Below are 227,296 nucleotides of genomic sequence, written 5' to 3'. Positions count from 1 at the left end.
GCAACGCCTGCCTTCTGAGCACATACTGCTTACGCATACATAGTATGCAACAAACACACATGCATATATATACTCACAGATTCCAAAGACCATTGTTTTGGTCTGCTGGACTGCCAAAATGCAATGTACCACAAATGCGTTGGCTTTTACAAGGGGGATTTATTAACTTACAAGTTTAAAGTTCTGAGGCCATGAAAACATCCAAATCAAGGCACCATCAGGCAATGCTTTCTCCCCAGAGGCTGGCTGCCGGAGATCCTGAATCCCTCTGTCACAGGGCAAGGCACATAGCGATGTCTGCTGGTCTCTCCCGTCTCTTCTGGGTTTCCCTGCTTTCAGCTTCTGGCTTCCATGGTTTCTCTCTGTCTCTCTCTCTGTATTCATCCCATTTATAAACATCTCCAGTAGGAGGATTAAGAACCACCCTGGGCCATGCGTAAATTGAAGTAAGCTAATCAAAATACCCCACCCACAATAGGTTCACACCTACAGGGATGGACTCACTTTAAGAACATGGTTTTCTCAATCTACTACAACCATGAGCCTTTGACCACACATGGACCCTGATATGCATGATCTGAAATAAACTCTGACCACGTGTACACATTCTAACTCCCATGCTCATACAGACGCTCACAGATCCCACAAGGACCAGAGTCCCTGTGGACACACCCAGATGCATGAGGAGCATGGCTGTGCTCACACAGGTGTGGGTCATAAAGCACCTCACTCCTCAGCAGCAGCCCAGGGCTGGGAGCTGAGAGGCGTGTAGCGTAAGTTCATGCAGAACGTCGGAATGCTGCTGAGCTGGACGCCGTGGCGCTCCGGAGGTGACGAGTGCCTCTGACACAGCTCAAGTCTCTCTGAAACGCCGTTTTCAGCACCGTGTGGTACAGTCACTCTTTTTAGTGTCATAGTTTGAATCTCTGTTTTGAGCGGAGTTTGGTGCATGAGTGATTCAGAAGAGTGATTAGAAACACTGTGTTTTAGCCCTTGTGTGGGGGGGGATGTACTCCTTTAGTGACATATGTGGAAATTCTGCATTTAGCAGAGCAAGTCGCACAAGTGAGTCATCACCCAGATCCCTCTGTGAAACACTGTTGAAACATACTCCCCTTAAGTGACATATGCTGGATTTTTTTTTTTTTCAATCAGAGTGAAGCGTGTGATTCATTCAGGATTCTTTTACCTGTGTGGTGCAGGTATGCCTTTGTTTACCAACCCAAGTCAAAACGCTGTGCTTCACAGAGCCAGGTTGGTGGTTGATTTCAGTGAAACACCCCGTTTGGCAACGTGTCTTGTCTGTGCTCCTTTCTTCAGTGATACTCGTTGGCTCTCTGTATCTAACAGCAATCTGAGGGATTGACTCAGTCTAGCAATGTCTCTACAAAACCCTGTTTTAACAATGTGGGTGCATGCCCTCCTCCCTCTGGTGATGTGTGTCAAAATCCTATGTTTCCCAGGCCCAGGGGCATGATGGATGTGCTATAATGATGTATCCCAGGTGTGTACACCTGGGATGGAGGTACCCCTCTTTGGTGATGTGTGTTGAGACTGCATTTAACAGAGTTTACGGCGTGGTTTATTCAGGACAACAATGTCTCTGTGAAATACTTACATTTAGCAATATGTGATGAATGCACTCCTATTTTTTTTACTGACATATGTGGTAACTGTGTTTAACCGGGCTATGTCCCCGATGGATTCATGGCAGTGATGTCTTGTAGAAACCCCATGCACTGATCTCTTTCTTTACCATCACGTGTTGGAACTCTGGGCTTCACTGTGCTCCATTCATGTTTCATTCAGTGTTGTTTTATCTCTGTGAAAGGCTGGGCTCCTTGGTGTGGGGTACATGTACTCTTTTTTTAAATTAACTTTCTTGCAACTTCAAAAAATAGACAAAAGGCAGCAAGTGGTAAAGTGCCTGCTTCCCATATATGGGGTCCCAAGTTCGATCCCTGGTACCTCCTAAAAGCAAACAAAACAGATAATGGAAAAGACCCGCTCTCACTGGGTAGCAGATGTAGCTCAGTGGTAAGTACCCACTTCCCATGCGTGAGGTCCGGGGTTCAATTCCTGGTACCTCCTTAAAAAAAAAAAAAAAAAAAAAAGGGCAGTGTAACAAATTATGGAAGCATTACTTGAAAAAAAAATCCCAGCCTATTTATTTTATTTAATCCTAAAAACAAACTCAATTGACTCTCCAGTGTTCCGAAAGTTAAATAAATAATACAGATTGGGGGAAACGGACTTTGGCCCAGTGGTTAGGGCGTCCGTCTACCACATGGGAGGTCCGCGGTTCAAACCCCGGGCCTCCTTGACCTGCGTGGAGCTGGCCCATGCGCAGTGCTGATGCGCGCAAGGAGTGCCCTGCCACGCAGGGGTGTCCCCCGCGTAGGGGAGCCCCACGCGCAGGGAGTGCACCCATAAGGAGAGCCACCCAGCGCGAAGGAGGGAGCAGCCTGCCGAGGAATGGCGCCACCCACACTTCCCGTGCCGCTGACGACAACAGAAGAGGTAAAAGAAACGAGACGCAGCAAATAGACACAGAAAACAGACAACCGGGGGAGGGGAGGGGAATTAAATAAATAAAAATAAAAATAATAATAATAATAATACAGATTGGTTAAATGACATGACCAAGATCTCATTGTGAATGAAGAAAATGCAGGAAAAAAATGCTTGATCATATTCACATCTCATAAATCTACCCCTATATTCCTTTTTTTAAACCCTAGGATTGACCCTTAGTAGTCTCTGCCTTTGCTACAAAAAATATTACAATATTACTGTTAACTATAGTCTTTAACTTCCATTATTTGTATTTTTCCATGGATCACCATATTCTTAGCACCTTGTAGTAGAGAAACAGTCTTATATTTGTATTATTAATCATAATCCTCATCTACCACTGAAATCACTATGCTATCCAGTCCCTAGCTATCTTTCAGTTACGTCAGTGACATGTGTTGAAACTCTGGTTTTGACATAGAAAGGTGCATTGTTGGTGCTGTAAAATGATGTGTTTATGAAACACCATGTTAAGCACTTTTGGCGAATGTAGTTCACTCTCGTGACATATGTTGAAATATTCATCAGAGGGAGGTGCGTATGTGGCTTACCTCGTGGCTTCTCTATGCAGTGCTGTGATTGGCCTGTGTGGGGTGTGTTCTCCATCTTTCATGACATATATTTAAATACTGCGTTTAACAAAGAAGGGAGTGGTTGATTCAATTAAAGAAAGCCTAGGTGAAACACTGTGTTCAGCAGCTTGTGATGCAGCTGAACTCCTTTTGCGACATGTTGACACTGTGTTTAACAGAGCCAGATGCGTGGTCTACTCCCTAAAGCGAGGTCCCTGTGAGACACTGAGGTTAGCCCCTCGGCGGAGCTGTTTGCTTGACTGTCTCACTGGAGAGGCAGCTCTGTGAAAACTTCTGTGTAGCACCGTGATGCATAGCTGACACTCTAACAACAAATCTCAAACTTCTGTGTAACAGAGCTAATGCATGAATGACTCAATGGCGGATTATCTCTGCGAAACACTATGTTTAGTACAGCGGTGCATGTGCTACACCCTCTGGCTAAATGTGTGTGAATGACTCAGTGGAGCATTATTTCAGTGAAACACCATGTTTAGCATTGTGGTGCATGTCTACATGCTCTAGCTACGAATGTTGAAGTTGTACGTTTAACAGAAGTATGTGCATAAAGCGCTGCAATTCATACGTAAGTGGTAATGACACTCAAACTTGTTTACTCAAGCTAGACGCACAACTAACTCTACTAGCATCTCTGTAAAACACTGTTTTTAGCATGTCGTGTGTGACGTCCGCTCCCCAGAGTGTCTACAAAACACTCTTTGGGGTGTGTGAGTCTTTCTTTAATGACATCTTTTTAAAAAACCAGATGAGATGTGTTATAGATGTTACCACAATAAAAAAATAAAATTAAAATTAAAAGCCAGATGACAGGTCGTCTCAGTGTAGTAATATCTCTATTTTTCTCTTTAATTTGATCAGCTTTGTTCTCTGTATTTTGGAGCTATTGTTGGTTGGCGAGTGGATGTTTATAATTATTATAACTTCTGGATAGACTGACTTTTTATCCTTATAAAATGTGCTTTTTTATTCCTAGTAACATTTCAAAGTCTGTTTGGTCTGGTAACAACACAATCACTCCAGCTCTTATGGTTGCTATTTGCATCTTACATCTTTTTCCCATCTTCAGCTTTCAACCTATTCACGGTTTTGAATTTAAAGTGTGTCTCCTTTAGATAGAATGTAGTTGGAATCCGTGAATGTCCTCACAATTGCCTTTCCCCCAACCTGCCCTGTTCTTGAGAATGCCCCTCAGTCTTAAAATTCTCCGTGCCTGTTGCAAATGAAGTCAGGTCCTTTGGGAAGGGACTAGGCCCATCTGAGGTATGGTCTGCTTCTCCCCCTCCAGCCCGAATCTCTGAGTCAAGGCTCTGGAACTGGGGGTGGGAACGATAGCAAGCTTCTCTCTGAATGAGAGCCCTGCTGGAGGAGCTGACTGCCTGGTGGGGGGCGGGCAGCAGCCTACGAATCCCTTGGCTTACCTCTCCTGGTGGACCACCATCTGGGAGCTGGAGCGAGGGCATCTGGAGCTTTAGTGTTCTCAGCGTGCCGCGCCCAACAGACGGCCTCTGCGCCAAAGGAGCAAGGGCCACTCCCCCTCTTGACGACACTGGCCAGGGCTTAGCCTCAGCAGCAGGTAGCAGGGCACAGGATGGCCAAGGCTAGTGTCCTGCTCCTGCCGGGACAAAAGCTGGCCAGCTAGGAGCGAGGGGCAGAGGGAGCTCTGTGTTCTTCGATGTAGCCATCTGGAGAGGAGCCTTCGCCTGGCTAAGCTAGAAGACAGGGAGAGGGGTCTTGATGCAGATACCGGAGACTCTTGCCTTTCTTAATGGATTGCCATTGATTTTCTAGAATTGATGTTTCTTTGTTTGCTGGTTGCCTTTAGAACCATTTCCAGAGGCTTTAAATGGTTGGTTTTTAAAAAGATTGACTTTCATCAGTTTCACTGGGGAGCAAGTCAACAGATTCTCTCACACTCACATGCCAGATGTCGATCATGAACTTGATTTTGAATTTTAACTTCGAGCTTGACCCTGACTTAACCTAGTCCTTAACTGGGCCTTGACCTTTTCCTGACCTTCACCTTGACCATCAACATGCATGTGGTGGTGTCCTTGTTCTGACCTTGATTTCTCCCTGACCCACACTCCTAGTCAGACCCCTACCCTGATTCTCACCCACACTGTCGTTTTCATCTTGACCATCTCCAGACCTTGACCCTGACTTTGACCCAGACCTGAATTTTCTCTGACCCTGCCGCTCATCCTCCATCCTGACCTTAAACATGACTCTGATTCCCAAGCTCATTTTGACCTTCAACTGGAAATGACCTTGACCGTGACTCTGACCTGGTGTTCACCCTTGCTTTGTCCCTGTCCTGCACCCTGACCGTGACCTCACACTAACACTGACCTTGACCCCCGACTGACCCTGGCCCTGACCGTCACCCTGAAGTAGCCCTGGAGTTCGCCCTGATATTGACGACGATTCTCGCCATCACCCCAGCCTGTCTCCTGCACACCGACCCTGACCCTCCCTTACCCTGAGGCCGACCTGACTCTGAGCTTCACATTGGCCCTGACCCTCTCCTCACTCTGACCTTTACCTCACTCATGTCCTTATCCTCATCCTGAACTTGACCTTCAGCCACTCCTCAACCCCGCCTAGCTGACCCTTTCTGACCCGGACCCTCACTCTTACCCTGCGCGTGACCCTTGCCTTCATCCTGACCCCATGACCCTCACCAAGACCCTGGTATTCCCGCTGACCATCACCAGCCTCTACCTTTACCTGACCTTTACCCTGAACCTAGAACGACCCTGACGTTCACCCTGACACTGACTCTCCCTTGACCCTGAGCCCCTAAGCCCCTTGCCCTAAACATGTTGACCCAGACCCTAACCGGGACATTGTCCCTGACCCTCATCCTTGCCCTTAACCTGACTTTGCTTGACTGTCATCCTCACTCACCCCCAGCCTGACCCTGACCCTGACCTTCTGACATTGTCTAACCCTCGACCTTAATAATGACTGGACGCTGAGCCTCGACCCAGCCCTATCCCCAGCCTTCACCACCACCCTGACCCTACCCCTAACCCTGACGCAGACTCTGAAGCCCCCTCCCCCGGGCTCATCTCCCCCTCTCCATATCCATTTCACCAGACGGGCCCCGACATCACCCTGGCGCTGATTCTGACCCCCCTCCAGCCTCACCTGAGCGGGACCCTCCGCCTGACTCTGACTCTACCTTGAACCTGATCCTGATGACCATGTGACCCTGAAATCACCCTGACCCCGACTCTGCTTCTGAAGCTGACTCTGAACCTTACCCAACCCTAGCCTTCACCTGGACCTTCCCTGAGACCCCAATTCTCCCCTTAGCCCTCGTGGCGGGTTGAGTAGACCCCTTGAAGTTCACGTCCACGCGGAATCTCAGAAGGTGACCTCATCTGGAAATAGGGTCTTGGCAGGTATAATTTTGTTAAAGATCTCAAGATGCAATTATCCTCAACCCAGTGACTTATGTCCTTTTCAGGGCTGGGGAAGGACAGAGGGATGGAGAGGTCACTGCCAGGCGGGTGGAGTTGTTCTTTTCAGAGTAATGAAATTGTTCTAAAATTGTGGGGATAAATGTGATTATGCTAAAAGCCATTGATTCTACACTTCGGCTAGGTTTTATGTGGTGTGAATATATCTCAATGAAACTGCTTAATAAATGAATAAATAATTGGACAAGAGTAGCCAGAAATAGTACCTAAATAGAGAGGTGGAGGGGTGATGAATTTTCTTGTCTGTTTTTTTGTTTATTATTATTATTGAAATAATGAAAATGCTCTAATAAGGATTGAAGTGATGCATGTACAACTATGTGGTTATACCAAATACCATTGATTTTATGCCTTGGATGAATTGCCTGCTTTATTAATATGCATCGATAAAATCAATTTGCTTGCAAAAATAAAGGACACAGGGGATTGGACCGTGTGAAGATGGAGTCAGAGGGTAGAGAGATGTGGCCACCAGCCAGGGAACCCCTGGAGCCACCAAAAGCTGAAGCTGTACAGGAATGATTCTCTTAGAGCTTCCAGAGGGCGTGTGGCCCCGCCCACACCTTATTTTGGGCTGCTGGCCTCCACGATGGTGAGAGAGTACATTTCTTTTGTTTTCAGCCACCCAGTTTGTGGAAACCATGACAACCCTGGCCTCACACTGACCCTGACTCTTACCAACTCCCTGACCCAACGTTGGACTCCGTCTCGCCCTGAAGCTGACCTTCACCCCATCCTCACCATGACCGACCCTGACCCTCCTCGTATTTTGAATCTTCCTTCAGACTAGACAGCACTTTTGCCGCCATCACTCCTGGAAGCACCGGTCACGTGCGGTGGCCATGTCGGGGCAGGGGCAGGGGTCCATTGCATGGCAGGGTCAAGGGGATTGCACTTGGCATTTCCCAGGAACAGTGGGCCCTGCCTGCCCCCCCCCCTCCACCCCCCAGAGCTCCGGGTAGGGTGTTTCGGGACAGAGGGACCCCTCTGCAAACTTTCCCAGGAGGGGCAGGAATTGTATGCCCAGGAGCATGCAGTGAGAAGCAGGGGGAGAGTGACTTAGGCCAAAACAGTGAAGTTGCAAAAGGATGCTGGGTGCGTTAAAACTTGCAGCCCCTCACTGGGTCACGGGGAAGGGAGATGGGCTTGGGGTGGGAGGATCGATCTCTCCAGCCAAGGGGAGAATGGGCCAGTGAAAGGGTCTGGCCTGTCCCTTTAAAAAAACAACAAAAACTTTTGCCTTTGCAGATTAGAGAGGTAAGCTATAGGACTCAGAGGAAGTCCTATAGATTCTGAAGACATCAAAACTGGCGATAATACTTTTGTCCACGGGAGGTGTGGAGGGTCTGGGGGAGGCTGGCTGTGTCGGGCTCTGAGCAGCGGGGCGCCCCAAGTCTGTGCAGCCCTCTACCCCAAGAGGAGGGTGAGCCTACCTGAGTCAGCTTGGCCTTCGGAGTAGCCTGGGGAGCTGCAGGGGTGGATGCAGCCCTGGGGGTCCTGCCCGGCAAGCCGCGAGCCAGCGGTGGCAGAGGACCCACTGGGCACCGCGGCCAGCACAGGCTGCTCTCCCCCCCTGCCGGCTAGACGGCACCCTGCCCAGTTCTTGCCAGTGGAAAAGCTGTTGGCAGAGGGCAGACCCTGGCTTCCCTGGCCAGCCTGAGGCCTTCGTGGGGGACCTGAATTAATTAGGTCTTCTGGGAAGGTTTGCATTTCTGGTGCCCAAATCTTGAGCCGTGGCTGGAACAATTTACAGTCATAGCAATGCTAATAACCACCATTTGAGATGTGTATTTTGGCCTCATCTTGTTATTCTTCATGCCAGCCTCCCTCCAAGATGGAATGCTCCCATTTTTTGCATATGGGGAAACTGAGGCACCGAGTGCCATAGTGAATGGAGCAGAGTCAGTGAATGGTAGAGCCAAAACCCTGGCCAAGCCAACTCCACTGTCCCTGTGGACGTTTAATTTCTCAATGCCCTCAGCCAACGGGCGTCAAGAATGAAACTGAGTAAAGTCTGGCTTATTACTGGTTGGAGCAAGGGAGAATGACAGCACTGAGAACTGTTAGAAAGGATCTAGCACGGGATTGGGGCATGGGCTGGGTGATTTGGTGGATGGTCTAAAGAATTGGGGAGTTCACTCTAGATTATATCATTAGAAAGCACAGTTAATTCTATGATGGGGTACTTTGTGGGTGAACTTGTCCTTGTCTGTTAGACAAAATTATGAAGCGGTCTTGTTTGGTTTCACTCTGTCACGGTCTCATAGTAGCCTTGTCTGAGGTGGATAGTCTGCTAAGATTTTTTTTTTTTTAATGTCTAACAGGAGAACAAAATGGCCTGGCCATGAGCCTCAGACCAGCTTGCAAAAATACTGAAGTCTAGCTGTGAACATCAGATCAGTTCCAGATGTCAGGGGCTGCTTTATTCTCTCTTGGTTCCTCTTTGGCCAAGGACAGATGACGTTAGGCTGCCGGACATTAATTCATGAGATCCAGATTTTTACCCTTGTCAAGTGTTTGTTGATTAAGATCAGAAGAGTGTCTATTGAACATAGCCTGTGGTTGCACCAAGGGTCATCTTTTTTCCTTCACTGTTGTAGGATGAGTTTTGAACCATCTGATGCAATAATGGCTGTGTAGTAGCATTTAGACTGTGGACAGGACCTAGAGGACAACTGAAATATGGGCAATTATCAGAAAGGCATCGGCTGTTAGTGCTTTTTTTTTACAGATTTATTTTTATTTATTTCTCTCCCCTTCCCCCGTTGTCTGCTCTCTGTGTCCATTTGCTATGTGTTCTTCTGCGTCCACTTGTATTATCAGCAGCACTGGGAATCTGTGTCTCTTTTTGTTGTGCCATCTTGCTGCATCAGCTCTCCGTGTGTGTGGCACCACTCCTGGGCAGGCTGCTTGCAGGGCACACTCCTTGCACATGGGGCTCCCCTACGCGGCACAGCACTCCTTGCGGATGGCAGCACTGCGTGTGGGAACTCACCACACGGGTCAGGAGGCCCTGGTTTGAACCCTGGACCCTCCATATGGTAGGTGGACGCTCTATCAGTTGAGCCACATCCGCTTCCTGGCTATTAGTGCTTTTAATAGTTCTTGAAGCCAATAGGCCCCAGAAAACAGTTGGGTCAGTTTTAGAGATCCAGGTGCCTTTTTCTTTTTCACTGAGTATCAAACAGTTTAATTTGCCCTATGGTATTTATATTGGCGGAACAAGAAGTATTCGTTATAGCATTAACCCCCCTTGACGACTAAGAGCAAATCAAATCATGCAGTTGTCCATGATGATTTTAATGAATGCTTTTAGACTAGTTTGTTGCACCTTCTGAGAGGAAATGATATCATTTATGACTTTTGGGAAGGTTAAAGAAAAGTCTGAGTCACTGTTTATAACTGTTTTATTCTCCTTCTGGATTTTGTATTTCATAGAGGAGGTATGGAAAGAGGATCAGTGATCTTTTTTGGAAGTTTTTAAAAAATAAACTATGGTTTTCTTTAGAGGCTTTTAGATATTCTTTATCAGGGAATATGATATACCAAAGGGGGGTAGTTTTAAATATCTGAACGTCTCTAATAATCACTCAGAACACACAGGATAAATTAGAGCATCGTAGATAGGTATAAGCCTGATATTCATATGAGAAGTAATCCAAGTGAATCTACATTTACTGGAAGTATAAGTATCATTTATAAGAATGAGTCAATTGGGCATGCTTCCATAGATTTATGGTGCCTTGAAGCTTCACTGATCTTGATACAGTATTTTAAATTGGTCTTTTGCTTACTGCACCTTGATTTGGAACTTGGAGACTGAACAGTTATTGGAACTCACACAAGTCTGGGAAGAGTTTATGTTTCTGCCAGTCAGCATGGAAAGACATTGTACCAGACGGTACTAGATTTTGTACTCCTTGAAAGACTGTTGCATTTTGTTTTAAGACCCAGCTAAGTTACTAGGGATCCATTTGATCCTTTTGAGCTATTTGTCAGAAGAAAATCCAACATTCTCTTTAAGTGTGTTCAGTAGGGGAAGCAGATGTGACTCAGGTGATTGGGCTCCCGTCTACCATATGGGAGGCCCCAGATTTGATTCCTGGGGCCTCCTGGTGGAGGCGAGCTGGCCCGTGCCACCACTGAGAGCTGATGGCAGGCAGTGAGCGCAAACATCATGGGGGGAAGAATAAATAAATGGAGTAAAAATAAATAAATATTTTTAAAAAGAGTATTCAATGATATCATGGTCCGAACAATGTAAACTTCACAATGTCTAACATCCAATTAAAAATTAATAGGCATGAAAAGAAGCAGGAAATGATGGCCCGTAATCAGGAGAAAAATATATCAATAGACTCAGACCCATAAATGATAGAGATGATGAACTTAACAGACAAGGACCTCAAAACAGCTGTTACAAATATACTCCATATGCCAAAGAATATAGATGAGGAGGAGATACAAAGAAGGTTCAAAAGATATTGGATGAGATTACCAACAGAGTAGACATTACAGAATAAAGATCAGAGGAGAAAAGAACAGAGAAAGAAGCAAAGAGAAGGAAAATTAAAAACACTGGTGATTTGTGGGATAATATCAACTGGTTTGCATACACGTAATTGGAGTCCTAGAGTGGGAGGGGTCAAGAAAAATATCGAAGAAATAATGCCCTGAAGTCTTCCAAATTCGATGAACATTGTAAACTAACAGAATCAATCACAAACATAGGAAACATAAAGAAAACCACATGAAGACACATCATATCAACAATTACTTTAAATGTAAATGATCTAAATTCTAAAAACAAAAGATAAATATCAGATGAGATTAAAAAAAGCAAGGCCCAATTACATGCTGTTTATAAGAAACCCACTTTAAATATAAACTTACAGATAGTTAAAAGTAAAAGAATAAAAAATGATATGGCATGCAAGCAGTAAACAAAACTGAAATGGCTATATTAGTATCTAACAAAGTTGACTTCTGAAGGAATATTGCCAGAGTCAAAAAGAAAATTTTCATAATGCTAAATTCAAAAAGAGGGCATAATATTCCTACACCTGTTAGGATTAAATCATGTCCTCCATATAAGACATTTTCATTTTCTGCATGATTTTGCTATAAATCTACAGCTTCTCTAATAAAAAATATATATATTAAAAAAAAAACCTTTAGAGGAAAACAACAATTAAAAAAGATGACATGCTCACATCTTAATCTGGGCTCCTATGAGTGTGAACCCATTTTTCAAAAATATTTTAAGTTACTATTTATTTTATTATTATTATTATTATTATTATTATTAGGTGGTACTGGGACCTCATACATATGAAGCAAGGACTCATCCACTGAGCTACACCTGCTCCCCTAAACCCATTTTTAAATAGAACCTTTGGGGAATGGATGTAGCTCAAGTGGCTGAGGGCCTGCTTCCCAGGTACGAGGTCTGAGATTCGACCCCTGTTACCTCCTAAAAACAAAACAAACAAATGGGAAAAAAAAAAAACTAATTCTCATTGGGCAGCAGATGTAGCTCAGTGGTTGAGCACTTGCTTCCCAAGTACGAGGTCCTGGGTTCAATCTCTGGTACCTCCTAAAAAATAGAGAGAGAGAGAACCTTTAAAGATGTTATTAGTTGAGGTGAGGATCCTGTTTGAATAAGGATGGGCTTCAAACCACATGCCTGGAGTCATTCTAAGCAAAGGAAATTTGGATGCAGTCAGTCAGAAGGAGCCAGAAGTCAGGGAAACCAGAGGAGCAGACACAAAGAGAGAGAGACTTCCTTGTGATGGAGGAATGCCAGAACACTACTCTGGGAGTAAAGCAAACCTTGATTTTGGACTTCTAGCCTCCTATACCGTGAGACAATAAATTCCCTTTACTTAAGCCAACCAGCATGTTGTATTTGTCATAGCAACTTGGGCAAACTAAGACACCACCTAAATAACAGAACTTCAAAATACATGAAGCAAAAACCCATAGGGGAAATAGATAAATCTACAAGCATAGTTGGAGATTTCAACATCCCTCTGTCTGCCATTGATAGACCAAAAAGATAGAAACCAGTATGGATACAGAAGACTTGACAATGATATCAACCACTGACCTAACTAATATTTTAAAAAGATTCCACCCAACAACAGTAGAGTTCTTTTCCTCTGAAGTTTGGTTCCCATACAGATAAGTTACCTGAGGAACTTGCTTTCTTACTTTCTCCTGATCCCCCTGTAAACCTGTTGTGCAGATGGAAAGCTACCACATTCTATCCTCTGGATGGAATGTTGGTAGAGCTCCCTGGTTACTACGGGCCTTCTGAGCTAAAAGGGGGATGGGAGAAAAGCTCCTGCCGTGCTGGAAAAGCACCTGATGCTGAAACAAATCAGTGTATCGCTTTAGGCCCTGGGCTATAGTGGTGCTGGCTTAATGAGAGATACAGAACTGAAAAAAAATAGATTACCGAAAGGACAAGCCATGGGCCATGTGGAATACAATGTCCTTTGTCTAGAATGCAATTAGAGAGATTCGAGCCAGAGATAAAAAAAATTAGAAACACAAGCAATATATTTTTAAATAATTCTTTTCCTTAGAGAAGTTGTAGGTTTACAGGAAAATCGCTCAGAAAATAGAGTTCCCGTATTACTTTCCTATTATTAACACTTTGCATTAGTGTGGAAGGAAGATGATTAAAATTCACTACTTTTTAAAATGTTTTTTTAACTGTCTTTTTTTAAAAAAAGATACATAGATCACACAAAATGTTACATTAAAAAATAGAAGAGGTCCCCATATACTCCCCACCCACCCCCTCTCCTCCCACATCAACAATGTCTTTTATACATTTTGGAGCGCTGCTACACAGCATGGATTGTCCATCGTTTACATTAGGTGTCTTCGTTTGCTGCAGGGCTGCCAAAGTAAAGTACCAGAAATGGATTGGTTCTTTTACAATGGGGAATTTATTAGGGTAAAAGCTAACTGTTCCAAAGCCACAAAAATGTGCAAATCAGGGAATCAGGAGAGATGCTTTCTCACCAAAGTCACCTACTGGTGATCCAGCGTTCTACCACGTGGTGAAGCACGAAGGCGGCCCATTGCTGCCAAGGTCCCTGCCTTCCCCCCAAGATTCACCGTCTCCCAGAGTGTGTTCAGGCCTACGGGTTGTCTCCTTCCTGGCCTCCTCTCTCAACCTCGGCTGTTCTGCTTTCTTCCTGAGCCCAGCCGTGGGTGATCAAGCATATGGCTCGTCTCTTCATCCTTGCGCTGCCCGGTGGGCCCAGCCTCTTGGGGGCTTCGTGCTTCAGCTTTGGCCGCTAGCCATCCTCGAGTCCTCTCTCACCATGGCAGGTGAAAGATGGCAGTGGCTCTCTTTTTCTGTGTTCTCAGTTTATATAAGACCCAGCAAGAGGGCAGAGACCCTGTTGTGGAATTTAAGAGAAGTTCAATTATTTGAGTATAGAGAGGCCAGGACTCAGGAATGATTTTGAGAAGGAAAAAATGGTTTATTGACGGCCGGCCGGACTCGGGAGCTTTCTGTTTGAATCCCGAGCCCGGAACAAGATTTTCAAACGTCTTTTATACAGAGAGGAAAGGCCAAATGGTCCCTTTGTTTCAGTTCTCAGTAGGCTTCAATTAGCATATATCTCTTTCACATCTTAGGTAAGCTTTTAGCAAGGACTCCAGACATTTTAGATAAGCCTTGGTTTTTGCATTTCCCCTAAATACTTAAAGTTTATAGCCCTTGCTTTGTTAAACATTTCCTGGGACTGGAGCCTGCTGGTCCCTAAGAGCAGGACTGCAGCCTCTTACCGTTTCACACCCACAAGTCAAACAACTTAGTTATTTCTGAAGAGACACAAGTCAAACAGCTTAGTTATTTCTGAAGAGACAAAGAGCCTTCCACCCATAGCCCACATCAACCCAACCTGAATCATGCCTCACTGATGTAGTCCAATCAAAAGCAATCAATCAAGTGATCTAATCAAGGTCGATTAATTGAATCTAATCAGAGGGCCCCATCTACAATGTGTTAAATAGGCTAGCTTAAGAACATAATTTTCTGGGGTCCCCAAAGCACAAACCAAGACATCGGGCTTCACTGTTTGTGTTGTAAAGTCCTATGGTTGTTGTTTTATTAAAGGCACTCACCCTGCATAGAGTTGAATTTTATCTCCCTCAAGTGAATGGGACATTATTTGGAAATGGGGTCTTCATAGATGTAATCAAGTTAAGCTGAAGTCACACAGGATTAGGGTGACCTAAATCCAATCCCAGGTGTCCTTATAAGAAGGTCACATGAAGACGGAGGCACAGATGAGAGTGACGCATCTACAAGCCAAGGAAAGCCGAAGATTGTCGGCACCCACCAGAAGCCAGAGAACCAAGGAAGGATCTGGGCACCCTGGCTTCCAGAACAGTGAGGCAATGCATTTCTGTTGTTTGTGATCATTGTAACAGCAGACCTAGGAAACTTGGGCACCTTACCGTACTCCCATCCATCCAGTAGGAGAGGAAGGAAAACTTGACAAAGATGGTTGACCACTATTTAGATTAATCTGAGATCTTAGGGAAGTAAATGACTCTTGTCCCTATTCTGACTTCAGTACTGTTCTCTGCAAAGTTTTTCTCTGTGGTTGATCTATTTTCTGTGTCTTTCTTTCTGTTCTTCTAGCTAATGAGTCCAAATTCTTATTTGCTTTTGCTTATGAAGGTTCAGTATTTATAGCAAAGGATTTCAGAACTCTCTTACTATTTTCCCTAGCCATTTACAGAAATCCTGAGGGCAATTCTTTCCACCAGCAGGATCTGTAATTTATTTAATACATAGGTTATCTGCTGCATAGGTTATCAGAAACTAAAGAGCAATACAAAACTGATACTTCAGCTTTGTTACAATTCCTAGCTTCTCAGGGACACAAGTCCTTGCCAGACAAATTGCAATACTGCCAAATTGAAGTAAAATATTTAGGGCATCTGTTGTCCTGTGGCTGAAGGCCACAAAGTGTCACAATCTAGTAGTCAGCCAATTTTGCAGATGAAATAGCTTACTACAAAAAAACAACTTAGACAATTTTTGGGATTGGTAGGATATTTTCTACAGTGGATTCCAGCTTTTGCAGAGCAGACAAAACCTCTGATGGAGTAATTGCATAATAAAGTTCTGGAACCTCTGATTAAGTCCCTAGAATCTGCAGTGGGTTTTGAACAACCGAAACTGGCTATCGCCTCTCCCCCTGCTGGGAGGATCCCAAATTTTGAAAAACCTTTCCACATGTTTTGCCATGGAAATAAAGGTACGGCTAGTGGAATTTTAACTCAGAAGTTGGCTTTAGACTCTGTGCGCATTTCTCGGTTCTTCTAGATGCTCTAGCACTGGGACTCCCGGGACGCCTCCAAACTGTGGCAGCGGCCATCAAACTCACTGAAAGAACCTTAACCCTTACCCTACTTCAGGTAACTTGATTTATTTGCATGTCCCACATGCTGTGACAGCTTTCAAGTGCCTGAGGTCCAACATTTGTAGCTACGCCACCAGACTTGATCTGAACAAGCATTGTTCTCTTGGCTGCTATGACCAGTAACGCACGATGGGTTGGCTTAAACAACAGATTATTGCCCCACGGTTTCAGAGGGGAAAAGTCCCCAGTCAAAGTGTCAGCAAGACCAGGCTTTCTCCCGGGGTTGGTGGCATAATGGTGCTGGCTTGCTGCCACCATCGGGGTTCCTGAGCTTGCAGGTTTGCTTCTGGTCCCTGCTGACTCTGGCCTTGTGGCTCCCCTTCTGGTGCCTTCTCTCTAGAAAGCCTCCAATCTTGTAGATTAAGGCCCACCTTGAATTCAGGTGGGCCACACCTAAATAGGACCTTTGAAGAGCCTATTCACAAAGGAGCTGCTGATTCATCTTCCAAGAGTCCCCTTTACAAGTGGGTTCGCACCCATGGGAATTGTTAGGGTCTGTTCAGTTGACCACATTATCCAGTCCTAGCATGGTGCTTGGGAGATGGAGTCTCCTCAACCCTGCTGCTCTCCTACCAGATCCTGTCAAACAGATGATCCTCACTGTCCGTTCACTGGTGAGAGAAGGACTCAGAAGGCTCTGTTATTTTTGTTCAAAATGCTGATGCGATCATGCCTACTGATTGTGTAGATGAAAATGACAATTAAGGGCTTCCGGGAATTAAATTGGGGCAAGCTGAGTTAACTAATTGTCACTAGGGCTGCAAGTCTTGGTTCAGGTCTTAAAGTGAATATATATACCTACAGTAGTGTCTGTTTGGGGTCTGTCATACAACAAGGCAAATTCGGAAAAATAGAAAATTCTTGACTTTGGTGGAAACTAAAATATCTCATGGAAAATTCATAGCTGAGTTGTTAGATATAATTAGATATAACTCATATAGCAGCAACCCATTGCCGCATTCACATGGGGCAAAGTGATGAGATTTCTATAGGCCATGATTTTGCCAGCAGCTGCAAATCTGTTGTTAAACCATGGCAGACTCTAAACTTAGAAGACCTGCTTTGATATGGGGGGTGGGGGTGGGTGGGGTTGTTCACTTTCAAAAATATGCTTCACGAAAGAAATGGATGGATGGGTTGAGATGGAAGAAATTCTTCTGGACTATGGCAATTTGCTAAAAAAATAATTCCTATATCACAGTCCCTCTTTGCTTATTAATCGTATGTGTCATCTGAATAAGAGGGATTTTAAAGGCACCGTGCTTAGCAAAAAATGAAATTATCCAAAATGTGTTAGAGATGTGTTATTTGTCAGCAGAATTCTTACTTCCAAGGTAAGTGCAGGAGTTTTTCTGAGCCACCTTTACGAGGAACCTGATGGCATTTGAATTTCATAGACTCAAGGCCCGTGGGAAGTAAGAGATTTTGTCTAATTATGCATTGTGTGTGATGTCCAGTCAGTCTGAAGTCCATTGTCATTCAGGAATTAGGTAAATCATGCTGTCTTCCCCTAGCCTTCTCAGTCCTCTGGACAAGTAGAGCAGATGAACCAAACTCTAAAAAAAATTCATTCAGCAGTCTACTGGGCTAAAAACACCTAGAGCTTTCCCACTAGTCTTGTTAAAAATTAGAGCGACTCCTGCAAGCAAGCATGACATCACTCCCTTTGAACTTATCTTTGGAAGGTCTGTGCATTTGGGTCTAAGACCATGTGCTGTGCCCAATTTAACTGAATCCTCTCATAAATCATGGTCAGCACTGGTGGAGATTGAACCACATCCCCCACAAAGGCAGGTTCAAGTCCTCCACCCCTGATCCTGCGGGAGCGAACCCATCTGTAAATAGGAACTTTGAAGATGTTAAGGGGCAGACTCTTTTGTAAATAGGGTCTTCAAAGAGCCTCTTGAGAAGAAGCCAAATCGAATCAAGGTGGGTCTTGATCCAGGTACCTGGAGTCCTCACAAGGAGAGAAAGTCTAATCAGAGACCCAGATGACTGAGCAGGAAGAGTAGAAACCAGAGAAGAACAGGCCATGCAATGAGAGGCAGGGAGGCAAGCCAAGGCACCCCAAGGATTGCAGCAAGCCAGCACCCAAACCCTGTAGACTGGGAGACAGTGTGACCTGCCAAGGCTTTGATTTTGAACTTCTGGCCTCCATATCCATGAGGTAAGTGGGTTTTTGCCAACCCACTGTGTGGCTTAAATAATGGGAATTTGTCATAGCAGCCCTAGCAAACTAAGACACGCTTAAAAGGACTTCTGTCTTCCCTAGAAATCCTGAGACATAAAGTCGTAAGGATTGGAGGGACCAGTGGATTATGTCTACACGAAAGCATTCTGGAGGAGAAGGGGGCTCTCACAGCACCAGAAGACCCTTTCGAGTGTTGCTGATCACCCATTCTATAGTATCAAAATGAGGAAAACCCAGCTGGAATTGAGGTTCCCGTGTGAATCCCGCAGCCCAGGAGCGGACCTCGGTTCCCATAAGGACTTAAGTTTTCTAGAGTCTCTAACACTGGGACTTGAATTCAACCAAAAGGAGGCATTCTAGCAAACTGAGTATGATTCCCAAAGACTCTGCTGTTGCCCCCTTCACTAGGGTGACAATTTCAAATTGAGCCTCACAAACACGTTACTGGTTGCCCTGCTTTTTCTTTCTGCTCTCCGGGCACTGGTCCCCACCATGACACATTTCCAGTCAGCCCCATTTCGTATTCCTAGCGTAGGCAGGGCCTGGGTGTATAAACCCAGCTGAGTCTTAGAAGAGTGGAGGTGGGACCATCTTCATCTGTGGCTCTTGGCGATACTGTGTCAAGTAAAAGTGACACATATGCATCCCAATATCAAGCCCTAAATTTGATACAAAATGCCTGAACCTGGTATCATTCTTCCTAACCAGAACTGTGTCCACTGGGCGCCCCCATTATGGAATCTGTTTATTATAGGGCCTGCGTGGGGTCCTACAAGGGCAAAGGGCCTTTGGGATATAATCCTTGAAGGAACAGGAAGAGGCAAGGCATAACGAATGTTTGTTTGTTTTTAAAGTTTTATTTTACTTATTTCTTCCCCCGCCACCTCGTTGTTTGCACTCGCTCTCTGCTCTCTGTGTCTATCTGTTGTGTGCTCTCTGTGTCTGCTTGTCTTTTTTTTTTTTTTAGGAGGCACCAGGAACCAAACCCGGGACCTCCCATGTGGGAGGGAGGCACCAAATCAATTGAGCCACATCTGCTCCCGGCTGGTTGTATCGTTTTGGTGTATCCTCTTTGTGCATCAGCTCACCACGCCAGCCCATCATGTCAGCTCCGCTGTCTTGCTTGTCTTCTTTAGGAGGCACCGGGACCCAAACCAGGGACCTCCCCTGTGGTAGGCAGGTGCCCAACTGCTTGAGCCACATCCATTTCCCACCACTACTGTTTTTTTTTTTTTTTTTTTTTTTTAAGATTTATTTATTTATTTAATTCCCCCCCTCCCCCGGTTGTCTGTTCTTGGTGTCTATTTGCTGCGTCTTGTTTCTTTGTCCGCTTCTGTTGTCGTCAGCGGCACGGGAAGTGTGGGCGGCGCCATTCCTGGGCAGGCTGCTCTTTCTTTTCACGCTGGGCGGCTTTCCTCACGGGCGCACTCTTTGCGCGTGGGGCTCCCCCACGCGGGGGACACCCTTGCGTGGCACGGCACTCCTTGCGCGCATCAGCACTGCGCATGGCCAGCTCCACACGGGTCAAGGAGGCCCGGGGTTTGAACCGCGGACCTCCCATATGGTAGACGGACGCCCTAACCACTGGGCCAAAGTCCGTTTCCCACTACTGTTTTTGATATTGGTACTTTGACTAATGATCTTGGTGCTTTGGGACAATTATTAAAAAAAAAAAAAAGCAAAACACATGATATAATGGCTATGGGAATGGAGAATATTTTGGAACTGGACTTTGGGGAATAGTAGAAGGCTGAAACAAAAGATCACCACAAAGGTCTCAGAGGCACTCCCTCTATGATAAAACAGCTTAGCCATTAGCTACAAAACAGGTCTGAGAGATCAGCGCTAGTGCAGAATTACAGGACTGTTTTAATAATATAACTATTGATTTAGAACAATGTGAATAATGGCCCATAAGTTGGGTTTGTCCTCAAGATGTAATACAATTAAGAGTCACATCCATTAAGCATTGGGAAGTCAATCTGTGTCCTTCAAAGTGTGTCTCGAGATAAGGCTTTGATATTGGATAATGGCCATGGATAATTTCATGTTTCATGTCTGGGATATATTATTCAGGAACATGGAACAATTATGGAAGGACTTAAATTATCATGTCAATGTGATGTTGTTTGTGTGATTCGTGGGAACACAGGAGAAGTTCATTGGGCTTTCAAAAAAAACATTTAACTAAAAATCTAGATGGCCAGGCTCTGGAGGTGAGCTACTCCTTAGGTTTAGATCGGGTATGACTTTGTAAGGAACCACCAATCAATGCTCAAAAGATAATCGTTTGAAAATGTAGAGGAACATCTGAAAGACCTTGTGGTAGGTGGTGGTTTCTTGGACCTTACACCCAAAGCACCAGCAACAAAGGAAAACAGAGAAAAATGGGACCTCCTTAAAATTAAACACATTTTCACCTCACAGGACTTTGTCAAAAGGATGAAAAGGCAGCTAACGCGGTGGGAGAAAATAGTTGGAAATCACATGTCCAATAAGGGTGTAATATCCATGATATATAAAGAGATATTACAACTCAACAATAAAAAGACAAACAACCCAATTAAAAATGAGCAAAAGACTTGAATAGATATTTGTCCAAAGAAGAATTACAAATGGCAAAAAAACACATGAAAAAATGTTCAACATCACTCATGATCAGGGAAATGCAAGTCAAAACTACAATGGCGTATCATTTCACACCTATCAGAATGGCCACTATTAAGAAGCCAGAGAATGACAAGTGTTGGAGAGGATGTGGAGATAGAAACATTTATTCACTGTTGGTGGGAATGTAGAATGGTACAGCCACTATGAAGCATTGTTTGGCAGTTTCTAAAGAAGTTATGTATAGATTTGCCATGTGGCCCTGCAATACCACTGCTGGATGTATACCCAGAAGAACGGAGAGCAGTGACACAAACAGACATCTGCACACCGATGTTCATAGCAGTGCTACTGACAACTGCCAAAAGATGGAAACAACCCAGGCGTCCATCAACCCGTGAGTAGATAAACAAACTGTGGGATACTCACACGATGGAATATCATGCAGCGGTAAGAAGAAATGAAGTCATGAAGCGTATGACGACATGGATGAACCTGGAGGACATTATGTTGAGTGAAGCGAGCCAGACACAAAAGGACAAATGCTGTATGACTGTCCTACTATGAACTCAATATATTGTGTAACATATTGTATGACTCCATTTATATAAAAAGTAGATATAAATCAGTTAGAAAGATGAAATTTGATTAGTGGTAATGTAAGGCTGGGGAAGGCATGCTAAAGGGTCTGGAGTTTTTCTTTTCCGAGTAATGAAATGGTTCTAAAATGTTTTGTGGTGATGCATGCACATCATTGTGATTATACTAAAAGCCATTGAACAAATAAATAATTGTGCAAGAGTAGCTAGAAATAGCAGCTGTGTACAGCAGGGGAAACAGAGACAGATTGAGAGGTGAAGAATTTTCTTGTTTGCGTGTTTTTGTGTTTTTTGCTTATTATTTTTGAAATAATGAAAATGCTCTAATAATGACTAAAATGATGAATGTACAGCTATGTGATTATACCATATACCATTGATTGTACACTTTGGTTGAATTATCTGCTTTATTAGTATCTGCCAATAAAATTGATTTGTTTAAAAAATATTCAATCATTTGAAGGTGCAAGCAATAAAGTCAATAGTGTGTAAAATTAATCTATGGCAAAGGAGAATGTTTGTATGTTGCTAATCAAGAATTTGCTTTAACCATACACTATTGGTATGGCATTTCTAGAGTTTTTTTTTCCCCTAAGGTGCATAGTGTACTGAACTTTTTAATTCATCCTGTTATAATTCTGATAATTGCTTTGCTTTCTATTTTACTCTGGACTTGCTAAATATATAGAAGACGGCAAACTGCCCAGGGAAAGGTAGGCAATGGGGAGATAGTTAGAAAATGGTAGAGTTACTATAAAATAGTAACAAAAGGGGGAGGGAATTGCAAGGGTAAAAAGAAATAGATTGAATTTTCCTTGTTGCCAAGAGAGAAAGTGACACTTTGTACTCTGCCTTTTTAAACCGTCTTCCTCGGTCCCTTTGACCTGTATGGCAATCTTTTTCAAGGTGAAATAAACCTCTTGCCAATGTTACAACCCAGGGATGTTTTTCTTAAGAACTTGGGCGCCATCTCCCTTGAGAGTAAACATCAAGAAAGATGGCGTTCCAGGGGGTTAGCCAAGGTGAATTGCTCCAAGCTCCTGCTTGTCACAGAGATAGAAGAAGTTTTCTTTTTCCTTCAAATAAAGGGAATTAGCTAGCTCAGTTGGCCATCTGGATTACCAGGTGAATTTAGGATGAAATGTGGAAGCATACAATGGGGTCAAGTTCTGTTACATAAGGACATGAACATAATAGATTATATCTGCCCAGCTATATAAATAAGATGAGATTTCATTCTATATTGTAACTTATTAGGAGATGCACATCAAAGTCTGGTTTAAGGCTTATTCAATAATAAAACAGTTTTCTTTCCTTTTCAACGTTTTGCGGGTTGGTAGGAGATGTATTTTTAAACGTCCCCTTGACAGCACAGAGTCTTCCTTCCAAGTTATTGTAAGTAACAAAACTTTTTGTCACTGCATAAAATGGATCCCACAGTGTGCTTCCTCACTGCCCACCCTCCAACTCGGGATTTTTTTTTTTTCTCTCCCCTTCCCCCTCCCCCCCCACCCCAGTTGTCTGTTCTCTGTGTCCATTTGCTGCATGTTCTTCTTTGTCCACTTCTGTTGTTGTCAGCAGCATGGGAATCTGTGTTTCTTTTTGTTGCATCATCTTGTTGTGTCAGCTCTCCGTGTGTGGGGCACCATTCCTGGGCAGGCTGAACTTTGTTTTGCACTGGGCAGTTCTCCTTACGGGGCGCACTCCTTGCGCGTGGGGCTCCCCTACACGGGGACACCCCTGTGTGGCACGGCACTCCTTGCGCACATCAGCACTGCCCATGGGCCAGCTCCACACGGGTCAGGGAGGCCCGGGGTTTGAACCGCAGACCTCCCATGTGGTAGATGGACACCCTATCCACTGGGCCAAGTCTGCTTCCCTGGGGATATGTATTTTTAACTTTTGTTACAGCATCATCCCATTTCAAGGAAACACATTTCCGTATTAGTTAGAGTAGGTTAGGTTATGGTGTCATAACAAATAAGCCCCCGACTCTCACTAACTTAGTGCAATGAAAGTTTACTTCTTGTTCATGTCGTAGTTTAATATGAAATCACTGGAGGGAAGGTCCAAGTTGCTTGCCTCAGGATCCTGCCACCTTCAGCAGGAGGCCTTGGAAGTGAGAACTGCAAGTTAAGCTACCAAATCCCTCATCTGAAAACTCGCCATGTGAGAATCTCAGCGTTGGTGACCTTCAACATGTCCTAGACTCAGAGTCAGCCAGACCTCAACACTCAGCCATAGAGTCACAGGAATAATTTTCTCATGGATTACAGAACCCATGTCGGAAGCCCAAGAAGCCACTGTGATCGTCTGAAGCTTTTCGTGGGTCCCAGAAGACATCATGTTCTTGGAGCTGATTCATTCCTGTGGGTGTGGGACCCTTTGATTGGACCGGATTCAGCTGGGGGGACTTGGATTGGATTGCATGACCCAGGGTGGGTCTTGGTCCTCTTGCTGAAGCACCTTATAAATGGAGGACTGAAAACAGAAACAACACAAAAAACCATCAAGGACAGAAGAAAGGGCCCCCAAGAGACTGAGAGAGAAGCCCATGGAGAGCAAGAAGCTGGTGCCACAAGACTCAGACCGGAGATGCACCACTGCGTCTCACCTCGTGGCTGGAGTCCAGGATCGCCAGCAGCCGACCTCTGGTGAGCCAGCATCTCAGATGACGCCTTGATCTGCATGCTTCCACAGCCTCAGAACTGTAAGCTCTGAACCTAATAAATCCCCATTAGAAAAGTCAACCCGCTTCTGGTATATCCATCCTAGCAGCTGTTTGCAAATCAGCACAGCCACCTAATGGCACCAGAGCCTGCAGGGACCTTGGTGTGCAGGCACACCCAAACAAGGTGTTTGGCCTCGAAGAACTTGAGTTCAAGTCCTTCTATCTCTGATGACTTGTTTCAATGGAGAAGCGCCGCATCTCTGAGCTTCAGTTCTCCCTGTGTGGAAATGGGTAGTCTACATACTGCAGGAGCTGTTTGGAGGCGTGAGGGACAGGATGTTTGGGAAAATGGTTCGTGAGCTGTAAAGCACAAGACGAATGCCGCTAACGCTTAGTCATCTTTCCTCTGCTGAGTGCTTGCTCTGTTGGGTCCCCATCTCCCCATCCGTCCAAAGCTCAGGGAGAAGCAGATGACCAGAGAGCCTTCCAGTTTTGTCGGGTGGGACTGTAGCTAGACAGCACCCACCCCACCCCCCTTCTGGCTCCCAGAGAGAGCAGACGCCCCTCCAAGCCCTGAGCCTGCCAGCCCCAAAGCCGGGGAGTTTTCATAGCTCATGTGTCGACCAGATGAACCTGAGAGAATGTTTCCAGAAAGCCTTTCTTGACAATCACCACATCAAGTCCAGACGCCGACCCCACGCCTGGCCCCGTTTCTCCAAAAGGTACAGAGAGTCATCCTTGGCCCGCCTCTGCACCCTGCCCACCCTCACCCCAGCTCTGGGGTGCATCTACCTCCTGTTTCCTCCCCAGCCCATTCACTGCAGCTTCCATTGTTGAGCCATCTGTCCCAGACCAGCTCCTGCTGTCACTGTCCCCCCCCAGCACAGTTTCCCAGAGCTGGGCCTGATTAGTCGGAAGGCGGCACAGGAAAGGAGCCTCTCCTTTCAGCCCAGCTGCCAGGAGGAAAATCGCTTCCGCCGGATGTCTCTATACAGTGTGGGATCCGGGGCTTCGGGACTCCCCTGCTTCTGGCCTCAGGAGCACTGCCCGAGATTTTCCTGCTCTGGGTTTGGGCTCAGGGGCCACTATCGTCCCTCCGGATCCAGTAATCGTCCCTAATTCCAAGGCAGCAGCTGGGGCTGGCTGGGAGGGGAGTCAGGCGAGGTCAGGCTGGCTGGCCCTTCAGATGTGGCCTCTCCTGCCTTCTGGATTGTACCCAGGACCCCCCCACGCCTCCAGCCCCTCCTCTTCTCAGAACAGATGCTCCTTGGCAACCAGTTAACAGGGTCGTCTGGGGCGTCTTCACACGAGGTGGCCGCGCACCTGCTCCTTCGGCCCGAGCCCTCCCTGCCACCCTGGGAGGGGTGGGGCTCACACCGGACCCCCGCCCCGATCTCTTTGGTCTTCTCCCCTTCCATCAGCTGGTCCCGGTGATGGAGCACCGTGGCTCGCCTCTTCCCGCCCCTGACGCTTCTCAGGGCGGAATTCCTGTGCTAATAATTTACTGGGCCGCTGGCTTTGAAGTACACACATTTTATTTCTCGCGTAATGTGCCCAGTCAGGCCCTTTCAGCTGGATGGCGTGGAGCTCTTCCCAGGGGAGGGGGCTCTGGCTCCTGCGGGCGGGCGCCCTGTCGTCCGAGCCCCCCGAGGCGTGTCTGGGAGCTGCTTCCAGGGGTCTTCCTGCTAACGGGGGAGAGTGGTCGTCTCCCCATCTTGGGGGAGAAGGAGGCTTCAGGGGCTGAATGCTTTCACTGTTTTCATCGCCGGACTCTGACGGAACCTGATGCCAGGGCTGTCTGGCTTAGCTCAGAAGGTGCAGTTCTTTGGCGCTAGACCTTGTGCTGCAGTGGCCTTCCACCAAGCCACAGGCGCTCGGCCATCTGACCTGGACAAAGGGCCTGCGCCCAGGAGGGGCTGCTCCACCGGGGGGGGGGGGGTCGAGGGCACAGACAGTCCCCGCCTGGGATGGCGGGGGAGGCGGCGGGGTGCCGCCGCGGCTGCGGGGAGAGCGCGGGGCGGATTTCTGTTTGGCCATGCGGGCCTGACCACCACAGCCCTGGCCAGTGTCCACTGCCTTCTCTCCACCCCCGGCCCAGCTCCTTGGAGCACCTGCTCGGGAGCCCCGCGATGGCCCGTTCTGGGGCTTCTCCCATCTGTGAAAGGGCCAAGGGCAAGCTCCCGGGATGGGGACCCGCCTCCCGCCCGGGCCTCCGGGAAAAGCCTCACCAGCGTCTGGGAAGACGACAGATTTGCAATTCTCTGCAACCCCAGACGGGCCAGCCCCGGCCTCAGCCAGGCCGCAGACGCCCCAAGCCCTCCCCCCGCCCACGTCCTCCCCCCACGCTGCTGGCTGTCCCTCCCTCGGACTTGCCCCCGCCCCGGGCCCTCTACTCTTCCTGGAGCAGCGGCTCTTCGTCTCCTTCCTGCTCCCTCTCGTCCTCCTCCGTCTCCATGCAGCCCACCGTGGCGGCCAGCCCGGCGCCCACGCCGCCCCCGACCACGGCGGCCCCCGTGGCCCCCACCGCGGCCCCGGCGGCCACCATCCCGGCCTCCGCGGCCAGGGCCGCCGCCGCCATGCCGGCCCCCACCACGCCGCCCGCCAGGCCCATGAGCCCGGCGCCCACGGCGCCCCCCACGGCCGCCAGGTGGCCGCAGAAGCGCATGGTGTACGAGTCCATGAAGGCCTTGGCCGTGGCCTGCAGCTCGGCCTCCAAGGCCTCCAGGGCCCGCTCCCGCCCTGGACACTGCAGGGCCCCACCGTGGCGCGCCAGGATGGCGTCCTTCTGGGTGGAGAGCAGGCTCCGCATGGTGTCGGGCAGGATCCGGAGAGCCGAGAAGAGGCGCTTGGTGGCCAGGTCCTGGGACGGGGAGGGGCGGTCCTGACGGGAGGCCCCCCCCACGGAGGGGGGTCCCCGCCCGGCCACGCTCGGGCCTACCTGCTGCCGCACGAAATCCTCGAACTCCCTCTTGGCGGCGTCCACCTTCCGCAGGTCGTGCAGCTGGGCCGCCATCTGTCCACACAAAGCCCCCGCTGCCTCCCTCCTCCTGGGCCGGAGGCGCCACCTGCTTCCTCGCCCCCCTCCCCGCCCGCCCCCGGGGAGCCCCGTACCTCATCCGGAGAGGCGAAGGCGGGCACCGTCCTGCCCATCCAGCCGGAGAGGTTCTGCGGAGGGATCGGGGCGTGCGCAGAGGTGAGCCGGGGGCCGGGGGGCGGCTGAGCGCCCCCGCCCCCAGGGTCCGGGGCCGTGCCCTGACCTTGATCTCCTGCGCCAGCTGCTGTCCAGTGAGCAGGCGTCGGTCCCCCCTGGCCGCGGCCCGCCCGTCGCCCCAGTGGCCCCGGCAGCGGCTCTTGGCGTGCTGGGGAGCCGCGCTCAGCACCTCGGCAATGTAGGCGCGGAGGAGGCCGCCGGGGTCTCCATCTGGGTCTGAGGAGGAGGGTCCCCGTGCTGAGGCCACCATGGGGGGCCGGGACAGGCCAGGGCTTTGGGAGGAAAGAGGGTGCTGGGAGAAGCTGGGAGAAGCCGGGAGAAGCCGGGAGAAGCTGGGAGAAGCTGGGAGAAGCTGGGAGAAGTCGGGAGAAGCTGGGAGAAGCCGGGAGAAGCTGGGTCCCGGGAGGGGGCCCCCGTCGGGGGGTGCTGGAGAGCCACAGGGGACGCTCACCGCCTGGACTCGCCTGGCCCCTGTTCGCCCACCGCCTGCCCGGGGAAGGCAGCAGGTAGCAGCGGGCGCGCTTCCCTTGCAGCAGCAGCTCCTGGAGCCGGGGGTATTTGTCCGACAGTTTCTGAGGGGGGGTGTCAGAGGGAGGTGTGAGCGAGGGCACCAGCCCCCCTTCTCAGCCTGCCCCCAGGGGTCCTCCCAGCGCCCCTCCACCTCCAGCCCTGCCCACCAGCCCTCTCGGGCCCAGAAGCCGGCTGCCCCCTCCGCCCCCCCCCACGCTGCTCACCTGGATGACGTCACCCACGGGCCTCGGCCCTGCCTTTTTCTGGTGGGATGAGTCTCGGACCAAGAGATCCAGGTGCTGGAAGAGAAGGGGGGAGAGGGTCCTGCCACCAGCCGCCGGGGGCCGCCAGGGGGCCGGGGCCAGAGCTTCGGTAAGAGAGTGTCTCACCTGGATCGGCACCATCCCATAATGCTTGCCCATCACCTCGGCCACGTGGACAAACATCTGGGGGGGGCACAGAGAGTCACGGCCGGGCCCCTTCTAGGACAACGGTGCGTCCCAAGCCCGTCTCCCCGGCGGCCCGCCCTCGCTATCGGAACCAAGTGTCCCCTTCCCCAGTTCTGGGATGCCCATGCCTCGCCCCAAAACCAGGCGCCCCGGGTTCCCCCCGTGCCCGCAAACCCACCGAATTCGGCTCGAGGATAACGCAATCCTAGGGCAGAGCTAGGATTTGGACCAAGCCCGTTTGGTCCAGTCCCCTGGACGCGCAGCCGGGGCGGGGACGGGCGGACGGCGCCCAGATCCGGAGGCTCCTCACCTCCAGGTATTCCAGATCTGTGTCCTTGAGCTCCCGGGAGGCGCTGAGGATCTGAAAGAGGAGGACAGCAGGACGGGAGAACGGCAGGGCCGGGCGGGCGAGGAGCTCGGGGCCGCCGGGAGCCTCGGGCCGCGGGAGAGACCCGGCCCGGGCCCCGGGGCCACCAGCTCCCCCCTCCAGGGACCATCTCCAGCCCCAACCCCCATTCCCACCTTCAAAATCCGACTGGGAGCGCCTTCCCCTTTCAGGGGCACCCCCAGAAACGTTGGGGACCCGAGGCTGTGAGATTGGGGTCACTCTCTCCTGCAAGGCCCGGGCTTGGGAGAGCTGGGGGGGGCCGCGCAGGCCCCGGTGGGGGGGGACACCCCAATCCCAGCCCCCGCTCACCTGGTAGGAGCTCAGCATGGTGGTAAGCGCGCACAGCTTAAGCCTGGTCTCCCTGCTCAGCTCGGGGCTCATGGCACCCCCAGTGTCCACCAGGAAGACGGCCACCTGGCACGGGGCGCCGAGAGGGCCAGGGCTGCGGGCCGTGGAGCGCCACCCCCCGCGCCCACTTCCCCCGCCCGCTCTGGGTCCCCCTCGGCTTTCTCTCTCCCTCTTCCCCTCCCGACCCCCTTCTTTCTCCCCTCACCTTCTTCCCTTCTTTTCCCAGCAGGAAGGGGTGGCTCCACATCCAAATGCCCCTGGAGAGGCTACCGGTGCCCCACCTGAGCCCCGGCAGGGACCCCCCTCCTCCTGCCGGCCAGCCGCCCCCGCCGGACTCCTGCAGGGGGGAGGAGGGAGGGCCTGGGGTTGGTCCATTCCCGCCCCCGGCCCCTCCCCAGCCAGGCGGGGCCTCCTGACCTGCCCCCAGCCCCCCCCCCAAGGGCTCACCAGGCCCGGCAGGCCCCGGAGCAGGTGGTTGAGCAGGAACGCCTTGCCCGAGCGCTGCTCCCCCAGGACGGCCAGGAGGCAGACGGGGGTGTCCCTGGCCAGGGGGTGCTTCAGGCAGCGGTTGACGGCGCCCATCCTCAGGATGAGGCCCCCCGAGGCGCTGATCCGGACGAGCAGCAGCGGTTCCGCCTTCACGTCGCAGGTCTCCTGGGGGGGGAGTGGGGGGTGGCAGGGAAGGGTTCCCCGGGCCGCAGGGTTTGGGAATCGGGCATCCCACCCCGCCCTTGCAGAAGAGGGGCCGGCGCCTCCCCCCGCATCCACCCCGGGGACCCTCGACTGCTCCGCCCGCCCTGGGGTGAGGCCGGACCCCCCACCTGCAGCGCGGGGGGCGGCGGCCTCTGGGGCAGGAGCCGCATCTTCTCCCCGAGGCCCCGCAGCCCGCGCCTCCGCTTGCACGTCTTGCGGCACTCGGGGCAGGCGGGCGGCTGGCAGCCCGGGGCCCGGTGCGTGCTGAAGCACTGGACGCAGAAGTCGTGGCCGCAGCGCAGCGAGACGGGCTCCCGCGGCCGCTCCAGGCAGATGCAGCAGGCGGGCAGCTCCCGGGGCGCGGCCGGCCGGGGCACCGGGCCCAGCTCCGGCTTGGGGAATGGTGAGCGGGACCTGGGGGGCACAGAGCGGGCCATTGGACGGCAGGATCGGGGCTGTGGGGGTCGCATCTGATTCCACCGCGCAACAATCCTTCTGTGCCGCCTCAGTTTCCCTCTGTGGCCCCTGAGCCCCGCCCATCCCTCGCCAACTCGCATCCCGGAAACTGGGGAGCCCAGAGAAAGGGCTGCAGGGACCTGTGTGAGCCGGAAAGAGAAGAAACCTGGAGATCCAGTCCTGGTTCTACTCATCCCGGCTGTGCCGCCTTGGGCCAGTGGCTTCACCTCTCTGAGCCTCCAATGTAGGGTGTTCGGAGAGGTTGGCAGTGCCCGCCTGGCCGGGCGGCCGAGATGATTATGTGAGCTGGTGCCCGCCCGGCACTCTGCACGCTTTCGGGCACAAAGCTCACAGCAATCTCCCCCCCTTTCTTCCACAGCAGGGGATCCCCAGGAGATTTTGGATTTCAGCAGGACCCCCTTTCTAAGGAAGGATACCTGCTATGGCGTCCCACCTCGTGCTGCGGGGACAGTGAGGGTAGGGCCGTGCCCCCGATGCCCAAAGCGGCTCTTTCCCAGGCCGGGCAGGTGCTCTGGGTCTCCCGCTCCAGGCTGGGGTCTGCCTCCCTGCAGCTTGTCCCTGGCCTTCATCCAGAGCCTGGCAGGCCCAGCTACCCTCTCCCTCCCCAGGACGGCCCCAGACCTCCTGGGCCCCAGGCCTCCTGCACGGGCCCGGATACTTACGAACTGTTGCTGTTGTTTCCCATGAAACTCCATTTTCTCTCCTTGGGAGAGGGAGGAAACATAAAAAAAATGAAAAAGACCTTTAGAACAGAATCCAGGCTACTCTGTTAATCCTGGGTTCCCAGTGGCCCCCATCCGCGCTCCCCAGACCCACCCCTCCCCTCCGTCCCAGATCTTCAGACTGAAGACTTGCCTGCTTGCCAAGCCGGTGACAAAAGGAAATGACTGACAAGGTGGGCCTCGGCATGGGGGGCGGGAGTGGGGAGAGGGTCTCCACGCGGGAGGCCCGATGGACGTGGAGGGGGGCTTTTGCTCCCGGATGGGCCGGCTTGAGCTGCGGCAGGTGCAGGTGGGGGGGCCGGGGCGCGGGGGCGGGGGGCGGGGAGGGCCGGTCTCCCCAGAAGCGCCGGCTGCCTCCCTGTCAGAGCTGAAGCGTGAATGTAACAAGTCGGGCAGAGGAGGCTGGCTCCGGGCCGCCCCAGGGGGCGGAGACTGCGGGTCCCAGCCCGGAGGAGGGAGGGACCGAGCTCCTCCGCCGCGGGCTGGGTGGTGAGTCGCCATGGAGACCGGATCCGGAGGAGAGATCAGGACAGGGAGGGGGGGAGAGGGAGAGAGGGAGCCGGGACCGCAATGTGGGGTGAACGGCAGGACGGGGCGCTGCCCCTGCCCGGCCAGCCGGGGGCGGGGAGAGCGGGGGCCCGGGGGCGAGGGTGGGGAGGGGAGGAGGCGGGGGGGGGGGGAGGGGGGGGGTGCCAGGAGGGGGCAGGGAGAGCCGGGGCGGGCCATTCAGCCCACAGACGTCCTCTGAGCACCGCCCTGCGCACCCCCTCACCCCAGGACTGTCCCCCCCCACCTTAAGTCCCAGCTGCAGCCTTCCCTCCGCCCCCACCGCATTTCCCTGGCACTGGGCCCCCCCCCCCCCCTCGCCTTCCACCTGCCCATGGCCGGGCACCTCCCGGGGCTGCACCAGACACACTCGCCGAGGCAGCGGGCCTGGCCCTGCTCGCCCACCCTTGGTGGGTCCCTGCTGCCCTTGTGACCAAGTCCAGACCACGGGCCTGGCATCCACCGCCTCCCACCGGCAGCCGGAACTTCCCTCCCCAGGCTTCCTTCGTACCACACCTCGCCTGCCTCCCAACTGCTGTTCCAGGTGTCCTGTGCCTGCGGCGCTCATCCTTCCTGAAGATCTGCCAGCGTCCAGCTCGGAGGCCATCTCTGCCTGGGAGCCTCCTCGCCTCCCCCACCCCGGCCTCTCCCCCCTCCCCGATGTCCACAGGCCTCCCACCCGGCCTCCCTCCTGGCTTGGCCTCCCTCCTGGCCTCCCCTGGCCTCCATCCCGGCCTCCCACCCGGCCTCCCTCCTGGCCTCCCTCCTGGCCTCCTCTTTGCCTCCATCCTGGCCTCTCTCCTGGCCTCCCCGGCCCCCTCCTGGCGTTTGAGCCCTTGCCTTCGCGAGCCTCCTGGCTCTCTTCCGGCACTGCGGTGCTCGCCTTGCCGTGCATCTGGGGCAGCCCAGGCTTCAGAGCCAGGCTCGCCAGGGCCCGATGTCCAGCTGGCCAGTACGAGAGCGTGTGGCCTGACACTTGCTGTCCTCTCTGGACTCTGTCCCCGCATCTGTGAAATGGGGGTCAGCGCCCCTGGGAGCCGCGCAGCGTCCTTCCTCAGTGCAAGGGGCCGGAAGGCAGGGCCGGGGGACGAGGGGCCCACGGCCGGGAGAAGGCCGGCGGGCTGGGAGGCCTCTGGAGCCGGGGCTCCCCGGGCGGGGCCTCGCGTCCTGCTTTACTGCGCACAGGACGAGGGTCCCAAGCCAGAGAGGCGGCGACATGCACTCTGCCTCGTCCCGGCCACGGGGACAGCCCCGCGGGTCAGCAGCAGGCCTGAGCCACGTGCCTGCGGGAGGCGGGGCCCCTCGAGCCGGGCATCCTCCGTCCTGGGTGGAGAGGGGACGGGACTTCCCGCCAGACTCCAGGTCCTGGGCTGCGTCTGTCCCAGCGTGTCCCCTCTGAGCCACGGTCTTCTCGTCGCCAGGCAGGGAGAGGGGACACGACCCGGGCAGCCGCTCTTCCCTTAACAGAGCCCACCGAGCGCCAGGCACGGTGCCCGGCCCTTGGGGTCCAGCCGGGGACGAGAGCGGCAAAGCCCCGTCCTCCCCCAGGGCCTTCCAGCCGGGCAATGGGACGCAGCGCCGAGACCCCTGGGACGAGGATGGGCAGGTCGAGCCGGGCCGAGCGAGCCCACGCGCAGGCGGCCAGCGCCCGAGAGGGGCCGTGCCCGGGAGGGGATGGGCGGGCCCCTGGCTGCCGGGGTGGGCAGCACCAAGGCCGGGTCATGGAGACCTTGCTAGGAAACAGGGGGCTGGCCCAGTACAGAGGGGAGCAGAGGGGCTCCCGCCGGGGCAGCCGGCCTCCCCTTCTTCCCACGGCAGATGGATGTCCCCCAAGGAATTTCTGCTTTTCCACTGGGACGTGCTCAGCATCTGGATTGGGGATGGTCAGGGGCCCCCGCTGAGGTTCCCACAAACCCATTGGGGCAGCCCAGGGAAGGGCAGCCCCACCCTCTCCCACTCCAAGACGTGGGGGCCGATCCAGTGGCGCCGATCCTTGAACCACGTGCAGGCCTCCGGATGGAGGGGGCGTTGTTGTGGGTTAGAGGTGGGCCGGGGGCCGGGGGTCGGAGACCAAGAACCCATCCCAAGGGGGTGGGGAGGGGTGGCATGTGCGTGAGCTGGCGTGCCAAGCCCCCGGTGCGTGTTCCACCCTCTCACCAGATTTCCCTTAAGAAATACACATTCCCAGGTGACGTTTTTGTTTTTTTTTTTAAAGATTTATTTTTATTTATTTAATTCCCCTCCCCTCCCCCGGTTGTCTGTTTTCTGTGTCTTTTTGCTGCGTCTTGTTTCTTTGTCGGCTTCTGTTGTCGTCAGCGGCACGGGAAGTGTGGGCGGCGCCATTCCTCGGCGGGCTGCTCCCTCCTTTGCGCTGGGCGGCTCTCCTTATGGGGCGCACTCCTTGCGCGTGGGGCTCCCCTACGCGGGGGACACCCCTGTGTGGGCACTCCTTGCGTGCATCAGCACTGTGCATGGGCCAGCTCCACACTGGTCAAGGAGGCCCGGGGCTTGAACCGCGGACCTCCCATGTGGTAGACGGACGCCCTAACCACTGGGCCAAAGTCCGTTTCCCCACAGGTGACGTTTTTAAGAGCAGGACTGTGGACAGTCTGAGCCGTGAGGCTGCGTGGGTTGCATCTGGCTGCTGAGCAGGCAGAGGATCAGGCAGGCACGGCTGGAGGCGCGGAGGCCAGGTTGGGGCCGGGGGGTTGCAAGGCTACAACTGGCAGCCCTGAACATGCCTGGAGACCCGGCAGGTGTGCCGAAGGGGGGACCCCGGATTCCTCCAGCCCGAGAGCCCCGCCTGGTGGGCCGTGCCCCCGGTCCTGCTTCTGTGCTCTCGGAAACACCCTGGTGGTCCCCAGGGCTCCAGGGGGCCCCTCGCCCAGGGAGGCCAGGGATGGGGCGAGGCCCAGCAGCTCTGCTTACCCACGAGGCTCCGCAGGCAGAAGCAGGGCCTACAAGAGGGTCTACGGTCTAGGGGAGTGCTTGAGCCCCGACGGGAAAAGCAGGTCTCTGAACTACCAAAAGAAAACCTCAGAATCAAAAGTAACACCCGCTTGGCTCAGTGTCCACTCTACCCCATCTCAGGTGGACCGATAAACTCAGCTCATCCGTAAAAGGCAGACTCGAATCAGATGAGCCGTCGCTGATTTGACAAGGACTTAGTATTTACCGAGTGCCAAGTACTAAGTTCTGCAGAGTTGGTGGTGACCAAAACAGATAAAACAGTAGCGCTCATGGATGAGAATTTGCTCTTATCAAAATGCAACATCGCAAAGATTGATGTGGAACCTCTCAAAAATACTTATGGCAAAGATCTCACTTCCACACGGGCTGTGGGTGGCACGTGTTTTAACGTGTTTGGTGGGATGCAGAGTGAGGCCTCCCAAAGGTCTGAGACCCAAGGCTGGCACAGTTTTTGAGCCTGGAGGAAGTGCCCTCTTGCAGGAGGAGAAGCCAGCACCCCATGCAGACCCCAGAGTTTCTGCACAGGGACCACATTCTCCAGGGAGGAATGGGGAGGGGGTACTCCTCTCTGCCTGTTGTTTGCTAACTGAGGTTAGGGCACGCGGGACCCCATGGCACCCCTTGCCAGCTCCAACCTGTCCCCACGGACTTAGAGGGTCAGAAAGTCCACGCTGCACCATTCCTGGACCTGCGAGGTGGACAGCCCACCTGGGAGCTGCTGAGAGAGGGCAGAGCCCACAGGAGGGGCTGGCACTGGTGGGTGGTCCTGGATTTCAGGTGTAGATCTGAGTGGTGGGGAGAGAGTAGAGTCCCGGCCCTAGAGACAGACTCATTCGTTCCTTCATCCGTGTATCCATTCATTCACCCGACACATCTTTCTTGAGCAGGTGAAATGTGCCTGGAACAGAGCCATCTGCTGGAGAAATCAAGGGCACGCTCCTCTCCCAGCCCTCGCCTACCCCCTCCTTCTCCCCTTTTGCTAGTTTGTGTGCAGGCGTTTGTTGTGTTTCTATTCAGCAAGAGACCACAGGCAGCCAGGGGCACATTCCATCTTTAAATTAAAAAAAAAAAAAAATCAGTTTTGTTGATACGTATTAATAAAGCATACAAATCATCCAAAGTGTACAAGCAATGGTATTAGGTGTGCATTCATCAATCATTATTAGAGCATTTTCATTCTTTCAATAACAGTAATAAGCAAGAACCAGACAAACAAACAACCAAACAAGAACGTTCTTCACCTCTCAATCTCTCTCTGCGTCCCCAGGCCTGCACAGCTGCTATTTCTGGCTCTTCTTTTGAGGCTTTCGATTTTAACTAGTCCCAGCTGCTTGCAGGGCACACAGGCCACTTACTGGCAGACGCCCCGCCCCGTGGAATGTATAAGAACCTGGCACTCGGGGGGCGCAGGTGTCCCCCATCTCCGACACTAAGCGAGGCCTGCGGAGCTGCCGTCCACCAACACTGACCCAAGCAGCTGGCCTCCCCGGGGAGCCGGCCGAGGTGGGCTCTTTTCCCCTGCTCATTTGGACCCTTTGTGCTGTGCAAGCAATAAAGCAGTCACTTGCTGGGAGCCTCTGCTGCGCCCGAGGCCGTCTTCCCATGACACACGGAAGAGCAGCTCACTCCACGCCATCAGCAACCCAACATCCCTGCCCGCAAGGATTTGCACCAGCTAGGAGAAATACGGACCCCGGCTTCCCACGGCCCCTGCACCGCTGCCCGGCCACACCGTTCTCTGCAGGCTCGGGATGGGTCCGTGGCGGGGCGCCGCCCCTCGGAGCTCGGCTGTCTGGTCCCCGACTTCCTGCACTGGGTGGCGATGACCGTGGTGTTGGATTGGAGGGGGCACTGGTGTTTCCCACCACCTCCAGCCCGGCCGCTGGCAGGTCCCCACGGGGCGTCCAGCGCTCGGGGCAGGATTTCCTCCTCTTGCAGGGGAGGCAGGCTGACTGCCACTCACCCACAGCTGAGCGCACATCCAGCCCGTGGTCTCCAGATCCTGGAAGTGACTGCTCCCAGCACCCATTCTCCCTCCAGCCCTACTTCTGCATGCCCACGCTGCGAGACCAGCTTCCTGGCAGCCCAGCTCGGGGCTCTGCCCTCCTGCCCCTCTGGCCTCCTGACCTGACTCTGGACCAGCTTCAGGGGCCAAGAGTGTCCCCTGGGACACTGGGGAGCCTCCTGGGAGCCTGTTTGGGGGAGAGGGGCTCTGTGTTCCCTGATGCAGGCAGAGGTGGCTTCACACACACACACACACACATATGAACACACACATATGCACACACAAGCGCACGTGGGCACACGCTGGTGCCCGCCCACTCACCCACTGTCACGGGTCACTCCCACTCATACCTGCCCAGGTAAATTCACACCCACACCAAGGTCAGAACACTCCCACGTGCCCACTCACTCTCAGGTACACACACACATTCGCGTACACTCATCTCGTGTGATGTATGCTCCCGCCCTCTGTGTAGTCACGTGCATCACGCTTACACCCGCAGTGGCGCATACACCTCCCCCTGCACGCCCACACACACTCATATTACACACATGCCTCGCACACGCCTGCACGTACACTCAGCTCTGTTCTGAGTACTGGCGGTGTCCTCGCTCACCCTCCAGCAAGGCAGGTACCAGATTGCTCCCATTTTACAGATAGGGAAAGCGAGGCCCGGGGGCTCAAGTTCCCACGACTGTCGAGGGGCAGAGCTGGGGTGTCCACCCAGGCAGCCTGGCTCCAGGGCCCAAGAGCTTTCATCCTTCTGAGCTCAGAGGGAAAAAAAATAATCATAAAAATGAGCCGAGCCCTGGTTCAAGTAGACCGTTGGGATCTGGCGCCTGAGTTCTGGATGGTTCTGACCTCCGCTGGCTGTGTGCCTTGGGCAGGTCCCTGCTCTTTTCTGGGCCTCGGATTCCAGGTATATGAATGGAGCGGGGGTTGGTGATACCAGAAGGTGAGACCCCGAGTGAGTGTGCCTCCTGCTTTCCCACCTCCCCGGCTGGGGGGCTCCCTGAGGGTGGTCGGGCAGGGGAGTGCTGGCCCCGGAAGCCCGGGACGGTGCTGGGTGGGCAAGCCAGAGCCCTCCCCCTCCCCGGCCCGGCGGCCTGCGCATCCTTCACTCCCCGGCGCTCCTGGGAACCCACCTGGACTCCCGCTGGGCCGGGTGGTGAGCCCGCGTGGCAGCGCGTGGCCGCACAGGCGGCGGAGCCCTGATGCGGTCTCAGAGCCCGCCCTTCGCAGAAGGCCCAGCCTCCCTGCTGCCCCCAGCCCCCAGCCTGGGCTGGGAGAAAGCAAAGGCAGGACGTCCAGACCTGGGGACCCCCCTCCACCACCACCCTGAACGCAGGGGCTCCACCCCCAGCTCCTCCGCCCGAGCCACGCCCAGCTCCCTGCGCTCTCCAGCCCCCACGCCTGAGCCGCTGCCTGCCTCAGCCCCCAGCACCTCTTCCCCAACACAGGCAGCTCTCACCAGCGGTGGCCAAGACAGAGCCCGTCGTTCCTTGCTGTTCGTTTCTCTCCCAGCGCTTCTTGTCCTTCTACAGCCTCTCCAGCAGGTGCACGTGCCATTCCTGGGCCGAGAGGCCTGTGGGGGTCTCTGCCAGTATTCCCAAGAGGGCCCAGAGACACCCCCCCCAATCATTAGACAGGCCACGCATGTGCTGGCTCCACCCAAGGTGTCCCACAGGCTTGCCAGGTGAGTAAGGGGTCCACCCACCTACCCATCCATCCATCCATTTATCTACCCATCCACCCACCCATTCTTTATCCATCTGACCACCCACCCACCCGCTCATTACGCACCCACCCATCCACCCATTCACTATCCGTCCTTCCAACCATCCAACCATACAGGCACCGATGAGCCACCCATTCATTATTAACCCGTTCATCCATCCACCGTCCATGCACCTGCCCAATATCCATATACTCACTATCCACCTGCTAATCCGTCCATGCACTCACCGTTCGTTTTCGATATTCTTTCACCCATTCATTCCCCAATACCCATCCATAAGTCTCCCCACGTGCGCACATGCACGGTCTCCTCCACCGCCCCCCCACCCGTCCACGTTACAGGTATTTATTGAGCACCGCACACCCGGCAGCATGCTCGGCCCTGTAGACTGCAGGGCAAGATGTCCCCCCTGCCTTGGTGGTGCTTCCAGTCCAGTGGGGAAGACAGAAAGGTAAACAAGCAAGGACAGGGGATAAGGTCTGATGCGAGCGAGCGAGGAGAGCTCCAGGAGGGGCAAGCAGAGGCACGTCCTCAGACCCGGGCACCCGGGCAGGCTTCCTGCACAAGGCAGTGTCCCCGCGGAGCCCGAAGGCCGGGTGGGAGTCGGCCGGGCAAAGGTGCGGGGACAGCCCACAGTGCAGAGCTGCGCTGGACCGCCGCGCGCGAAGCCAGGGAGGTGGCAGGGCCAGCGGGGGAAACGCGGGCCACATCCCTTAGGCTCACATAAGCCTTCCCGCCCGCTGGCGGCGCCCCTCCCTCCCCGCCCCACGGGGCCCAGGAGGCCCGCTGTCCCAGCAAGGCAACGGCCTCAGCGCGCGGCCGGGCTCGGGGGGCTGGGAAGTGGCCTGCGGACCCCCAGGCGCCCTGGCGCCGTCGTCATCGTGGCTGCCCAGGCCCCTCGCCCTGCTGCCCAGGCGCGGCGGGCCGGGCGCGTGATGAGTGAAGCTCTCTCGAGCGCTCGCTTCGGCAGCGCAGATGCTGAGACTGGAACGACACAGAGAAGATGCGCGCGGCCCCTCCGCCAGATGACACACAAAATCGTGAAGCGTTTCTTACGTTTTGCTGAGGGCAGGGAGAGGCAAGAGGAGCTGTGATGTGGGGGCCTTTTCAGGACTTGGAGTTGTCCTGGGTGGTTCTGCAGGGACAGATGCTGGACATTGCATGTCCTGCCTTAACCCACTGAGTGGACGGGGGAGAGCGTAAGCTACAATGTAAACTATCATCCATGCGGTGCCGCCGCGCTCCGAAGTGCACTCACCAAGTGCAATGAAGGTGCCACAATGACGACAGAGGGAGTTAATGAGGGAGGAGTGTGGGGGGGTGAGGGGTATATGGGAACCTCTCATATTTTTTAATGTAACATTTCGTGTGATCTATGTATCTTTTAAAAAAAAGACAACAAAAATTTTTTTAAAAAAACACAAAACATCACTTGCGTGTGCCCAATGTGACCCGTGCCCTCCCAGGAAGAGGAAATTTGGACCCAAGCGATGGACAGTGGAGAGAAGGCCACGTGGGCACCGAGGCGGGGAAGGCGCCGGCCGGTTCCCGGCCACCGCGGGAGCCAGGACGGATGCCGAGGCCGATGCCCCCCGGCAGCTCTCAGAGGAACCGTGATTTCAGGCCCCCGACGCGGAACGGCGAGACCACAGACGCCCGCCGTCTTAAGCCACACGGACGGCTTGTGACGCAGCAGCCCTGGGGGAGGAGGACGGGGCCTTTGGGAGGACTCCCAGGGGAGGAGAGCCCGGCCCAGGCCGGCCCGGCCTCCCGCCCGCCGTGTTAGAGCTCGGGACAGTGGGCCTTGGTTCAAATCAGGACCGAGGTGAGGCCGAAAGCCCCGTGTGGAATTCCTGCTTTCTAAGATCCGTTGTATTTTTCCGTGTTTTTGGAATTCCTGCTTTTGCGGTGGGAAGACGGACCTTCCCAGGGATACCTGCTCCCCATCCCCTAGGACCCAGACCCCAGCCCGGATGTGGGGAACCCCGACGCTCCCCAGGAACGAGGCCGCGGGGGCCGGCTGCTGGTTGCCATGGTTACAGGCAGGCGGCTCGGTTTGACAGCCACGTGCTGCAGGAGGGTGGAGGGGGAGTACTCGGAGAGGACCCCCCCCCGGCCAGGTGGGGGGCAGTCTTGATCTAGAGAGGCCAGGCCCACACGACCCTGCACCCCCAAACCTGGCTTCACCCTCTCTCCTGCTTGCCGGCCTCGAGGGACCTCCCATCCTCACCTGGAGGAAGGTCCCCGCGCCCTGCCGCCCTCTCAGAGCCCCCACGGTCGGTCGGTCCGGTCCTGGGCTCTGCTTCCCAAAGTAGCCGTTCCTAGGAACACAGCTACGCGACATTGTCTCAGCGGTTTCGGGCTCGCAGCGTGCTGGCCCCTGATTCTCACTAACAGGGATTGGTAGAGCCCCCACCTTTTCTTTTTATCCCCCCCCCTTGCAGCTTGCTTGCTGTCTGCTCTCTCGGTCCCTTTGCTGCACGCTCTCTGTGTTTTTGCTTGTCTCTATTTGTTGCATCACCCTGCTGAGTTGGTGCACTGCGGGTGCACGGGCGAGCCCGCCTTCACAAGGAGGCCCTGGGACACGAAACCAGGACCTCCCATATGGTAGGCGGGAATCCAACTGATTGACCCACAGCCGCTTCCCCCACCCCTTTTGTTTTAGATGAGGAAACTGAGAGTCAGAGGGGCAAGACTTTACTGTGATAACCCTGGAGGGAGGAATCAGAACCCCCGACTCCCAGTAGTTTTACGTCCTCCCTGCCTCCACCATACCGTGTGTGTCTCAGCGTAACCAGGGAGAATCCTAATATTCTCTCCTCCCGACTTTGCCTGCACTACCCCTCACTGCAATGCCCTCACATCCTCTGCCTGTCCACATCAGAGGTTGGGGCTGACTTCCTCAGGGGAGCCTTCCCCGTCCTCCTCTCTCCTCCCCTTGGCTGCTGGGGGCTTAGGAGCCGTCTCCTCGCAGCCCACACCCTGGGTGAGGAACGAGCTGCACCCCTGGCCGAGTCGCTCGGAGGCTCTGATCAAATGAGGAAGTGGACAATGCTGTCCCTTTGGGTGATCAAAGCTGGGAGGCGGAAGCCGAAGGGACAATGGGAGCCCAGAGTGGGTCGTGAGGCTCAGCTTACAGGACAAGCACAAGGTAACCAGGTGAGAGGTGTGAGGAGGGGGTCGGCACAGGAGACAGAATGTGCAGGCACGGGATGGGGGGCTGGAGAGGAGGAAGGGTGTGGTCTGCAGAGAGCAGAGCCCAAGGAACCCCTTTGGGACTGGACCCACGTGACAACAGCTTTCAGCAGGGAGGGACATCATCAGACCTGTGGGTTTTATTTTTTATTTTTTAGAAGGTACTGGGGATCGAACCCAGGACCTTGTAAGTGGGAAGCAGGCGCTCAACCACTGAACTACATCTGCTCCCCAGATTTGTGGTTTTAAACCACTTCTCTTTCTGCCCCTCGAGAGCAGCCTGGAAAGGTGGTGCTTTAGTCTCACGCACCTTAGAAGTGCTTCACTAGTCCTCCAACGAGCAGCCCTAACGTTTGGCTGGAGCCAGCAGTGCCGCGACAAATATTCCCGTTCTTGCGTCACTTTCCACTCAGGCAAGTATATTTTAAGGCAATCCGCACCCACACGGAGCCTTACCCCCCCGACCGAGCTTTGCCGGTTTCAGCTACGAGTGGTAGATGTTTCTCACATTTTATTCTGCGTTTCCAGTTTGCGCTGGAGAGCTTGGCTTGCCCATCCGCCATGTTGCCAAAAGCAGAAGCATTTTAAAATTATGATTCAAGGGTAACGTTGTAAGCATCTTAGATGTCCAGTTATGAGTAAACAGGTGATGATGAAACAAACAGGCGTTTTCAACACGGGGCTGCTCTGGCAGGACGGGATTGGTTGGCCGGCGCTCAGAGGCACGGTCAGTGGAGTGAGTCTATTCCCGATTGGCTTGTGGATGCGAGGGCCGCCGCCGGTTCCCACGTATACAGGTGTGAGTGGCACCTACTTGCTGGCCGCAGGCTCCCACAGATCCCCATGCACAGCGGACAGCAACGCCGGCTGACAGCGGAGGGCAGCACTGGCGTGGAACACAAGAGCACGCTTCTCGTGCAGAGGTGGGAGATGCCCCCACCAAGCAGGAGCATGGGACTGGAGCTTGGGGGGAGGATGTGGGTGGGCAGAGGGGTGGGGCCTTCCAGCCAGGGAGAAGAGCTGAGCAAAGGCCGGGCGGCCCCAGCCCTTTCCGGGGGGGGGCGGGGGGAGGATGCTTCTGGCAGATTCATAAATCAAGGAAGGCCACAACGGGGCTAGCAAGACCAAAGCGTGTTTGTAAAGTCAGGGTTCTCGAGGGAAACAGAACTGGTGGGAGATACCTGTAGATGATATGGGAGTTTATGAAATTGTCTCGCACAGCCTTGGGGATGCCCAAGTCCAAATTCCACAGGACAGGCTGCAAGCCAGGGGCTCCGTGGAGGGCCTTGATGAGTTTCCAGGAGACAGTGGCTGTCCGAGGCAGAGATGGGACTTCTCTCTCTGAATGCTGAAATCACTGCCCCTCGAAAGGCCTTCAGCTGGATGAGACGTCGCTCCTTGCTGACGGCAATCCCCTCGGTTGATTGTAGGTGTAACCAGCCATCTGTGCAATCAACTCGCTGACAATTAAAGTCCACGAAAAGCCCTTGTGTTACAATTAACCCAGTGCTTGCTTGACCAGACAATTGGGCACCATCGCCTGGCTGGGTGGACGTGTGAGCTAACCGTCACAATCGACGATGAGTGCTTTAACTCCCACAACGCCCCTTTGGAGACAGAAGTCTGAGGTCTAAACTTGAGGTCCTTGGTCACTGGCCTGTGACAACCGCAAGTGGACGGCTTCTGCCTGAGTACACTGAGGGTGAGGTGAGAAGCCTGCAGGGCTGGCAGCGCAGGAGGGGCCTCGTGGCAGGCCAAGGAAAAGGGAACCCCCCCAAAAAAAGGGGGGGGGCAACCAGAAGAGCAGAATTTTCCATAGATTTCGGTCTCCCTAGGGCAGCTGGCATGGTGGAGGGATTAGACCAGGAGAGAAGGTCTGTGGGGTGGGGATAGGAGGCAGGAGGCACCATCCCATTTTATCCCCAAGAAAACAGCCTTGGAGAGGTGGCCGGCTCCCCCGAGGCTCACCCCAATGTCTTTCCCAGGTTGAGGCTGTGGCCACCTGGGGGGCGCTAAACATTTGCAGAATGTATTGACCAAAGGAGGAGAGCCAAATTCCAAAACGGGGGGCCGCCTGCTTCCAGAGCGCCGTAGCCCGGGGGCGGGGGGTGGGCACGGGGGGCGGGAAGGGGGGCTGGCAAAGCAGAGCAGTCGACGCAGGGTGGCCGGGTTGGGGGGGCGCTCGCTGGAGGTGGGGGTCAGAAGAGGAGGAAGGCGCAGGCGGAAAGGGTCAAGCTGGAGGACCCTGCCAGCGCTTCCTGGGGGGGCTCCTGGGCCCTCGCCCCCAGTCTCCCTTCTCCCAAGTCGGGGTTCTGCACTCAGCTCCGGCCCCTCTGCTGTCCTCATACGGCCCCCTTTTGACTCCCCTACCCCCCACCAAAACCTGGGTCTGAGCTCGCAGGCAGGACTGGGCCCAGCTGCCTCCCCCGCCAGGGCAGCCCCTCGCGGCTGGTCCGGCAGGCCCGCGGCCCGTGTGCGGCCCTCGCGTCAGCTGCACCCTTCCTCAGTGCAGGCCAGGCCGGAGCGGCTGTGCGGGCGTCCCCGGCAGCCCCCACGCTTGGGCCCCTGGGTTCAAATCCCGGCTCTGCGCAACTTGCTGGACCAAGTCACTTCCTCGGTCTCCTTTCGGCAGTAAAACGGAAGATAGAATTCCTCCTGCGAGGTGTACGTGGGACAGCCGAGAGCCCGGCGCGCGATCGGCACGCGGGAAGCGCCAGCCTGGGCCGCTCAACTCGGGGAGCCCAGGGCGCCCTCCCCGGCCTTGGCTCTGTAACCCCCCTTCCCAAGGCCTCACCCCTGTCTTTTTTTTTCAAGTAAAAAGCCAAGAGATTCCCAGAGAAGCAGGATCTTAGCGGGAGGCCACGGGGACAGAGACCCGACGGTCGAGGGAGTCCGGTTTCAGTTAATTGACTCCGTTGTAACGAGGATCCTGCCCCTTTGCTGGGCTCCTCCTGGATGTCCAGTCCTCTCTACAACAGACTCCAGACTTGCCCACATCCTTTCAAAGGTGGGAATATGGGCCCCATTTCACAGATGAGGAAACCGAGGCTACCCAGGGACTTACCCAACACCATTGGGCTAAGAAGTAGCAGAGCTGGGATTCACAGTCACGCTCCCTCCCTCCCTCTCGATCTCTCTCTCTCACACACACACACACTAACTCCCGGGCACCTTCTCCTCCCCACAACCTCCGAATGCAAGCTCAGGCAGCGCAAAGAGCCCACCAAGCCCTCAGCCATCCCGCAAAAGACACGGCCACGGTCTAACTCACAGTCCCATGAAGGTGGTCCTGCTTGGAAACAGGATCTTTGAAGATGCTGTTGAAGATGAGGCCTTGGGGAGCGGGGGAGGGGAGCTTGGAGGTTGAGCACCTGCTTCCCATGTCTGAGGTCCTGGGTTCAAGCCCTGGTACCTCCTAAAAAAAAGAGAAGAGGCCAAACTGCATTGGTGGGGGGCCTTACAACGACGGGTGTCCCTATGAGAAGAGGAAATTTGGACACTGTAGCAGTTTGATGTTATTGATGAGTTCCAAAAAGAAATATTGGATTATGTTTGCAAATTGATCTTTTCCTCTGGGCATATGGGATTCCATTGGATTCTTGTGTCAGTAGGGCGTTGAGTGCCCACCCCTCGGTGGATGGGGACTTACAGATACAAGGCATGGCGAAGGACAGAGGTGGAGGGTTTTTGATGTTGGCGTTTTGATGTTGGCGTTTGATGCAGAAGCCTGAAGCTGGAGCCCAGGGAAGTAAACTCACAGAGGAAACAGAAGCCAGCCCCAAGAAGAGAGGAACCCTGAGCCCAGGAAGAAGCAAGCCCTGGGAAGAGAGGAACCCAGGAAGCCTGAACCCTCACAGACGTCTGCAGCCATCTTGCTCCAACGCGTGAGAATAGACTTTGGTGAGGGAAGTGACTTATGATTTATGGCCTGACATCTGTAAGCTCCCTTTGTAAAAACCAACCAGTTTCTGGTACTTTGCATCAGCACCCCTTTGGCTGACTAATACAGACCCAGACAAAGACAGGGCAGGACGCCACGGCCTGCCAACAAGCCAGGAGAGGCAGGAGCCCGGAAGAGGTTCTCCCTAAACAGCAGGGCTTTTGGACGTCTCGTCTCCAGACCCGAGAGAATAAATTCTGGTTATTGAAGCCCCTCCCCCTCCCCAGGTCTGTGGCCCTTCAGAACGGCAACCCCCGGGACACCAGGTCAGCACATTTACAGATGCAGGAGATGTCACGTCGCCGCGGAGTGAGGTTCGGTCACGGGAAATTAGCGCCGACCCCCGCGAGCTGGGACAGGGGGTCCAAAGGTTTGAATTGGCTTCTGCATTCCAAAAATGAGTTCGAAGGAAGAAAGAGCAGGGTTTCCCACCCAGATGAGGCAGGCCCCGGCTGCTCCATCCTGACCGCCCGCCCTGCTTGCAGAGAGGAGGGAGGCGGTCAGCCAAAGAACCAGCTTGGGGACAGCACCCTGAGCCCTGCGCTCAGGCTGCGAGAAGCAGACGGTGGTAACTGGGAGCCCCAGGAGCTTGCTGGGGTGCTAGGAATGTTTGCTTTAGGTGGTAGTTCCAGGCGTATGCCTGTAACGATTGGGCCCCCGCACTGCAGGTAAGTGGTACCTCATTGCAGACATTTTAAAGGAACTTCCGGGAAGTGGATGTGGCTCAATTGATAGAGCGTCTGCCTACCATACGGAGGGTCCAGGGTTCGATCCCCAGGACCTCCTGGCCCGGGTGGTGAGCTGGCCCACATGCAGTGCTGCCACGTGCAAGGAGTGCCGTGCCACGCAGGGGCGCCCCCACGTAGGAGGAGTGTGCCCCGCAAGGAGAGCCGCCCCATGTGAAAAAAAAGCACGGCTCGTCCAGCCGTGGCACTGCACACAGGGAGAGCTGACGCAGCAAGATGATGCAACAAAAAAGAGACGTGGTTTCCCAGCGCCGTCAGGTAACGCAAGCAGACGCAGAAGAGCACACAGCGAGTGGACACAGAGAGCAGGCAACGGGGGGAAGGGGAGAGAAACAAATTAAAAATAAATAAATAAAGGAACTTCCAGGAAGATGGAACGGATGTGCTTTTCTCCTGTTCCTTGAGCTCAGTTACAAGGGAAAGCCCTGGGCATTCTACACAAAACAAGACTGAAAGGTGGAAGGAAGGAAGCAGGCCAGGTAGGGACCTGGGGAGTCGAGGAATGGCACAGTGGTGAGTTCCTGGGCTTTCTCTTTGTCTCTATATTCCAGAACTGGAGCTGAAGAAGACAACAACCAAGAAATGCCAACAGGCACAGACGAAAAATAATAATACTAGCTCAAGAGAAGCCTGCTCTCTGGAGCCAAAGCACCAGGAATGGGGCAGCCTAGCAAGACAGAAAAAGTGTAGACAATTGCTCTATTCTAGCCAAAACCACAGGGGGAAAAAAAACACAAAAAACTGGGGCCCCATTCCACCAACGTCAGCAATGGCTAAGTGGGGAGTCTAGACCTCCTCCCTCAGCAGGCAGAAATGGGGAGCCTGGAAGCCCCCACCTGGGTGGCATCAGAGGAGGCCAAGTGAGACCAGACTTCCATCCCAGCTGGTCACAGCCCAACCCGCCCGCGGGGTCAGTCGGGACCACAGGGGATCTGGACCCCACCCCCACATGCTTCCCAGCAGAAACAGGGGGCCCCATCATCGGGCATCAGCGGAGCCTGAATGGGGAACCGAGAAGGTATCTCCACCTGGCAGGAAAGAGGCCGTGCTCCCCCCGCCCAGGGGGTGTCAGAGAAAGCCGGCTTAAACAAGCTTAGAGGATCGAGCCCTCCGTGACTTGATGGTTTTACATCTTCACTTCCAATCTGGGTGCCTTTTCCTCCTTTTCCTTGCCTGGTTGCTCTGGCTAGAACTTCCAGGCCACGTTAAACAGCAGGGGGACGGCAGGCCTCCTTGTCTTGTTCCTGATCGTAGAGGGGAAAGCTTCCAGATTTCACCTTGGAGTGCAATATTAGCTGTGGGTTTTTCATAGGTGCCCTTAACCTTGTTGAAGGAGTTTCCTTCTATTCCTGGTTTCCTGAGTGTTCTTAGGAAGAGGACGTGCTGGATGTCGTCAAATGCCCTTTCTGAGTCAATTGAGTTGATCACGTGGTTTTCTTTCCTTCATTCGATTTATGTTTTCTTAAGCTGAACCACCCTTGCTTGTCTGGAATATATCTCACTTGATCATGGTGTATAATCCTTTTATCTATTTGCTTATTTATTTTTCACACTTTTTAAATTAAAGTTATACCATCCTTTCAATGTTCTGTTGGGTTGGATTTGCAAGTATTTTGTTGAGGATTTTTGTATCTACACTTATAAGGGATATTGGTCTGCAATTTTCTTTTCTTGTGATATTGTTATCTGGCTTTGTTATTCGGTGATACTGGCTTTATATATATATATATATATATATAGTTAGAAAGTATTTTCTCCTTGTATTAGTCAGCCAAAGGGGTGCTAATGCAAAATACCAGAAATCAGTTGGTTTTTATAAAAGGTATTTATTTGGGGTAGAAGCTTACAGTTACCAGGCCATAAAACATAAGTTACTTCCCTCACTGAAGTCTTTTGCCGCCTGTTGGAGCAAGATGGCTGCCGATGTCTGCCAGGGTTCAGGCTTCCTGCGTTCCTCTCTTCCCAGGGCTTGCTTCTCTTTCCTCACAGCCAAGCTCCTCTGTGTGCTTATGTCCCTGGGTTCCAGCTCAAGACTCCAGGACCAAAACTCCAACATCAAAACTCCACCTCTCTTCTTTTGCCATGTCTTTTATCTACTGACATGGCCCACTCAAAGCCCTAATCATAACTATATCAAACTGCTACACTCCCCTTCAATTTTATTGAAGAGTTTGAAAAGGATTGGTGTTAGTTCTTCATCAAATGTTTGGCTGAATTCACCAGTGAGGCCCTCTGGTCCTGGGCTTTTCTTTGTTGGGAGGATTTTGATGACTGATTCCATCTCTTTACTAGTTATTTTGCCATTGAGATCTTTTCTTTCTTCTTGAGTCAGTGTAGGTAATGTGTGTGTTTCTAGGAATTTGTCTGTTTCATCTAGATTGTATAATTTGTTGACATACAGTAGTCCGTACCATGCTCTTATAATCCTTTTTATTTCTGTGGGGTCAGTAGTAATGGCTCCACTTTCATTTCTGATTTTAGTTGTGTCCTCACATATAACTATTTTGTTCTCATAAATAACAACTATTCCTCACAAATAACTATAAATAACTATTTGTGTCTTTTTATGTCAGTATAGCTGAAGGTTTATCAGTTTTACTGACCTTTTCAAAGAACCAACTTGTAGTTTTGTTGATTCTCTCTATTGCCCTCCTATTTTGTGTTTCATTTTTCTCTGCTTCAATCTTTATTATTGCCTTCATTCTGCTCACTTTGGTTTTAATTTGCTCTTCTTTTTCTAGTTCCTCCAGATGTGAGAGTAGGTTACTGATGTGAGATCTTTCTTCCTTGTTAATGTATTAAATAAATTTCTATAGCTATAAATTACCCTCCAGCACTGCCTTTACTGCAACCCCTACATTTTGGCACATTATGTTTTCATTTTCATTCATCGCAAGGTATTTCCTAATTTCCCTTATGATTTCTTCTTTGACCCATTAGTTGTTTGTTTTATTTAATTCCACATATTTGTGAATTGTCTAGTTCTCCCTCAGTCATTATTTCTAGTTTCACTCTATTGTGGTTGGAAAAGATGCTGTGTAAAATTTCAACCTTTTTTATTTCATTGAGGCTTATTTTGTGACCTAACATATTGTAGTCCTGGAGAATGATTCATGTGTACTTGAGAAGAATGTTTGTTCTGCTCTTGTGGTGTAGAGTGTTATATATCTATCTGTAGGTCTAGTTGATTTAGAGTATTTAAGACCCTTATTTCCTTATTGCTCTGCTGTCTAGATGTTCTATTTTTTGTTTGTTTGTTTCTTTGTTTATCCCCCCCTCATTGTTTGCACTTGCTGTGTCTGTTCGTTGTGTGCTCATCTTCTTTTTGGAAGCACCATAATCGAACCTGGAACCGCCTACATGGGAGGGAGGTGACTAATCACTTGAGCGACCTCTGCTCCTTGCTTTGTGTCTCTCATTGTGTTTTCCTCCTTGTTTCTCTTTGTGGTATTGTCTTGTTGCATCAGCTCATCATTTCAAGCCCGTTGCTCATCTTTAGGAGGCACTGGGAACTGAACCTGGGACCTCCCATGTGACAGACGGGAGCTCAATTGCTTGAGCCACATCCTCTTCCCTCTATTATTGAAAGTTCTGTATTGATGTCTCCTACTATTAATGTAGAACTGTGCCCAAAACATAATGCATGCTCAATAAATATTACCAAGTAAATGAATGTGCAAGAGAATGTATGCATTACCCATAGTTAAGAATGAAGGCTTGATAATGGAAACAAATGCTAGAAGTAGGATTCTACATCCACTAGTCCTTTATTTTTGTAGGAATAACATCATCACATTCAGAACTCCAGGCCAGGATTCCCAAACACATGCTCTTTCCATTCTGCTTGTTCTTGCCGAAAGAGCACCAAGAAGAAGATACCCTTGAATTTGCAAGGCACTCTACAAAGCACCATTGCTTTCATTCCGTCCTTACAACCTCCCTGGACCTTGAACAGACCCAAGGCACCTGCATTACCCTCGTCGCCCTCCCTACCCCTGCAAGAAGGCTCCCAGGGAGGAGTGCTTTGGGGCAGGTGCCACAGAACGCTCTGTGCATACATGCAGGGGCCTGAGAAAGGTCCAGCCATGGGTACTGGGAGAAGCTCCTGCATCCTCCTTGGGCTGTGCACCCTTGCTCAGCCCTCCCTGCCTCCTTGTCCTCACTACAATTGGCCTGGCTCCCACACACGTCCCAGCCAGCAGGACAAGGGCCTGATGCTCTCCTTCCCATGGGGTCATCTCCTGGGGCTCCAGGAGTGTGGGAGAAGAATCCTGGTCCTGCTACCTTTCTAGCCTCAGTTTCTTCATTTATCAAATGCAGAGAATAGTGCCTATAATGTGAAATTATTTAGAATAAGATGACGTACATTTAGTCATCTGGGGCTCAAACCTGGTGGGTTCATCTTTTGCATTTATTTCCCTCTTCCTCCCAATCCCATTTTAAAAATGGTAAAGAAATGTAAAAAGTTATAAATCCTCCAGGAGTTCTGCTCTGTCAACTTCTGTTTGTGTGTAATGTGAAAAAGTAAGCCTTCATTTGGTAGTGTTACTGTCATCAGGTTTTCTGTTCTGTTTAGCAGAGCACATTTCTAAAAGATACATCATCCACAGTGAAGTCAAGCTCCATCTGTGCCCACAGAGCTTCCAGATGAGATTTTAGAACCCCCCATTGTTCCCCAAATATGAATAAATCAGCAGGTGCTTGAAGAAACCTTCAAACATAAAAGAGAGGGACCAAAACAAAGGGAAGAAATAGAGATAATGCAGGAAACAGAAGAAAAATTCACTGACTATAATTTATATCCTCATAGAAATAAGAAAAGATATGCATCCATAAAGCAACCCCCTCAAATTACATCCTATTAAAAAGGATCAATTGATAAATTATACACTCATAATAGGTGAATTTTATGATATACAAAGTATATCCCAATAAAGCCATAAAAAAGAAACTGGAAAAGTTAAAATAATATAATGGCTAATTGTTTAAGTCAGGACAAGTGGTGGTCATTAAGGATGTGTTCCAGAAAGCAGAATTAAAAGAATGAAGTTGGAAAATGGCAGAGACAAGATAAGACTGAAAAATCAGTAAACTCAATTCAGGTGGCCCAACATCCAGCTAATAAAATGATCAGAAAGAGAACAGAGAACATGGCAGGGAAGAAAGAGTCAAAGAAGCAAATGAGAAAAATTGCCCCAGAACTGAGGGTCCACTAAGAGGTCAGCGCAATTAAAATTGAAAAGACCCATCCCAAGAGTTTTTCAAGTGTCAGGAACGGGGACAGCTTTTCTTCAATAGAGGGACTTTCAGTACCTTTTTTTTCCAACTATGTACATGTACTTATTTGTTTTTTTTTTTTAAAAAAAAACCTTTAATTTGTACATTTTCTCCCCACTATACGACATTCACACACCTCACACAGCAAAATAAAATCAAGTACCTCACTTAAATAGATCCCAGATGGTGAGTAGGGGAAAGACGGTCCTGCCTCAACACATCCTAAAACCAAAGACCTTCAGGGCCAAGTTCAAACTTCTCAACCTGAAGCTCAATCCTGTCCCCATCTTCCCGCTGCCTCGCCTCTGGACCTCTCCCTGAGTTCCACCAACTGACCTTGCCCCAAACTACCAAGAAGTGGGGAAACACCAAATCCCTCTTAGCTTACTCCCTTTTATGAAACTTGTAGGGGTGTGAAAGAGCGTGCTCTCTACCACAAATCTCGTTGGCCTTGGAGCCTGTGTTTCCATTTCCATCTCCCCAGCCCTGGCCTTCTCTAAAGGCCCTGTTCCAACTTGCAACTCCCGCCTGCCTTCCTCGCTTTATGCTTCGCAGTACTTTACTTAATTTTTATTTGTTTTTCCCTCTCTTGCTCCGTGAGGGCTGCACATTCTGGGCGTCTTGTTCATGGCTGCATATGCAGGAGTTAAGGAGTACCTGGTCTGTGGTTGGCGCTTAATATGTCCTTATTAGAGGCAGAAATGAATGAATGAATGAATGAGTGAGTGGTTGAGTGAATAAAGGCTCCTGACCCAAAGAACCAACGAAATAAAGGAAGGCATTCTTCCTTCTGTCCTTCCTGCCCCAACCAGGGAAGATTTTTAAAAGTTTCCTTCCTTATAAGCTGAAAGCTTCCCACACAAATTCTGTTAAGTCTTTTCAGCAAGAATAATTCCCAGAAATAGAAATGCCTGGTCCGAGGTTATTCTGGCCAATAACCTTGGCAAAATTTCCTTGTTTTTGGTTCCGTAAACTCTGACACCCCCCACCTAACTGACTTTTCCCCTTTCACTTTGGGGTTAGGGTCAGAAGCTAATGAGCTGACTAGTTATGAAGCAAGATCTGTGTATCTATTCACAGAAGATCAATTATACACAACACAACAGTTGAAAACAATGGAGAATGATTGCAAAATTCCTGCGGGAGTCCCCTCTTTGCCCAGAAACACTGCCTCTTGCTGGATACCTGTGCCTGTCCCAGAAGGAGAGAGACTTGCCCATGGGGTCAACCTCCTTGTTTTAGTCTACTGGGCTGCCGAAAGCGATTGACCAAAAATGGTTGGCTTTTACAGTGGGGCCTTATTAGTTTACAAGCTTACAGTTGCAAGACTGAGAAAAATATCCAAATCAAGGCAATGCTTTCTTCCCAGAGACAGGCTGCTGGCGATCCTGGACTCCTCTGTCACATGGCAAGGCACATGGCGGTATCTGCTGGGCTCTTCCTTCTCCTTCGGGTTTCACTGCTTTCAGCTTCTGGCTCCTGTGGCTTTCTCTTCTCTTCTCTGTATTCATCAGGTTTATAAATCCGGTAAGAGGATTAAGACTCACCCTGGCCACACCCTAAATAAAGTAACCTAATCAAAGCCTCCCACTTAAAATAGGTTTGCACCCACAGGAATGGGCTAGCTTTAAGAATATGATTTTCTGGGGTCTATCCAGCTTCAATCAATCCATCCAGTTTCAAATCAGTTGTGGCAGGAGATGGCAAGGTCCAGCACTTCTGCTCCCAAGGTCAAAGTGGAGGACCCCACCCCTATTTGAAACAATGACCGCTCGTGCCCTTAGAAATGGCTCCGGGTGTTGGGAAGATCCTTCCTTGTCAGCTACTGCCCAGACCGAGTGTCCCATGCTCAGTCAGGGTGAGCTGGGATGTCCAGCAATGCCCAGAAGTAATCCCACTTTCACCCAGGGATGATAGGCGAATGTTGCCGCATATTATCTTGGATACGAAATGAAGCCTCAGTGTGCCTTGGAACTGGAATCTGTCTCTTGGTGTCCAGAAATGTCCATCTCATTGCTTTCTTTCATGGGCTGGACTCCGTGAAGTACAAATAAGGCAGAATCCGATTCCCACGCATCCCCACCACTGCTCTGACTCATGCCCCTTCCCTGCTCTCTGCCCTCATCTCACATGGCCCCCAAAGTTTTTCTGACCACTCTCATTTGAGAGATCTTTAAGGGGTACACTCTAACCTATCAAAGCTTTACCCTCGCATCCTCCTCAGATCTGGCAAGTGGGGAAAGCGGGGGCTGTCTGTCTTGGTACTCTGTGTACTTCTTCCTGGAGTGCTGCTCCTCACCACGGCTTTTATCATTGGCACAGACAGGCGGGATTAGAGGTCTATTTGTTGTTCTCGCTTGGCCACTAAAAGCCCTCTGTCCTGGCAGGTGTCTGCATGCTTTTGTGGATTCTTCAGAGAGCCCTCTGTTGGGGATTGGCTCACGTCCCCCACAAAGTCAGGTTCAAGTCCTAACCCTCGGTCCTGGGGGTATGAGCCCATCTGTAAATAGGACCCCTGAAGATGTCATTGTCATTTAAGGATCTCTCCAGATCTGTTGAAGGTGAGGCCAAATTGAATTGAGCCTGAATCCATATGCACAGAGTCTCTACAGAGCAATGGGAATTTAAACACAATCAATCAGTGGGGATGAGAAGTCAGGAGAAATCCAGAGGCGAAGACCAAGGAGATGGGGCAGCAAGTGACAGAGGCAGAGCCGCAAGACAAGGAACCTTGAGGATTGTGGCAAGCCAGTGCCAGAACACCAGACCCCGGGAGAGTGTGTGGCCCGTTGAGACCCTGACCTCCCAGCCTCCAAAACCGTGAGACAATATAATATGTTCTGCTGTTTAAGCCAAGTGGCATGAGGTGTTTGTCATAGCAGCCCCGGCAAACTGATACCTCCCAGCCCCATACCAGGGGGACTTCCACCTACCCCCTTATCTCCACATACACACAAACTGGCTTTCCATGGGGCAGTCGGGGGGCGCCAGAAATAATTCCCTCTCTCTCCTGATTCGTCCACAATGCCCACTGGGACTCCAGGGACAGCCATAACATTGTCCTGACAGACAATGCCTGCAGACCACTGCCTGCTACCCTCTCTTTGGGTTCCTCCAGCGAGGAACTCTCCAGTGAAAGGCAGGTCCCAGTTTTGTTTTGGATTTTTTTTTAGGAGGTACTGGGGATTGAACCTGGGACTTCATACATGGGAAGTAGGCACTCAGTCACTGAGCTACACCCAGACTCCAAGGTCCCCATTTTCCATGCCTCCCCTCTTCAAAATGTTCTTTCCTGCTCTGCTGCAGTGACAGCCCTTGGGAAGCACCCACGGGTTTCAGAGGTGCATCCAGGGTCATCTTCTGGCAGAGGACCCCATCTCTCTTGGAGCCCCTTCACTTGGCTTGGGCTGGGGGGCCACATCCCTTTGCCTCCCCAAGTTGCTCCTTCGAGTTCCCTTCCGATACTCCCCTTCTCAGCCTCCTCCAACCTCCTCTAGCTTAGGCCGAAGGTAGGTCGACGAGGCTCGATGATCAATGAGCAGTGTGGCCCCCTGCCTTAGCTTGCCAGCTCTGTTGTGACAAAGACCACTTAATAACGCAGGGGTTCTTAACAAGGGGTCTGTGAGCTTGAATTGAAATTAAAAAAAAAAAAATAACAACATTTTTGTGGGGCCGTGTTGGTGCGGGTGTGATGTATTTATTAAATAATACACAGTGTAGTGTGGACTTAGTAAGGGGTCCGTGGTTTTCGCCTCACTGGCAAAGGGATCCTTGGAACAAAAAAGGTGTAAGAACCCCGCAATAATGGGAATTTACTGGCTTTCCTTTTGAGGCTTGGAAAAGCCCAAAACCGAGGTGCCAGCAAGGTGATGCCTTCCCTCCAGAGCCTGTGCCAGCTGCTGGCGATCCTCTCTGCTTCCCATCACACTTCCATGTTTTCTTTCTCTTCCAAATTCTGTTGACTTGGCGCTCCAGGCTCCTCCCCAAGGCTTTTCTCCTGCTGGCTTCGGTTTCTTTCTCTTTGTAAATAATCCAGGTTAAGACCCCACCCTCATTAAATGGGACCACACCTTAACCGACAAGAACGCCCCAAGAGATCCTAACCATGCTGGTTTCACACCCACAGGGATGAGGATTTAGATTTACAGGTTGGGGAGCTGACTTAGCTCAGTGGTTGAGCACCTGCTTCCCATGTAGGAGGTCCTGGGTTCAATCCCCATTACCTCCTTAAAAAAAAAAATCAACATTGAAATTGTGGTACAATCTACCACCCCACTCCCCAGAAAGTCCTGCTAAGAGAATGTGACATCTTGTCACTCATTGTCCAAGACAACAAAAACTCTCCAGTCCACAGACTGCTATGCTTTTAAAAGAAACCAGAGGGACGCGGATTTGGCTTAATGGATAAAGCGTCCGTCTACCACATGGGAGGTCCAGGGTTCAAAGCCCGGGCCTCCTTGACCCGTGTGCAGCTGGCCCACGCGCAGCGCTGATGCACGCAAGGAGTGCCCTGCCACGCAGGGGTGTCCCCCGCGTAGGGGAGCCCCACGCGCAAGGAGTGCGCCCCGTAAGGAGAGCCGCCCAGCGCGAAAGAAAGTGCAGCCTGCCCAGGAACGGTGCCACACACGGAGAGCTGACACAACAAGATGACACAGCAAAAAGAAATGCAGATTCCTGTGCCGCTGACAAGAATGCCAGCGAATGCAGAACACACAGCGAATGGACCCAGAGAGCAGACAACCTGGGGGGAAGGGGAGGGAAATAAATGAAAAATAAACCTTTAAAAAAATAGATAAAAGAAACCAGAGTAAGACCTGGCATCCATCAGGGACCTGGCAGGAGGCAAAGGCAGACTGAGCTGGTTTTTGTTCGTCGTTGCTGTTTTAAAGGAGAATCTGATGAAGGGCCCATGGACTCCACGTAGGCACTGAGGAAACCGACTTGGGGGTGTCGAGAGCCTGGACTGACGACAGTGGGCAGCGTGAAGGGGGGGCGGCGGGGTCACCTGAGCCGGTGGAGGGGCTGTGCTGGAGCTGTCCTCTGGGGGGTGGGGAGGTGGACGAGCCCGCAGCGCCAGGTGGGGTGGGAGCAGGCGAGCCGAGCCCAAACCTCCCTCCTCCCGCCTCGGCTCTCCTGCCGCTGCCGCGCATTGGCTGAATCCGACCACAGCCAGGGCCATGGGAGCTGGGGCCACGGGAGCAGGGGGCCACGGGAGCAGGGGGCCACGGGAGCAGGGGGCCAGGGGAGCAGGGGGCCACGGGAGCAGGGGCCACGGGAGCAGGGGCCACGGGAGCAGGGGCCAGGGGAGCAGGGGGCCAGGGGAGCAGGGGGCCACGGGAGCCGGGGCCACAGGAGCCCAGAGAGGCCCTCTAGAAAGGGCAGCACCCTGGGCGAGGAGCAGGGTGGAGCAGGGTGGAGAGCGGAGCAGGGAGGCGGGGGTGCCCTGCTCGAGCAAGGCCCTCCAGCAGGAGGTCGTGTCCTTTGTGAGGGCTCTGCTGCGACCCACGAGCTGACAAGCAGGAGGCAGGAGCTACTTAACCGTCAGGCATTCGGGCTGGTAACAGTACAGACCACACGGCGAACACGAGAGGCTCCCACATGGGGCTCTCTAGGGACCCAGCTTCCATCTCCTCTCCGTCAGAACCACCTCTTCCCCAGCAGGTACCGAGGGAAACGGCCAGACTGTCAGCAGGCTCCCGTCAGGCAGCAGAGGACAAACTGAGCAGCATTCAATAGAGGGGCTCCTCAAGGCGTGAGCAGGGACACGGGGTCCCATCCTCAGGCCGGGAACCCCAGGCCTGAAGGGGCTTCTGGAAGCTTGAATTAATATGTATCCTCCCAAATACATGTTCTTAATCATTTTTTAAAAAGATTGTATTTATTTCTTATTCCCCCCGTTGTCTGCTCTCTGTTCATTAGCTGTGTGTTCTTCTTTGTCTGCTTGTCTTCTCCTTAGGTGACACTGGGAACCGATCCTAGGACCTGCTGGAGCAGGGGAGAGGTGCTCAATCTCTTGCTCAGCTCCCTGGTCTGCTGCGTCCCTTATTGTCTCTCCTCTGTGTCTCTTTCTGCTGCATCATCTTGCTGCGCCAGCTCTCCGTGCGGGCCAGCACTCCACGCGGGCCAACTCTCCACGTGGGCCAGCTCACCTTCTCCAGGAGGCCCTGGGTATTGAACCCTGGACCTCCCATATGGCAGACGGGAGCCCAATCGCTGGAGCCACATCCGCTTCCCTGTTCTTCATCTTCCTTAGCATCGGCCTGGGTGTGGACCCAAGTGTAAACAGGGCCTTTTATTGATTTCCAGCTTCCTTCCATCATGATTAGAGAAAGTTTTGTATCATTTCTGTCTTTCTTAATTGGTTGAGACTTGTTCTGTGACCCAGTAGGTGGTCTATCCTAGAGAATGATCCAGGAGCACTTGAGAAGAATGTACAGCCTGCTGTTTTGGGGTGCAGCATTCTGTAGGTGTCTGTTAGGTCTAGTTTATTTGTCATATTACTCAATAAACAGGGCCTTTTGAAGATGGCATTAATAAAGGTGTAGCCAACTGAACGAGGGTGGGACTGTGGGTCGTTCTCAATATTACCGGAAAAAAAGCAAACTGGGAAGTTACAGAAAAAAGGGGACATGTCCATGTGGCAGGAGGCAGAGGTACAAGTCAAGGAACCCCGAGGATTGCCAGCAGCCAGCACCAGAATGCTCCAGACTCCGGGAGAAAGCCCTCCTTGCCCATGTCTTGTCCTGAACTTCTGGCCTCAAAACCATGAGCCCCTAAATCCCTGTTCAAGCCAACCTGTTGTGCGGTACTTGTCATAGCTGCTCTGGCAAACTAAGACGTGGCCAGAGGAGGGCGCAGTTACATGAACTGAGGGACAGGGGGCGGCGTGGCGAGGACCGCATGATGGGACCCAAGACTCGGGGTTGAGGAGCAAGGCCAGGCCTCAGGGCCCCCCTCCAGTGCCCTGCTGGGGCTCCTCGTTGGCGGCACCCAGGCAGAAGGCAGAGGCTAAGGGAGCCCGCTGCCCACACAGATCAGCCTCCAGGGCGCAGAGCAGGATGGAGAAGGGTGGGGTACAGAAGCAAACAGAAGTCATCCGGCAAGCACCCCTTGCCAAGGGGGTGGGCAAAATGACCCAAGCAAGGCCACAGGGATGGAAAACCCCCCTCCACCCCATACCCTGGAAGCAGGATTTTGAGCACACAAAGCCATGGGCCTGTCCATCCTGACAGAGTCCCCCCCACCAGGACCACCATGGAAGGCCTGTCTCCCAGGGCCTCCCGTCCCCTCACCCCCAAACCCAGGGAGTGCTCCAGCCTCCTAGCAATTCTCCGAGCCCCTTGAAGGCGAAACAACAAAGTCAGTCCGAGTCGGTGTCTGTTGCCAGCCATCGAAACAGCATCTTCCCACGTGTCGGTTGGGGTTCTTTCTCAAGAAGAGAGTGGGCGGTGCTTGGAAAGCCCGAGAACCGAGTTCAGGCCCTTTGCAGCCTGAGCCAAGCCAACAGCACGCGAGCTGGCCCAGTGAGGACGGTACGGCCACTGCCAGTGCCCGCCAACGACGAGCACTGGGCTGGCAAAACCATCTCCAGCCAGCCGGGGGACCCCAGAACCCAGACGCCACCGGGGTCACCAGGCTGCTGCCCCCGACTCACCCCAAGAATGGACTCTTCTTGGTCCTGCTTCTCAGATCACTAGCTCCAGATAGGAGGCACAGGGCAGTGTGTGATTGGCTGTAGCAGGGTCATGTGCCTTCAACCTACTGCAAGGAAGCCTGGGAAAGTGAGCATCCAGCAACCCTTGCACGGTGGGAGACTCCCAACACAGGAAGAGCTTTCCCACTCCAGGCAGTCCACTCCTATTACAGAAGTGATATATGTAGCCTTTTTAAATAGGGCGGATTATTTTCTTTACATAGAATCTTCAAAGAAGGGTTACCAACTTTTAATATGTATAGCTAAACTTCTTTCCCAAAGTAAACTAACTCCCAACCACATCCAGCAAGCAAGAGTGCCTGTTCCGCCATGTGAAGTTAATAAGCTAGATAGGATACCCCATGGCTTTGATTCATTTTTGAAATTTATATTTCTTCCACAAAAGTCTTTGATACTTGACGTTAAGACATGTTCCGATGGCTGGTTTTTCATTATTTTCCTTTTTGTAGCCTTGTGCTAAAAGTACCTGGCATTTGATGGAAGGTGAAATCTGTAAGGGTTACATTCAGCAGCATTAACAGGAAGAAACAAAAGGGGCTTAAACTAGATAAGAAACTTCTTTCTTTTCCAAATAAAAGAAACCTAGAGAAGGGCAGTCTGGGTTGGTAAGACCGCCCTGCCTCACAGAGCTGAGGGCCCCGGCTCCTCTCTCATCATCACCACCCTACCCATAAGGCCCTCATCCTCACTGCCCAGAGAGGCAGCTGGAGCTCCAGACATCACATCTAGCTGCAGGACAGAAGGCAGGATGGAGCATGACTAGCAGCCTACCTTTGCAACATTTCTGTTGGTGTCTTATTGGCCAAACCAGAGGGGAGGCCAGTGAGTCCAGCTAAAAACCAGGCTCTGTCCCAGTCAGGACAAAGGGAAGAACGGGATATCGAGGGGCAGCCAACTGTCTCTTCCATGGACAAGGATAAGAGTCCTGTTGAAGATCACCCGTTCACAGACGCGCAGTCATGTTTACGAGGCTGACAGCTAACATTTACTGAACAGTTACTAATTGTGAGCATTTGCGATCTTTGACTTAAACCTTCTGCATCCCTTTGAAATAGATGCTATCATTATCCTCATTGAAAAGAGGGAAAAACGGAGGCATGGAGAGATTAGGTAACTTTTCCAAAGTCACACAGAAACTGGATTTCAATCTGGCAGCCTGTTTGTCTCTGTTCACGTTTGTGTCAGGGCAAAAACGTGAGCAGAGGCAACTCTCACCAGCCATTAGAGACCCCCAAGTCCAAGAGGTGGATTGGGGCTCTCCCAACAGGCTTGTCGACGCAGGAGCGGGGAGAAGGGGCCTGTGCCAAAGCTGCTTTCTTAGCCTGGGCCTCTGAGTATTTCACTTGTTCACCCGTTCAATGGACGTCCTTTCACGGCACACAGTCCATTTGCAATTAATTGTCAAAAGCCTGCTTTGGCCGCTTCTGGGAGGCGGACGCTGGAGGCCAGCAGCCAGAGCTGATGCACCTAAGAGGTGCTCAGTGAATGAATGTGGTTATTGCAGCCCGCCCCGTGCCAGGCTGGGCGAGGGGTCCTCGGCCTGCAGAGGCGGGTCTCCGCCACGGAGACGAGACAGGCGAGGGGGTGCACGGGGGACCCTGCGGGCAACAGCACAGAGAGGCGTCTGCTGTGGCCGGATGGCAGTTCAGGAGTCAAGGGCAGTAAGGGGTCAGGCCCTGAAGGTGCGCCAGAGCGAGACTTGAAATTCTGTTCAAGTCCAAGGTGAGCCCTTTGGCCTTGGCCCTGAGGCACTGGGGAGCCACTGGAGGCTTCTGGCAGGGGGTGACAGAGCCCGAGCGGTGGGTCGTCTGGAAAGCTTCTTCGGGCGGCTCCTGCGGAGGGGGAGGGGGAGACCACAGGCAGGGAGGGCCACGAGGAGCCTGAATAACAGGGGCCCCCGGCGAGGGGAGACCCTGGCTGCAAGGAGGCCAGAGGGGAGCGTGGAATGGAGGAGGGGTCAGCACGGGGCCCGGATGAGACCCGGGGCTGCAGGCTCCATCCACCGAGGAAGGGCAGGGAGGGGCGCCGTGGGTTTTCAGGGTCGAGAAAGGGGCTGCAGGGGCCCCGGGGAGGGTTTGGAGAAGCTGGGGTGGGGGCGGGAGCGAGGGGTTTGGAAGAGGAAGGAGGGGTGCGGGGAAACAAAAGAGGCCGTGTGCTGGAGCACGGGCCCGGGGCGCCAGACGGGTGGGCCAGGCGGTTCCGTGCGAGGGGGGAGGCGAGGCCTGGGGTGGCGGCGGGCGGGGGCAGGAAGGAGGGCCCTGGCTGGAGCCGGGGCCGACGGAGCCGTGGGACGCCTGCGGCCTTGTGCTCATGGCTCAGCAATGTCCCAGCCTTGCCAGGAGACTGCCTGGGCCCCGCTCCCCGCCCCCCGGGCCAGCCAGACTCCCCCCCGCCAGGAGCCCTGAAGTCCTCCCCCCACCCCCCCAGCCTCCCCCCCCCCAGGGTGGGGGCCTGCCCTCCCCAGAAAGAGACTGATGAAACACAGGCCAGGGAAGGAGGAGCAGAAAGTAAACAATGTCTGCTGGGGAGCCGGTCAGGAAGCGGGGGACGGGCGGGGGCCAGCTGGGGGGCGCCAGGTCCGGCGGGCTGCGGTGGGGGGGGGCGTGGAGCCGGATCCAGGGCGCCGCCCGAGCCAGCGGGGAGGTAACCTCTGCGGCGTGTGGCCCTAATGAGACTCAGGTGGTCCCTGCCCGGCCGGCCGGGGCCCCTACCTCCCCTGGCGGGGAGGGGGGCGGGGGAGAGGGGGGAGCAGAGGGGCTCCTCGGCTCCAGGGGGCGGGGCCGCGAGGCTGGCGGGGAACCAGCACATATCTTGCGGCGGGTGGGGGCTGCAGACACCCAGCCGCTCGGAGCTGAGCCGTCAGCATGAAGGTACCGGGGACCTGGGGCAGGGGTCTCCCCCGGCGTAGGGGAGCGGGTCCTGGCCAGGGCGGGGACTGGGAAGTCAAGGGATGGCAGTGGGGGGGGGGGGGCGTCTGAGCCTGTCCCAGGGGAAAGAGGAGAGGGCAGGCAGGCGGAGGGCTTCTGGCAGGGTGGGTGCGTGTGCTTGGGAGGGCAATGCCAAGAAGGGGGGAGGAGTCTGGGCTGGGGGCTGGGGGTGCTGCAGTAGCCCCCCACCTTCTTGCCCAGGCCCTCCTGGCCGTGCCGCTGCTGCTGCTCCTCTCTGCTCCCCGCTGCAACCCCCAGGTGTCCGGGATCCGGGGAGACGGTAAGCAGCCCCCTGCGCCCAGGCCTGCCCTGCGGGCGGCGCCCCGGCTCTGCGGGACCGTTTCCCCTTCCATAAAACGGGGCAGGTGGCTGAGTAGGTGGGGGCCCCCACCTGCTCAGATCTCGGGGGGGCTGAGGCCCGGCGGGGGTGCTGGGCGCCTGTCCGCCCCAGTGGCCCCCTCCGCGCCGTCCCCCAGCCCTGGAGAGGGCGTGCCTCCCGCAGCCCCTGGACTGCGACGACATCTACGCCCAGGGCTACCAGGCGGATGGCGTGTACCTCATCTACCCCGTGGGCCCCAGCGTGCCCATGCCCGTCTACTGCGACATGACCACCGAGGGCGGCAAGTGGACGGTGAGGGGCAGGGCCGACCCGGGCTCCGTCCCAGCATGTGACCGCCCCCCCACGAGAGCCTCCCAGGCCCCTCCTGCACGGCCGGGGGCGGGGGGGCCTACACGCGATGCCCAAGTGTCTAAGGTGGACGAATGCTTGATGCAGTGACCCTTACGGCCACCCCGGGGGAAGGGGGCCATTGATGGGTGAAGCCCTGAAGCCAGAGAGGCCAAGTAACTTGCCTGCAGCCGCACAGCAGCAGCTGGGCTCAGCCCTGGCCCCTCTGGCTGGGTGTTCGGGCTTTACGGGGCCTGTGAGGATCCGTGGCGGGGGCGGGCAGGCCTTGACGGCCCCGTCCCCTGTCCTCCCTGCCGCAGGTCTTCCAGAAGAGGTTCAACGGCTCGGTGAGCTTCTTCCGCGGCTGGAACGACTACAAGCTGGGCTTCGGCCGCGCAGACGGGGAGTACTGGCTGGGTAAGGCGGGGGCCGGGCCGGCGGGGGGCCCCCAGGGAGCCCGGCACTTGCTGCCCACCGCCCCCTCCCCCCAGGCCTGCAGAACCTGCACCTCCTGACGCTGAAGCAGAAGTACGAGCTGCGCGTGGACCTGGAGGACTTTGACAACAACACGGCCTACGCCAAGTACGTGGACTTCTCCATCTCGCCCAACGCCATCAGCGCCGAGGAGGACGGCTACACCCTCTACGTGGCGGGCTTCGAGGACGGCGGCGCAGGTGCCCCTCCCCGCGGGCACCGGGGGGCCTGCGGGGGGACGGGGGGGGCGCGGCGGCACACGGGCCCCCTCCCCGCCCTGCCAGGCTGCCGCCCGAGGTCCGGCAGGTGGCCCCTCCCTCCCGGCAGCTGGGGGGGGAGGGGGGAAGAAGCGCCTGTCTCATGGCCCCGCCCTGTGCCCCCCACCAGGCGACTCCCTGTCCTACCACAGCGGCCAGAAGTTCTCCACCTTCGACCGCGACCAGGACCTCTTCGTGCAGAACTGCGCGGCCCTCTCCTCGGGCGCCTTCTGGTTCCGCAGCTGCCACTTCGCCAACCTCAACGGCTTCTACCTGGGCGGCCCCCACCTCTCCTACGCCAACGGCATCAACTGGGCCCAGTGGAAGGGCTTCTACTACTCCCTCAAGCGCACCGAGATGAAGATCCGCCGGGCCTGAGGGGCTGGCCCCCCGCGGCTCCGGGCCCCCTGCCCCTGCCCGAGCCCCTGCCCGGGGCTGGCTTTCCTGCTCCCTCAGGGCCGGCTTCTCCCAGGGCCGACCCATGCCCCCCCCAGGCGTCCCGCTTGAGCCAGGCCTCTGCACACCCCCACCCCGGCTTTGCCGCGAGGCACGGCGTTCCCAGCAGCTGAGGGCCAGGCGCGCTGCCAGCAGGCCTCATGGCTTCCCTACCGGGGACTCCATCTGGGGCCCCCGAGCCACACCCCCAAGACTCCCGCTGGCTTTCTGAGAGCGTCTCCCACCCCTGACCTCCCTTCCGCAGCCTGTTGTCCCGTCGTGAGCACCTCGAGCCCCCAGCCCCTTCTCAGCCTCACACCCGGCTTCCCCCGCTGGCCTGTCCCAGTGTCCCGGAGCTCAAGGCCAAAAGTGTAAATCGCCACTGCTGCCCACCACCCAAACGGCCCCAGCTTGAGCCGCCGTGAGGCCCGAGGCCTGACCACCCCCGCCAAGTCCTGAGCAACAGGAGGGAGCAGGGACTGGCTCTGTGGGAGGGGCGGGGACGGGGAGCGGAGGTCTCAATAAACCTGCAGGGCCTCGAGCCGGCAGCTGGCTCTTCCTTGTTCCCCTCCTGGCGACATCCTGTCCCCCCCAGCTCCTAAAAGGACACCCAGAGTCAAGTGCCGAGGGGATCCTTGTATTTCACAGGCCTCATTCCGGCGACAGCAAAACGATTGTGTAAAAAATAATAACACACGACACTGGAAAGGACCGCTCAGGGGGAGGCGCTCCTGCCCTGGCTCGGCGGTGGCTCAGGTGGCTGCTTGAGGCTGCAGGGGGGCTGAGGTGAGCCTGCAGGAACACCCGGGCCGGGCCTCACCTGTGGGCCCGGGGCTGCCCACGTCTCCCAGGGGCCCTGGAGCGGGCTCCCCACCCCCGGGGGCCAGGCACGGTGGGGGTCAGGGCTCCTGGAGGTCGGGCAGGTCAGCCAGCAGCATGGGGGAGTCCATCTGAATCTCGCGCTGCAGGGACTCGATGTCGGCGGGGTTCATGCCGTGGCCCTCCAGCCAGTCGGCGAGCAGGGAGGCCGAGAGCGAGGCCGAGTCTGCCTGGCTGCAGCGGGGGGCAGGGAGGGGAGAGGAGGGGGCTGGTAGGAGAGGCCCAGAGGCCCCCGCGGCCCCAGGGATCCCTCTGGCTTGGTCGGGCCGTCCCTGCTCTTACCCATCCTGTGGTCCATCCGCTACACCCATATCGAAAGACTGGTTCAAGAATTCCTCCAGGTCGAAGCCAACCCCATAGCCAGCGCCACTGCCCTTTGGGGTGCCCGAGAACACGGGGGGCAGGGGGTCCTCCACCTGCGGGGGAGGGTGGTGGGGTCACGACATGGGCCGCAGCTGCAGGAGGAGCCTCCGTGGGATACCCCAGGGCCCACGGCCACCGGGCGCTCGTGGGGCGCCCACTCCAAGCACAGTGGCCTCATGGGCAGCACCTTATCTGCCTCAAGGCCACCTCCCCTCGGGCAGGCGGTGCCTCCTCTAGGAGGGGGACAAGCTCAGAAAGACAAAGCCCCAGCTGTGTGTGTCCGCAGAAGGAGGACGGTCCCCGCGCACCACACAAGGACCTCTCGAGCCCGCTGTCCCGGGCCCGGGGTTCTCGCTCACCTGGGACTTGGACAGCTGCTGGGTGACCAGGTTGACATCGGGGGACTCTGAGGTGGAGGGCTGAGGGGCGCCCCCGGGGTCCGCAGGGGGTGGGCCGGGTGGGAAGTAAGGCAGGACTCCCGGGGCGCTGGGTGCAGGCAGCCCGGGGGCTGGCACGAGCGGCTGCGGGACCAGGAGGCTGGGGGCAGCGGGCTGGAGTGGAGTGGGACCAGGGTGGGGCTGAGGGCCTGCTGGGTGGGGGGCTGGGTCAGGGGGTGGGTGGGCGGGCGGGGGTGCGGGGCCGGGGGTGGAGCCTGCAGGCTGGGGTGGGGGGCCTGGGGGCTGGGCTCTGGGGCCTGGGGGTGGGCTGGGGGGCGTGGCTGGGGGGCCTGTGGGGGCGGGGGGCGGGGGCTGGGCCATGCGCGTCCAGCGCTCCAGCAGGCTGCGGTCGTTGTCGCTGAGCACCAGCCCGGCCAGGGGGTCGGTGGAGGGGCCCCCCGGGGCCCCGGCGCCCCGCTCCTTGCGCTCCCGCTCCTGCCGCCTCTTCTCCCGCTCCTTGGCCCGCTCCTGCCGCCGCCGCCGCTTTTCCTCCCGCTCGCGCTGCCGCTCCTGGGCTGTCACGGGCTTGCGAGGCTCGGGGGCCTCCAGCGGGGCGCTGGGACCATCTGCAGAGCAGTTGGGGAGGGGGTTGGGGGGGTAAAGCGTCAGAGCCTCCAGCACCATCCGGGCTGGGAGCACCCGCCACCTCCCGGGGCTGACCCCGGCGTCCACGGGCACCTTTGAGCCGGTTGCGCAAGGACTTCAGCAGGGCGGCTTTGAGGGCGGCCTTGGTGTTATCCGAGATGGCGCCCTCTCGCTTCGGGGGGGCAGGCTCACTGAGGGGCGGGGGCGGCCTGAGGGTCAGCGCCATGGTTTCGGGGGCTGGGATGGGGCGGGGCACTGGGACGGGCGGGGGCGACTCCATAGTGCAGTCCCCGCCGGGCGCCCGGGGGCTGGGCATCTCGACGTCCGGGCAGCCCGGCTCGCTGGCCACGGGCCGCAGCGGGGGCTGGAAGCGGATCTGCTGGCGGATGCCCTCCCGCCGGGCGTGGAAGTCCTCGATCTCGGCCACGATGGCCTCCTTGATGCGCTCCCGGGTGAGGGCTTCCCGGTCGAAGGCAAAGTCGAAGGGTGGGGCGCAGTCGGGCTCGTCGTCGGGGTCGTGGTACTTGGCCAGGAAGGGGTGGCGCAGGGCCGCCGCGGCCGAGATGCGGCTCCCGGGCTCGAAACGCAGCATGCGGCCCAGCAGGGAGAGGGCCTGGCGGTCGGCGCCCGGGTACACCGTCTCCCAGGGCACGGGCTGGCGCGGCGGCAGGCTCTGGATGTAGGCCCGCACCCTCTCGGCCCCCACCGCCTGCACCACGGCAGGGGAGGGGGTGCCCAGCACCGTCATGATCAGCTGCAGCTGGTGCACGTAGTTCTTCCCCGGGAAGAGCTGGCGCCGGGCCAGCATCTCGCCAAAGATGCAGCCCACGGACCACAGGTCGATGGCCTGCGTGTACTCGTGCAGCGAGAGCATGAGCTCAGGGGCGCGGTACCAGCGCGTGGCCACGTACTCGGTCATGAAATACTGGTGCTCGGCAGGCGAGGTGCACAGGCCACGGGCCATCCCGAAGTCACCGATCTTGAGCTCGCAGTTCTCGTTCACCAGCAGGTTGGAGGGCTTGAGGTCGCGGTGGATGACCTGGGCTGAGTGCATGTACTTGAGGCCGCGCAGCAGCTGGTACAGGAAGTAGCGCACGTGCTCCAGCGTGAGCGGCTGCGAGGAGTGGATGATCTGGTGCAGGTCGCTCTCCATCAGGTCCAGGACCACGTAACTGGGTGAAGGGGCGAGGGGAGTGAGGCAGAGACAGGCATGGACAGGCCCTCCCAAGCTCCAGAGGCTAGCCCCGCCCTCACCATGACTCCCCATCGGGGCGAACAGCCTGGCATAGAGAAGAGTGCTAGCTTCTAGATTCTCTATGATTCGGCGATGGACTTGGTTAGAGTGTTTCTCTCTCTGGACCTAGTTTCCCCATCAGACAAAACAAGGGGCTGGACTAAACCAGGGCTGGTCAATAGATGTGGGGGTCGTATCCCTGGCTTGGGAGCAGCTGCTTGAAAGACTCTGATCAAAATTGCAAAGCCCTGTCCATTTTCCATAGGAAAGTATTCTACAATTGATTAGTGATGTCTGCCATGGGAGCAGGAGGGGGCAGTGGAAGCATGACTGCCCCACGTTCGCCATCCTTGACTAAACTTCCTGAGATTCTCTAACACTGTAATATCTGACCTCTTCTCGAGGAATAACAGCTGCCCTTGGCCACTCCCGAAAGAAGCACTTGTCCCAAAATCCTGGGAATTTTCCCAGCCGGCTTTCCATTGGGTTCAGCGGTCCTTTCAGAAGGTGAACAATCTGGCCCCAGCGCACCCTTCCTCTCCCAGCCCCACTCCTTACACAGACTTGAACTCGCCGTAGGGCACCGTGGGCCTCAGGATGTCCTTGATAGCGATGATGTTGTCGTGCTTGAAGTGTTTGAGTATCTTCAGCTCCCTGAGGGTCCGCTTGGCATTGGTCACCACGTCAAAAGCATTTGGGATCTTCTTGATGGCCACCTGCTGGCCTGAGAGCAGAAAAAAAGGCAGATACCAAAGGATGAGGATGGGACCCTGGGGAAGCTGGAGGGTGATACCAGGCCTCCCTCAGCACTTGGGAGTCTAAAGTGCAAAGAGCAACAGCTACTGTTCACTGAACAACTATTACGTGCCGAGACTTACGTTAAGCACTTTACACACATTATCAAATTCAATCTTCGCGGCTACCCTAAGAGGCAGGTACTAATGGCTCAAGTTAGAGCTAGTTAGTGACAGAGCCAAGAGGCTAAGGCCTGGCTCATCCTACTTCTGCACTCTCCCTCCCCATCTCAGGCCTCACCAGCCCCCACGCGCCAGTCTGTGGTTCCGGAATACAAGTCTCTCTCAAACACTGAGGACAGGATCTCCGCCCTGGCCTAACTGGGCTTGTCATTTTTTTGAAGGAGAAAGCAGACATCTAAAGGAGGATGGCAAAATCACCAGATCAGAGTTCCAGAGGGCCGGGCCTGACAGCTCACAAGTGGCACCTCATGAGTATTTGTTGTCTTGAACCAGAATTCGTATCCCAGTTTTCCTTCCGGACTCAGGCTGGGCAGGTTTCTGACTCTCTGTACCAGGGTCCGTGTATGAGAGAGGAGTAGGACATGCTCCCTGTCCTGCAGAGTCCCTTTTGGAGGAGGAAGGGAGCAGAGCTCACCGGTGAGGCGGCGGCGGGCAGAGGACACCACCCCGTAGGCCCCATTGCCGATGGTCTCGATGATCTCGTACTCGTCCCCTACGTCGAAGGTCACGTCGAAGGAGCGGGCTTTGAGCAGGGCCAGGTTCTTGGCCGTAAGGGTGGCGGTGTTGGCGGGTTCGGCCTTCACCGGCCCCGGGGGCTCTCCGGAGCCGTCCTCGCCGTCTTCCTCCTTTAGGGGCTCGGCCATGGTGTCTGCGTGGGAGAAGCTGGTCGGGAGGGGCCCGCACCCCGCGGGCCTCAGTTTCCCCTCTGTGGGCTTGGGGCGGCAAGATGGGGACATTTCCAAGTTCCCTAAAGCAAAGGGGCCGGGTCGGCGGCACGAAAGAGAGCGGCTGACACGTGGTAAGCCGCCTACACCTGCGAGACGGAGCCCGGAGCTCAGGGTCGAGGGCGACACGAGGGTCGGGGAGGGGGGAGGAGGCCCAGGAAAAAAGGAAGGGGCGGGTCCCCACTCACCGAACGGAGCCTCACCCCGAGGCCTTCTCTGGGCTTTCGGAAGTAGCCGGGATTGCCCGGCCTCCGGTCCCCCACTGGAAAGGGACTCCGGGAGCCGCTCACTTGCTAATTCAAGGGCCGCCGCCGCCGCCCCGGCGTCGAGCTCGGCCCTCCCGGCGCCTCCTGCCCCGCCCCCCCAGGACCACGCCCCATCCCGCTCCGAGCCAATCGCTAGGCTGCCTCTGCGGAGGTTCCCACCCCTTCTCCTCGCGGCGTCCAATCCGAGGCTCCCGGCCGAGGAAGCCCCTCCACCCAACTGCCCGCGCGCGCGCCGCTGTCCAGATCCCCCGCGGGAGCCGCCCAAAGGGTGCACCTCGCTTCACAGGGGTGCGCCTTCGCCCGGCGTCGTCCCTGACGCATGCGCTCTGGCGCCCAAGGCGCGGCTTGAATGGGAGGCCACGCCCCGCACGTCTGCACGCGCGTGCGTGTGTCCACGCTCGGACTCCTCCGGGCCAATCAGAGCTTGTCCCAGGATCCCCGGGGGCCGCTGGAAGACGGCGGAGCGAAAGAGTGGAGATGCTTGGGACCGTTACCTTGGCGACCGGCTTCCGAAATCCTCCTCCTTTTGCTCCTCTTCACTTAACAGTCAGCCTTCCCGGAGACTGTGGCCCCATTTTTTTCGTCCCCCGGAGCCCGGCTCCAGGAATGCACGTTTCCCGGGAGGAGGAGGTGGGGAAGCCCCTTCCGTCCAACCACAGAGATCCGGTCCTCCGCAGTTCTAGAGCGGCCGGCTTGTAGCCGCCGCTGCCTTCCCGCCGCGGGGCCTGTCCGCGCGGCTTCCGCCCTCCCCTAGGTGGAGATTGCCTACCTTGTCGGCGTGTTCCCGTCCTGTTCTCCCAGATTTTGTGCCGCGGCGGAGCCGAGCCGTCCAGCCTCTGCCCCTTCGTGGGGCGTGGGGGCAGGGGGAACCCAGAGAGAGCAGAGCTCGCTCTAGAACTGAGGTGCCCTGGCCCATCCCTGAGCCCGAGAGTGCGTTCACGCAGCAGATGGTTATGGAGCGCCGTCCCTCTACGGCTCGGTGCTGAGGAAGCAAGGCGGACACGGTGGGCAGTGTGAACTGGAAGGAAAGGTGGGGCGTTCGAGACTGTAAGGAAGAAGTGGTTTTGGATTTCGGGCGCCAAAGATGGCTGGGTTTCCAGCGACTGAGTTGAAAAGGAAGGGCCCTGGAAGCTGGGGGAACAGGAAGGCAAAGGTGAGAAGTCAGAAGTAGAGGGACGCAGGCCTTCTGCGGAGATTCGGATGAAATTTGATCAGTAGAGCCTGAGTGCGAGACTCAGGGTTTATTCCTGAGGTCGCAAACTAGTGGCTGATGGCCTAGACCCAGACCAGAAATGAATTTTGGTAAGCCTCCACTTTTTTTTTTTTTCCCATTTATAGTCCCCTCCATTTTGTGTTTTTATTTTTTTAATTTTTAAAAAATTTATTGAAGTATATCACTTAAACATAAACAATAAGTGTATAGTAATAGTTGTGAACTTACAAAACACACATATGTAACGTTATACAGGACTCTCGTACCTCACCCTACCACCAATACCTTGAATTTTTGTTAAAAGTTTTAACTAGGGAAACGGACTTTGGCCCAGTGGTTAGGGCGTCCGTCTACCATATGGGAGGTGCGCGGTTCAAACCCCGGGCCTCCTCGACACGTGTGGAGCTGGCCATGCGCAGTGCTGATGCGCGCAAGGAGTGCCGTGCCACGCAAGGGTGTCCCCCGCGTAGGGGAGCCCCACGCGCAAGGAGTGCACCCGTGAGGAAAGCCGCCCAGGAATGGCGCCGCCCACACTTCCTGTGCCGCTGAGGACAACAGAAGCGGACAAAAACAAAAGCAGACAAAGAAACAAGACGCAACAAATAGACACCAAGAACAGACAACCAGGGGAGGGGGGGAAATTAAATAAATAAATCTTAAAAAAAAAAAAAAAACTTTTTTTTTTTCCATTCCTGGGCAGGCTGCTCTTTCTTTTCACGCTGGGCGGCTCTCCTTATGGGGCGCACTCCTTGCGCGTGGGGCTCCCCCACGCGGGGGACACCCTTGCGTGGCACGGCACTCCTTGTGCGCATCAGCACTGCGCATGGCCAGCTCCACACGGGTCAAGGAGGCCCGGGGTTTGAACCGCGGACCTCCCATGTGGTAGACGGACGCCCTAACCACTGGGCCAAAGTCCGCTCCAAAAAAAAAAAAAGTTTTAACTAATGATTAAAGAGCATTGTCAAAATATTACTACTAACCAAAATATTTTCCCACAACCCACCTATTATTAGCTTTATATCATTTATATACGAGCATACATAAACAATAAGTCTATAGTAAAAGTTGTGAACTTAGAAAGCAAACATGGATAACATACAGGGGTCCCATACATCAACCCTCCACCAACACCTTGCATTCTCGTGAGACCATTGTTACAAATTTTGAAAGAATATTGTCAAATCTTACTACTAATCATAACCCTTATCTTACATTTGGTGTGTTTTTCCCCAGCCCACCCTATTATTATTTTTTAAATATATTTTTTATGACAGAAATTGTAAACTTATAAAACAATTAGACACACGTGCAGAATTCTCAATTCTCAAACACCCCTCTATTAACACACACCATACTGTGGTGAAATATTTTTAACAGATAATATCATTCAGTCATGGCAGATGGACTTCAGTGCCATGTCAGTTGGCCCTACTTTGTAGTTGTGGTCCTGAGTGTGATGGAGCTGGACTCAGGTGTGATCTTTGTTCACAAGCCTCTCCTGTCACTTTTACTGGACCTGTGGTTGGCGCTGGGGTTTAGTGTATACTTGGGGGACCTGAATCTCTGGACTGTCTATGTGATAGCCAGGTCCTGAGCCTAAACAGACTTGCAGCTCCTACACTCTGGTTTATTGGACTTACCCCCTCCAGCTAACAGGGAAGTGAAGAAGGTCAACCACCACACCAGGGAGCCAAGGGTGCCTACAACTGCAAACAGGAGAATTGCATCCATCATCCAAGTGGAATCAAAGCACCCTCTTGATACAGAGGTGGAGTGGACATAACCATCCCAGGGTCCACAGAATGGAGGAATAGAGTATAGATTAGAGTGGACTTACTGATACTCCACTCTGGAACTAATGCAATTAGTAATGGAAGTACATGTAGCACTGAGATGGAGAAAGTAGCCGTGGTAGCTGCTGAGGGTGGGAATGGGAAGAAGAGATGTGATGTGGGGGCATTTTCAGGACTTGGACGTGTCCTGGATGGTGCTGCAGGGACGGTTTCTGGACATTGTATGTCCTCCCATGGCCCACTGGGTGGACTGGGGGACAGTGTAAACTAATGTGGACCATTGACCATGAGGTGCAGCAGTGCTCAGAGATGTATTCACCAAGTGCAGTGAATGTCCCATGATGATGGAGGAGGTTTTGGTTATGGGAGGAGCGGGGTGAGGGGGTGGGAGGGATATATGGGTACCTCATATTTTTTTAATGTAACATTAAAAAATTAAAAAATTTAAAGAAAAGATAATATTATCTGATTGTTACCAAATCCATAGTGTACATTTGGCACACATTTTCCGCACTGCCCCATTATCAACACAGTACATCTTTGGCATAGATGCAAGAATATTATATAATTACTGTTAACCACAGTCCATAGTTCACTCCAGTTGTATCTTTCCTATGCTTCTCCACAGTCCCACCACCTTGCAATAGTGATGTAAATTTGCTCAAGCTCACAAAGGACACTCTTGCATTTGTACCATTAACCACAATTCTCATGCACCTCTTGGTTTACTGTGCTATTCAGTGCCTAGATTACTCTCCAGCATTCTGTCAATTGGCATTTACATCCCTAGATTACCATTTTCAGCCACATCCTCATTTATAAACTAGCTGTTACTCACTAAATGATACTATCCACTCCATACATTTCCACACTTTTACATTAAAGCTAATTAAAACTTCTACATACATTAAGCATCAGTAGTCCATCTCAGTCCTCGTATCTCCCTTAACCACCACCCAACACTAGGTCCTGAAGGTATTTTCCTATAATTTTTTCTGGAAGCTTTATGGTTCTTGCTTTTATTTTTAGGTCTTTGATCCTTTTTTTCCCCTTTATTTTCTTTTAAATGTTACATTAAAAAATATGAGGTACCTATATACCCCCCACCCCCCACCCTACTCCTCTCACATCAACAACCTTTTCCATCATCGTGGCACATTCATTGCATTTGGTGAATACATTTTGGAGCACTGCTGCACCACATGGACAGTGTTCTACATTGTAGTCTACACTCTCCCCCATTCCACCCAGTGGGCCATGGCAGGACACACAATGTCCAGCATCTGTCCCTGCAGCACCACCCAGGACAACTCTAAATCCTGAAAATGCACCCACATCATATCTCTTCTTCCCTCTCCCTACCCTCAGCAGCTACCATGACCACTTATTCCACATCAATATTACAATTTCTTCCCTTATACTAATCACAATAGTTCCCCAGCAGAACACCAGTAGGTCCACTCTATTCCTCCATCCTTTGGACCCTGGGATGGTTAAGTCCAGTCCCCCTCTACATCAAGAGAAGGCTTAGATTCCACGTGGATGATGGATGCAATTCTGCTTGCAGTTGTAAGCACTCTTGGCTCCCTGGTGTGGTGGTTGATCTTCTTCACCTCCCTGTCAGCTGGCCAGGGTAAGTCCAATAAACCAGAGGGTAGGAGTTGCAAGTCTGTTGAGGCTCAGAGCCTGGCTGTCACATGGTCCAGAGATTCAGGTCTTCTGAGTATACACCAATCCAAACGCCAACCACAGGTCCTGTAAAAGTAACAGAAGAGCATGTGTAGAAAGGTCATATCTGAGTCCAACTCCATCACACTCAGGAACACAAACTCCAAAGTAGGGCCCACTGACATTGCCCTGAACTCCAGAGCCATCTGCCATGACCACAGAACCTGTGGGTCTCCGTAGCCCTCAGGAGCACCAGCACCTGGTTTCAATCTACATTGGCTGTCTCTGGTACCCTGCTGAGGTGTGCATAAGCATTACCCCCTCTGATGACCACCCGACTCTTTTTTGGAGACTCATAGCCATATAAACTCATTTGTCCTTTCCATTTCCCCCTTTTATCCAAGGTTTGATCCATTTTGAGTCAAATTTTGGATAAGGTGTGAGATAGGGGTCCTCTTTCCTTCTTTTTGCTATGGCTAGGCAGTTCTTTCAGCACCATTTGTTGAATGGACTGTTTTGTCTGAGCCGTGTGGGTTTGACAGGCTCGTCAAAAATCACTTGACCATATATGTGAGGGTCTGTTTCTGAACCATCAGTTTGGTTCCATTGATCTATGCGTCTGTCTTTATGCCAGTACCATGCTGTTTTTACCACTATAGCTAGGTAATATAATTAAAGTCTAGAGATGAGAGTTTGCTTTTCCTTTTGAAGATGTTTCTGGCCATTCAGGACCCCGCACCCTTCCAAATAAACTTGATAATCATGTTTTCAATTAAAAAAAAGTGCTGGTGGAGTTTTTATTGGGACTGCATTGAATCTACATCAATTTGAGCAGAATTGACATTTCAATGATATTCAGTCTTTCAATCTGTAAGCATGGAATGTTCTTCCAGTTATTTAGGCCTTTTTTGATTTAACATTGAGTTGCAGTTTTCTGAATACAAGTGCTTTACATCATTGGTTAAGTTTATTCCTGACTATATGAGTTTTTATCTGTCATATTTTATTTTCACCACTCTTGACACTTTTAGTTACTTTTGTTGATATAATCTTCATTTCTAGACTCTCTTCTAGGCCTCTCTCTGCTTGTCTTTTCAGGCTCTAGCACACCCTTTAGAACTTCCTGAAAATCTGGTCTCTTGGTTAGAAATTCTCTCAGTTTCTGTTTATCTGTGAATATTCTAAACTCACCCTCATTTTTGAAAGACAGTCTTACTGGATATAAGATTCTTGGCTGGAAGTTTGTCTCTTGTATCTTAAATATATCATACCACTGTCTTCTTGCCTCCATGGTTTTTGCTGAGAAATCAGCATTTAATCTTATTGGGTATCCCTTATATATTATGCATTACTTTTCTCTCGCTGTTCTCAGAATTCTCTCTTTGTCTTTGGCATTTGATATTGTGATTAGTATGTGTCTTGGAGTTGGTTTATTTGGATTTTTTCGGATGGGAGTACATCTATGTCCTTCAGTATGGTTGGAAAGTTTTCTAGCATTATTTCTTCAGATATTCCTTCTGCCCTTTTTCCCTTCTCTTCTCCTTCTGGGACACCCATGACACATATGTTTGCATGTCTCTTGCTGTCATTTAGTTCCCTGAGACCTTGTTCAATTTTTTCCATTCTTTTCATCATCTGTTCTTTTGTATGTTCACTTTCAGAGGCCATTTCTTCAAGGACACCAATCCTTTCTTCTGCCTACTCAAATCTGCTATTATATGATTCCAATTTTTTTTTTTTTTTGGTGGTGGTGTTGTTTTCTCTCCCCTTCCCCCTCCCCACCCTGGTTGTCTGTTCTCTGTGTCTATTGGCTGCATCTTTTTCTTTGTCTGCTTCTGTTGTTGTCAGCGGCATGGGAATCTGTGTTTCTTTTTGTTGCCTCATCTTGCTGTGTCAGCTCTCCATGTGTGTCGCACCATTCCTGGGCAGGCTGCACTTTCTTTCGTGCTGGGCAGCTGTCCTTATGGCGCGCGCTCCTTGAACGTGGGGCTCCCCTACATGGGGGACACCCCTGCGTGGCACGGCACTCCTTGCATGCAACAGCACTGCGCATGGGCCAGCTCCACACGGGTCAAGGAGTTTGAACCGCAGACCTCCCATGCGGTAGACGGACGCCCTAACCACTGGGCCAAATCCGCCGCCCTTTTCCAATGTTTTTAAAATATAATTTATTGTGCCTTTCATTCCCATAAGATCTGCTATTTTTCTATGTATGCTTTCAAATTCTTTGTGCTCATCCAGTGTCTTCTTAATACCCTTAATCTCTTTAGCCATCTCATTGAATTTATTAAGGAGATTTGTTTGAACATCTATGATTAGTTGTCGCAACTCCTTTATGTCATCTGGAGGCTTATCTTGTTCCCTTAACAGGGCCATATCTTCCTCTTTCTTGGTGAGAATTTTAATTTTTTGTTGATGTCTTGGCATCTGGCCTACTAGAGTATTCTGGGTGCAGTTTTTCTCTTTAGTTTAGGGCTTCCTACCCTTTCTCCCTTGCTGGTTGTGCAGTAGGAGCCAAGGATGTAGTTGGTGCTATAAGCTGTAGAGGGTCAAGCTGCCCTCATTGCCCCAGGGACTGATGAAGCTTCTCCCAACTTTCTTCTTTGCCAGAGGTAGGGACAGAGTCCCAGCTGTGTAGAATAATCCGAGCCTTGCAGGCCTAGACTGTAGTTGTCCAGAGAGACTGATGAAGCTTCCTGCCCCTTTCTCCCCTGCCTGGGGTGGTTATGGAGCTGTAGGTGTGGGCAGCAATCTATGTAGTGTGGGTCCAAGATGACTACAGTTGCCCTGATAAACTTCTGATTATTCAGTCTGTGCCAGCAAAAGGTACCTGCAGCTACCTATATAGGCTGGTTTAGGGCCTGCCATCCTCCTTCCTGCCAGAGGCAGGGCTGAAGCCCAGGCCAGGGCTAGAGGCCGATCTGGGTGAAAGAAATCGGTTCCTACCATCAGTCAGCCTGGCTTCCCCTCAGACTGGGGGTGGAGTCAAAATGGCAGCCACTGGCCTCCTTCTGACCTGGATGAGTTCATACTTTAGCTGTTCTTTGGGTTATACTCTAGCCAGCCGAATCCACCAATCAGTAGCTGAAATCAGTGGCCAACTGTCTCCTCCTCCCCTGTTTTTGGGAAATGGAGCTTTTAATTCAAGCCACAGAATAGCTCCTGGGGTGGCTTGCGCTGCCAAAGGAGGACAATCACCAGCCTCCACGGCATGACTGGTAATTTCCCAGAGAGGCTGGGGCAGGTCCCCACAGCTTCCTCCTGGCCAGAGGTGGACTGGAGCCTAGGCTAGAGCTACAATCTGACCTGGATGGAAAGAATCTGGTCCCCACCAGCACTGTGATTCTCAGTCCGCCCTGCCTCCCCTCATGCCAGGCACACCATTAAGATGGTGGCTACCAGCCTCTTTCTGTCTTGGAAAGGCTCAAACTTTAGCTGTTCTTAGGATTATATTTTAGCCCCCTGAATTTACTCCTCAGTAGCTGAAGTTGGTGCCCAGCCACTCTTCCTCCCCCGTTTTGGGGAAGTGGAGCTTCCAATTCCAGCTGCAGAACAGCTCCCGAGGTGGCTTGTGCCTCCAGTGGAGGATGGACTCCAGCCTCCATCACGTGGAGTATTCATGAATCTTCTCTGCAGATGAGCAGTCTCCTCTCTTCTATTCCATCAGATATGTTGCAGGATGCTCTTCTGGCCCCCTGGAGCCCCCAAACAGGTGCTTCAGCAGCTCCAGAGAGTGCTGAGTGTTTGCTCTAGGAGCATCTCACTCTGCTGCCATCTTGCTGGTTGTCCTCTGTTTTTATTTTTATGTCTTACTGAACTGTACATACAGAAAGTTGCACATATCACAAGTGTACTGCTCAATAAATTTTCACAAATTGAACTTGAATCCAGAGAAGAAACAGGACGTGACCAGTCCCTCAAAAGTCCCTCCTTTTTTCTGGTAGTGAGTTATTTCTATTAACTCTTTTCCATGTTCTTTGTTTGTTTGTTTAACTAGATTATAAGAGAGTTATTGGGATCGTTACAATAAAATAGGAAAGTAGGTATTATATTTTTTAAAACTCAGCCTCAGGAAAATGTATATTTAGGAGTAGTAGATAAGGCCCAGGGGAAAATTAGCATTTCGATATATTAAGTTCATATGGTCCAACTGACTTAAGGTTCAATGTGAATTTGTATTGTTATATATGCTTGTACATGATTCAAAACTCAAATAATGTAAAAAGTCTTAAGTGAAAAATCTTTGTACAAACCCCAGATGATTGTTTTTATTAGTTTCTTACTGGCAGTAAGTATTGCAAATGCAAATATATATTATCTGTCTTTTTCTAGCCCCTTTCATACATAAAAAGCAATATATGCATTTTCTCTGATTACATTTCCATATCAACGAGAGAGTTGCCTTATTTTCTCATAAGAGCTTTTTTGAGATATAATTCATGGACCATACAATTCAGTGGTTTTCAGTATGGTCAGAGTTCTGCAACCATCACCGCTATCCAGTTTTTGAACATTTTCAACACCCTAAAAAGAAACCCTGCACTTGTTGTCAGTTCTTCCCCTTTTCACCCCCCCCCCTTCAGTCCCTGGCAACCACTAATCTACTTTCTGCCTCTGGATTTGCCTGTTCATATGGAGTTATACAGTGGGAAGCCTTTTGTGTTTGGCTTTATTCACTTAGTATAATGTTTTTCAGTGTCATCCACTAAGTCTATAGATAAGCTCAAGGTGAATGGCCATTATTTTTTCAAATATTCTTTCTCCCTTTTTCCCTTTTCTTCTCCCTCTGGAATACCCATAATTCATATGTTGGTACACTTTATGGTGTCCCACAGGTCCCCTAAGCTCGGTTCACTTTTCTTCATTATTTTTTCTTTCTGCTCCTCAGACTGGATTATATCAATTGCTTTATCTTCAAGTTTGCTGATTCTTTCTTCTCCCTGTTTGAATCTGCTATTGAACCCTTGAATGAATTTTCTACTTCACTTTTTATACTTTTCAACTCTGGAATTTCCTTTGGTTCTTTTTAAAAATTTCTGTCTCTTTATTGAAATTCTCCTTTTGTATACATATGTTCCTGGCCTCCTTTATCTATTTGTCCATGTTTTCCTTTAGCTCATTTTTAGGACAGGTGACTTAATGACAATCTACAGAATGGGAATCAATATTTGTAAATTGTATATCTGCCCTGGAACTTTTATCCAGAATATATAAAGAACTCCTGCAACACAATGATAAAAAGACAAACAGTCCAATTAAAAATGGGCAAAGGATTTGAATAGACATTTCTCTAAAGAAGACATACAAATGGCCAATAAACACATTAGTCATTATGGAAATCATCTGCAATGAGATACCACTTCTAACTTACTAGGATAAATAAATAAAATTTTTAAATGAAAAAGACAGTAACAAGTGTTGGTAAATATGTGGAGAAATTGGACCTCTCATACTTTGCTGTTGGGAGTATAAAATGATGAGCAGCCACTCTGAAAAACATTATGGCAGTTCTTCAAAACGTTAAGCATAGTTGTCACATGACCTAGCAATACCACTCCTAGGTATATACCAAGTGTGGTAATTTGAAGCTATGTAGCCCAGAATAACACGTTCTTAATCCGTTCCTGTGGGTAATGTGGATAAATAGGGCCTTTTGATGAGGTTCCTCCAGATAAGGTGTGGCACAGGATGGACCTTAATCCTCTTACTAAAGACCTTATAGAGAAGATCAAAGAGAGAGAAAAGGCCATAGAAGAAGCACCCAGAAGCTGAAAGTCAACAGATACTGGAAGAGAAGAGCGGTGTAGGGGGAGGCCACCATGAGCATTGCCATGTGACAGAGGGGCCTGGGACCAAGGATGGTTGTCAGCCAGCCCCAGAACACCAGTCTCTGAGAAGAAAGCATTGCCTTGATTTAGACTTTCAGCCTCAAAACTGTGACTCAGGAAATTCCCATTGTTTAAGCCAACCCAGTGCATGGTATTTGCTTTAGCAATGAGGAAATTAAAACAGAGAGAATTGAAAACATATGTTCATGCACAAATGTGTATGTTCACAGCATCATGATTCATAGCAGTTAAAACATGGAAAATAATCAAATGTCAATCAACTGATAATAACAAAATGTGACCTCTCCATACAGTGATACAAAATGTTTTTTCATGTGTTTCTTCACCATTTGTATTTTTATCAGGTTGTTTGTCTTTTTATTTTGAGTTATATGATCTCTTTATAAATCATAGATATTAAACCCTTATTGGATATATGATTGTCAAATATTTTCTCCCATTGAATCGGCTGCCTTTTCACCCTTTTGACAAAATCCTTTGAGTTGCAAAAGTTTTTAATTTTGAGGAGGTCCCATTTATCTTTTTTCTTTCTTTTTTTTTTTTAAATTTTTTTTTTTTAAAGATTTATTTATTTATTTAATTTCCCCCCCTCCCCTGGTTGTCTGTTCTTGGTGTCTATTTGCTGCGTCTTGTTTCTTTGTCTGCTTCTGTTGTCATCAGCGGCACGGGAAGTGTGGGCGGCGCCATTCCTGGGCAGGCTGCTCTTTCTTTTCACGCTGGGCGGCTTTCCTCACGGGCGCACTCCTTGCGCGTGGGACTCCCCCACGCGGGGGACACCCTTGCGTGGCACGGCACTCCTTGCGCGCACCAGCACTGCGCATGAGCCAGCTCCACACGGGTCAAGGAGGCCCGGGGTTTGAACTGCGGACCTCCCATATGGTAGACGGACGCCCTAACCACTGGGCCAAAGTCCGTTTCCCCTTTTTTCTTTCATTGCTCGTGTTTTGGGTGTAAGGTTTAAGAAACTACTGCCTACAAAAATATCTTGAAGATGTTTTCCTACATTTTCTTCTAGGAATCTGATGGTGTTTGCTTTTATATTTAGGTCCTTGATCTATTTTAAGTTAATTTTTGTATAAGGTGTGAGATAGGGGTCCTCTTTCTTTCTTTTGGATATGGATATCCAGTTCTCCCAGCATCATTTGTTGAATAGACTGTTTTGACCCAGCTGGGTGGGCTTAACAGCCTTGTCGAAAATCATTTGACTGTACTCCCCAGCGTGGGACATGACTCCCAGAGATGAGCCTCCCTGGCGCCGAGGATTACTACCAAGTGCCAGCTGATGCTGTAACTAGAAAATGACCTTGAATAAAAGGGTCAACTTGGACCAACAGAATATCTCAATCTACATATAATACCAGAAGTTAAAAATGCTTTTTGACCTGAATAAAAGGGGGAAATGGAAAGGACAAATGAGTTTATATGGCTGTGAGTCTCCAGAAAGAGCCAGGAGGTTATCAGAGGGGTTGCCCTTATGCACACCTGAGCAGAGTCCCAGAGACAGGTAAAGTAGATACAACCCCAGATATTGGTTCTTCTGAGGGCTACAGAGACCCCCATGTTCTATGGTCATGGCAGATGGGGTTCAGTGCCATGTCAGGTGGCCCTACTTTGGAGTTTGTGTTTCTGTGTGATGGAGCTGGACTCAGATGTGATCTTTGTCCACAAGTCTCTCCTGTTACTTTTACCAGAACTGAGTTGGTGCTGGGGTTTACTGTATACCCAGGAGACCTGAATCTCTGGACTGACCATGTGATAGCCAGGCTCTGAGCCTCAACAGACTTGCAACCCCTACACTCTGATTTATTGGACTTACCCCACTCATCTAACATGGAGGTGAAGAAGGTCATCCACCACACCAGGGAGCCAAGAGTGCCTACAACTGAAAGGAGAATTGCATCCATCATCCATGTGGAATCTAAGCCCTCTCTTGATATAGATGTGGAGTGGACACAACCATTCTAAGGTCCACAGGATGGAGGAATAGAGTAGACTTACTAATAACTTATTCATGAACTATTGTGATTAGTAATCAAAGAAAATGTGGCATTGGCATGGAGAAAGTGGCCATGGTGGCTCCTGGGGGTAGGGAGTGGAAGAGATGTGATGTGGGGGCATTTTCGGAGGTTGGAGTTGTCCTGGGTGGTGCTGCAGGGACAGTTACTGGACATTGTATGTCCTCCCATGGCCCACTGGGTGGACTGTGGGGGAGTGTGGGCTATGATGTGGACCATTGACCATGAGGTGCAGCAGTGCTCAGAGATGTATTTGCCAAATGCAGTGAATATCTCATGATGATGGAGAAGGTTGTTATGGGGGGAGGAGTGGGGTGAGGGAAGTGAGGGGTATATGGGGACCTCATTTTTTTAATGTAACATTAAAAAAATAAAGACAAAAAAATCATTTGACTGTAGATGCGAGGGTCTATTTCTGAGTTCTCAGTTTGGTTCCATTGGTCAATCTGTCTATCTTTATGCCAGTACCATGCTCTTTTTACCACTGTAACTAAGTAATGTGCTTTAAAGTCAGGAAGACATTTTGGCTATCCAGGCCCCCTTACCCTTCCAAATAAATTTGACTATTGGCTTTTCGATTTCTGCAAAAAAGGCTGTTGGGATATTTATTGGAATCATGTTGAATCTCCAAATAAGTTTGGGTAGAATTGATGTCTTAACAATGTTTAGTTTTCCAATCCATGAACACAGAATGTCCTTCCATTTATTTCAGACTTCTTCTGTTTCTTTTAGCAATGTTTTGTAGTTTTCTGAATACAGGTCCTTTATTTGTTTGGTTAAGATTATTCTTAAATATTTGATTGTTTTAGTCGCTACTATAAATGGAATTTTCTCATTTCTTCCTCAGACTGCACATTAGTAGTGCATAGAAACACAGTCGATTTTTGCATATTAATCTTGTATCCTGCCACTTTGCTGAACTCATCTATTCTAGTAGCTTTATTGTGGATTTTTCCGGATTTTCTAAATATAGTATCATATCATCAGCAAATAGTGAAAAATTTATTTCTTCCTTTCCTATTTGGGTGTCTTTTATTTCTTTGTCTAGCCTAATTGTTATAGCTATAACTTTAGCACAATATTGAATAATAATGATAAGTGGGCATCTTTATGTTGTTCCTGATCTCAGTAGGAAAGCTTTCACTCTTTCACCATAGAGTACAAAGCTACCTGTAGGTTTTTCATATACGCACTTTACCATATTGAGAAAGCTTCCTTCTGTTTCTATCTTTTGGAGTGTTTTTATCAGGAAGAGGTGCTTTATTTTGTCAAAGGCCTTTTCTGCATCAATTGAGAGGATCATGATTTTTCTTCTTCAATTTATCAATGTGGTTTATTACACTAACGGATTTTCTTGTGTTGAACCACCCCTGCATACCTGGGATTAAACCCACTTGATCATGGTATAAAATTCTCTTAATGCGCTTTTGGATTTGGTTTGCAAGCATTTTCTTGAGGATGTTTACATCTATATTCATTATAGATTTTGGTCTGTAATTTTCTTTTTTCGTAGTATTTTTATCTGGTTTTGGTATTAGGGTGATGTTGGCTTCATAGAGTGAGTTTGGTAGTGTTCTTCTGTTCAGTATTTTGGAAGAGCTTGAGCAAGATGGGTATGAGAGCAACTTTGAGTGATTGGTAGAATTCACCTGTCATGTCATGTGGTCCCAGGCTTTTATCTTTGGGAGTTTTTCTTTGTTTGTTTGTTTGAACAAATCAATTTTATGTATACATATTAATAAATCATGCAGTTCATCCAAAGTGTACAATCAGTGATATTTGGTATAATCACATAGTTGTGCATTCATCACTTCACACCTTATAAAGCACCCTCATTATTTCAATAATAACAACAAATGAACAAGAAAATTCTTCACCTCTCAGTCTCTGTTTCCCTTGCTGTACAAAGCTCCTATTTCTGGCTATTCGTGCACATAATTTATTTATTTATTAAGCAGTTTTATTGAGATATATTCACATATGATCTATCTAAAGTGTATAGTCAATGGCTTTGAGAATAATCACAATGTTGTGCATTCATCATTGCAGAAATTTTTAGAATTATTTCATTATTCAGAAAAAACTCCATACCACTTAGCATGCCTTCCCCAGCCTTATATAACCACTAATCAAATATCATCTTTATAAATTGATTTATATTTACATTTTATATAAATGGTATCATACAATATGTTATACAACATATTTCATTCATAGTAATGCAGTCATAAAGTATTTGTCCTTTTGTGTCTGGCTTACTTCGATCAACATAATAGCCTCCAGGTTTATCCATGTTGTCACATGCTTTATGACTACATTTCTTCTTGCAGCTGCATCACATATCAGTGAATACAGATCCATTCATCAGCTGAGGGACACCTAGGTGGTTTCCATCTTTTGGCAATTGTGAATAATACTGCTATGAACATCATTGTGCAGATGTCTGTTTGTGTCACTGTTCTCAGTCTTCTGGTTATATACCCAGTATGTTAGATAATTTTCCTTCCTCTTCAATTTATTGGAAGAGTTGCAACGGGATTGCTGTTAATTCTTTTCAAAATCCTTGATAGAATTCATCTATGAAGTCATCTGGTCCTGGACTTTGCTTTGCTGGGAGATTTTTTATGATGAATTCAATCTCTTTAAATGTGATTGGTTTATTAAGTTCTTGTATTTCTTGTAGCATCCGTGTAGGTTGTCTGTGCATTTCTAGGAATTTGTCCATTTGATCTATGTTGTCTAGTTTGTTGACATACAGTTTCTCATAATACCCTCTTTTTTTTAAAGATTTATTTATTTATTTCTCTCCATTTCTCCCCCCCACCCTGGTTGTCTGTTCTCTGTGTCTATTTGCTGCATCATCTTCTTTGTCTGCTTCTGTTGTCAGCGGCACAGGAATCTGTGTTTCTTTTTGTTGAGTCATCTTGCAGTGTCAGCTCTCCGTGTGTGTGGCGCCATTCCTGGGCAGGCTGCACTTTCTTTCGTGCTGGGCAGCTCTCCTTACGGGGTGCACTCCTTACGTGGGGCTCCCTTATGTGGGGGACACCCCTGCGTGGCAGGGCACTCCTTGCGCGCAGTGGCATCAGCACTGCGCATGGGCCAGCTCCACACGGGTCAAGGAGGCCCGGGGTTTGAACCAGGGTCAAGGAGGATCTCCTATGTGGTAGGCGGATGCCCTAACCACTGGGCCAAGTCTGCCACCTTAAGAACCAGAAGTTCAGGTAACACTGGGTTCGAATGCCTACAGCCAGGGCTTGGTGATTCAGCCCATTGTCAGACATCCCCGCGGGTTGGCTGGGCCTCTGAGCTGACTGGCTGGGCTTCTGTTCTGATTGGCTGGGCCTCTGAGCTGACTGGCTGAGCTTCTGTTCTGATTGGCTGGGCCTCTGAGCTGACTGGCTGGGCTTCTGTTCTGATTGGCTGGGCCTCTGAGCTGACTGGCTGGGCTTCTGTTCTGATTGGCTGGTGCTCATGCCATCTGTGTTAGTAAATATCTTGAACACCACCCCTCCCCCAAGCCACTGGCTGGGACTAAGCACGGCCATTTATCCCCTTGGTTGGGAGGGTGGTGAGGAGGGATTGCCCGGCTGGACAGGGGAGGAGGGCAGCAGCACAGAAGCCAGAGGAACCAATCAGGGGCAGAAAGCCAAGCGTCTTGATCTTGCATCATTTGTGCAGTTCAGCCACGTGCCTGAACTAGTCTGCAGTCTTAGAGCAGAGGAATACTGCCAGTAGCCACATCTTTCAACAAAGGAGGAAGCAAAAGCTAGATGTGGAGATCAGCTCATTGAAGACCAAAGAAAGAGAGCACAGTTCTTCACGGAAATGAAGTGCCGGCTAATGACACTCATTGCAGCTGCCTTGGCCCTGGCTGTCCTCACCTATGGAGCCTGGGAGGAAAATGCCCAAATTTCCAGACTCCCTTGCAGCTAGCGGAGGCCACGTGACTCAGTTCTGGCCAGTGGGTATGAAAGCCCACATGAAGTCTTGCCAGGAAATCTCAGTGGCCTCCCCCTTCTGCCTTAGTTTCCTTGCTGTAACGAAAGACCACAAACTTAAAACAACAGAAATGCACTGTCCCACAGTTCTAGAGGCCAGAAGTCTGAACCCAAGGTCCACGCTCCCCCCTCTGAAAACTGTAGGGGCGAAACCTTCCTGGGCTGTCCTAGCTGCTGGTGGCTGCTGGCTGTCTTAGTTTGCCAAGAGCGAAATACCAGAAATGGGTTGGCGTTTAAAACGGGAAATTTATTAGGGGTAAAAGCTTACAGTTTTGAGGCTGCAAAAATGTCCAAACCAAGATCCCATCAGAGATGCTTTCTCACCAAGGTCAGCTACTGGTGACGCGGGCGTTCTGCCCCGGGGTGAGGCAGGATGGCGGGCCTGCCAGTCTCTGCCGAGGCCCCTGCTTCCCCTCTGGGCTCGCGTCTCCAGGAGCCCGGTTGTGAGCAGTCAGGCAGATGGCTCCTTCCCGGCCTCCTCCTCAGCCTCGGCTGCTCCGCTTTCTCCCTGAGCCCAGCTGTGGGCCGTGAGGCATATGGCTTGTCTCCTCAGTCTTGTGCTGCTCCGTGGGCCCAGCCCCTCAGGGGCCTCTCTCCATGCCTCTGCTCTGCTGATTCCAGCCTTCAGGACCTCCCAGCCTCCTGGGGCTTCTCTGTCTTCCTGCAATCCTCGCACATGGCAAGATCAAAACGGCAGCTTCCTTTCCCTGGGTGTCTCTTTTGCATGTCTCCATTTATTTAAGCCTCCAGTGAGAGAGCAGAAACCCAGCTTGAATCACACCTCACTGAGGCAGTCCAATCAGAAGACTCTAATCAAGTGATCTGATCGAGATCCCTTAAATTTTGAATCCAATCAAAAGACCTCATCTACGCTGCATCTACAGGCCATAATTTTTCAGGGTCCATAAAAGACAAACCAGTACAGCAGCCTTCCATGGCATTCCTTGGCTTGTGGATGCAGCACTGCAATTCCCACCTGCTCCTCTTCACCTGGCCACCTCCCCAGTGTCTGTCTGCTGTCTTGTCCCCTCTTCACATAAGGACATCAGTTGTATGGACTGATGATGTTGGAGTTTGATGCTGAAGCCTTAAGCTGGAGCCCGGGAAGTCAGCCCACAGAGGAAAGAGAAGCCAGCCCCAGGAGGAGAGGAACCCTGAGCCCAGGAAGAAGCAAGCCCTGGGAAGAGAGGAACCCTGAACCCAGAGAGAAGCAAGACCCTGAAAGGGGGAACCCAGGAAGCCTGAACCCTGTAGACGTTGGCAGCCATCTTGCTCCAGCATGTCAGAATAGACTTTGGTGAGGGAAGTAACTTAGGCTTATGGCCTGGTAATTGTAAGCTCCTACCCCAAATAGATACCGTTTATAAAAACCAACCAGTTTCTGGTATTTTGCATCAGCGCCCCTTTGGCTGATTGATACAGGGGCAGAATAACAACTTCAATGTATTAGAATCTCCTGGGCCAGGCACTTGGGATATGATAGATTACCTCAGTTTGTGTCTCACAATAACCATGTGATGATGGTATTATTACCCCAAAGCAAGATAGGGAAGGTGAGGTTCAGAGAGGGTGAGCGACTTGTTCAAGGCCACACAGCCTGCAAAGTGGCAGAGAAAAGATTCAAACCCAGGTCTGTGGAAGTTCCAGAGCCCACAAACAGTCATGACACGGCTGCTGCCACTCTGTCAGCTCGACAGATAGTGGCTAATTTAACTGTCAAAAGAAACATGGAAACGCATTGTCAGAATGTGATACTGAGGGAAGCGGATGTGGCTCAAGCAGTTGGGCTCCTGCCTACCACTGGGAGGTCCTGGTTTGGTTCCCGGTGCCTCCTAAAGAAGACAGCGAGCTGGCACAATGGGCAGGCACAGTGAGCTGACACAAGAAGAAAAAGAAAATGAGAGACACAACAAAGCAGGGAGTGGAGGCGGCTCACGCGATTGGGCACCTCCCTCCCACACTAGAGGTCTCTGGTTCAGTTCCCAATGCCTCCTAAAGAAACAAAAGAAGACAAATAGACACAGCAAGTGCCAACAACGAGAGGGTGGGGAGAAATAAATAAAATAAATCTTAAAAAAAAAAAAAAAGAATGTGATCCTCAAGAGTAAGGCACATGGAGGGGGGCATCGGACTTCAGGGGAGTGGGAAGGGAGCAGGCTGTTTAAGAAAGGCTTCACCAAGGTGGGCTTTGAAGGCTGGATAGGAGTTCTCTAGGTGGATAAGGTAGGGAATGACATGTTAGATAGAGGGAACAGCATGTGCCAACTTGGAGGCAGGAATAAGCACGAGTGTTCCCAGAACTGTTTTTAATTAGGAGAAAAAGCTTAAAGGTGTTGAGCACAAGTATGTTCTAAGTACTTGACATACGTAATCCCCACAAGAATCTCCAGCGGTATGAGGAGGAAACTGAGGCTGTGAGAGGTTAAATGGCTTTCCCAGCCTCACACAGGAGTCTGATGCCAAGCTGCAGGGGCAAGAGGTCGTAGTTCAGGCTGCAGAAGTTTGCAGGGGCCTGGAAAGAGTCGGACAGGCGGGTAGGGGGTGGTGACTTCCAGGCCCCGGGGCTCCAAGCCAAGCCCGGGGGCCCAGTCTCCCCAGGCCCGGGCGCAGGCCGGCAGAAGCCTCCGTCTGGAAGGGCCCCGCCACGTGGCCCCGGCAGGCGGGCACCTTCCTGGGCGGCCAGTACCGCTGCGAGGAGGACCTCATCGTCCAGAATCAGGTGCCCTGGGGTGCCGACTGCTTTGGCAGGGTGCAGGCGCTGGGGCTGGTGACAACAGGAGGGGCCCCCGCCCCGCTCACCTCCCCTCTCTCCACAGTTGCCCTTGATCCTGCTTCAGCATGTCCCTGGGCCCGGCTTGAACCTAGGGTCACTGGGGGCTGTTGAGGTCAAGTGTGCGGTAAAGGAGATGCTCCTGTCCCCAGGAGGGCCTGGGGGCTGGCTCTGGCCCGGCTGGACAGGCCCCACCCTCAGCGGTGTCGTGCAGCCTGTCCCTCTGGCAGCCTGGCCCCAAGTTTCCCTCTTGTGGCTGCTCTGCTGGGTGCAGCTTTGGTAAGGTCGGGAGCAGAAGCCTGCCCTGGGTGGGTGGGGGGACGCAGGATTGGGGGGGGGGGGGGGGCAGACAGGGTGGAGCTGGGGCCCTGCAGCCCCCAGAGAATGGCCTAGCTCTGGCCGGGGGGGTGGGGGGCATCGCTGGGCCGTGGTGCCTCAGTCAGCTTCCAGCTCCACCCTCCCTGCGCCTCGCCCCTCCCCGGGCCTCGGGTGCTCAGGATCCCGGGGGCACCTGAAGCGGCATCAAGGAGACGGTGGAAAACGTTCTCTGGGAGCGGCGGGGGAGGGAGCCCAGCGGAGGACAGACGGAGTTGTACTAACTGGGGTGGGAGCGAAGGGGGCCGGGAAGCTGGAAGGCAGCGGCTATTCACTCACCGGGTGGGGGGAATGGGCCGGGGTGGGGTGAGGGGAGGGGGCCCAGCTGAGGCTCCGCTCCACCCCCCACGCAGACCCCCACATCCCACCCGAGAGCTGCTGAGGCTGATGCACTTGAACAACTGCAAAGACACCTTTCGTCTCCAACCTGACTGTCCCTCCAAGGAAGCCGGCCCGCCCCCAGGCGCCCAGGGCCCCACCACCCCGCCGGCCCACTTGAACTTGTGGTGGCAGGTCCCCGAGGACCCCTGGCCCCACTCCAGCCCTCCGGGTGCCACGAGGTCTGGTCTGGTGGAGCTCAGCCTGGCCACCCTCCCAACCACTCCCACCCCACCCTGGGGCCTCCCATTCCCCAACACCCAGGGACTCGAGCTTTCCTGCCCCTCCCCGCGCTGTGTCCCATTCAAATGTGGGGCCACCTTTCACCTAGCCAGGCTTTGAACGACCGGGAGCCCCCCGTTATTCCATAATCGCAAGCATTTTTACCACAAACTAGGTTTCGTGTGATATGGAGCCCGGAAGCCCATGGAAAGGAAAACAGTTGTGTGTCTGGTGGACCTTGAGGGAGTAAGCATTTTTTAAAAATGTATTTAGAGAACACGCAGGTTTACAGAAAAAGCATGCCTGAAATGCGGAGTTCCCACACACCCCCTACGATCAACACCTCGCATTAGTGTCATGCACTTGTTACAGTTCACGAAAGAACGTTTTTATAAGTGTATTATTAACTCCAGTCCACTGTTTGCATTGTTGAGTGTATCGTATAGACATATGTTTGTTAAAAATTTTTATTTTAGTAATTTTAAATGAAAAAAAGACATGGTATAAGAAAGTAAAAAAAAGAAAAAAACACAAAAAAACAGGATGTGAGGGGTGGGGGAGGGGAGTGTGACCGAGTCCCCAGGATGGGGGTGGGGGGTGGGAGACCAGACAGCTCTGGCGGCCTTTGCATGTAGACCAACCCATCCAGCCTCAGGGCAGCCTCTCCTGTGTGTGTGTGTGTGTGTGTACACAACCCATCCAGCCTCAGGACAGCCTCTCCTCTGTGTGTGTGTGTGTGTGTGTGTGTGTGTGTGTACAACCCATCCAGCCTCAGGGCAGCCTCTCCTGTGTGTGTGTGTACAAGCCCACACGCCCCTCCCCCAAACAGGTATCGCTGCCCACCTGGGAGGGGCTGAGCTGTGATCCCTCCCTCCCTCTCCACCACAGGTGGCTGCCCGGAGCCCCCTGATCTGCTCGCAAGCTGGCAACTTGTGCTGAAAGGGGTGCAGCCCTGGGCTCCCTGCTCAGGGCCCGGCCTCCCCGGCACACCTACACTTCCTGGATCCACGAGAAAGTCTGGAATGCCACCGTCGACCCTGGGGCCAAGAAGCACCCTTGGGGCTGGCCCGGGACAAGGCCGAGGAGGCTGTGAGGAGTCCTGAGATTGGACGCTGGCCCGGCTACTTAAACATCTTGCTGTCACTGTGTCCGAGTCACCTCCCCCCTCTGAATCTCAGCTGCCTCCTCTGTCAGATGGGGACGTTTCACTCATTCACTCAAGTATTTACTGAGTGGGTACTATGTACCAGGCAATGGAGGTACAAACCTGCCTCCGCCCCCTGCTCACGGGGCTGGCTAGTGGGGCAGGCAAACACCAGGCCGAATTGTGACAATAATAAATGTCCAAGGACACGCCACAGTGGGTGCCAGGAGGCTCGCGACCCATGTTTCAGTAGAAGGCCACAGCCTCGTCCGCACAGCCTGCGACCACAGGTCAGTGACCGCTGGGTGAATGGGGTGCCAGGAGCTGCCCCGTGTGGGCCTCAGTTTCCCCAGCTTCGCGTTGAGGAGCGGTGGCTTAGACTTAAAGATGCGGGAGGCCCCTCCCAAATCTGATGAACCTTTGGGCGAAAGGGGTCCCACACCACAAGTGGCATCCCCCTCACCGGGTGCAGGAGGCCGCTGGGCCCGGGCTGGGGAGATCGCGAGGAGCCCGGCAGGCCCGACGCGCGGGCTGCGGCCCCTCCGCCATCCTCCCACGGGCCACAGCGCCACCTCGTGCCTAAGGGGTCCCTCCTCCCCTCCCTGCTGTCCCCTGCGGGCGTAACTGGGTCGGGCTGTCGGGCTGGGTTCTGCTCTGGGCCTCCATCCTCTCACCTGTACTCCGCGGTCCCAGTTCCCGCCCCGCGACTCACGGGCACTGTTCCGGCGTCCCGGGAGCAGGTGGGCCGCGAAGCCACGCCCCCTCCTCCAGCGCCGGCAGACTGCGCACGCGCACTCCGCCGCACACGCGCACTTGCCTCCGCAAAGGTCCCGCGGCTGGGAAACGTGTCCCGCGCGCCGTGCCGTCTGTTTCCAAGGCAACCTCAGTGCCTCTTAGCAACCGCGCACGGCAGCCTGGGTGGGTTCCTGGCGCCCCCAGTTCGGACATGGCGGCCGCCGGGCCCAGCGTCTTCCTACTCATGGTCAACGGGCAGGTGGAGAGCGCCCAGGTGAGCGGCCGTGGGCCCCGCCGGGTTGCTGCGTGGGTCCTGGCGAGCAGGTCACTCCCCGGGGACTGTCGCTTGGCGAGGCGGGGAGAGAGCCTGCAGCAGATAGGCGGGGCGAGATCCTTAGTCCCCGCGGGCGGGGTGTTCAGCTCGTGCCGAGATCACTCTCCGTCGGGCCCGTGGCCCCTCGGCCCGGCCCGTGTCCACTGTGAGCCACGGAGGAGCCTTGTCCTCACGAGACCGAGTCCGGGGCGCCCTCGGAACCCTCGCATCCTTGCACTTGGGTTCTTGTGAGCAGGGTTTGGGGAATCTGATCCAGCGATGGTGACTGCGGGTCTGGAATGGTCCGGGGGGGGGGGGGGGGGGTGTGAGTGTCCCGGGTCGCTACTCATCATCGCCCAACACTTTATAAAGTCCATTTGTTATTATAAATAAAAGCCAACGTGTACGAAGTATGTGCAAACCCGTCTCAGTACTTCTCGTTTAAGCTTCTCTGCAATCCTGGGAGGTAAATATTACCAACATCCCTGTTTTACAGATGGGCACATTTGCCCAAGGAAGTGGCAGAGCTGGGATTTGAACTCAGGTCTGTCTGAAAGCTCTGCTACACCATAACACTGGCCTTACAGGGCGTTGGAGGCAGCATATCTTATTATTATATTATTGTGAGGATCAAACAATCTGGTTTCGGTGAAGCTCTGCCAGGGTCTGACTCTTAGGTGGTGTCTCCTGCCTTTCCCCGTTTCAGCGGGGCCTTTTCTGTCCTATGTCTGCGCTCTCCACCTCCCCCTTGGCCTCTACCTGAGACTGCTCCCCTGCCCCCTCCCTCATTCTGTTCCATCGGGGGCTCTCAGGTGGGCAAGGTCATATAGTCTGAGCTCCCTCCCTTGTGTCTCTCTGCTCTAGGCCCGTCCCTCTCTTCAGGCTCCTGCCCCAGCCATGCAGATGCTTCCTGGTTCTCAGACCTTTCCTTCCACCTCCCCGTGCCACTTGCAGGGACCACAGGAAGGAGTCAGACGCATTCATAGGCTTCTGGGGTTGGCAGGTAGAAACAGGCAACCAGCACCGTGACGGAGGGCCAAGAGGCGGCCCTTCAACCAGCCTGAGCACTGGGGCAGGCTTCCCAAAGGGTGAGGTTTGAAGGATGAGCAGGAGTCTGCCAGAGAAAAGACCGGAAAGGCCACATCAGACAGGAGGCAGAGCCCGAGGAGCCTGGCACTCTCCCTCAGGGTCCCCCTTTTCGGCCCCCAGCTGCCTCCCAGACTCTGCCCCAGGTGCCTCGCGTTGTGAACCCCGGGCTGCGCCTGCCTTGATGTGTGGACTCAGCCCGAGTCCCCCGCAGGTCGAACCTGTGTGTGCTTGTTTCCGCAGTTCCCAGAGTACGACGACCTCTATTGCAAGTACTGCTTTGTATATGGCCAGGACTGGGCCCCCACGGCGGTAAGCTGGACTCTCGGCCTCCCTTTCCGTCACACCCCTTCCCTGTCTGGTTCAGAGCCAGTTGAGACGTGGATCTGAAGTTTGGAGGGGAGCCCCAGCAGGGGTTTGCTCCTGGCAGAGCCGGAGCAGGGGATGCAGCCACAGTTGGGTCGTCAGCTACACCCTCTCCCCACCCAGGCTGTATTTAGTTATGTACCACCAAGAGAGCACGGGTGGGTGCAGTGCAGGCAGACGCCCTGGACAGCCCGCGTGGAGCCAGCTCTGACCCTCTGGGCCGGTGCCCCTGTTGCTTGTCCTCTCCTCGGCCATGGCGAGGGCTTCAGAGTCCAAAGGTGGCCCACTGTTTTCCTTCCCGCACGTCCCAAAGGACTGCCTGTCTCGGGCTGCTTAATCCTCAGAGCAATTGGGGAAGTAGAGGCCCAACCTCTTAGCCCCTCTGGGCATCTCAGTTTCCCCATCTGTGCAACTGAGATGACAATTCTTTATTTTCATCCACTCATTCCTTGAATACTATCGAGAGCTTCTGGATGCTGGGGGTACAGGGGTGGACAAAATAGGCAAAAGTCCCTGTCTGGTTTTGAGACTGACAATAAGTAGTGAAAATTCTAGTCTGCCAGCTAGTAATAAGCACGAGGGGAAAAATGAAGTCAGGAAGGAGGTACAGAGGAGAAGCGGGAGGTTGGAATCTAGACAAAGTAGCCCTGGAAGGGCTCACTGAGGAGGTCACTTTTGAATAAAGACCTAAAGGAAGCAAGGGAACAGGCCACATGGAAGTGTGTGGAGAGAACCTTCCAGAAGGAGGGAGCAGAAAGTGCAAAGGCCCTGAGGCAGGTGTAGACCTGAAATGGAAGTGACAGAGGGGGCTGGTTCCACAGGGCTTTGTAGGTCAGAGCGCAGACCCTGGCCTTTACGTGGGTGACATGAGACCCGCATCCGAGTGTTTGGAACAGAGAACCAGAAAAGGTGTCTGACCTCTGTTTTAAAACGATCCCTCTGGCTTCTGGGTTGAGAAATAGCCTGTGCACAGGAACAAAAGCAGGGAGACCAGTTGATGGTTACAATACGGCTGAGAGAAGATGGTGGCTTGGTGTGGGTGGCAGTAGGGGTGGTGGGGAGGGGGGCTGGATTTTGAGTTTATTGGGAAGGCAGAGCCAGCGGGTTTTCCTGTCGGCCCCAGTGTGGGCTACGAGAGGAAGGGGAGGTGAGGCTGATGCCAGGGTGTTTAGCCCGAGCACCCGGAGACATGGAGTTGCCCTCAAGTAGAAGACGAGGGGTTCGGCAGACGGGGAGCACCCGGGGCGCAGCCTGTGCAGGCTGGTTAGATGGCACCCCAGGGAGGAAGTGGGGAGGCCCGGGCTGGAGACGAAAGCGGGCGTCATCCACAGGAAGACCACATTTAAAGCCAGAGCCAAGCACAGAAAGAGGAGGGGACCACGGAAGCTTCCGGAAAGAGGGAGCAGAAAGCACCACATGTCCCCCATGAAGGAGGAGCTGGCAAGTGAGGCAGAGCAGGGGCTGTCCCGTGCGGTGGTGGCCTGGAAACCAGGGGGAGGAAGAGCAGACTGTGGTCGGGGTCACAGGCAGCAGCTGGGGGGTGGCAGGCACGTGAGGACAGAGTGGCATGGCTCTCTGTGGTGTTACCTGATGAGGACACTGCGCTGAGGGCTGGGGCCGGGAGTCAGGTGGAGGTGGGTTCCTGAGAGAACAGGGAGGAGAAACTGGGGACGGCAGGCGTTGACAGCTCCCTCAGAGTCTTGCCACCAAGGGCGCACAGCACAAGGGCGCTGGAGGAAGGTGAGGCCAGGGGCTCTTGTTTTGCAACCGAGAAAATAGCCTGCACCTGTGCGTGGGCAGGACCGACTGGGTCAAAACCGATGGCGTCGGAGGGGGAGTGACAGGTGGCGGGAGGCAGGAGGGTCAGCTCTAGCAGGACCGCCCAGCCCCGGTGAGCCGTGGCGCCCGGGCACCCCTCCACCGCTTAGCGGGGGGACCCCACGCGGGGGGCCGGGGGCGTTCCGGCCCGGGCGCGGCCCCCAGCCGCCCTGCTCTTGTCCTTGCAGGGCCTGGAGGAGGGGATCTCCCAGATCACATCCAAGAGCCAGGACGCGCGGCGGGCGCTGGTGTGGAACTTCCCCATCGACGTCACCTTCAAAAGCACCAACCCCTACGGCTGTGAGTCGGGCGGGAAGCGGGGCCGGGCGGCCGGGCAGCGTCTCCACCTCACCGCGCCACCGCTGTCCTGACGCACATGCCCACTGCCGGTCACCGGTTCTCCGGCACCTACCTTGTGATGTGCCTCGGGCGCGGCCGTCTCCGGCGCCCCTTCCTCGTCCCCCACCACCCCTGCCTCCGACGCAGACACTGCTCAGCTGGCCTTGGGAAGGTCGCTGGGGATCAGAGCAGACAGCCCCGGGGCCGGCCGCAGCGGCCGGGCCTGGAGAGCGCGCCTCGCCTCTCAGCCCTGCAGCGTGCCTGTGCCCTGCCGAGCACCGCGTGCTTCTCGCGCGAGGCCCTCAGTGTCCCTCTCCTGAACTCTGTCCGCGCCGTCCCCCGCCCGGGATGCCCGCCCCACGTTGTATCCCCAAGCCTCCTGAAGGCTTCCTTGTTGGCTGCTGGCTTCCTGCCTTGTCGGTGGTGGGGATGGTTCATTCACACTTAATTAGCGCCTTCTGTGTGCAGAGCCTGGGGTAGGCCCGGGGGGGCCTGGGAACACTTGCCGAGGTGGGCGAGTCCGCTTTGCGCCCTGACTGGTGGACAGCTTTCCCCTCCTTTGCCGTGGGAGGACACTGGGGCTCGAAACAGCTTCCAGCTTTACATTGAGTAGCTGGATCCGGACTTGAATTTGGGTCTGTCCGATGCCATCGCCAGGCCTGCAGGCTGCCCTTGGCGTGGGGCAGGGGCTGCCTGGTGGTCCCCTGGGCCCCCATCCTGCTGTTGTCATGAGGAGGGCCGCTTCAGTAGGCTTCCCGGAACCATGCACTTGGCAATGGACCACCCTCCGGCTGAGGACAGCCAGGAAAGTTGGCTGAAATATTAAAGGCGGAAAATAATCTACCGGAAGGCGACAGCGAGCCTGCAAAGCAGTGAAGGTTTACCAGGCCGAGCTCCAGGAGAAGCACAGAAATCGGGAGAGGTGCCCCCCATCACTTCCCCCTGGGAATATCCAGGACTCGTGACAGCCTCTCTGCACCAGGCATAGGAAGTTTGATGCCCAGAGCCCTCCAAGGGGCTGGGGAGGAGGGGGCATTGGGGCGAGACCCCCCAAGGGCTAGACCCTGGGGATAAGGGAGAAGGAGAAGTGGACGAGCACCCTAGGGGTGGCAGCCCGGCCCCCAGCGGCAACCGCCTGAGTTTCGAGTCGGCTCCTTCATAGTTAGAGCCCGGGACAGCCGCCACAGCAAATAAGAAATCTCTGGAGGAAGAAGAGCTCCTGGCCTTCACATTGTGGCTCCCGTTTTCTTCCAATACAATGTCCACCACATAACCAAAGAAACGACCGCGCCGCCGCCTTTGTAATTAGCCCCCCAAGAGCACACGTGTTCGTCAGCGCAGAACGAATCAGGCTCTTCCGGCTTAGTCAGACGTTGGGACCCGGTAGGGCAGCGTGACGGAGTCCACGGTCAAAGTCTTTGGACGCCTCCGTGCTCCCGGGAACCGGGCGTTGAAGGAGGCCACCCGGAAGCCTCCGTCCCCCTCTGACCTCTCCCGCTGACGCCTGCTCCTGTCCTCCAAACTGGCACCCCCGGGTCCCTTGCGCCCATGCAGGGACACCCAGACTCCCGCCTCAGAGCCGACGGCCCCCAGCAACCAGCCCTTTTGTCGCCTCGCTGCCAGTCCCGGAGCCGCGAGGGGGCCTGGTGCCAGCAGGAGCTCGGCGCGTTTCCCGCGCTTACGGGACAGGGCCGGGCTGGGTGTCTCTGCCCCAGGCTCCCTGGCCTCGAGAGGGAGCCGGCCAGGAGCCGCGGGGCCCACGTGAAGGGAGCTGGTCAGCAGGTTCTGCCTGGGTCTGGGGGGCTCCTCGGGTTCGAGCTTCCCCCGGCCCGTGCTGACCGCCTCGTCCTTCCCTAGGGCCTCAGATCGTGCTCAGCGTGTACGGGCCGGACGTTTTCGGGAACGACGTGGTGCGGGGCTACGGGGCGGTGCACGTGCCTTTCTCACCCGGCCGGTAAGTCCACCCCACCCCAAGCCCAGCGGGGGAGGTGGTGAAGAGGGCCCCCGGGGGGCCGGGTCACTCGGGCCCTGAGCCCCTAGACGCTCGCTCCGTCCAGTCCCTGCTCCTCCTCAACGTTCTGAGCTAACGCCGGGGGTCCAAGGACACAGAGGGGGCAACCCGAGCTGCCCTCAGAAGCCCCCAGAGCCATCGAGGAGACCGGTGGGGAGTCAGGATTCTTTTCTGGCAAACGCAGGGACCCACCACAGCCACAGGGGCCAGGGTCCCGGGCGAGGAGGGCCCAGGGGCTGGGCGGGAGCAGGTGGGGGAAGAAGCAGGAGCAGTGGGCGAGCCGGGAGCCCAGGGCCCGGGTGGCTGCCGAAAGTGACAACGCAGGACCCCGGGGGAAGGGGACGTGGCAGAGAGGTCAGAGGGACTGCCGGCACAGTGGCCACAGTGGAGGGCCAGGCCCAGGGAATTGGCAGGGGCTTCCTGCAGGAAGGACGCCCCCCCGGGGCCTCGGAGGCGGCAGAGGATCCCGACACGGGGAGGACAAGGCCTTCCTGGGGGCCCGACGTGGGCTGAGCCCCCGGAGTCTTTATAAAAAGCCTCGGCACCCCCCTCCCCACCGCGAGGCTGTCCCAGTGTGTAGTCCTGGGCCGAGCCCGCAGGCATCCAGCCAGCAGGAGTCGGGTTTGTTGGCCTTGCTCAAAGCGCCCAGACCCCTCTGGCCTGGGAGGCTTCAGCTCACACTTTCTGGAGGTGCAGAAAGTTCCATCCTCGGCACACAGTGAACCACATTTCTGAAAACCTGATTTGCAGGCACAAAAAGACAATCCCCATGTTTGTCCCGGAATCGACATCCAAACTGCAGAAGTTCACAAGGTGAGTTTTTCCCCGGCCCTCAGCCCCTCCTCCGGCTTTAGGGAGCTGGAGGGCAGAACGGTGGACAGCCCATTCCCGCCCCTCCTCTCTGTGCCTGGCAACTCTGTCAGACCTTCCGGCTGCTTCTGCCTGACAGGGACAGCGGGAAGCGGGCCCTGGGGCAGGCCGAGCGGCCCTGGCCCCCGTCTGCCGCCCCCTTAGCGGCGCACGGCCCCGCGGCGGTGCCTGAGCCGGTCAGGGCCTGCACTGGGAGGCGCAGAGCACGCGTGTCACACGAGGCACAGCCCCGCAGCCTCGCGTGCCGGCACCACGGTGGACACGGGACGGGCAGCAGGAGCCAGCAGCCCGGAACTGCCACCACAGCGGCTGCCCTGGGCTCTCCTGGCGCCTTATTTCAGCCTCACAGCTGGAAGAGGCAGGCTGTGCTCCCCGCTGCACAGAGGCCCTGACCTCTTCACTGGCCCCGCGGAAACCCGCGTCCTCACTCATTTAACCCTATTATCGGCTCCATTTTACTTTTATTTTTTTATTTTTTGGATTTTGGGGGTATTTTTATTTTGGAAACATAAATACAACCTAAAATTTTCTTGTGTTGTACACACAGTTATACAATTCACTGGTATAAGTGACATACAAAATGTTGTGCCATGATTAACATCCATTACCAAAATTTTCCTTTCACCCCAAACAGATACCCCTTACAAATGAGAGGAAGGTTGTGAGCCATTTTATTGGTTTAAGAGACAGAGGTCCAGGGCAGTTGGGCATCTTGACCAAGATTGACAAGCCAGGGGGACTTCGGAAGGAGGTGGCCTTTGAACTGAGGCTAGAGCAGAGCAAAGGGGCATTCCAGGCATGGGAACCGCATGTGCAAAGGCCCCGGGGAGAGAAGGAGCAGGGAGGGGGGTGCGGCCCTATGTCGCGAGCCCAGGACAGAGCAGAGGAGAGCAGGAGCTGCACCCAGGCCGGCGCCTGCACCAGGGCCCCCTGCAATCGTCTGCCCCAGGCTGCAGGCTGCAGGCTGGGGGGCAGACGAATGGAAGGGGGCCGAGCTGCCAGGCTTCCTACCCACCCAGTGGGCGTGTGGAGGGCCCGCGGGGCCCTGGCGGCCTGCGAGTCGGGCTGGCGGCCCCACCAGTGACGGGCAGGCTCCCCCCGCTCCCCGGCGGGGCGGGTGCGACCCGGCCCTGGGCCTCCCCGCCGCAGCCAGGAGGAGGGAAGCTGGAGGACCACCGGGTTCCTGGCAGCCTGACCAGAGCCCCTGGGGAGGGGGCGGATAGCGGGGTCTCTGGAAGAGGTGACCCCACGCCCTAACCCCCATCGGGGCTGTCAGGTGGGTGGGGAGGCCGGGGGTCCCAGGGAGCCCGCGTTTGCCCGCTGGCCGCGGCCCACAGCTCCGAGGAGGCCCCCGGGCCTGCACCTGAGGGCTCGCTGCTGAGAGGCAGCCCGGGCTCCCCTCTGCCCGACAGCAGCGCAGGGCAGGACGCCGGCTCCAGCCTCGGGGCCCTCGCCTGGGCCGGGGCAGGTGTGCTTGGGGTATAAAAATTGGGCCAACACTTGATTACCCAAGGCAGTTTGACTGGCACAAGCTTTCCGGAGGAGGGTGTGGGGGGTGCCGGCCACCCGACTGGCTGAAGCACCCTGTCTCTAGGGGCAGGAACGTGGGTGTCCACCCCCACCCCCCTGAGCCCAAATCAAGGGGTCCCCGGACCACGAGGCTGTAGGGGAGCCTCTGTCCCTGGCCGCTCCCAGCTTCCTTCCGGGGGCTGCCGGCCACCCTTGGCTTGTGGCCGCAGCGCTCGGCCTGTGCTCCCCTCGGCGCCCCCTCCTCTGCGGGTGCCTCGTCTCTCGGCCTCTCTCTCAGGAGGACTCTTGCATTGGACCATGACAATGGGACCCAGACAATCCCATTTCTCCCCATCTCCCGTCCCTTGACTTAATCACACCTGCAAAGATCCTTTTTCCAAATAGGGGCCCCTTCCCAGGTCCCAGGTGCTGGGGCCTGAAGTCTTGGGGCCGCCGTTCAGCCGCCCGCTGCCCCTCGAACCGCGTCTTCACAGAGTGACAGCGACCGCTTCCCCAAAGCGCAGCCGGGCCCTGCCCTCCCCCTGCTGGAGTCCTCTGCTCCTCGGATCGCCAGCCCGGCAGGGCGGGGCCCCTCGGGGTGCTGGCCTGCCCCTGCCCCCTGCCCGCCGTGCTGCCCCCTCTGCGGCACGGGCAGGCTTGCCCCGAAGCCAGGCTGCTTTCTGAGAAGGTCGCCCTCGTGGGCTCCAGGAGAGAATCAGAACCAGGAAGCTGGCTGGGACCTCGGGCTGTGGGTCCGTGACGTGCGGGAGGGAGGGCCGGGAGATGCTGGGACGCCCCAGGGCCCCGTGCTGAGGGCCCGGGCCGGGTGGGCCGGGGAGGGCACCCGCAAGCCCTGCCAGCCCCGTCTGAAGTGCCGGCTCCTCACTTTCTCCCTTCCTCCCCTCCTCGGGCATGGGGGGGCCCACGCATGCTGATCGTCCCCGGCCCTGTGGCCACGGTGGGGACGGGCCCGGCTGGGCGAGCGCCGCTGCGTGTCCTCGCCAGCCAAGGGCCCCACCCCCACCCGGTGCCCTGCCTCGCCTGGGCCTTCGTTTCCCTGCCCATGGCCAGGCCCCTGATGGTCAGGGTGCCACAGGGTAGGCCGGCTTAGGGACAGGAGTGGGTGAGGGGCCGGCTTGGGGGTGCTGGCTCAGGGGTGCCTGTGCTGAGCCCACGTCTGCCTGACTCATCCCCGGGACTAGTGCCCCTGGTCTGCTTCCGGCTGGCATGGGTGTCGGAGGTGCTGCTCCCGGAGGACGGCAGCCCTGGGGGCCGCCAGGAGGGTGTCACAAGCGCCTCGTGCGCGGGAACCAGGGCTGCAGGGCTCCTTCGTCACCCACTGGACGATGAGGACCAGGGCCCAAGCAGGGGCGAAGGCTCTGGCCACGCGGCTCGCCCGCAGGGTGGGAGGCGCCTGGGTCAGGCTCCCCGTCTGGCCCCTTTGCCCCCACCCCCCATGCTGCCGCCCCGGCGTGGACCCTCCTCACCAGGGAGTGCCCCCGCCTTAGCTGCCGGAGGCTCCCCAGCCCAGCCCAGGGCGCACTGTGCCCCCTGCCTGCGGCCCACACAGCCCCGGCCCAGCCTCATCCTTCCCGGGGGGGGGGGGGGGGGGGGAGAGGGGGGGAGCCCAGGTGGGCGCCTGAGGTCGGCTGACCCCGCTCTCCTCCTTCCCAGCTGGTTCATGGGCCGGCGGCCCGAGTTCACGGACCCCAAGGTGGTGGCTCAGGGAGAAGGCCGGGAAGGTAAAGCTGGGTGCCCCCACCCCACCCCACCCCCGGCGGGCGGGAGCCCCCCAGAGCCCCTGCAGCCCCCGCCTCAAGGCCCGGCCTCCGGGAGCGGCGGCCCTGCTGAGCGCAGAGGGATGGTCCCAGTGTCCCAGCACGTCACCCGCCGACCGAAGGGAAGGGTGAGGCGGGCGCGGCCAGCGGCCCTCGGGCCTGCGGCCGCCTGGTGACGCTGCACCTTCTGTCCCCAGTGGCCCGCGTGCGCTCCCAGGGCTTCGTCACGCTGGTCTTCAACGTGGTGACCAAGGACCTGCGGAAGCTGGGCTACGACACGGGGGCTGCGGACGGGGCGGGCGCCTCGGGGCCCGGCCCAGCCCAGGGCCCGCTCCACTGAGGCCCGCGGCTGCCAGCGCCGCCGCGGGGAGGGGTTTTCTATAATAAAGGTCACCTTTGCGGAGCTGCCTGCTCGACCCCTTAGCTCCCGCCCCGGGGGGCCGGCGGCCTGCTCCTGCCGCACGGGGGCCTCGCAGGGGCGCTGCCCAGGGGACAGGAGCTGCCCCGCGACCACGCAGCAGGCCGGCGAACCAGGCGCACGCGTGGGCTTAGCCCCCGCCCTCGCCCCGAAGGGCCTGGCATCCGCCTCAGGAGCCGGGGGCGCTCGGCAGCATCTCCCCTTCGTGCTCGGTGCTCACTGCAGTCAAGAGCGCCCCGTGGACGTCTGGGTCCCCGGCCCCCCACCTACCTCCCCCACTCGAGGCCCAGCGGGAAGGGGCTGGAAGCTTCCCAGAGGGGAGAAGCTCCTTGCTGGGCCCCCAGCGTGCTGGCAGGACGAAGGGCCAGAGGAAGGGGAGCCCTCGGCCAGCAGCCTTTGCCCTGCAGCTGCCTCCTCGCAGCCCCACGCCTGCAGCTTCAGGTGGCACCCCAGGGTGCCAGCCAACGCCCCCCCCGAAGCTTTCTTCAGCCACAGCTGGCAGCGGAGGCCCCGCCCAGCAGGTCCCCGCTCGCCGCCACTCCAGCGGCACTGAGGGGAGCCACGAAGCGCCTGCCCTGGGCTCCTGGGGCGCCGCCACCCCCAGCCTGGCCACTGCACCACCTCGGGCCGAATTTGAACTTGCCCTGAGAAGTCGGTCATGCTTAGTTCGGTCTGGGCCAGAAGTGGGTGCTGCCCACGGCTCCCTGTCCCCCTCACTCCTGTGTGCCCCAATTCACTGTGAACTCTGGGGCGCGCGGTGTGTCGGCAGAACCCGCTTCCAGCCCCGGCTCCGAGCAGAAGCTTCCTTCTCCCGGCTGGCCCTGGCTGGCCCCGGCTCACCCCCGGCAGCCCTGGGAAGAGACAGCCTTTTCCGCCCACACCCCTTGTCCGCGGGCTTAGGGGTGGGCTGGGTCCTTGGCCCTGGCGAGCGTTTCTGTAGGGGCTCCTTGGCCCCCTGCCCCAGCCCAGCTCCCTGGAGGCCGAGGCCCTCACCTGTGTTTCCTTCCGTCTCTTCTGGACCTTCACCCCAACAGCCGCCCCTGCCCAAAGTCAGGCGATTTCTAGTTTAAAAAGACCCCCTGCCACCAAATTTGGGATCCAAGCACCGCCCACTCAGACACCCGTCTCCCCACATCCAGTTAGTGCCCGGTCCCCGCTCCCAGCCCGTCATCCCATCCAGGGCCGCCAGCACCTCGTGGACCCCTCCCCAGCCCAGGCTGCGGGCATCGCTCTGCACGCAGGTGCCACAGCCGGCAGGTGTCACATCCCATCTCACGCCTGCTCCTTCCTTCCTGTCTCCCCCCGCCACAGCCTTGGCCACCTGGCCCCTCCGCCCCGCACTGCGCACCGGGGCTTGGCTAAAGGAGAAGGGCCAGCCCACACCCAGGTCTTCCTCAGTCACAGCCCTTGTCCCATGTCACTCCTTCTCGAGAGGTGCCCACGAGGGAAGGGAAACAATCCAAGAACCCCCTGGCCACACCTCCCAGCCGGCCCATTCGTCCCCGTGGACGCTGCCTCCCCAGTGCCACCCGGAGCTCTGCGCCTGCGCCTGGAACCCCGGTCTCTCTGGTTCCTAGGATGTGGTGCCCACAGCCCCCCATCCCACCCACACCCCGCGCGCTCCCCTCTATAAGACCATTCACAGTGCCCGAACAGGCGCCCACTGAGACCACTGGCCACACCGCCAGGAAGCTTTCCCACGCCTGGGGCATGGGGGACAAGGTAAGGGAGGCCCCCTGCCCAGAGAGAGGCACCAGAGCCTTACCGAGGCCCCCACACGCGACTCCAGGGCAGGGACAAGGCTGTGCCCGAGGCCGCCTGGCCAGGGCCGCCGTGCTCCCCGCGCTTTGCTTCTCTGTGCGGCGTCTGTGCTGTGGTTACTCAGCCCAGCTCTCGGGCTAGTCGGGGAGCAGGCGGCAGGTCCCTTTAGTTACAGGCTGCGCCTGCCGTGGCGGGGACAGCAGCGCATCGCACAGGGACGGGCTGGGCCTTTCACCTGGGAACGGGCCATACGCTCTGGGCGGGAGAAAGCGTGACCGGAGGGACCCCCCACACAGGAAGTCTGCACTGCCCACCCCCTTGCAGCTGCAGTGCAGGCAGGACAGGGCAGCCCACCCTAGACCACCTGCTGGCACGCTTCTGCTCGTGCCCTCCCCTAGCCTTCCAGGCCGTGTGCCGAGGGCGGCGTGTCACAGGATGAGGAAAGCTAGGACCCCCGAGCCACTGCTTGAAGAGCTGCCTGCCAGTCTCCCGACTTTATGAGAAACACACTTTTAGGGCTTGAGCCACAGACATGTATGCGTTTGTTTCTGCAGCACAACCTAACTTAGCCTCACTACTGCATCCTTCTCCCCCTGCTGTCACTGTCACTGTCCTGGAAGCGGCGCCCTCAGCCACCAGCCCCTCACCGCTCCCCCAGGGGCGCCACTCCCCCAGGTGAGTCTCTCCAGCTGGAAAGATGGAGCCGGTGCCGGGAGGCAGGGCAGCGGCCAGCTGTCCTCTCCGGCCCCAGTGGTCCAGGGACTGTAATGGATCAAAGGGTTGAGGGTCGGGCCTCAAAGTCAGGTCCAAAAGGGCTCTTGTCTCTTACAACAGAACCGCTAGCAACCTGCAGGGTGGTTTGGCCTGCACTGCTTCAAGATGTGCCTTCCTGGGGTGCATCCTGCCTGCCCAGCCCCCCCTGCTGCCCAGCCCCCCCTGCTGCCCAGCCTCCCCAGGACCAGGTGTGCACTTCTCTTAAAGGGACACAACACAGGGTGTCCTACCTCCTGGGCCAGGCCAGGTGCACCCAGCAGCGGCCCAGAACTGCTCTCAGCTGCACGGTGCTCCTGGGGCCAGAGGGGACACCTCAGGGGCTGAGGGGCGAGTGCTCTTAAACGGAAGAAAACAGGCAGCTGAGTGATGTTGAAGCCGGAGCCAGCGTGTCCTCCTGGCTGGGCCACAAACCGCTGTGGACTCTCATGTCCCCGGCGCTTGGGGTTGGTGCTCCAGGCACCGGGGCAAGGCGAAGGGGTTGGGGGTCTCGCCCTCCCTGGAAGGGCGGCGAGGAGCTGGGCCCCCTGGGCTGGGGGTGGAGGCGGCGCGGAGAAGTCACTGCGGAAAGCAAGTCAAACCCAGGCAGGGCAGACCTGCCGGGCGCGTGATTCGGGGGCAGCTCCCCTTGGCTGGCAAGCGCGTTCAGAGCTGGATTTGTGACACGCCACTTTCCTGAGTGTGGTTGGGGGGCGGGGCTAATGGAGGTCGGTAAAAACCTTTCCTAGCCTGAGACTGACTTCACCTGCCTCTCAAAAATGTGATGATGCTCCTCAAGTCTGTAACACGTGCCTGGGGCGTTGGGGGGGCTCAGATTTCCACCGTCAGCAGAAGTCCTTGTTCAATTGAGCATGCCTTTAATAGGAAAGGAGTAAGTTGATAAAGACGGGGGAGTCATATTTATACATTAGAGTCTTTTTAATCTAGCTTTCAAGGTGTAGCTGTATTCGTAAAAAAAAACAAAAAAAAAAAAAACAGACTCTCTCTCAGGATCTAGCCCAAAAGAGTAAAGGTCAATCGATCTGGTAATTCACCAAAAAAGAGAATTAAAAAAGGAAAAGGCAACTGGAGGCTGGAAATTTTTGTTGCTGTTGTACTTTTTTTTTTTTTAATAAACATCTTTTATGTGTAATTAAATTTCCATATTTTTTTCCTATAAAGTTGCAAGAATTTGCTTTAGTTTTCTCATAAGGCATATATTTTTTTGTCATCCAAACATCTCTCCCTTTTTAAATTTTCTTACAGAGTTAAAACCATAAATAAGAGAATTTAAACCACTAAAATGACACGTGCCAATATCTTAATTCAGCCAGACCTGGTAAATTCTATCAAAACTAGACAGTTAAATAAGAACCACATTATAAAAATATTAGCCAAAAAAAGACTATTAGGTAATTCTGCAAACTCAAATATGAAACTGTACTAAACAAAATATGTGCAAACGCATACCAGCATGTAGCCACGTGGGGGTTACGCTCGGGTTAGCCTTAAAGCTCGCCTTAGTGGCTTTAATTCAGGAGTTGTCCCTCGGCGGCGGGGTTTCCTTGTGTTTACTTTGCACTCACACACGAGCCCAAGGAAAATCAAATGTGCACAACCACTCCCCGGGACCGCCAGTGTCCAGTGGAGCCGCCCAGGCGTCCTTCCGCCGACGGCCGGGGCACGGGCAGAGACGGGCTGCCCGACGTCCGGACCTCAGCCCGCTCCAGGCCTCGGGGTGCCAGCGGGCCTCGGGGCGCCGGGCTGGAGGTGGGGGGGGGGGGAGGAGGCTCCCCCGTCCCCGCGGGCCGAGGGTGGCGGGTGGGCGGCGTGGGCGCAGGGCTGGGAGGCAGCCCTTCCCCGGGAGGCTGGAGCCGGGCGCCCGGCAGCCCTCTGGGCGCTGTTCCCCAACCCAGAGGCCCCGTCCCCGCCCCGGCCAGGGGCTCCCGGCCTGGGCCCGCGCCCCTAGAGGAGGAAAGGGTTGGTTGTGCCGGTGGCCTGGGCGGCCGGCGGGGGGATGCCCGCGCCGCCCACCATGTTCATTGCCGCGGGGCCCAGTGGCGTCAGGGCGGAGCTGCTGCCCCCCAGTGCCGGGTGCGGCGCCACGGAGGCCACGGACGTCACGGAGGCCGCGGCCATGGGCTCCACGCCCGGGCTGGGCCCGAAGGACGCGCTCAGGCCCAGGACCGGGCTCCCGCGCAGCTGGTTGAGCGTCAGCGGCTGGGGCTGGTTCACCTGGAAGGGGTTGACGGGCGCCGAGGCAGCGGCCGAGCCTGGGGAGAGAGCGGGAGCAGTGGTCAGCGGCGCCTCCAAGGCAGGGCTGCGGGCCCGGGGCCTCGGGGAGCGGCAGCACCCGCCTCGGGGCCCTGGGGCCGTGCTCACCCCCGTGTGCGCGCAGAGCCTCCCACGGCCCGTGCTACTGAAGGCGAGCGAGCGCGGGCCAGGAGGCCGTGGTGGGAGAAGCCGGGCGCTCGTCCGGGTTCTCAGGGCGGGCACCCTGGGGCCCCTCCAGCACAGGTGGCCACAAGGCCATGACACTCCCTGATTCTACGGACACAGGCCTGCAACTGCAGGTGCTGGGAGAAGCAGGGTGGGGGGAGCGGTGGACCCCGGCCCGTGGCTGGCAAGGGGCAGCTCCCATGCTGTATCCTGGGACCCGCCTGCTGGCATAGTGAAGGCACTGAGGATTCCTGCAGCGAAGGAGCTGATTCCTCCTCCTCTGAATTCTTTTTTCCAGAACATATATCGTGTCAGAAAGCCTCTTCCCTCTTCTAGTGGCCCCTGATAACAGTGGCACCCCAGAAGTTGCCCCAGGGTGATGATACTGCTGTTCCTTGATGTCCTGGGGGCGGCAGGCTTTGCCCAAGCCGGGCCCTGCCGAGGGCGCACCGGGCACCCCGAGGCAGCTCTGCGTGCCACCCAGTCTGCAGCTAAGGAAGCTGAGACACAGCGTGCAGGGGCCTGCTCGAGAAGGGACAGAGCCGCGACGGCGCCTCTGGCTGCCACGGGCGTGCGCCAACCACCTGGAGCCCCGGTGACCTGGCGAGCGGCCCCGGCGGCCCCTGGGCTGCCTGAGCCTCCTCCGCCTTGACCCCCCCACACCTGGACCGCAGCCCCAGGGGGTGGGGCGTGCAGCCTCAGCAGCTGGGACGACCCCCTCCAGGCTCCCGCTGGGCCCTGGGTTCTAGTCCAGCTCTGCCCTGGCAAAGAGCCCCACTGAGTGAGGACCCCCTCATCCTCAAGCACCTCAGGACTCGGGGTTGTGTGGGGTCCAGAGTCCGGGCACCCTGCTTCCGCTCCCCAGCCAGGAGCCACTCTCCTCTCGGAGGTGGGGGTCTTGGGGCCAGAGCTGAGGCTGGACCTCCTGCTCCCGGGGAGCCCAAGGCTTTGCTGTGCTATCTGAGGAAGAGGCCCGTCTGCGCTGGGCACTGACGGCTGAGTAGGAGTTTTCTACTGGTAGAGGAGGAAGGAGGACATTCTGGGCATACGGAATAGAAAGCGGAGTTGAAGAAGGGCCCAGCACGTTTCGGGACCACCGAGGAGCTTGGTACAGCCTTGGAAGCTAAATCAAGGGGCGGGGGGCTTGTCCGACAGCCAGCACGCAGGTCCCTGGAGGGTGCAGGGCAGGTTGCTAGAGCCCCAGCAGCGAGCAGAGCAGGGAGCAGGGAGCAGGGAGCTGAGGTTCAAACCCTAGGGGTCAAGTGAGGGTCCCGCGGCCCTGGAGGAGGCTCATGCTGAGCGCTAACTTACACCTTCCGCCAGCACGGGGGGAACCGCCGGCCCGTCGGGAGCTTCCTCGCCTCCAGCCCTCCCCTCCACCCCTGCCCACGGCTGGCACTCAGGGCCTCCCTGGCCTGGCGCCCGCGCTGGCACCTCGACTGAGAAGGCCTGTGCTCGACCACCACGCCCGCCCCCCTGGGCCTGGAGAGAGGCTTCCGGAAGCCCCGGTCCGGGAGGCAGGCAGGGCCGGGCCCTGGCCGTGGTGTGGTGGCAGCCGTGAGGCCGGCACCCTGAGCTCGTCGCGGAGCCCAGGGGAGGAGCTGCTGGCCTGGCCGAGGCCCAGAGCCCAGAGGCCCGCGCAGGCCCCGGAGGCCGTACCTGGTGCCAGGAAGGGGTTGGGGGACGGGGCGGGCGGGGCCGGCCTGGCCACCAGCGAGTCCAGGTTCACCAGCGCCGCGTTGGGGCCCAGGAAGGACTCGGGCGTCTTGCGGGCGCTGCTCGGCTTGCTCGGGGCGGCGCTCAGGGGCCGAGACTCGAAGGGGTCAGGGCTGGCGGCTCCGTTGTTCGGGGAGGGCAGGGCAGCCACGGACTCTGCAAGACAGGGACACGCGCGGCAGGGTGAGCCGAAGGCCAGGGCTCGGGGGCGCGGCGTCCCACCCCGGCAGCCCCAGGCACCCAGCGCGGAAGCGGGAGCTCCCGGAGCCCGCCCGCAGGAGCCCGCCCGAGACAGGCGGGTGTTCTCAGGGGATGGGGCTGTTCACCGCAGGGGGCTTCTGACAGCCCAGCAGCCGCAGGGCAGCTGCAGACCCCAGCCACCCGGCGGCCACTGGAGGGGCACAGAGGAGCGTCCCAGGATGAGGAAAGAGAGCCGGGTCAAGTACTAAGTGGACAGGAAAACAGTAAGTACGTATACAGCACAACCCTCCAAAAATATGAAGAGTCTGGGTTGGTGGCAAGACGTGGGCAGTTGGCTTTTTTTTTTTTATGTTCACATTTTCTAAAATTTCCACAATGCACATCAATTACTTGATAGTAGGAAGGAAGCAATTAAATGCTTTTTTAAAACGCAGCCAACAGACGGTAAACGCTGAAATAGGCAGGTGGGCATGTGACTCCTTTGTCGGGATGCAACGAGGCCATGGGCAGCAAGGTCCCCGAGAACGGCCGTCCCCTCCGCTCAGTGACCCCGCCTGGGAGTCAGGCCTGCGGAAAGGACGCGTAACGTGAACCGGGACTTAAGCACAAGATGCCCACCGTGGCGTTACCTACGCTAGCAGAACTGCAAATCAACCTAAAATGTCCTCCCCCAAACTGATGACCCAACGAATGATTCTCAAACCACACAGAGATGATATAACTAGGAAATGTCTTCCCGTAAGCTAACATGAAAAAATGCCTTCCATCTGTTAGTCCACGGAAGAAGGGGGAGGGGCAGGGCTGACACGTGAGCCCACGGTGGAAAGACAGCACGCGGGAGCTCGGGGACATGCTGGAAGCAGATACAGTGACCAAGCGTGGGTGGGAGTTAGGCGGGATTTGCATTTCCTTTCATCAACTTTGCCATATTTTCTAGATATTGTTCTTACAACAAGAACGCTCCTGGAATTGAGAATAAACCATTTAAAAGCCCAGGCAAGTGCCACGCAGGGGTGTCCCCCATGTAGGGGAGCCCCACGCGCAAGGAGTGCGCCCCGTAAGGAGAGCCGCCCAGCGCAAAAAAAGCGCAGCCTGCCCAGGAATGGCGCCGCACACACGGAGAGCTGGCACAGCAAGATGATGCAACAAAACATGACACAGATTCCAGGTGCCGCTGACAAAAATCCAAGGGGACCCAGAAGAACACACAGCGAATGGACACAGAGAGCAGACAATGGGGCGGGGGGAAGGGGAGAGAAATAAAAAATAAATAAATCTTAAAAAATTTTTAAAAAGTCCAGGCAAGGCCGTTCACGTAGGAATGGCCGAGGAAGAAGGCAGTTAGGTTGGATTTGGGCTGTGCCGGAGACCCATGGACACCGAGCCGTTTTGTGAACGCAGCAAAAGACAGGCCCGAGAAGCAGCGCGTCCTCCCAGCGGCCTGGCCGGGCGAGGGGCTGCTCGGGGGCCAGGCAGGCCGTACCTCAGGCCGGCCGGGTCAGGTCTGCAGCTGCAGCTGGGAGAGCGAGGGGGGGAGGCAGCCAAGGGGGGCGGGAGGGGTGGGGGGAGTGGGGAGGGCCGGGGAGACACCGAGAGGACAGACGAGAAGAGTGGCAAGGCGGGTGCGCAGCCGGGAGGGGTGGCCAGCCCTGCTCCGGGCACTGCCCCACCTCGTCTGCGAAAGGAGGCATCTCTTGGGAATGGGGAATCGGGCCAGAGGGCGGGAGGTGAATACAAATGGTGGCCAGGCCCGGGCTGGGGGGACGCGTGCTGGACGGGGAGTGCGGGCAGTGGGCTTCTGCGGCCACCAGGGCCCAGTGACACAGTTGCTGGGGACAGCGAGGGGACCGTAACATGGGCTCGCCCAAACAACTCGGCCGCGGGCAGGGCTGCCCGCCAGGGGTCTCCGGGGACGGGGAGGAGGGCGTGAAGCCGCGGGTCTCGCGACTTCCTCGTTCTGCACCAGCCGGGCAGGCCCGACGCACAGGGAGCACAGGCAACCCCAGCCAGCTGCACATACCTGCTTTTCCCGAAGTTCGGAGGTTGTCGAATTCAGAAAAGTCGTCTTTGATGGAGCCGTTCAGGTTACTGAAGAGATCAAGGGACCCTGGGGGACACGACAGGCCGGTGACTCGGCTGCAGTCCCCAACCCACACCAGGGCGGCTGCCATGGGGGGCCTCTGCCCACATTTGGGGGCAGGAGGTAGCGGGCCACCCCCACCCCCATGGAGGGGGCTCCAGGCCACCAGGGAGAGTGGGAGAAGGACCTGCCGGGACCCTGGCCCCCGATAGGCAGTGTGGGCTCCCCGGCCCCTGCTCCCACCATGGCCTCCAAATGGAAGGCAAGGCTAACGCTGGGGCGTGGGCATCAGAGCGGGCTGGAAGCGTGGGCGAGGACTGGAGGGCAGCTCTGCGGTGGGAGGCACCGGGCCACCAAGGCCCGTGGGCTCGCCGCCAGCAGGCCTCACAGAGCCAGGAGGCGGAGGGCTGCAGGCCCCAGGGAGCCCCAGGGATGGCGGGGTGGGGGCGTCTCACCAGAGGCAGACAAAGGCTTGGTGGCCGGGGCGCAGCCCCAGGCGTCAGACACTGCTTTCCCAGCACCAGGGGCAGGCTGCGGAGCGGCCCAGGGGTCTGAGCTCTGGAGGGCTGCCTGTGTGCTGGCTCCGGTGGGCACACCCCAGGGATCGACGGGTGTGGCGGGCTTGGCACCTGCAGGAGGGTGGTCAGGGCTCAGTGCGGTGCGCAGTGCTGGGCAGCTGGGTGGGTGGAGAGATGGACGCTGCGGGCCACGCCTGGGCCTGTGCTCAGCACCGGGCGCGGGAGCCCGCAAAGGGCGCGGAGACACGGGGAGGGGCCACGCGCCAGCCGGCCGGGCAGAGCGTGCACCCAGCGCCGGCACCCATGGGGCAGTTTCCAGCCCGGCACGACCCTGAGCGGCTGCTCGCTAGGAGGCCAGCGAGGAGATGCCCACAGAGAGATGCTCCCTGCTCCACGCCGCGCCGGGGTCTCGCAGAGGGGTCCCTGGGCTAAAGCCCACTTTCACAGAGTATCTGGCACAGCCTCGCCTTCCCCAGAGCCCACAGCCTCCCCCACGGACCACAACTGCGGCCTGCCCGGCTGCGCTCGGACTTGCTTCCCAGAGGCACAGACGAGCCGTGGAAGGCGCGATACCCTTGCGCGTCCTCTCCCCATCGCCTTGAGTGGTTTCTGCTTTCCGACAGAACTGCGAGAAAGCAAACGAGCACAGCACCGAGGAATTAAAAACACCTCCGTACCTACCACCCAGCTTCAGCAACAAAGCCTTGCCAAACCGCCAGCAGCACTGTCGAGGCAGCGGGCCACAACGGGCTGGTTTTTTTTAAGACTAGAAGAGAAAATCCCTGAGTGCGTCTCATGCGGGGAGAGCGCATCCTGTGGGTGACACTTTCACTTCTGTGTAGACCCCCGTATCTGCGTGCGTTTGTGTACGTGTCAACACACTGTGGTCGCCTTGCTTCCCAGCAAAGAGCCACTGCTGCCCATGAGAGGCCACAAGGGCTCCCCCAGGTCCCCACCCAGTCCCTGCAAATGCCATTAGTCATCCCTCCCCCGCCCTTTTTATTTCTTAAACAGTTTTAGAATCAGAGGTTATCTTTAAACAAGATACTAGTTAGCATGAGCTTTTTCCTGAATTTTGTATAAATGGAAACACACTTTGTGGTGTGTGTGTGTGTTTGTGTCTTCCCATTTTCTCCTCTAGGATTCACCGGGATTCGAACCTGGGGACCTTCGATGTGGAGAGGTTCCCCGATACTTGCGCCACCTTCAGTTCCTGGTTTCTATGGCGTCTCCCCTTCATCTCTTTTTTGTTGTTGCATCATCATCTTGCTGCATGGCGCGTGGGCACTGGCTCACCACGTGGTCACGCCTTTACCAGGAGGCCCCGGGGATCAAACCTGGGTCCTCCCATATGGTAGGTGGAAGCCCTATCACTTGAGCCACATCCACTTCCAGAAACATACTTCCTACATTCTTTCATGACTGGCTTCCTTCATTCCATATTTTACTTGGGAGATGCATCCATGCTGAAATCTCAATTCTACTTCCTTGGAGTAGTCTATTCTACGACAGAAACCCAATCACTCTTCTAGGAAGAAACTGGTTTGTTTTGGATTTTGCTTTTGTTTTTCTGCTTATTCTCATTTACATCTGCCTGTACATATGTATACATGAGAATTTCTGGGTAACAGGCCATGCACCTTTCCAAAGTGCCAATTTGTACTCCTGCTAGCACTGGGTAAAATGTTGTCCCATGAGCACCTAAGAACTTGGTATTTTTATGTTATCTTTTCAAATTTTCATTTTCTCTTATTGTTACAGAGTGAAACTATTTTTGCATACTTTTTTATCCAACAATCTTGCTAACCTCTTTTTTTTTTTTTAAGATTTATTTTTATTTATTTAATTCCCCTCCCCTCCCCCGGTTGTCTGTTTTCTGTGTCTTTTTGCTGCGTCTTGTTTCTTTGTCCGCTTCTGTTGTCGTCAGCGGCACGGGAAGTGTGGGCGGCGCCATTTCTCGGCAGGCTGCTCCCTCCTTCACGCTGGGCGGCTTTCCTTATGGGTGCACTCCTTGCGCGTGGGGCTCCCCTACGTGGGGGACACCCCTGTGTGGCACGGCACTCCTTGCGCGCATCAGCACTGCGCATGGGCCAGCTCCACACGGGTCAAGGAGGCCCGGGGCTTGAACCGCGGGCCTCCCATGTGGTAGACGGACGCCCTAACCACTGGGCCAAAGTCCGTTTCCCCTAACCTCTTAATTCTAATAACTGTAATTGATTCTATTGGCTAATTCTAATATTACTTCTAATAATTTATCTGTAGGAGGTTTTTTGTTTCTATGTACATAATCATGTCACGTGCAAATGATGACTATTTAGTGTCTTTTCTAGTCCTTGGCCTTTTCCTTTTTCTTGTCTTATTGCACTGGCTAGACAACCAGGTTACAGCATTAAGTGGATACTCTGATGGCAGATATATTTGTCTCATTCTTATCTTAAAGAAATTATTTTCAACATTTTACTACTAAGAGCAATGTTAGCAACAGAATTTTTCTTTTCCTTTTCAGAAGTTATGGTAGTTCTCCTTTATTCCAAGTGTGCAAAGAACTTTGTCATGAATGATTAATGAGGTTTTTTTTTTATGGTCTACAGAGTACATTTGGTATATTGTTTCCATACCCCCATTAACACAGTACTTTCTTTGACACTGATTCAAGAGTATTACAACACTGCTGTTAACTATCATCTATAATTTACACTAACTGTGTTTTCCTATGTATCTTTACATTCTTACCACTTGTAATAGTTACATACATTTGTTCTAGGTCACAGAACGTCCTTGTATTTGCATTAACTACAATCCTCATCCACCTCCAGATTCTCTATTTTTTTCAGTCCCTAGATTATTCTCTAGCTTTCTATCAATTGACATTTATGTTCCCAGACTACCCCCTTAAACCATAATCCCATTTAAAAACCATGTATGTTAGTTACAGTCACTATAATGTGCTACCATCAGCCCTACCCACTTGCACACTACACAGTCAAGCTAAGTGGAAGTTTTATATGCCTTAAGCATCAGTACCCCTTGTCAGCCTTCCTATCTCCTAGCAACCTATGGTTAATGAGTTTTATCAAACTTCTTCTGCCTCTGTACTGATCTCATAATCTTTTTAATCCACTAAATCGATTTCCTAATGACCTGGTCCTTGCACACAAACTTTGTCATGATAAACTGTATCTCTTTTATATGTTCCTGGCTTTCAAATATCCCTCCCAACCCAGGTGGGATTTTTACATTTACATTCATAAGTGAGACTGGCCTGAAATTTTCATTCTCGTACTTTACTGTCCTTACCTGGTTTTGGTGTTAAGGCTATGCCAGCCTCACAAAAATTTATAGGAATATTCCTTATTTTCCTAATCTCTGAAAGAGTTTATATGAAAGTGGAATTCACTGTTTCTTGAACAGAACTTGCTGATAAAACCCTCTGAGTGGATTGGGTTTTTTGGAGGGGGAATGAAGGATTTTAAGTTCCGACTCAATTTCTTTCACAATTACAGGAGTATTTCTCTTTATAGGTTTTTTTATTGTTCTTCAGTCAGTGTCGCTAAGTTAATTAATTTACCCATTTACCCTGAGTTTTCAAATTTATAAGCAGAATTGATCAAATAGCCTCTTATCTGCATTATACCTTTATCTGTAGTGCCTTTCCTCTTTATTTTTCAAAGTAATTTTGCAAGAGATTTATCTGTTTTATTATTCATTTCAGTGACCAACTTCTGACTCTTTGTGTACTGTTATGTGTTGTGTTCTATTTCAGCTATTTCGGTTCTTATCCTTAATATTTCCTTCCTCCTACTCTATCCGGGTATAAGGCTATCTTAACTTCTTATGGTGATTCATTCATTTTGAGTCTTTCTTATTTACAAGTGTAAACATTGGAGGTTATAAATTTCCCCTTACTATTGCTTCAGTTGTCGTCTACAAGTTTTGATAGGAAAGTATGCATATTATTCAGTTCTAAATAGTTCTTACTTACAATATAAATTCTTCTTTGACTCAAGAATTTAGAAGCATTTTTTTTTAAACATGAATGGTGTCTTTTTTTTTTTTTTTTTAAAGATTTATTTATTTAATTTCCCCCCCTCCCCTGGTTGTCTGTTCTTGGTGTCTATTTGCTGCGTCTTGTTTCTTTGTCCACTTCTGTTGTCGTCAGTGGCATGGGAAGTGTGGGCGGCGCCATTCCTGGGCAGGCTGCACTTTCTTTTCACGCTGGGCGGCTTTCCTCACGGGCGCACTCCTTGCGCGTGGGGCTCCCCCACGTGGGGGACACCCTTGAGTGGCGCGGCACTCCTTGCGCACATCAGCACTGCGCATGGCCAGCTCCACACGGGTCAAGGAGGCCCGGGGTTTGAACCGCGGACCTCCCATATGGTAGACGGACGCCCTAACCACTGGGCCAAAGTCCATTTCCCTAGAAGCATTTTTAAAACTTCAAGTATATGAAGCTTTCCTTTATTTTTTAAAATTTTAAGTGGAGTATTTTGTATTCTGATGTGCTTCTATGACCTCGCTTTTTAAAAATTTGTTGGGGCTAACATTTTTGCAAAATACATGATTAATTTAAGGACTCTGCATGTGCTTGAAAAGAGTGTGTGCTTCTCCAATTGCTGGGAACAACAAATTCACAAGTCTGCTCAAATTTTCTTATATTATTGATTTTTAATATTTTCCCACCTATTTCCCATTTCTGATATCCTTCATTTCTTTCTGAAGTTCTGCGTTTCTTCTTTCCTGTCAGCCTAAAGAACTTCTTTTAGCATTTCTTGCAGTGCAGGCAGGCTGAGCTCAAATCCTCTCCATTTTCCATTAGTTGAAAATAAAATAATTTCACTTACATTACTGAAGAATACCTTCACTGAATAGAGAATGCTGGTGACAGTTTTTATTTCAATACTTAAAAAGTATCACCATCATTCTTGGGAGAAAGATTTTGCTAGGAAGAGAACGCTAAGCTGACAGCACTGTGGAGAAGTCGGCTGTCAGCCCGCTGCTGCTCCTTGGGCAGGGACGGCCTCTTCTCTGCGCTGTCTTAAGAGGCCCTCGGCAGTTTCCTAATGACGTCCCCAGGTGGATTCTCTTACTCGTCTTGCTTACGAGATTCACTTGACATGCTGGTTCTTAGAATGGGCATCTTTCTTTAATTCTTGAAATCCCGCAATCAGTATCTTTTCAAATATCCATCCTTGTAGACCTGCAATTAGAAATGTTTTTGACATTTCTAATGTCACATAGCCCTTCACATCTCTTAGGCTCACTACATTTTCCATTTCTGTCTCTGAGCTGAAACCTGAATATATATTGGCATCTCTCTTCACTCCACTACTTCTCAGCTCAGCTATTCTGATCTGGTATTTAGTCTAGCCATTGAGCTTTCTATGTCAATCGCCATGCTTCTTACTGCTAGGATGTTCTGATTATTTTTCAAGCCTGCTGGTTGCTCTTCAGAGTCTCCCAGTCCTAGTTCGTATTTTCCAGCTTATCCTTTACTTATAACCTTTGCCACATTGATCATAGTTATTGCCCGGTAACTCTATCTCTGTGGTCTGCGGGGTCTTTTTCTATGGCCTGTTGTGTCTCCTGGTTCTCACTCGTGTCTTGGGTTTGGGGAGTGTGTGCATGACGTGTTCTTTTTCTTCTTTTTTCCTAAGCTGCTCGTTTTCCTCAGAACTTTACTTGGAAACATCCAAAAATGGATTTGCATTTTATCAGTCACTGGGGCCACAACTAACAAAGCAGAGTCCAAGTTAAACTTTCTGCTCAAGGCGACTTTGTGGGCTCACAGGTGCTTGGGGAGGTGTCTGCCCCCTTCTATCCTATCCCCGCCACCCTCCTCTGGAGGCAGCTCCCCCACGGAGAAGGCCCAGCGCAGCCTCTGATGCAGGCTCAGTTATGCACTGGGGCTCCAGGTTCCACCCAGGGTTTCAGCTGCCTTTTGCCATAAGGTGATTCAGGGTATCCAGTCTGCCCTTCTGCAAAAACAGAAGTCTAATGGCGTTTTGTTTGTGTAAGATTTGTTTATTTACTTTCCCCCTACCCCGCCCTGCTGCTTTTGCTGTGTGATCTTCTGTATCTACTTCTCTTTCTGTGTTCTCATTTTTTCTTCTCTAGGATTCACTGGGATTCGATCCTGGAGACCTCTGATGGGGAGAGAGGTTCCCTGTCACCTGTGCCACCTCAGTTCCTGGTTTCTGCTGCGCTTCACCTTGACTCTCCTCTTCGTCTTTTGTTCCTTCATCATCTTGCTGCGCGACTCACTTGCACGGGCACCCAGCTCGCCACACGGGAACTGGCTCACCATGCGGGCACTGGCTTGCTGCGCAGGCACACTTTCTCTTCTTTTTTCACCAGGAGGCCCCAGGGATCGAACCCGGGTCCTCCCATATGGTAGGCTGAAGCCCTATCACTTGAGCCACATCCATTTCCCCTGACGGCATTTTTATCATAACCTTCTTCATACCTTTTTTTAAAAAGATTTCTTTATTTCTCTCCCATCCCTCCATCATCTGCTCTCTGTGTCCATTCACTGTGTGTTCTTCTGTGTCTGCTTGTATTCTCATTAGGCGGCTCCGAGAACCGATCCTGGGACTTCTGGAGTGGGAGAGAGGCGATTACTCTCTTGTGCCACCTCAGCTCCCTGGTCTGCTGCGTCTTCTATTATCTCTCCTGTCTCTTTTGGTTGCGTCATCTCGCTGCGCCAGCTCTCCGTGTGGGCCAGTACCCCTTGTGGGCCAGCACTCCTGCGGGGGCAGCACTCTGCAGGGGCCAGCTCACCATGCAGGCCATCTCTGCCTTCACCAGGAGGCCCTGGGTATCAAACGCTGGCCCTCCTGTATGATAGATGGGAGCCCAACTGCTTGAGCCACATCCTCTTCCTTTCATATCTTTTTTGAAACGTGTATAACTAGGGTTGGCGAACAAGAAGGTAGAAAGGAGATTGAATTGGGGTGAGAATCTTGCTCAAATCTGACCTTGACATAAACCAGTAAGGGTTGAGATTCTCTACAGCAGAACGTTCCCTTAGGGAACGAACCACAGGCCAAGCTCCTCAGCCATCCCATGAGGCCTCTGGGCCCACCCTGGTCTCCCGGCCCACCCAGCCACACTGGCCTCTGCTGCTGCCCACCACCTCTGTGCCCGCAGGCCCCCCAGCTCTTCCCTTCTCTTCTTGCTTCCCTGACTCCTCTGTGATCCTTCCCGTGGCTTTAGAGCATTTACCACAGAGCATCAACAAAACTACCCATCTGCTGGTGAGCCTCCCCAGGGTGAGTGCCCTTTGGACACAGGAAATGCCCACCCCAGCACCAGACACGAGGGCAGCACCGTGGCAACCTGGCTCAGAGAGGGGCCGCCTGGGCAGGCCCACGCCACCCCCAGCCCTACGCATGCCCCTCGACAGCCTGGCCGCAGTGCTCAGGAACGGGCACAGGTAAGGGGACTCCTTGGCCGGACGTGAGCCCCGCTCCCTGCCGTCCTACATCATGACCGCTCCCTTCCTGCCCTTGACAAGCTGAATGCCGGTGGCAGGGCCCCTGTCCTGGATGCCCCGTGCACTCCGGGCAGGGGCTAGCTGACAGCAAGCTGGGAGAGGCACGGGCAAGGCGGGGAGGAGCAGCGTGGCTCTCCTGACTTCCCAGGCTTGCTGCAGCGACACAGACACCCGGCTGTGAACTTGAAATGGGCCAGGGCGGACTTGCTCTGCAAGCTGGAGCCTCCCACAGGCAAGACCCTCACGTGTGAGTGCAAAAATAGCACGCCCTTGAGGAATGAGGTTTAAACACAGCGGTTTCCCCCCAACTGATGGGCTAGTATCCTGAAGAGTTAAAGCGGAGCCTTCTGGCATTGCCAAGCCAGCTCTCTCCATCCCGAAGGCTGTGACTTGTCTCAGTGCAGCTTAGCAGCACACAAAGCCCCTGGCCCCAGGCTCCCAGGGCAAGGCTTGCACACGGGGCACCCCGTGCTGCCAGGCTGCCCCCTTCGATAGCCTCTCCCGACGTCCCCTCTCTGATCTACTGAAACAGAAACAGGAGCAGCAGCAGCAGCGTGGCCACCGATTTTAAAAAGCAGCAGCTCCTACTCCGCACGAGGCTGACTTCTGTCGGCTGTCTCGAAGGACGCCCTACAACCAGCACCCTTCCCAGCCCCTCCCTGGAAAGGGCCACGCAGGGCAAGCCCGGCCCACGGCTCCGGGGGTTTTCCGCCTGCTCTGGCCCTCTGAGTGGGGCTCCAGTGCCCACCCGTGTGCAGAAGGAGGAGTTTTGCAATGGGAGCAAAAGGCGTGCTCCACTCAGCCTGCAGCCACACCCAGTTGGCCAGGTGACCACGGCTGAGCCTCTGGACTGGGCACCTGAGTCTGGTTTTCGTCCTGAGTGATGACCGGCCTCTCCTGTGCACACGGACCCGAGGTGACAGCTGCGCTGGTCCAGGCTCGGCGCGTGCACACAGCTCCACAGCCACAGGCGGCCGGTCCAGTGGTGGGTGCCAACAGCTCCTCCGGCCGAGCCGGGCCAGCAGGACGCAGCACAGCCAATGCACATCGCCTTGCTCAAGCCTGCTGGGGACGGCGACAGGCCCTCCGGCCTGCCGCGGCTGCTCCTCCCGCCCCACGCGTGGGCTGTGGGGCCGAGAGGCTCCCCTGTGCCCTGCCTCCCTGGCAGACCCGGCAAACAAAGGCCCCTTGAAGGCGTGAATGAATGGGAGGAAACGAGGATGGAACCGAGTCAGAAACACCCAGCGGTTTCCGGCTCCCCCTCTGTGGGGTCCATTCAGGGAGCGCTCGGCTGGCCCTCTCCCCCGGGTGGCACACATAAATATTCATGCTTGCGGGAGGCCGCCCCAGGGCGGGGTGCAGGACGGAGCTGCTGCAGGGTCCCCGGAAGCCAGCACCGCCACCTGCTGCGGCGGGCAGAGGCGGCCTCTGTGCTGGCTGGGGAGGGGCTGGCGCCTGCCGGGCCTTCTGAATCGCAGGCTGTGAGCCTCCTCCGGCCAGGTGGCTGGGCGCCCCGCTCCCTCCTCTCGCCCCTCACATTTCCTCCCAAGGCCACTTGGCCAAGCTGCCCAGGGCCCCTCGGGAAGATCTGGTCATGACGAGCCCCACTGCCAACAGTGCCAATGGGAAAGAGGCCTTTCTTTCATCTGGGGGAGACTCTCTTAATGTTTTTAAATTCATAAACATATATCAAGACGAAACAGTGGCCCAGAGAACATGCGCCAGAAGGTTTTTTCTACTAGAAACTCGACTGGGAAGGACCCCCGGTTCTTGCAAAGCAATTGTCAACGTGCTTTGGGCAACGCAGGGCTGGTGTGCGGACACTCTTCCTGCAGGTCTCGGGGAAACACTGATTTTCACGTCGTTAGTACGTAAAAAGCAGATTTCATGCCCAGGGCAGGTGCTAGAACTTCAAAACCCCCTCCATGTCCAGCGCCAGGCTGTAGAGTGAAATACCACCGTAGGACGGGACCGCAGAGCCACGGCCCGCGGGTCTGCAGTGATGACTGTGAAGGTTCAGGCTTGTGCCAACTGAAAACACGGACACTTAAAACTGTATACCCAGTATGAGCCCAGTGCCACAGAAACCTAAGTGCCCAGGGGGAAAAAAAGGTCGCAGAGAAGCTGGCATTTAACAATCGCTGTCTCCCGGTGTTGCAATCAGTGGCAACGTCTCTGTGACAGGCCAGGCCCACGGTCCAGGAGGGCATGACAAGCCCAAGATGAGGTGCCATGAGCAGGAGCCTGCCTAGCACTTGCTGTGCAACCCCAGAGGAAACTAATAGCCTCTCTGGGTTTGGAGGGCCCCCGTCTTTCCCCCCTTCAAAATCGCTGGACAAACTGCCAGGTGCACACCAAGGTAGGGGGAGGCTGGGTTGGGCTGCCAACGGGCGGTCTCGGGCCCCAGGGGGAACCCTCGTCTATGCTGATACACCTTAACACGTGCTTAGTTTCCTAAATTCGCTGCCAACATTTAAAAACTAATCTATCTTTAAACATCAGGTTTCAGCTTGTTCTTTAAAAACGGGGTTCATAATAGCCCCAAACTAGCAGCTACAGAGGAATGGATGAACACAGCGTGGGTCACCTCCATTACGGAATACGAGTCAGCCACTTGAAGGACTGCGCGTGGACACACGCTACTCCACGGCCGGCCGTGAAGACATTACGCGCCCCAGCAGCCAGCCACAAAGGGCCATCTCCTGTGGGGCGCCATTCCCGTGCGTGCTCAGAAGGGGCAAACGCAGAGAGCCCGCAGAGTGGCGGCTGCTGGGCAAGGGGGGCATGACGGATAATGGACTGGGCCTTCGTTCTGGGGTGAGGGAAACGTTCTGGAATCCAGCAGTGGTGACAGGTGTGTGACACTGAACTTGGGACCTTGTTCGTGGGAAGCAGGTGTTCATCTCTCGAGCTACACCTGCTCCCCCAGAATTCAATCTTAATACAATTCCTCCCCTCTTTTCCGGGCTCAGAGAAAACTGCCGTCTGTTTAATGATCCATCCAAGTCAGAAAGGAATCAAGCACTTTCCTGAGGAACATTCTGTCCATCGCTTATTGGGGAGACACCTATTTTTCAGATTTAAAAATACAATCTAAAGCCGCTGTGTGGAAAGGCCGCCACTTCTGCGGGCACGGCCATGCAGGGGGCTCCCCCTGTGCGCCCTGCACCTGCTCCTGTCCACCACGGGCTGCCTGGGTGGATGCGGCCTGCAGGGCACGCAGCACACACCCAGCCCCGGCCCCTCAGGCTCCCCAGCGCTCCTAGGCCAGGGCCAGTGCGCCGGCCACGCCACAGGGCTGAGGGCTCGTCCCCCGCGAAGCCCGGGCCTCACACCCTTGGGCTCGGGTGCCCGTCCTGCACCAGGAGGCTCCGGATAAGCCCTTGGGGCCCTGGATGGTGGGGCCGGGCCTGGCACCTGGCGCCCGTCGGCAACGTCCAAAGTGCCAAGCTGAACGGAAATGACAGCTTCAGTTTGGGGAAACAGGAACTCAAGAGACATGCACAGCTGCCATAGAACACACACTTCAAGAGTCCTAGACAGAGAGCCTACCGTCAGCCATGCTTGGGTCACAGCAGTGGCGAGAGGGGCCCTCGAGAGCCAGGCCAGGCCCCTGCTCCGCCCACTGCCCGGAAGCCCACGTGCTCACAGCCACCCCCAGGCCGGCCTGGCCTGCAGGGCACTGTAGGCCCCTGAGCCGGGCGCTGAGCACAGCACTGAGGCTGCGAGGGCTGCAGGGTGCCCTGGAGAAGGGGGGTCACCCCGCATGGACAAGGGGCAGCAGGGAAGCCAGCCTGACCTCACCCAAAGCAGACAGCCCTCCAGAACGGCAAGAAACAGACACAGCCCTCCCGGGGGGGAGCAGCAGCAGGCGCCGCAGGACAGCAGGTGACACGCACATTCGTCACATCGACTGGGCGCGGGGTGCCCCGCTGGAACCCCACCTCTGCCGAGGGAGGAGCAGCAGCCCCACCCGCTGCCCAGCACCCACCCGCAGGCAGAGGAAGGAGCCTTTACCAAAGGACGGCCAGGGCCCCGAGGTGCTGGCTGCGGCCGCCGGCCCGCCCCAGGGGCTGGCCTGGCTCCCCGCGGCCGCCGGGCCCCAGGGCTCCACCTTCTGGGCAGCAGGGCCTGAGTTGGGGAGGGCGTCCATCAGGTCCACCAGGGAGGTCTGCTGCGGGCGGGAGCCGAGCTGTAAGCAAAGAGAGGGGTCCAGGTGTGGCTTCTCTGCAGGTAGAGAAAGCACGCCTGGGCTAGCCACACCCGCTCCTGGGTTGGCCACACCCGCTCCTGGGTTGGCCACACCCGCTCCTGGGTTGGCCACACCCACTCCCAGGGCCCCTGCTCCAGGGCTGGCCAGAGCAGCCCCAGGATGGAGCTTCCTGTGTCCTGACCATCAATCAGCAGGGACCCCCACAATGGGCTCTACTCTGGCTGCCAAATCCCCGACTCCTTTCCAGAAGTCCTCAGTGCTCAGTAAACCTTTCCAGGCTGACACTGGCCGTCGCCTCCCGCCCCCATATTCTGCAAGCTCCCCGGGGGGCCTCTCTCCTGGGGTCCCTCCACCCGCCCACCCCCGGCCACCACGGAGCCCTGCGCTGGGGTGTGAGGAAGGGTTGTCTCCCTGACTGGGTGACAAGGGTGCACAGGCAACTCGGGTCACTGAGCCAGGAAATCCTTGCAGAGCACCCGAGGTGGCATGTATTTAATATTCCCCTAACCCCCGGGGGAGGCCGCCTTAGCATCCTCTCCTCACAGATGCGGAAGCCGAGGCACTGGCAGGCACACTGAGGAGCCTCTGGTTTGGCGTCTCGGAGGTGGTGCGGCGAGGTGCCAGCCACGGCCTTGGGGGCAGACATGTCTCCAGCCTGGCTCTGCTTCTCCAGGCACAGGGGCTGCGGCGACTGGAGGCCCCGGCATCCCGCAGGGACCCCCGCCTGGAGCCCCCCCGCTGCGGCATCCTGGGTACGTCAGCACCTGCGAGACAGTCTCCGACACCTCGGCCGGGCCCGTACCTCTTTCTTTCTGGGCGCTTTGACCGTGTCCCTTCGGCTTTCTTCTAGGGCCATCTGCAGCCTCAGGTCATCACCCCGCCGCAGGCGCTCTTCCTGCAGAGGGAAGCGTGAGCTCAAAGCCAACGCGAGCTGCCCCAGCACCACGACAGGTGACAAAGCAACCCGGGGACGCGCGGCCATCTTGGGTATTATTTCACGGGAAGGTTTACAGGCAGTTATAAAACACAATTGCTATTCAATCATGAATGTCTGTGCCAAAAACTTGCTGCCGCTCGGCAGCCCTGCCCCCAGGTGAGTCCGACTCCCCTCGGGGCCGCGCCGGGCAGGCGTGGAGCACACATCGGGCCTGAGTGGACAGAGAGGATGTGCATGTTTAAGTCATCTTTTTTCAAAATGAAAATGGCCTTATACTTCTTCCTAATTTTGAGAGCAATGTCTGCTTATAAGATACAAGATCAGACCACCCCAGAAAGAAATGAGACAGGGGCCTAGAGTCACAAACGGCTCCACCTCCCTCTGGAAGCCCCCAGAAGGCTGCAACTGCCAACGGGAATTGTGAGTGTTCCGATTTATAAATACACGCATCGTTATAAGAACATTCGTAGACACGGTGTAGTAACTACGACGGGGCTGGACTGTGGGCCTGTCCCCGACATTTCTCGTGGGCCTTTCCCCTGTTGCTGGCGACAGCTTGGCATCTGCAGGGACGGATTTATCTGGGCTGTGGAACTTTACAGTTTGGAGAGGCCACAATGGGAGCCATCCACACTTGCTGAGCTTCCAGATAGTTCCGATTAAAAGGACAGAAACAATGCGGGGACAAACACCTCTGTGTCCCTGCTTTCCCTGCACACGCTCATTTCTAAATGAGCTCTAATTCTCACTGCCCTTTCAGACCAGAGGCCTGTGGAAACACACCTGGCTGCGACAGCCAGAACAGCCCCTTCAAAAGGCAACTTCAGTCTCTCCTTCCTCACTTCCCCCCGTTTTAAGGTTGCCCATGCTTATTAAGACAAACTGGAACTGAGAAAGAGATTAAAACTGCCTCCACGAGAAGCAGATGTGGCTCAATGGTTGACTGCCTATTTCCCATGTACGAGGTCCTGGGCTCAATCCCAGGAACCTCCTGAAAGAAAGGGGGAAAAAAAAAAAACAGCCCACAAATGCCCACTGGGTCTGGGCGACTGTGTCTGGGCAGCACTTCTGACTGGTTTCTTCCCTTGGCAAAGACCCCAAAACCTTTTCCCAATGTAGCCTGGCACGGGATCCCGGCCCCAGTCAGGTGACAAGGACGCAGATGGCAGTGCTAAGCCCCGCCTCCGCAAGCATGTCGTGCAGCAGCACTGCGAGAGCTGGCTGTGTCGCCCTCCGCCCCGGAAGCTGCCCTGGAGCCCGGCCCCGCCCCGGGCACTGACCTGCTCGGCCACTTCTCTGCTCATGGCCAGCGCCAGCTGCAGCTGCAGCTCCTCCTCTCCGCTGGTCTGCGGCCGGGCCTGCTCCAGCTCAGAGGACACGCGCGGGGAGGTGGCTGTGGGGGCGAGAAGCCAAGTCACCACGTGCGGAAGGCCGGGGGACTGCTCGGCAGACACCTGAGCAAGTCACCTCCCACTCCCCACTGGGGTCCACGGGGCTGGTCAACAGCCCGAGAGGGCAGGCCCTGGAGAAGGCTCCCAGGCTCTTTCAAGGTCAAATGCAAGGTCCGGCTCCCTGTGATCTGATGGCTGCAGAAGCCACATGGCACTGACCAAGAGAAGGCGCCTTCCCAATTGCAAGGAACCAGTCGTCGCGGGCCCAGGATGACAGCCTTAGGTGTCTCCAAGGATCTGCCCCGCTTCAAAGACATGTGCCAATCCCAAAAAAGGACTGAGAGCAGGCGTCTCGAAAAGCTGATCGAAGAGCACGACTCAAACCCGTGGACTAGGCCACCGCGTGGGACTCCCCTGTATTTAGGAGGCTCACTCTGCTTCTCAGCCTTTAGGACCATGGAAAACGAAGCCCTAACACTGCCGGGTGACCCAACCACAGTGTAAGTTTGTTTTTTCTAGTAACTCTGTGTATTTCCTAGAAAAAACAAGCACATGCATTTTTGCTGTTGGTCCTTAGGTTGTTTGAGCACTTGGAGCAGCTCCTGGAAAGACAGTTTTTTATTGACGGGATGAAATGTGAACTCCTAGCTGATGTCACAAACCCCAAATAAAAGTCCCCACATAAACAGCCAGGCTGGGCCTCCCCGGGTGGAAGGTGCCAGGGCTGCCGACGGCCACGAGGGTGTTTTGTGGCCCGGGAAGGAATGGATTCAGTGGTGCCCGCCTCCGCCCAGCGCAACATGTGCTCCTCCCGCTGTGCCCTGGGCGAGGGACGTCTGTCTCGTCCCCACTACCCCAGCCCCGAAGGTTAGCACGGCAGCTGGCAAATGCCTGTTGGATGGATGGACGGATGGGCAGATGGACAGACAGACGAATGGACAGATGAAAGATTCCATTTCCTGGCTAGGCGAAGTTGTGTTAAAATTTCTGTGTGTATGGATTTACTTCCTTCTTTTATTAAGCCCAGTCTGATCACCCAAGAGAAAGTCACTTCTGCCTTAACCCTCCCATCTAAACTGCTTCCTAGGACTTGCCTCTTTGGGAGTAGGTACAGGGTTGGGAAGGATTCCTGCCAGACGAGGTTTCCCAGGGGCTGGGCCCTGGTGCGGGGAACCGAGCAGAAGAGAGCTAACTGCAGTTAGGGAGCCAGGCAGGCGGGCAGGTGGGGCCAGGGGGCAGAGTGGGTGAAGCAGGGCACAGTGGGCAGTGTGGGGCGTGGCCAGGGGGCAGGGTGGGAGCAGGGAGGAGACTGTAAACTTCCCTGCTCTTTCTGGTGACCAGTAACCAGTATGCAGTTTTTAAAAATAACAGATCCAAAACACACAGCTGTAAGACTCAGTTTGGAACAATTCTGTGCCCTGAAGCACAGTGTGACTGCTGTGATTTATGTCAACCAAAAGAACTAACCTCCCCACCCTGCCTCCCCTCACAGAGCCTGCAGCCACTGCTCCACATCCTCCAAAACCTGCGAGGTCAGAGGAGAGCCGGAAACCACTGCAGTCACAGAGACACACGCCCCCCTTCCCAAATAAAATAAAGAAGGAGCCCGTACCCGTGCAACGCCCCAGCTATATTTTCCAAAGTATTTCTGCAGAAGTAGAGTGCGATGGCAACGAAAGATCCTCAGGCCCGTCTAAGACACCCACACACAGAAGTGCACCTTGGCTCATCTGGTTCCCGACATTCGCCCGTGCCAGTCACGAGGCAGACGCCACCACCCAGGCTGGCAGAAACCGAGAAGGCAGGCAGACAAAGCCGGGGACTCTCCTAACTGGAGGTGGCTGTCCCCATCCAAACCACCAAGCCCTCCAGCCGCCTACCCTGCAGCTCCCTCCCCGTAAAGGGAGGCTCTGTGGGGCTCGGCTCACAAAAGCCTAGTTCAAGACCAGAACGGGGCACACCTGATAGCCCTGGGTTCCTACGGAACGGAGACCACGAGTGAGCCGAGCAGAAGGCCCCGTGCCCCCCATCCCCGGAAGTGTGCCCTGGAGAAGGAGCCTGTCGTGGGCGCAGGCGTCTAGCTGCAGCGCGGCAGTGCCCGTTTCAGCCAGGCTGGCAACAGACCCGGTGGCCCTCTGCTCGGGCCCTCCTGGGAAGCACGGCCCCCCTGCTCCTCTGAGCTCTGCACACCTGCACGGCCAGCCGGGCGACCGTGCCTGCTGGGGTCTGAAGCAGAGCTCCGAGACCACCGCAGGTCTGGCACCCGCAGGAGCAGCTCATCACGCCGACGTGGAAACTAAACAGGTGTTCCCTGAACGCTGGGGTTGGTACACGGTGGTGTGTGGTGCTCAGCTCCGCAGCGGGTAGAGCACACGGCCACCACCCTGGGCATCACGGAGCGGCGCCAGCGGGTCTCAGCTGGGCGAGGGTCCGGCATCTCCGGCCCACAGCTCCTGTGCCATGCCCGGGGCCGCGAACACGGCTGCTCGGGGAGGCGAGCCTGAAGGCCCTCCCACCACTCGGCCCGGGCGGAGCTGGGGGCGCAGGTTCACCACCCGCAGGGCCGTGGAAAACCCTCTCGGGGCGGGACGCCGGTCGCGGTCAGGGACCGGCAGCTGCCCCAGCTCGCTCGTCACCACGGGGCACCCGGGGTCCTCCCTGCCCTCACTATCCCGGCACCCAGACCGCCCCGGAAGAGCTCAGTCTTCACGCGCTGTGACCGAGAACCATAAACACAGGTTTTTGGGGGGAGCTGTAACTGCCCAACAATTTCCTCAAATGGCAGTCCAGGAGGAACACCGAGACACACCCCTGTCCTGAAGGCGGCGCCTCCGTCCGAAGGCAGGCTGCAGGCTGCAGGAGGCACCCCGGCTGGGCACCCGTGCTGAGCCAAGGGCCCCGCTCCCCACACGTAGTCCCAATGCAAGGCTGGAACGTTCTCTAACCAAGACGCTTCCCCTGGCCAATTTCGGTTCACTTTGAAAGCAGTCAAGTCGACAGAAAAACAGGAAATTGCTTTTGCTCGTCGGCCACGGTTTGCAACTTTCCTAGAAAGCACTTCAGCAGCATCTGCCGGTCACGCAGCAGGGAGGAGCGGGGACAGACACCGCGGGGACACGGCTGCTCCACCCAGCGGCTGGCGCAGCGACGACTCTGGGCCCCGCGGCTGTGCTGCGGTGCAGGCCCCCAGGGCAGGAGGCAGACCCCTCGACAATGGGGCCTCATGTGAGGACACCGGGCTCACAGGCCTGACGGGGTGATGGCCGCCGAGGTTCCCAGGCCAGGGTGCTGGGAACGCCTCCACCTGGTGCAGCACTGGCTCAGCCACCGGCCCGAGAGGGAGGGTCGCTGGACACGGGCCATGCTCGAATCCCGCCCCTGCCCCTTCCTAGCCGCGGGACCACATCCGCCAGGTTCCGTGGCCTCTCGGAGTTTCTGCGCCCCCCTCAGTGACGCGGGACGCCTCAGGGGCGGCAGGAGGTGCTAACGAGCGCATGTACAGAGGGGCCAGGCCTGCCCCACCTCGGGCTCTCCTCCCGCCAGCGCCCACCCGGCCTGTCCAGCCTGCTCCACCTTGTGGCCCCCAGACGTGGCTGGCACCCCCTCCACCGCACACAGCCTGGGCACTGCCGCTCCAGCGGGCTCTCGTTTCCTCCCTCACCTTCTGCCACACTGCACCCTCTGGGGGAGATGGGGGGCTTGGGGGGCCGGCTGGGCCCCAGGGCCAGCTCCCCAAGTCCAGCTACCTTCTTTCCTCGTCGATGAACTGCAGGGAAGCCCCACTCGCCAGCCCTTCTCGACACGGCGACAGCTTCCAGCGGTCCTGCACCCATTTTCTGAGTCTACAGCGACCCGCGCCCACCGCGGGCACCGCCTCGGAGCCCTGGCCTGACCCGAGCTTCTCCACTCACTGCCTCTGACTGCCCCGGCGAGAGGAGCGGGAGAGACGACGGCTTTTGGTTAACTGTGGCGCGATATGAGAAAAGCAGCCCTGATCACCTGCAGCAACGCTGAAAGGAGGAGGGTGTAAGTGCACGGTGGGCAGGCCGCGAAGGGACAAAGGGGAAGAGCCCCGGAGCACCCCCGACCACTCAGAGGCCGTGGCTCGTCCCCCGCTGTGGCCAGCGCCAGCCCGCATGGGGCGCCCGGGCTCGCCCTGAGTGTCACGCCGCCGCCCAGGCCCATCCTGGCAGCTCTTCGCTGGCAGCTGACCCAGGTCCAGGTCCAGCTGGGGGGGCGAGCTCCCCAGGCCCAGGGAGCAGGCGGGCAGGCGCAGACCGATGGGCGGCCGAGCCAGCGTGGGGCACGAGGGAAGGCGCCACGGCGAGGCCCGGCCTGGGTGTGGACGCTTCAGTCACAGGACGCGGCTTGGAAAGCGGGCGGAACCTGACGGCTAACGCCGGTGAGGGCATTTGATGACCTCGAGGGCATTCTCATCTTGTGAGGGGGAACGACGCTTTGGGGTGACACAGAAGCTCTCTCTTTAGGGGGGCACACTGGATTCTTTGGGGGTGGCAAATCATGACATCCATTACTCATTTTTAAATACGTCAGCTTGAAAAAATAAAGAAAAGCTCATCCTGCCCTCATTCTCCCAGAAGAAAACAGCTGTTAACATTTTTTCATGATTCCGCCCAGAAAAACCTTTTAACGTGTATGCGCTCCAGCATGGGTTGAGGGTAGGCCTGGGTGTGTAGGTGAGAGTGATGGATTTGTGAGTTCCTGTGTGAGCACATACATGTGCACGAAGGTACGTGTGAATGTGGCATGTGCGAGCGTGAGCATGTGTGCATGCCTGCACGTGTGTGTGCGTGCGTGTCTTTTTCTGACAATTGCCCACTGGGGCCACGTTTTTCCCGCCACGTGCTGCTGCTTCTCCCTGGGCCCTGGCCCCCAGCCCCGGCCCCGCACTTTGTTGGTAACGCGCGACCTTGGCCGGGCGCCTCAGCCGCTGGGCCACGCCTCCCCACGGTGGGGGGGACCCGCAGGCTGGGCTGGCTGTGCGGCGTCAGCGGGAGGGCACGGGGCCTGGCGCCTGGCACACGGCACCCCGAGGCCGGGAGGGGCGCCCCTGCCAACTTACGGGGTCAAGCACCTGCCCGTCACCTGGCCGCCGAGGGGGGTGGCCCCAAACGTCTTGCCCTTTATCACCAACCCCTTTTTCTCAGACAACGCAGCGAGGGCCCAGAGAGGCTTACGACCGGCTTGCGCCGGCCAGCGGCAGAGAGAGAACGCGAAGCCCAGTCTTCGGACCGTGCACCCTATGCTTGCCCCCAGCACCCCGAGGCGCCTTAAGGTTCCCCGGCAGTTACACGTGCACGCCACGCCCGGGGCCTGACAGAGGTCTCTGCACTGTGTTGTTAGGGGAGGACAAGGAGCTCGCAGTGCGGGCGGGCACTAGAGAGCTGCGGAGGAGGATGGCGCGGCACAGGGCGCAGTGCCCGTGGCATCCCCTCGTACAGGGTCAGGGAGGCCTCAGGCGCAGACCCCAGCAGAGCCCCGGGGGCAGCGAGGGAGCTGGGCGGGGAGCAGAGGGCAGCGCGGCGGGGTGGGGAGCCAGGCAGGGAGAGTGGCCAGCGGACCAGGCCAGGGACGCCAGCCCCGAGGAGGGCCAGTGGCTGGGTTCTGGGTGCGCTGCACTGAGACTCCGGCACTCCTGGAACTGCGCACGACCCAGCCTGAGGCCACAGGCGACCCAACGGGCGTCCCCACTGGCCACCTGAGCCTTCTCTGGCCTCGGGGCACAAGCCCTTCGCCCTCTGCAGCACCCTGCCAGCACTCGCCAACGCCACGCCCGCGCCCCAGCTCCCTCCCCGCCCTGCGCTGTGGCCAGGCTGTGCCTGCTCCTCAGCCCTCACGAGCGAGAGGACCCCCGCTCCACTCCCAGGGTGCGCCGTGCCGGCCTCTCGCCAAGGCCGTGAGCACCACCGGGCGGGAGCATCAGGAGTTTTATTTAACACCGGGTCCCCAAGGTGGGGCCTGGCTACAGCAGGTGCTCGGGGCCCTCGGGTGCAGGACCACCACAGCACCCCGCCCACACCTGTGCGTCCACCTGCCCGTCTGGCCTCGAGGGCTCTGCTCAGGGGCATGGCTGTGCTGGCCAGGGGAGACCCTGGCTTGGAGAAAGGGTGCCCATGTCTATTAGCTGAATGAATGGCTAGGTATTCGTTTCCGTGAACGCCAGGACCAGCCGTGGCCTCCAAGGGCACCTGCAGGCGCCGGGTGAGGGGTCCCACCTGGCCCCCACACACGCCGCAGCCGGCCCCAGGGCCCCAGGCGGGCGGGCGGCCTGGCCGGGCCCATTTTGCAGAGAGCCTGGGCCTGGGGCTCAGCCAGGCCTCCGCAGTCAGAGCCGCCGCCACCCACAGCCTGACTTCCGCGCCGACTGCCCGTGATTGCGCACGAGGCCCAGCAGACACGCGCGTTAGAGGGCTGCCCCGCCCCGCCCCGCCCCGCCCCTGCAGGCTCGCCTCTGGCCACCCGTGCCGTGGAGCCACCGCCCCTGGCAAGCCCGCCGGGACCCTCCCCACGCGAGAGGCTGCCAGCGCCTGACAGCGAGGGCAAGAGAAGGCAGGGGCCTCGCCTCTCCAGGGCCGCTCAGGCCGCGGGGCGTGGCTGGGGGCCACGGGGGACGCGGGAGCCGCGGCAGAAGGCGGTCCTCTCCCTCGGCCACAGAGTCAAACCCCCTGGAATTAAGGCAGCACGTTTGCACTGTCCCCTCTGGCTCCGGGCAAGGTCGGCAGCTGGTCAGGTACACCAGGGAGGGCCTGGCCTGGGCTGTGGGCAGCTTTTCCTTAAGTGGTTTTTCCAGGGATCCCGGTGATCCCGACTGCTTCTGTCCACAATGAAATAGCGTGGGTGACGGCCGGTCCCGTGGGTGCAGCCCAGGGAGGGCCCATCCTGGCTGGGGACACGGGGGCTGCCCACCTCAGCCCTGAGGCCAGCCCAGCGCCCTCCAGTTGGAATGTGGGTCAGGGTGAGGGTGGCAGGTGGGTGCGGGAACCCAAGCTTGGGAGCGGGCCCCGGGCAGGGTGTGCACTTTAGCAGAGAGATCATTAATCTCATTTTTAATTCAATCCCCAACTTAAAGTGAGGAAGTAGTCGGCTATAGCAGTTTCCTCAAGTAATACGTGTAAACAGGGAACTAATTTTAAAAATGAGTATTCTGGTAATAATTTCCATTTCTTAAATTAGCAATAATCTAAAAAGAAAGGGAAAAAAAGTAATGGTCTAAAAAAAAAGTCACAGTGCCACTTTCAGCTCTGGGGGCTGGAAACTGAGCTCTCTCCTGCGCTACTGGGAGCTTCATCAACGGGCAGAATCCATTTAAAAAGCAAGTCACAATCTCTTTTGAGAGGCGGAATGCTGCTCAGACGCCGTTCCCATTTACCTCGCTTCTGGGAATCCTACGATGAAGAATAACCTACAGATTCCAAGGAGCGAGCTTTCCGCACAGAGGCTTGCAGCGGTGGGGACAGGACGGCATCCCTGAGGGCAACGAGGAGGAGGACTGCCTCACGGCCCATCTCCCACCTGGGAGGCAGCAGGCTGGGGCGGCCGTCAGCCCACGGTCTTCACGCAGGGACCCACAAGAGAGGGACCAGCGGACCCCACCTTGCAGACACAGGGACTTCTGCTTACAGGAGCTCAGGAACCTGTCCCGGGTGTAATGACCTTTAGAAAGTAAAACTGCAAAACCCTGGAAAAGGCAGATTAAAGGGCAGGTGAGGACACCGGGCGCCGTAATCGCCCTTCCCCGGGGAGGCGGCGCCGGGGCAGCACTGTTAGGGCACTGCATGCGGCCTGCGCTCCCAGCCCGGCTCTGCCGCCCGCCTCCTTTCCCGGGCCCGGCCCCTGCACCATGGGGACTGCGATCTCACGTGGGGTGGTCTGGGGGACTCCTGGACTGGAGGGGCTACCCCTCAGCGCGCAGCCGCACGCCTGCTCAAACCACGACGCGGCGTTCTGAAGAGCACGCCTCGGAGATGGCACATGGTGGCGGTGACACTTCTGGACGTGCTGTCGGGGCACCCGGGTGGGGTAGAACAGCAGACTGCATCGGAATTCAGGCAATGCCCCGCAGCCCCGTGCCCCTGACCCGGCCGGGCAGCTGCCTCTGCGCTACAGGTCCCGAGCCACCCTCGGTTCCTCTCCTGGCAGAAACCTCCTTGTCCCCCAGGGGGACGCGATCCGGGTGGCTGGGACACTGCAACTGGAGACCCCTGGGCTGCCGGGAGCCCGGCGAGCAGGAGGACCGCGCAGCGTCCACGGGGCTGTGGAGTAACCCAAGAGCATGCCTCTGTGACGGGTTAGGAGACAAAAGGCCGAGACACCGCGGTGCATCTGCTGCGGAACCACGAGAGTGCAGAGGAAAATGCACCAACACGTGAGCCAGGAGGGCATGGGCTCTGCCTTCTTTGGTGCATTTTTCAGTTCTCAGGGGACGGACTGCAGTACTTTCATAAGAGCGTCCCTTTCCTGTGCACGGCACACTACACTGTCAGCATCTGGGCAGTGGCCGAGCAGGCTCGGCTGCGCGCCAGCGGGCTGCTGGGTGCTGGCTACCTGGGCTGGGCGCTGGCAGGCTGCTGGGCCGCAGGCTCACCCGGGCTGGGTGCTGGCGGGCTGCTGGGTGCTGGCTACCTGGGCTGGGTGCTGGCGGGCTGCTGGGCCGCAGGCTCGCCCAGGCTGGGTGCTGGCGGGCTGCTGGGTGCTGGCTACCTGGGTTGGGCACTGGCGGGCTGCTGGGCCGCAGGCTCGCCCGGGCTGGGTGCTGGCAGGCTGCTGGGTGCTGGCCGCCCACGTTGGGCGCTGGCGGGCTGCTGGGTGCTGGCCACCCGGGCTGGGTGCTGGCCACCCGGCAGCGGGGGGAGCCCTCCACTGGAGAGCGCCAATTCCGAGCTCCTGAAAGCTGGGGTGATGCCTGCTTTTTTGAAGGGACTTTGCTAGTGGCAATCAGCTGGAGGGAGGGAGGGGGAAGGACTCCTCCAACAGAACAAAACCAGCGCCCACAGGCCCGTTTCCAGTCCGCCCCGGAGGCCTGGTTCTTGCCCCGCTGCCCCGGAACCTCCCGGAAGCTGCAGCCCCTGCGGGGCTCGAGCCTACCGGGTCAGAGGTGGCCCCGCCATGGGGCCCTTTAAGGGCTCCTTGGGTGAAGGCCCCACGGGGCTGAGTCAGGACCAGGACTGTCAGAAGAGAGAAATGACATGTCATGACGGAAACAAAAACTGACGACGACAAACCACACCGTTGCTCAACTGACTTCAAAGCACTGAGAAACGAAACAAATACCGAAACATTTCTACATTTCTGCAAAAGCCCACAAAATGTATCTTCCAAGAACTAACGCTCATGGCTGGGGCAGACGCCCACCAAGACGGCCACAATACAGCAACTACTAGCCCTCAAAAAAAGGGTTCAGGGCGGCTTAGCACCCATTCATTCAGTAAGTACCTACCAAGCACCTCTCCCGGGTCAGGCCCTGTGCTAAGGGGCACAGAGATAAACACAGCGAGTGACAGGCGAGATTTTTGTTTCACAACAGGAGGACAGAAAATAAACCAGTATGACAATTCCAGACTGTGAAAAGCACTCTAAAGACAATAAAATGGGATACAGAGAGAGATGATACTGAAATTATCTGGTCTCTTTTTTCATACAAAGGGGAAAAATTATCTTTACACCTTCGCTCCTGTTTTTATTTATATAATTTGTAAAGGCCCCTTGAAGTTGACAACTTGAAACTAGCAATTACTGTACCGAGCAGCCGTGAATCCAAAACGCTGTCAGCAGCTTTGTGGCTGCTGGTTAACCGTGCACTTAGTGACGGTTTACAAACAGTGTGTTTACCTTCACTAAAAAGGTATCGATACTTCAAAGACCAGCAGAGGAGCAGGAAGAGGCAGGCGACGCAGCCCATTCACAGGTCAGTGTTCTACACACAAGCGGCAGTGCCCGCGATCCTTTTCGCTGGTGGCTGCCAGTCAGCGCTTTGGGAGCTGGTTTCACCGCTGACCACTCACCACCCTCCCCTCCCGGACGCCCGAGGGGATCTCGCACATCTGGGTCACACTTAGGCAACAGTTGGGTGTTGCTGCTTTTAAGAACCACAAAAAAAAGAGCCTGACAGGAGCTGCAGCCTGCGTCCCAGCACCGTAATAGCTCTTCCCCGCAGAGCCACCTATTCTGCAGAACAATCTCCAAACCACTTGCTCGTTTTGCAAAGTAGGAGACGAGAACCAGCGTTCTGGGAAACCCGGGTTCAGGGGCTGGCCCCGCCGTCAGCCGCGGCAGATCTGGGCGGTCACTGCGCGTTTCCTGCCCGGGTAAGGGCGCTGCTCTGCCTGCCTCCTCGTGCGGGCAGGGGTGCAGACCCCCGTCAAGCAGCCACGCCGCTCTCCAGCCCCCTCGGCGCCTTTGCCCCCGTGGCAAGGACAGGCAGCTTTCACGTGCTCTGGGCACGATCTCTCTTCCCACGAGGGAAGAATCCAGAGGTGCGCCCAGCCGACGCCCAGAAGGGGGACGCCCAGGTGGGCGGCACGGAGGAGGACGGGAGGGTTTTTGTGGGACTGTGGCTGCGTACGTGGGCGCTGTTCAGGGCTGAGCCAGCGCGGGGCAGCCAGGGCCCCTCAAAGGGCTTCGCCCGCTCCACCCCAGGCCTTGGCTGCAGGCAGCTGGGTGCTCGGGCTTCCTGGGAGCATCCCTTGCAGGCTGACTCGGATGACGAATGGGGGGTCTAACACCAGCGTGCGGGCCCAAAGGCGGGCACGGAGTCAGGGCCACAGAACTAGACAGGGGCAGGATGTGAGCGCTTGCCAAGGCCAGACCGCCAGGTGCGCGAGGGAGGTGGGTGGGCAGGGGAGACGGGAGAGCAGGGGAGACAGGAGGTCACAAGGATCCGGAGTCAGAGAGAAAGGTCTGTGCGGAACCGCGAGGACCCTGGGAGGCTGTGCCATGGGAGGCTACACCACAGGGGGCTGCGCCACGGGAGGCTGCGCCACGGGAGGCTGCGCCACGGGAGGCTGCGGCACGGGAGGCTACACCACAGGGGGCTGCGCCACGGGAGGCTGCGCCACGGGAGGCTGCGCCAAGGGAGGCTGTGCCACGGGAGGCCCCCTCCGGGGCTGCTGCAGGCGCGGTGCTGCAGGTCAGCGGCACGCTGGCTCCCGCCCTTGGACAGGCACCCTGGCCTCCCAGCGTGCCAGGCTCCTGGCGGGGTGCTGACACAACCCGACCCGACCCGGCGGCCTCACAGGAAGTCAACGCTTTGGCAGCAAGTTGAGAAAGAGGGTCCGGGTCCCGCTCTTGGCGACGGGTGAGGGGGCGAGGAACACGCAGCGACGCGCAGGTGGGACGCGGCACCACAGCCCACGCGCTGCCCAAGGCTGAGGTGGCCACGAGAAAGGCTCCAGGGAAAACTACCCCGCGCCCGACGTCCACCCTGCCTCCGCCAGCCCCCACCAGCCGTGCGCGTCGAGGGGCCGGTGGGACCCGGGCTGTGGAGTAGGGGGTAGGGCAGACTGCTGGAAGGAGAAGGCAGGTGATGGCGAGGCCAAGGGAGGGCGGCCGGGGTGACGTCGATGCACCAACACCCTGAGCGAGCGCCAGGCGGACACGTGACCACCGCGGAGACGCAGGCAGACATCGCCAGTGTCAGCGTGGGCAGCTGGTGGGGACAAGAGGGAAGCTCCAGGGAGCTCACACTGGTGGGGACAAGAGGGAAGCTCCAGGGAGCTCACACTGGTGGGACAAGAGGGAAGCTCCAGGGAGCTCACACTGGTGGGGACAAGAGGGAAGCTCCAGGGGGCTCACACTGGTGGGACAAGAGGGAAGCTCCAGGGAGCTCACACTGGTGGGGACAAGCGGGAAGCTCCAGGGAGTTCTGTGCGATGCTGGAACCTGTTGGGCGCAGCCCCTGGACATCTGGGGGAGCAGCAGGGGCCTAAAAGCACCTCTGGGTGAGCTTCCCAAACGTGCGCTGACCATTTACATTCCTTACAATTCAAAGTGGGTCCCCGTGATGTTTTCTGAACCTCAATTTATAATAATCCCGAACTCCATGTAAACCATCAAGGGAAGAGGGGCATGAAGGAAAATATCCCCAGGCTAAGTATCGTGAGCCCCCGAATTCCCCAAACAGGCTGGAACGTTAATGAGGCGTGAATGAACAGAAACTGTTTCCAGGGCTGAGTGGAGGCTGCCCCGTGATCGGGCAGGGCAGCACAAAAGCTCTTCATCAGTAAAAGAAGAGAAGAGAAGGGCAGCTTTCTTCTTTCTAGCGGGGTTCCCACTGGAATGATACCAAGAACATTTTCTAGTAGACAGCAAGGAAAACCTGTTTCCAGGTTCACCTGCCAGTGCTGCGGGCACCAACAAGGACACGCTGTTAGTGGAAGAGAAGCCCCGCTTTCCGTCACCCCTCAAACCGGCTATCTTCAAACCAGGGGACCCGGAACTGCTGGTGCAGCCAACTCTCTGTTAACTGCGGTCACAGGGCTTTTAGGAAGATCGGCAGGGAACCGGGAGGCAAGAGCAACTCCCCGTGCTCCTCGGCAAGGCACGAGTGCAGCCACATTGTGGGGGGCCTTCCACCAGCCCGGCGCCGTGGGAATGCACGCACACAGCGGGCGCTCTGACGCGGCAGCAGAGCTCAGCTGCGATTCTTCCGGCCTCGGGGCCATGGGGAGAGCCCGTGGCTTGTCCACACAGCAGCTCCCCCAGGGCTGCGGCAGGGCTCCTGCGAGTGAGGAGGGGCTCGAGGCGGAGTGTGCAGGCCATGAGCTCAGGGGAGAGGGGAGGCCGAGGGGACGCAGGCAGAGAGGTGGCTGCACGCGCAGGACGAGCACGGCCGGCGCGCTGCGCGGCACCTCTGGAAGGAGAGCAAACCGCCGTCCCACCTCGGGCTGCACGGTCACAAGTGAGGCAGGGGGACCAGTCGCCGTTTGGGCGGGAGGCCGGCTGCGGCAGGAAGGGGTGGCGCTGGCTCGGTGGCTGCAGCTCCTCGCTCGGACCCAGCGGGGCCCCTGCGCGGTGCTGGGGACACAGCGAGGCCTCGGGCGCTGTGGGGCAGGGACACACACACGACACACAGAGAAAGAGACGCCGTTAGAGGGCCCGGGCGGGCTCTGCAGGCCGGGCAGCGACCCGGCAGCCCGCGGAGCACCGGTGGCCGGGCCGGGCACGGCGCAGACCCAGCGCTCCAGAGCTGGAGCCGAGGTCGCTGCACATCCGGTAGCTGGAGGCCAGGAGGGTGCGCCGATGGCCCCTGCGCCCGCGTCGACCCACGAGCCGTGGAATGCGAGCCCCCTTCAGCCCCTGGCGGTGCGGTCTCGGGCTCCTGGGAACGGTGAGTGCGGCGGGCAGCGCCGCGCAGCCCTCGGCCACAGCCGCGGCTGGACGAGGCCTTGGCTTTGCGAGGGGCGCACCTCACCGCTGTGCCCAACTTAGCCCAGGGGGGGACTTGGCGAGGGGAAGCTCAGGCTTTTCTCAGGTTTCACGAATGTCGCAACCTGTACTTAAGGAGAGAGCTTTGAACTAAGAGGAAAACAAGGCAGTAGCGAGAAATGGGACAGGGTGACGCTAACCTGCTCCCAGCTCGCTAATAATTTAGAATTCCCAGAGACGGGCAAGCCGACTCTGAGGGGCGAGCCTCCTACATGACGCAGCGCTCGAGATGCTGGCGAGGGCGGCATCGTGTCGTGTGGGAACCGGCAGAGGCAGGAACCGTTACTAAGCGGCCTGGCGAGAGACCACCGGCCGAGGCAGTGGCTGCAGAGGCCCTGGGCAAACCACAGACAACTTCCTCTAGCAAACAAGCTTGCTGGGGAGACCGGCCCGGGCTCGGCTCTGCGCTTCTGGCCCACCAGGGGGTCAGCACCGCCCCTCCCCCGGCGACCAGGGCCGGTCTGCGCGGGGACCACCAGCACCGGCCCCCGAGCCTCTCCTCCAGGGAGCAGCCCCCAGGCCGACTCCCCGGCCGCGGACCCCACTCGCTTCTGCTGCTGGACTAAGACCCGAGCCGGCCGCCACGCACGAGGGGGAAATGGGCACCCGACCTGGGCAGGCCACAGGCCCCAACACCAGCACTCCCGCCCACGCTGCTCGGGCCCAAGGAAGCTCCACCTGGGCTTTTTCGCTCTTTCCCTGACGCTGGACAGGGACACCCACCGCCACCCTGTGTGGTGCAGAAGGAGGCCTGCAGCCCCGGCATCGGGAGACCCTGGCAGCCAGGGTGAGAGAGACACGGCCACCAAGAGCGCACTCCCGTCCCCCCGAGACGCAGGCCTCCCGCTGTCTGGCAAGCAAGACGACCCTGTGCGGCCACTTCCAGCTGGGAGGCGGCAGGGGGCCCTCTGAGACCCCCTCGCCAGGCTGGGCACCCAAAGCCCCTGGCCACTGTCCCTCTCTCTGGGCCCCGGGAGGCTGCAGGCTGGCGCACAGAGGACGCGTAGAGTGCGGCGCAGGCACCGCGCTCTGCGCCTGGCGCCTCCCCGCCCACAAATACCGCGCTCTGTGCCAGGTGCCTCCCCGCCCGCGGCCAGCGCCACCGTGCCCATGCGGGCATGTGGGCTGGGCCGAGGGGGGCCCAGGTACTCACAGCCATGGTAGGAGGCAGGCGAGCCCCCGGCCTTGCCGTACTCCTGCTCCGAGTAGCTGGTGGAGAGGTTGGGCTGGCTGGAGCCACGGCCGAAGGTCACCTGGTGGCTGCCCATGCCGGTGGCCACCTGTGCCATGCGCTCCTTGGTCTTCAGCGCCTGGGCCCGCTCCGCCTTCAGCCGCTCCTCGTCCTTGAGCAGGGCCGCCAGCTGCTTGGACTTCTCACGCACGTTGACACCCTGGTCCTTGCCGTCGCGGTCCACGTACTGGAAGTCCTTGAGCGTCTGGATGGCGAAGATGTTCTCACGGCACTGCTGCGCCACGCGCTCGGAGCCCGTCTTGATGAGGTAGTCGAGCAGCGTCAGCGCCTTGTACACGTGCCGCCAGTTCTTGCCGTGGTCGTTGAGCCGCTTCCACACCATGCTCATGATCTCCGAGAAGGCCACCACGTTGTAGGTGAGGTCGGCGATCTCGGTCATCAGCGAGCTGGACGGGCCCCACGGGTCGTTGGATGTGGCCTCCCGCACTTTGATCTCGGCCTCGGAGTAGTTGTTCACGATGTTTTTCATCTGCCGTCTGATGGACGAGGTCGTCATTTTTATCTTCTTCGTTACCGATGATGCGAGGCCCTTCCGAGAGAGAGAGGCGTCCCCGTCCCCGGCAGGTCCACACCCTACGAGGGTCCGGTTTCTGTCGTCAATCTGGGGCGAGGTCCCCGGACGGTCATTTCCTCCTCTGGAGCCTCGGGTTCAAGAAACGGGAAGCCATGACCTGGAGAGAGAAGTTAACAGAAAACGAACCACTCCATCGCGACCTGAGCTCCTCCGGGACGGCCGGAGCCTGTGACTGGGGCGATTCTGCCGACAGCAGGAATCGGGACACAGGTGAGGAGCGAGCAGGAAACACCCCGGCCTCCCGAGAATGACACTCCTTCTTTCTTTCAAAACTAAGATGAGATTAATGTTATCCGGTTAATAATCAATAAAATTTAAACTTGCGCTTTCACCTTTAAAGAAGGAAAAGTAAACACGATGACTGTTCTGTTTTCCAAACTACTGGGCTGGCTGTTTTGTGAGCTGTGCTTTTACTGCTTGGCAAAAGCTGGCTACTAAAGAAAAAGAACGTCAGGGAGAGTCAACCCTGACAGATTTTCAATTACATGTGGGGGCAAGAAAGCCTCTCGCTTCAGGTATTTCTTAGCCCCAAATACCTGTCCATGCCTTTAAAACTCCTCACCGTTTTGGCTTTGTTTCACCATGCTTGTAAATGTCCCGGGAATTCTGGAGCACCATTTTTCTCCTGACCTTCCCTGCTCAAGAATTTAGAAAAGCTCCTGGCTGCTCTTCTAGAGCATGGCTGAAGATCCTCACCCACTCTCCAAAGCCGCAGCAGCCGACCTGCCCTACTGCAGCCTTTAAAAGCCATCTGGGGGCTCTCTCTGCCCAGAGGAGCCCACACCAAATCTTGGTATATATTTCCATCTCTCTCTCATTTCCCAGCAAGCTCTGTTCTTTGCCCCATTTCCCAAATGAATTATTTTTACTGGCCTAACTAAACTGGGGTGTTCATAAATTCTTCTATGCATCATAGCCAAGAACCTAGAGGAATCAAATGTTTCCCCGGCTTCATTTGGCGAGCCAACCAGGAGAAAAACAGGGGAGGGGCGCTCTCCCAACCCCACTGGCAGCTGAGTTTTAAGGCCTGTCTGGGCCCTCTTTTGGTTCTGCTGTTTCCAAGGGGTGAATGGCTCTGGGGTGCCTGGATAAGCTCCCAACGGAGGTGGCAGGGTAGTCCCCGAGCGTGTAGATCCAAGCAGGTTCTGGGTGGCAGGTGAAACTGCCCTTGAGGCCTGCCTGGGCGCGGGGCCTAAGGGAGCAGGAGTCCCCTGGGAGGTTACCAGACCCCCTCTAGGGTCAGCATGTCACTGGCTGCACCGTTAGATTGCTGGCTAACTGCCTTTAATTAAAAGGGCCTTTGATCTTCCACTGCCATCCTCATTCTGGGTCTGTGAGATGCTGCAGAATGCCTTAAAGCCTGAGAACTCATCTGTTAGGGAGTCTAGGCCCCACCCTCTCCTTCACCCTGGAGAGGTCCAGAGACTGTCTGGGTGGGGCCATGGTCCCTGAGGGTGTTTGCCAGCAAGTCCCGGGACAGTCAGTCTCTAGGTTTTCCTGGGCTCTGTCAGGTTTAATTGAGGAGCTCCCCGGGGGCGTCGATGGGGTGGGCGCGCCCACAGCCAGCTCCCAAGACCACTGCAAAGGAGGCAAAAGCATTTCAAGGTCCCTCGCCAGCCCCTTCCCGAGGGCCAGCCCTGCTAGGACCCAGGCACCCCCTCGAGGCCTCTGGGGACGCCCAGAGACAAAGCTCTTAATCCCCAAAACATGGCACAGCGAGCAGGGCCCCCAATTCCAGGGTGCTGGTTTGGTGAGCAAACCTGTTCCGTCAGGACAGTGGTGGGACGCCACCCAAATTGACGGCAGCATTTCCTCCCCTAGGATAATGGGCGGCTCTGAAAGTGGGACAACCTGCCTAGTGTAATCCTCCTGCCACACCACATGGCCTCAGTGTGGTCGAGAGCAGCTTCTGTATGGGACCCCGAATGCCAGTTAAACCTGTGTAAGAAAGGAGAAGACAGCTGGACCTGAGCCAGGGACCATGTGGTCAGGTCTCCTCAAAGCAGGGGTTCTTAACAAGGGGTCCATGGAACGAAAAAAAGGTCGATAACCCCTGCCTTAGAGGGAGGAGGAAATGCACTCTCATTACCAAACCTCTCCCCACAGAATAAGGCACCTCCTCGTGTGCCATCAGCTGTGATTAAAACATTCCTGGTTTTCCTAGCTCCCCACCTATTGCCTAGGACTGCAATCCTTCCAGGAAAAAAGGCTGGCGGGTTTTACCCCTTGCAGGCAGTGACTAACAATACAACCCCCAGAGCACCCAATGCCCGTCTCTCTGGGGGCAGGGCTTCCCTAGACCCCTCAGCTCCGTGCTTAGCAGCTGTCCAGGGATTTTTCTGGAGGAGCGAAATGGGAGGGTCCTGCACCAAGTTCCTGCCATGGACAGTCCCTGGGAGCTTGGCGTCGAGGTGATTCTGAAGTCAAGTCTTTCCCTAAACTAAGCTGAGAGTGTAAAATTATTCTGTTCTAATCTGTGCTTGCTTTGACTCTGTTAATCTGCTCGTGTCTAGGAACTTGTAAATCAGATTTGGGGTTCACCTATTACAAATTTGACAGCAGTGAAAGGTAACATAAAAATAAGTCTTTAAATGGCAATACCATCTTGCAATTAAAATTGAAGTATAAAAAAATCACAAATGGAATTAATTCAACTGCAGAAAAAGAAAAACTTAGCTAAATTGTTACTAATAAAATTATTTTAGTTGCTTAAAAAAACAAAAATGAAAATGAAAACAATCTGGGGAGCAGATGTAGTCCAGTGGTTAAATGCCTGCTTCCCATGTACAAGGTCCCAGGTTCGATCCCCGGCACCTCCTAAAAACAAAACAAAACAAAAAACCAACTCTCACTGGGGAGCACATGTAGCTCTGTGGCTGCGCACCTGCTTCCCATGTACGAGGTCCTTGGTTCAATCCCTGGTACCTCCTAAAATAAAACAAAATAAAAACAGTCTGGTTCTAGCCCGTCCCCCTTGTTTCACAGAGGAGGAAGCAGGGGGCTACATGTTAACTAGTCCACCCAGCGCCCCCACTCCAGACACGCCCACGCCCTCATCTCCTTACCGAGCTAGAGTGAGGGCCGCGTCTCCAACAACAGGCTCTGTGCCTCCAGTCCAGGGACCCCCATTTGCCTTGCTCGTCCACGAGAACCCAGCACCTGGCACTGTGCCTGGCACAGAGAGAGAAACATGGTCTTATCAATGGATGGAACAAATCAAAAAAAGGGCCCCTGACCTCAAGGCGGCCACCGCCTAGGGGGGACAGGGGCACTGGGGGATTCAAAGCCGGGACGCCCAGCTTGGCTGGCCACCGGGGCTGTGGAGGGGTTCTCCCTCAGCACTGTCTGCAGAGCTGGGCAGAACCTGTCAGGAGAAAGGCACAGCAAAGGGGAGCCGCCGCGCAGGCTACTCCTTGTTTATAAAATGAGGACGTTGGGGCCCAGCGGGCCACCAAGAGGGCAGCGAGGGCAGCTGGGGTCCGCGCCCGGCCCTGCCTGGAGGGAAACACAGGCCTCCCCTGGCCCCCACTGGCGAAGGTCACACAGCTGGGACTGGATTCGCACCTGCAGCCCCAGAGCCTGCGCCCCGGGCCCCCTCCCCACGCAGCCCCCACCTCGGCCCCAGGGGCCTGGAGACAGAAGCTGCCCCTGCTCCTCGGTGGCCCTCACCCTGCCCGAGGAAGAACGCAGAGCTCCCATTTTCCAGGAAAGCCTTGGACCAAAAAAGGGCACATTGGAAAAATTTTTTAACAAATAAAAACGTGCCAGGAGCTGGAGAAAAAGCCTAAGGGATCGCACGTGACCGTGCAGGTAAGACAGGGGTGGCTCACAAAATCCCCGCCTGGTGCCACGACGTCCCTGCTCTGGGCCGCATGGCCCTCTGCCCCCCACTCCCCGCTGCGGCACGTCGGGAGCTGCCGGTCTGGAGCTCACAGCTCTGCGTCAGCCCCGAGGCCAGCTCGTCAAGCCCCTAAAGCTTGTCCAAGGCCCGAGGAGGAGAACTGTTTTCAGGGTGACCTGCACATTTGACTCAATGAGGCTTTCCATTCACAATGCCACATTCACTGCCGGCAGAGCTGGCGCGGCCCTGGCTGACGCACAAACAATACTTTGGTTTCTAGTTAGCATTTCTCTGCTGAAAGAGCAAAGGCTTGTCAAAATCAGCAGTGACGCTCGGCTGGATCGAATGCCAGGGGCCCCACGTTCTCCGGGCGCTTCGGCCCAGGGGCGTGCGCGGCAGGGACCATGGCTCACTTCTCAGAGGAGCTAGGGTGTGGCAGAGTGGGCGCTGGCCACGGAAGAGGCCTCGGTCCCCTTCCGCCAGGTCACGAAGCAGCTTCAAGTGCGCACAAGAGCAAATGTCCTGGTAAAGAAGCTTAGAGTGGTTGACAACTATTTTAAAAAAACAATTTCTGGGAGGAGAAATGGTGTCCCTGGGCTCTGTTGCCCCTCTAGCCCTGGTGGCTTCCGGAATGGCCGGGGGCCTCCTGCTGGGCCACATCCTGCCGGGGAAAGGCTGGTGGCTGGAAGGCCAGCCAGGGCACCCCCCGAGCCTCCTGGGCCTGCGGTGGCTAAGAAAAGGCAGGGACTGCTGGGAGCCAAGGCTGGGAGCGGCCCTCCAAGCTACCGAGGGACGAGGGACGGGGCTGCTGAGCACAGCAGGGGCTGCCCGACTTGCAAAGCCAGCTGCTGATGGTCTCTTTCGAATATTTAGGCCTCAGGAAGAAGGGAAAGGCTAACAAAATATTTGTTTGTTGTCAGAATGGGGGAAAAAAGGCCTTGACACAGGTGGCTGCCTGCTATTTTCTTACTGCTTCGGCACTGTGGGAAGGGTGCAACCTGGGGGCAGGATCCGCTAATGGGAGAGAGGGCTCCATGAAAACACCTTTGCAGGGCCAGCTGTCACAGGCCGCCCTAAGGCTTCTGATGGACCAGGAGAGCTGGCCACGAGGAGGCCCAGGCCAGGTCGCAGGGCAACAGGACGGCTGAAGACCCACGAGCTCCCCCAGGCTTGGTCTCATTTGTCTATGGAACCTCCCATCCCCTTTTCCCTTTTAAAACCTGTCCACCTCCAGGGCAATCTCAGGATTGCACCATAAAACTCATCAACTGCTCCTCTCCTGGCAGCAAGTTCCCCAGCCCACCCACCGAGGCACATCCTGTGCTACTGCTAGAACCTGAGTTTTGTCTTGACCTATTACTGTTTTGACTAGTTTGCATGTGCCACTGTTCAAAATATCCTTCATTAATTTGCCAGTTTTCATCCCTTTCCAGCTTGCTGAATCTCAACTAATGTGCATGCAAAAGCAACCAAAAGAGGATCGTTTAGCATCTTGGGGGCTCTTCACTCAACCTGAGGCCATGTGGTCAAGTCATAAACATCCAACCATTTATTGGGATCTCCAGGCTAGCCATGGTTAAGATGGGGAGGGGGGAGAATCAAAACCAGATGGGGCCAGAGCAGGTGCAGCTCTAAGGCTGAGCGTGTGCTTCACATGGACAAGCCCCAGGTCCACTCCCCAGTACCTCTAAAAAAAAACAGACGGGGGCAAGCAGATGTGGCTCAAGTGGGCTCCCGTCTGCCACGGAAGAGGCCCCGGGTCTGATTCCCAGGGCCTCCTGGTGAAGGCGAGCTGGCCCATGCAGTGGAGAGCTGGCGGCCGCGCCTCAGACAGCTGGCGCAGCAAGGTGACACAACAAAGGGAGACGCGGAGGAGAGACAGTGAGAGACGCAGCAGACCAGGGCGCTGAGGTGGCTCCAGCAACTGAGCGCATCTCCCACACTGGGGGCGCCAGGGTCCGTTCCCGGTGCCTCCTAAAGAGACAGACGAGAAGACAAGACAAGCAGACACGGAAGAACACACAGCAAATGGACACACAGAGCAGACAGCGAGCGTGAACAACAAGGGGGGGTAATAAAAAAAATAAATCTTTAAATTAAAAAAACCAGACAGGGACGACTGAAGGGATGAATGCTATTCAGACAACGGTGATTAGAAATTCCTTTAGGGGTGGGGGGGTGGGGTTGAATGGGACCTCATATATATATTTTTAATGTAATATTATTACAAAGTCAATAAAAAAAAAAAAAAGAAATTCCTTTAGAAACACCTTCGAGCACCAGGTATCACTGGGAACTACCTTACAGTAGGCTGTCAGTGAAGTTCGTGAGTTCGCACAATTCCGTTACAGCTCCAAGTGTTTTTGAATGGAGACAGCAAACGGGCTTTAAGTGGGATCTGTCATTCAAGGCAAACCCATCACTCCACGCGTCCCCCAGAGCAGGGCGGGGTGGGGCCGGCCCCCAAGGCGTCTGCTTGTGCCCGTGGATCAGGGGCCAGGACAGCCGTCCTCGCCCCTCAAGGCCCCTCCCCACGCGCCGCAGCCTCGGCCTCAGAGCCTCACTCTAAAACGGCGCTCGTCACCCCTTCACCGCAGCAAGAGCCGGGGTTCGGACCCGCCCTGCGGTCACCACGGCTGGCCGCGCCCGGGGGGGAGGAAATGCCGGCGCATCACATAGGAGGCCTGGGGACGGCCACCGTGACGAGCAGACCTCCTGCCGCCCTCTGAGAGCCGGGGGACCCACGAAAGGCCAGGCCCCTGCAGTGTGAACGGGAGCTCGCTACCCACGGCTGGGTCCCCAGCACTCTGCCGAAGAACGCTCTCTCCCACCCCGGAAGCGGAGCCCGCTGTCCTCACGCCTCGCCCTCGGTGGGCCCGGCCCTGCGCCACCCGGGACTCGGGGTGGACCCTCGGCCTCAGGGCGCCATCCGGCCTCAGGCTCGGCGGCCAGGAGGACGGGGCCACGGGATGCCTCCCCGGCCCTGCCCTGTGCCACTGGCCGTGCGCCGGCACTCACCCCCGCGGGGACGCGCCCCCCTCCTCCACGCGCCCACCCACCCAGTCGGCACTCCGGTGACCCGCCGTTCGGCAGGAGCTGCTCAGAGCCGCAGCCGTCGAAGAGCAAAACCACCCGCCACGGCAGCCTGAAGGGAGGGCGGGCGGGCCGGGTGTGGGACTGCTTCCGGACCCGGACGGCTCGGCTGGACATGGTGGTGCCCAGTGGCCCGCCCCGCCCCCGGGAGGGCCCGAGACAGGCCGCCCAGGCACCGAGGGTCAGCCTCCACCTGCCGGGGGCTGCCCCGATCTCTCAAGAGGCTCGGGGACCGGCTTTCCCGCCACCACCAGCAGGAATCGAGAGCAGCTCCTGCGCAGGGCGGCAACTGCCCCGGTCCCCCGTCCAGACAGGTCCGGCCAGAGTCCGTCGAGACGGATGGGACGATACCATCATGAGCCATGAGCGCCGTCGCGTGGACCACCTGGCGCTCGTCGCCGCTGGTGGCCGAGGACGAGTGCGCCGTGGGAAGGGGTCACCCCCCCCCCCATCCCACGTGCCGGAACCCCCAGGAGAGCACGCCCGGAGATCCGGGAAGGGCGGAGCCGCAGGAAGGCCGCGTCCTGAGCTAGCCCCGGCGGTCGTGGGCACCTCGAAGGCAGGACGCGCAGGACCAGCCCCGCACGAGTGCTGCCATCGGGCGACGCGGGCCTTCGCCCCCTGTGCGCGGGATCGCCACCCTCCTCCGGCTGGGGCCGAGGGACAGTAGCCCGCGGTCCCCTAACGGGGATCTCCTCGGCCTGACGAGAAAGGCCGCAACCACTGGCCCGGCCCGACCGGCAGCCGTTTGAAGACTGGTTTGCTCCTGCGGGGGGGACAAGCACAGGGAAAGAAGAATCCGTTCTTTAACTCCTGCCAGAAACACGGTGAGACTTAGCCAGAAAAGAAATGTCCCCTCTGTCACCCGGACTTGGGCATCTGTGTTCCAGCAAGTCCTTGGTGGAGAAATGTAAACGCTGCACCACTACTCAGAAAGTGGGCTTAAAGACGTGGAACTGCGCGCAGGTATTTGAAGAAGTTAAAGGGAACGTAAACATTTACACTAGACTCGCAGATGACAACAACACAGCTACCGTCCCCAGCGCCTGCCTTCTGCGGAGGGAAGCGTCCGGCGGGGGCCCAGGCACGCACGGCCCTGGGGGAGGATGCGGGCAGCTCCTCGCCCTGTGCCGGCGGAGCCAGCAAGGAGCTCAGACTGCGCGGCGGCCTCCGCTGACCTCATGCCCTGGAGCTTTCTAAAAGCAGAAACCCATCAGAGAAGACGCACGCAAGGGGGTTCGTCTTTCCTTACCACGTCCTAACCGCTTAGGATCTGGGAAGCGCAGCTGTGGGTGCGGGTGACAGGGATGGGGAAACGCGCTGGGTTTTAAAAGGCCACGTGGAGCGCACGGGCCTTCCTGGCAGGCCCCCGCGTGGCTCCCGGCCGGGCCCGGGGCTGCTCCTCCCCTGACCCACAGGCCGAAGGTGCCCGGCCGAGCCCGGCTCACGGCCTGAGGGGCACACGCTGACAACCACACAAAGGGAACACGGACACCATCAAGAGCCACCCAGCCTTTTACACCTCCGCGGTTTTGCCAAGGACCGAAGCCCGGGCGGCATTTTTAAAGAGCCCGGGCCACAGTGAAAACGACGCCGCGTGGCAGGGAGGGCAGAAACCGGAGGGGGGCACGAGGGCTGGAGCTTTCAGCTCTGCCATCCCAGCGTGCTGGGGCGCCAGGCGAGCCGCCACCCGGGGCCCTGCAGCCCAACAGGCGGGTAGGCCGGGCGATCCGCTCCAAGGCCTCCTGGCACTCAGTGGGTCACTCCCCCGAGGTCTGAGGGGGCAGGGACCCCAGGCATCTGAGCAGCCCCCAGCAGAGCTGCTGTGGCTTGCCGGAGGGCGGAAGCACAGGGCCTCCCTCGGCCTTCGGGCGCAGGGCAGGCGGCCCTGGGGCGCGGCTCCTCTGTATTGGACGCGGGCGGCCGAGCTGTGGGGGACAACTTGATCAGCACAGTTGTCCAGCCTGAGACATTTGAGGGAAAAATGCAGAGCTGCATGGGAAAATTCAGAATTCCCAGGCTTTCATGCTTAATTTAGACCTGCCTGGTTTCTTGGGGTGGTGCTAAGTGCTGGGGGGAAATAGGGGGGCTGGGCTGCAGGGCCCTCGACAGGGGCCGGCTTTGTGTTTCAAGCACAATGACTCATTGCTCTTCCCAAAGGAGCTCAGGGTGCCGGCCAAGGAGAACCTGGCAGGTAGAGCGGGCACCTCCCGCTCCTGTCCAAGGGCAAGAGCGCAGCCAGAGAAAGCTCTGCTCTCAGCCCAGTGGTGCCCGGGGGGCACGGCCGCCTCTTCCCAGAGGCAGCAGAGAAACAAGGCAGACCCTCACGGGAGGCTCAGGGAGGGTGGTCTCATCCCCTCCGACTGCTGCAGGTGCTGGCACGTAAACAGCAGGAGGTGGCACAAGGTAGCACAGAAACACAACGAGGTGGCAGAGGGAGGCACGAGGTGGCACAGGCACGGCAGGAGGGGTATGGGGATGGCATGAGGTAGCACAGGGGCAGCAGGAATGGGGGTGGCACAGGGTGGCACAGGGACGGCACGAGGCAGCCTCTGCACATGAACCGCTCTGCATCTCTTCTGGCCTGGACTCGGGGACAAAGCCAGCCAGGCCTGAGCAGCGACGACAAACAACAGACAACAGGGACCCCACCCTTCCTTTCAGCTGGGTGGTCGGAGGCCAGTGGACAAGCTGTTCCAGAGTCCGCCTCTCGACGGCTGCCCCGTGTGTATGATTTTCCCAGCTCCTTCCCTTCCCTCACATTTTACCACCCCCGCCCAAGGGAGGCCAGGCTGCACCCCCATGTGACTAAACACCAAGGTCCTCGCTTACAAGTTCCACTGGCCAATTTTCCCCAGCTCTCTGCCACTTTATAACAAGGGTCACCTTTCTTCCCATTCCCAGGAACACGTTCGTTGTTTCCTTCCAAAGCCTCCTCGCGAGTACCTTTAACATCCGTCTTTCTACCACATAATCCAGGTTTTTCCTACCAAGCACCTCACAATTCTTCCAGCCAATTACCCAATTCCAGAGCCGTTTCCCCATTTTTCGGTCTTTGTCATAGTAGCATTTCACTTTCAGCACCAAAAACAGTATCACTTAGGGTTCAGCAGAGAAAGAAAACCGACAGGATACACACACACTTACATAAACATTCAGAGATGTATTCCAGGAGGCGGCTCAGGAGACCCTGCAATCGGCAAACCCGAGCTCCCTGGGGAGGCTGCACGCTGGGAATGCGGTGAAGGTTTGAACAGTTCCCTGCGCTGCAGTTCGGGAGCAGCGGGGAGGGGAAGCCGCGCGGACAGACCCACTGGGTGCAAATCTCATGCCGGCTGGTGATGGCACTGCCCATGAGCGCCCCACGCGGCCGGCAGGCGTCGTCCCCCAGCCCACCCGCGCCTCTCCCGTGCGGCCGGCGCCCCAGAGGCGCTGCCTCCCCCACTGGTGGAGGACTCGGAGGGGGGCTCTCGGAGCAGCCAGCCCTGCCCCTCCAGCCCCAGGCACTGTGTGAGTGTGTGAGTGCAACACCTTCGGTCTGCACGACAAGCGGGGGTGGGGGGTGGGGGGGTGGGGTGGTATCAGGACCCCCATTTTACAGAGGACACCGGGGGCCTGCCCAGGCTGCGCTGCCAGGAGGCAGGACCGGGACTGAGCGCTGACCCTGCTGCGGGGGCCCTGTCCTCTAGAACCTCTTCTTACTCTGCCTTGCTTTAGACAAAGCCAAGGATCAAAGCCCGAAGAGTGGCCGAGCCTGCCCTGCGGGACCTGCAGAGGCTCCTGAGGCCCGCACGCAGCAGGGAAGGTGCCGGAGGAGCCCTGTGCCCCCAGCCCACACCGCGCCGGCTCCGGGCACTGGAGGCCGCAGGACGGAGCGCTCGCTCTCCCGGGTGGTGCGAGCACATGTGTCAACGCAGGGGCCCGTCGCGCGGTGACCAGGACCAGGATGGGACCGAGCAGGGACAACTCTGTCCGGCGCAGCGAGCGAGAGCGGAGGGGCTTGGACGTGCTTTGGAGACAGCTCTACCTGGGCAGCAGGGAGGAGCTACCGTGGACACAATCCAACAGTCAGGGTCGAAACGCGAAACAGGATCCTGACGTGCAAAACAAGACTTTTTTTGGTTCTTCGGAACTCACATCCCAAGAACGCTGCCTCTCTGGTTGTCGGGTGCCTTCTCGACCATCAGCGCCGCCAGCCGTGAGTGCCTCGGGGGCCGGGGGCACTCCCCGGACAGGCCATGGCCACCTGAAACACCACTCAAGGAGAACACGGCCTCTCGGGGCCTGAAAGGCAAACTCCCTGTCTCGGTACAGAAGAAAAATGTTATTTCCCTCCTTCCGCCTCTGCTGGAGAGAGTCCCAGTGTTTTATTTATTCTGCAACACTGACTGGATACATTAGGAAGGAATGTTCCCTCCTAACTCTTAAATGTCAGATTCTTCCCAAGGAAAGAGGAAGCCAGCCTAATTTGTCTTTCCTCCTGTTTTCTTAAATGTTTTATTACGTAATATTTGGTAGCTGTAAGAGATTAAGTGCAAAACAACAAAGCACATGGACAAAATAAATTCCATGGCCGGCTGCCCCCAGGCCCAGCTACAACTGGGTGGGCCCAGGCCTCCTGCTCAGGGGTTTGGCTTCAGTCCTTTGACTTTCGTTCTTTTACAGGAAAACCATGCACAGAGCACAGCTTCCACACACACCCAGTATGCCCCGTTATTAGCACTTTGCACTCGCAGGGTACGTCTGTTATACCGGTGAACCGATATAGTTACGTTACTAACTACAGTTCACAGTTTACATCAGAGCACACTCTGTGTTTGTGTGAAATAAGCCAGATTCAAATGGACAAATATTGCATGATCTCACTCCTGAGATAATTGGAATATGCAAATTCAGTCATAAATCAGAATACGGGTTACCAGAGGCAGGGGTGGGGAAATCGGGAATTAATGCTTACTTAGTCCCTTGACTTCTAAACAAGAAAACAACCTTATCATACATGTATGTAAAGTGAAATAACATGGTCTACAACATGCTTTTGTCACTCCTCCCGTTTCTGGGATGCGTCCGCGTTGCCGCGTTGTTGCTAAATGATCCTTGATTCCGCTGCTGTTTGACGATTTACCCCTTCCCCGCCCCGCCCCGGGCTCCTGTCAATGCCTCCGGGTCATCTCCTGGCTGTGCCTGCCTGCACCTGTCTCACGGTGTCCCTGGGACGGATACTGCCCAGTCACAGGGTACGTAATTGTTCAGACATGACGTTTTAGAAACGTGTTGGCGTTTCTCTCTGATAACATCACTTTACCTAGTTGATGCTGGATTTGACAAAGACCTTTCCTGCGCACTCACCGTGTGTCAACGAGGCCAGCGCCGCCACGCCCAGGGGTGGGGGCAGCACAGACGTGTCTTCAGGTGGAGGCTGCAGGTAGAGCAGTGACAGTGACAGATTCCTAAAACCAGACTCCCAGTCGGGTGCTCAGGTGGCTCGCAAATTATGATGGGGGGGGGCTGGGGGGCAACGGGGCGTCAGCAAGTGTGCGGGGGAGGGAGGCCCCAGGGGCAGCAGCGCAGCGACAGCAACGGCGCTTGCAGTCTGGCAGCAGCAGCGGCAGGCTGAGGCGGCCCGCCCTGGCGCAGAGGAGCCCGGCTTCTCTGGGAGGCCACAGCGGCTCGGGCTGTGGTCACTCCCGTCAAGAATCCCACCATCTCCTCCAAATAACAACGAAGGCCAAGGCTCGTGCAGCACTGCGTGCCAGGGCACGTCTCAGTAACTATCAGGTTTCATCCTCACTAAAGCTAAACTGTCGTTTGCTCACTATTTTCAGTGAAATCAACTTACTTTTTTTTTTTTTTAAAGATTTATTTATTTATTTAATTTCCCCCCCCCCCCCTGGTTGTCTGTTCTTGGTGTCTATTTGCTGCGTCTTGTTTCTTTGTCCGCTTCTGTTGTCGTCAGCGGCACGGGAAGTGTGGGCGGCGCCATTCCTGGGCAGGCTGCACTTTCTTTTCACGCTGGGCGGCTCTCCTTATGGGTGCACTCCTTGCGCATGGGGCTCCCCCACGCGGGGGACACCCTTGCGTGGAACGGCACTCCTTGCGCGCATCAGCACTGCGCATGGCCAGCTCCACACGGATCAAGGAGGCCCGGGGTTTGAACCGCGGACCTCCCATATGGTAGACGGATGCCCTAACCGCTGGGCCAAAGTCCGTTTCCCTCAACTTACTTTTAAACTCAAGTACCCACGTTAGTAATATATAGGAAATCGGGTATTATTGCTATGACATTTTTCCTTTGCTTTTTGTTTTGTTTTTATTGAGATACAGCTCACCTACTGTTAAAGACTGACCATGTTAAAGTGGTATTCAGCATATTTACAATAGTGTGCAACCATCGCCGGCTATCTAGGTCCAGAACATTTTCATCATCCCAAAATGAAACCCCAGATGGGAAAGTTTAGTAATGGAAGGGGGGGGGTATCGTAAAATTGTGAATGTGATTAGCCCCCCTGAATGGTATGCTTGGGGGTGGCTGAGATGGGAAAGTTTATGCTATAAATGTTCCCATAATTTAACAACAGAAAGGGGCAACCAAATAGACCAAGACAACTAAATGCAATACATGGGGAGTGGATGTGGCTTGAGCAGTTGAGCGCCTGCTTCCCACACGGGAGGCCCAGGGTTTGGTTCCTGGTGCCTCCTGAAAAAAATAAACAACAAGCAAAACAAACAAAACCAAAACCAACTCAGGAAAGCTGCTGTGGCTCAGTGGTTGAGTGCTGGCTTCCCACATTGAACCTGGGGTTCAATCCCTAGCCCCTGGTACCTAATCTAAAAAAAAAAAAAAAAAGCAATACACGCTCCTGGATGGGATCTAATAAGGGAGGAGGAAAGGCCATATGGGGACATGTGAAAAGCTTGGGACAGAGAATGTACGCTTTACGTCAACGGTAAATTTCCTGAACTCGGTGAGGCACTGAATGTGGTTACACATGTGAATATTCCTGTTAAGGAAATGAACATGGAAGTGTCACGTGTTCAAAGAACATGACGCATCCAACCCACGCTCAAGTGCTGAGAAAGGGACTGATAAATGGATGGATGAACACACGGAATGCTGGGACAATATGTTAAATTGGTGGATATGGGTATCTGGGGGGAGAGGGGCTATGTTGGCATCTTCTTTATGGGGTTTGTAATATTTTTAAGTTGGTAAGCTTGAAAAAATTAAAAAGTTAAAAAAAAGGGAAAGAAGAAACCCCAGCCCATGAGCCGCGCCAGGCCGGGCACGCACAGCGTCTGCCGTCGCCGTGGAGCGCCTGCTGCGCCATCTGCTCTGAATGGCATCTGCAGCGCGCCGCCTGCAGGTCTGGTTCCTCACTCAGCACGACGCTGCCCAGGGTCCTCCGTGGGGTCGCGGGTCACGGCCTCCCTCCTTCCTACAGCTGAGTAGTATTCCACGACGGGAGCCTGCGTTCCCGCCACCCAGCCATCCACAAAGGGCGTGGCGCCGTTCCCGTTTTTGGCTGCTGTGAGCCACACGGCTGGGAAGTGTGTGCAGAGGCGTCCCGCGGGCCTGCATGGCCAGCTCTCCCGGGGACACACCCAGGCGTGGGGCTGCTGGGGTGCAGGGGAGCTCCATGCTGAGCGTTCTGAGGAACTGCCAGGATGCTGTGGCGTTTGTAAGATAAATAACCATGAAACTAGCAGCGTTCATCTCAGTGCCACTTGGGGTTATTTTGGGAAACGGTGCTGGAGGCAAAGCCACTGAGGTTGGGTTTGGTTTTGTTTGGGGGCGGGGGAGTGACGTTCTCAGAAGGGCATTTCTGAAATCCTCATCAAGCAGCTCTGGAGTTGAGAGGCTGGGGGCGAGGGAGGCGGCGGGAGGAGGACACGGACAGGAGGGGAGCACGGAAGGAGGGGCCGGGACGGGCAGACAGGAGGGGGGCACGGAAGGAGGGGCCGGGACGGGCAGACAGGAGGGGGGCACGGAAGGAGGGGCTGGAGACGGGCGGACAGGAGGGGGACACGGAAGGAGGGGCCAGGGGTCGGGCGGACAGGAGGGGGGCACGGAAGGAGGGGCCCGGGGCCGGGCGGACAGGAGGGGGGCACGGAAGGGGGGGCCAGGGGACGGGCGGACAGGAGGGGGGCACGGAAGGGGCTGGAGACGGGCGGACAGGAGGGGGCACGGAAGGAGGGGCCGGGGACTGGGCGGACAAGAGGGGGGCACGGAAGGAGGGGCCAGGGAACGGGCAGACAGGAGGGGGGCACGGAAGGAGGGGCCAGGGAACTGGCAGACAGGAGGGGGGCACGGAAGGAGGGGCCGGGGGCCGGGCACCACCGGCGAGGCAGGAGGGCGGCTGCAGGTTGCAGGGCTGCGCAGCTGGTTCTAGTTCAGACCAAGTGGCTAGGGTGCAGGTGGCAGCCGTGGGGGCGGAGGGGGAAGCAGTGCGGGGAAGGGTAGAGAGGAGCACAGAGAACGGGGGCGAGGAGGCCAGGGACCACCTGCCAAGGCAGAGGGGGCGGGGGCCACCCGCCAAGGCAGAGGGGCAGGAGGGGACAGGGACAGGGACGGGAAGCAGCCGAGGCAGGGAAGCAGCCGAGGCAGGAGGCGGGCGGGAGCCAGCAGGACAGGAGGCCAGGCGGAGGAGTCCCCGGCACCTGCCTTCCGGGCGCCGTGGCAGGCCTCTCCATCAGCGCTCATCTGCGTGGCGGCCACCGCCCCTGTGCAGAGAGCACGCTGGCCCACCCCCTCCCGCGCCCCACGCACCCAGGGCCCCGGCCGCACCTGCTGCGTCAGGGCGCAGGGCCCGGCTTCCCGGCTTCCGGCTCCCCTCCCCCTCCTTCCAGCGCCTCTGCCTGCAGGCTCCGGGGACAGAGGCCCCGACTGTCTCCTCAGGGCCGCACGGCAGGCCTGGCACGGCGCCTGGCACACATCTGCAATTAATGAATGACTCCCACAGGGCGCCAGGGCGCCCACCTGCCAGCGCTCGCATGCTAGCTCGCTCTCTGGGCTCCCACCCGCTGCCTTTCCCTCCCTCTCCCTGGCTCCCCGGGCTTGCTCTCTTCCCTCTCTAGCTCCCCTCTCACCCTCGTTCTAGCTCTCTCTAGCTCCCCTCTCACCCTCGTTCTAGCTCTCTCTAGCTCCTCTCTCACCCTCGTTCTAGCTCTCTCTAGCTTCCCTCTCCCTCTCTCTAGCTCCCCTCTCACCCTCTCTCTAGCTCTCTCTAGCTCCCCTCTCACCCTCGTTCTAGCTCTCTCTAGCTCCTCTCTCACCCTCGTTCTAGCTCTCTCTAGCTTCCCTCTCCCTCTCTCTAGCTCCCCTCTCACCCTCTCTCTAGCTCTCTCTAGCTTCCCAGCTCCCCTCTCACCCTCTCTCTAGCTCTCTCTAGCTCCCCTCTCCCTCTCTCTAGCTCTCTCTAGCTCCCCTCTCACCCTCGTTCTAACTCTTTCTAGCTCCCCTCTCCCTCTCTCTAGCTCTCTCTAGTTCCCTTCTCACCCTCTCTCTAGCTCCCCTCTCCCTCTCTCTAGCTCCCCTCTCCCTCTTTCTAGCTCCCCTCTCCCTCTTTCTATCTAGCTCTCTCTAACTTCCCTCTCCCTCTCTCTAGCTCCCCTCTCCCTCACTCTAGCTCTTTCCGGCTCCCCTCACTCGCTCTTTTCTTGTTCCTTCCCTCTTTCTCCTGCTTGCTCTCTCTTGCTCCCTTTCTCTTTCTTTCTCTTGTACTCTCTTGTCTCTCTGATCCTCCTACACCCTCACAGAACACCCCAATCAAGGGCCCCCAAATGCTCTCACAGTCTAAAAATACCAGCACCGGCAGAGCAGAGAGGAGCCGCGCTGCTCCCACCGCTTTCCCATCACCTTCAGGCATCCCCACTTCCTCCCGCTTAACCCGGAAGTGGTGGCTCTGGCGGTGGGCCGGAGAGCTGCTCCCTCCTGGGGCACAGGGTCCCTCGCTGACCCCGCCTGCTTCTGACCCGACCTGTGCATACCCCACCCTTGGCTGTCCCCCTCCAGAGCAAAAACCCGGAAGGGGGATTAGTCTATTTCACACTAAATTTAACAAGCAAAACAAACGGCAATTTGCATCCTAGAGACGTTTTCACAGTTGTTTTTAATTCTTAAAAGATTAGAAGCATACTGTCAAACGTCAGAAACAAAAACCAAAAGGAAATTAAGGTTATTTTTCCTCTGGGTTTTATCTCCATGGGCCAAACGCTTTTGTTCAAAAGATGTTTACATTACCATTGTCCTGCTTTGTTTGAAACAATAACCATCAAGAGGCAGCTGCCAGCAGAGGGGCCAGTGGCAGCCTGCAGACCTTCTGGCTCTTCCGGCAGCCAGGGGGCCACCCTAGAGAGTTGCTGTGCCCTGGCCCCGAGGGATGAGGGATGGCTGAGCTCTGGCTGAGCTCTGGCCTCGGCCTTCAGCACAGTCAAGGAGGCCAGCCTCTGCCTCCAGCCTCCACGCAGGTAACGAGGCCTGGGCCCAGCGCAGGCCTTCAGCGAGGAACCTGGGACAGGGCCTGGCAGTCCCACTCCCAGGGACATAAGAAAAAGAGAGCTGAAAGCAGGGACTCATACTTGCACACGCGTGTGCACAGGAGCCAGCAAGCCAGCAGATGGCTGGAGACACCAAAGGCGGTCTATCCAGACAACGCGGCCGTAGGAAGGAACGCCGTCCTGACGAACGCGCCAACGCGGATGAGTGCTGAGGGCAGCACACTATAAAATAAGCCAGGCTTCTGTCTGGGCACACTGCTTGATTTGGATGAATAATGTATGATTCCAATCATAAGAAACGTCTGCAACAGGAAACCCACCAACCAGAAAGCCGGGTGGGGGGGGGTGGGACGGGGGTGGCTGCTAGAGGCGTGGGGTGTATCTGGTGGGGGGGATGGAGGCGGTATTCTAAAGCGAGGGTACGCTATGGGCGACGGCTCTGTAAACATACTAAAAACCACGGACTGGTCCACTCTCGTGGCTGCTGTGGTCTATTAGTCACATATCCACGAAAGTGTTCAAGAAAAAAAAAGCACATACAGTAGGAGTCCACTGATAGAAAATGTCCAGAATAAGCAAATCTACAGAGAAAATAAATTAGAGGTTGGCTAAGGTGGGGGGTGGGAGGGACTGCTGATGGGTACAAGGTTTTTTGGGGGGGGTTACGAAAATGTTCTAAATTAAGATTATATATTGCACAACTGCAAATATACTAAGAAAACACGAATTATGCATTTTAATGGACGTTCTGTATAATATGTAAATCACACATCAATAAAGCTGCTCATTACAACGGGCAGTGCCTCCACCGGCCGGGGTCCACGACCTCGCTGGGAGTGAGGCCCACGCCCCACGCGCTGGACACGCGTGTGCGTGAGAAACAAGGCTGCGCCGTGTCAGGGCTGCTGTGCCGCGGCCTCGCGCCCGTCCTGACAGGGACTCCCACACCTGCACTCCGTTTGCTCTCGCTGGTCTGTGCCAACCAACTTAAGACCCTGGAAGGAAGCCGAGGCTGTGCTTATGTCCAGTGTGGACGGCACCGTCGCAGCGTCATCGCCACAGCCTTTAAACACCAGGAAACTGGGGCCGGTGGGGCGGGAGGAGCAGAGTCACTTCAAAGAATCTGGGCAGAACAGAAACAATCGCTAGTCTGAAAACTATTTGCAGCTCATAACGCAACGAAATAACCTTCCCAAAACATAAAGAGCTCCTAGAAATTGAGAGGGGGGGAAAAAAAACGTAACATCAACCAACACCCCATGAGAATAAGGGTTTCAGAACTGTTCACAATATAAATGGTCCTTAAACATATGAAACCATGATTACAACTAAAACTAAATTGAGGGCAACAGGGAAGTGGACTTGGATCAACGGACAGAGAGTCCAACTACCACATGGGAGGTCCGCGGTTCAAACCCCGGGCCTCCTTGACCCGTGTGCAGCTGGCCCGTGCACGGTGCTGATGCGCACAAGGAGTGCCCTGCCACGCAGGGGTGTCCCCGCGTAGGGGAGCCCCACACGCAAGGAGTGCGCCCCGTAAGGAGAGCCGCCCAGCACGAAAGAAAGTGCAGCCTGCCCAGGAATGGCACCGCCCACACGGAGAGCTGACACAGCAAGATGACGCAACAAGAGTCACAGATTCCTGGGGCCACTGAGAATGCAGGCGGACACAGAAGAACACACAGTGAATGTACACAGACAGCGGGGCGGGGGGGGGGGAATAAATAAAGTAAATCTTAAAAAAAAAAATTTCAAAGTGTCATCACGGAGACTGCCGCAGTTTCCCGCTTCAGCAGTGCTTGCGCGGAACCCGTGCTCGCCCCCGGGCTGCCCTCCTGAGAGCTGCCCACCATGACGACTGCGTCCCCGTCGCAATGCCACACGACAACCAGGCCTGGGAGGCGCCGTGGGCCACCAGGTCGGCCTGGAGCGCCTGTCCAGATTCGCCACTGCAACCTGATGGCCAGGCTTCGGAAGCTCTGCCAACTGTCCCCTGCAGCGGCCTCACAAGGGCAGGGAACAGGCCAAGGGACCTGGGAAGCCACTGAGGCAACGAGCGGCAGGTCTTCCTCCAGGATGTCGAGAGACCGGCACCTGCCGACCGGGAGCACGGGCTGCGTGCGGGAACGTGCGCGACCCCGAGGAAACACGGGGGCATTGGTCACTCCTGGAGCTGTGAAACCCGGCCGATGACAAAAATGCCCCTCCCTTTGTGCTCCATCAGAGCTCACTACCTAACGAGCTGGCGAGGCGCACAGGACCCGGGCAGCTGTGCCACCTGGGCGGCGGGCGCCCGCACCCGGCTGAGCAGTGCGCTCTGGCGAGCCGAGCTGGGAGCCGGCCGGGAGGAGGGCCCAGCCGGGGCTGCGGGCTCCGCGCTCTGCAGCAGCCAGCGGGGCCGAGCTCCGCCGGCTCTGTGGGCTGGATCGACACCCACCACGTCTCTCATTCGTACCACTCCTTCACGAAGGTAATCTGGTACCCTCCTGTTTAGTTTGCCTGGCTGCTCAAGCAAATACCACGCCGTGGATGGGCTTAAACCGTGGAATGTACTTGCTTTGGTTTTGAGAGGAGGAGGAAATCCAAATCGAGCCACCACCAAGGCCCTGCTTTCTCCCTGAGGCCGCGGCGACCTTAGCCTGCCACGTGGCTGTGCACGTGGCGGCCTCTTCCGGACTCTCCCTCCGCTTCCAGGTTCTGGGGAGACCAGCTTCCCAGCGGCTCGCTCTGCGGCTCTCTCCCCCTTTGACTGAAGATCACTCTCTTATAAAGAAATCCAGTAATTGGATTAGACCCCTCCGCGGGGGTGGGCCACACCCTAACTGCAGCCACCCGTCAAAAGGTCCCACTCACCACTGGGCCACACCCACAGGAGTGGACTACATTAAGCACATGATGTCTTTCTGGGGTACACACAGCTCCAAACCATCAGGACCCCCAGAAAAAAAACTAAACTAAATTGAGATACTATTTACATCGGTCAGACTGGCCAAAATCCAAACACCTGACTCCACCTTCTGCTGGCAGGGAGCGGGAACAGGGACACGCTCACACACTGCTCTCGGGAGCCCAGGAGCGTGACACCCCTGGCGTGGACCAACAGCGCAGAAGCTATCAGACCACCTGTGCATCCCTGGACCCAGCAACGCCCCTCCGCTCTGCGGGACGGGCACACAGGGTGACTCGTGGGAATGCCATGAAACGGCAGGTTGGGGACAGTCCAAATGCCTCCGGGCATGGCGCCGCACCCGACGCTCAGGCCTGGCCTCTGGCTTCTGAGCCCCGCACGGTGGATGCAGGTGGACGCAGGAGACAAGTGACCAAGAAGTCCAATCAGCGGCCAGGAAAGTGGACGGGGGAAAGTGAAAGCTGCAAGGAGGGCGAGCCTTGCCTGGGAATCTCACTCCGGAACGCGCCGTGCTCAAAGGACGCCCAATGGACACGGTGTGGTGTGGGCTTGGCGCGCGCAGCGCAAGACCCCGTTTCCCACATCGCCGAGGGAAGAGAGAGACCTCAGGCTGACACGCTCCCAGATGCTGACTGCCCGGGGCCTCAGAAGGCAGCGCAAACAAGGCACTCTAACTTCCAAGTGCTTGTGCTACAGAATCTTTTCTTTGAAGGAGGCCCAGGTTTGTCTGCCATTTCCAAGTTTTAAACTGATTTTTTCCAGTGGGGGGAAACTTCTTCACAGAGACAGTCCAGTTTAAATTCAAGGGGTTTCTTTTTTTTTTTTTTTTTTTAAAGATTTATTTATTTATTTAATTCCTTACCCCCCCCCCTTTGTCTGTTCTTGGTGTCTGTTTGCTGCGTCTTGTTTCTTTGTCCGCTTCTGTTGTTGTCAGCGGCACGGGAAGTGTGGGCGGCGCCATTCCTGGGCAGGCTGCTCTTTCTTTTCACGCTGGGTGGCTTTCCTCACGGGCGCACTCCTTGCGCGTGGGGCTCCCCCACGCGGGGGACACCCTTGCGTGGCACGGCACTCCTTGCGCGCATCAGCACTGCACATGGCCAGCTCCACACGGGTCAAGGAGGCCGGGGTTTGAACCGCCGACCTCCCATATGGTAGACGGACGCCCTAACCACTGGGCCAAAGTCCGTTTCCCTCAAGGGGTTTCTTGACCCTCCACCCGCCGGTCGCCTAACGAAGCACACCGTGCGCATGCCCACGTGGCAGGTGCCAGGCTCCCTGGCCAGGGGCCCCCAGCAGTGCCAGCACCCTGCCGGGGCCCGCAGCCCAAGGGGAGATGGCGTCCGTTCACTGCGTTTGGTCCATGAGCAGCCAGCAGGGAGATGGGGGGAGGCGGCCCGATGCACCAGCCGACTGTCCACGGCAGAGTCGACGCCGAGGGCTCCTCGGAGGAAACCGCCGGCCGGCATGGTGGGCGGCGCTGGGCCCGGCTGACCTCGGCCTGCACCAGCTCTCAGGTGGGACCGGAGCGGGCTGGTGGGCCTCCCACGGGCACGTCTGCTAAGGAACTGGCCTCCTCTGCGTTCTAGAGACCCCGCCGAGCCGTGGCGGTAAACCGGGTGCAGAGCTGCGCTGACACCCATCACCAACCGGTCCGCGTCGACCCAGCCCAGCCAGACCTCTCCAAACAGCAAAGACCCGCTCGGAAACAGCGGGCAGCTGCCCGCCTCGGTGCCACTCTCCCCGAGGACTGCAAGGCCGTGAGGTGCAGCAGGGGGACCCCGTGACGCCCTGGTCCTGCTCGCCCATATACCTCACAGATGGTGCTGGGGATCGAGGCGTGTCCCCCTCGAAAGGCGTGCTCAGGCCTAACCGGCCCCGCGGGGGGACCCATGTGTAAACAGGCGCTTCGGAGGTGCCCTCGCTAGTGTGGGTGCGGCCGGCTGGACACGTGATCGCAGGGTGTGGCTTGGGTGACGCTGTGGTCCCCGCGGCAGGCTGGGCTTGAACCCCATTCCTGGAGCCCTTTACCGGCAGAGTCACAGAGAGAAGCCACCGGGCCAGACGCTGGAAGTCATGGAACCTGAAACCGGAGGGGACCAGAGGAGCCGCCGCCGTGTGCCTGCCGTGCCACAGGAGCCACGGGCCACGGACGGCCAGCGCAGCCCGGAACGCCCGTCTTCCGAGCGGAGGCACAGCCTTCCTTGCTGCCGACGCAACTCTGGCCTTCTCCTGGCCTCACAGCCCCAGTCAAAGAAACCCACTGTTTAAGCCAAACCCTCGCCCGGCATTTGTCACGGCGGCCTGGGCACCGCGACGGCTGGGGAAACTGAGGCCCTCGTCCTCCCCGCCCGATGGTGCCCCGCCCACCCAGGCTCCCTGTCTCAGCACCAAGGGCCACCCCTCCGCCTTGCCCTCCCCAGCTGACAGCAAGCCCTGTCCTTCCAGCACAGCCCCTCCCCGCCGCTCTCCCCTCCAGCCAGAGCCTCTGGGCAGCTGCGGGCCCCATGTCGAGCAGAGGGGGCGGGACGGGGGGCAAGAGTGCCCCGGAACAGAAGACACACCACAAGGGGACTCTGACCACAGCCAGCACCAGGCCGCAAGGACCCTGTGTACGTGCAAACACAGAAACCTCAGGGGAAACCTACGAGATGTTAACAGAGGCCACAGGTGGTCAGACTGCAGGTCAAGGTCGGTCCTTTCTACACAGACATTACAAATTTTCTCTGATGGTCTTGAAAACAGGCATCCTAAACCTTCCCCGTGAGATGTCAGCCTGGACAATCAGCCTGGAAATACTAGGCTGCATGTAGGCTTTTTGGGTAAAGCTGACTTTCGCACAGTCTTTGGAAAATGCTGATTTTTCAAATAGTGGAGAAGAAAAAAAGTTAGCAGGACTGTTGTTCAAAGGCAAAAGAATAAATGAAAAAGGCCTGGGGGATAGGAAGAGATGTGGTTTTGCTTGTTTAAAGAAATATTTCGGGAAGCGCACTGGGCCCAGTGGTTAGGGCATCCGCCTATCACATGGGAGGTCCGCGGTTCAAACCCCGGGCCTCCTTGACCCGTGTGGAGCTGGCCCATGCGCAGTGCTGATGCGCTCAAGGAGTGCCGTGCCACGCAGGGGTGTCCCCCGTGTAGGGGAACCCCACGTGCAAGGAGTGCGCCCCGTATGGAGAGCCGCCCAGCAAGAAAGTGCAGCCTGCCCAGGAATGGCACCACACACACGGAGAGCTGACACAACAAGATGACACACAGATTCCTGTGCCGCTGACAACAGAAGCGGACAAAGGTCACACAGCAAATAGACACAGAGAACAGACAACTGGGGGGAGGAAGGGAAAGAAATAAATAAAATATATCTTTAAAAAAACATATTTATTTATATTTCTTTCCTACTAATAAAATATACTCTTATTTCAAGGGTGCTCCCTCTCATCATTTCTTGTTTCTTTTTAAAGCAGGGAAAAAGTGGGATTTTTTTCCCCTTTTCTGAAGTGCAAGAGGGATCAGATAGTGGCAAAGACCACATTTCACATTTTCTCTTTATAAACTGGCCTTCTCTATGATTACATTCCAAATGCAAATGAATTAATGCATAAATTAAGTCCCACGGGGAAGCAGATGTGGTTCAAGCGACGGGGCTCCCATCTACCATATGGGAGGTCCAGGGTTCAATTCCTGGGGCCTCCTGATGAAGGTGAGCTGGCCTGCGTGGCGTGCAGACCCACATGCATGCTGGCCTGCGCAGGAGTGCTGACCCACATGGCGGGCTGGCCTGCGCAGGAGTGCTGACCCACATGGCGGGCTGGCCTGCGCAGGAGTGCTGACCCACATGGCGGGCTGGCCTGCGAAGGAGTGCTGACCCACATGGCGGGCTGGCCTGCGCAGGAGTGCTGACCCACATGGCGGGCTGGCCTGCGTGGAGTGCTGACTCACATGGCGGGCTGGCCTGCGCAGGAGTGCTGACCCGCATGGCGGGCTGGCCTACGTGGCGTGCAGACCCGCATGGCGTGCTGGCCCAAATGGAGTGCTGACCCGCATGGCATGCTGGCCCGCGCGGAGTGCTGACCCGCATGGCGTGCTGGCCCACGCGGAGTGCTGACCCGCATGGCGGGCTGGCCTACGTGGCGTGCAGACCCGCATGGCGTGCTGGCCTGCGCGGAGTGCTGGCCTGCGCGGAGTGCTGACCTGCGCGGAGAGCTGGTGCAGGAAGATGATGCAACAAAAAGAGACACTGAGGAGAGACAGTAAGAGGCGCGGGAGACCAGGAAGCTGAGGTGGCACAAGAGAGTAATCGCCTCTCTCCCACTCCAGAAGGTCCCAGGGTCGGTTCCCGGTGCTGCCTACAGAGAAGACAAGCAGCCACAGAAGTACTCACGTTTACTAGACACAGAAAGCAGACAGCAGGCACAAAAACAGTGAGGGGAGGGAAGAAATTAATTTTTTAAAAACTTATGGGGCTGGGGCCCTCGAAGGCCCAGAAGACCTTGCTAAAAGCCGCACCACCACCAGGCAGGCCCGAGGCCTTCCGGGCAATCTCCAGCTTCTCCTCGCCGGCCGCCACGGGGCGGAGGCTCATGTGCATCCAGCCAGGGAGAAGGGCGCTCCGGAGCTCTGCTGTGGGGCGGCCGCTGGCTGAGCTGCGGTACTCTGTCCTGGTTCAGGTCAGCTCCCCACCCAGACACCAGCCTTCCCCTTGACCAACCCTTCCCTTGTGCTAAAAAGACACAAAGAGGCCTAAAGCGGTGCTTCCTTTTTTTTTTTTTTTTTAATTTTTTATTGATTTTGTAAAAATATTACATTAAAAAAAAATTATATGAGGTCCCATTCAACCCCACCACCCCCACCCCACCACTCCCCCCCAGCAACACTCACTCCCTTCATCATGACACATCCATTGCATTTGGTAAGTACATCTCTGGGCACCTCTGCACCTCATGGTCAATGGTCCACATCATAGCCCATACTCTCCCACAGTCCACCCAGTGGGCCCTGGGAGGATTTACAATGTCTGGTGATTGCCCCTGAAGCACCATCCAGGGCAACTCCAAGTCCCAAAGGTGCCTCCACATCTCATCTCTTCCTGCCATTCCCCATATCCATCAGCCACCATGTCTACTTTTCCCATTCCAATGCCACCTTTTCTCTGTGGGCCTTGGATTGGTTGTGTCTGTTGTACCTCTATGTCAGGAGGAGGCTCAGATTCCACATAGATACTGGATGCAATCCTGCTTTCAGTTGTAGGCACTCTAGGCTCCATGGTGTGGTGGTTGTCCTTCTTCAACTCCATCTTAGCTGAGTGAGGTGAGTCCAATAAATCAGATTGTAGGAGCTGGAGTCTGTTGATACTCAGGGCCTGGCTATCCTATTGTCAGTCCAGAGATTCAAATCCCCTAAATATATCTTAAACCCCAACACCAACTACAATTCCAGTAAAGTAGGATGAAAGTCTTATGAAAAGAGATCCCATCTGAGTCCAGCTCCATCACACAGAAACACCAGCTCCAAAGAAGGGCGAACTGACATGGCAGTGAACCCCATCTGCCATGACCATAGAACCCGTGGGTCTCTTTAGCCCTCAAAGGAACCAACACCTGGGGATTGCATCCACTCCATCTGTCTCCCAGACTCTGCTCAGCTGTGCACAGGGGCAATCCTTCTGACAGCCTCCAGACTCTTGAGCGGTGCGTCCTGCCCTGTCACACACCCAACCAAACCTCTGGGAAGCTTTGGAAACATATTTATGCTCAGGCCTCATCCCAGGGCAGCTCAGAGAGAAGGGGCCCAAGGCCAAGCACTGGCACCTTTAAATAAAACCAACACAACCCCCAAGTGATTAACACACGAAGTTGAGAATCACTGGCTTAGAGAAACCCACAGACTATAATGAAAAGTGAGGGTCTGACCCGACCCAGGCAGTAGGGAAAACAGAAAAAACAAAGGCCACTCCCACCCTCAGGGCGCCAGCAGTCTGCCCTAGGATAGACTAACAGACTGCTCAAGTCTCAAGGCCAGCAAACAGGAGGGAAACCATCCCAAGGACCTCTGGCCCTCGATCCAGGATGTGTACATACGTGATACACTGCACACACTACATGTGTACTTTCATATATATATTAGACCTCAGCAAGTTCTTTCAAAATGTCTTGGTTGAAATAAACAGATTCGAGAGAAACTCACTGTCGGTGATGGTTGCACAACACTGTGAACGTAATTAGTGCCACTTAACTGTACACTTGAAAATGGCTAAAATAGCAAACTTTGTGTTATATATTTTTTACCACAATAAAATGTTAAAAAACAAAACATGGTTAGGTCATGTGTCAACTCAGCCAGGTGACGGTGCCCAGCTATGTGGTCAGGCGAGCACCAGGCTGTCAAGCAAGGACATTCCTTAGACTTTATCGGGGAACTGATGGCCTCGAAGGCTGGTTACCCCGACAGTCGACTGAGCAGACTGCCTTCGACAGGGAGAGACGGCTCACATCACCAGCCAAAGGCCCGAAGGAGAGGTGATTTCTGCCTTCCGCGAGAACTTCCCTCTTACTTCAGACAGCCAGTGTCTCCGGCTTCTGGGGGACCTGCACGCCTGCCTCCCAGCTCACTGCCGCACGCATCTCCTGCAGGGCCCTATACACGCACCCCTGCCCCTCACGCACAACCTTTCCTTTTTGATCCAGGTACTGCAGGGCCACGTTTCAAACTAGGCAATGATGAGCGAAGTTGAAACAGCAACTCTTCACAGTGGCCCGAGGGCAGGAAGAGGCCGAGTGCCCATCACCGGGATAAACAAAATGTGGTGCATCCACATGACAAATATTCTTCAGCCATAAAAAGGAAGCTCTGGGAAGCGCAACAAACATGGATGAGCCCTGAAGACATCACATTGAGAAGCCAGGCCACTGAGTCCACAGATGTGAAAGGTTCACAGGGACAGAGAGCAGATGCCTGGTGGCCAGGGGCGGGGAGACACTGCTTCATGGGGATGGGGTCCCCTTTTGAGGTGATGAAAGTCTTCCAGAACTAGACAGAGGCAAGGGAGCGGGAATGCACTACAAACACCACTCAACTCCACACTCTAAAAAGGTGAGTTTTAGGGCATGTGTATTTTACTGCAATAAAAACACAAAGCAGCAAAATTCTCATTGTTTTGTCCTAATAGAACTGATAATCAAATTTAAAACCTAAATCAAGTCTTCACTATTCAATTTTTTAAAAACCCGCTTCAGCCAGAGGACATATGAAAATCAAAATTAGGAGGGCTGGAGGCCAGTCTTCCCTTAAAAGCAGGGTTCTGAAGAGTCCGCACCTGTTAGAGCTACATCGTACTGAAGGATTTTTCCATGACATGGAGTCTGGAATTTGCTTTACAGTCATCCCAGGGTGCACTCCCATGCTGGGGTGTTCTGCTGTGATCTCAAATAGAGGGGCAGGAGTCTCCCAGAGCACAGGCAGAGCCTGACAGGGGAGGACAGGCCAGCATGTCACACCCTCAATGTTGTCGCAAGTAACTGCGAGTCTTGTTCTTCAAGGAGTGAAGCTGGGTGGTCGTGGTGGGTCCGCGGGGGGTGGGGGGGGCGGAGGGAACAGAGGGAGCACGGGCATTTGGGGGTGGGGGGCTGGAAGTGTTCTACCTGACCTTGCAAAGATGGATACAGACCATGCTAACTTCATCAAAATCTGTAAAAGTGTGTGGTCCAAAAATATAAACTGTAATGCAAATCACCAACCGTGGTTATGTTTCAATATCTGTACATCAATTGTAACAAATGTACCATCCACATGTAAAATGTATGTTATTAATAGGGGAAAGGGGGGAAAGGGGAGGATGTTGGGTATAGGGAATCACCTATATTCTGGTTGTGACTTTTCTGTGACCTAAAGTTTCTTTGAAGACAAAATGAAAAAAATAAGACACTGGGGGAATAAATGGAAAAAAAGGTCACTGTACATACAAGACAACAGATCTTACAGTGATGAAAGACATAATGTCAAAAAAAGTTTTAATTTTCTATTTTTTTATTTCAACCATTTGCTATTTTTAAAACTATCATTTTCCTATTAATTGTATTCAGTTATTTTGTTGGCTTCAATTTTAAAGACATTTTGTATCATTGAAGGTTTACAACTGTGGCAGGGGAGGATCACTGGCGTGGGGTATCAGAGATGGAATGCACAGGAGGAGGTTCACCCGGGGCACACCTATGAGGCATATGAATGTGGTTCAAGTGTTCACGGGGCATTGTCACAGTGGGTAGAGATTCACACAATAACCAAAAGAATATGGAATTCCCAACCTGGGGAGCTCAGCCACATTCTCTAATGGGACCGCAAGAATCCCCTGAATACAGGGGCAGTGACTAGTGAAGGAGGATGGACCACTGGCGGGCCCTTAATAGTGATGACTGTATTTACGAATCTTTACTTCAGAAATTGAAACTTAGCCTAGTATTATGCGGTGCCTAAGAATTACTTCCTGAGAGCCCCTTTGTTGCTCAAATAGGGCCTCTCTCTAAGCCAAACTCAGCAAAAATGCATTACCTTCCCACCAGTTTGGGACATGACTTCCAGGGATGAGCCTCCCTGGCACCAAGGTATTACTGCCAAGCACCAACTAGCAATGCAATTGGAAAAAGACCTTGACCAAAAGGGGGAAAGGGTAAAGACAAATGAGTTTATATGGCTAAGAGATTTTAAGGCAAATTGGGAGGTGATTCCAGAGGTTACACTTAGGCACGTCTCAGCAGGATCTCATTGACTGCCACAGTAAACACTGCCTCAAATAGCATGTCTAGTGAGGGCTCTGGAGACATCCAGACACTATAGGCAGTGCAGAAAGCTCAGGAGTTTGGCACCCTGCCAAGCGGGCCCTACTTTGGAATTTATGTTCTCCAGTGTGGCAGAGTGGGACTCAGTTGCAGTTTCTCTACACATGGCTGGCTCTTCTGCCCCTTCTATGAACCTAGTTAGTACTAGAGTTGGCAGGTATATATCCAAGAGACTTATATCTTTGGGCTGTCCATGTACCAGTTGGGCCCTGAATCTCAGTGGATTTCCAACACCTACTGTCAAGTACATTGGACTCACCCAGGACAGCTAACAAGGAGATGATGATGGACAATGAGCATCTCAAGGAACAGAGTCTGCAACTGCAAGCAAGAGAGTCCCATCCATCTGCCCATGGGATCTAAGCCCCCTCTCAATTAGAGGCAGAGTGGGCATCACCATCCCAGAATCCTCAGGACTGGGGAATGAACGATGAACTAGAGTAGACTTATTGTTATTCTATTACAGACTTACTGTGATTCTACCAATGGAAGAATTTTTATCATTGATATGGTGGCAGTGGCCACTGGAGGTTCTGAGAGGAGGGAAAGGGAAAAATAGATATAATATGGGGGCATTTTGGGACTTGGGAATTGTCCTGAATGGCACTGCAATGACAGAGACAAGCCATTATATATCCTGTAATAACTTACAAAAACGTGTGGGATAGAGTGTAAACTACAATGTAAACTATACTCCACGCTTGGTGGCAATGGTCCAAAATGTGTTCAACAATTGTAACAAATGTACCACACTAATGAACAATGTTAATGTGGGAAAATGTGGGAGGGCTAGGGAGCCAGGGCATATGGGAATCCCCTATATTTTTTATGTAACATTTATGTAAGCTAAGTATCTTTTGTAAAAAATTAAAAAGCATATTTTAAAAAATCAGTGGGGATGGGGTGGGGACGGGAAGTCTAGACTAAAAGTGTTAAAGCTGAGGATGGGAGTTCATTAAACTCTCTTTTCCTACTTTTATCCATTTGTTAGGAGTTCTCCATAAGGAAGCATTTTGTTTTGTTTTAAAAGCAAGTTTCCAAAGATCCTTAACATGTTGGATAATGATGTCAAGAAAAAAGTAGATATCCCTAAACTGTCAAACTGACGGCTCAGCCAGAGGCCCCCATGCAGCCCCTGGGAAGGCGGCCAGCGCGGGGCTGGGAACCCTGCGGGGCCGTCAGCCTCCTCTTTCTCTGACCACCAGCCGTTAGATCTGGTCTCGCGGGCAGGCCAGTGTGCTCCGGGGCTTCCTGGACGCCAGCCCCAGGCCCGGGGTCAGCGACATCCAGGCAATGTCTGCAAGTGCGGGGCCTTTCACCCAAGTGTCCTTACCAGAGCCTCAGGACCCCCTGCTCGAGTCCGTCTCTCCCCTCTGGTCCTGGAAGGCCTGCCCAGAGGCAGGAGGGGTGAGCCAGGGACACGGAGCAGCACTCCCTCCTCGGGGGCACCCCAGTGTCTGCACACAGAGGGGCCTGGAGCAACCGCGCGGCAAGTGCCTGGCGTGGGGTGCTGATTTTTAACAGACTCTGCTCTCGACATGCAGGTACATGGCTTTTTCCAATGGCCAATCAAGACATATGAGATGAAAGAAAAGACTTAAGGCGGAAGGCACCGGAATGCACCACTATTGGGTGCCAGGAGAGGAAGAGGTGGGAGGCAAGCAGCGATGAGAAAAGAAAACCATCTACAATGGCATAGAACAGGGAGCCGGGGGTGGCGGTGCATAGAGAGAGAGGACGGATGGGAGTAGGGGGACTTCTTGGGAAGCAAAGCCGCACTCCAGCATGGAGGGGGGCATGAGTGCTCACAGCCGCCCCGAACACAGGCCTAGGTCCCTGGAGCAGGTGAGCGAGTGGATACCTGAGGGACAGGGGCTGGGGGACAGGGGCACCCACAAGCCCCGTCTGCGTGTGGTGCCCGCGCTGGCGCTGGCCCCTGGTTGCCATGCAACAGTGCGGGCCCTGCTGCCAAGGTCTTTTGATTTGTCAGTGAAGCTGCAAGCCTGGATTGCTACACAAAATCCCCCCGAACCTGTGAGGGCGCTGGGTGACACGGCAAAGGGGACAGATGGGACCCCGGCTGCTAGTCCGCTGACCGTGAGATGGGAGGTTATGCTGGACGACGCGGGTGGGTGGGTGGAAGAGAAGGCGTGCCAGAGCGTCGGGAGGCGAGAAGGGCTCCATCCAGCACGGCTGATGTGAAGACGGGGAAGGGGCCCCGAGCCAAGGAATGCAATGGCTCCTGGAAGCTGGGAAAGGCGAGGAAACAGATTTTCTCCTAGAGCTTCCGGAGAGGAACCAGCCCTGCCAACACCTTAATTTTAGCTCCGAGTGAGACCCGTGTCAGACTTCTAGCTTACAGAACAGTGAGACAATGAATTCGGGGTTGTTTAAAGCCACTGCACGTGTGATCGTTTCTTCCAGCAGTCTGAGAAAAGTAAAACGGCGAGCAGACTGCTTTTTAAAAAGCAGAGGCCAGTGCCAGCGACACACACACAGGTGCACTGCAGCATTCGGCCCCCAGGGACCTTGTTTTTAGTTTTCCCTTAGTGCAGACTGGGGAGAGCTGGGGGCTGGTACCCACAGAGGCTGGTGCGCCAGGGCCCTCTGACGCGCGTCCTGGTCTGAGCAGCAGGCCCCGGCCTTTCCGGCCCTGAGGGGTGCCCGGGGACAGAAAGCGAGGGTGGGGAGGGCGGCCAGCAGAGAAGGTGCCAGCAGGTGGGGATGCTGGAGGGGGCACTGCTGAAAGGCTGGGAGCCCCCAAGAGCCGCGTCAGGGCGTGCGCACAGGTGCACACCCACCTCCGCAGGCCAGGGGAATTCTCTAGGGATTTATGGAAAAGAGGATTCAGAGCCCCTGCTCAGGGGGTTCTTTTGAGCTCCACCCCCTCAAGGCGAAAAGAAAAAGGTGAGCGCTCTTTAGGTCCTCGGGAGAACCTGGGTCTCTCCCCTCCAGCCACACCGGGGCTCTGGGCCTGCTTTTGGGGATCACCACTGACAGCGGAGAGCAAAAGCGATGCACGGGGAACCCCGCTTTAGGGGCAGCGCTGTGCACCCCCAGGCGGGGGGGAGGCGGCACGGCGGCCCTGGGGGTCCAGTCCTCCCGGCTCCCCTGCCCCGGCTCTGGGCGCAGGCTGCTCCTCTCCCGGGCTTCACCCTTCATTTCTGTCCCCCATTGCCCCCGCTCTCCCTTCCACACCCGACCCCAGCGCCCTGCCCTCTGGCGCCTCCCCTGCCCAGGCACCGCCGACACCACTTTCCAAACTTTCCGCGGCCTCCTCCCCCACTCCTGGCTCAGCCGCCCCCTCTGCGGGCGGGCAAACGAGCTGGAAGCAGGAATTCGCGCCTGACTCATCTGTCTTCCCCGTCTACAGCAGAGAACGCATGTGCTCAAAGAACAGTAAATAAAGAGGGAAACGGCCGACAGGCTCTTTTTGCCAGAAATAGCATAAATGCGTGTGCTACCGCGACGGGCGTTCGGTGTACAAGGCGAAAGCCCACTGCCATCTTGGACTGAGAGCGCCACTCTCCCCGGATTAGGGCCAAGTCTCCACTACCGACTCCCTTCTGGAAGAGTCACTCTGCAGAAGCGCAGTCGCCAGCGCCACAAGGGCCGCCTGAGCAGGAGGCGAGGAGGGACTGGCCCAGCGCCGGGCTCGCGGGCCTGGGCAGACGGGAGCCCGCCGTGCCTGCTTGGCAGGACGCGCTGGAGCGCAGGTCGAAAGGAGGGCTGCCAGACAGGTGGCTCACAGGCGCCCCCCACCAGCTCAGGCTCGGCGCCAGGCCACCCTGCCTCTTCCCGGCCGTCCACTCCGACCTCCGACATCGGGGCCCAGCTCCCCACAGCCCGTCATCCCCTTCCCGGCTCCCCCAGAGGCTGCCCCAGCAGGGTCTCAGCCCCCACGGACAATTAGGATCATCTGGGGCCCTTCGAGAAACAACTGGCTCCTTCTGCTGGTCTGGGGCGCTTCTGCAAAGAGCTTCCCAGGCCACGTGACTCGCAGGCTCGGTCAGGGACGCGCTCCACCGGCTCGCCCGGTCGCACCGCGCTTCTTGGCGGGCGCTGGAGGCCCCTGAATCTTCCAACACAGAACTGGGCCACGGTCCCCCTTCGCGGTGACTTGCGCCCTGCGCTGTCCCCTGAATTGGCCGCCGTCCATCCGGGCTCACGGGAGCCACCCCGGGCCGGGCCCACACCACAGCCATCACCCCACTTTGCAGGCACTGCCCGAGCGCCCCACCCCAAAGGTCCACCCAGCAGCCTGCAGCAACTAAACCTGCTCAGAACCTGCAGCCATCTGGCCCGCAGGCCCTCGCCCACCCCCGACCCCGGCGGGTGGCTGCCGGAGCCTGTGCACAGACCACGTGCACACACAAACAGTGCACGACACGGCACGTACACACACAGGCAGACACGCCCGGCACACAGAGCAGACACACGGGCTTACACAGGCACACACGCCTGCACACCCCCGAGCTTCGGCTCCGGCAGTCCCTCTGTCTCAGATGCCTTCCCACTCCCTTCCCCGCCTGCGCGCCCTTCCCTGTCCTTCCAGAATCTAGACCCAGTTCAAATCCTACCTTCTCCCCGACACCCTCCCTGACTAGACTTTCCTCCATTCATCAGCCTCCTACTGACAAAGAACCAGGTTCACGGCCCGTGAATGTCAACTCCATCTTCTCAATGAGACTAACCTCTTGGTTTATACCTGAAACTTTGAGTCCAGTGACCGCGTGCCACATATTTTCCAGGCTGGCACTGACTTCAAATATTCTGCCCTATTGTCATGAAACTGTCCTTGGAACACAGATACTTCGACATCTCCCAGGCTGACTTTAGTAAAACGGCAGTAAAAATTATTTGCAGATCATATGTTTCCCACGTAAGCACAGCCTTTATCCTACGGCCAGATCTGGGTGTCAAACAAGAGGACCTGCTTTCAAGAAAAAAGTGTGAAATCATTTAGCCGGTCAGCATTCCTTTATTGCTTAGACCTTTTTTTTTTTTGGGGGGGGGGCATGAGTGGGAGGGGGAGGGGTCTGTCTTTTTGCCTTCCTTTATTTATCCACCAGGAGTTTTAAAAGAGTTCACAAAATAACAAATGCTAATCCAAATCTCTAGGGCCTCCCAAAAGCCAGGGCAGGTCCTGACACATAGCTGTTTACCATTCCTTGACTTAAGAGCTGTGTGCAATTTTCAAACCTTGGGAAAGTGATCCCGCCCCAGCCAGCTCAGTTCATTTTAAGAGCACAGAAAATTACCCATCTGCTGCAATTCCTGCGCTCTAACTGCCCACTGGGAAAGGAGATATTTTATATTGATATACGTGTGTGATTTTTAAAAACTATCAAGCTTCGGTATGACTGTGATCACATTTTAACAATGGCATCGCTAGAGGATTTAGTCCCTTAAAACCCATGAGTCAAAAAAAATAAAAAATAAAAATAAAATAAAATAAAACCCATGAGTCACACTTACAAAACCAGTGTGCACAGAGTCAGGATTACGGAGTAAAAAAAGGAAAGGTCCCTTCCCGCAAAGAGCAATTTGGCCAATTATCTTAACAAAGCTTTGCAAACACAAAAACCCTTACCAGCCGACAGACTTCCTCCCTGCGGCTTAGGTCATGAATTTACTACCAGAATGTGGACCGGGAGGGAGATGTTGTCATGGAGTCCCAGCCTGGGCCACCCGCCCTCTGAGCCTCAGCCTGCGCTTCTGTGAAGGGTGTCCCCGCCCCAGGGCTGTGGAGAGGGTAAAACGAGGTAATGGAAGCCCCTGTGGCTACAGAATTAAGGTGGGTTTCCGTCCCACACAGCTCTGGCACTCACCAGCTGTGTGGCCTGGGGCAGGTTGCATAACCCCTCTGAACCTTGAACAGAGCTAGAGAGTGAAACGGTGGCAGGCCCTGCGGGCTCCTCGTGAACATTCAATTAAACACTGTGCGTAGCAGGCGCAGCAGAAGGCTCCACACACCGGGTAGCTGGCCGTGGGCGCTGGCACGCCACACCCCCTCTGCTTCTGATGGACTAGTTGCTAATTGGTACTGAAGGGAAAAAAGAGTGTTCTTCGAACTCCCAACAACAAAGCATGTGAAATCAATCCGAAGGGGCAGCGACTTCCATTAGGGCCCCGGTCTCTCGGTCGCTCGCCCCGGCGGCCCCCAAGGTGTTTCGAGAAGCCTCGGCAGTGACGGGGAATGACCAGCCTGTTGTCAAGTGGAATCTGGGACTGACTGCCGGCCCAGGACACGGATGTCTTCATCGAGGAGGCCCTCTAGAATTAACTCACAGTGATAAAAATGCCTGGGACCAAGGCCCACATCACAGCACGTAAGAACCAAGCGAACGCACCTCGTTGGGACACCAAATTTCCTTCCAAGTGTCCACCTGGAGGGCCCTATTTATAAGTGTTCAAGAGGCAGAAAGGAACTGCTGCTTCTAGTTTCCACTGCCTGGCCAGGCCCCGTGTTAAAACCCCTCACACAGAAATTTTTAAAAAAGAAAAATTTAATTTAAAAAACCCTCACAGGCCTTCTCCTGTAATGCCCTCACCCCACACCTGGTCTCTAGACAGCAGCATCGGAGCACCGGGGAACTGGCTACAAATGCAAACGCTCTGGCCTTCTCCCGGCCCCCTGCCCTAGTGAATGAGGACCTCTGGGCCAGGCCCAGCGACTGCTGGTAACAAGCAGCCCCTCGGGGGAGGCTGGGGGTGGAGCTGGAGAAACACTGCCGCTCCATTCCGTGAAGCACTTTAGCGATGAGGAAACCAAAGCTCAGAGATTACAAGCCAAAGCCGCCCCCGCGTGAGGGGGGGAGCAATCTGTACCCACATGTGGTTCCAAAGCTATTTGCACATATGGCCTTTGTAGCCAAATTGCCGGTACCATTTGGTGCTCTCAGCTACGGTGACATTAACTTAAGAGGGGTGGGAGTGGGAGGCAAGACAAAGCTTGCATTCAAAAGGGACCCATTACAGACGCCGCGAGAGCCACAGGGCGCAGGAGCCCTCGGGGATGCGATGCGGGTCTGGTCTGTTCACCAGCTGGGTCACCAGGAGGCAAGGCGGGATGTCCTCCCTTCAAGACCGCCGGGCACCCAGTGCCTCGCACAGCTTTCAATAGAAAGGGGATTAAGTTACCTCTCGGGCCTCTAGAGGGCTGGAAACTGCAGCACACTTTGCCTAGACCAGGACAGACAGAAAAGAGGCAGGAAAAAGCTTTCTGTGCCCAGGAACAAAGCAGCAGCCAGTACCTGGGCTCCCTGGGAATGAGTCACCAGAATGGATCTTCTGCAGGTACAGGGAGCCCTTCTAAAACGACGCGGCCTTCTTTTTTTTTTTTTTAATTCAAACCCTAAATCTACTGTCTACTAAAGTGGCCCATTCAATGCTTGATACTCAAGCTGCAGTGCTCTTTCACAGATTCTAAGGTTAGGAAAAAGAACTCAACTTATTCATGATTTCCGACCTTCTAAATAAACTTGGCAGTAGTTTTCAGATCATGAGTTTATCAGATTATTTAAATGATTACTCAGCACACTCTACAAGAGCTAGAGGAGCTGATGGGACCTGGGTTTGGGAACCAGACAGACGTGGGTTTGTGTTTGGGCTGTGCCAGCTCCCTGCAGGTTGCTTAACCTCTCTGGGCCTGTTTTCCACTCACAGATGAATGGTAAGGCCCACCTGAAAGGGTCCTTACAAAGATGAAATGAAATTATGGTTAACAAAAAAAAAAAAAGACAGCTGAAAACATCTTTGCATTCAAGGCATCAAACGCCTGACAGCCTGCCTGGAAATCAGCACGGTCAAACAGATCCATAAATGGGAGTGACTTAAAATACACGTTCAACAGCATGTGTGCTTAACTCACAGTAATTGTTTTTCTAACAAAGTGTCTATTTCTAGATACCTTGAACAAGCTAATTACGACCAAAGAAAATCCTATTAACAAACTTTATCAGGAAGCCTGTCAATTTTCAGAAACTCAACAGATGGACATAAATAGTCACTCCACAATGCAGTGACAGAAACAAAATGTACTCTCCAGCCTCAAGCATCTAAACTGCATTATCCCACAGCACTCGATTCGCTGACCGCTGGGCAGCGCGGCTTTAAGCAAGTCTCATCACCCCTCTGAGACTCAAGTTTCTCAAAGGAGGCAGCAGGGGTCCAAGAGATCTGCTCAAATGCCAGTCGCACGCCCCGCCGGCAGGAGGACCGAGGGCACAGGGTCTCAGTTTCCTCGCCTGTGGAAGGAAGAGAACGCCCGACACCTGTGGCCAGCTAAAAGGTCGCTCACGTGGGTTTTGGAAATTCAAGGCAGGACAGAGGAGCCTGGAATGGGGGATCAACACAGCATGTGCCTCTGCCCCAGGACTGCTTACTCACCCCAGGCGGCTTGGCTGGGCACCCACGTGCTGAGCTGGGGGCTCCGGAAGTAAACAAAGCTTGGTCTGTTTACTTGGTCTTTTGGTCTCAAGATGTCATAATGTAGGAAGCTGATTTGGCCCACCTGATAGAGCATCTGCCTACCACATGGGAGGTCCGCGGTTCAAACCCCGGGCCTCCTGACCCGTGTGGAGCTGGTCCACGTGCAGTGCTGATGCACGCAAGGAGTGCCCTGCCACGCAGGGGTGTCCCCCGCATAGGGAGCCCCACGCGCAAGGAGTGCGCCCCATAAGGAGAGCCGCCCAGCGCAAAAAAGATGCAGCCTGCCCAGGAGTGGTGCTGCACACACGGAGAGCTGACACAGCAAGATGACACAACAAAAAAGACAGATTCCCAGTGCCGGTGTGGACACAGAAGAACATACAGTGAATGGACACAGAGAGCAGACAACTGCGGGGGCGGGGGGAAGAGGGGAGAGAAAAAAATTAAAAAATACATCCTTAAAAAAAAAAAAGATGTCATAATGTGACCGCGGATACACTGACAATGTGACAAGTGCTCCAACAGATTACTGGGGGTGGTGAGAACAGAGAGGAAGCCAAATCCAAATATTGGTGGGGTTGGTTTGCTAAGGCTGGATGCCTCGAGACATGTTTAAACGGAACAGATGAAACGAAAGGTTCAGCAGACAAATAGGAGGGTAGGGCGAGATAATTCCTCGTGGCCTCCCCACCCCCAAATCCCCCAAATCCAAGCCCTCTGACTTCTCCAAGGTTCAGGGTCACCAGGCACTCACACCACAAAATGGCCAAAACCATGGTCAGGCCCTGCCCCCCACCAACCTGGTAACAGAAGGGTTCTGGGGAACAGTGAAGGAGCAATCGCGGAAAGGCTCCCAACACTTAAATGCACTTCCCAAAAGCAGGGCGACAACGAATCCACCCATGCGCTAAACCTCTTAGCGCCTCAGTCCACAAAGCACTCAAAGGTGCCACTCCTCCCATGAAATCTCAGCAGAAAAAAAAAATTTTTTTTTTGCCCTCCCTTTAAATTTGAGAAAAGCCAAACCATTAAAATGAATGAGAGTCCCCAAAACTTCACAATCAGTTTTATGGGATTCTTAGCAGGATCATTACTCTTGGGAAACCCAGGCTTCCCTACTGGAAGACAGTTACCTCCGAGGCAAATGTATTTCTAGAAAGGACGGGCCATTTCTCAAGACTGCACGCCCAGGGAAAGTTTTACAGGTCACACCTCGCATGCCTGGCCTCGCTGGGAGGCAGTGCTCCACTGAGCTCCCCATCTGCCAAGCTCAGTGGCCAGGGCGACAAATATCCTCCCGGAAGCAAGGAGAGAGCAGGAGGCAACCCAAACTTGCCTCCTAAAATCACCCCTCACAGTTATTCCTACTTTACCCAACTCTTCAAAAGCCAGTGCTTACAAAAGAATAACCCAGCGGCCGGCAAGGGCAAACAGGCTGATTTTAAAACTAAGGAAACAAGGAAGCTTGAAAAATGTAAAAAGAGAAATGATACAGATAAATAAAAGCTAAGAAGATCTGGGTACATTTCCAAAACAACCGCTTAGCCCAAACACAACCAGTTGAACAAGTACAGTTTCAGAAACACGCTGTAGTCCATTTTGATGTTCATTTAAATACAGATGAAAACTTAATTACCCAAGCAAATTCAACCACTGCTGGGCTTCAGTGTAGGATTTTGTCAGCACCCATCATCAGGCTTACAAAGCGCCAAGACAGCACGTGCTCTCTGCCAAATCTTCCTTATCTTGCGTGAGCCCGAGGTGACCAGAGATAACTAAAATTCACCTTTTTCAGTCATTTTAACCCCCGTTCCAATCCCTTCTTTCACTGGGAATTTTCTGAAGATGGAAAGGGAAGCATTCAGACTTTTTCTCTTCTTCTGCTTAAAATTACTTGTGTGACTGTAAATACAAAGAGGGGGTGGGGGAGATCCCCAACATCTCTTTAAATATAATAATAATAAAATGTCGTGGAGAGAGCCCTGGAGACGAGCTCCTAGTTCTGGCACTGATACAGTACCACTATGTGACCTTGGGCAAATCCCTGCATCTCCAGGCCTCAGTTTCCCCCATCTGAACCCAATAATGGCCGAGCCCCCCTCCTCTCTTATAGCAGACTTCAGATGCCTCCCCAGGACAGCAAACCAGGGGAACCCCCTCCCACACACAGAGTCCCTGGGAAGTGCAGAGCAATGGACTTTCACAGGCCCCTGCTAGTATTTTGGGGGAGTCCGGGCGGCTCCCCCGGCAAAGCCACCCGGGCCAACTTCAGGACGCCAACAAAACCCTGTTGGCACGGCGTCCTCCGGGAAGGGCCGGCTCTCCCCAAGCGCTCGCCGGCACCCACCACCAGCACCCGGAGCTGCCGAGCGCTGGGTGCCGGGGGAAGCCGCCCCAAGGGGGGCGCGAGGAAGGGTCTGCTGGGAGAGGCCGGCCCCCGCGCGCCCCGCGCCCACCGCGGTCACCGCGCAGGGCCGCCGCGGGGGGGGGTCTCTGCCATCCCACGCGGAACAAAAGGCAGCTGGAGCCTGGCTCTGCCGCCCCCGGCCCCGCTACAGCGGGGGGAAAGGGGGCAACCCGGTCCTCGGGGACAGGCGAGGGGAGGGGGTCCCGCTCCAGCCCTAAGGGGGGAACGGCCCGGACCCCGGGCAGAGAAGGGGACCCCCCATTCCTGGAGGGAACGGGGCTGGGCCCCACACGGGGGTGGGAGGGCGGCGGGACTGGGCTCTGGAGGCAAGGGGCGCCTGCCCCGGAGGGGGGGGCGCCGAGAGGCGGAAGGCGAGGGCCTGCAGGGGCTCTCGGACCTGGGGCGGGAGTCGACGGCGCCCCCGACTCTGACAGGAAGGGAGGGGCTCCCCGCTGGGCAGGCGGGGGTCTTGCGGCGCCAGGAGGGGTCCCGACGGGGACGCGGCACGCTCCAGCCCGTGGCCGGGGCCCGGTGGACAGCCGGGGGTCCCCGCTGGAGCGGCCGTGCACGCTCGGGGGGGGGGGGGTCGCGCTGGGGGGGCTGCGCTCGGGCGTCCGCGCCCGGGGAGGGTCCGCGCCTCGGGCCGCCGCCCCGCGAGCCCCCGGCTCACCTCGGCTCCTCCGCGCCGCCCGCTGCGCCCGCGGCCGCCGGTGGCGCTGGGGAGCGCCGGGAGCCCGGGAGCGCCGCCGAGCGAGGGCAGCCGCCGGCCGAGCCGCCGCCGCGCCTGCCTCCGTTTGACACCCACACGCCAGCCAACATGGCGGCCGGGAGGGGGCGCGCCGGCTGCGTGCGCGCGCCCGCCCCGCGCGTGCCCGCCGGGCCCGCCCCCGCCCGACCCCGCTCGGGTCCCCGCCCCGCCCCCCGCCGCCCAGCGCCGCCCGCCCCGGAGCCGCCCCGCCCGGCCCCGCGCCGCCCGCGCCCCCTCCCCGCCCCCGTCCCCGCCATCCCCTGGGCTCTCCACCCCTCCCGCACGCCCCGACCCCCACCCCTCCCCCACGCCTCGACCCCCACCCCTCCCCCACGCCCCCGACCCCCACCCCTCCCGCACGCCCCGACCCCCACCCCTCCCCCACGCCCCCGACCCCCGACCTCCACCCCTCCCCCACGCCCCCGACCCCCCTGACCCCTACCCCTCCCCATGCCCACGCCCCTCCTACCTCCCACCCCTCCCGATGCCCACGACCCCCCCGACTCCCACCCCTCCCCCATGCCCATGCCCTCCCGACCTCCCACCCCTCCCCATGCCCACGCCCCCCCCGACCTCCCACCCCTCCCCCATGCCCATGCCCCCGACCTCCCACCCCTCCCCCATGCCCACGATCCCCCCACCTCCCGTGGCGTTCCACAAGCACCCGACACACGTCCTGGGACCCACAGCCGCTGTGCCAACCCTTGCACCCTGCCCAGCGCCCAGACATGCCCAGCCGTCCCGCAGCCTTCCCTCCAACCCTGCAAGCTCACCTGCCCCCGCCCGCCTGTCCCCACAACTCCCCACCTCTCCACCCTCCCCCGCCCATTCACAAACCCCTCCCGCCCACCCAGAAACGCCGCCGGGCTGCACCCACCCAGCTCCGAAACTCAGCCTCGCCTTGTGCATTGGCTCAAGAGTCCTCTGCAGCCGCTCCTCTTGGGAGGTGGAGACCCGGGAGCCAGGGTGGGGGCGTGGTTCTGGGGAGCTGGTCTAGGTGCTGCGGACACAGGTTTGCTTACTTTCTTCAGATTTATCCACACACCCTTTAGATTTGGGCAGTTTGCTCGAAGTTTTGGATTTCAATAAAATATGCCCAGAAAATTGTTGAGAAGGGGGCCAGGGGCTGCCTGAGGGTGCTAAGTGATCTGTGGCGCACAAGAGGGAGACCCCTGGCACTGCAGCCCTCCCAGGTTTAGAGACACACCGGCCGCAGATTCATGCTGTCACGGGTCACACACGCATGCACGCCACGTGGGCCACCTCTTCCCTTGGGGTCAACCAGCACCCACAAGGCTCTCCACAGGGCAATGAGTGACAAAGCTGGATGAGAGGTGGACCCTCTGATTCTAAGGCCAGCCCCTGCCCTCCGCGGTTGGAGGTGCTCCAAGGGGTACCTTGGAGTGCAGGAGGCTCCCCCAGCTCAGAGCTGACCAACCTGCCCCGGTCAAGTGGCATCCAGCAGGGATCCATCCCAGAGGGGTCCCGGGGTGAGCAGAGGGCACCCCTCTGCTGCCTCAATCCCAGGCAGGCCTGGGTAACATCTACACCAGCCCAAGCCCTGGCTTCCAGGAAGTGGGGGCCAAAAGTCCCAGTCTGTCCCACGCTCACTGGGGGACCATGAGCACGTCACTTCGCTTCTCTGAGCCGCCTCGTTAATGAGCCAGATGGCCAAAAAGTACCCCCTCTGGTTCTTACACGCTGGGATGGAGAATACTCTTCCCTGGGAAAAATAACAAGAGCGGGGAGAATGAAGCAGCCCCTGACACGTTTGCAAACCCACCTCTTTTCCCTCTGAAACATTCAATACTTGAAGTTTCTCAGAAGATGTTAGAAACCCCTCCCCAAAGTTTTACTTCTTCCCCACTTCCTGCTGGTAGGTTTTCCTTGTCCACCCAGACAGTACATTTTTAAAAGCCTGAGGGCTTTCCTACATGGTCTAAAGCAGCACTATCCAGTAGAACTTTCTCCAACGATCGAAACGCTCTATTTCTGAGCTGTCCAATACTGCAGCCCCCAGCTACATGTGGCCAGTGGGTACCTGAAATGTATCTAATGCAACCAAGGAGCGGGATTTTTTTTTCCAATTTCATTTTTATTAATTTTAAATTTTTTAATGGTTTATTTTATTTCTCCCCACCCCGTCATCGTTTGCACTTGCTGTATCTGTTCATCTTCCTTCTTTCCTTAGGAGGCACTGCACCCAGGACCTCTGCTGTGGGAAGGAGGCATCTAATCACTTGAGCCACCTCCGGTCCCTGCTTTATTGGGTCTCTCATGTTTTTCTTCTTGTGTCTCTTGTTGCATCAGCTCACTGCCCCTGCTTGTCATGCCAGCTTGCTCTCTTCTTTGGGAGGCACAGGGGGACAGAACCATGGACCTCCCCCAGTCACCTGAGCCACAGATCTTGCCTAATTTAAACTTACATAGCCACAAGTGTCTAGAGTCTACTGTATTGGACAGCAGTGATCTCAACCCTATTTGCATACTCATTAAACCTGTTTTAGTTTGCTAGGCTGTTGAAAGCTGACATCATGAAATGGGTTGGCTTTTCACAATGGGGATTTTTTTTAGCCTATGGTTTTGAGGCTGAGAAAAATACCCAAATGAAGGCATCATCAAGGCGATGCTTTCTTCCCAAAGACCAGCTGCCGGCGAGCCACGTGGCAAAGCACATGGTGGCTCTCCCTTCCCTTCCAGGTTTCGTTGCTTCCAGCTCCTGGCTTCCGTGCCTCTTTCTCTCTGGGTTCACTCTTTTTATAAAGGATTCCAATAAGAGGATTAAGTAGCTTCCTCAAAAGGTCCAGCTTACAAGGTGTCCGTACCCACGGGAATGGATTACATTTGAGAACATGCCTTCCTGGGGGTACCTACAGATTCCAACCACCACAGAGCCCCTTGCACAAAGCAGGTGGCATTTGGCTAGACGATGGGGCTCTGGACACCCAGGCTGATTCCTCTGTGGGCAGAGCCCACGCCCTTCGCCCTTCAGCACCCAGTTGGCACATGTCCGAGGCTGCTGCGGCAGGATGCAAGCTTTGGAAAGAGGAATGGCTAGGGCTGAAGGTGGACGACAGGACCAGCTGACACCCAGGCCATGGGGGGAGTTGGAAAGGGAGAGAATGTGCCAGGCTAGGGGGGGGTCCCGAGGCTGAAAGACCACCGCCCCATGTGCAAGTTCAGAGGGCACAGGCCAGCATTCCTTGCCCTCGTGTCTCCTTTCCACACCCCCCGCTGGAATGCATCACCCTCTCACGCCCCCTCCGAGAGGCCCTCAGGGCCATCCTTGGGTATCAGCAGCCCTGTTCCCACTTGGCAGAGGACACAGAAGCAGCACCTAGCAGGGCCGGGGTGCATGCCAAGTCCTGAGCAGGGAGTAGGTGCCCAAAGCGGCCCAGGGGCTCGTCCTCCGGGGGGTGGACCCCCTCACCCGCCCTGCGAGGATTCGGAGGTGGGTCCAGAGGCAGAGGCCAGTCTGAGGGTGCATTTCTGGACCAGAGCGGGACGGCCGCGCAGACAGACAGCTGCCCCTGGGGTTAGGGAGCTGGGGCTCACGGGGAAGGTCCCGCAGGAGAAGGCTGGCAGAACAGACAGGGGAAGCCTGCGCGAGGGGGGAAAGAAACGGGCTGGTAAAGATGCAGCAGGGCCCCGGGGATCTTCGCCGAAAGTTTGCACTCCATGCGGAGAGTCTAGAAAAAACTCGCTTCTTGCCGCCTGATGGGCCACTTGGCCTCAGCCATGTCGCTGCCCCCTCCAGGCCTCAGTTTTCTCATCTGGGAAGTGGGGATGATAATCCTTTCCCACCGCATGGGATTGTACTTTGGGTCCAAATGAAGAGGTAGAGGATGAAAGGCTTTGGAAACTGGAATATTCTGGACAGGTGTGAGTGGTGGTTCTCACTAAGGTGAGGAGATAGAGCCATCCTAACCTCTCTCGGCATCTAGAAGCGCAGAGGGCTTGGGAGCACATTTAGCACAGGAGCAGGAAAGAGACCACATAGAAAGGGAAATGGCCGTGGGAGCTCACAGGAGCTGGTGGGGGAAGGAGTGATCAGGGCAGGCTTCCTGAAGGTGGAGGTACTGACAGCAGGCCTTTACAACAGGAATAGTCTTGATGATCACTGTGATAGTTTGAATTTGGTAAATCCCTCTCCCCCAAAAAAATTGTTTTTGAGCTAACCCACTGCTGTGGGTGTGAGACCCTTTGATTGCATTAGATTATGTTAAGAGACCTTGATTAGATCACTTGATTAGATTGTTTTTGATTGAACTGTGTCAGTGAGGCCTGACTCAGGTTGGATCTAGGCCTTATATAAACAGAGACACGGAGGAAGACACACACAGAAAAGAGAGCTGCCATTTTGACCTGGCCATGTGAAAGCAAGGATTTGAGGATGGCTAGCAGCCAAAGCTGACGCCTGAAGCTCCCACGAGGCTGGGTCCAAGGAGCACCTCCAAGAGAGTCTGGAGCGGAAGGCAGGGACCTCAGCAGAGATGGGCGCCATCTTGCTTTGCCGTGTGGCGGGACCCCAGGATCACCAGTAGCTGGCTTTGGTGGGAAAGCATCTCTGCTGGTGCCTTGGTGCCTTGATTTGGACACTTCTGGTACTTTGCATTGGCAGCCCTTTGGCAAACTAAGACAACCACACAAAGTCATAAGCATTTGTGCATAAACTTCACCTGGATTATCCCATTTCCTCTCCGTAACAACCGCAAGAAGTTGACGCTCTCTTATCCCCTTTTTACACGCTAGGTTCAGGGAGAACCAGTCGCTTGCCCAAGGTCACACAACCAAAAGGGGGGAAATTGGGGAATCACACCCCTCCTGTGTAATTCCAAAACGAAACTCGTGAGAGGAATGTTAACAGGCTGAGGAGAGAGGTTCCCTGCCTCCAACGCAAAGATTGCAAAGAACAAAGCGTGGATTCCTGCTGATTCAGTGCAAGCACCTTGAAACAGTCATACCTGAAGCTTTCCACCTGGACGTCCTAGGACGGAAACCAATACGTCAGTTGGAACTCTTTTGATAGAAAACCCAACCCAAACTGGCCTAAATCACCATTCGCTCACTTACATAAAATCTCCAGAGTCAGGTCTTCAAAGTGCAGTGTGATCAGAGCTCTGGGCTCCATTTCCTGGAAATTCTCGGTTCGGCCCTCCTTGGCGGCTCAGCACGCTGCTGGCTGTCTTGACTGGCTGTCATTGGCTCCGGCAGAGTCCTGCCTCCCGTCTGCAGCCACACCCCGCTTCCTCCCAACCAGGGAGCCACAACTCTAAGCACGGTGTTCACGTATGAAGGACGTACTTCGATACATTGCTTTTAAAATGAAAAACAACAACAAAAACCTAGGCTGACTCTGACGGGAAGAACTTGGGATCACCCGTCCAACTTTGAGTCAACTGTGGGGAGGGTGATGGAATTATGCTGAATTGGGGGCCAGGGTTATGGGAGGGGACCCCAACTCTGCCCACCACAGCCAATAAATTCCCTTTCCTCCTTCAGCCAGTTGATCTGAGTTGGATCAAGATTCCTGGGTACTCACGGTCACCTACTCCATTTCCAAACAGATTTCACTTATTTTTTTGACACCTTCACACATTCATACTTCCAGTATTCTTGAAATCCATCAGTGAACTGATAATTTTGCTTGGAATTTACATAATACCTTTCTTCCCAAGCTCTCCTCACACCTCATAAACGAGTTTCAATTATCATCATCCATTTCCTGCCCCCACCCCCAGGGCCTAAGGTGAAACCACAAAAACATAACATCGACTTAATAGTTTCCGATTTTATGACACAACATTCGGTTCCTCCTGGACTGCTAACCTGCAGGTTCTTTTCCTTGGAGTGGTGAACATTCCCTTTTTAAAAATGGTTTCTCAAATTGTCACATCCCACTTTGAAGCCCCTACTGTGTGATCTAGACACCCTACACACGCCCCATTTCAGGATATGGTCACAGCCACCCCACGGGCTGGAATATTTGTTATCACCACTTTAGGGCTGAGCAAACTGAAGTTCAGAGAGGGGCATCGTGCTGGCCCTAAGTGGCACAGCGGTCAAGCAGCAGGGCCGAGACGGTCCCTTCTCTCGGAGGGTTCTGAAGAGGCCTCTTCAGAAAAGTTTTTTTTTAAGATTTATTTCTTTCTCCCCCCACCCACCCCCCGTTGTCTGCTCTCTCTGTCTATTCGCTGTGCATTCTCCTGTGTCTGCTTGTCTTCTCTTTAGGCAGCATTGGAACCTTCTGGAGCAGGAGAGAGGGGCTCAGTCTCTTGCACCACCTCAACGCCCTGGTCTGCCATGTCTCTTCTTGTCTCTCCTCTGTGTCTCTTTTTGTTGCATCATCTTGCTGCACCAGCTCTCTGCTCCGTCCAGCTAGCCATGCAGGCCATCTTGCCTTCACCAGGAGGCCCCGGGACTCGAACCCTGGACCTCCCATTTGGTAGTAGGGAGCCCTGTCGCTTGACCCACATCCGCTTCCCGCTTTTCAGAAATGTTAAGGACAAGTTGGACGCGCTGCTACTTCCCTAAAGCTCTCAGTGTGGGGGTGGAGAGTTGAACCAGCCGCCCAAACAGTAACAAAGAAGCGTCTGAGCCTCTAAGGCTGGGTCATGGGAGCAGATGTGGCCCGAGCGGTCGAGGGCCCGCTTCTCACGTGGGAGGTTGGTGTTCAGTTCCTGGAGCCTCCTAAAAACAAACAGAAAAACAACCAACCAGCAAACAGATGAAAAAACCAACTCAGGATTGCCCATGTGGCTCAGTGGCTGAGCACCAGCTTCCAACATACAACGTCTGGGGTTCAATCCCCGGCCCCGGTACCTAATAAAAATTTTTTTTTAAAGATTTATTTATCTATTTATTTCTCTCCCCTTCCCCCCCACCCCAGTTGTCTGTTCTTTGTGTCTATTTGCTGCGTGTTCTTTGTCCGCTTCTGATGTTGTCAGCGCACGGGAATCTGTGTTTCTTTTTGTTGCATCATCTTGTTGTGTCAGCTCTCCGTGTGTGTGGCGTCATTCCTGGGCAGGCTGCACTTTCCTTTGCGCTGGGCGGCTCTCCTTACGGGGTGCACTCCTTGCACGTGGGGCTCCCCCACGCAGGGGACACCCCTGCGTGGCAGGGCACTCCTTGCGCGCATCAGCACTGCGCATGGCCAGCTCCACACGGGTCAAGGAGGCCCGGGGTTTGAACCGCGGACCTCGCATGTGGTAGACGGACGCCCTAACCACTGGGCCAAGTCTGCCACGAAAAAAAATTTTTTTTAAAGGATGAGTTAATAATCCTTAATGGTAGCTAATATCTAAACCCATCATATGATGTCTATATTTTCTTTACTATGGCAATAATATAATATGGTACAGTATAACAAATAACTATATAATTTGGGGAAAAGAAAAAAAAAGGATGGGTTGTTATTGGCTATGTGCAGAGCAGGAAAAGCAATTCAGGCAGAGGAAGAGACTGAGCTATGGCCGGGAGGCAAGAAAGCGTGGGTAAGTGGTACAGCTTAGCTGGACTGCAGGATGCACAGAAGAGAGAAGAAGGAGGTACCTCAAGAGAGATCAGTTGGAAGATGATATGGACCCACCCATCTATGCCTGCCCTGCAGCTTTGGAGAGCAACCCTGCCCCCCAGGGGCGGCCATGTCCCTGGCTAGCCAATGAGGTTTATCTCATCTGCCTGACTGGTGATTGGTTCAGCAACGGGCATGTGACCCGAGGCCAACCAATAAGAGCTTTTCCTGGGACTTTAGCTAGAACCATCAGGAAAGAGGTCCCACTCTGCTTCTGAGATTGTGGGTACCAAGTACCCTGGAAGCCTGCGGCTGCCAGGAGCCCTTTTCCTCACCCACATGGACAGTTCCTAACACCTCCACATCAGGCCAGCCCCAACAGGGAGCCAGGCAACCAGCTGGGTGGGGCAGGCTGACGTCACCTCAGCTTTCTTGAAGGCCAAATCCAACATTGTCTCAAGTAAAGCTCTCTATTGATAGAGTCTTTCTTCTCTTTTTCCCTCCCCTCCCCTTCTTCCTTCTATCCTTTCTTTTTTCTTTTGTTTCCTTCCTTCCTTCCTTCTTTCCTTTCTTTTTTCCCTTATTTTTTCTTTGTTTCTATTTCTTTTTGGAACAGATCTTTAAAAATAAGAGTAATAGGACTACACTACATTCTACAAATACCCAAATAGTACTCGTCAAAGTGTTGAAATCATGGGAAGTGGACTTGACCCAGTGGTTAGGGCGTCTGTCTACCACATGGGAGGTCTGCGGTTCAAACCCCGGGCCTCCTTGACCCGTGTGCAGCTGGCCCACGCGCAGTGCTGATGCGTGCAAGGAGTGCCCTGCCACGCAGGGGTGTCCCCCGCGTAGGGGAGCCCCACGCGCAAGGAGTGCACCCCGTAAGGAGAGCCACCCAGCACGAAAGAAAGTGCAGCCTGCCCAGGAATGGCACCACACATACGGAGAGCTGGCACAACAAGATGACGCAACAAAAAGAGATACAGAGTCCCGTGCCGCTGACAACAACAGAAGCGGACAGAGAAACAAGATGCAGCAAATAGATACAGAACAGACAACCGGGGGTGGGGGGAGAAAAATAAATAAATAAATCTTTAAAAAAAAAAGAAATGGGGGAGCAGACAAGGGCCTGCTTCCCATGTGTATGAGTCAGCCCAGGGGGCGCTGATGCACAGTGCCAGAGTGTCATTGGCTTTTGTAAAGTATTTATTTGGGGTAGAAGCTCACAGTCACAAGGCCCTAAAGAGTCCAACTCACGGTACCATAAGAGGTACTTGCTCACCAGTCATCTGCCACGGGTTGAAGCAAGACGGCGGGCGACGACTGCGAGGGCTCAGCCTTCCTCCTTCCTCTTAGGGCCCCGTGGTCCCAGCTTCAGCGACTTCAGCTGTAGCGGGCACGAGGCTCGTTTCTTTCCAGGCTCAGCTGCTCTGTTCTCTTCACAAGGTCAGCTGTAGACTATGGGGCTGGGCTCTCTTCCGGGGCTCTGCTCTGTCTCATGAGCTGTCTCTCTTCCAACGCCGTGTGTTTTTGTGTGCGTGTCCACCCACAAAAGGGGCGGGGACTCAATGCCCTACTAACGTGGCCGAATCAGAGCCCTAATCTTAACTTAATCGAGCCAGCTTAATCTTTGCATTTAATACAATCAAAGGGTATCACGCCCAGAGGAACTGGCCAGTTTAGAAACATATCAAATATCACTTTTGGAATTCATAAATAATATTTAACTGCTACACCCTGTATGAGGTACAGGCTTCAATCCCTGGTAACTCCTTTTAAAAAAAAAAAAGGAAGAAATGAAGTTCCGATACACGTGACCACACAGATGAACCTGAAAGACATCATGTGGAGCAAACTAAGGAAACACAGAAGGACCCATAACATACCATCTCTTCTCTGTGACCTAACTAGGATATGCAAATTCATGCAGACAGAAAGTAGAGCAGGGGCGGGGGGCGGGGCTGGGGGGGACGCCCGTGCTTAGTGGGAGGGGAGTTTCTCTTTGGGGGGATGGGAAGTTTGGGTAATGGACATTGGGATGGGAGCACAACATTGTGAATGGAATTACCACCACTGAAGGGTACACTTGAAAGTGGTTAAAATGGGAAATTTGGGGTTGTATAGATGTCACCATCATTCAAAAAAAAAGAAAAATGGCCCAGAAAATGCTCAGGAAGTGTGACTCTTGTCCCCTCCCCAGGCAGGATGCCTAGTACGGGGATCCCTCAGGGATCTGGGGTTCCACTGATGGGTGTAGGCTAGGGCCAGGACAGAAAGTGTCTGCCTGTAGGTCCTAAGGGCCGAGGTGGCGTCCCCGCTACTCAAGGGGCGTAGAGCTGGGGGGTGGGCCATCAGCTCCCATATGGGGGCTGCCCAGGCCACCTCAAAACCCCCCAGCAGGGAGGGCCACAGGGACTCTCTTGCCCCAGCCACAGGCCTCCCCTCCAGTATCAGAGCCCAGAGAGGTTGTTGTCTGGGCCGGAGACACACAGCGGGTTGGGGGCAGAACCAGTGCCCGCAAGCACCGAGCCCAAGGCGCACTGTCAGTGGCACGGGCGGCACCACGCAGGCCGCCCCCCACCACCTTGTCCAGTCAGCCGTGGGACTCCTGGGACCCACCACCAGCTGCTTCCTGGCACGGCCGGGGCCAGCCATGTGCCGGCGCTGCCCAGGGCACTTCCATTTTGGAGGAAACGGAGGCCGGGTTCCTCTCGGCGCTGCTTACCTCACTCTCTTCCTCCCCTTCCTGCAAAATGAGTCACAGCCGCCGGGTGGCAGGGGGCCGGGGGCTGCCTGAGTCAGCGTTTCCCTTACCAGCTGGCGACTTCTGGGCCACCTCCAACCCTGGGAAAGCTCTGTCTCCACACCTGTGAAAGGGAGGCCTCCGCCTGGCTCAGCACCCAGTGGGTGCCCAAGCACAGCGGACACCTGGGGCAGCCCCTCCCCCGAGCACTTGCCCGACGTATCTCATTTAATCCTTAAAGAGCGCACAGTGAGGAAGGTGCCTCCCTTCTCCCATTTCTCATTTACGGAAACTGAGGCACAGGAAGAGGCACATCCTGGGTTTGCCAGGCTCCCTCCAGGGTCCGGGCTCTTACCCGCCTCCTCCGTAAACGGGGGCTCCCCAGTCACGTTCCCATAGCCTACTGCACCGGTCCGGGTAGTGCGGTAAGCCTGCCACTCTCTCGTGTGTGGTTAATCCTCCGGACCGCCCTGCGAGGCGGGGGTGAAGAGCCCCCCGTTTTACCGGTGGGTCAAGCGAGACTCGCAGAGGGGACGTGGCTTCCCACAGACCACACAGCCAACGGACGGCACAGCCGGGCCCTGCGCCCCTGCGCCAGCCAAGCCCAGAATGGCGCCCCTGGCTCCTTCCTCCCCCCCAAAGGAAGCCAGGCTGGCTCCGACCTTGGCCGCTTGACCTTTCCCCTCCAGGGCTCCCCAAAGGGGAGAGAAGGCGGTGCCTGGCCGGCGCCCTCCGAGGGGCAGAGCAGAGGGGGACTAAAGGGATGGGGAAGGAACTGGACAAGTCGGTGTTGTCCCCGTCCCCCTTCTTCCCAGGTATGTACGGTCCCTGGATTAAGTCCCTGCGCTGTGCCTCGACTGGCTCATTTATTAAAAAGAGGATACGGAAAAGGAGACTAAAAAGACACCTTCTTCTCACGGTGTGTTGGCCCAATGAGTTATGTCTGGCACATAATAAGAGCTCTGCAAATATCGATGTTGTGTGCTCCCCGAGGCCCCAGTTAGGGGCCGGGCTCCCCTCACTTCCTGGAGACTGTGATGTAAGAAGAGAGGAGGGCAAGGGAAGAATGGCGAGGCTGTGGAGTCTTTCCAGCCAGAGGGTTTTCTAAAACCCACTCTACAGGGACTGGCTGGAGCTCAGGGGTTGAGTGCCTGCTTCCCATGTACAAGGTCCTGGGTTCAATCCTTGGTACCTCCTTAAAAAAAACACACACGCACAATTTGCCAGTCTCAGTTTGCCGGGGCTGCTATGACAAATACTACAGAACGGGTTGGCTTAAACCACGAGAAGGTATCGGCTCACGGTTTCAGAGGCTGGAGGTCCCAAAATCAAGGTGAAGGCAAGGCCGTGCTCTCTTCTGGGGGCAGCAGGGCTTTGGTGCCGGCTGGCCACATTCCCGGGATTTGCATCCGTGCCTCCGTCACATGGCAATGGCCTTGGTCTCCTCCCGTGGCTTCCTCTGACTTCTGGCTTCTCTTTATAAAGTGTCCGGTTATACAGATAAAGACCCATCAGGCTCGGTTGGGCCCCCCCTAAACAGAACCTCCAGAGGTCCCACTCGCCGATGAGCCCACACCCTGACTGGTGACATCTCTTCAGAGGTCCAATCGACGACACATCTGCGCCCATGAAAACGAGGAACGAGCCTTCTGTTGGGTCCATGACTCAATCTACCACACTGCCCGCGCTCAAAACCCTTCCGTGCTGGGAAGCGGATGTGGCTCAACCGATAGGGCATCCGCCCACCACATGGGAGGTCCAGGGTTCAAACCCCAGGCCTCCTTGACCCGTGTGGAGCTGGCCCATGTGCAGTGCTGATGCGCGCAAGGAGTGCCCTGCCATGCAGGTGTGTCCCCCGCGTAGGGGAGTCCCACGCACAAGGAGTGCGCCCTGTAAGGAGAGCCACCCCGTGCAAGCCTGCCCAGGAGTGGGGCTGCACACACGGAGAGCTGACGCAGATGACACAACTAAAAGAGACACAGGGGAAGCGGCTGTGGCTCAATCAGTCAGGCTCCCGCCTACCATATGGGAGGCAGGCTCGCCCGCAAGAGCCGCACAGAGCCGACTCAGCAAGGTGACGCAACAAAAAAAGGGAGACAAGCAAAAACAGAAGAGCGTGCAGCAAATGGACATAGAGAGCAGACAGCAAGCAAACCGCAGGGTGGGGGGAGAATAAAATAAAACAAATTATACGCTATGATCACATGCATTTTTTAAAAAAGAGACACAGATTCCTGGTGCTGCCGAGAACGCAAGGGGACACAGAAGAACACACAGCGAATGGACACGAGAGAGCAGACGGGAGATGGGAGAGGGGAGAGAAATAAATAAAAATAAATCTTTCAAAAAAAAACACCCTTCTGTGGCTCCCCGTGACCCACTCAACCACCTGGGCGTCAAGCCCGAGCACTTGAGAGCCCCCTGGCCTGATCCCCGCCGACACCTCCAGGCCCACCGCCGCCCCGTCCCCCTCCCACGGGGCGCTGCCCCTTCTCCAGGCCTGTGCCGGCTCCCTGGGGAACGCCGCTTCCCTGACCCCCCCGATCTCCTGCTGGCGCGTGCCCGCCCGTCCTCCAAAGCCCGGCGCGAGGGCGGCCTTGGGGTGGAAGAGGTCATTCTCGGGGCCCCCGGCTCCCAGCTCCCCCTCTGGCCCAGCGGCCCTGCTCGGGTCCGAGCCCCCGGTGGCCGCCTCGTGCGCCGGCCTCGGGCGTCTGCGGATACTTTTGCATCGTTCCCTGCCCCAGAGCCCAGCGGGAGGCCGGCTCGGGGAGGGGCGCAACTGGGCCACTGAAGGAGGGACGGGCTTCCCCGGGCACCCCCAGAAGCCCACCCCGGGTGGAGGCTTCCGGGGCAGGGGTCCTTCCTGGGGGATGCAATCCCAGGAGTCGCCTTCCGGGGAGCGTGGAAATGAGCCAGGGAAGCAAAGGAGGCAGCGAAGGGTTTACCTGGGGGCAGCTCACCCCTGGGGGGCACCCGGGGCTCCGTCCCAGCCGGGAACTCTGGGAGACGCATCTCCGAATTAGCCCCGATGGGTGAAGGGGCTGGGGCACGTGGCCAGCCTCTGCCAGCAGGGCCACCGCTGGCTGAGGGCTGCTGGGCAGGGGGACTGGGCAGGCAGCTGCCCTTCTAGAGAAAGCCTTCGGGGGGTCAGTCACCGCTGCCCGTAGCTGCCACCCTGGGGCGCCGCGGGCAAGGGAGCGGGCCAGGCGGGGAGGGCATCTGTGGGGGGACGCAGGGGTGAGGGCAGGCAAGCAGCAGCGGGCGCGGAGCAGCACAGCCCCCGGGCGGGCACTGCTGTGTGGCCCTGGACACAAGGCCCGGGCGGCGTCCAGGGCGTGAGAAGGGGCCCCCCTGGGCTCCCCCCCCCCAGGCTCCGGGAAGCGAAGCAGCGCTGCGGTGGGGAGCAGCCGCAGGAGGCAGGCGCCGTGCCCGGGCTGGAACCGCAGGGGCGCTGGGGAAACCACATCACGGCCGCCGCCGGCCCACAGCGGTTTCCGCCGCTGCCTCTGGTCGGGGCACAGCCTCCCGCCCGCAGCCGGCCGCCCCCTCCGCCAGCACCTGCCCCGCGAGGCCCCCGCGGCCCCGCTCCCGGGTCGGGGCAGGCTGGCGGCTGTCCCTCCTGGAGGGAGTGGGCACCAGGGGGTCTGTTTCAAGCTTAGCATGGCATGCTCCTGAGTCTCCATGAAAGCACAAATGTGTCTTGCTTCCCACCCAGTCCCCGGGGCCTAGCACAGTAGGTGCTTAATAAATGCCTGTTGGGGAGTTGGGGGGAAAAGGATGACTGTCTGAAACACTTGTCTTTGGCTAACTCCTTACTCTCACGGTGCGGACTTAAATGTCACCTCCTCCAGGCAGCCTTCCCTGATTGCTGGGCTGGGTTAGGAGCCCATCTGGGTTTACCCCACCTCCTTCCCCCATCACGGCCACCTCCGTCTGCCTCCCCCAGCGCAGCGAGGGAAAGAAGCGGCGGGAGAGAGGCTCGAGGAGGCGCAGGCGCGTCTCGGAGGCTCGGGGCGGCGGCGGGGCAGCGAGGGCGCCGCGGCCTGGGGGCCGGAAGGGGGCGGAGAGCCGGGCGCAGGGCCCGAGGGCGGCTCCCCGCCCCCTCCCCGCCACTGACGCCAGGCCCCGCGGGGGCGGCGGGGGCCGGGGTCTGGTATTTCCTGAGGCCTGGCCGGAAATGCTTGGGGGCGGGGCTGGCCTCGGGGCGGGGCCGGCCGGGGAGGGGCGCGGAGTCCCAGCCCCCGCGGCACTTTTGCCCTGCCCGCGTTCCCCGGGGCGCTGGAGCCGGGCGCTCGCCTCTAGGAACCGGCTTCCTCGATCGGATGACGCTTTTCAGTCCCCATTTCACCGAAGAGGATACTGAGGTCCAGAGAGGGCCACCAGGCACCCGCCGTCCCAGCGCATGCAAGCTGACCCTCGGGACAGGGCCCCCCTCTAGGTCGCCGACCCCTACCACCAAGTCCTCCCCTCTCAGGGGGGTGCGGCTTAGGGCAGGGATCCCGGCTGGAGAGAGGGAACCTGGGGTGAGGCCGGAAGTGGAGGCGGGGTGCCTGGCACGACCCGCGCGCCACATGGCGCGTCCCGCCGCCCCCGCCGCCCCCGGCCTTGCGGGCCAGCAGGTGCCCGCGTGCGATGCGTGCCGCACGGCTCGGCCGGGAGAAGCAGGCTCCCGGCGCCCCATTGCACACGCTGGGGACGGCGACCCCAAGACGGACAGTTAGGAGCCGTTCAGCCGGGAGGCAGCGAGGGGGCTGGAGCCCACCGGCCTGGCTCACGCACCCGGCACCGCCCGCTCCTCCAGGACCTTTGGACAGGGGGCTCTGCCCTCTGGGGGATAAAGCAGCGCCTGCCCCAGGTTGCACTGAGAATTAAATTCGTTGGCCCATGTAGATCACTGCACCCGGCACATAATAAATGCACAATAAACGTTAGCTATTATTATAGAAATGGGCTCGGCCCTCTTCACCTCAAAAACACTCCCCACTTGACTCTTACTTTTTTCCCAAGTACTGCCCATCCACTTCTTTTCCTTCCACTGCTGAATGTTATCAGACATCCATCTTCTGTAAGGAATGTGTCCAGCTGCAAAAAGGAGAAAATGAATCACAGTGGCTTAAACAAATACGGCTTTGCTTCCCCCCATCCCAGCGGCCTGGAGATGGGCTGTGGCTGGCACTGTTTCGCGTGGGGCAGGATCTTGACCTTTCCCTCCTGTGTGCAAGATGGCTGCTGCTGCTCTTGGCATTGCAGCTACATTCAAGAGAGGACAGGAGAGGAGCAGATGGGTTTCGGGTTCATCAGAAGTATTTGAGCCTTTTCTCACTACGAAAAAAATTTCCCAGAACTCACCCCCCACCTCCACAGACTTGGACCTAGAGCTTCTTGGCCACGAGTCAGCGGGCACACTAGCTGCAAGGGAAGCTGGTGGGCGCGTGCTTTCTCTCATCCAGCCTCCTCGGCGGAAGACAGCGGGAGGGCCGGGGGACTGGGAGTAGCAGATGACTCTGCCGCCTCCTGGTGTCTGCCACCCCTTCCCCCTCCGCCTGCCTCCAGCCTCACCACTCCCAAGCCCTGCTTTCTATGGTAACCCTGGCCTCTTCCTTCCTCTAAAAGCCAGCCCCTTGCCATTTTCCTTTGGACATTGGAAGCTGTCTGGGGTTCTGCACTCCCACAGGTCACCAGTCGGTTGATCCTGAGTAAGCCTCCCCCTTTATATGGGAAATGATTCTCAGTTTTGCCTCAGACCCCACCACTCCCTAACACCTCCAGTCGATTGTTTCATTCATTCACATTTCCTGCCTGGCCCTGGTGTTGGAATATGGCTTAATGCTCTCGTTTCAAGGAGTTAATACACAAAAATATCCTTTTTAGGTATTCCACAGGTATTGTAGAGCACAGCACAGGGCGGATTCTTCCTCAGAGTCTCCAGGAGTGGCCAACCCTGCTGGCACCTTGATTGCAGGTTTCCAGGACTGCGAGACAATACACATTTCTGTTGTTTTAAGCCACAGAGCCAGTGATAATTTGTTATAGCCGCCCTAGGAAGCTAATACAGGTATCAAGCAAAGTCTCTTTTCTATCACTTGATTCCTATCTCTCTGCCTTTATGATTTCACTCACGCAACCCTGAAACATTTGGGGACTCTCCTCTCCTCTCTCTGACTCCTTTTAGGATTTTCTTTCTTTTTTCTCATTTTCTGCTTGTTTATTTGTCTTCTTTAGGAGGCACTGGGAACCCAGGGCCTCCCATGTGGGAGGCGGGAGCTCAACCACTTGAGCTGCATCCGCTCCCCGGGATTTCCTCTTTGCTTTGGTGTTCTATAGCATCACCATGTCATGTCCAGGAGTGGATTTATTTCTGTTTCTCTTGCACGAGAGTCATTGGACATCTAGAATCTGTGGATTTAGTGCTTTTTTCATCTGTTCTGGGGGAAAAAATCTCAGACTATATTTCTTCAAATATTACCTCTGCCCCATTCTCTTTCTTTTCCTTTTAAAACTTTTAACTAAAGGTTCTGAAAGTTCGATCTTCTTGTTCTAAGCCTCCATGTCTCTTAATCTCCTCTTAAAAACGTATTTTCCATTTGTTTGTCTTTCTGGTTTATATTCTGGGTAATTTCCCAGATCACCAAGTCTCTTCTGCTATTAAAACTGCCCATTGAGTTTTTTTATTTCAGTTCCTATATTTTTAATTTCTGGAGATTCTATTTTGTCCTCGTTCAGATTTGCTCAGCTGTTAGCACTCAGACTGCCTGTGCTGTTCCGTCTGCCCCGTATCTTCCCCCAGCTAATTCCTACCCAGCCCTTTTGTCTCCCCCTTTCCCTGACCCTCCAGCTGGATTAGGGTCTTAATTGGACCTCCTCAGCCCTCCAGGACCTCTTTGTCATAGCAGTATAGTCACACTGAGCCATGCTTCTCTTAAGCAGGCGGCAGGACTCAGCACACAGTTAGGTTTTTTTTTTTTAAGATTTATTTATTTATGCCCCCCCTTGTTGTTTGCACTTGCTGTGTCCATTCATTGTGCACTCTCTATGTCAGCTCGTCTTCTCTTTAGGAGGCACTGGGAACCGAACCCAGGACCTCCCACGTGGGAGAGAGGCGCCCAATCGCTTGAGCCACCTCTGCTCCCTGCTTTGTTGTGTCTCTCGTTGTTTCTTCTTTGCATCTCCTTGTTGCATCATCTTTTTGCATCAGCTTACCACACCAGCTCGCTGTCCTGCTCGTCCTCTCCAGGAGGCATCAGGAATTGAACCTGGGACCTCCCATGTAGTAGGTGGGCACCCAAACGCTTGGCCACATCTGCTTCCTCACAGTGAATATTAATAAACATTTATGTATTTTTTAAAATTTTTTTAACCTTTTCCTTATTTTATTCATTCATTATTTCTTTCACTTATTTACTCAGTTAGCCCATTCATCAATCCTTTGTCTCCTTTGTTGAGTCACTTACTCGCTTTTAAACTCATTAATTCACTTCCTCATTCATTCATTTCCTCATTCACTCACTAAGCCCTTTCCAAGCACAACATAGGTTGTTCCCTAGTAGATGTGAACTGCATGAATGAATCAGTGATAACGAGTGGGTGAAACAAGATGCTGTGAGGAAGTTTAACAAGTAGGAAGACTTCAGGCTGGAGGGGACGTTAGAGCAGAGCCTTCAAGGATGAAGGATGGAGAGAGCATTAGTGCTAGAAGGACACATTGTGTGGGAGGGGGCCCCACAGGGGCAGCCAGACAGCCTGTGGGGCTGAAAGCTCATATTTTGCTCCCCAAAATATGAATAACTCATCTTTTTTTTTCACTTTATTTCTCCCCATCCCCTTGCTGTTTACACTTGCTGTATCTGTTCATCTTCCTTTTTTCTTTAGGAGGCACTGGGAGCCGAACCTGGGACCTCTGATGTGGGAGGGAGGTACCTAATTACTTGAGCCATCTCTGCTCCCTGTTTTGTTGTGTCTCTTATTATGTTTTTCCTCCCTCTGTCTCTTGTTACATCAGCTCATTGCACCTGCCTGTCATGTCAGCTCGCTGTCTTTTTTTTTTTAAGATTTTTTTCTCTCCCCTTCCCCCCCCCACCCCGGTTGTCTGTTCTCTGTGTCTATTTGCTGCGTCTTCTTTGTCCCTTCTGTTGTCGTCAGCAGCACGAGAATCAGTGTTTGTTTTTGTTGCGTCATCTTGTTGTGTCAGCTCTCAGTGTGTGCGGCACCATTTCTGGGAAGGCTGCACTTTCTTTCATGCTGGGCAGGCTCTCCTTACGGAGGTGCACTCCTTGCACGTGGGGCTCCCCTATACGGGGGACACCGCTGTGGGGCACGGGCACTCCTTGCATGCATCAGCACTGCACCCGGGGTTTGAACCGCGGACCTCCCATGTGGTAGATGGACGCCCTAACCACTGGGCCAAGTCCACCGCCTTGCTGTCTTCTTTAGGAGGCACTGGGAACCTCTGCTCCTCTGCTCCTCTGCTCCCTGCCTCTCATTATGTTGTTTCTTCTTGTGTCTCTTGTGTCAGCTTGCCAGGCCTGCCTGTCGAACCAGCCTGCTACCTTCTTTTAGGAGGCACCAGGATCTGAAACAGTGACCTTCCATGTGGTAGGTGGTTTCCCAGTCGCCTGAGCCTACTCTTCTTCTTTCTCTCTCTGCCTTTACTGTCAAGAAACTCAGAGCTTAGCAGGGTGCAGAGCAGTCGTAATTTTTCTTTGCCAGGGATTTTGCAGCTATCGCTGTTTGGGGCTTACAACCTTTAACCCTTACACTATTTCTGTCTCTTATGGAAAGCTGTGAGTAGAGGGAGTAAAATTATTAATTATTGTGATAGTAATGATTTGACTTTCCCAAAGTACTAACATTCAGGTCACAGAGTCCTGCAGTTGGCAAGTTAGATAGTTGGAGAATTAGAAAGTAAGTCAGCTCTTGCCATGTTAATGCCATGTAACAAATCACTCCAAAAGTCAGTAGCTTAAAATAACAATCATTTAATTCTCACAGAGGCATCTGTCATTTGGCTGAGGCTCAGCTGAGGCTCAGCTTCAGGCAGGAGGGGAGACTCTGTCAGCCCTATGCAGCTCATTCTGGGGTCCAGGATGAAGAGACGACAGTGGTGGAGGCGGAGAGTGAAGTGATGTATCTACAAGTCACAGAACGCCAAGGATTGTCGGTAAACACCAGCCGCTAGAAGAGGCAGGGAAGGACTCTCCCCTTTGGAGGGAGTAAGGCCCTGCCGACACCTTGATCTTGGACTTCTAGCCTCCAGACCTGCGAGAGGAGACATTTCTGTTGTTTTAAGCCACCTGTTTTCTTGTTGTTTGTTGTTGTTACAGCAGCTGTAAGAAGCTAATACTGACCCCGTTGCCCAAAGCAAGCCATATGGCTGAACCAAGTCAAGAGGCTGCAGCACACACAGCCCACCTGAGGTCAAGGCCGGCGTGTGAGCCAATATTCAATCCCATTCACCCTCCCAGTCATCCAGCCGCTCTCCCTCCTGCCCCTCATTTCTTACTGGCTACCCAGAGGCCCTGAGAGAGGCAATCCAGGGCCCACACTGGGTCAGAGCTGCAACCTGGGCAGTGCATCTCGATTTCCAGGCTCCTTTCCCACAAGCCCCGGGCGGTCTCTCCCACAGTCTGGCTCATCTGGGAGCAGACAAAGTCTGGAACCTGGAACTGAAAAACCCCGGAATCTTGACAATCTGGGTTCTCTCCCTGCTCCCCCACGGCCAGCCATGCGTCCCTATGCAAGTCCATTCCCTCTCTGAGCCTCAGTTTCCTCATTCTTAGAGTGGGACTAATGATAATGCCAACCCCCAGAAGACCAGTGGCAGGATACAATAAAATTAGTTTATGGTGTCGCTGAGTCTTAGAGGCCAGGTTGATTGGCACGTGCTCCATGGAGGGAACCATTAATATCCTTTCTATTGTTGCCAGGATGATCTCATTTGGGCTGCATGTTGGGAGGGAATCAGGGAAGGGGTGAGGATATTCGTTTGATGAAGAGACAGAGGGTCAGAGAGTTTGGTTTGTTTGCTGCCTTCAAGGACTCAGGCTGTGAAACCAAACCTTGCAAAGGCAGGTGGGCTCACTAATCCCACCCCTCGAGAGGCAGGAGGACGATGGGCATCCTGAAAACTCTGTGTCCTTCAGGCCTTAGTAAAGGGCAGGGGCTGGATTCCAGGCCAGGCTCTTCTCTGACTGCCCGTGTGTCCTCTAAGCATTTCTGGGAAATGGGGTTATGTTTTAGGAGGGTGGAAGCCCTGAGCACAGAGTCCCCAGCCCTGGGGGTCTGTCAGCAGAGATGTCCCTCCTGCTGATGACTCCGTCTAAACCTTAGAGTTCTGTGACCTCAGGGGACAGCTCCGAGGGGCCCAATTGCCACCCATGATGCCTGATCTCCCGAAAGGCCTAGAAGTGACAGGGGTACCCAAAGAGAGTCCATGTAACAATAATTATCCCCATTCTCCGGAAGGGGAAACCGAGGCCCAGAGCAGCCAGGTAACTTGCCCAGAATCACACAGCCGGAGGATGGCGAAGTTGGACTGGAACCCAGGGCTGCTGCTCCAGTGCCTGCGCCCAGACTGCGGGCACCTCTCCCCTCGCCCAGGGCTGAGCACCCACAGCAGGTGGAGCTCCAGCACCTGGGCCCCCAGGCTGAGGGGGCCCTCACTTGGGTCCTCCAGGCCCGGTGGCGGCTTATCTGGAGACCGAAAGCCCTCCACGCCCAGGGCAGGGCCGAGTCCTGGACCCTCCGTCCCTGGCCCGGGGCTGGGCGCTAAGTGACCGCTGGAGCTGGCCGGCTCTTTCCCAGCCCTGTGGCCTCCAACAGGCCCCTTCTGCTCTCGAAGTCTCGTTTCTTTACGGGCAAAAGGGGATTCTGTGATTTCATGCATCTCTACCCACGTAGGAAAGCACCTGCGGCCTTCCTTGAGCCAGACCGAGGTCTTGCAGTAATTCACCAAAACGAGGACCACAAAGGGGAGGAGGAGAGGAGCCTGCTGCAAGTTCTCCAGGCCTTTTAGAAAACATGGAGAGAAGCAGATTTGGCTCAACTGATAGGGTATCCGCCTACCACATGGGAGGTCCAGGGTTCAAACCCCGGGCCTCCTTGACCCGTGTGGAGCTGGCCCATGCGCAGTGCTGATGTGCGCAAGGAGTGCCGTGCCACGCAGGGGTGTCCCCGCATAGGGGAGCCCCACGCGCAAGGAGTGCGCCCCATAAGGAGAGCCGCCCAGCGCGAAAGAAAGCGCAGCCTGCCCAGGAATGGCGCCGCACACATGGAGAGCTGGCACAACAAGATGATGCAACAAAAAGAAACACAGATTCCCAGTGTCGCTGACAAGAATGCAAGTGGATGGAGAAGAACACACAGCGAATGGACACAAGAGAGCAGAGATGGGGGAAGGGGAGAGAAATAAATGAAATAAATCTTTAAAAAAAAAAGAAAATATGGAGTTGTTCTTTGACCACATCTATGCGAAGCTTCAAGAAACGGGGCACCGTGTGGTAGACAGGAGGGAATGGGCGCTGTTCAAAAAGGAATGCCTGCAAAGTTACCATGGCAAAACCCGAGAGCCCGCCGCGTCCCCAGCAGGCGGGTGGCATCGTGGTGGGCGCTCCGGGAAGGGCAGGGCGCTTGCCGAGAGAATTAAGTAGTCACTGAGCCTGGGGAGCACTCAACGAGCTGACCCGGCTTCCTAACGCGCGGGGAGGAAAACGAGCAGAAAAAGGAGGAGGTCCGAGCCGGGCCCCTGGTGCCCCTGCAGCGCCCTTCAGGGGAGCTGGCGGGAAGGGCCTGGGCTCCCAGAACCTGTACCCCAGGAATTCACAGTGGTGTTTAAAAAAAAGAAAAGACCTGTGGGGGGTGCAAACGTTAGGGCTTTGGCTTTCTCTTGAGTTGGAAGTACCGGTGTCCCCGCCCTAAAGGAAGTATTTAAAGCAAACCTACTTCATTGGGTCATAAACTGTCTTGACTATTTAAAAAAAAAAGGAAGGAAAAAAAGTGCCTGGGGGGGGCAGGCTGGGGGGGAGGGCAGACTAAGGGGGGGGCCTCAACCCCCGCCCCCCTCCATCCTCCCAGGACGAGGCCACCTCAGCCTCTCCAGCGCGTCAGGGACCCAGGGGCCTCCCCGACGGGTGGGCAGCCCCCCCAGGTTTGACCCCTGAGCTTCGGGGTCCAGAGCTGCCCGGGACAAGCCAGCCCTTAGGAGAAGCCCCCTGCCTCCGCGTCCTGGGACCCCACCCAGCCCGGGCCTGGAATCCCCCGGTGTCGCACTGGGGGGGTGGCCGGGGCCTGGGGGGGGGCGCGTGGAAGCTCCCCGGGAAAGGCCCACGTCCCGAGGCCCCCGGCAGTGCTGGCGGGGGGGTTCCCCCACCCCCCCTGCGCCCCGGCCTCCGGGCCGGCGCCGCCGCCAGCACCCCCCTTCTCAGGGCGGCCCCTCGGGGCTGGGTCTGCAGGACGGCGTTTTTACAGCCCAGCCCCTCCCCCGGGCGGCGGGGGGCCTCCCGCGCCTCCCGGGGCCCCGCGCGGGTCCGCGGCGCCCCCCCCCCCCCCGCCCGGGCTCGGCTCCTCCCGCGCGCCCGCAGCGCCCTCTGCCGGCAGCTCTCGGGCCGCAGCGCCGCCCCCTCCAGGTGCCCTCCTGGGTCTCCGGGTCCAGGGTTCTGGCTGCGGCTCGGAGACCCGGGAGAGCGTCGGCCGGAGAGGGGCCTGGCCCGCGGGGACATCGCTCCTGCTCAAATCCCTGTCCTGCCTGCTCCTCTCCACGCGACCTGGAGTAGAACAGCTTCCCTCTCTGACCCTCGGTTTCCTCTTCTGCAAAATGTATCCTCAGGTCCTATCTCGGACCAATCAAATTAACACCTGCAGTTTAACAAGCTCCCCAGGTGAAAAAAAAACGCATCAATTTATTCCACAAATATTCCCTCAGGGCCCACTGCGGTACCAGGTTCTGAACTGAAAGGTTTTCTGGAGGAGGAATGAAAAGTGGCAAAAACAAAGGGAAAAGTGTTCCAGGCAGAAGGAATGGCAAATGAAAAGGCGGGGGCCATCGGCCCTCCAAGTGGCTCAGGTTGGTGGAAGAGGGGAAAGTGGCCTGGGGCCTGAGCCCTGCTTCTGTGGCTAACCGCAGTGAGACACGCAGCAAGCCGCTTAACTGCTCCATGCCTCAGTTTCCCCATCTGTAAAGTGGCTATGCTACTTCAGAGGGCTGTGGGTGAGAAGTGAGTTAACTCATCCTGAGGGGGTATCCAGTAAGTGCTCAATAAATATTAGCTGTGATTAGTATATTCAAGTTCACTTTCCTCCACTGTGATAGAAAAGGCAGGTGAATCATCAGCATCATCGTTGTTACTGGCATTTGTTCATCATTATGATGATGCATAATTATAATTACTATATCAGACATTACATTCATAATAGTAAAACAATAATTTTTATCGTTTTTTTAATGAGGTATACAGCAGGTTAGTGCCACAGGCACCTGAAGCGCCAAGAAAAGTGGGGGGAGAAAAGCAGACGTGGCTCAATGGATAGAGCGTCCGCCTACCATATGGAGGGTCCAGGCTTCAATCCCCAGGGCCTCCTGATCTGTGTGATGAGCTGGCCCACGCGCAGTGCTGATGTGCGCAAGGAGTGCTGTGCCATGCAGGGGTGTCCTCCACGTAGGGGAGCCCCTCATGCAAGGAGAGCTACCCCACATGAAAAATCACAGCCTGCCCAGGAGTGGCACCACACACACGGAGAGCTGACACAGCAAGATGACGCAACAAAAAGAAACACAGTTTCCCGGTGCCGCCAGATAATGCAAGCACACACAGAACACACAGCGATGGACACAAGAGAGCAGACAATGGGGGGGGGGGAGGGGAGAGAAATAAAATAAATCTTAAAAAAAAAAAGAAAGTGGGGGGAGTCCACCCCAGAACGGTGCCATCGAGAGCCGAGGAAGGTTGCTGCCTGCCGCCCCCCTGGGCTGAGCTCGCTCCCGCAACCAGGGCAAGGCTTCAGGTGCTCCAGGTGTAGGGTTGCGGCATTGAGCAACTAAAAATACAGGACTCCTGGTTAAATTTGAATTGCAAATGTTTCTGTGCATGCAATATTTGGGACACACTGATTCTAAAGAATCACTCATTGGTGACCTGAAACCAGTTTCCCGGGGCATCCTGCATTTTTTCGGGCTGCCGTATGGAGGCGGGAAGCCCTGGGCAGGTGCAGGGAGTGCGCGGGCGGCGGCTGGTGCTGGCTGCCCACAGGAAGCGCGCTGGCGGCAGGAGCCCCCCTTCTCTTCCTTGCCCGGCTTTTCCGCTCTGCTGCTTGGGCTTCCTCACGCCATGGTGGCTGCTCCTACAGGGAGGATTCCCAGAGAGGCGGGGCCAAAAGCTGCTTGCCCTCTTGACGCCTCGGCTGGGAAGTCCCCGAACATGACTTCTGGTGCATTCCATGGGCCGGAGGAGCCACAGGGCCAGCCCGGGTTCAAGGGAAGGGGAGATGGGCTTCCCCTCTCGATGTGGGAATGACGCGTGTCCGGGGAGGGGAGAAATGGGTGGTGGTCGCGTTTGTAGACCATCGACGACAGTGGAAAGCCATCCCCTTCTTAATTCTGTTCTTTTTTTAGAAGCCAAAGGTTTTTTGTTTTTTTTTAAAGATTTCTTTCTTTCTTTCTTTCTCTCACCCCCCCCAGCCCGGTTGTCTGTTCTCTGTGTCTATTTGTTGCGTCTTCTTTGTCCGCTTCTGTTGTTGTCGGCGGCACGGGAATCTGTGTTTCTCTTTGTTGCGTCATCTTGCTGTGTCAGCTCTCCATGTGTGCGGCGCCATTCCTGGGCAGGCTGCACTTTCTTTTGCGCTGGGCGGCTCTCCTTACGGGGCGCACTCCTTGCGCGTGGGGCTCCCCTACGCGGGGGACACCCCTGCATGGCAGGGCACTCCTTGCGCGCATCAGCGCTGCGCATGGGCCAGCTCCACACGGGTCAAGGAGGCCCGGGGTTTGAACCGCGGACCTCCCATGTGGTAGACGGACGCCCTAACCACTGGGCCAAGTCCGCCTCTATTAATCTTCTGATTAGATTCTGGAGAAATCTCTGGATGGTGTTAGGGCAACTTAAATTTCTCTCAAACACAGTTGTCCCACCTCTGGGTTGTTACCCGTGAGTAAGCTGTAAAGTCAGTTTAATGGCTCAAAACCAGTCGTTTTCAATTTGCAATTTTTGATCACACATGAAGGTAAAAAGTACGAGCTCCCAATACCAGTATCCAGCTTCAGCCTTCACCAGCACTTTTTTTACTTGTTGCCTCTATCCACCTCTGAGTATTTTTAAAAGTAAAGTAAAGTAGATTGAATAGAATAGAGGGAAGTGGTCTTGGCCCAATGGATAGGGTGTCCACCTACCATATGGGAGGTCCATGGTTCAAACTCCGGGCCTCCTTGACCCGTGTGGAGCTGGCCCATGTGCAGTGCTGATGTGCGCAAGGAGTGCCCTGCCATGCAGGAGTGTCCCCCACATAGGGGAGCCCCACGCGCAAGGAGTGCACCCATAAGGAGAGCCTCCCAGCGCGAAAGAAAGTGCAGCCTGCCCAGGAATGGCGCCGCACACACGGAGAGCTGACACAGCAAGAGGACAAGAAAAAGAGACAGATTCCCAGGCCGCTGACAAGAATAGAAGCAGACACAGAAGAACACACAGCGAGTGGACACAGAGTGCAGACAACGGGGGGAAGGGGAGAGGAATAAGTACAAAAAATAAATAAATCTAAAAAAAAAAAAATAGAAAAGACCAGAATAGTCAGGGTATGATTTTGTGAGATTTCGGTTTCGTCTTTACATGCGTCTACTGAGTGGCGTGTAAACGTGTTTGAAGAGCCCTGCTCTGCCACCTTGCTAATCTCCCTTTGTAATCAAGAGGGAGTGGCCTCCGCAGAGCTTTTGTGGACAAGACTATCCACAAAAATAACACAATAACATGGGCTGGTTTTTATCATATTTATTTTCATTGTTACAGCCTATGAAAGTGATACAAGTTTTCCACTTAGAGCAGTGATATAAAAACTCCCTTTTAAAAACATTTATCGACATTTCAAGTCATTCTTTCCCTAATGTGAAGTCTGAACTAGAGCCAAGAGTGCAATTATAATCCTATGCTTCCATCCATCGTGACGAAGGTGCCACACTAATGCAGTGTTAATAATGGGGGAGGGGCGTGGGAACTCTCTTTTCCGCATGACTTTTCTGTAAAACTACATAAAAAATTTTAAAAAGTCATTCTTTAACAAAATGTCATTCTATGCCTTGAAAGACCAGTAGTTCAGGGAAGGTGGGGTGAAATCCCGGGGTGGCAGGAGCAAATGGGGTGACGCCGCCAGCCCTGGCCTCCCCAAGGCTCGGGCTCCGAAGCCCCCGGCTCCTATGTCCCCTATGGTGGTCGGTCTGCGGGTGCGTCCGTCTGTCCTGCAGGGAAGTCAGCAGGGTCCCCGGGCTCCAGGCAGGTCTCTAGCTCTGCTCTGCCGCGTGTCCCTTGGCCCAGCCCTGTTCAGTCTGCATCTGGGGGGATGGCTGGGTGGGCGGGGTCAGTGTCCCCCCTGCAGTCTGTGTGGCCTCCGAGCAGAGGGACGTAGGAGGGACTCGCTTGCTCCTGGGTCACAAGTGAGCGCGCGGACTTGCAGTTCCCGGAGCTGCCGCAAGAGGGCAGAGGCGCCCACCGATGAGCTGCGGGGCTGCCCGCGGCGGCCAGGAAACCAGAGAGCCCGCCCCTTCCCGGGGAGGAACCGCAGGTGCTGGCGCCGCAGGGCCGTGAGTTCGAGCCCGGGCCCCTCCACTTCCTAGGACCACTGTCTCCACCTCGCCCCCAGTAAAATGGGTTACTGGAAGGATGAAGTAACGTGACTATGTGGTACCTTCATAAACGGGTCCTGATTGTCCCCAGCTTCTGCCCAACAGCCAGGTAGACACAGCACAGACCTTCCACGGGGGAGCAGCTAATGAACTGGAAGAACATGGAGGATTTTTATTTAACAGGAAAGTTTGTGTGGGGGGGGAGTGTCATGGTTTAAAAATGGAAAAAAGGGGGGACATTTTTTTTTTAAGTGCTTATAATCCTACTCCTCAGCAATAACCACAGGGGGTTTTGGTGTACAGCTTTGCAGACTTATTTTCACCGCAAATATGTACAAACATATATGAATATTTACCCTCAAACTCAGGGGTGAAAGAAATGTCACATCACTTCATTTTAAAATATTTTCTTTTACTTTAAATAAGGACTGTTGTTTTTATAAAAAGAACACCTGCTCAACAGGAAAAATGCAAGCAGTTTAGAAAGTACAAAGAAAAAAAAACCCAAAAGCATCACCCACGATAAGCAGGATTTTATATTTCATGAACACCGTTCTAGAATTCTTTCTACACAGCCTTATCCTAACTTTACCAGATGAAGGGAGGGGTAGATAGACAGGATTTGTAAGACTGGGATAGAAATCCACCCTGTTATATAATTAAAAGCATTTAAATTGACTTCACTGGAATTTAGAAGAGGAAGAAAACAAAGTAAAGATAAATAAATCCTGATCTGAGATTTTTCTTTAAAACTACAAAATGTGAGTTCCTTGAAAAGAATCCTTCTGCAGTTAAGAAAAGAGTCCCTGAAAGTCAAATTAGAGTCTTTTTTTTCCTTTTTTTTTTTTTTTAAGACAAGTTTCAGATTTAGATGATGGGAAATGGCGGTGTCCAGGGTGAGGTAACTGAGGCTGGGCCCTCCCCAATTTGGTTGCTTCTATTCTTTTTATTTTGTTAAAATGTGTAATGTGCTCACATCCTGTTCTGCAGCCAGCGCTGTTCCGTTTTAGTTCCACGTTGAAATGGATTCAGTACTCACCTCCAGGCCTTCTCATGTGGCTTTCCTGTTTCTGAACTCTCTATTTTTTTAGATTTATTTCTTTCTTTCTTCCCCTGCCCCCGTCGTTGTGTGCTCTCTGTGCATTCTTGCGTGTCTGCTTGCCTTCTCTTTAGGCGGCACCAGGAACCAATCCTAGGGCCTTCTGGAGTGGGAGACAGGCGCTCAACCTCAGCTCCCTGCTCTGCTGCGGCTCTTATGGTCTCTCTGTGTCTCTTTTAGTTGCACCATCTTGCTGTGCCACCTCTCCACGTGGGCCAGCGCTCCTCTCGGGCCAGCTCGCCTTCACCAGGAAGCCCTGGAATCGAACCCTGAACCTCCCGTATGGCAGACGGGAGCCCAGTCGCTTGAGCCACACCTGCTTTCCTGAGCTCGCTATTTTGATTCATTGATAGGCTGGTCACATTTTGCTACTGAGCAGCTTTTCTAAGAAGGCTGGAGGGGTGCAGTACTTATTTTCTGAGTGTAGCACTCGGGTCCGGTTGGGATATTGGCTGCAATGGGTTAAACAGGGGAAGTGTAACTTAAGAATGATTAATGATGATGGAAGAGTCACTGTGAGATACTGGACAAGAAAAGCATATGGCCCCCTTGCTGAGGTACATCCAGCACCTGAGAAAAGGCCAGATTGGAAGGGGGCCAGACTCATTGGAAAAGGTGTGGTTCAGCCACTGGACAGCAGACACATTTGCTGGTTTAGCCAGGACAGAGCTGGTCTGGAGCTGCTGGGCAAGCAGTAGACGACTCTGGAGCACAGGTGCGGGCCCAGGAGATCAGCAGCTGCAGGTGAGGGGCAGGAGCCCTCCAGAGAATGTGCACCACCTGCGGGGCTTGCAGAGCACTTGCCAGATCGTGAGCACGCCGTGAGTGGGCTTCGGTTTCCGTTTCCGAGCCAGCAGTGGGAAGGTTCCGACCAGGCTGTGGCTGCACTAAGGTGGCAGTGGGATCATATTTGGGGCCACAGGCTGGGACCAGCTCCCCTGAATGTCCTCACACTCACACAGCTAATCCTTTTGCCTCCCTGTGCCAGAAATCACCGGAAACCTCTTCTTCCTGCAAAGTTTCTCCAGCACCTGCTGCTGAAAAAGCACTTTTTTAAAAGATTTATTTTATTTATTCCCCACCCCCTTGTTGTTTAAGCTTGCTGTCTGCTCATTGTGTGTTCTATCTGCTTGTGTTCTTTATTTTAGGAGACACTGGGAACTGAAACCAGGGCCTCCCCTGTGGGAGGGAGGCAGCTAATCGCTTGGGCCACATCCAGTCCCTGCTGTGTCTCTCGTTGTTTCCTCGTTGCATCTTTTCATCATGTCATCTTGTTGTGTCAGCTCGCTGTCTTGCTTATTTTCTTCTGGAGGCACCAGGAACTGAACCTAGGACCTCCCATGTGGTAGGCGGGTGCCCAACTGCTTGAGTCACATCTGCGTCCCTGATGAGAAAGCTTAACACATGCTCACTCTAAAAGAGAAATGCTTAAAGGAATGTCATGGTCTATCATAGAGCATATATGGAAGGGTGCGTTCAGAGTGGAGAAGCAATCAATTGACAATGAACACACTGAGATTTATTTGCATTTGGGAAGCTCTGCCTTGATATTTGATTGGCAGTTTGGCCGGTTATCATATTTATGGGCCCACTTGCCCTCAGAAGGTTGTGGCTTTGTTGGCATGAAATATTGCTGTAGAGAAGGCTATAGGTGGCCTGATAGTTTCTCCACATAGATGATTTCAATTTTCAGTTTGGATAGGAAATTTTTCTTTATTCTTGAAACTTTACCAGGATATGTTCCTGTTGTTATGTATGATTTTTCCGTATTAAAGTTTTCTGGTATGTGGTTTGCCTTTAAGGTCACCAAGTCACTTTTTTCTTTACTTCAGGGAATTTTTCCTGTTATATATGTCAAAATTATTTTTTGTATCTACTTGGGGGCATCTCTTTTTCAGGGATACCAATTATACTTAGTTTAGTTCATCCTTATCATTGTTCCTTCCTTACCACTTCTTGCTTATTGCATCAATCTTGTTTCCCTCTGCGTTCATTGTGATTTTTTAAAGCCTTTCCTTCATGTCGTATGTTTTATTTTTCTCCATGTCCATTCAGTTTTTGTTTCCAATTCATGTCTCAGGACTGGGATGACATTTTCCGGATCTCATTTCATTTCCTTAAGTCTCCCATCTCCTTTCCATCCTTCTGGCACCTGAACGCCCCATCCATACTGGGTACTCAACTATTTTCTAGTCAAATCACCCGTGGGGAGTTTTCTGAATTTAACTGTGCTATGTTTTCTTCCAGACAGACTGGGTTTTGTGTTTCTTTCTTTGGCTTTAACTTTGGGGCTTAGCCCTAATATCTTTGCAGGGCTGCCCTGTTTGCTCGTGGGTGTCTGGGGCATCTCTGCCCGAGCTTTCCACCTGGACCCCCGGGGGCTCCCGCCACAAGCTCTTTCCCTCCGCCGTGGGGTGAGGGAGGGGCTCTCACCCTCTCGATCCGAGAGGCACGGCTGTAAGCGTTCACCGCTCGTGCAACCCCAGACCTCCATCCCCTCCCCCAGTGTCGAAACGCCCCCCCTTGTTCTCCCCGTCTGCACCCTTAAATGCCCTCACCCCTTCCCTTCCCCCCCAGGATCCTTATCATAAGCTCCTGTGGCGGTTTGATATTATTTATGGATTTCAAAAGGAGATATCCACTATGTTTGGAAACCAGTCTGTTCCTCTGGGTGTGAGAACCCTTTGATTGTATTAGAGTCAGCTGAGATGCCCTTGATTAAATTATGTTAAGATTAGGGCTTTGGGGAAGCAGACTTGGCCCAGTGGTTAGGGCGTCCGTCTACCACATGGGAGGTCCGCGGTTCAAACCCCGGGCCTCCTTGACCCGTGTGCAGCTGGCCCATGCGCAGTGCTGATGCGCGCAAGGAGTGCCCTGCCACGCAGGGGTGTCCCCCGCGTAGGGGAGCCCCACGCGCAAGGAGTGCGCCCCGTAAGGAAAGCCGCCCAGCGTGAAAGAAAGTGCAGCCTGCCCAGGAATGGCGCCGCCCACACTTCCCGTGCCACTGACGACAACAGAAGCGGACAAAGAAACAAGACGCAGCAAATAGACACAGAACAGACAACTGGGGGAGGGGGGGAGTTAAATAAATAAATCTTTAAAAAAAAAAAAGATTAGGGCTTTGATTCGACCATGTCATTAGGGTGACTCCCTTTGGGTCCCCGCCCCCTTTGTGGGCTGTATAAACAGACACCCAATCTAGGAGACACCGGAGAAGAAATACACAGAGGACTAGAGAGAGTCCATGGACACGGAAGAGGAGAGACCTTGATGTGGGGCCCCGGAGAGGGACGAGCCAGTCTCCTGATAGTCTACAGCTGACCCTGCGAAGAGACCAGAGCAGCTGAGCCTGGAAGGAAACAAGCCCTCCTGCCTACAGCTGAGATCAGAAGGAGCTGAACTCACGGAGCCTCAAGAGGGAAGAGGAAGGCCGAACCCTCAGAGACACCGCCCGCCATCTTGCTTCAACACGGGGCAGCAGAGTTTGGTAAGGAAGTAACCTTGAGGTGGACTCTTTAGGGCCTTGAAGCTGTAAGCTTTTACCCCAAATAAATACTCCTTATAATAGCCAACAGATTTCTTGTCCTTCGCTGCAGCACCCCTTTGGCTGACTAATACAGCCCCCGCATAGGCCCAAATACCAGGGAGAAAGCCCACCTTCTAGCCTGGGGCCTCAGAAGCTATGCTGTTGGGAAGCAGATGGGACTCAAGTTAGTGGGCTCCCGTCTACCATACGGGAGGACCCAGGCTTGATGCCCGGACCTCCTGGTAAATGCATAACCGCACAGTGAGCCAGACCCATGCCGTGAGCCAAGCGCCTGTGCAGTGACCTGAGCGGCGAGACAGTGCCTGCGTGGAGAGCCAGTGCCTGCACGGCGAGCCATGCAGCATGATGGTGAAGCAACACAAGAGAGACGAAGGGCAGAGTCAAGGCGAGATGCAGCTGAGGTGGCGCAAGTGACAGGGAGCCTCTCTCCACATCAGAGGTCCCTAGGATCAAATCCCAGTGAATCCTAGAGGAGAAGGACGAGAAGAGAAGACATTAAAAAAATATATATATATACAGAAGATCACACAGTGAATGGACACAGACAGCAAAAACAGAAGGGTGGGGGAGAAAAAAAATGCTACCCTATTGGACTTGGAAGAATGAGGTGAGGGGTTGCTGAGGACACAACAAAATCCAAACCATGCTGGGGTGGTTTGACACTATGTACCCCAGAAAATCATGTTCTTAAAGTTAATCCTTCCCTGTGGGGTTTCACCTGTTGTAAATAGGACCTTTTGATGAGATCACTTCAGTTAAGGCCTGGCCAGGGTGGGTCTTAATCCTCTCACTGGAATCCTTTATAAACAGGATGAATCCCGGGAGAGAGCTGAGAAAGCCAAGGGAGCTAGAAGCCGAGCGCAGCGAAACCTGGAAGAGAGGGCAGAGCCCAGCAGACGCCACCACGTGCCCTGCCAAGTGGCAGAGGGGCCCAGGATCGCCGGCAGCCGGTCTTTGGGGAGAAAGCATTGGCTGATGATGCCTCGATTTGGGCATTTGGGCATTTTTCTCCGCCTCAAAACTGTAAGCTTGTAGGCTAATAACTCCCCGTTGTTAAAAGCCCACCCGTTTACAGTCTCAGCTTTGAGCAGCCGGGCAAAACAAAACCACACGGTCACTTAAGCAAGCTTCAGGCTAGTAGCTATCCGAGGTAGGGACCGAGTGTGGGGGGTGGGGTCCAGAACCCCGCTGGAGCAACTGGGCGGGTGAGGGTCCTTCAAGGAGATGGGCAACGTGGGGGGGGGAGCAGGGGGAGGGACAGCGGTGAGCTTGGTCCACAGTGGTGCGCTGAGGCTCGGGGAGCCAGGCTGGGGGGCGGCGGGCCCTCTTCTTCTCTTCCCCGGGGCAGAACGTGGCACTTCCTCTGGGCTCCACAGTGGAACGGGCTGGGGCCACCCCGGGCAGGGTCTCTGCCAGTCCCCCGATTCACCGTAATTCGCGACTTTTCATCCCAGGGCACCGGCCCGTCCAGGTGCTCGGAGCTGGCACTTGGGGCTGGCGCTGCCCTGGAGGAGCTCAGGGCCGGCCGGGGAGACAGGTGGGGACCCCAGGGCCACAGGGTCCTGAGGACAGGATGGACCCTTCCCCGTGCCCTGGGCTTTGGAGGCTGTCACCTCTCGGGGTGACGAGGGCAGGGCCAGCGAGAGGGCGCGGAAGGACGGCTCCGGGAGGTCGGAGGCCTTGGGGGGGACGAGGGGAGCGCGGCCGGGAGGGGCCCCCCGGGCTTCGCCTCCGGGGGTGCCGGCGGTGGGGGGTTCCCAGGCGGTGGGGGGGCAGTCCAGGCGGGGCGGGGCCGTCCTCCACCGCGGGGGCTCCCGCCGACCTGGGCTTGGGAGGTTCCAGCTACGCCGCCCGAAGCAGCGGCAGCCAGCGCCGTTTGGAGAATGGGGGCGCGGCTTCTCCTCGGCGGCGCGGGGGGCCCAGGCCGGGCTGGTGAATTCGGCGGCAGGAAAATGTGAGCGCGCAGGAGCCTTCCAGGCAGCTGGGGCGGCTGCATCGCCCAAACAAACAGAGGCGGAGGCAGGGGGCTGGCGCCTTCATCAGAAGGGGAACTTACGGCCAGGCCAGGAAGGACGAGGCATTTCTTTTCTGCCATTATACCCCTCCACGTCCCCGGCCTCATCTCCACCCCCTCCCCAGTGCGCTCCGCCCCGGGCCCCCTCCAGCACTGTTCCACACTCCTGCCCCAGGACCTTTGCACTGGCTCTTCCTTCTCAGACATCTGCGTGCCTCGCCCCCTCACCGCCACCCTCGCCCCCTCACCTCCATCAGGCTTTCCTTTACACCAGCGTCACTTCCCCGTGACCTGATATTTCCAGTTGCAAAAGACTCCAGAATCCCCATCCCTGTCCCTGCCTTGTTTCTTCTCCATAGCGCTATCACCTCCTAATGTTTTACAGATTTTTAAAAATATGTATTTTTAAAAAGATTTGTTGTTTCCCTCTGCCTCCTCATTGTTTGCACTTGCTCCAAGTTCATCTTCCTTTTTTTTTTTTTTTTCAGGAGGCACTGGGAACCAAACCCGAGACCTCCCATGTGGGAGGGAGGTGCCTAATTGATTGAGCCACCTCTGCTCCCCACTTTTGTTGTGTTTCCCATTATGTTTTCCTCCTTGTGTCTCTTGTTGTGTCAGCTCGCTGTTTTGCTCATCTTTTTTAGGAGGCACCAGGAACTGAACTCAGGACCTCCCATTTGGTAGGCAGGAGCCCAATCGCTTGAGCCACATCTGCTTCCCAGATTTTTTTCAATCGAGGTAAAATTCCCATAACATGAAATTAACCACTTAAAATCACACACTTCAGTGGCATTTAGTACGTTCACCATGTTGTGCAGCCACCGCCTCTCTCTAGTTCTAAAACATTTTCATCTCCCCAAAAGGAAAGCCCATACCCTTTAAGCATTGTTCCCATTCCCCCCTCCTCACAGCTTCCAACAACTGTCGATCTGTATTCTGTCTCCATGGCTGTTTCTGTTCCGGATATTTGATATCAGTGGACTCAGACAATTATCACCTGTTAGTGGGTATAACATTTTTGAGGTTCACGCACATTGTAGCACCTCTCAGCCTGTGTTTCCTTTTCATGGTTGAATAATATACCACATTTAACTTATCCACTCATCCATTCATTGACGGGCATTTGGATTATTTCCAACTGCAGGCTATTGGGAATAGTGCAGCGATGAACATTGGCATGCCAGTTTTGCTTTGTGTTCTGAAATGGTTAAAAGGTGTATAGACCCAAAGGAAACAGGTTCTTAGAGCTAATCGTTCCTGTGGGTGTGAACCTGCTATAACAGTAGGACCTTTTGATGAGGTCACTTCAGTAAGGTGTGGCCAGGGTGGGTCTTAATCCTCTAATTGGAGTCCTTTCCTAGAGAATGAAATTCAGAGGAAGAGAGAAAACCAGGGAAGCAAGAAGCTGAAAGTAACGATACCTGGAAGAGAAGGGGAGCCCAGCAGATGCCGCCATGTGCCCTGCCATGAGACAGAGGAGCCCGGGATCGCTGCCAGCTGGTTTTCAGGCGAAGGTATTGTCTTGATGATACCTTGATTTGGACATTTTCATGACCTCAGAACTGTGAGCCTGTAGGCTAATGAATCCCCATTGTAAAAGCCACTCCATTTCTGGTGTAATGCATTTTAGCAGCCCAGCAGCCCAAAACAAGTGCCTAGGAGTACAATTTCTGGGCCATGTGGTAATTCCAAGTCTAACTTTTTGAGACGCTGCTAATTGTTTCCATGGTGACTGTACCATTTAAAATTCCTACCAGCAATGCATGAGAGTTCCAATTTCTCCTTTCCACATCCTCACTAACTCTTGGTATTTTCCTTACTATTGCTATTATATATATATATGTATTGGTATATATGTATTAGTAAGCCAAAGGGGTGCTGCTGCAAAATACCAGAAATTGGTTGGTTTTTATAAAGGGTATTTATTTGGGGTAGGAGCTTACAGATACCAGGCCATAAAGCATAAGTTACTTCCCTCACCAACGTCTGTTTCCACGTGTTGGAGCAAGATGGCTGCTGACGTCTGTGAGGGCTCAGGCTTCCTGGGTTCTTCCCTTCCAGGATCTTGCTTCTCTCTGGGCTCAAGGTTTCTCTCTTTCTGAGGCTTGCTTCTGTTTCCTCTGTGAGCTTCCTTCCCAGGGCTCCGGCTTGAGGCTTCAGCATCAAACTTCAACATCAAAACTCCAGCATCAGAAACCCTCACCTCTGTCCTTTGCTGTGCCTTTTATCTGTGAGTCCCCACCCACCAAAACTCGGAGACTCAATGCCCTAATGATGTGGCCCAATCAAATCCCTAATCATAACTTAATCGTGCCCAGGAACAGACCAGATTACAAACATAATCCAATATCTATTTTTGGAATTCATAACCATGTCAAACTGTTACTACATATTTAAAAAATATATATATATATATGTATGTATGTATGTATGTATGTATGTATTTAAGAAGGTACTGGGGATTGAAACCAGGACCTTGTACATGCAAAGCAAACGCTCAACCACTGAGCTCCCCCTGCTCCCCCTTTGTTGTTGCTATTACCGTGTAGCATCCTAGTGGGGGTGAGGTTGTGTCTCATTGTGGTTTTAATTTGCATTTCCCTAATGGCAAACGATGTTGAGCATCTTTTCATGTGCTTGTGAGACATCTGGATAACTTCCTTGGAGAAATGTGTATTCTAGTCCTTTGCCCATTTTTTAATTGGGTTATCCATCTTTCTGTTTGTGGATTTCTAAGAATTTGTTATATATTCTGGACTCTAGGCCTTTATTGGATATATGATTTCAAAATATTTTCTCCCATTCTCTAAGATTTTTTTTTTTTTTTTTTTTTGCGGTACTGGGGCCAGGCATTGAACACTGGACCTCGTATGTGGGAAGCTGGTGTTCAACCACCGAGCCACATCAGTTCCTGTTTTTTTTTTTCATTTCTTTGCTTGTTGTTTTTTTTTTTTTGTTTTGTTTTTAGGAGGTCCCCAGACCTCCCATGTGAGAAACAGGTGCTCAGCCGCTGCTGAGCCACATCCGCTCCCCTGTAGGCTGCTGTCTTTTCACTTTCTTGATAGTTCCCTTCGATGAACAAAAGTCTTTAATTTTGAGGAAGACCAACGATTTCATTTGCCCAGAGCTGCCAATGCAAAGTACCAGAAACGTGTAGGGTTTTAAATGGGCATTTGTTTGCGGGGGGCGGACAAAGCTTACAGTCACCAGGCCAGGAAACGTCCAAATCGGAGGACTCAGCAGAAACGTTCCTGCAGCGTCGGCGCCGCCGAAGCAAGATGGCCGCCCCCGCCCTTCCGGTTCCGCTGGGGCCCGGCCCGGCCCCTCCGGGCGTCCTCGGCCCTCCCGCGGCCCCGCCGTCTCGCTGAGCCCCGGCCCCGGCTCTGGGGCCCCTCTCCGAGCAGCGGGGGGTGGAGCCGGCGTCCTTCCTCTCGGCCTCAGAACCGCGGAGCGCGGGGCGCGTTTCCTGCGGCTTCCTCGCCTCAGACCCGGCGGGGGCGGCTCGGGCCGGGCTCGCGCCCTCGGGCGTCGCCTCGGGGGTCCCGGCCCACGGGAATGGATCCGTGCAGCCGTGGTCCGTGTCTCTCAGGGATTCATAAAATAACCCGCCTTCCCCTTCTGCTGCGTGTGCTCTGGGCGGCACTTCTCAGAATTCAGTGCCAGATTCGAGGTCGTGAACTCTCGCCCTGTCCTTCCTCCGACTGTTTTATTGTCCGGGCTCTCCTCTTTAGGCTTTGGGCGCGTCTGGGGGGTAGGGGTCCCGCGTCCCTCTTTGGCGTGTGGGCGTCCAGCTGTCCCAGCACCGTTTGTTGAAGAGGCTGTTCTTTCCGGGTCGAATGGTCGTGCCGCCTTGTCAGCAATCCACGACCGTAGATGAATGGGTTTATTTCTGGAGCTCAGTTCTAGTCCGTTGTTCTCTGTGTCTGTCCTCATGCCGGTACCGCTCTGTTGTTTTCTTTTGTTTTGCTTTTTGAGGGTCTGGGGCCGGGGATTATACCCGGGACTTCGTTTGTGGGAAGCAGGCGCTCAACCACTGCGCTACACCTGCTCCCCCGAGCTGGATTTTCCATTTGTTTGCTTGGGGTTTTTTTGTTGTTTTCTTTTAGGAGGTACTGGAGATGGAACCTGGGACCTCATACGTAGGAGGCAGGCACTCAGCCACTTGAGCTACATCCTCTCCCTTGATTATTGTAGCCCTTTAAAAAAAAGATTTATTATTTATTTATTCCCCTTCGCCCTCGCTGTAGCTTTGTAGTAAGTTTTTAAATCTGCAAGTGTCAGGCCTCCAACTTTGTTCTTCTTTTTCAACATGCTTTTGGGCCACGTGGAATTCCATGGGAATTTCTGAAATAAAAAAGGCCACTGGAATTTTGATAGGGATGGCATTGAATCTGTAGCTTGCTTTGGGGTATGCGACCATCTTAACAATGTTAAGTCTGCCAGTCCGTAAATACCAAACGTCTTGCCGTTTGTTTCAGTCAGCCTTTCATTTCTTTCAGCATTGTGGTGTAGTTTTCTGTGCAAAAGTCTTGCACCTGCTTGGTTAAATTTATTCCTATTTTATTCTTTGTATTCTTTTGGATGTGATTGTAGTGGAATTGTTTTCTTAATTTCCTTTTTGGATTGTCTACTGCTAGTATATAGAAAGGCAGCTTATCTTTAGGTGTTGATACTGTACCCTGCAACTTTGTAGAATTTGTTTCTTAGCTCTAGTAGTTGTGTGTGTGGTTGCTTTAGGGTTTTTTATATAAAACATGTTATCTGTGAATAAAGATAATTTTCCTTCTTTCTTTGCAACTTGGATGCCTTTTATTTCTTTTCCCCCCTAATTGTTCTGACTAGGAAATGTTGAACAGCAGTGGTAAAAATGGGCATCCTTAGTTGAATATAGATTTTTCATGTGACCTGGCAATATACTACCGGGTATATACCCAGAAGAACCGAGGGCAGTGACACGAACAGACATCTGCGCACCGATGTTTATAGCGGCGTTATTTGTGATGGCCAGAAGACAGAAACAACCCAGGTGTCCATCAACTGAGGAAGACAAACTGTGGTGTATTCACATGATGGAATATTACACAGCGGTAAAAAGAAAAGAAGTCATGAAGAATAAGACAGCATGGATGAACCTGGAGGACATTATATTGAGTGACACAAGCCAGACACAAAAGGACAAATATTATATGATGGTGCTTTTATGAACTAAATATACTGTGTAAAATTATGGAATTAATAATTAGAATATAGGTCACCAGAAAATAGCATGAGGTTAGAGTATGGAAAGCTGAAGGATAATCTGTTCAGAATTGGTAAAAAAGGTCATCTGTAAATCTTTGGAAATGAATAGAAATGGTGACAACACATCATTGTGTTTGCAACCAGCAGAGCTATTATATGGGTATGACACTAGTTGAAAGGGAAATTCTAAGGTCATTTATATTACTTGAAAGAAAGCTAAAAAATGTAACATGGGACTGTAACATAGTGAGACCTCATGTGAAATATGAATATTGATGATATTTGCATAAATAAGACTATTTTTGCAAAATACAAATACAACTAAACTAGAGAGATGGTGTATTAGTCAGCCAAAGGGGTGCTGATGCAAAATACCAGAAATTGGTTGGTGTTTATAAAGGGTATTTATTTGGGGTAGGAGCTTACAGATACCAGGCCATAAAGCATAAGTCACTTCCCTCACCAAAGTCTATTTCCACGTGTTGGAGCAAGATGGCTGGCAATGGCTGTGAGGGTTCAGGCTTCCTGGGTTCCTCCCTTCCAGGGTCTTGCTTCTCTCTGGGTTCGGGGTTCCTCTCTTTCCACGGTTTCCTGCTTCTTCCTGGGCTCAGGGTTCCTCTGTTCCTGGGACTTGCTTGTGTTTCCTCTGTGATCTTACTTCCCGGGGCTCCAGCTTAAGCCTTCAGCATCAAACTCCAACATTAGACATCCCCAACTCTGTCCTTTGCCGTGTCTTTTACCTGTGAGCCCCCACCCACCAAGGGGAGGGGACTCAACGCCCTAATGACGTGGCCCAATCAAAGCCCTAACCATAACTTAATCTTAGCCAGGTACAGACCAGATGACAAACATAATCCAATATCTATTTTTGGCATTCATAACCTTATCAAACTGCTACAGATAGAAACAGAAAAGGAAACTATGTACAACAGGGGAAGCAGAGAGAGATTGAGAAGTCATTAGTTTTTTTGTTTGCTTGTTTTCTGTTTATTATTATTCTTATCATTGGGATAATGAAAATGCTCTAACAATGATTGAAGTGGTGAATGCACAACTATGTGAATATACCAAATACCATTGGTCATACACTTCGGATGGATTGTTTGGCTTTATTAATATGTATCAATAAAATAGATTTGTTTTAAGAAAGAAGTGGGCCTCCTCGCCTTGTTCCTGATTTTTACCATTGAGTATAACGTTAGCTGTGGGTGTGTCGTAAATACCCTTTATTCTGAGGAAGAAATTCCCTTCTCTTCTAGTTTGTTGTGTGCTGGCAATAGTCAGGGTTCTCTGGGGAAAAAGAACGACAGGAGATGTCTGTAAAGAGCATGAGCTTTAATGAATCGTCTCCCGTGGCCACGGGGATGCACACGGCTGACTCCCACAGGCAGGCTGCAAGCCAGGGGCGCCATGAGGTCCTTGATGAGGTCCCGGGAGACGCTGGGTGTCGGAAGTGGAGATGGGACTTCTCTCTGAATGCTGAAATCACGTGCCCTTCAGGGGCCTCCAGCTGACTGGTGAGACCCCACTCGCTGCTCAGGGCAAGCCCTCAGTTGTCATGGGTGCACCCAGCCATCTGTGCAGCCAGCTCACTGGTCATTAAAGTCCATGAAATGTCCTCAAATTGCAGTGGGCCCAGTGCTTGCGTGACCGCTAATGTCAACTAGCCATCACAGAGCTCTCATCATGAAAGGATGTTGGATTTTGTAAAAAAAAAAAAAAAGGTTTGGGACAATTGAGACAATCATGTGGTTTTCTTCCTTCATTCTATTACTGTGCGTATGACGGGTTAATTTCACGTTGAATGACCCTTTCATTCCTGAGATAAATTCCACTTGGTCATGGTGCACGATCTTAACTCGCTGTTGGATTCTGTTTGCTAGGATTCTGTGGGAGGTTTTTTATCTACAGTCATACGGGATATTTGTCTGTAATTTCCTTTTCTTGTGACGTCTTTGTCTGACTTTATCAGTGCGGTGCTGGCCTTGCCGAATGAGATAGGAAGTGTTTTCTTCTAATTTTTGGGGGGAAGAGTTTGAGTAAGACTGGTATTAAATATTTTTAAAATGTTGTGTAGAATTCGCCAGGGTTGCCATCTGGCCGTTGTTTGCTGGGAGGTTTTGGTTACTGAGAAAGTCTCTTTTTCTGTTCAGCTTCTCAGTTTCCTCTTTTTTTTTTTTCTTTGACTTTTTTAAAAATTAAAGTTAATAGACCATGAAGAACGTTATATTAAAAAACATAAGAGGTTCCCATATACCCCACTCCTCACTCCCCCACCCCATCATTTTTGTAAATTGTATTTTTTTGAAGATATGTACTCAGTTTCTTCTCGAGTCACTTTTGGTAGCTTGTATGTTTCTAGCAATTTGTTCATTTCATTGAGGTTGTTCAATTTGTTGCCATACAACTGTTCATAGTATTCTTACAATCCTTTCTATGTCTGTAGTAGTGTCCCCACTTTCATTTCTGATTTTAATCGTTTGAATCTTCTCTTTTTCTCTTGGCCAGCCTATCCAAAGACTTGTCAATCTTATCGAACTTTTTTTTTTTTTTTAAACTAACTTTTGTTTTCATTGATTCTCTTTATTGTTTTGCTAGTCTCCTTTTTTGCTTATCTCTGCTCTAATCTTTATTATTTCCTTTCTTCTGCTAGCTTTGGGGTTGGCTTGCTCTTCTTTTTCTAGTTTCTTAAGGTGGAAGTTTAGGTTCTTGATTTGGAATCTTTTAAATGTAGGTGTTTAAAGATATAAATGTTCCTCTGATCACTGCTTTCACTGCATTCCATAAGTCTTGGTATGTTGTGTGTTCATTTTCATTTGTCTCAGAGTATTTTTTTTTTATTTTAATTTTTTTAAAAGATTAGTTTTATTTATTCCCCCTCCCGGCAGTTGTTTGCACTCACTGTCTGCTCTCTGTGTCCATCTGCTGTGTGTGCTCGTTTGCTCTTTAGGAGGCACCAGGAACTGAACCTGGGGCCTCCCATGTGGGAAAGAGGCGCTCAATCACCTGAGCCACCTCAGCTCCTTGGTTTGTTGTGGCTCTCATTATCTTTCCTCTTTGAATCTCCTTGCGTCGTCTTCTTGCATCTGCTCGTTGTGCCTGCCCGTCATGCCAGCTTGCCGTCTTGCTTGTCTTCTCCAGGAAGCTCCAGGAACCAAACCCGGGACCTCCTGTGTGGCAGGCAGGAGCTCGGTCGCTTGAGCCGCGTCTGCTTCCCATGTCTCTATGTATTTTCTAATCTTCCTTGTGATTTCCTCTCTGACCCACTGGTGTTTTAAGAGTATGTTATTTAATTTCCACGTATTCATGAATTTTCCAGTTTTCCTTCTGCCATTTATTTCTGATTTAATTCCGCTGAGACCAGAAAAGGTACTTTACATGATGTCAGTCTTTTAAAATGTGTTGTGACTTGTTTTCTCACCTAACATATGGTCTATCCTGGAGCACGTTCTATACGCACTTGAGAAAAATGTGTAAGCCGCTGTGGTTGGGTAGAGACCGTGCTATAGGTTTTGCTTATTTATCTTACTTATTGTCTCTCTCTCCAGTTGAAATGTTAGACCTGCCCCTGCCTGGAAACTCAGGAGGTCCCGCAGAGGTTTCAGTGAACCTTTGATGATAAAAGCCCCCCCACCAAATAGCCCGAAACAGCGGCTGTGCACGGGGGCGGGGAGTGTGCAGAGACTAGAGGTGAGGGGTTTTCTTGTTTGTCTGGTTTTTGTTTACTATTATTATTGAAATAATGAAAATGCTGTAACAGTGATTGAAGTGATGAACGCACAACAATGCGATTATACTAGATACCAGTGATTTCACACTTCGGATGAGTTGTATGCTTTATTCTGATAATACGTATCCTTCGGTGTGAGCCTGCCGTGGGCGGGGCCTCCTTTTGAGGATCACTTGGGTTAGGCGTGACCCGGGGTGGGTCGTAATCCTCTTGCTGGAATCTTTTCCAAATGGAACGACTCCACGGGGACAGAGAGAAGCCCACCGGCGCTGAGAAAGTCCTGGAAGCCGAGAGCCACGGAAGCAGGGAGAGAAGGGAGGGCCCCGCGGGCGCGGCGTGGAGCCAGGGTGGCGGGCAGCCGGCCTTCGGGGGGAGAGCATCGCGGGGCCGGGCCTTGGTGTGGACGTTCTTCGCGGGCTCGGAGCTGCACGCTTGGAAGCTAACACGCCCCCCGTACCAGGCCACCCGTTTCTGGGACACTGCACTTCGGCGGCCCCGCAAACTGAAACAGGTGTTTAAAACCACACGGACTTCTCGCGTGAGTCCGGAAGCCAGAGGGCCACGCTCTGTCTCCCTGGTGACAGCCAAGGTGGCCAGCGGGGCTCCTTCCGGAGGCTCCAGAGGAGAAAAGGTTCCCCGCCCCCTCCGGCGTCGAGAGGCCTCGGGCACACCTTGCCCCCTCCTCGGTCTTCAAAGCCAGCGCCGTGGCGCGTTGCTTCCGTTGTCCCATGGCCTCCTTCGCTGTCAAGTCTCCTTCTACCTTCCTCTTTTTTAGGAGGCAGCAGAATTCGAACCCAGGACCTCGTACGTGGTGCGCAGGCGCTCAGCCACGGAGCCCCCCGCTCGCCCTGCCTTCCTCTCACAAGGACACTTGAGATTTCGTTTTGGGCCCAACCTAGGTAATCTAGGATAATCTCCCCAGCTCAGAATCCCCAACTTTATCCCGTCCGCCAAGCCCCTTTTGTCGTCAGTCCCAGCACCCACCTGGGTCTGGGGTCTGCACCCTTCCAGGGGTCTCCTCAGACAAAGCCCGTCGGCGGGGTCCCATTCGGTCTCCGGGAATTGGGCACCTTGGCTTCCAATGAAGATTCGCCACTTGCCCCCCCCGCCCCCACGCAGCTGTCTCGACCCCCCCATGATGGGCAGCCTCGGGGGTCTCGGGCAGGAGCCAGATTCCCATGCGAGGCCGTGGGGCAGGGGGCCACCAGGGACCGTGGCTCAGGTCTGCCTGGGTTTGACGCCCCCGGCCCTGCCGCTTACTAGCTGGGGGTCCTGGGGAAAGTTCCTTCGCTCTCTGGGCCTCGGTTTCCACATCCATAAAATGGGGCCATGCGGTCGTTACGAAAAGGAACCGTTTGTAGGCACTCAGGAGAGCCTGGCCACGCCGAGGGCTCTGGAGAGAGAGGAGAGAACCCAGCCCGCGGCCCACAGAGCGGGGGCCGAGGGGAGGCCTCCCAGCCTTGGCTCGCGGCACCCCAGATTGGAAATGGGGTCAGGGGGAAGGGACCCCAACCCCTCTTGCACCCTCCTGGAAGCTTTAAAGCCTCAGCTGAGAGCGAGACAGAAAGAGGCACCTTCTGACATCCTGCCGTCAGGGGTCTGGGCCAGGCGGGAGGCGGGGAGGGGCGAGGGGGCCACGCCGGGGGGGGCCTCCAGGGCAGGGGTGGGCTGGGCTCCTCTCTCTTTCCTTTCCCCTTGACTCCTCTACATTTTTAACTTTTAATTTTAGGTCATGGTAGATCCGTGAGTGTCCTCTTACCTTTTTTTGTTTTTTAAGGAGGCACTGGGGATTGAACCAGGGACCTTGTACAGGGGAAGCAGGTGCTCAACCGCTGAGCGCCACCCGCTCCCTGCTCCTTTCAACGTCTTATGCAGAAAACGTTCAAACCGCTGGAAAAGCGTAGGAACAGTTCAGTTCCTCCGTCGCCCTTCCACCTGCCTTGGCCGATCCACCGTCGATGGACCCCAGGGCTTTTCTACTAGAGCTAACTCGGTAGACACAGACGGAGAAGTAAATACGAAACAGGGAGCTTTCTCTCTCCACTAGGAAATATATTTCTAAAAAAGTCATGATTTTATCTGTACAAATACGCACATATATGTAGTATATATATATAAGTTTTATACGCGGGTGTTTTTCCCTGGCTCTGTCTGCTGGGAGGCTCCAGGCGCAGTGGTCCTTCCAGAAGCTGCGAGCGCAGCCGGCAGCCGGGGCACCCGGATCTCTAGAGGCCGCAGAGAGCAGGGCTCTGGAGAAACGCCGGCGGCAGCGCGAGGGCAGGGAGAACACGGGAAGAGCCCGGAACATCTTTTTGGGCCAGAAAGTAAGGACGTGCCCAGAGAAAGCTGGGGGCCTGTCCAAGGACCCGGACGCGAGGGTGAAGGGGCTTCGGCCGTTCAAAATGGGACGGTTTGAGCATCGAGCTAAATAATGGCCACGTATGAAATGATGCGTCCATCCTGATATGAAGAAATGCGTGAGTGAATGAGTGAAGGGAGAAAGGAAAAAAACCGTGACTTCGTGTTGACACACCTGTCCCAAGCCAACGCCACAGGGTCTTTCTCGCCTCCCCCCTTCCAGGTTGGTGTCTCCTTTCCCCGGGGCGAGAACCCTCAGCTCTCCACAGCAGCACTGGGTTTATCCATTTGCTCTATTACAAGACTCCAAAAATAGTTTGATTGCTACACCGAGACCACTCGCTTGAACAAACCTACTATGGAAAGCTCACAATTTCATTTGCGACTCTTTGGGGCTTTAAAATACACATTGAGAAGTGGCACCTTCCGGTCTGGGCTTTGAGGGATGCATAGGAGTCTCCCGGGTGCAGAAGGGGGAAGCTAGGCCCAGCCTGTGCAAAGGGCTGGGAGTGAAGTGGGGGCCCGTTCCCCTGCGGCAGCTGAGCCCCGGGGCTGGCTGAGAGTGGGTAAAGAAGGGTGGGGGCGGGGAGGGGGGCTTGGAAGGGCCTGCGACACAGGCGGGGAGCTTGGGGATGCTACAGTGCGTTGGGGAATCACGCCCGGCCCTAGAAGGTAGACGGGCGGCTCGCGGGGGCGCCCGGGCCCCGAGACACAGGGC

General features: G+C 55.3%; 5 protein-coding genes and 1 non-coding gene across 13 annotated transcripts; 3 read left to right on the top strand and 3 right to left on the bottom strand.

The window, feature by feature from the left end:
* Nucleotides 1-25,691: 25,691 nt before the first annotated feature.
* Nucleotides 25,692-31,289, bottom strand: RNF112 (ring finger protein 112). Of its 4 annotated transcripts, XM_058283375.1 has the most exons (14): nt 31,110-31,288; nt 30,917-30,957; nt 29,906-30,191; nt 29,532-29,738; nt 29,290-29,421; nt 29,046-29,150; nt 28,659-28,709; nt 28,289-28,345; nt 28,124-28,198; nt 27,841-27,961; nt 27,436-27,605; nt 27,290-27,343; nt 27,117-27,191; nt 26,485-27,038 (listed from the first exon to the last, which is right to left on the bottom strand). In XM_058283375.1, the coding sequence occupies exons 1-14, from the start codon at nt 31,161-31,163 to the stop codon at nt 26,568-26,570; spliced, it is 1,899 nt and encodes a 632-aa protein (XP_058139358.1). In that variant the 5' UTR covers nt 31,164-31,288; the 3' UTR covers nt 26,485-26,567. The 4 variants fall into 4 exon arrangements, with proteins under 4 accessions (XP_058139356.1, XP_058139359.1, XP_058139358.1 ...); XM_058283373.2 differs by having other exon boundaries at nt 25,692-27,038; nt 27,117-27,343; nt 31,110-31,289; XM_058283374.1 differs by having other exon boundaries at nt 26,485-27,191; nt 31,110-31,289.
* A 7,900-nt stretch (nt 31,290-39,189) lies between these two features.
* On the top strand, nt 39,190-39,295 carry LOC111763749 (U6 spliceosomal RNA). Its single transcript, XR_002796552.1, has one exon. It is a non-coding gene; the product is annotated as a U6 spliceosomal RNA (small nuclear RNA).
* A 22,311-nt stretch (nt 39,296-61,606) lies between these two features.
* On the top strand, nt 61,607-64,408 carry MFAP4 (microfibril associated protein 4). 2 transcript variants are annotated; one of them, XM_004456740.5, is made up of 6 exons: nt 61,607-61,750; nt 62,236-62,314; nt 62,511-62,665; nt 63,022-63,118; nt 63,193-63,375; nt 63,563-64,408. In XM_004456740.5, exons 1-6 carry the CDS (start codon nt 61,622-61,624, stop codon nt 63,808-63,810), a joined length of 891 nt encoding a protein of 296 aa, XP_004456797.2. In that variant the 5' UTR covers nt 61,607-61,621; the 3' UTR covers nt 63,811-64,408. The 2 variants fall into 2 exon arrangements, with proteins under 2 accessions (XP_004456797.2, XP_058139354.1); XM_058283371.2 differs by lacking the exon at nt 61,607-61,750 and adding an exon at nt 61,863-61,977.
* A 75-nt stretch (nt 64,409-64,483) lies between these two features.
* Nucleotides 64,484-70,030, bottom strand: MAPK7 (mitogen-activated protein kinase 7). Its single transcript, XM_004456742.5, has 7 exons — nt 69,256-70,030; nt 68,758-68,991; nt 67,924-68,089; nt 66,225-67,303; nt 65,469-66,112; nt 65,029-65,162; nt 64,484-64,920 (listed from the first exon to the last, which is right to left on the bottom strand). The coding sequence occupies exons 2-7, from the start codon at nt 68,984-68,986 to the stop codon at nt 64,767-64,769; spliced, it is 2,406 nt and encodes an 801-aa protein (XP_004456799.1). The 5' UTR covers nt 68,987-68,991; nt 69,256-70,030; the 3' UTR covers nt 64,484-64,766.
* Nucleotides 70,031-91,578: 21,548 nt separating this feature from the next.
* On the top strand, nt 91,579-101,986 carry B9D1 (B9 domain containing 1). 2 transcript variants are annotated; one of them, XM_058283372.2, is made up of 7 exons: nt 91,589-91,767; nt 93,136-93,204; nt 95,265-95,376; nt 97,273-97,369; nt 98,177-98,239; nt 101,480-101,547; nt 101,781-101,986. In XM_058283372.2, exons 1-7 carry the CDS (start codon nt 91,705-91,707, stop codon nt 101,921-101,923), a joined length of 615 nt encoding a protein of 204 aa, XP_058139355.1. In that variant the 5' UTR covers nt 91,589-91,704; the 3' UTR covers nt 101,924-101,986. The 2 variants fall into 2 exon arrangements, with proteins under 2 accessions (XP_004456806.2, XP_058139355.1); XM_004456749.5 differs by lacking the exons at nt 101,480-101,547; nt 101,781-101,986 and adding an exon at nt 98,376-98,825 and having other exon boundaries at nt 91,579-91,767.
* Nucleotides 101,987-105,432: 3,446 nt separating this feature from the next.
* On the bottom strand, nt 105,433-181,577 carry EPN2 (epsin 2). Of its 3 annotated transcripts, XM_058283369.1 has the most exons (12): nt 181,443-181,577; nt 143,834-143,939; nt 143,653-143,696; nt 140,096-140,865; nt 138,396-138,557; nt 125,389-125,501; nt 123,974-124,066; nt 122,976-123,150; nt 111,404-111,577; nt 110,889-110,975; nt 108,611-108,823; nt 105,433-106,785 (listed from the first exon to the last, which is right to left on the bottom strand). In XM_058283369.1, exons 4-12 carry the CDS (start codon nt 140,688-140,690, stop codon nt 106,478-106,480), a joined length of 1,920 nt encoding a protein of 639 aa, XP_058139352.1. In that variant the 5' UTR covers nt 140,691-140,865; nt 143,653-143,696; nt 143,834-143,939; nt 181,443-181,577; the 3' UTR covers nt 105,433-106,477. The 3 variants fall into 3 exon arrangements, with proteins under 3 accessions (XP_058139352.1, XP_058139351.1, XP_058139353.1); XM_058283368.1 differs by lacking the exon at nt 143,653-143,696; XM_058283370.1 differs by lacking the exons at nt 138,396-138,557; nt 143,653-143,696.
* Nucleotides 181,578-227,296: the final 45,719 nt, after the last annotated feature.

This window comes from Dasypus novemcinctus, chromosome 21 (assembly GCF_030445035.2).
Source record: "Dasypus novemcinctus isolate mDasNov1 chromosome 21, mDasNov1.1.hap2, whole genome shotgun sequence".
Taxonomy (NCBI): domain Eukaryota; kingdom Metazoa; phylum Chordata; class Mammalia; order Cingulata; family Dasypodidae; genus Dasypus; species Dasypus novemcinctus.
The sequence above is the reverse complement of the archived record's forward strand: the minus strand, read 5'-3'. Positions and strand labels throughout refer to the sequence as shown.

Excerpts from the sequence above, each read along its gene's own strand:
- RNF112 (XM_058283373.2), bottom strand. The coding sequence starts at position 31,163 with ATGCCGAGGCCCACCTTGTCAGTCATTTCCTTTTGTCACCGGCTTGGC. Across the intron at positions 30,958-31,109 it reads GTCACCGGCTTGGCAAGCAG|GAGAGAAAATGGAGTTTCAT; the intron begins GCAAGTCTTCAG and ends CCCTCTCCCAAG. Across the intron at positions 28,199-28,288 it reads ATGGGATGGTGCCGATCCAG|CACCTGGATCTCTTGGTCCG; the intron begins GTGAGACACTCT and ends CTTCTCTTCCAG.
- MFAP4 (XM_004456740.5), top strand. The coding sequence starts at position 61,622 with ATGTCTGCTGGGGAGCCGGTCAGGAAGCGGGGGACGGGCGGGGGCCAG. Across the intron at positions 62,315-62,510 it reads GTCCGGGATCCGGGGAGACG|CCCTGGAGAGGGCGTGCCTC; the intron begins GTAAGCAGCCCC and ends GCCGTCCCCCAG. Across the intron at positions 62,666-63,021 it reads CCGAGGGCGGCAAGTGGACG|GTCTTCCAGAAGAGGTTCAA; the intron begins GTGAGGGGCAGG and ends TCCCTGCCGCAG.
- MAPK7 (XM_004456742.5), bottom strand. The coding sequence starts at position 68,986 with ATGGCCGAGCCCCTAAAGGAGGAAGACGGCGAGGACGGCTCCGGAGAG. Across the intron at positions 65,163-65,468 it reads AGCAGCTGTCCAAGTCCCAG|GTGGAGGACCCCCTGCCCCC; the intron begins GTGAGCGAGAAC and ends CCTCCCCCGCAG. Across the intron at positions 64,921-65,028 it reads GCGGATGGACCACAGGATGG|CCAGGCAGACTCGGCCTCGC; the intron begins GTAAGAGCAGGG and ends CCCCCGCTGCAG.
- B9D1 (XM_004456749.5), top strand. The coding sequence starts at position 91,705 with ATGGCGGCCGCCGGGCCCAGCGTCTTCCTACTCATGGTCAACGGGCAG. Across the intron at positions 93,205-95,264 it reads AGGACTGGGCCCCCACGGCG|GGCCTGGAGGAGGGGATCTC; the intron begins GTAAGCTGGACT and ends TTGTCCTTGCAG. Across the intron at positions 97,370-98,176 it reads GTGCCTTTCTCACCCGGCCG|GCACAAAAAGACAATCCCCA; the intron begins GTAAGTCCACCC and ends CCTGATTTGCAG.
- EPN2 (XM_058283369.1), bottom strand. The coding sequence starts at position 140,690 with ATGACGACCTCGTCCATCAGACGGCAGATGAAAAACATCGTGAACAAC. Across the intron at positions 111,578-122,975 it reads GGGGCCCTGGCCGTCCTTTG|GTGCCAAGCCCGCCACACCC; the intron begins GTAAAGGCTCCT and ends ACCCTCCTGCAG. Across the intron at positions 108,824-110,888 it reads CCGAACTTCGGGAAAAGCAG|AGTCCGTGGCTGCCCTGCCC; the intron begins GTATGTGCAGCT and ends CCTGTCTTGCAG.